Here is a 288,358-nt window from a genome sequence, read left to right as displayed (position 1 = left end):
CTTAAAACCTCTGCAGACTGTGTAAGATTGGAGCAATTGAAATATCTACTCCATACAGGGAACCCAGAACAAGGGGCCGTACTCTTTCAATAGAACCTGTAATTCTGGCAAGGCATCAAGAAGCATTTTCTGCAGTAAAGCAGATGCACCATGGAGTTTAGAAAAATGAGAATGGATCTCACTAAGGCTGAACAATGACAGGTAGCTAAGGACTATTGAGTGTTAAGGGGCTGGCCAATTAGAAAGTTCCTTGGGAAATGGTTGTAAATCTACTTTTTTTTTTAAAAAGTGTGGTGTGCACATTCACTGAAGTTGTCACATTGAGATTGTATGAAAGTATTAAGAATATTAAGAGCCTCACAGCTATTGGTTTACGAATGCCCTTCAGAGAAGCGAAGCTGCCATACTTGCCTGATCTGATTGCCTCAGGGTTTTGGCAACTGGAAATGAGCAATCCATCCTGAAAACTGACATTTAAAAAAAAAATCTCTAGGGAGTGAGAGAGTTGTTTTGTAAAAAGTAACAGGTTTAAATAAAAGACCAAAGCTCGGTAAATGAAATGGAGTTGCAGATGTGCTGTGGTTTCACAATGGGCAAAGCAGCCTCAGGCAAGGAAGGTTTTTACCACAATTATGGCAGAAAAACATCTGGAACTTTAGTCAACTGTAGTGACCTTGGGCAGATTGTCAGGAAATGTAATTCCTGAGATTCACTATAATTGAAATTCTGTTGTTCACCTGGTGAAAATATTGACTGTGCATTATGTGCTACAATTTTGAGTGTAATGTACCTGGTAAATAAGAAATCCACAGGTTCTGGGGTCTTGTGCAGGCCATAATTGCTTGAGAAACTCAGCAAGTCATTTAAAATAGAAGGCAGCCAACTTCTTCAGGGGTCGTAAAAAAACAGGAAGATGGCTGAATGTACTTTTACAATATTGTGGATTAACAAATTAGATTGTAGGTATCTGAAGTATGTGTATTAAAGGGTTCTCCTTCCCTAAGATGCTGATCAGACAGTCAAATTCAAGGATAAGTAACTGCTTTTGAACATAAAATTATTTGAGCTTCCTTTCTTTACAACTAGGTGAAGATTGGTGATTGAAAAAATTAAAATTGTTTCTCTTTTCTCTTGGTATCAACCCTGACCCTAAACTGAATGTGCATGTTTTCTCAGCATAATGCAAGCATTTAATTTAAGTCATAATCCCTTTTTGTTTTCATATTAATGTCTATCTAGAGCACACATGTCAAACTCTGGCCCGCGGGCCAAATTTGGCCTGCGATATAATTATATTTGGCCCGCAAGATCATTTCAAAAATGTATTAGAGGTGGCCTGCTGGCCGCCGCGCCAGTATAGCGCATGCACAGTAATACAACAAATCCCAGAATGCATTGGTGTCAGCCTGCTAATCGCCCCCACCTCCTCTGTTTACGTTGCAGGGTCTCACTGTGGACTCTGGTTTTGGGGCCTGGCTGGTGTCAGGGGAAGCCAAGGCCGCTTCCCAGCGCCCGGAACCAGAGGCCTCGGGCCTGACCTCACCAGGACCGTTGCCCACTCCCCCTCCCTGCCGCAGGCTGATCCGTGACTCATGGTGACGGGGCCGCTGATCCGCCGAGATGCCGCCCTGCAGCGAGAGCCGATGCACCCCCACTGTCGTTGTCCAACCCGATCGCCCGCAAACCCCGCCCTCCCGCACTCAGGCCTGAGTAGGTATTATGAACTTTAATCTCAGAATAAAACGATCTTCCAATAGTTTCATGTCACAGTGATAAATATATTCCTGGTTAAAAATGGTCCTGCACCTGGATACAAGCTCATTAGGCATAAAACTTGAAAAGTGTGTAAATCAAAGGATATCTGTACCAATGGAAAATAACCCTGCTAGAGTTCATGCCCACAAACAGTCACCCATTTGATTGTTTCAGGAATCATGTTATTCTCCCACATTCTCAATAGCCCTCAGATTTTACTATTCGACAGCACACTAGCAACATTTGACAAATAGAGAAATATTATTTATTGAATATTTTATTTCTCATTTGTTAATGCTTCTGGAAAGAGTTTATCCAAAACTATTATTAAACATTTATTTTAATAAGAAAAAGTTTAACATTACATATGTTGAAAGAAGTGAAAACATGCACATGTTGTTGAAAATTTTCAATAAATATTTAGTTCGGCCCTCGACTTAGTCCAAGTTTTTAATTTTGGCCCTCTGTGAATTTGAGTTTGACACCCCTGATCTAGAGCATTAGCATTTCTTTACATCAGATTTCATCTCTCATCCTATCTGCTCAATTCCTACTTGTATTCAAATGCTCCCTTAGCTTATTCTGTGCAGTTTACAATCTTCATGAACTCCAAGTTACCTAAAATACAAAACCAATTCCTGTATGGGGAGGGGGGGAATATATTGATATTCTCCCAGGCTAATGACAATTCCTTTTATCATCTCACATTTGAGGTCTAATAATTGCATATTTATTGCAAAATATTTTGGGCTGTTTGTTTTGTCTTTCCAATATTGCCTTTGTACAAAAGACTACTGAAATGTGTTCCCTGTTCACCACTTAATTATTTGTCAAGTGCTTTTGTCACCAACTCAAAGAATATTAATTAATTTGTTTAGTTTTTCTCTCCAAATTTGTATTGACTCTATTTGGAATCTGGGAACACTGCCATAGATTTAGATGTTAGCAAAATTTGTAGAATTTTATAAAAATTTCAGCTAGCTCTGATTTTTATCTTCTAAATGTTCAGTGACTTTGCCCATAATTAGTACCAAGCTCATTGGTTAGGCGGTCTTGTCAAACAAAGAATTTTAAATTATATTTTTAAATTTTAATTTTGGACATACAGCACATAACAGACCATTTTGGCCCATGAGTCCGTGCTGCCCAATTTACAGCCAATTAACCCCTGGTACATTTCGAACAGTGGGAGGAGACCAAACACGCAGACATGAGGAAAATGTATCCTTACAGAGAGTGCAGGATTTGAACCCCGGTAGCAATCACTGGTACTGTAAAGGCATTACGCGAATCCCAATGTCAAACATGCCGCACATTGTTGGAGGATTTGGGCTGGTTCGACAACATCCATGGGTAGAAAGGGTCAGTGAATGTTTTGTGTGTGAGCTTTCTATGAAGACTCTAGAATAGGTGAAATTGCACATGAAGGGAAAAGTGGCTGAGGGAGTGGCCCAGTGGTGACAGAATGGACAAGTAGGTGGGGGGATCTTGAGGGGAGTGGGAAGATGAAAGTTAGATAAAAACTAGAACTGCATAAGGCAAGGGTTTGTAAGTTAATTGGGTGGCATGGGCTGGAAGGGCCTGTTACCATGCTACATGTCTAAGTTTATTCAAGAAATTCAAGTTTTTTGTGTGTAATAAAACAGAAAATAGATTCAAAGTTCAATTTATTGCCATATAATAAAGAGAGTGCAATATTATAAGAAATTTGTTTTCGTCTACTGTAAAGCAGACACATTCGCCATAGGCAGAAATTGCCTGAAATGCCTCTTGCAGTCAGCAAAAGAGAGTCCCCTCAGCCACCATGTGTCCATGGATTTTCCTCCAGTGCTCTTGCATCCACACGGAGCCCAGTCCAAGCCATCAGCATCCCGAGCTCCAGATCTGAATCGCCGACAAGATCAGAACCCTTCAGTGCCCTCAGCACCCTCTCACATTCCACTTCCGATACCTGGTACCTTCTCAGCCAGTCTTCAGCAGCCCACATCCTGCATGGGTTCCTTACCTTGAATTGGCAACAGCCCACAGCTTGTGTGTTCTTCACCCACAGAGCCCCTCACAGGTCTGCCGCAGTGGGTCACCATGCCATGCATCATCTCCTCTGGTTTTCCTTCTCAAATAACAGGGGTGGGAGGTATGGGGTGGTCTTCTCATTTTCTGGTGCTCTGCACCAGTCCTCTGCTTCACTGGAGTCTGCAACCCTCTTGTGGCTGCAGCTGGTCATAGGTGCTGCCATCTTGGGACCAGACTTTGCAGTCACAAAATTTTTTAATTAACCACCGTCTACTCCATTTACAGGCCTCGTGCAGAGCTGAGAGTAGTCGGACTTGGTAGTTGGACTCCATGGAGTAATGCTAAGTCTTTGCTCCTAGCTCTCTGCACCTTAAGGTAAAGAGATGAGAACAGTGGAATCAATTGGAGGTAGGGGTTACCTAAAATTGGGAAAACCACTAGTAATACTGATAGGTTTAAAGTTGTCCAGCAAGAATATGATGTGTATGGTGTTCCTCAAATTTACTCCCAGCTTTTCCGTCGGTGGATGAGGCAATGGACAGGCATAATGTTCAGGAATGATTGGAGTAGTTTAAAAAAGTGGTGTCAGCAAGCTAGATTTTGGACCCAATGAGCAGAGGTGTTTGTTTAAGTGGTCACCCAATTTGCATTTGGTCTCTCCAATGTTTCTCTATCGATTCCTATCGATGTAACTTTTTTTTATGATGTGGTTTATTGTTTTCAGGTCTGCTCCTGCTATCAATGACCAGGAAAATTAACAGCATCTCTTCCCTGCTAATGTCCACCTTTTGCAAGGACCAAAGTTGCAATGTTATTAAACAGGACAACTAAATGCTGAACTAATTACTGAAGAAGAGAAAACACATTTAAATTAAAATAAAAGAATCCTATTGGATCTGTTGTAGTGGCCATGAAGCTAATGGAATATAGTTTAACCTCCACTGAGTTCTCTAGCCTCCAAACCAACAGGGCAGGAACCTAACTCTAAGTAGGTCTCCTGAAACAGCCTAACAAGCCATATGCAAGTGTACTTGGGGACTGTCTATAAATGTATATTCTGCTAATGACATCAACATCCTTCAGAAAACCTCCACGTGAGAAAATTTGTTTTCTTATTATTGAAAAGCCCTCCAAAAGGCAGTGGACAGAGCTCAGGACATCACAGACAAAACCCTCCCCACTATTGAGACCATCTACAGGGAACACTGCTGTCTGAGAGCAGCAGCAATCATCAAGGATCCCCATCTCCAAGTACACAATCTATTCTCACTAATGCCATCTAGAAAGAGATATAGATACCACAAGACTTGTATCATCAGGTTCAGGAACAGCTGCTACCCCTCCACCATCAGACTCCTCCACAACAAACTCAATCAGGGACTCATTTATGGCCTCTTGTGTACTTCATTGATTTAATTTTATACTCTCTACATTGCACAATCAGTTTGTTTATATTCATGATCTGTTTAAGTTCTTTATTTGCTTACAAGTGGGCATCGTATAGTCTTTTTTACATGACCAATAAGTGGCAATTCTGCCTCACCTGTGGTGAAAAAGAATCTCAAGGTTATACTTGATGTCATCTATTTCCTGACAATAAACTTGAAATCTGAATTACAGTACATTGCTTTAATAGTGAAAATCAAATGTAATTTTAAGGCTCAATTTTTTTTTTAGTTGACTACCTGACTTGAACATCTGATTTGTGAACAATTATCCATAATTAACACCCTTCAGTCACTGATGCTCTTGGAAATTGTAGTTAACCCTTGCATGAGTTGGAAGAATTGAAAACACTTTTAAAAACTAAATTGTTGTTTCAGCAAATCTGCTGTTGAAATATAAAAGAGTAAACAATTGTTTAAATTGGTACCAAGCAATTTCCCAGCCATTATTGTGAAGTTGATGTTGCTATGTCTTTGTCCCTTCACTCTCTGGACCCACCTGGAGAATGAGCCCCCATACATCAGACCTCAGTTCAACATTTAATAGTCTTTCCTCAGAAGTTGGTGGAGATGCTGTCTTCTCTACAACACCCCTATGTCACTGAATTCTGGGCTTCCTAACAGAAAGACCATAGTCTGGGATGGCAACAGAATGTTGAGCAGTCACTCTGGGTACTGGAGCACCTCTGAGCTGTGCGCTCTGCCTGCTCCTGTTCACGCCATTGACTCTCAATGGCAACACCATATCCAGCTTCAGCATGGTCATCAAATTTGCAGATGACACAACAATAGTTGGCCCCATCAGCAGCAAGGATGAATCGCACTGTTGAGAAGAAGTGGAAAATCTCTGCGACAGGTGGGGGCTCCAGGACTTAACTGTCATTAATACCATTCACACCTCCAACGTGTGGGACACAAGGGTGATCCTTTTGTTGCATCAAGCATCATGATGCTACTGATGCTTGATGCACGCTAGTGACGCGGCCAAGGAGTCACTAGCATGCATCAACCTAGACATGGGTGAAAATGTACATGGTTGGGGGGGGGTGGGGAAGATCATTATTATGCAGATGGCAGGCATGGAGGAAAGTTTTGAAAAGGCAAATGTGATTGTCAAAGCCATTTCCTCCGCATATTCCCCCACCATCCACCCCCCCCCCCCCCCATCCCGAGAAATCCAGTAGAAAACGTAAAGGAGTTTTCTTGGGAGTTTTTGGTGTTCTTCACTGTGTGTGTGTGAGACTGCCATTAAGTGCTTTTTGAAGGATGTCTTTCCCTGTCACTTACAAATCTTTTGTTTGCTTTTTCACAAAGATCCAATTGACCAAGTTGGCAACTTTATTTTTTAATTTGTCTTGGCATGTTCTTGGAGAGGGGACCAGTATTCTCAGTTCACCAAACTTATCTATCAACCACAGTCCAGGACTTTAAGATCTACCAATTGACTTGGGACATTTTTTATAGGTACACAGTATTTAGTTCATTTATGGTAGCATCAGTGCGGCTTGCCATTAAACCATTGACTCCATCCGGTAAAAGGTTGCCCGCCCCTGCTGTTGAGCATTAGATCAGAGATCAATCCACAGGACCATAAGAGAAGCAGAGAATATCACTGGGGTCTGTCTGTATATGTTCTGCGTGCATACAGTTTGTAGGCGTTATGTCTGATTATGTTTGCCTTTTTTTAAAATGCATGGAGAACTGGAAAACACTTTGGTCGGGTTGTGCTTGTGCGATCAGATGATAATAAACATGAAGATTATTCACCTTCTTGCTCCCAAAACATGTTCTAATGTGACAGTTGTAGGCCTGAAATCCATTTTTTTTTAGTTATTCCTATGTTTTGTAGCTGGTATCTTGGTGTTGGATCAAGCTTGGAAACTCCTTATTAATCACAGACCCAAGCTTCAATTTTTTTTACCTCTTTGAATCTGCTTAACCCTATTCAAAAGCTGAATTCTATACAGATGTTTAATGTTTAATTTGAGTTTTGCAGCTATAATTATAGTTTTGCTGAATGAATAACCAAACTAAATGAAGGTTTCTCAACCTGTCACATTTTGTAGATAGTATATGTTGTGTTCCCATCTCCCAGCATTTTGAGGGAACAGATAGTCTGTCTTTTTCATAGTTACTAGTCTTCAAAGCAAAGTTGTTTCACTCTCCTGTATCTGCAGGGGATTTTCTCTTGCCATATTATAAACCAGCTCTTTGGTCATTTGTTGAGCTTTAGTGATCTAAGAATCTAAGAACTGCAGAAACGAAAACTGTTGTTGACAAGTTTAAAGTTGCCTTCTTTAAAAAAAAATGTCTGTACACAGCAAAGAATATTATCCTTCCATATTGCTTTACTGAAATCATTTCACAAAGATCCTTGTGCGACATTTGGGTGCAAGTCTGGTACAAAGTCTGGTTATCAATGCGACTTTTTCTGCTCCATTTTCTGGTTTTTTTTTCAAATTTACTGTGACCTTGTTGCATTATGGAACAGAACATGGGGAAGAATGCCTTTACAGCACCAGCAATTGGGACGGGGGTTCAAATCTCACGCTGTTTGTAAGAAATTTGTTCGATCTGCGTGGGTTTTTCCCAGAAGCTCTGGTTTCCTCCCACTGTTTGATATGTACTGGGGATATAGGTTAATTGGGTATAAATTGGGCAGGATGGACTCATGGGCCGAAATGGCCTGTTGCCAAGCTGTTTGCCTAATTTTTAAAAATGTAATTTAAATTTAAGTCGTAACAATGCACACATTAATGCCTATCTGATTGCAAGGCATGTAGATGGTGTTTGCTGGCATTTGCTTGATAGAAATAAAAAGGAAGGGAGAAGCCTCGCATCAGATTTTTAGACCAAGAATGCTCTCCTGAGGACAACTTGCAATGACTAGCCCTTTGCAACTGAAAACATCTGTTCTGGAAGATATGGCACGCGTCAGTAACTTTTTTTTCTTTTCCTCTATATTGCCCTTGGTTTAACCAGGACTTCTTAGTTCCACCTCAGTAACTCCCTTGATTTACTATAATCTATTGTATTCATTTTGACGCCATTGGCAGCCAACTGATTATGGGAAAGTTGGAATCGACATCCATGTGTGCTGTTTTATTGCCACTTCTCCTGATTTGAATCAACCCTCCCCCCCCGCCCCACCGCCTACCCTGGCTCCCTCTTGTATCTCAGTTCTGGTATCTGTACACTTTCAGCCAGTTTCAAGCCAGTCTCCAGCAATTCTCAGCCTGGTACGAATCCTTTGATTGCAGTTGCCAGAAGCCCAATCTGTGTGGATTCCTTGCCTCGAGTCACCAATAGCTCAACACCTCTGTGTACTTCAGAGGCAGAGCCCCTCACTGGTCTGCTGCTGTGGTCACCATCTGAATTGATCGTCTCCTCTTCTCAAAAAGGGGGAAGGGGAGGGGATGGAGTTCTCCCTTTTCTCTGCTGCCCTCCGCTCCCCTGGTGTCTGTAACCCCACGAGCCTGCTGCCAAATACAGGTGCCACCATCTTGAGTCCAGACCCTGCGGTTACTGAATTTAAAAGTAAACCACTGTTGTTTCCTATAACAGGCTGTTTAAAGCCTGTGCGGAGACATTTATGGTTAGACTGGGTGATAGAACCTTATAGAAGAGCATTGTGTCTCCACTCCCTGCTCTCCACAGCACTGCCATTTTTTATCCTAATTGTGTTCAAGTATCCTTAAAGGATCATCTACACTACAACTCCAATTAACCGAAATGTTTGGGACCAGGCTTATGTCGGATAAACATTTATTTTTGGAGACTGGTCATTTAAAAAAAAAACATCCCAGTAGCAATAGCAAATCACTTGTATCAATGTTTAAACAACAGCAAACAACAAGTGAAGGCTTTTAAACATTAAAATGTTAAATTCTCACCAAAAAATTGCTGCCTGCTGCCAATCACTGACACAAACCAACCGCTGCCACTGATCCCTGGGGAAGCTTCCTGGTGTGGTGGAACACTCACAGTTGAGTGGCAAACTCCTGTCTCTCATTCACTGGAGCTCCCGATGCCAGAGTCCTGACTCTGAATCCTTCCCTAGGGCTACTGCACATGCACGTCGGGAAAATAGGTCAAGGGGAAGAGTTGGCATCTGGAGGGAGGGAATGCCACTGAGCCTGTTCCTGCTCGGGAGCCCGATGTCCTCGCTTCTGTCCGGGAGGCCACTCTCTTTGATGACACCAGGACAAGGGATTCTTCCGACTGCAGTCGGGAGACAGTATCACGCAGTTTGATAGGGAGAGTTGAAGAGAAAAGTTAATAGGGAAAGGTAAAGAAGAAATAGAAAGAGAGGGGGGGGGGATGGAGTTATCTGAAATGAGGACAACCGTCATTCTAATTTCACGTCGAGTGAATTTTCTTTTCAAACTTATGAGGTCAGTTCAGCTCCAAAAAAAAGTAATTTTTGAATAAATGAGGATTTTGGAGAATCCGATTTTGGATAATTGGAGTTCCTCTATTTCATTCAGGGAAGACAGGGATGTTGCGATTTCTAGCAAGACTGGTGGGGGGTGGGGGGGGTCTGTGAATGTACATCATCAAAAACTGATGCGCTAATGTCTCTGTGAAGACCTGCTCAGCAGGGATGAAGTACCTCTTGGTGAAATGCTAACTTTTCTACCTGCCCAGGGAATTTTCGGCCACTTGATTGCAGTTGTTTACTTTCCACCTTCAGCTAATGAGGATGAAGCCATAAAGGGGTTTTATGGTGTCCTCTGCAAAGCCCAATGTCCCACCCTGATGGTGCCATGATTGTTGCTGGCAACTTCAATCACACCAACCTGAAAATGGACTTGCCATAGTTTCAGCAACATGTGAACATTGCCACCAGAGGAGAGAACACATTGGATTGGGTGTGCACCAATGTCCCTGGTGTGTTCAAGGCTGCACCCCGCCCCCCACTTTGATCACTCAAATCACATATCTGTCCTGCTAACCCCAGCGTATAGACTGCTGGCAAAGCAAACTAGGTCACTTCACAGGAAGATCAGGACATGGCCGGGGTGGGGAGTTGCCACCAACAGTGCAGTAAGACTGCTTTGAGACCACAGGCTGGAGCTATTTCAGGGAGAGGGCAACCTACAACAGCTATGTAAATGTAGAGGAGTACACGAGTTCAGTGACTGACGTCCACAATGCATTTGCTGATGTTGCCAACGAGATCGAATGCTTCACAACTAGGGTTAACCAGAATTCATGATTTGATGCAAATGCGCTGGACCCTCTCAGACCTTGTCATGCTGCCTTCCGGACTGGGGATGGATGAAGTCTCCCATGCAATTTGAAAGGCAAAGCAAGAGTATGCAGCTGTGCAACACGAGGTGCATGGAAAAACTGATCAAAATTTTAATGGATCACAATTCAACCTTGTGAGTTGAGGATGGTGATGCCTCCCTTCCAGACAGTCTGAACATCTTGTATGCATGGTTTGATGAGAAAGGCAGGATGACACCAAATGACCCTGATGAACAGGCCCCCCTGCATAGCCGTGGCAGAGGTGAGGAGAACCCTATCCAAGGTGAACCCACATAATGCAGCAGGACCAGACAACATGCTTGGTAGGATACTGAAGAACTGCACAGACCAATTGTCAGAGGTCTTCACAGGCCTCTTGATCTCACTGCTGCAATCAATCATTCCTGCAGGGTTCAAGACTGTCACCATCATCCTGGTACACAAGAGGGTAACAACAATAATAGGCCTCAATGATTACTGCCCTGTAGCACTGACCTCTACCATCATGAATTGCTGCGAGTGTCTGGTGATGGAACACAACAAAGCACACTTCCCAGATCCGCTGGATGCATTTCAATTCACCTACAGAAAAAAGAACATCCACAGAAGATACTATAATGTTGTCCTTTCCACTCTGTCCTGACCCACCTGGGGAACAATGCCTCTTGCCAGGCTGCTGTTCATTGACTTCAGCTCAGCATTTAATATGATCATTTCCCAGAGGCTGATGGAGAAGCTGTCCTCATTGAGACTCAACACCTCTCTCTCTAATTAGATTCTGGACTTCCTAAGAAAAGACCACAGTCTGTCCAGGTTGGTAGGAGAACATCGAGCACTGGCATACCTCAGGGCTGTGTGTTCATCTTGTTTCTCTTCATGCCACTGACCCACGACTGCATTGCTGGATCCAGCTCCAACCATGTCATCAATTTTGCAGATGATACAACAGTAGTTGGCCTCCTCAGGAATGACGAGTTGCACTAAAGAGAAGAGGTGGGAAATTATGTGAAATAGTGCTGAGTCTCAACTTGGATAAGATGGAGGAGATGATCATGGACTTCAGGAGGAGCAGGAACGACCACCATCCACTGCAAATCAACAGCTCTAGAGTAAAGAATATGAGGAACACGGAGTTTCCTGGAGTTCACTTAACATGGACACTCAATATCTCCTCACTTGTCAGGAAGGTGCCACAGTGACTGCACTTCCTGAGAATACTAGTGGCAAGGCTATTGGTCACCATTGTGTCAGTCTTCTATAGGAGCTCTTTTGAGATCATCCTGCCCAGCTGTATCACAGTGTGGTATGGTAGCTGCAGAGAAATGGATTGGAAGTCAATCCACAGGACCATAAGAGTGGCAGAGAGGATCACTGGAGTCTTCCTCCCCCATCCACTTGATGTGATCTACCGAGATCATTGTCTGAAGAGGGTGCACAAAATCATTGAGGACTCATTCCACGCTGCACACAGCATCTTTCAGCTGCTTCTTGTGGAAAGAGGTACAGGAGTATCATGGCCAGCACCATCAGGCTGAGGAACAGCTTCTTCCCACGGGCAGTGAGAATTCTGAAAGACCAAAGGAACTGCTCACGATAACCATCCAAGACTTTTGTTTGTACAACGATATTTATTTGTACAGATGATGGAGATGCCACCATCATCACCCTGTACAAAAACAAAGGCGAGAAATCAGACTGCTCAAACTACAGGGGAATCACGTTGCTCTCCATTGCAGGCAAAATCTTCGCTAGGATTCTACTAAATAGAATAATACCTAGTGTCGCCGAGAATATTCTCCCAGAATCACAGTGCGGCTTTCGCGCAAACAGAGGAACCACTGACATGGTCTTTGCCCTCAGACAGCTCCAAGAAAAGTGCAGAGAACAAAACAGAGGACTCTACATCACCTTTGTTGACCTCACCAAAGCCTTCGACACCGTGAGTAGGAAAGGGCTTTGGCAAATACTAGAGCGCATCGGATGTCCCCCAAAGTTCCTCAACATGATTATCCAACTGCACGAAAACCAACAAGGTCGGGTCAGATACAGCAATGAGCTCTCTGAACCCTTCTCCATTAACAATGGCGTGAAGCAAGGCTGTGTTCTCGCACCAACCCTCTTTTCAATCTTCTTCAGCATGATGCTGAACCAAGCCATGAAAGACCCCAACAATGAAGACGCTGTTTACATCCGGTACCGCACGGATGGCAGTCTCTTCAATCTGAGGCGCCTGCAAGCTCACACCAAGACACAAGAGAAACTTGTCCGTGAACTACTCTTTGCAGATGATGCCGCTTTAGTTGCCCATTCAGAGCCAGCTCTTCAGCGCTTGACGTCCTGCTTTGCGGAAACTGCCAAAATGTTTGGCCTGGAAGTCAGCCTGAAGAAAACTGAGGTCCTCCATCAGCCAGCTCCCCACCATGACTACCAGCCCCCCCACATCTCCATCGGGCACACAAAACTCAAAACGGTCAACCAGTTTACCTATCTCGGCTGCACCATTTCATCAGATGCAAGGATCGACAATGAGATAGACAACAGACTCGCCAAGGCAAATAGCGCCTTTGGAAGACTACACAAAAGAGTCTGGAAAAACAACCAACTGAAAAACCTCACAAAGATAAGCATATACAGAGCCGTTGTCAGACCCACACTCCTGTTCGGCTCCGAATCATGGGTCCTCTACCGGCACCACCTACGGCTCCTAGAACGCTTCCACCAGCGTTGTCTCCGCTCCATCCTCAACATCCATTGGAGCGCTTACGCCCCTAACGACGAAGTACTCGAGATGGCAGAGGTCGACAGCATCGAGTCCACGCTGCTGAAGATCCAGCTGCGCTGGATGGGTCACGTCTCCAGAATGGAGGACCATCGCCTTCCCAAGATCGTGTTATATGGCGAGCTCTCCACTGGCCACCGTGACAGAGGTGCACCAAAGAAAAGGTACAAGGACTGCCTAAAGAAATCTCTTGGTGCCTGCCACATTGACCATCGCCAGTGGGCTGATAACGCCTCAAACCGTGCATCTTGGCGCCTCACAGTTTGGCGGGCAGCAAGCTCCTTTGAAGAAGACCGCAGAGCCCACCTCACTGACAAAAGGCAAAGGAGGAAAAACCCAACACCCAACCCCAACCAACCAATTTTCCCTTGCAACTGCTGCAATCGTGTCTGCCTGTCCCGCATCGGACTTGTCAGCCACAAACGAGCCTGCAGCTGACGTGGACTTCTTACCCCCTCCATAAATCTTCGTCCGCGAAGCCAAGCCAAAGAAGAATAGATAAAATACTTGTCTTGCATATATATTGATTGTATGTGTGTTTATGTCTGTGTGTTTTCCACTGAGGACGGCTGAATGCTGTTTTGTTTGGTTGTACATGTCTAGTTAAATAAAATAAATAAACTCGACTTGAAGTAACAAGACTCCATGGGCAGATCATATCATGTTTCTACTATCCTTGGTTAACTAATGTTTATATTAGTGTTGGTTGAATTGAAGATTTAAAACCATGACTTCAAATTGAGATTTGGATTAAATTTCATCCCAAATGATTCTTTTCTTGGAGATGTGCCAATTTTGAAAGATAGTTGTGTCGCTATGTATGAAAATATTGAGATGGTATCTTCATGTATATATTAATGAAGATGTTATGAAAACCAGTGAAGTTAGTCAAATAATAATGAAGGAAAAAAAAACAAGTTAAATGTCTTTTTATTGTTTAAAAATGGATCTATTCTCTGAAATTGTATTCTGGTCATTAACAGCAGCCTACTAAAATTTAGCTGTTAATACTTGTAATATCCTACATGGGAGGCCAAGTCAATAATTCAACTGCATTTTGATTTGATTGCCTCTTCTATTAATTTTAAATTGAATTAAGTTGAATTAATAACTATTTGATTTTTTGTTTTAAATTGGTTCTGAGATTCAGTCATTCTCATTCATTAAGTATCATAAGGAGGTAAGCTTTGGATATCACTATCCAATGTGAAGCCCGACATTAAAATAATTTGCACAGGAATATCAAGCTCAAGGATCTCGCTAAAATTTTCATTTCTGTAAGAATTATTTTTAATGTTAAGTTTTCACATCCTTGAATTTGTTTTAAGATTCCTTAATGACTCATCGTGTGCAAACTATATTGCTCCAAGAATCTTTTTTGACTGTAATACGCATGTTCATGTTTCCTTACCATGAAACTTGGATTTACATGACACCTTAATGGCTAAATCTAGAATGAAATTGATTTGTGTGACCAAATTCTTCAGGTATTCTGTCTTGAAGTAAGATGAATGTCAGCTGACAAATGAGGTAAGAAATGACAGGAAAACTGAGCTAATTTTCATTCACATTGTACAATGTGCAAACGTTAATAGTCATTCACACTGTACAAAGTGCATGCGTACCAAAATTCTTACTGCAGCCGAACAGGTATGCTTTAAAAAGAAACTGCAATGGTACATTTAATTTGAATTGCAGAGCCAATAATACACAAAATGGCTGATAAATATTCAATGATCCTAGTGCAAAAAAATGACTTTGCGATCATTTTGTGGTATAGGAACAGACCTTGTTTGGTGCATGGAAAGTAAGTTCTAGAATGTGATAGCAGGTGAAAGTAAACAGATCTTGAACCTACTAACTGGGTGGATAAAAATGCAGTATTCTGCAGGAGCAAATATAAATCTGTCAAGTTATTTAAAAAGTCAAACTGACAAATGATAGAAGCAAATTTTAAATTATAGCATTCTGAAAGGGTTGGCTACTTACAGCAGGTTAATTTAGCTTTGAACAATTGGATATGTGAAAACATTCCAGATGTTAAAAGCAAGATATCGACTCCTGATTATATCATTAAAATGTTTTGATTCCCAACTCCTGTTGTGAATTGCAGAAGCCTATGGAGTCTGAAATTGATAGATGCAACATGTCTTTGCTCAGTACAAGCAAGTCTTCTGGAGAATCTTTCTGACACTCAACAGAATCTTTTTTTTCTTCTTTCAGTGGTCCTCCCTTTTCTCAGTGTGGAGGTTCCAATGAGGGGCAACTAAATATTTATTAGCCTTGCCCTGCAAAGTTACAATGTCACAGTATCTGAATGTTCCACACCCAATGACTGCCTTCAGTGGCCTTGAAATATCAATGGAATTTGCATTGTTTGATGCAGTATCCATTGTGTTGAGTGCTGATTGCCTGCAGATATGAACTTGGTTTTCGTTTCAATTAACTATCAACTTCCCCTATTCCATAACCTCATGAAAGATGTCAAATGTTTAAAAGCACAAAAATATTGAAGTGATTCCCGTGCTGGGCATTCTGCAATAATGAATCATGTATGCAGAAGGGGAAGGTTGCAAATCTCAGGTTAACCTGACTGTGAAATCTGACTCTGAAAGCCACTGCACTGTTGCTTGATCTGTGTTTGGTGCTCCTGACCTCATCTGGCAAGGGTAGCTCCAGGTCCACATTCCTTAACACCTTTCTGCATGAAAGGATTGTGACAGTGAGGATTGATGGACTGAGTGGTTGAGATTATCAGGGACTGGGTCCAGCTGGGAAAGAGGGAAGAAATGCTGGTTCATTCTGTTGATGATGGAGGGAGAATTTGAGTTGTGGAGCTTGTATTGGGTAATTGAGTGGCAGCCACATATCAGTGGTAGGAGGTCGTTTTTAGACTGCCTCCTCCCTGTAAAATGGCAGTGCTGGAGCAAACTTGTGGGAAGTGGAGTCACAGCACTCCTGTGGGGTCCAACCTCGACTGCCATCAGCTCCGTACTGACTTTAAATATCCCATTAATGGATCCGCCGTTAGCTTTATTTAAAAATACTGAAAACCTGTACTGTGCCAATTGCTGACAGCAGCCACAAGGCATTACAGCCTCTGGGGAAGCAGAGGACTGGCACAGAGCACAAATAAACCAGGAGACTATCCCCTAGATTGGAACAAAATAAGCAGAGGGGGTGACTCACGGGACTGTCATCACAGCGACGGACCAATGAGGGGCTCTTGAGGCTGAAGATCACACATGCTAGGGCCTGTTGGTGACTTGAGGTGAGAAATCCATCTGGGCTGCTAGCTGACTGCAGTCATGGGATTTAGACTGGGCTGTGGACTGCTGGAGATTGCCTGAAGGGGAGGCACATAATCAAAACTGTGATGCAAGGGGGTGCTGAGGGAGCTGAGGTGCTCCTGATCACGTCGGAGGTTTGGATCTGGATCTCGAGCTGATGGGTTGCTTTGGGAACACTGGAGGCAAATCCATTGACACACAATGACTCAGGGGAGACTCTCTTGCTTTGACTGTAAGAGGTGCTTCAGGCAGTTTCTGCCAATGGCAAATCTGTCTGCCTTGCATCAGACGAAAACAATTTCTGTGAAATATTGCACTGTCTTTATTAAATGACAATAAATTGAATCTTGATCTGTCAATATCTTCCTACTATATTGTCTTAGATTTATGATTATCACTTGCATGCGCTATGATACAGTGATAAAGTTTTTGAAAACATGCCATTCAAAGATTAACAAAGAATTGTCACATTCTGGAAACATTTTGCAAAAATAAGAAGGGAAAGCCACTGCAGTGATGGTGTAGAAAAAGGTCTTGAAGTGCCAGTTGATGAAGTAGACAAAGACGATGTGGTCAAACAATAATCATAGCTTTTATTAGCAGAAACTCATGGTACAATAATGAACGACAATAGGTGCACTCCAAGGGGAGTGTCCTAAACTGTAGAGATAATGCACAGCCAATGTCAGTACAGCAAGGCTCACCAGGGGGGAGACAGGCAGCTTGGCAGACATTCACCTCAGGTCTTGCAGCTGCCTCATCTCCATTGCTCCTCCTTAAATGCTTTAAAACTGTTATAGAAAATATTTAGTCAATTTTAAGTTTTCTGCATGCTTAAACTAGTCAGCTGGATTTATTCAGGCCACCTTGGTACGAAGCTGTCCAGTGCAGAACAGAATTTTTAATGTGTCAAAAAGTGAATTAGTTTATCTTGCACTTAAGAGGATTCCATCTGATCACAAAGTGCATGGTTAGAAACACAAGTTGTAAGCTATTCAATGATTCATAGGCAATTTTAAATTTGGACATGCAGCACAGTACAGGCCCTTCCAGCCTATTAGTCCATAATGCCCAATTGCACCCAATTGTTCTACAACCTTGGTATTTTTTTTTTGAAAAGTGGGATGAAATTGGAGGCCCCGGGGGAATGTATGCTGAGATGGGGGCAAGATACAAACTTCTTACAAATTGCTGGATTTTAACCCAGGTCACTGGCACAGTTTAAGAGCATTGCACTAACTGCTACACTAATGAAATCTGCAAGCAGATAATTTCATATTTCTTTCATTAGATTTGAACTGAAAGGTAGTTTAATATGTCATTTGTGCAATTTCTGCTCCTCAATATTCCACGGTTTTTTGATAATGACCTCTTCATTGCAATGTTCCTCACAATCAGCACCTTGGTGAGTGCCATTGACCTGAAACTTCAGTGTGGCTGCAAAAGCAGGGTGAAAACTGGCTCTTTCCATTTATAGCTAAAGGGGGATAACAAGCAATTTGTCTTTACAAACATTGAGGGAGACTACACTGAACCCTGTCTGAGGCTTGTAGTCACTACCCATTCTATCTATATGGTCGAAAATGCTGTACTTGCATGTTGCAGAAGCTTTGCACGAAGCTCAGTGTCCATTTAAGGAGTTCCGTTTCATCAGGTGACTAGAACTGGACCATTCCTCAATCTCCAGCCATGTTGTTCCTATTCCATTCTGGAAAGCTAACTAAAATGACAAGATAACCTTTGTAATGTGAAACAGAACTTGGGAAGTGACTCAGCCTTGCATTTGTTCAAGTCAAGTTTATTGTCATCTGATTGCATAAGTACAATGTTCTCTGGTCCTCAGTGCAAAACATGCAGACATAACGCATGTACAGACAAGTAATACATATGCAGGACAAGTATTTTATCTATACAAATTTTTTTTGTGAATATCAGAGTCTCTAAGGGCTAGTGTGACCAGTTATTTTGGTCGTTTAGCACTCTCACTGCCTGTGGGGAAAAGCTGTCCCTCAGCCAGGTGGTGCTGGCTGATACTTCTGCATCTCCTTCCTGACAGGAGCAGCTGAAAGATGCTGTGTGCAGGGGGGAAGGGGGTGAAATTATTTTGCATGTCCTCTTCAACAGTGATCCCAGTCAATCACATCGAGTTGTGGGGGGTGGGGGGGGTGGGGGTGGGGGGGGTGGGGGGGGGGGGGGCGGCTCCAGTGATCCTCTCCTGTGGATTGACCTCCAATCCATTAAACAAAAAAACATTGTACTTTAATTTTTAAAATTATTGAACTGAAAATATTCAAGCCTAATTAGTACCCTAAAATAAGAAATGCTGAAGTAAAATAATTAGGCCAATTGCACTCGTCTTTTAACTTGGTTGGGTACTGGGACAGATTAGGTTTGTATTGTATATAGATATGTTTTTGGGAGATAAATTGGGGCAGGTCTTTTAGTGTAGGTCACATACAAACACTTTAAAACAGATCTTATTTAAAATACTGGAGCTCTGCTCATGCTAGACATGTCAACCCCAGAGCCTTTGCAAAAGCCTTGGTGAGTGCCCAAGAGACTTTGCTAATGGATTGTTGTTTACAAAATGGCAACAGATGAAAGAACTTGTCAGTGCCACAGACTGTCTGCAGTGGAATTTGCTGTTCTAGGAGGGTCATGTGGTTTTGCAAGCAGAGAGAGCCAAATAGGCATTTTTTTTTGAGAGAGAGAAAGAGATCAGTTCTGCAGTTTTACAGTCAAAAGCAACAGCTGGGACTGGAAAATGATAAGCTGGAAAGCTGTGGAAAATGCCATCTTGAAGACTGGTTGTGAGTGCTTAGTTCAGCCTGGTCAAAGCCCTTGTGGTTCATGCAAGAGGAGAGGACTGGCTGTCTAATGTTTCACTTGGAATAAGAGAAATAGAAAGGAACTCTGTGGTGACATGAAAGAAAGAGATTATCATCTGGAGAACCCTGCGGGGGTAAGTTTCTTCAGCAAGACACTGAAGTGGATGATTAAAAAGGAGTCAGTTGTGGGTGTCCAGTGTACAACAAATCTCTCTCTGAAAACTGACAAGAACCTTCCTGAGCAGTAACCATTTACCTTTCAAGCACCAAAGCCTGGTGAACTTTATAAATGTTAAATTCTGAGCACAGTATAAGAATTGCCTGGAACCAGTGAACTTGGAGGAATGAGGTGAGTTTGGACTGTGAACCAAAGAACTTTTCTGAACTTACACACACATTACATACATGTGCGCTGTCGGACACTGACTTTACCCTACCCTCAATTTGGTCTATGTGTCAGCTAAGTCCAGCGTGCTCATTGACTGAAGTAATAGGAGAAGGTATTCGGTTTCACAATCACAAGAATAAATCTTAACAGAGCTCTGGTTCAGTCGTTAGTTCATAGGTCACCTTCTCGGTGAATTATTTCCCAAGACTGACTCCTACTGTCCAATCTCTTCTGTTTATATAGATCAACCTTGTTACATTAACCAAGAGTTGGCTTTCTTGATAGACTCCTTGCATAAGATTTATCTCAAGCAATTTCCTGCTCTGAAATTATCTATGATGTAGCCCTCCTATCTTAATCCCCAAAGCCAGAACATCCTGTTGTTGTTTTGATCAGAAGTCAATCCATACCCCAGATATTTCTAATTATTTCTTTGTTCTCATCTGGGCCATAACCTTCTGTTCTAATCAACACCTCCCGTGTATCCTTATGACTCATCATTCCTACTAAAGTGGTTTATCCATTTTGTTCTACTCTGACGTTCTTTGTACTTTTCCATGATTACTTAACTCCTTGGTACATACATGTGTGCTTAGAATTAGAAGGGGGTTAAGTAAGTTAATAGTGATGTTAAAGTGTGATTTCATGTTTAAAGATGATTAAAAGCAACTTTTGTTTAAGTAACCATTTGTCTTGGTGAATATCTATTGCTGCTGGGTTTTGGGGTCCTCTGGGCTCGTAACAGTACTGTGAACAGAGCTCTCCACTGTTACACTGAGTGATGATATGAAGAGTTCCTCTCTACTCAGTTTGCTAGTGAATCAGAATTTATTCTCATGAAATTTGTTGTTTTGCAGATTAGATGTAAATATTCATTATAGGTGCAAATATTACAGCTTTAAATTACTTTTTTAAATTTATTTTCATTACATTAATTTGTTTACATTTGTAAATTGTATAGGACTTTTTTCACACTACCACGATGTGGTATTTCTGTTTTGCCCACGGGGCAAAGAATTTGAGGTTGTATGTGATGTCATGTATGTACTCCAGCAATAAATCTGAAACATTTAAAAGTCATCAGATTTGAAGATGGCATTTGATTTGTGCTTAGCCACAGTCATGGATGCAGAGCAGCGGGCTAAGTGCATATCCTTGAGTTGAACCTGTGTTGATTGTCCCTGAGGAGGAGCCGCTTCCAATTTGTACTTTGATTTTTTCCGATGAGGAAGTCAAGGATCCAGCTGCATGCTGAGCTGTGATTGATGAAGAGCAGCTTGATGTACATGTTGCTGTTGTCTTGGTGATCCAGAGCAGAGTGGAGAGCCAGTGAGAATGTATCTGATGTGGAGTTCCATTTGCTTCTGTGCCGAGTTTGTCTAGCAGGAGCTTGGCCACCCTGACATCTACCTCCAGCTCAACACTGGTTTTTAGCATTTCAATGAATAGATGCAACTGAATAGCAAACAGTGGCACTGCAAACTGAAGATGCATGCAATGAGCTCATTCTAAGGCTATTGCTTGCTGCAGTGTAGCACACACACTGCTGGACTGTCAACCTCGTGTTTTTAGACTGGTTCTTGAATCGTTAAGACAGGCAAAGGTGCTCCTAAATGAACCATAACTGACACTATTATGCTCAGATGACTACATAACATTAAAAGAAGGAACTTGCATTCTCAAAACAGCTGAAGAACCAAAATTACACATCAGCAATGAGTATACAACAAAAGTAATCAAATACAACAACAATTTGTATACTGAAAACTCCACAAGAAGTGAAATTGCTCAGTCTGGCATTTGCAGTTGCTGACTTGGAATAAATCTTATCTAGGTATCCAGGTAACTTCCCTCCTGCTCTTGAGGTAGTATTTTGGGAAGCCTCATGCACATAAGCAAGTGGTAAAGTTTCAACGCAACATCTCCTCTTTAGCACAACATTTTCTCAACAGTGGATTGAAATGCTAGCCCACATTACCTACTCTAACTTTGGACAGGAGAAAGATCCACAAATTCTGTCTGGGATATGTTTCCAAATAAAAGTTGACTGCAGATTATGAAAAAATTAAATTGCTTTGGTTCTAGATGTTAGAACTCGACACAAGTTTTCTTGTGAGCCATGAATATATTTATAAGATGCTGTTTCTTTAAGTAAGAGGATTTCTATGTTCACTGTTTAAACATTTATTGCATGGTCATCTTAGAGGATTTATTTCCCCAACCTGCAAAACTTCACAGGACATTTGATTTTTGCCATGTAGTTTGGAAAAGAAATGACATATTTTGTGTTGCCAATACGTGGAGCATTTAGAACTAAAAATGGCCTGGCTGAATTATATGCTTCGGAATATTAAGAATGGGAACAAAACCCACAATGCTCCCATGATGGCAACTGCAGACTTCTGATCAGCAGTGTTGCAGAGACAGGATACCAGCAAGTCACCTGATTGTTCTGGCTGAGTATTCAGGCAAAACCACCTCCATAGTTAGAGCCTCTCTTCCTTGTTTAACTCTTTGATTCTTTAAGAGGAGGAGGAAGTCACGTGATTGAGTAGTGACCAGTAAGAAAATTACAAACAGAGGAGCAAAATAAATTAATAAAACTATTTGAAATAGAAGAAATACAAGGGATATTAAAAAAACTACCGAACAATAAAATACCGGGAGAGGATGGACTCCCAATAGAATTCTATAAAACATTCAAAGACTTATTAATTCCTCCTCTCCTGGAAGTAATGAACCAGACTGAAAAAACACAAAACATACCAGATTCATGCAAAACAGCAATAATTACAGTAATAGCAAAGACAGGGAAAGATCCACTAACACCAGCATCATACAGGCCAATATCTCTACTTAACACAGATTATAAGATAATAGCTAAACTATTAGCAAACAGATTTGCCGACTGTGTACCAAAAATAGTAAAACTAGACCAAACTGGATTTATTAAAAAAAGACGAACAACGGACAATATCTGTAAATTCATTAACTTAATCCATGCAGTACAAGGAAACAAAACTCCAACAGTAGTGGTTGCTTTAGACGCAGAGAAAGCCTTTGACAGAGTAGAATGGAATTATTTATTCAAAGTACTACAAAAATTCAACCTACCAGAGAAATATATTAATTGGATTAAAGCATTATATAAGGGACCATTGGCGAAAGTGACAGTAAATGGACATATATCAAACCAATTTAAATTAAGCAGATCAACAAGGCAGGGATGTCCACTATCTCCCTCACTGTTCACTTTAGCAATAGAACCACTAGCAGAACTGATAAGAACAGAAAATAAAATATGAGGGATAAAAATAAAAGAGAAGGAATATAAAATCAGTCTATTTGCAGATGACGTTATAATATACTTAACAGAACCAGAAATATCAATAAAAGAATTACATAAGAAATGGAAGGAATATGGAGAAGTATCAGGGTACAAGATCAATGCAAATAAAAGTGAAGCAATGCCAATGAATAATGCAGATTTCACAAAGTTTAAGGAAGAATCTCCATTTAGATGGCAAACACAAACAATTCAATACCTAGATATACAACTAAATAATAATCTCGGCCATCTATATAAACTAAATTATCAGCCATTAATGAAAAAAATTACAAGACGACTTAGAGCACTGGAAAGACTTACCACTAACACTGATAGGAAGGATAAACTGTATTAAAATGAACATCTTCCCAAGGATACAATACCTATTTCAATCATTACCAATTCACCTAACAGAGAAATTCTTCAAGGAGCTAAAGAAAATAATAAGGAAATTCTTATGGAAAGGGGGGAAAACGAGGATAGCACTAGATAAATTAACAGAATGGTACAAATAAGGAGGCTTACAACTACCAATCTTTAAGAATTATTATAGAGCAGCACAATTAAGATACCTATCAGATTTTTATCAAACAAGGGAAAAACCAGATTGGATCAGATTAGAGCTAGATAAAATAGGGGAGAAGATACCTGAGCATATACTCTATAAGTGGGATGAAAAATTGGTGCAACGTAGGAATTCACCAGTATTGCACCATCTGCTCAACATTTGGAATAAGACTCACGTAGAAAGGAATAAAATAAATTATCAACTATCAAAATTAATATTGACACAAAATCAACTAATCCCTTTTACAATAAATAACCTTTACTTCAGAGAATGGGAGAGAAAAGGGATCAAAAGAATATAAAATTGTTTTTCAGGAAATAAATTATTATCTTTTGAACAAATGAAGGACAAATATAATATAACTCACAATGCAAGGATGCATACCATCAACTTAAAACCTACTTGAAGGACAAATTGGGAAACAGTCTGAAGTTACCAGAAGGATTACAGACACAATGATAATTTAAAAATTTATAACAAACATGTACATCAAACTACAAGAAAAGGAGAATGAGGAAACAAATTGTAAACCTAAACAAAAATGGGAACAAGATCTAAACATAAAGATAAAGAATGAAACATGGGAAAAGCCATGCTCCGGAACTATGAGAGATACAATAAACACGAGGTTACGCATGATACAATATAATTGGTTACACAGGTTATACATCACACCCCAAAAGTTAAATAAATGGGACCCAACAGTATCAGCCAGATGTTTTCACTGTAAAAAGGAAGCAGGAACAACAATACATGCAATATGGACAGAGATCTTCCTTCTAAGTAATATAAGAAATAAAGAATTTGGACTCGATTTGGATGGAGCACAAAAAAGATTTATTATGATAGCCCTAGCTGTAGCAAATAAATGTATTAGGTCATCCTGGAAATTAGAAGACAACTTGAGAATACAACAATGGTACATAGAAATAAATAAATGTATTCCATTAGAAAAAATATCATATAATTTAAGAAATAACATCACAATATTCGAACAAATATGGTAACCATACATGAAATACAATAGAGAAATTCTATCATGAACCTCCACCACTTAAAATGACAGAAGGAGAAGACAACGAAATGAAATGACTCAGTATATAAAAGTAAAAGATAAAAATTTCTTGTTTATTTTATTAAGTGACGTCATTGTTTAATGTATCTTATAGGTTGAACTCTGAATAAATGGGAAGGGGGAGAGGGAGGGAGGGAAGGGAGGGGAAAAAGGGAAGAAAATGACACTATATATTCAAGAGAAAAATGTCTGTATGTATTTTAGACATTATGGTTTATTGTGTGAAAAATAAAAAAAATTTAAAAAAAATTTAAAAAAAAGAAAGGAGCGAGGCAAAAACAATTATTTTTTCAGCCGGTTTACCCTATCAATAATTCATTATTAACTATGAGGTTTTGGATCAAGTGAAAGCAAGAAAAATTAGGCTGAAATCAACCATTGTTTCCTTCAGGAGTAACCTTGCCTGACAATTCTGAAGTTCTTTGAGGAATTAATGAGCAGGACAGACAAAGGAGAGTCAGTGGTTGCTTTTTTTTTAACTTCAATTTTCAAAAGGCCTTTGACAAGATGGGAACCCATGGTATTATGAGAAAGGTACTGGCATGAATAGAAGATTGACTGGCAAAGGGAATAAAGAGGACCTTTGGCTGGGTGACTATGACTTATCATATTCGGCAGAGGTCAGTGTTGGGTGCACCACTTTTCATGTTGTATGTAAATGGTTTAGATGACAGAATTGGTGACTTTGTGGCCAGGTTTGTGAATGAGTGGAGGGGCAGGTAGTGTTGAGGAAGTAGGAAGTCTGTCAAGGGAATTTGATATGTTGGGATAATGGGCAAAGAAAAGGCAGATGGAATAAAGAGTGAAAGGTAGATAAGTCTATGGTCATGAATTTTGTAGAAGAAATAAAGTGGACTATTTTCTAAATGAGTAGTGAATTTAAGTAGATGTCTAAAGAGACGAGTCCTTAAAGGTTCACTTGCAGATTTCCTCTAATAAGAAAACCAAATGCAATGTTAGCATTCATTTTCAGAAGACTAGAATATCCAGAGAAGATGCAACACTGAGGTTTTACAAGAAGTCTGACAGACCATATATGGAGTATTGCAAGCATTTTGGTTGACACATCGAAGGATGTGCTGGTGTTGGAGAGGGTCTGGAGGGTAATGAGAGGAGCGTTTGATGGCTCTGGTCTTTTACTCACTGGAGTGTGGAAGAATGAGCAAGATCTCATAGAAACATTCTGAATATTGGATGGAGAAGATGTTTCCAGATGTGGGAAAGTCTAGAACCTGATGGCAGAGCCTCATTATGGAAGGATGTCTCTTTTAACCAGATGAAAAAGTTTATTTATCCAGATGGTGGAATTTGTTGCCATATATGGTTGTGATGCCTGTCATTGTGTATAATTAAAGCAGAGGTTGCTGTGTTCTTAAATAGTATTAAAAGTTATGGGGAGAATGCAGGAGAAAGTGGTTGAAAGAAAAAAATAAATCAGCTATGATTTGAATTTCAGAGCAGAATTGATGAGCTTCTGTTCTTGTTTTGGAGTTGTCCCCCATCGTGTCCTGTACAAATTATAAAATGGGCATTGAAGGCAGAAATAGGGAATTTTAAACTGATCATTCGTACAGAAGGAAACTGCAGATCTCATAATAGTTTACAGAAAAATAGGTTGTGAATGATAAATCCAGTCACTAATTTAAGATTGATCTTTTGTAGACCTGGGTCTGGACCAACTGGACTGAAAAATCACGATCACCCAGATCATGTGCAGATACTGAACAACCAGAACAAAAAGAGATTTGTTTGCTTGCATTGAAACTGTATGCTGTAAATTATCCATCTATAATTATACAACAGTATTTCCCTCCAGGTGTATGTTGTGCTGTGGATCTCTAGCCATTCTAATCTGCATTTCAGAAATATTTTGCATGTTCCTTTGATTTTCTCAATGGACCTGTTCCAGTTTGCTGATCAGCCAAACTGATCCATGGATTATGCAATAGCCTTATCCCTGTACTCCATCCTCACCCACCTAGAGAATGATTTATCATACGACGGGCTGCGTTCATTCATTTCAGACTGGTGTTCAAGCAATTGTACCTCAGAGGCTGAAAGTAAAATACAAAAATCTGTGGACACAGTGGCTAAAGTAAAAACAAAATGATGGAGAATCTCAGCAAGTCAAATAGTATACTTTACATAGCAAAGGTAAAAATAAATAACTGATGTTTTGGGCTTGAGCACTTCATACTTTGAAGGGCTCAATCCCACAATGTCGATTATGCATTTTTGGTCTAATGTCCTAAACAATTTCGATGAAGATGAGTGGAGGGGTCATTTCCATAAGTCTCAGGACACCTTTGACTTTGTATTAGAACTCATTCAGCCACACCTGAGGCGCAAAACAACAAATTGGCAATGGCTTCTGGAACCTTGGCTTAAACTCGTTGTTGCTTTGTGGTGGTATGTGAATATCAGTCTGTAAGTTGTGTGTGTTGGTATGCCAAGTTATTGGAGCTTTGAAGAGGGCTCTATTTAAACATATTGTTGACCTGCTGAATGGTGTATAACTTCAGGAGACTGGACATCCCCATTCTGTAAATGTGTGCACTATGTGTACTTGCCATTGATGGCACATAGAGTCCCATAAATCTAGCTGGTACGCCATTGTTCTTCAGGCTGTTGTAGTCCACAACTACTGGCAAGGATCATGCCCTGAGTTACAATTATTGCTCTTTTTCAATTAATGTGCTTCATATGTCTATCTAAACAGAGACATTCATTGTTCCAGCTTCATGTGGGTTGGCCTGGGCACAAATTGCCTATCCACAGAGAGGCCAAGCATCAAGGGAGAAAAATTTAGGAGAGATATCAGGGGTATGTTTTTAGAGGTGTGGGTGTTTGAAATGTCGTGCCAGGGATGATGATGGTGGCTGAATCATTGGGAGCATTTAAGAGACTCTTAGACACATGGACGAAAGAAAAATAAAGGGTTAAGAGAATGGATGGATTTAATATTTTTTGGTAGTAATATCTAGATGGGCACATCAGGTTGAATGGGCTGTACAGTGCTGTAATGTTCTATGTTTAACACAAAGATCACGATATTTCATTTAAAAAAAATTCCATTTAAGAATCAGTAGCTTGTTTGTAAGATCACTTGTATTACCTTCAATTTAATTACCTTCAACCATCAATGTTTCCTTTAGGCAATTCAAGACTCATTCAAGTTATCTGTAATGAATTGCAATTATTGACTGACTCATTGAATAACCTTGGTTGTTTTAGTATTTCTCATTCCCTGATAACAGTTAGTCCTTTGGATTAAAAAAAAGAAAAATGTTATGATCAAGAATATGCTTTAATATGAAATGGAAGCAGTAGTTTCAGTTTTCCCCAAAAATCTTTTTACTATTTTTAGTCCATTGCTGCAGCATACAATTCTTTGGCCTCCGAGTTTGAATAAACTAGATACATTTACTGCCAATATTGGAGAAACATTGAGTAAGTGGAATACACTTCTTCTGCCCTTTTGCTTGAAAATTAAAATCTTAAACCAAATATAATGTTCCTTGTGTAAGATGTCATCTAACTACTGTTCAAACTTGGCAAGGGATTTGTCAAAACAGGTTATAAATTATTAGAATACATTTTTCATTTTGAGCAGATGATTTTGTGTATCTCAGCTATTTTGCATGTGAATAGAGTCTGTGGAATTTCATTGTCGACAGTGCTGCTTTAAACTTGACTATAAGAAAAAGTTTGCTACTCATTACTTTATTTATTTTTCTATACCTTTATCAATATTGAGTACCATTGTGGAGTGGGTGCTACGTGAAATTGGTTACTGCAACCAAATGGAATTGAATAATCTCAAACCATCTAAATGGTGATATCTTGGGCAATAATGCAAAATGGGTATACGGGAATTCTTCATTCAAGTAATTGAATTTTTTTTAAAACATCCTACAAAGTACCAAAAGAACAACTATCCTTGAGATATCATGTAGGATATTCTACAACATTGAGATAAAAATGATCTCACATCTGTGAATGCAAGTATTTTGTAATTCATTTGTCCTATTTTGTAAAAATCTCTAATCTACATTACGCCATAGTCATTTTTCCAATTCATTAACCGGAGTTTAACATGCGCATTCAAGAAATATTCTTTGAATCTTCTCCAATTTTTAATTTTGGTTATGACAGGCAAGTAGTAGGAAATTGCACTGTATTCAACCTTTAGTTTGCTAGTGGAATCGGCAAGATTGAAACTCATCTTGGAGTGTGTTCCAAAAGTTGGCTTTTGACTAAAAATTTGTGTGAACCATTGAGAATCTCAGGCATAGCATTTGATTTTTGGTATTTGCCAAGGAGTCTCTTTGGATGTTTAAGTTGTGGATTGGTGTCTTTACTGTAATTTTGAACATCTTTTCCGAATTTGATTACTAATCATGGTCTATTTCTTTTTGAATATTGTCTAAGGTGAGACTATTAACCAAAGGTTGAAATAAAATTAATTGTTGCTCCCATGAGATCCGAGGCCAAACAATTTGCACAAATGATCCAAATTCTAAGATTATGCTTTCAGTTTTTATTCCACTTTCTCTTTTGTGAGAACTTTCTATTCAATATCTTTGGTCCTCTGCGCATTAAGACTCAGCAGTGTGCTTTAAATGCTCTGAGTGAACAACTTTACCATTTTGGTTGCATAATTAGTGCAAGTGTTGTACAAGGATTGTTTTCTTTAGAATTTAGTTTTGTACAGATACTCCACATGGTATGTTAGTACTGTATATTCTAGATTCAAAAATCTATAATTGTGATAAGTAAAGAATGTTCTATTGAAAAATCTTGTGATCAAACTGGTTTCTAAATTTATTCTGAACCTCGAAGGTAATTAAATTAAATTTTGGAACCATGTGATTGTTTTGGAGTTTATGCTTCCCATTAGAAGCATACAGGGAGACTATCCTGAGCCAAGGCACTGCATTCATTTCCAACAATTTAAGTAATGTCTTATTACTTAACAAGATCTCTTGATATTTCGGAAATTTGATTAAGGATATTCACTGACCATGAAGAATTTAATTTTCTGAATATTCAATTTTGTGAGATGCTGGGGTTTGTACCATCAAATCTAATGTGCAAATGAAAAGTCCAATATGTGTATTAATCAGGGTAATTAATTTCAGGAGAGACAGGGAGCACAAGCAGTTAACTTTTGGGATTCATTGCACACCACTCTGCAGCAATGCTTCCGCTCTCATTCACACATCCCTGAAAGGGCTGCTGAGAGTGTGAATGTACTTTGCTTGCATTTGCAATGTTTAAATATACAATGCTCGACTATTTGGACCAACACTTAAATAAATGCAACTGCTTTCATGTCAGGCCTCACCTGGAGGCCGGCTACAAGAGCAGATTGAAACTTAAAACTTACCTTTCAGACATCAGCCCTAAAACACTCTCCAGCATCCCATTCATATCCAGATGTGCCTCAGTGTGCCCTCTGGAGCCAATGGAGGCAGGGCAACTAGTGCCATAGCACCACCCATCATAAATCCGTGGCAGAGTGTAATACGCGTCAAAAGAACCAAAGACTTGTTGATCCAAACCAAGGCTTTTTTTTAACTAAAAGACTGGAGCATATCACAAGTAGGTCGACCAGTCCAGAATGACCTGGTCTGGCTAGGAGCAATCCTGCCAGTAGGTGTGGCTACACTCTCAGCCAATCACAGTCATCCTACACTATCATCTGTACATATGTGCATATACACATTGGTGATAGAATCTGTACTATCACACAGAGAAATGGCCATCTTCCCTACCCATAATCCCCCACACAGCTGGAATCACTCTGTGGTTTCCCAGAATCGTTCCAGCTGCATGGGGGATTATGGGTAAGGAAGACGGCAATTACTCTGCTATGTTTTGAGCCACAGAGAGCAGCCCAAAGGCCGAAAGCGGCCTGGTGAGTCTGACTCATCCTGCACCATCTGATCCCAATGGCTCCTGCCGGCTCCAATGACCTTGCTGACAGCTCCCGCCCGCTGCCCCTGCCTTAGAGGGAGAAGTGTGAGTGGGGAGATGGGTCGCAGGCTAACAGCATCATCATCAGCCTGCCACTAAGTAGACACTTGCCACAGCTGTACATTCAGGTCAGGTGGCGGAGCGCAGCACTCCGCCTATTCTTCCCTGAGAAGGGTTGGAATCGGCACCTCTGAGCCAGCCACAACACATTCAGGAAGATATGTCTTTAGCCATAAGGACAAATAACCTCCACCCCTTTACAGACTGGTGTTTTCCCTACTTGATCGTGCCTATTTATTAAGCAGCACAGTTTATTTCAACAGGTGGACTTCTTCAGGAATGAGGTTGGGAAGCAACCACTTTCAGGTCATTCTCCCTTTGACACTTTATTAACATGAGATGAGAGATAAGCATCAAATACATAGCTCCCATGCAGTGTTCATTTGGACTGTGGTGAAGGACTTTAATGCATGACCTCGTGTGGTTATTGTGGTCATTCATTGGAAACCTAAAATAAAAACACAGGATCCTGAAAATACTCAGCAGAACAGATCAAAAACCCTACATCAGAACCGAAGAGGAATAAATGCTTGGGAACCTGCAGTGAGGGTGGATGAGGAGGGTCTCTGAGAGAAAACCATGGAGATGAGCTTGCAAACAAGGTTATCTGGATGGAAGCAGATGGAGAGTGCAAATATTGATGAAAAAAAATAGGAGTTGTGAAATAGAAAAGTGTACTTGCATGGCACATTTGTCTGGCATAACTTCCAATATTCAAGAAAAAGAAAAATAAGAGAAAAATTAAATATGCTGCTAAGATCCTGGGAAGGATATTATTTGTTTTATGAGAACGTTTAGACAAGATTGTACCTGTTGGAATTTAGAAGTGCAAAAGGGAACTTATCTGAACCATGCAAGTTTCTGAGAGTCTTGACAGAATGAATGTGGAGAGAGTATTGTTGGGAAACCCGAAAATAGTGATCAGGAGGACTGCTTTAAAAAGTGGCATCTCATTCAAAATGAGGCTTGTTTTCTTTTTTCTTGAGTTGAGCATCTCCGGAATTCTTCCTTGTGCTTTGGAATCACTGACTTTATATTTAAAAGGCTCCGATTTTTGTAAAGCAAGGATTAAACAAGTAAACAGTGGATTTGTAGTTATATTCAATCAGACATGATTGTATTAAGTGGTGAAACAACTTTAAATGTCTGCGTCCCACTTTTGATAACATTACAGTTGTGTTTTATTGCAAACTATCAAATTTATTGTCTGTGTTGGTGCTGAACAATTGCTCAGCCAATGGAGGTGTAAGGTGTTCCTTCCATCCAGTAGCCTACAGGTCACCCTTGGGCAAAGTGTAGTACCTGTTTAGCCACCCAAACAGGGTCATATGACACCATGGATTGCTGATGGTGGATGGTTTTTACAAGCAGAATCTACAAATTAGAATTTATGGTTGTGAAACTAAAAATGATGGGCAGATGAATCTGCAGATCAATGGCCACAGTTACCTGTCCAATATGGACACTGCAACTGAAGAAAGCAACGGGAAAGCACTTCAGAATTTTTCCATTGTATAATTGTGAACTCAACATCAACTACGGTCTCAGCTTAAAGATGGATCCTTCACCAAAGGAGAACAGGGGAGGCAATAACTATGATTCAGAGGGTCTGTCATCCATATTGTGACAGATGGATAGACATGATTGCCCTCGCCGAATGGCAAGATACCTGAATGATGATAAAATGCATGATATCACATACAACCCTGAGATTCTTTTTTTTTCTTCAGGCAATGCAGAATTCCCACTTATTGGTGGTGGGGGAAAAACTGTACAGATCATATACATGTAAACAAAACTAAAACAGATAATGAATGTATATTAAAAAAACTGCAATACAGAGAGAATTAAAAAAATCAATAAAGTGTCCCACAAGAGTCCTTAAATGAGTCCCTGATTAAGTTTGTTGTTGAGGTGCATGATGGTGGAGAGATAGCAGCTGTTCCTGAACCTGGTGGTGTGTCTCTTCTGGCACCTATACCTCTTTCCTGATGGCAGAGTGAAAACAGAGCATGTGCTGGGTGGTGTGGATCCTTGATGATTGCTGCTGCTCTCCATCGGCAGCATTCCATGTAGATGTTCTCGATGGCGGTGAGGGTTTTGCCTGTGATGTCATGGGCTGAGTTCACTACCTTTTGGAGGGCTTTCCACTCAGGAATATTGGTGTCCCCATACCAGACCATGATACAGCCAGTCAGCACTCTTTCCACCACACATCTGTAGAAATTTTCCAGGGTTTCCAATATTATACCAAACCTAAGCAAGCTCCAGAGGAAGTTGCATTTGTGATTGCTTTGTGCATAGTCCATTGCTCATTGTGTGTATTAGACAATTGCTCCACAGGTTCCTTGCATAGAACCAGCCCTGTTCTATTTCAATAAGTGGTTTTAAAGTGTGGAGATATTTCTAGACACTGTTTTACTTGGCTGTTTGTTTGATTGCCACATATTTTTCTGGTCAAGTTTCTTCATTTGCTGCAAGCAATACACACGAGTTATATTTTGCCTTATTTTCAATTTTTGTTTCCATTGATAATGGAACTTTATTGTGATGCATTGAAATAACATGTTCCAAATTACATAATTTGGCCAACAGTCTTGCATGCTATGCCTGAGCAGTTATTTGTTATCCTTTATTTCTTGGGCATTCAGTGTTGCTTGCTTACCCAGGAAAAAACACTGTAATTCTGTGTTCTCTATGACCATGTTAATATAGAACACTACAGCACAGAAACAGGGCCCTTCTAGTCTGTGCTGAACAATTTTTTTTGCCCAGTCCCACTAAACTGCACCTAGTCCATACCCCTCCATACATCTCCCATTCATGTACCAGTCCAATTTCTTAAATGTCAAAATTGCACCCACATTCACCACCTCAGCTGACAGCTTGTTCCACACTCCCACCATTCTGTGTGTGGAAAAAGTTCCTCCTCATGTTCCCCCTAAACCTTTCCGCTTTCACTCTTAACCCACATCCTCTGGTTTGTATCTCACCTACTTTCAGTGAAGAAAGCCTACCTACATTTATTGTCTATTCACCTCATAATTTTAAATACCTCTATCAAAATTCCTCTAATTTTTCTACACTCCAGGGAATAAAGTCCAAACCTGTTTAACTTTCCCTGCAACTCATTTCCTGAAGTCCTAGCAACATCCTAATAAATCTTCTCTGCGCTCTTTCTATCTTGTTGATATCTTTCCTGAGGTGATATGACCAAAACTGCACACAATACTCCAAATTTGACCTTCGCAATGTCTTGTACAAATTTACCATAATATCCCAAATCTTATCCTCAATACTTTGATGAAGGCCAATGTGCCAAAGGCTCTCTTTACAACCCTAGCCACCTGTGATGCCACTTACTGGGAATTATGTATCTTTATTCCCAAATCCCTTTGTTCCTTCACATTTATCAGTGCCCTACCTTGGTTAGTGTTTCCAAAATGCAACACATCATGCTTGTCTGCATTAAATTCCATCTGCCATTTTTCACCCCATTTTTCCAGCAGGTCCAGATCCCTCTGCAAGCTTTGAAAATCTTCTTCACTGTCCACATCACATTTAATCTTAGTGTTATCTGCAAACTTCCTGATCCAATTTACCACATTATCATCCAGATCATTGATAGAGGCAGAAGAAAAATCCCATAATATTATTAATGCATTGATCTAACTGGACAAGCAGAATGTATGAGAAAAAAAGACAAATAATTTAGTTGCTGTGTGAAATGAATTATAAGGATATCTTTAATCAATGCATATAATTGTTGACAATTTTTCACCAATTTATTTAGCCTAGTTATATCAGGTCATTCTGAGCTTGTGATAATGCAACACAAAAAGCCAAGAACTGAGTTATTACAGTTTAATGCTTTTGTTTACAGCACTGAGGATTTGTACTGAGGTATTGTACTAATGCCAGGCATCTCATGGTGTTGCTTTTTTTTCCCATTTAAATTGTTTTTAAAAGAAGCAGAGCTGTATTTTACTAATTATTTGGAGGCATGCAGTCATTGTTATTTTCCTTGCATTTTCTCCCTTTTGACATTTATCATTTGGCATTCTTCAGTTTGCTGCATTTGGATCCTCAGTAGTGACTTGTTTCTTCCCCAGGCCACTGTATTTGCATGACTGGGCTTTGATGATTGTATTCCCCTTTGTTTTAAGTTAGTCTGGCGCTACTTCAATCCCAATTACATTTTACTATAATTCCAATTCTTCTATTTGCTTGTTCACTATCTTTTGGTTGAAGTTGAATTATTCATGAATTCCTTTAGGATTCCATTTTGGCATGCTGAGAGCTTTGATCTATAAATTGAGAAGGTTTATTATGAAACATTTATTCAACAGTTTGAGCATTTTCTCATATTCTGTACTTGCTAACATGTTAAACAGTTTGTACATTTAGGACACTTGGACTTATTCTTCATTAATTGATTCACCCCATATGCTCAGTCCTACAGCAGCTGTAGCATTCCTTGCCAATGTCCCCAAAATTGCATTGTGGGATTCCATTATATGAACACCAAGAGCACTTGTTGGGGGGGAAAAAAAATCTCCTTCCCCATGTTAGGATTGGTGTTAATATATATATCTTGAAGCTCCTGATCCCTGACTTCATCTTCCAAAAGTTGTACAAGCCATAGATGATCATGTTAGGAATTTGATCTAACACTTGCTTATCAGTCATGAAAACCCTTGCGAGTTGAATCTAAAAACTTTACAGAATGCAGAGTGTAACACATGCAGAATACATTCCTTGATGTAGATTTGGACCAATTAATGAAAATTATGATTATGACTGAAGGTGGAAAGAAGGAAATGATGGCAAGCAGAAGAGCCGTGCTGACAGGTTTTCTGGGTCTATTACTTTATTTCCAAGATGTGGATGAATTGTATACATAAATAGACTTTCCATGGTGCATCAAGAATGACTGCTGTTATCTCCATTAATTGAAATGGAAATGAGATATTATTGTCTTGTTGCAATCACTGGCATCTTAACCAAAAGACAGCCAGCACGCTGACAAGGTTCTTCATTTTCTAGTGTCTAGGAGTTTTTAAATTCTGCTGACAGCAGAAATTGGATACCTGTTGACATCCTGCTCATAATATTCATGCAATGCTATTTATTGTGATTGTAAAAGAGCATACTTGTTAAATCAAATGGGTTGGTTTTTAAAATTTACAAATAACTTCACAACCAAAAATATACATCTCTTACAGACTTGTATAGAAAGCACCAATATACAATCAAAATTTTTTTTACTGATTTTGGGTATGAAGTATGAGCTAATGCAATAGGAATCTTTGAATTCAACAAGAAAATTAGACAAGATTTTGGTTTGCTTCTTCCCCAAAAGACAAGTTATAAGATCCCTTCAGAGAGACAATCCCTTTACAGTGCATTGGAGTGGACTGCTCCCCTAGATCTACTCCAGAACACGGACAATATGCCATTCCTTCAGTCCTGCATTGGGTTGTCATTCTACGTCCATGTCTAGAGTGGACCGTGAGCTTGTATAAAAAGCTTGTGAATTTCTTACTCACTGCTGCATGTACAGTCTGGCCAGTCAATAGTTCCATCTCCAAACTGCTGAGTTGAAGTGAATTAATACAACCCTGCATCACGTTCACTATTACTCAGTCGGCTTCCTGCTGATCTGAGCTTTTTAAATCCAACTGCCTGAGTCACCTGATTACAATTGCCAGATGCAGCCTTCAGATAAAATCCCTGCTGAAGTCTGCTACAAGCTCATAGCCTTCTGTCTCAAACATGAATGCTGCAAACTTAGTACAATCTGATATAAACATTGTTTATCACTCTTGCACTTCAAATTGAGTTTTTTTTTAACCCTTGTACTTTTTTTGTAATTGCTGTAATCTGTTTCATATCTGCTAAGCGTTTACAAGTTTTTACAGTTTTATCCACAAATTTGTTTTAATTTGGTCTTTGCACTTGTCTTAAATAACTCTTGTCTTTATTGAGGATCCAGAAGACTTTTTGTTTCAAATCCTACTATTTTCATCTGTGTTTGATTTAATTTTTTTTGTGTATTTAGCACTTGTATTTAGATAAAGGGAAATGTCGACATGAAAATTCTTATAGATATTGTGAGAATTGGTACTTTTGGTAGATCAGATAATCTGAAGAATTTGATTTGTATTGATGTAAAATCACAGCAACAGATTTGCCATACAATTCCTAGGGACCCCCCCCCCCCCCAAATGCAAATGGTATTTATTTATTCTTTTTCTGAATGCAGTGGTAAAGGATTCTGTGCCCTTGCCTGAAGATAGTAGCATGAAGATAGCACAGCTAATGTAATGGGAAGTAGATGGAGTAACAAAAGTTAAGAACTTGTGGGCAGCATTAGCACTACCCCCTTTTCCACTGGCTCCTTGTCCCAGGAATTAACTGGGACAGGGTCCAGTGGGAAAAAGAAAACTGTTAGCACGCTAGCATTAAATGATGTCATTTAATGCTGGTGATTAACCACCTCAACTCCCATTCATATCCCTGGCATCAGCTGATGCCGGTGGGCTGATAAAACCAGTGGAAAAGGGACAGCAGAAATTCTCCCATTTCCAATTGAAGGTCAAACATTCCTATCCCCGGGAATGAGTTGTGTCCCGGTTAAGGGTGGAAACAGCACAAAGGGCTTCCTATTACTGGGAGACTGCACAGCCAATTAACTGGGATACCAGTGGAAAAGGGGCTACTGTTTACTGCTGTGTGCTTGAGATTGGACTATTTGCGGCACTCAGAAGAAACCAACAAAATCCTCTCTAACCAATGCAGATTACGCAGAACAGTTTCAGTGCCATTTCAACAGTCCTTCAGGATTTTATTATGCAGAGTTGGTTATGTTGGGCTGGTCATACTATTAAGATACTTGATATCAGATTACCAAAATAGATTCTATAATCTGAGTAAAAGGTTTAAGAATGTTCTCAATAATTCCTTGGGAACGGAGCGGAATGCAATATTTGCTGGTCTTGGACCACATCAGAGTTCACCAAGTGGAGATGGAGCATTCAAGATCACTCCGAAAATCATGAGTCTATAGATCAGGAGCATGCCCAAACCTATTCTAATTGATGGAGGGAGTGCACCACCTCATAAACCATCTTTACTCCACCAAAACCACTCCCTTTCTAGTCTGTCTGATCAGGTATATCCTACCTCTGATCCAACCTTGGCTTCAGATCAATAGAGTCGGAGTGGCAAAAAGTTATCCTCCACCTGTAGTAAAACACGAAAAGCTGTAGATACTGTGGTTGAAGTAAAAACACAATGCTGGAGAAACTCAGCTGGTTAAACAGTATCCTTTATACATTAAAGATATTTAACCAACATTTCAGCCTTGAGCCTTTTATCAAGGTGTCATTAAACCTACATTGATAAAAGGCTCAAGCCTGAAAATATCGGTTATGTATTTTTACTGTAGCTATATAAAGGACATTGACCTGCTGAGTTTCTCCAGTATTTTTTTTAACCTCAAATCCATGGGAACAGCCACAAAGAAAGGAAATCACTTCCAATTCTAATCTGACAAAATATATGCAACCCAATCTGAGGAAAGGATAAATATCTGCCTGTTGTGAACATTACTTCAGTGGTTCTTTTACTTGTCTGTCATGAAGTTTCAGCATGAAATCTTGTATCCTGTCATTTGGTCAGTGAAGGAGAGTATCACATGCTGTGCTTCCCTGCCATGTTATATTCAGTCATACAAGGATATGTACTCATTGCTTCCACTGTTTGTCTAAATCAATATTCTATAACGTGATGTATCTAGTTAGCCCTCCAAATGCTGATATAAAGATTAAGTTATTTTTGCCTTTATCCTCCTTTTCATAACCTGTAAATGTAGGCATTGGTGGGGCCTGGAAGTCAGCCGGAAGAAAACTGAGGTCCTCCATCAGCCAGCTCCCCACCATGACTACCAGCCCCCTCACATCTCCAACGGGCACACAAAACTCAAAACGGTCAACCAGTTTACCTATCTCGGCTGCACCATTTCATCAGATGCAAGGATCGACAACGAGATAGACAACAGACTCGCCAAGGCAAATAGCGCCTTTGGAAGACTATACAAAAGAATCTGGAAAAACAACCAACTGAAAAACCTCACAAAGATAAGCGTATACAGAGCCGTTGTCATACCCACACTCCTGTTCGGCTCCGAATCATGGGTCCTCTACTGGCATCACCCACGGCTCCTAGAACGCTTCCACCAGCGTTGTCTCCGCTCCATCCTCAACATTCATTGGAGCGCTTTCATCCCTAATGTCGAAGTACTCAAGATGGCAGAGGTCGACAGCATCGAGTCCACGCTGCTGAAGATCCAGCTGCGCTGGGTGGGTCACATCTCCAGAATGGAGGACCATTGCCTTCCCAAGATCGTGTTATATGGCGAGCTCTCCACTGGCCACCGTGACAGAGGTGCACCAAAGAAGAGGTATAAGGACTGCCTAAAGAAATCTCTTGGTGCCTGCCACATTGACCACCGCCAGTGGGCTGATCTCGCCTCAAACTGTGCATCTTGGCGCCTCACAGTTCGGCAGGCAGCAACCTCCTTTGAAGAAGACCGCAGAGCCCACTTCACTGACAAAAGACAAAGGAGGAAAAACCCAACACCCAACCCCAACCCACCAATTTTCCCCTTGCAACCGCTGCAACCGTGTCTGCCTGTCCCACATCGGACTTGTCAGCGACAAACGAGCCTGCAGCTTACTTGGACATTTATCCCCTCCATAAATCTTCGTCCGCCAAGCCAAGCCAAAGAAATGTAGGCATTTGGTATGGAGCTCTGCAAAGCACCCCCACCCCAAAGACTTTTGACTGCTACCCATCAATCATTATACTTTTCCTCCCACTAAACCAATTGTGGATCCAAATTCCTCTTTCCCTGGCTCCTATGATCTTTAGGAGCATTCTTGTGTGTGATTTTTGTAAAATCCCTTCCTGAAGTGAATGCAAGGTGAAACCAATGTATTTCCCTCTAAATTCCTCTTCATTTACCCCTCACAATGTCACTGTAGCAGTTGATTATGACATTTCTCCTGCTACAGCAGAAATCGGCAATGAAGAGAAGGCAATGAAATCTCAATTTCCCAGTTTCTATGCTTAGGAACCTCTGGGCTATAGCAAGAGCTTGGAATTGAGTACTGTTTGACTTCTAAACTACGTGAGTTACGTCCACCCGCACATATGACCTATTATTAAAACTACTGTACAAGTACATATTTTGTATAAAATGTACTGTAGAACAGTGGTCCCTGTTCATCGCAGCAGCCTGAGTTCCCTGACTTGACACTGTAATGGGAACCGAAGGATTGGTTGTAACTCGGGTTGGTCATACGTCAGGGACTACTTGCAACAGAAAATCTATTATCAGTAACTCTTGGATATCAAAAAAAAACATACTGGAGATCTGAAATGAAAACCAAGTGCATTCAAGACTCAAAAGGTCAGATGACCTCTTAAAGAGCATTGGCTCATCTGTAACTTGGTGATATTATATTTCTAGGTGTTTCTCCCTTAAAGGATCAAAACATGTATCATGAGTACAGATGACTTAGCTGAAGTGAAGAAAATCTTTTAGTTTCAAAAGGAAATTTGCCTTGGGCATATCCTCAGGAATTTCTGACAATTACCAAATAAAGAAGTAGAATTGGTGATAATTAAGAAGCAAACAAAAAAGCCCTCTAAATTGGGGAAAAGTAGCTTTGTAGCAAGTAATGAAATAAAGTTTGTATGTGCCATAGTTCACATTTAAATTAGATCCTCTATAATGGTTCAATAGCGATCACAAAGTGCGTTTAAAAAATCAACTACAGTATCGTAAAATAACATTGCTGATGAAGAGAGAAGACTGTAATTAATTTGTGGTTATCTTCTTTTCTGATCAGCAACCATGCTATTCAGATTTGTAATGCTTGAATGTTAGGGTTTCCTTCCATTGTCAATCCTGCCTTGAGATCATGAGATGCAAGTCATTTATCCAGATAAATATTTGCATTAATTGTGCAGTTCTGTTTATCTTAATGGCATAGCTTGTTGTGGCATGAGACCACTGGATTGTGCATTGTTGCTCAGTACATTCAAATCTATTGATACTTGAGCACAAAAAAGCATTACAAGTAAATCTGTCAAATAATTTTCATGATTAGATTCTTGTTCAATTGAAAATCCCATTTCAAAGAACACTAGTAACAGAGTAAATCTTTTTGATTGGGCACTGGCCTTTTCATTGTGAGCCACTTAGTCAAGAACGATGCTTGTTTATACTTCTATCCAATTGAAATAATTGGAATGTTATGAGCAAGAACTTTTATTTTAACTAATAGTCAAAAGCTGAAAATTTGACTGGGATCCTGCTTAGCTCTGCAACCATGATGCTGATTTGTTACAGCATTCTTTGTTTTGGAGTTCAAACATTAGATCCAATCCCTCTTTTTTTTAAAAAAAAGCACACCTGCCTAATTCTATGGACTGCTGTGTTGGGGATCTGATGTGAATCCTTGGCCCTTGCCTTCTCATGCTCTTGCAGCATTGAATAGTTCCACAGCTCTGTGCAGAGAGGCTACCTGCAAAGGATGGGTACAGATAGGACTGAGCAAGCAAATGCAGCTGCTCTGGGCAGTGACCTGGTTGCACAGCCATTGACTGCTGTGCTTGGATCATCTGAATTCTACTCTCTCACGTGGATCTGATCAAAGCTGCCATCTCCCTTTCTTAGTTTGTTGAACAACTTACTGCCCCTGCTTCCGCTACCCCCACCCCTTCAATCTCCCATAACATTGATGTCCTTGATGATGGTGGCTGGCTTTTGTGCTTCTGTAGCCAAACATGAAGCAGGAGAAGCCACAACACTCAGCAGGAGGTGGAGGGAGGTACTAACTACACATGAAGCAGTCGCCAGCAATGGCCCACATTGGCAATGCTAGCAAGGGTGTGGACCTCTATTCCATATGTCAACACTCGTATAGCAGACTGCTCATCCAACCTGCCCCACAACTGACATCACAGGCTACCTCTCCACATCAAGCAAACGAGGGATTCAAATCAAGTTCTCAATAATGTGGAAAGAATCCTAAAACATTGGCAGAGAACACAAGGAACAGTTGCTGGGATCAGGGGGAAAGGGTGACCTGGGTAACCAAGGTATTGTCTCTGCTGACCAGTGCCTGAGGGAATGGTTATATGATGGGTTGAGCTGGACACAAGGCCGGATTAATGTAGTAGCGAAAGTAGCCCCCAGTTTTTCAAGGGCCCCTGTGTTTATGTATTATAATTATGGGACATTTTTGTTTTTGTCTTTGTGCAATGCCTATGAGATACCACACTGATACCGTAAATAGCCTGATTAAAGGTGATAAATGGCTATAATCGCTAACCTTAAAGGGGACCGCCACTGTCCTTGCTTTGTCCAACTGCCTCAATCTTAGCCCCGGCTTCCCCCCCCCACCCCTATCAGCCACCCTCCCCCCCCCCCCACAACTCCCAACACTGCAGCAGGGTTCACCTGATCAGGCCACTCCAGGGCTGCCCGAGCAACTCGAGGCGATAGCGATGGGCATCTTTGTTACCTATAATTCCCCATGCAGCTGGAACCACTCTGCCAGTGCCAGGGAAACGCAGAGCGATTCCAGCTGGGTGGGGGATCATGGGTAATGAAGACGGCCGTTGAACCCACATTGAACAAGCCAGCCACAACTGCCAAAAGTTTGTCTTAATAAAATGTGTAAGTAAGTTTTTACAGGGGTGGGGGGGGGGGCACAATTTCAGTGCTTAATGTTCCCTAGATACGCCACTTTTAATCCTGAATATATAGTGATCTGAGAAAGTTAACTTCATTTTCTTAAGAATAATTAAGACTATTTCAAACTTGGGGGCAGAATCACACTTCCTCCTCATTGCCCAAGTGCCAGCTGGCACTTTGTGTGCTGCTGTCACACTTCTCCCTCATCCACACATGCGCAAGCCGGCACAATTTAGGGCCTCTTTAAAATAAATGCTACAGGCCCTGCACTTTCTTAATCCAGCACTGGCGGGACAAAGGATCAATGCAGGTAAGGGTGTGGACAGAAGTTGACCAGCATATAAAAGAATGGTGATGAGGTCTCCTGGATTTGGGTTCACCACCGGTTAGGTCACGACTGAAGCTAACGACTGATTGGAATGGCGTACTGCAGTTAAATGGGCTCAGGCATGTTTCAAAGATCAGTAACACTTGCTGTAACGAAGCAATAAAAACTAACTGTGTCTGTGATTTATATATCGAGAGAGAGAGAGGGAGAGATGTGCGATTTCTAATGCATCTGCAGACAGTCCTGCTGAACTTTGGCTCAACAGAGGGTAAAAGTTCACATCCTGTTTCCTGCAGGCACTGAGCAGAATGCTGTAGTAACTTTTTTTAAAAGCACTGATGCCATTTGTGCTCTTGCTCTTGGGAATGCATCCTTAGTGTTGAGGTAATGTGTTAAATGATTGAAATTTGGAATGTTGTATTTTCAATTGTAGTTTCAACATATGTTACACATGTAAGAAACTGAAAAGAAATGGCAATGATTTCTGCAGATGGAGGTTTGGTCAAGCTGCTGGGTGGTGGCCAGGGGTTGTTTCAATTATTCCTGTGTAGGACGGAGTGGCTATTCACCCCTATTGAGTCGCAGTTGGCTGCAAAAGAGCTCATGGGTGTCCTTTACATTCTCTGGTCTTCAGCTTGTATTGATACCCTGATGAGAACGTGAAGTGTTATCTTCTGAATGGGTTATTCTACCTCCAGCACCCTGTCTAGAATGAAAAAAAATCAAATCTTTGTTTCTCTAATAAAACTTATTGGCTATGGTTCTCAACAAGACATTATTTGGTGTAAAAGAAGAAAGTCTGCTGGCACTGGGTTGAATGTAATAAACAAAAGTGCTGTGTAAACTTAGCAAGTCATGTTGCAACCATAGGAAGTAAAGCGTAGCCAACATTTCAGGCCTGAGGCCTTCATGAAGGTATTAGCAAAATGCCAGCAGGTGCCTGAATAAAAAAGTGGGGCGGAGGGAAGAAAGGGCGGGGGGGTACCCTTTTCCTTGGTAAAGAATATTGATATAAAGAGAGTCAAGGGGGGATCCTTTATCACAACATATTAATATTTTAAAGAAGATTCATAAAAGATTAATATAGATAAAATATAGATAAATAAGTGCAGATAACTGAAGCCAACATAATATAGATAAATAAATGCAGATAACTGAAACCAACTTGTGTTCCATATTTATTATGCATCTTGATGTGATGGACACACACACAAATAAAAATATCTTTTCCCTCTCTTCTCATGACTGCCACAATGCTCATCATGGATGTTCATTGTGTGGGAATGAGTGATTATGTCTGCCTTGCTATTGAGCAGTAGCTCGATAGAGTCCGTCTGTCCCCCATCAGTTTCTTCGTGCTCTTGTATTTGTTGTGTTGTGTAATTGATTTATGAATAGATATGTGTTGAGCCTTGTATGTGCACAGACACATCCCTTTATTAAATTTCAGGAAGCTTGGCTTTGACAGCAGATAAATGCTATCACTTTAAGTAGTCGGGTCTGTGAGTAGTTTCAATGCTTGTTTGATAAAAGGTACATTATGTTTTAAATTAATTGTTTCATTATTAGCTTTGTTGTTTAGTGCTGTCTTTTGTGTTTTATACACTCCTGTTTTTATTTTTTGTTAACTGTTCATGCAAAATACTTCATGCTAATATGTTATATTATGTTAAATATAATAGAGCTAGAAGTTTGTAAAAATCTTTTTATTTTTTGTTAACTGTTCATGCAAAATACTTCATGCTAATATGTTATATTATGTTAAATATAATAGAGCTAGAAGTTCGTAAAAATCTTATAGGTCAGTAATTTTGCTACCACATACTGACCAATGGATTTTTCAATATTGGTAATAATATTTTTATATTAACCAATAAAAACAAGAGAATGTAAATGCATAATTTTTTTTGTTCCTTTACTTGAATATAAGTGCATAATTTTTTTGTTCCTTTACTTGTTTAACATTAGTTAAAAATATTACTACCAATATTGTAATCTATTACTGGCCTTGAAAATTTTCACAATTAAAAAATATAAAAGTGGTGCAGCAAAAAGAAAGCATACCAAATTGGAAGAAGAAGCCATCAAAAGGACCAAATCAATTACTGACTTCCTAGCTAGACATCACCATCACTATGAGTCAGAGAATGGCCATGTCGATCTTGATAACCAGGCTGCTGGACCAGGACCAGTTATAGACACAGAAGGTAATACGCCCAAACTGATGATAAACTGATAGAGCAAACCGTGGAACCGCAATTGCCAACTGAAGTTAACGCTGATAATAAAAAAGTGTCCGCAGCTGGAAAAGCTTCTACAGCACAAATCAACATTTAACTTATTGATAAGAGGAACAGAATTGACACTGAATCATTTTTAAAAGTTCAGGAATTGAAGTACCAACTAACGTTCCCAAAGATAAGGATAATCATTCATTTCCAACTTGTTTTTTTTCCAGTAATACTGAAAATTGAGAGAAATCTAAACAAGATTGGCTGTGTTGGAGTCAAGTGAAGCAATCACTATATTATGCACCTTGTCCTCATTACGTTGTGTGTTTTTCTGACATTGCCAGCAATAGTGGCCTCTAATAAGAGCAGCTTCAGTGTTCTAAAATGAATTAAGTCTTACTTTTGGTCCACAATGGTACAAGACAGTTTGAATGGATTAGCAAATTTTGAACATCACGTGACAGAGTATATAATATGTTTTTGAGAGATAAATTTGGAAAGGCTTATTAGAGTAGATTACATACAAACACTTTAAAACAGATCTTATTTGAAATACTGGAGCTCTCCTAATGCTAGATATATCAGCCCCACAGCCTTTGCAAGAGCTTTGGAGAGTGCCCAAGAGACTTCACTAATGGATTGTTGTTTACAAAAGGCAACAGATGAAAGATCTTGTCAGCCACAGATTGTCTGAAGCTGTTCTAAGAGGCTCATGTGGTTTGGCAAGCAGAATGAGTCAAACAGGCTTTTTTTCTCTGTGCAAGAGAGAGACACACACACACAGATCAGTTCTACAGTGTTACAGCCAGCAACAGTAGCTGGGACTGGAATAGGACAAGCTAGCAAGCTTGTGGAAAGTCCCATTTGGAAGACGTGTTGTGAGTTCTTGGTTTGGCCTGAACAAAGCCCTGTGGCTCATGCAAGTGGAGAGGACTGGCTGTCTAATGTTTCACTTAGAATAAGAGAAAGAAAGAAAGCAGTTATCATCTGGAGAACCCTGTGGGGGCATGTTTTGTCAGCAAGACACTGAAGTGGCTGATTAAAAGTGAATCAGTTGTGGATGTTCTGGAACAACCAATCTCTCTCTGAAAAATGACAAGAACCTTCCTAAGTGGTAACCATTTACCTTTCAAGCACCAAAGCCTGGTGAACTTTATAAATGTTAAATTCTGTGCAGAGTCTAAGAATTGCCTGCAACCAGTGAACTTGGAGGAATGAGAAGTGAGTTTGGACTATGAACCAAAGAACTTTTCTGAACTGAAACACACATGACATACCCGTGCGCTTAAAATTAGAAGGGGGTTAAGTTAGATTAGTTAAGACAATAGTGATAAGTTAAAGTGTGATTCTGTTTTCATATTTAAAGATAATTAAAAGTGAAGTTTGTTTAAGTAACCATTTGTCTTAGTGAATATTTATGGCTGCTGGGTTTTGGGTCCTCTGGACTCGTAACAATCAACGGTGACAACAGTGTAAATGATGAATTTGCCCAAAGAAAAGCACATAAAGCATTTCTGAATGTGAAAAAGTGATGACTATTTTTGATCTGAAATTCCAAATACAGAATAAACATGAATTTTCTATTGTATTTACTGCTTCTTATTACACTATTGTCTATTGTCTTCTATATAGAGTATATTCTATACTCTATTGTCTTCTATATATTTTGAATAAAATTGCTAGCCATTACCTTTTTTTGAAATCATTCTAGTTCTTTTATTCTGTTCTGTAACTTGTAAGTACATCATGTACATGTATATACCCATACATAAATCACTGATTACAAAAATACTTAATGAGCAGTTTGAAATGGGGCCTACATTTTCCATCTGCCTAGGCCTATTACCAGCTTTGCCTGGATCAGGGCAGTGGGGGAGGAGCACAGGCTAACAAGCAAGAGGTTGTAGATAGATACAAGTGAGAAGTAGTAGAAGATTAAAAGTGTAAGCACTTCTACCCTCCAACCTGTATCTGCCTATGACCTCCTGAAAGCCTGTGCTCCTCCTCTGTCCCTCTTCCCCCCCCATTTCCTACCCATCTTTTTATTCAGGCATCTGTCTGTCTTTTTCTTATACCTTGACAAAGGGCTCCAGCCCAGAACATCGTTAATCACTCTACTTCCAATGGATGCTGCCTGACCTGCTGAATTTCTTCAGTACTTTTGTGTAATACATTTTTGGTTTCAGTTTATCGTCACATTATAACTGGTACAGTGAAAGAGTTCTTGTGCAAGCAGTCTGAGAGGTCAACTCTGACTTTCATAGAGCCGTGTAAAGTAGGCGATGAGAGCCCTGTTGTGGATTGCAATTCGAAGCCTAATAGTTGTACGGAAGAAACTTTGAGCCTGGTGGTGTGCAATTTCACCCCTTTGAGCCTGAATCCCAGATGATATTGTCGAAAAGTTGAATGATTGAGGATCATACAATCAGAAATTTTGAACACAAAACTAATCTATTCATCTCCATTTTAGCCATAAATCCCAGTTCAAAGCTGAGTTTTCTATCTGTTATGAACCTTCTACTAATTAGTAGGAGGTCATTCACTGATCTAAGTAACTGATCTCCACACTAAGAATCTTTTATGCTTACTTTGGTTATCATTGTAATTTCATGCACTTAATTTAAATATCCCCTTGCTTTTTCTTGTGTTCCAAAGAAAACTACCCTGGCTAATATAGTTTTTTTGCTTGTATCTATAATTCACCAATAACGACTATAATTGTAAAATTCTGTTATATTGTCCTAATACTCCCAAAGCTTCAGGGCGCACAAATAGTGCAATGCTGTTACAGCCCCAGCGATCCAGGTTTGAATCCTGTGCTGTCTGTACTTTCTCCTCATGTCTGCATAGGTTTCCTCTGAGTGATCCAGCTTCCTTCCACCCTTCAATAAATGTATGTGTGATGTAGGTTCATTGGGGTATTTGGCTGGCGTAGGCTGGAAGAGCCTGTTACCCCGTGCTGTATCAGTAAATTTTTAAAAATTAAAAATGAAAGCTTGTCTGTAGTTTGACCAAGACAGCACAATACTCCAGCAGTAGATCAAATAATATTTTGGAGTTCTAGCATGAACTCTCTATTTTTGTATTTGATGAAGTATGCTATCAAGGTGCCATGGTAAAACTGAAGTCAAAAGGCCCCAAGGAAAAACTTGCATTCCACAACAATGCTTCTGAAGGTCCTGCCATTTACTGCACACATTCCCTTTGCATTTGATCTCCCTAAGTGCAGCACCTCATACAGTCTAACAAGGTGGCTCTCTGCCAATTTCTCCAGCAATTGGAAATGGCCATTAAATGTCGATTCTGCCAGGAAATCGGTCCCAAAATTATTTTTTAAAACATGAAAACGCAATTAACCACATCCTTGCAGTTAACACATCCCTGAACCTGTGAAAATACAGCCAGATTTTTGAACACAAGTGTTCACTCATTCTGACTGGCAGGAAAGAAAATGATGTGACTGTTGCTAAGCGAGTAGTTGGTCCTGCACAAATATTTATTGATAACTTTAGCATCCAATGATTATCTCCATTAAACCCCTGGAAGAATCTGGTAGAGGTCACTGTCCCAGATATCGCCAATACATTGCCAGAAGGTACATTCAGAAGCCAGCAGCTGGAAATAACTGCCACCATTTGACATGAGAATAAGCCTCAGCATGCTGACCTTTCAATGTGCTGATCAACCCATCCTATGTATTTAGACCTTTGCTAGATTGCCTCACCAATTTTGCATTGATGGAGTGTGAGGAATGATTTCCCCCCCCCCCATCAGCTTCCTGAGCCCACAGTGCAGTTTTCTGTGCCTAAAACTCCTTGAGATGCTTCTCCTTCTGCCAGTCCTGGTGTAATTTCTCTTCCTACAGCAACTGCTGATCCTGGTGCAAGTTTCGCTTTGGCTGGATGTCACTTTATATGCTGATAAGAGGATCGCTGCTGATCAGAGCTTTGAGGTGAACAGCAGCATAGAGGCCTGGAATTGTCACATTAATCTCTGTGCCAGAAGCAGGCATGAAAGCAGTTATGAGATAGCACTGTTTATTGCCATTTCCAAGTGGTCTTTGCTTTCAATTGTTGTTACTTTGTTTGCTAGTCAGCTCTGTGAAGCTTGCAGAAACTCTGACTCCAAGCTAAGCTGTAAATGCCATGCTTCTTCTTTGGCTTGGCTTCGCGGACGAAGATTTATGGAGGGGGTAAATGTCCACGTCAGCTGCAGGCTCGTTTGTGGCTGACAAGTCCGATGCGGGACAGGCAGACACGGTTGCAGCGGTTACAGGGGAAAATTGGTTGGTTGGGGTTGGGTGTTGGGTTAACGATGAAACTGAGTACTTTCCTTTCAAAATGTAATCACTCTAACCATTGGTTCAGAGCTCAAGATGAAACCAGGCTCTTGATGTCCTGTCAATTTCTGGTGTTTTAATTCTGCCCCCATCCCCACCAAATGCTCCCACAACTAGCCATTAAAATTCATCCAAGAACTTTCTGTACCTTGTGCTCGAATCAAGCTCTCATTATAGAGTGTGTCTATTGGCATGTTAACACAGAAAGCGGAATTATTTTTTTAAAAATTGCCTACTTACCTCCGGTGTGTCCCAATGTGGTCGTTTACACAGGGGCACTTTTACACAGCCTTCCTGTGTTGCAGAGTTTGTCGGAGAGGGAACATCGTATTCATTAGGCCTATTTCTTACGGAGTGGCCTGCTGTCAATGTGCACTGCAGCTGCACTGTAAAAATGTATAGGGATACGAGTTGAAAAATTACAGGATGGAATTTGCATTAAAAAATTCCGTCCCAACATTTTTACACTGCCACTGGAGCAGAAATGTTCTGCTGTTCAGTGGCTATATAAGAGTAGCTCTCAATCTTTGGCTTGGCTTCGCGGACCAAGATTTATGGAGGGGGCAAATGTCCACGTCAGCTGCAGGCTCATTTGTGGCTGACAAGACCGATGTGGGACAGGCAGACACGGTTGCAGGGGAAAATTGGTTGGTTGGGGTTGGGTGTTGGGTTTTTCCTCCTTTGTCTTTTGTCAGTGAGGTGGGCTCTGCGGTCTTCTTCAAAGGAGGTTGCTGCCCGCCGAACTGTGAGGCGCCAAGATGCACGGTTTGAGGCGATATCAGCCCACTGGCAGTGGTCAATGTGGCAGGCACCAAGAGATTTCTTTAGGCAGTCCTTGTACCTCTTCTTTGGTGCACTTCTGTCATGGTGGCCAGTGGAGAGCTCGCCATATAGCATGATCTTGGGAAGGCGATGGTCCTCCATTCTGGAGACGTGACCCACCCAGCGCAGCTGGATCTTCAGCAGCGTGGACTCGATGCTGTCGGCCTCTGCCATCATGTACTCTCAATATACTCTATGTAATTGATCCTTAATGCACTTCACCTTTGCAAATGTCTTTTCTGCACAGCTTTCAGAAATAATGTATAGTATTTATTTATATATTTGTTTATCCATTTCATTTCTGCATTCACATGATACAATTAAGAATATCAGAGTATTTCACAGTGGGGGTAACACTAACTTGGCCAGCTGTGAGATGAGTGCTCCTGCTGATGTCTGTCAATACTGTTTTATATTCATGAGAAAATTACAATATAATTTGGGAATTAGTTTGGCTATCTAAATTGAGGCCACTCCCCATAGGGGGTAAAATCCTATAAAAACCTGTGGAAGATGCACAGATATGTAATAAAAGCAAATATTTGTTGCAAGAGAAATGAACTGGCAATTGCAACTGTAACAAGAGGAAACTTCCAATGGTTAAAATGTGCCATTCTGTTGGAGCCGAGGACCAGTTACAATAAAGTGTGGCAGAAGAATAACTTTCCCCCAACTGCACACTTGCTATGAAAATACTGATCAAACACTTGAAGTAATAGTTTGCAACAGGATAAATAGTGCGTAAATATGTATTCTGGCTGGATCAAGAATGCTTGTACTGAACTGATTCCCATAGACTGAAGCTTACTACTCTGTGCAAGCCATTTTGGAAGGCATCCAGTTTTCACATACTTTGTATGAAGCAAATGGTAACTCCTATTTGCAACGAGCAAAATACTGGCCTTGATTTTCTGACTCCAATATGATCATGAATGCTGAGACTTCAAACATATCTCCAAAGAAGCCCTTGTTTCCAACATTAACATCTTCTTACTGATACCTGGGCTGTTGGTTGCTTCTGCACAGCAACAGAGGGCTTCTCAAGAGGTAAAAACATGGCAGCAGGAACTTCTATAGCCTTTCCAGTTCTCAGAATAGGAAGTCTGCCCAGTGAGTCCTCACCAGTTTAAACTTGACAATGGCACATTTCATTTGAATCTGGGACATTGGTTGCTGGAATAAAAGCAGGCATTCTAAGTTATTAAATTTCACTGGTCACCATTTTTTTTCCCCAAAAGGTTTGCTTCCTGAAAATAAAAATAATGGGGATTATGATAGGCAACTTCAAGCTAGATAAAGATAATTTCAGATTTGTTGCACCACGTAGGAAGTTGGAGAAACATTAAATTAAATTTTATTGAATTTAGCTTGTTTAATTGAATAATATTGCTGACACATTGCATTAGTTGAACTTACTGAAAAATGTTTTGTCTCTGAATTTCATTTGTATGCTGCATCTGATACCTCTCATCTCATTGTCCAACAATACTCGGCCAGCATTGAGGGTTTTCAGTGCCCTGACACTGCTTTTCCATGGTCACAATGTCCTGGCGAAACCTTCCACCATGCTCATCACTGACTACACCAAGATCAACAGGGAAAACATCCAAATGCAGAAAATTAATTGTCAATGTCCCATTGCACTTCATGGTTTTTTTTTAATGTTTGAAGTAGACTTAAAATATGACAGGAATTCACAAAAAAAATTTAGAATCTTAAAGGTACGTGATAGGAAAAAATTAAGGTGATTTTCATGATCAGCAGCTTAAAATTCATAAAATCACATTCAAAAGTTTTCAGGAAGAAAAATCGTTGTTCTCCTGTGCTTTTAGTTTAAGCAACTAATTCTTAAATCCAACCTTGTTGGAGCATTGCATGTGAATGCATTTTTAATTTGTATTTTCTAAAAATTTAAAATATTTTATTTAAGTATTAAGAAAATACAGAATATAGGACTCATTTACTATAATAGCAAAAATGCATTAAATAGAAAATCATAGAAAAACATAGAAAAGGAGAGTCCCTCTTCTCCCAGCACCCTCTCCCTAGATTCGAAAGAAAAAGGGACAGACAGCAGGGAACAGACAGAAAATAGAAAAGAAAAAGCAACAGGAGCAAGGTTCGACATCTCAGAGTCACATCATATTAAAAGTATTACATTTCTAATAAGGAGTATACTAATTGAAAATATCAAAATAAATTATACAATCTGGACATTTAAATAATCTAAATCAGGTTGCCAAATTTCAACGAACATACTATATCTATTCCTAAGACTATAATTAATCTTCTCAAGGGAAATACAACTTTGCTCTTCCATGTTCCAATGATCAATGTGAAGTAGGGAATTGGATTTCCATTTTACCACTATACATTTCCTGGCTATTGACAGTGCAATTTTAATACATTTAGATTTACTTCTGAAGAATTTAACTTGTTTAACTGCCAAATTCCCCAGAAGAAACAATTCTGGGCCTAGAGGGAAGTTCAGCCCCAAAATTTGTGTCAACGCTTCACCCAATTCTATCTAAAAGAGTAACTATTTTTAATTTGACAGATCCCACGGTACTGAGAATTTGTGAATGCCAACCATCCATGGCCATGAACAGTGGCTGCATTCTTCCACCCAAGGCTAAACTGAAAGAAACAGTCAGCAATCTCAGGAAGCTGATTATCCAGCCCATTAACTTTTACTATAGAAAGGAGATAGGCCCTCAGCATGCATAAATTGCTGATAGATTTTTTTAAAATTTGTATCTGTGGATATCAAGTTTCTTAAACTGAAAGACAACCTTTGAGGAAAATTTGGTGCATAATATTTTGCATGTGTGGTCTTCACCTCTAAATAAGGTTTTTTGAATTAAATGAATCAGATCTACAGCTCTGACATCAGAGAGGTTTGTACCACTGGTTGATTCAATCTGGAGATGTTTTATAATAAGGGTGCTCTTTATATGTCAGACTGACATATATGTGACTCTTTGCAAGAGTTTAAATATTTTTTTAAAGTATTACATTTGCCCATAATTTCTGTAGCCTTCAGACTAAAATATTGTTTCAAGTTCAAATTTGTCAGCATCTGTCTGTGCGTGTACAACCGGATGTTTGTTATTATCTAACTGTAGATTTACAACTGCACAAAACAACATTTTTCTGGACTGTACGCAAATGCATAATGCACCAAAGATTCCTACAAATTTCTACACGTGTACTATGGAGAACATTCAGACTGGTTGCAACATTGTCTGGTATGGAGGTGCCAATGCACTGGACAGGAAAAGACTACAATGCAATCATGGGCATCAGTCTTCACCCCATTGAGGACATCTACAAGAATCAGCCTTCATCCCCAATGACGCTCACTATCTCCAGTCACTGCTACAATTAGGAAGGATGTACAGGAGGAGTCTGAAGGCAAACACCCAACAGTTCAAAAACAGCTTCTTCCCCTTTGCCAACAGATTTCTGATTGTACAACGAACTACAGACCATACTTCAATTTCTCTTCTTCTGCAAAAATTGCTTTATTTTTAAAAAAAAAGTAATTTATGATAATTTTGCACCTGGAATGCTGCCATAAAACAATGAATTTTGAGACCCGTTCACAAAAGTAAATTTGGATTCTATTCCATATCTTTTCTATAAACTTGATGATCATGTGACAAGATGCTGTTCAGCAGGTCTTACAGCCTTTGAAAATAAGTTATTTCATAGCATGGCAGTCCTATTTTGACGATTCCCTACCTTGATGGTAAGAGTTCAAAGATACGTGCTGGATGGGAAGGGTCTTCTATAATTATTTGAACTCCATTGAAGCAATGCTCAGCTTCAGTCCCAAGAAGGCAGATAATCACATGGAGGATAAAATTAAAAATTCTCAAGTTAAGTTCAAAATCAGAGATGGTTCTCTTGCTACAGAGATGCAAGATCATCCAAAGTTCTTATATGGGGGTAGTTGGTTTCCTATTCTAGGCTAAGTGTTGAAGGTTTGAAGCTGTGATTCCTCCACTGAAAAAGCAAGCTATTCATGCTCATAGTTTAGGTTTTACCATTAAAAGTCTGCTTGCTGGACTTTCCCCAATATCATCAAAAGAGAAAGGAAAACTTGGAAAGGTAGCCTCAATTATTTTACATGCCCAATTTAAATATGGTGCTTGCACAAGCATTTCAAGGAAAATGGCCATGGGTGGTAAATCCAGGATTCTTCTTTCTGGATCATTGATGCACTAGATCACTTCTGGCACTGATGTGCCTTGATAAGCACAGTACTGTCCACCTGGACATCATGCATACTTGAACCTTCTTCTGTCAGTTTGTTCATAAAGGCATGGCCAGCACAAAGCAAGGTCTGCATCAACATTGGTTAAAGAAACCTACTTTGCTACTTCTATGGCTGTCACATTTGTGGATGGAACCCTAGCTCAAAAACTCCTTAATTCAATCTTGATTTTGGTCCCCTTGTGATGAACCTTCCTTGGGGATCCCACCATTCCCCCACAACCTCTTCCCTTCCCACAAATAGCAATTTTCCGCACAATCCCAATTGCATGCTAATCCTTAACTGCTAATCAGAATGTGACACCTCCCCACCCACTACCAAGAGTCAATAGTGACTTGCAGCCTTCATCTTGCCCTCAAAGACCTGTGAACTGGAATTACAAGCTGCCAATGTGTTGTTGTCTGCAGCAGAAGAATGACATTTCTGTGTGGTAGTTCTATCTCATCAAGGATGTCAGATTTCAATTTTACTTCCACGACAGCAGCCTGAATCACTGCCTGATGAAAAACACTCATTTGAATGAATCTAGCAGTAACTGTCTCATATTCTAGCACTCACTTACATTACTATGGAAAAATTACAGTAGCTAATTAACCTACCAACCCATATGTCTTTGGGATATCTAGAGCAGTGGTTCTCTGTGATTAGTAAGGGATTGCTTAAGGTGGGATGTGAGTGGGAAGGGAAGGTTGAGAATCACTGCTCAGTAACCCATTGTTACTGAAATGTTTTACTTGAGAAAAATTGTCATTCACCCACTTCCTTTGGAGTTCTGAAACCGTGCACATAACGAGTCAATTAAGTACCATGAAAACAGCAACCATAGGAGGTAAAGATATATTACTGGTGTTTCGGCCCTGAGTCCTTCCTTAAGGAGTGACTGTGATAGTACAGATCTATCACCAATGTACATAGTGTATATAGTTACTGTATCTAGACTGTGCTTACAGCGATTGGCTGAGAGCTAAGCCACGCCTATTGTTTGGGCCTGAAAGGGTTGTGTCCCCAGCCAGGTCGGATCATTCCAGACTGGTTGGCCACCTGTGAAGAGCTCCTGTCTTTTGCTAATAAAAGCCTTGGTTTGGATCAACAAGTCTTTGGTTCTTTCGACGAGCTCTACAGTGACTAAAGGAAGCAAAAGACCTATAACAAAAAACTGATGAGTATATGGTGGCAGAGCTTGAGATTGGCAGTGAGTGCAGATGGGAAGCAGGGAAAGAGACTCTGCGAAAGCTCTCAAGCCATGTACTCACCAGCTTTTTAATATATGCCCCTTGCCTGCTTTTTGCTCACACCTTGAGGAAGGGCTCAGGCCCGAAATGTCGGTAATATATCGCTGTGAGGCCTGTTGAGTTCCTCTTCAGTACAATTGAAAGCATAATTACAGGGTTACTGCTTGTTTTACACTTACTTACACTAATCATAGGCTAAAGAGCAAAGCAAAGCAAAGTGTAATAGATTTTCATCCCCTCTTATTAATTCATTTCCTTTAGATTTCATCATCCACTCCACTCCTTGGTTAGCTTTGGGTTAGATTTTTTCTTTTTTTTACTTCTTATACAACTCTATGTATAAATACATATTGGATTGGAACTTAAGTCCAAGTATTATTGTCACTACAATATATGCTATTATTTTAAATGGTCTCAATGCAATCGATTTATTATATATTTGTTTTCTTTTCCAACAAAACTTAATAAAAACAACATTATAAGATTTAATTAACCTTCACTCCATGATTAGTATTAATTTATTTCAAATAACAGTAATTGTAGAAATTTTAGTCAGGGTGCCTATTGTCTCCCACAATAGGCATCAATCATACATTCCAAACACTTTCTGCGATCTTGGCCACTAAACAGCAAAATCAGTAGTGCAGAAAGCTTCAACTGATCATAACCCAGGTGGCACACAGTTGTTCTTGAAAGGGAAAAGGAATCAGTTATGAGGTACAAAACTGAAAAGCACATTTCATTATTCAAAAAAAAAGAAATGACAGCAGGCAACCAGACATATAGCAAGGCAACCCTCAAAGTGCCCATTATTGCAAGTTCGCACAAAAAAAAATCTAAAGTATGTTTTGTGCAATTTCCTTTCAACCTGTGTTTTCTGAGCACCGTAGCTCTTCCTCCATTTATTCAATATAAATGTTATTATTCAATGACTTTAGGATTTCAATTCATAACTGCATAAGAATTTAAACAGATCTGTATAAAACTAATATAGTAAAGATGGAGACTTGCTTTGCAGAGTGTAGTTTGTGGGTTGAATGGGTGCAAAATCATTTAGAAGATTGAATGGGTGCAAAACCATTTAGAGGATTGAATGGGTGCAAAACCAGTTAGAGGAAGTATCATAATTTTAATGACTAAATAAATTGAATAACTTCAGAAGGTATTAGCAGGAAGCACATGCTACCTCAAAGTTTGCAAAGCAAGTCCGCCTTTTCAATAAAATGAATAGTTAGTGTAATTTATTAAAGATTTGTGTGGAAATTATTGCGTATGTACCATGCTAAAAACAAACAAGATATCAGCAGTGCTTGTGGAAGGCAAAGTGTAATCTGTTATTGGCAATGCATCATAGTTATTAATGTTACTTAGCCAGTGAAATAAGAGAAGTTTGACATTTCTACATTAACACCATTTTATAGCCTTGAAACCTGTCAGTTTACTCTCTCTGCTTTTCTGTGATAACAGCTTACAACATCCATCTAATCTTGCTCTCAGCAGTGAACCAGTCAATGTCTGATACATTCGGACACATTTGACTTCTCTCACTACTTTTCGAAAACAAATTTGGAGATGAAAATCATCTTACATGGAACATATTTTTGTTCATAGCAGCCTGTGACATGAAATACTCAAAATTATTTCTATTCTCCACTCAGAAGGAAGGCATTGGTGGAATGGGTGTAGAATTTGTTCATTGATTGCATTCTAAGGACATCAACATGACAAAATAAAAACAGTTCCATTATTTTGGTGTTAAATATGCAGAAAAATCAATGCTTTGGTTTGATGTGAAAAGTCTAGTAACTTGTCTAAAAAATAATCAATTTTACTAAATTGAAGTAAGGTTTCCTGTATGAGTAACCTTGGTATTCTCACAACTTAAAGAATCCTCTACAGTTTGCAATGAATATTTTCAAAATTCAAACATTCTCTGAGTACATACATGATATCACACACAACCCTGAGATTCTTTTTTCCTGGGGCCAGATAGAATTTCAACTCATCGATAGTGCAAACTGTGCTCAAAAAAAAAGATGTGCATATATAAGAAAGAAATGTAAACAAATAAAGACATGTAAACAAACTGGACAAACGTGCAGAAAAAAAATAATATTCAATATGTATATATTCAATGGCAAGTAAAAGTCCTTAAACGAGTCCGAGTGTTCTTCAGAGTCTGATGGTGAAGAGGTTGTAACTTTTCCCGAAACTGGAGAATAAGAATATTGTGGTACCTATATCTTTTTCGTTCTGGCAGCAGCAAGAACAGAGCATGTCCTGGGTGGTGCAGATCCTTGATGATTGCTGCTGCTCTCTGATGGCAGTTTTCTCTGTTGATGTTCTTGATCGTGGAGATGGTTTTGTCTGTTATGTCCTGGGCTGTGTCCACTACCTTTTGGAGGTATTGATGCCCCATTATCAGACCATGATGCAGTCAGTCAGCACATTTTCCACTACACATCTTTTGAAGTTCGCAAAGATTTCCAATGTAATGCCAAACTTACACAAATTCATGAGAAAATATACGTGCTGACCTGCTTTTTTCATGATAACATATGTGTGTTGTGTCCACAAAAGATCCTTTGAAATAGTGACTCCCAGGAATTTTAATTTGCTCACCCTCTCCACTTCTGATTCCCCAGTGATCAATAGTTAACTCAAAATAGTTCTTTCACTTTGGTGACATTGAGTGTAAAGTTGTTGTACACCATTCAGCCAAGTTTTCAATCTCTCACCTGTATGCTGATCATCACCCCTTTTTATATGACCCACTACTGTGGTATCATTAGTGAATTTGTAAATAGTGTTATTGTTGTACCGAACCACACAGTCATAGGTGTAAAACAAGTAGAGCAGGGGGTTAAGTATGCAACCCTGTGGTGCTCCAGTAATGATGGAGATTGTGGAGGAAATGTTCATAACAATCCTCACTGATTGTGGTCTGGAGCTGAGAAAATTCAGGATCCAATTCCACAGTGGGGTGTTGAGGCCCAGGTCTTGGAGTTTTCTGATCAGTTTTGAGAGGATGATGATATTGAATGCAGACTGTAGTCATCTTGATATATGCATCTTTGTGTCCCAATGTTTCAGAATCAATGAAATGGCATCTGCTGTAAACCTGTTGCTGTGTAAGGAAATTTGGAACTGATCAATGTCGCTACTCAGACAGGAACTGATATGCTTCAACACCAGCCTTTGAAGAAATTTCATCACTATGGATGTGTGTGCCACTGGTCAGTAGTCATTTAGGCAGGTTACCATGCTCTTCTTGGGTCCCATTACGATTGAACCTGATGGAATCCACGCCCTGTCAAAGTGAGATGTTGAAGATGTCAGTGAAAACATTGGCCAGTTGGTCAGCATAGGTTTTCTGTACTTGGCCAGGTACTCTGTCTGGACTGGATCCTTTTTCTTGATTTACTCTACTGAAGACAGCCTATACATCATCTTCAAATACTGCAGTGCTTGTGGAGGATCATCAAGGGATGTGGGAGTGTGCAGTAGTTCTTGTTCTGGAGGACGAAATGAGCACAGAAGGCATTGAATTTGTCTGTGAGTGAAGGCTTTGTGTCTCTTATTGCAGTGGATTTGGGTTTGTAGCATGTCATGTCATTTAAACCCGGCCACAGCTGTTAGGTATCCTTCCTTCTTTCTATCCTTGTCCAAAATCTCCACTTTCCCTGGGAGATGGCTTTTCATAGGTCATAGCTCCTTTTTATATACTATTCTGGATCTTCAGACTTAAATGCCTGTGATCAGGCTTTGGATTTCATTGTTCATCCAGGGATTCTGGTTGGGGAAAACACTGAATGAGTTGGTTGGGTCACATACCTCCAGAGCTGCTTTGACAAAGTCTATAATGGCCCTGCTGTGAAAATTGCTCAGTCCTGTAACCATTCTTCATCCTCCTGCAACAACATTCTGCCTATCCTGATCTCTGGGATCTCTGCCAAGTGACCGAACTTGCAAAAATGCCATCTCGGGAAAGAATGATAGGCCTTCTTTATCTTAATGTAGCAGTGATCAAGTGGGCTGGAACCTCTGGTTCAACAGGTTATGTACTGGTGATAATTGGGCAGGGTACTCTTGAGATGGACTTAGTTAAAATCATCCACCTTGATTTATAGTGCATCAGGGTGGGCCATCTTTTTATTACTGACCCTTAGACTGCAAGTGAGAGGATGGTTAACTTGTCATCTTATTATGGTATACAATCAGGGGTGCTAATTTTTTAGGTGCCAGAACTCACCAAAAACAGCAGCAAGGAATTGCTGGTGCCACCCACTGAGGAGCCGGAGCAGCGCTCTAGTGAGCTCCAGCAGCTCTGCACGCCTGTACACAATATAGTTTGAAGCTGGCATCCATCAGTGACATAGCAGAACAACATTGTGGCCTGGGGATATATAACTGCCACAGGTACTGGGATGCTTACTTTCTTTACTGATGTAACTGCTGACGGTAGTAGAAAAATGAATTCTGAGGTCTTTAGAAACATTTTGTCTGCTCAAGTTCAAGCAAATACCTCCAAACTCATTGGATGGCGTTTCATCCTTCAGCAAAGCCATGATACCAAACATACTGCTAAAGCAATAAAAGTTTTTTAGAAAAGCCAAAAACTGGAAAATTTTAGAATGGCCAAGTCCAAATGAGCATGCCTTTCATATGCTGAAGAGAAAATGTAAAGGACAAGCCCCTGACACAAGTAGAAGTTGAAGATGGCAACAGTAGAGGACTGGCAGAGCATCAGATACTCTGCACCTGGTGATGTCTATAAATCACAGACTTCGAGCAGTTATTCCATGCAAGGGATATGCAACAAAGTACTAAACATGACCACCATTGCTATAATATGATGCCCTGAAATGAGGGGACTATGTACAAAAAGTGCTGTAATTTCGACCAAAATGTATACAAATATCTTTGAATAAAATCTAGTACGTGCCCTTTAATCACATGCAAATTGTTTGATTGCAAATTTGAAACTGTGGAGCACAGGGGCAAATAAAGGGAAAAAGTATCTTTGTCTCAAACATTATGGAGAGCACTGTATTTCATATAGAAACATATGAAAGATTTGTCAGGACTGTCCAGGTTAAAGAAATGTTTTTACAATGACTGAACCACCTCTGGGATTGCCTCCATACTACATGATGTGATATCAACATCCAAAATGAAACATGAAAGTAGAATTTAATCTTCTATTTAATCTTCCAATATCCTACTCTTACATTACAATTGGCAGATTAAGTTGACACGCTTAGTGTGCAGATTGTATATGGTGGGGGTGGGAGGGGGAATGGATATGGAGGGGGTTGGTGTGGGTCATTATCACAATTGTTTCTCGGTGTGGAGAGTGCAGGGGTTGAAGGAGATTTAAACTGTATGTGTAGTATCATACAAGATGTATGACCTGGATAGAGGGGCACCTTAGTGACTGGCAGCAAAGTTCAGACTGCTGAAAGAGAATCTTAAGCTGGTAAATGCTGCTCAAATAGCATCAATGACAACACCAACAAGAACAAGGAAAACCTATTAGCATTGGGCTTTCAGAGTTTACTGTAATTTTTCAACCTGCATTCTAATGCATTATATGAGTCTGAGATTAAGATTATGCATGGAAACACTTTTGGATCCGATGGGAAAGCAGTGTGGGGAGATGTGGGGGTGAAATCTGACCTACAGAGCAGTGAAAGACAAGATGGCAATAAACGCACTCTAATCCATCTTGCTTTTTTGTTTTATTTTCCAGCAAGGATTGTTAATCCTTGATGGTAAATTAAGAATACTAGAAACCTTTAAAGGAAACCCTGTTGAATCATGGCATGTGTATATGGAATGACTTCAGTAAAAGCCATATTTTGTTATGCAGAGTTAAGAATGATCTCTTTTTGGAAGGAAAATTAAATGCAGATACTGGAAATTCTTTGGCTTGGCTTCGCGGACGAAGATTTATGGAGGGGGTAAATGTCCACGTCAGCTGCAGGCTCGTTTGTGGCTGACAAGTCCGATGCGGGACAGGCAGACACGATTGCAGCGGAAAATTGGTGGGTTGGGGTTGGGGGTTGGGTTTTTCCTCCTTTGCCTTTTGTCAGTGAGGTGGGCTCTGCGGTCTTCTTCAAAGGAGGTTGCTGCCCGCCAAACTGTGAGGCGCCAAGATGCACGGTTTGAGGCGAGATCAGCCCACTGGCGGTGGTCAATGGGGCAGGCACCAAGAGATTTCTTTAGGCAGCCCTTGTACCTTTTCTTTGGTGCACCTCTGTCACGGTGGCCAGTGGAGAGCTCGCCATAGAACACGATCTTGGGAAGGCGATGGTCCTCCATTCTGGAGACGTGACCCACCCAGCGCAGCTGGATCTTCAGCAGCGTGGACTCGATGCTGTCGACCTCTGCCATCTCGAGTACTTCGACGTTAGGGATGAAAGCGCTCCAATGAATGTTGAGGATGGTGGAAGCAAAATAAAAACAAATTAGTAAAAATTTTCAAATGTAGGCCAGCATCTGCAGAATGTGTCGACGTTTTTAGATCTTCATCAAAATTGATTCCTTTGCGACGGGTTGGAATTGATCTGCTCTATCAACATGGATGGGTGCAGCTTAGAAAGTGAGCTAACTCCTGCATTTTTCTGAGCTTTTTGACCTGGGATTCTTTTCTGCAGCTTCAATGTATTTTTCACTGTGTTTGAAAACACACTGGGTGACAATGAGAGGAAAAGGGACGGATCATTACATTTGCTGCAACTAACCCTGAGGAAATGCAAACAGGACTTAAGATTTCTGTTGATCTGCAAGAAGCTGGAAGCACCCAGGGTTTTGATCAGTTGTTTTTGAACCAAGTTTGCAAAAGAAATATGTCCCAAAACCTCAAAAGGGAAAATGTTAGTTTTGGCAGAAAGAGAATTATCTGAAACTTGAGAACTTGAAGTCAGAGGAAATTTGACAATTCTCTCAGCAGCTTTCTAACGATGAACCATTGAAAGTATCCTGACAGAGTACATGGCTAAGTAATACAGGAATTGCTCTCCCAAGGCTGGAAGGAACTGGAGAGAGTTATGAAGGCAGCTCAGATCATCACACATACACACCTCCCCTCCAACAACACTTCTCACTTGGGAAAAGCAGTCAATATGTTTAGAGACTCATGCAACTCCTGCTTGTGATAAGGAGACAGGTTCTAAGAGTTACAAATCTTGGACACGTTAGTAGAAAACGTAGGATATAGAATGCTACATCACAGTACAGGCCCTTGGCCCTCAATGTGCCAACCTATATTTTCCAACCCAAAATACTAAATTCTTCCTACCCCGTAACCCTCTATTACTCTTCCATCTACCTGCCTGTCTAAAAGTCTCTTAAATGCCCCTAGTGTTTCAGTTTCCACCACCACTCTTGGCAAGGCATTCCAGGCACCCACAACTTTCTGTGTGGAAAAGAAAATTACCCCTGATGTCTCCCTAAACTTCCCTCCCTTCACTTTGTACAAATGTCCTCTTAGGTTTGCTACTTCTGCCCTGGGATAAAGTCACTGGCTGTCTACCTTATCTATGCCTCTCATAATATTGTAGACCTCTATTAAGTCTCCTCTCAACCTTCTTCTACCAAGACCATTGTCTGAAGAGGGCATACAAAATCATTGAGGACCCCTTCAACCCTGCACACAAAATCTTTCAGCTGCTCCCATTAGGGAAGAGATACATCACAGTGATCTTTATTTACTCGCACCAAATTCGCAACCGAATTCAGATGAAGAGACCACCAAATCGCAATAGTACACTCAGGTTACACAGCAATACCAGCCGCACTGCTCTACAATATGCAAGCATGATATAGTAATTGACAGAGAAACAAGTGTCCAATTACAATTGTAATAGGTGTGTGCTACTATAGACCCCACCCTGTACCAGCAAAACCACACAATTGTCTCCGGCATCACTCATGACTCAAAACCTGGATGGGACCCTTCATAGTCGATCTTCCAGCATCACCCGCAATCAGGAGTGGAGCTCAGGGAAAGTCTCGAGCGAACAAGAGAGTGAGCTGCTCCATGTGGTGGGCTTTATACTGCAGCCAGCTAGAAGGGTCGGTCCAGGTGTGCCCACATGACCTGTGAGAACCAACTGTGTGGCAGCTTTACCTTTCGGTGGATCTACTACTTAATTGGCAAGTGAGGTACCTTCCAATTGGTTTCCCACAAGAGAGGTCAGGTGATCGTCCATATAACACTGTTACATTCTGCCTCGTCCCTCTTGTTGAGAAAAAGATTCATGGATGTGAGATCACAGACTGCCAGATTCAAACATAGTTTCTATCCCCTCTGTTATCAGACTCTTAAATAAACCTTGCAGTCATAATATGTTGCCTTTGTTCTGAATTATCTCTCTCATTCTGCACTCTACTGTTTTCATTGCTCTACTCTGGGTTAACTCACTGGATTGCATACAAAACAAGCTTTCTCATTTTCTCAGTACACGGGATGGCACAGCACGGATGGCGTAGCAGTTAGCGCAATGTCTTTATACGGCAGCGATCGGGACCATGGTTCAAATCCAGTGCTGCCTATATGGAGTCTGTACATTCTACATGGGTTTTCCCAGGGGTTCTAGTTTCTTCCCATCATTCAAAACATACTGGGTTGGTGGGGGTGTAGGTTAATTTTCTTTCTTTCTTTGGCTTGGCTTCGCGGACGAAGATTTATGGAGGGGGTAAAAAGTCCACGTCAGCTGCAGGCTCGTTTGTGGCTGACAAGTCCGATGCGGGACAGGCAGACACGATTGCAGCGGTTGCAAGGGAAAATTTGTTGGTTGGGGTTGGGTGTTGGGTTTTTCCTCCTTTGCCTTTTGTCAGTGAGGTGGGCTCTGCGGTCTTCTTCAAAGGAGGTTGCTGCCCGCCAAACTGTGAGGCGCCAAGATGCACGGTTTGAGGCGTTATCAGCCCACTGGCGGTGGTCAATGTGGCAGGCACCAAGAGATTTCTTTAGGCAGTCCTTGTACCTTTTCTTTGGAGCACCTCTGTCACGGTGGCCAGTGGAGAGCTCGCCATATAACACGATCTTGGGAAGGCGATGGTCCTCCATTCTGGAGACGTGACCCATCCAGCGCAGCTGGATCTTCAGCAGCGTGGACTCGATGCTGTCGACCTCTGCCATCTCGAGTACTTCGACGTTAGGGGTGTGAGCGCTCCAATGGATGTTGAGGATGGAGCGGAGACAACGCTGGTGGAAGCGTTCTAGGAGCCGTAGGTGGTGCCGGTAGAGGACCCATGATTCGGAGCTGAACAGGAGTGTGGGTATGACAACGGCTCTGTATACGCTTATCTTTGTGAGGTTTTTCAGTTGGTTGTTATTCCAGACTCTTTTGTGTAGTCTTCCAAAGGCGCTATTTGCCTTGGCGAGTCTGTTGTCTATCTCATTGTCGATCCTTGCATCTGATGAAATGGTGCAGCCGAGATAGGTAAACTGGTTGACCGTTTTGAGTTTTGTGTGCCCGATGGAGATGTGGGGGGGCTGGTAGTCATGGTGGGGAGCTGGCTGATGGAGGACCTCAGTTTTCTTCAGGCTGACTTCCAGGCCAAACATTTTGGCAGTTTCCGCAAAGCAGGACGTCAAGCGCTGAAGAGCTGGCTCTGAATGGGCAACTAAAGCGGCATCATCTGCAAAGAGTAGTTCACGGACAAGTTTCTCTTGTGTCTTGGTGTGAGCTTGCAGGCGCCTCAGATTGAAGAGACTGCCATCCGTGCGGTACCGGATGTAAACAGCGTCTTCATTGTTGGGGTCTTTCATGGCTTGGTTCAGCATCATGCTGAAGAAGATTGAAAAGAGGGTTGGTGCGAGAACACAGCCTTGCTTCACGCCATTGTTAATGGAGAAGGGTTCAGAGAGCTCATTGCTGTATCTGACCCGACCTTGTTGGTTTTCGTGCAGTTGGATAATCATGTTGAGGAACTTTGGGGGACATCCGATGCGCTCTAGTATTTGCCAAAGCCCTTTCCTGCTCACGGTGTCGAAGGCTTTGGTGAGGTCAACAAAGTTGATGTAGAGTCCTTTGTTTTGTTCTCTGCACTTTTCTTGGAGCTGTCTGAGGGCAAAGACCATGTCAGTGGTTCCTCTGTTTGCGCGAAAGCCGCACTGTGATTCTGGGAGAATATTCTCGGCGACACTAGGTATTATTCTATTTAGTAGAATCCTAGCGAAGATTTTGCCTGCAATGGAGAGCAACGTGATTCCCCTGTAGTTTGAGCAGTCTGATTTCTCGCCTTTGTTTTTGTACAGGGTGATGATGGTGGCATCACGAAGATCCTGAGGCAGTTTACCTTGGTCCCAACAAAGCTTGAAAAACTCATGCAGTTTGGCATGCAGAGTTTTGCCGCCAGCCTTCCAGACTTCTGGGGGGATTCCATCCATACCTGCTGCTTTGCCACTTTTCAGTTGTTCGATTGCCTTATATGTCTCATCCAGGGTGGGAACCTCATCCAGCTCTAGCCTTAGGGGCTGTTGAGGGAGCTGGAGCAGGGCGGATTCTTGGACTGAGCGGTTGGCACTGGAAAGTGATTGGAAGTGTTCTGACCATCGGTTGAGGATGGAGATCTTGTCGCTGAGGAGGACTTTGCCGTCTGAGCTGCGCAGCGGGCTTTGGACTTGGGGTGAGGGGCCGTACACAGCCTTTAGAGCCTCGTAGAAACCCCTGAAGTCGCCAATGTCCGCGCTGAGCTGTGTTCGTTTGGCGAGGCTAGTCCACCACTCATTTTGGATCTCCCGGAGTTTGCGCTGAAGATGGCTGCATGCGCGACGGAAGGCTTGTTTCTTCTCTGGACAGGACGGCTTTGTAAGGTGAGCCTGGTGGGCAGCTCGCTTCTTTGCCAGCAGCTCCTGGATTTCCTGGCTGTTTTCGTCAAACCAGTCCTTGTTTTTCCTGGAGGAGAAGCCCAGTACCTCTTCAGTGGATTGCAGTATGGTAGTCTTCAACTGATCCCAGAGGGTTTCAGGGGACGGGTCCGTGAGGCGGGTTGCATCATCGAGCTTTGCTTTGAGGTTTGCCTGGAAGTTTCCTCTCGCTTCGTCTGACTGCAGGTTTCCAACATTGAACCTCTTTCTGGGGGCTTTATTGTTCCTGGGCTTTGGTTTGAAGTGAAGGTTGAGCTTGCAGCGAACCAGCCGGTGGTCAGTGTGGCATTCCGCGCTAGGCATGACCCTGGTGTGGAGCACATCTCGTTTGTCACTTTCTCGCACCAGGATGTAGTCCAGGAGGTGCCAGTGTTTGGATCGGGGATGCATCCAGGTGGTCTTAAGGCTGTCCCTCTGCTGAAAAAGGGTGTTTGTAATGACAAGCCGCTGTTCTGCGCAGAGCTCCAACTGGAGGCGCCCATTGTCGTTGCACTTGCCGACGCCATGCTTGCCCAGGATTCCTGGCCAGGTTTCTGAATCTTTGCCGACACGAGCGTTGAAGTCGCCAAGGATGACAACCTTGTCGGCTGTAGGGGTACGTTGGATGAGGTTGCGCAGGTCGGTGTAGAACTTGTTCTTTTCTGCTGGTTCCGCCTGGAGGGTTGGAGCATAGACACTGATGAGGGTGATGTGACGCTTGTTTTGAAGTGGGAGTCGCATGGACATGATTCGGTCCGAGAGGCCTGTCGGAAGGTTTTCGAGTTTGGAGGCAATGAAGCTCTTGACCATGAAGCCTACACCGGATAGGCGTCGTTCATCCGAAGGCTTGCCAGACCAGTAGAGTGTGTAGCCCGCGCCGCGTTCTTGGAGGCTGCCTACATCTGCCAGGCGGACTTCACTGAGAGCGGCTATGTCGATGTCAAGTCTGAGGAGTTCATGTGCAATGAGGGCAGACCGACGTTCAGGTCGGTGGCTGTCAGCCTTGTCTAGCATGGTTCTGATGTTCCAGCATGCTAGCTTGAGTTTGTGAGCATCTTTTGAGGGAGAGGACGTGGAGGGGGAGGACGTGGAGGGGGAGGACGTGGAGGGGGAGGACGTGGACCTGTCCTCGGGCCTGCGCAAAGGAGCTTTTAGGTGGAGTGCAGTGCGCGCAGTACTGGCCCCACCCTTTACACCCATGGTTCGTGTGCCGTGGCCAGGCAAGCTGGGACGTGGCAGCGAGGTCCTTGGGTCGTAGGTTAATTAGGTGTAAATTAAACACCACGGACTCGTGGGCCAAAATGGTTTGTTAACATGCTGTATGTCTGAATTAAAATTAAATTAAAAATTAAAAAATCAAACTTGAACCGAGATATTTCTGGTGTTCATATTTCACTTCATGGACTAAAAGAAACTTTTGTGGAATGGCCTGAATGGCCATTAACACCATACTTTGCTAAAATTATCAATTAAGGAAAACACAACAAATGTTATTGCACAAGTTTCAATTGAGATTATTAACAGCCAGTAGAACATGCAATCTAAAGGATTAATGCTCATCTATCCAAGTGTCATTGCACCCACTGAGTTTTCCATTCTGCCATGTACTAAAGTGTTGTCCCAGATGAAGCGTGAAGAAATAACCTTTTGCAGATATGAAAGTATTTTCAACTGAATCATGATAAATGAATATGTGCCATAAGGACCGACAAAGAATTTGTCTGATTTTGGAAAGATGTTTACAAGTAATTGTTGGAGCTCTCTAAAGCAACATAATTTGGAACTCATAGTTGATGTGTCACATCCTAGCTAAATATTTTTTTTTGGCATGTAGCAGTTTTCTCTTTCCATTTCCAGAAACCATTCTCTTTTGGCAGATGGTGCTGAGATCATGCAAGGAGTATAAATTGAAGTCAATGTTGCCCAGCTTGGGTGGAATGTGGCACAATGCAAATGTAATTCTCTTGGACCAGGTTCAAATGACATATCAATCTTTTAATTGGCAAATACATGACATCCCTAAGTAGAAGATAACTGTTAGTTTAGGCATAAAACCATCCTTGAGTTTTGTATTGCATTCAAAATGCAAACAAAGGCCTCCTTCTGTTTATCATTTGGTCCAACAGCTACTGTTTTAATGTTATTTTAGTGACCAGGGAGTTGGCCAACTTTTGAATTAACAGCTATTATCACTGCTTGGAGAATTAGATGGGATTATCCACAATTTGCATAGAAAAACGATGACATATTTTGCTTTCTTGCTTATTTGCTTGTTGTTATTTAAATTCACTGATAGGGCAATAATGCTTCTGGGAAAAGAACAGATCATTTTTTAATGGTGTTTTAGAGATGAATAAAATTTAGTTATTGGCAGATGGTGGCTAACAAAGTGTGGCTGAGAGAGTTTGAGGCAATCAATCCTGCAAGAGGACATCTTTCCAAACTCTAATTAGGAGATATGTGCATTAACTCTTACAGAACTGGTGCACATCCATAGTTAACTGGGCCTGTTTCCCATCCTTTGGTGAAGAACAAGCCTTTTTTTAAATTGAGGACACGAGAGACTGCAGATGCCAGAATCTTGAGCAAAACTATCAGCAGGGTTGAGTAGCATTAAGGGAAGAAAAAAAACTCTTTAGGCTGTGACTCTTTTTACATTTTTTTTCTTGTTTTAAGAGGATAATTTATATCTTGGTGCCATTGGGTATATTGTTTGTATATGGTACACTGTTAATCATTATGTGCATACGATGGTGCAAAAGGAGAAAATCGTGGCAATAATCAACGCTGCATTTGATCTCCATGATTGACAGCCCATACCGACAGAGGCTGAGAGAGAAGTAGAAACAATTAGTTCCACCCATTCCACCCTCACCTGGTCCTATCAGCCCATCAAAGTCACCTCCCTCGATCCATGTATTGCTAACCAGCTCCAACCTGACCTCACATATTCAGAGTGGCTGCGTTCCCTTCTCACTTTCAGTCCTGATGCAGGGACTCGACCTGAAAAGTTGACAGTCTCTGACTGACTGCTGAGTTCCTCTGATAGTTTGTTTTATGAACCATGCAGAAGAAGTATAAAATCAATTATTAAATGCCACGAATATCTAAAATCAATTATTAAATGCCATGAATATGCATCAACATGGACAATGCAATGTTGATCCTTTTTATTTTGGTCCACAGATAGTTTTATTGCAACATTGGAGCATGTGTATCCATGAACAAAAAGTGTCCAGCAAATGTGCCATGACAGAAGGCAGGCTGCCTGCTTGAAAGCACCTCCAAGGGACAGCCCTAATCTGAACAGTAATGGGAGATCATCACTTGTGCCGTGACACCTTGTATATCATGCCTGCTTTAAATCATTTTCGGGCAGATCCAGGCGCAGTGCCATGAGATTGTGCACAAAATAATTTCAGCATATTTCTGTGCATGATTGAATTCCTGGTCTGTTGTGCTGCTTGAAATAGAAAAGACGACACTTCACTCAAGCTTTTACAATAAATCTATCTACAAAGGAAAACTCTGCCACTAATCAGAGCACATTTTATGAGCATGGATCTGCGCCAGGGACACAACTCTCCAGGACATTAAAACTGTCCTCGTTCTTCAGGAAAAAGTCATTGATAAAGTCGTCACATGGATCTCCATTTCTTTCACTTAGCCCTCACCTCCTGGACAGAACAGGGAAAGATCTCCTATGGTCCTGGACTTTCCACCCTTTTCTGACATTCTCTAATATTTCTGCAAAGTGGAGCACAATCTCACCACTAGTCACATCTTTCCTTTTTCCTCAGAGATCATTCCCTCTGTGTGACACCCCTAGTCCACCCCTCACTCTGCAGCTATCCTCCACCAACAACCCACCTCCCAATCAGTTTGTGAAACAGTTGCAATAGGTGCCGAGCTTCTCCCCACTCCTCTACGTCATCTCCATCCAGGGCCATTTCCCTGCCTTCTGTCCATTGGCATCTCGCAGCCCACAGAAATGTTTCACACTGAAGGCATTGGATAAATCGGGTCCTCAAATTCACATTGAAGTGCATCAGCATGGGAATGCTCAAGCTTGCAAAAGATTTATGGATTTTTATTCATATTTCTCATTGCATCAATGAAGGCCATTGATCCTGGAACAATCTCCCTTTTATGTCCCAGTAATCTATTCTACCTCATATGATGATCAATCCCATTCCAGTTCTCCAACATAAGCTTGTAGTTGGATGAATTTACAGTAACCAATTTACCAACAAACCATATTTTTTTGAAAACAAGAGGAAACTGTAACACTCTAGTAGGCGGTCAGTATTATGGGGAGAATATCCAAACTCATCGCAGGTGGGATCCAAGTTTAGGTTTGCACAAAGTCTTTGGCATTTGCAGGTAATGTCATCAGTGCCATGCAAGATTGGCAAAAATAAATTGGAGGCAGACCCCAAATGATCCAAGCTGACCAAGTAGCATTTCTGAATGAGCAATTGAACTGCTATTTGGCCCTTTCCCACTCATAAACCTGCCCAAATGTCTTTTAAGCATTGTATTTGATTTTGCCTCCAAAACTTCCTCTGGCAGCTCATTGAAAAGGCAATCACCATCCATGTGGAAAAATCCTGCTGCTCTGATCCTAATCATTCTTTCCCTTCTCATCTTAACCCTATCTTCTCTAGTTTTAGTCTCCCCTGTCCTGGGAAAAAAAGAATGTGAACACTTACCTTATCTATTCCTCTCGTCATCGAAGGTGACTTGTCAGCCTCTTTGCCTCAGGGAAAACAGTCCCACCTGACAAGACAAGCCCTCCAGCCCAAGCAACATCCTTTCTTTCAGCAACCTCGCCAGGCATTATCATATCCTTCCTAAAGTAAGGGAACTAGACCTGCACCAAATATCCCAGGTGTGGTCTCTCCAATTTCCTGTAAAGCTGGAATGTGATGCCTAACTCTTGTACTCAGTGCCCATCCAATGAATGCAAGCATGCCAACTGCCGCCTCTGCATTTTGCCTACCCCTGATTCAAGATTTCTTTATTGTCATGTACTAGTAGAGAGGAAAATTGCATTCTGCCTGCCATAAGGCAGACAAAGTGTTGCCATTATTGTTTCCTGGCACCCTTTACTAGAAAAGAAAAACAAGAGCAAAAGAGAGTCCCCTCAGTCACTGAGTGTCTTTGGATTCCCCTCACCAGCACCACCATTTTGCAGTGAGGAGACAATCCAACAACTAGCTCCTATACTACACACCTGATATGATACTGCCACTCAATTACCCAATGCAAGCCCCACAACTTAAATTCTTCATCATCAACACATCCAGCCAGCATTTCTTCCCTCATTCCCAGCAACAACTGGACACTGTCCCTGACAGCCTCAACCACTCAGTCCATCATTCCTTTGCACAATAATGTTATCTTTGAACCCACTGTCACTATCCTTTCATGCAGAAAGTTTGAAGGATGTGAAGGAACATGGGTCAGCTTTTGACTAACCGTTCCAAGGATCTGGAGCTACCCTTGCCAGTTGAGAAGTCAGGAGCACCAGGCACAGACCAAGCTATAGTGCAATGATTGTCAGTCAGATTTCACAGCCACATTAACAACCTGCTCCCTCTGCATACATGCTTGAAGCACTCAAGCACTGTTCCAATATCTGGTACCCCTTTAGCCAGTCTTGAGCTAGTCTCCACCAGTCCACAGCTGTAAATCCCTCAACCACAGTCACTAGTTGCCCACTGTCTGAATGAGTTCCTCGCCTTATCGCCAACAGCCTGCCGCCTGTATGTTCTTCAGCCTCAGAGCCCCTCACTGCTCCACAGCATCCTATGGGTCATCTCTTCTACTTCTCCTCAAATGGGAGGTAGTTTCCTCATTTTCAGGTGCCCTGCGCCAGTCCTCTGTTTCCCCAGGGTCTGTAACTTTCAGGTTTCTGATCTTATGATTCTCTCCTCTTTTCACTCACATCCTCTTTCTATTCCAACTTTTACAGTTACTTTTCCATCGGAAATCTTAAGGTGCGCAAGGAATTAATATAACCCACCATAACAGATTCCTGAGGGAATTGAAATGTGGGTCTCAAACCCAAGAATGCAATTGAATCTGTTGGTAAAGATTTATTTCTACTACTCCGAATACTTCAACCTGCTCTCGTCTGTCACACCAGCACTATAGATCACCACCCAATTAAAGTACAGTGCTTTAGCCAGTCTTTCCCCATCAGTGTTGAATGTCCAGTGCACTTGGTCATTGTCACTGTCTTGTACTAATTTTTTTTCTGTCATTTCCTCTGTGTAACCTCTTCCATTATATCTATGAAATTCTAAAGCATGAAATGGTAAGTGAAATGGCACTAAACAATTATTCATGCATATTCTGCAATCTCTTCAACCACCATATATTTGGAATCACCACACCGTGGACTTGCAGCATTTATGGTGTGTGAACCAAATTTTTCCCCCACTCAGTATTCCTTCCTTCATCCTTGGCTTTGGGTCAGTAATCCCATGACCCAACACCGTGGACAAAAGAAGGAATATGGATTGTAATTATCATTGAACTTGGCTTTACCGATGCTTACGCCCAAAGTGAAGCTGCCTCGCCATTTTTAACGCCATTTCGTAACATGGCTTTCAACGAGCTCTTTCACTCATTAAACCTGCTGCATTTAGTTGTTTTGCATGAGTTCCTCTCAACCAGTCTTCACAGTTATCCTGCAATGACAAGAGTAAAGAGATCTGGAAATAACACCTCCTTGCCAGTGGCTGTAGCCTAATCATGATTCACCTAGTTTTTCCGACATGTCTCTCATTGCACGTGCCTAACTTGTAGCTCTCAAATCACTGAATATACGGGATTAAAGTCTCACCAACATTTCCTTGGTCTCAAGTCCTACTTCCAGCACAATTATTGTTGCTTTTTTTTTTGTATATCATATTTTCCTGTACTCTGACGTTTCATGGGACCCTGACAATATAGTTTAGTTTCAGCAACTTTTCCATTGTTTTCTTCTGATGCTTTTTCTCAAGCTTGACAACTTGCATTACCTTGTATCATTAACTTCAAAAATCCTTACTTGCACCAAATGACTATGCTTGTATTCCATAAGTAGCCACATTGAAAGTCGACACTAATGGAGTCCCTGTAGTATCCACGTGTTGTTGGAAGTGAAAGGTAGAGGGGTAAACAGTACTTCATTTACTAATGTCAGTACCTGATTAAACAACACATCAGGTAGAGCAACATATCAAAATCACTCCCCATTTTATGCCTTTAAGCTTCATATACTAATATCTTGTGCCTCTCAGTGCTAGAAGAAATACAGTCCACTCTGAATTCAAAAGTAACAGGTTCGAATTATTTGTTAATAAATTGAGGGGGGGGGGTGGAACTTTCTACACTGTGTTACTAAAATTGTTTAATGTATGGACTCTTGTATTGATTAGTGCCAGACTGATTAATAGCTCAGCCAGCTTAAAATTAAGAAATGGAATGAAATAAATAGCATTTAGTTGTCATTTTCAATCATAAATTCTGGTGGTATACATCAGTTAATTTAATTCTATTTGAAAGATGGCTTTCTACCATGGGAGTATTATCAGCATGCTCTCAGAAACACACATAATCCACTCAAGCTGCGTTTGAAGCAGGAGTTACTCAACAGCAAAGAAAAAAAACACTTTTCCCCAAGAGGATGAGACAGTAACAATTTTCATGGTCTTGAAGGAATTACTTGGCTTTTAATGACACCAGTAGAGATTGCATGTTTCCAGACCCTGAATAATTTTTCCAGATGCAGTGAAAAAATGTGAACAAATCTCCATGATTTCAGTCATGTTGCCACATGTTTGACAGCAGCCAATCGAGTCTTATTTTATGCATTGATTATGGTCTAAAGTTGGAGATCAGAGGTCAGGCCAGGTTTGAGCCTGACCTGGGATGGCATGAGAGGAATTTGTGGTCTCGCTGTTGTTTACAATGGTGAAGTGAGGGATCTGGGTCTGGTGAAGTATACAAGGCTGTGAATGGAAGTAATCGAGAGGATGGGTTCAACAGTGGAGGACAAGAAGGTGGATGGTGGCTATTGGACAAAGATAGTTTGTTAGAATGAGTACCCCTGCTCCCCAGGTATACGTGCAGGTTTAGTAAGTAAATTTGAGAAATATACCCGGCACACTGAAGACGAGTTAACCTCTCTATTTAAGTGTTCAGTCAATACTGTTGACAGCTCCTGATGGGCAAGAATATGCAACAGGAAGTCTCAATTTAATATTTGGTTCTTCCAAATGGCTTTTTCAGATGGTGAAGGGTACAGATTTTTTTTGTTTCCTTTCATTATGTGGTATAAGGAATTCCCCCCAACTGGAGCTGTTCCCATCACATAAGAGCAGCAGTCACCCAATTCACAATTGTAAAGCAAGTGTATGGGTACGTAATAGCCAAAATAGCAATTTTAAGATTAATATTATAAGTGGACGTGTTGCTTACGGCAGAACATATCTTGCAAAGGAATATTTTTCCTTGTAGGAAGATAATCATATTTTCATATTACCGTACAATGCTGGAAAATATCTTTGTAAATACAAAAATCAGGCATAAATATTGCTTGCTCTGATCTCCTTTAAACACTCCATCTTCAGGTCCTTTGGTGTATAGAATTGTGTTAAGGAAACACTGCAAACAAACTGAGCACTAATCATTTGAGGTTGTTGTAGTGATAGAGTGCAATCATTAGGTGGAGTCAGAGAGGAGTTTGTGGCATCTTGGATAGATTTAAGATGGATTCCTGCATGAGGTCTTGTCTGAGTAAGTTCTGCTTTAGTTAATAAATATATTTGTTTAAAAAGAACCCAAGTTTCTTTATTGTAATAAAAGAAACATCACAGTTGTCTTGCTGACTCAGATAGAACTACTGAGGTCCCTAACATTCAATCTCTGCTCATGTTGTGGATTGCAGTCACAAATACTTTGGGGCTGTTAAATATTATAAATTAATTTTTATTTAAATAGAACAATATATGATATTAACTATGCCCCATTCAAATAGTAACTGTTGTATCATTGCAATTCCAAGGTGACTCTATGGTCCGTGGTTGACAGGATTGAGCCAATTATCTTTCCAAACTTATTCTTCAATAAGAACTTGCCTGCTTGATTGCCCATCAATTTTCCCTTGACATCTTGGATTATGACACAACAGTCCAGATTTCAAATGAACAGTGGTCTTGTCTGAGTAAGTTCTGCTTTAGTTAATAAATATATTTGCATCAACATTTAGTTGCAGAAGAGAGTTGCATATTTTCACCACCCATAAGAACGTGAAGAATCTTTCTAACTAGAGAGAAATAAAGATAAGGTAAGGTGGTGCATTGTTCTTGAATTCTTTGCTTGCACACTTGTCCTCGGTCAATGTGTTAACTTTGAAGGGTTTAATTCTTTACAGTTACATGTTAGAAAGAGTCCATTCTTTCCCTTTGCTCCAACTGATGCTGCTCTACCCACTGAGTTGTCCCAGCTTATTCTTTGGCTGCAGATTTCAGTCACTTCTGTATTCAGCCATCCTCTATATGCCACCTCTCAGATCAATCCTATCATTTTCATTCCCCCACTTACTTCCCTGTAACCTATTGTTTCTCCTATAGCCATCCATTTTACCTTGATTTTCCTCCCACCCAATTGCATTAAGTGCAATGTATCAAATAATTGGATGCCTTTGGATATAACAGAAAACCAAAAAACCTGGGAGAAGCTCACACAGTCACATGAAAATAATACATCGTCACTGGATGACAGAATTGAGCCCAGGTTGCTGGTACTGTGATAAAGCTATTCTACCTGTCATGATCAAAAATGCGAGATTAAATGGAGTTGCCAGACTGCAATGTTTCATTTTGCCAAAGACATTATTTTAATTACAACCTTATCATGTTATCAGCAAACATCCATTCTGCCCCCAAAAAAATCTTTGATATCCCTTTAAAAGAAAACCTTTATATTTGTTTATTCTACAATAATAATGGACAAGATTTTCTCATCAGGTTTGCTTCCTGAGAAAAAAAACTGGGGATTATGATAGACAACTTCAAGATAAACTCAAAGATTATTTCAGACTTGATATATCGCATAGGAAGTTGAAGAAACATTAAATAACATTTTATTGATCTTCCCATGTTTAATTGCATAATGCTACTGACACATTGTGTTAGTCTGACTGACCTAAAAATGTTTTGTTGCTGATTTTCATTTGTACTCAGCATCTGATGCCTCTAGTGTCAATGTGCAACAATAGTCGGCTATAAAGTATGCCCCAAAAGTGTTCAGGAAACAAAATTTTTGTTGTCCAGTGTAATTTAGGTAATCTAAAAGTGATTTTTCAGCAAAGAGTTTCTGTATTAAAGTGAGTATTTTTTCCTTTACATAATATTCTTTGCACAACTATTTTTCCCCATTAGGTGTTATTTGATATGATAATAACCCAGCATAGAGCAACAGATAAAGCATAGTCCTTCAATAAATGAATAAACTTTAACTTGTATTATTTTGGTTAGGTAATGACTTCCTTTCACGTATTCAAAGTAATAACAAACAATGTACTTAGAAATCTCCCCACGCAGTAATTATAGAGCTAGCAGAACAGTCGAGTTTCACAGTTGGCTTCAAGCAGAATGAAGTAGAGTTGTAGATAATGTGAGATCCATTTATTAGTCCCTTTACAAGAAGGGCTTTGAAGACTGTTGACCACAGTGGTGCAGCTAAGTTAGATAATACCTCTCAGCTCCAGCCGCCCGCTCGCAATCCTGACTCTGATGCTGTTTGTGTGAAATTGGTCGAAGTAATTTGCCTCTCGTGTATATCTTGGCTTGGGGGCAGTTGATGCGAATGTGGGAGAATAAACTGAGAAGAGTGAACAGTTAGTGTAACTGAATGCTCTGTGGTTGTTGTGGACTCAGTGGGCTGAAGAGTTATCCAGCACAGAAATAGATCCTCTGTCTCCAATGTTCGAATGAATAGTCTATTCGCACATGCACGACCAATGCAGGACAATTTCTTTCCTGTATTATCAATCTACTGAATGGACCTTTAGTAAAACAGTGATATAGTTGCACTGATTTAATTTAACTTTTTTTCTGTAACACGATACTCTGCACTGTTTTACTTTGCTCTACCTGTTGTATGCAAGTATGGGTTGACTTACCTTATAACACACAGGTTAAGTTTCCACTGTATCTGAGTTAATGTGAGAATAAACTATTCAATTTGCATCTTCTTGAGGCATATGTTGTAGTTGAGGCAAAGAATCAAATGGAGTTTGCAGCTGAACCTGATGGGAGTTCATCTCAAACTTCTGGCAATTACTGTCAAAATAACGTCTGCTTTCTCATTGTTGGCTGCTCTCAATGTCAATTTATAGGGAGCCAATAGTGTCCAGAAGCAGTGAGCTCTTCAATATGAGCAACCAATCATGTTGGATACACTCCTTGTTCTGAATTGCTATTGAATAAAATTGCACTGTGAAATAATTTAACACTTTGTATATGTGCATGTCATAAATAATAATTGAACAGCTGTGTTTAAGGTAGAGGGAATACTTAAACAATCTTAAAATGTATTATGTATTTATATATTGCAATGTTTATTCGATAGAATTACAAAACTCAAGCATAAACATAGTGTGGTAGCAGAGAATTTGAGCACTAATTATGACCTTGGGCATCATTTAAAAACACAATTGGACCTCAGATGGTGTTAATGGGAAATAATAGCAGGTATATTAGATATACTAGATATTATACCTAGGTACTAATAGGCAGATAAGTTCATAGCTTAATGTTCCTGTCAACTGAATTAATTCCATCTGGAAAGAGGACATGTAGTATGGGGTATGGAGGAGCACCAAATCCCTAACAAATTTACGATTCTTCCGAAAATTACCCAGGCATAGAAATCCTATGAATCTTCTCCTTTTCATCACCACTTTCACTGGAAAATTTGTGCTTTTCCTTCTGTTTCAGCCAAAGCACTTCACACTCCAACAAAAAGAACATTTTCAAATAATGTCAGCTGAAATAAAATTCAGCACTGGATAAGTAGGAACTGATCATGTGAAGGAAGCGCAGAGTGGTATAAGTTCAACCATCATTTGGTAGCACATTGTTTAAGGGAAAAGCCTGTCAGCAATTGTATCATATCACATTTTCACTTTTGAATTTGGAATAAGTATTTAGAAGGTCAATTGTTTTGAGAAATATGAAACACGATTGATAAATTTTGAAAAATTGTTCTTGGTTTCGATACATGAAAGAACCATGGAGGTGTAAAGGGGCATAATAAAACTGATGATCTGCAATTTGGCTATTGAGAAATCCCAATGATTTGGCATCATGTCTTACCGGGTAATATTTGCAGTGCCACCCTTCCTGAATTGACGTGTTCTGACTGAAGTTCACAGACCTGAAGTGTTTACTGTTTCTTTTTCTAAAAATGGTGTCTAATTTGCTGTGTCTTTCCAACATTTTCTCTCTTTACTTGATATCTGCAGTTTCTTTGATTTTCTGCATTAAACTCTCCCTGATTTTCTTTCCTACTTTGAAATATCTCATGCAGCACAAATTATTTGTGATGGAGGATCCTTCAATTTCATAATATGACCTATTTGCAATGTACATTTGCAGTGCAAATTGATCTACATTCTTTGACAGGTTTCTGGGACAGAGTTGGAAAAGCCTACGCAGTCAGTTTCTAAATTTTGCACCTAGATTTATGATTTACAAGAGGGTGGTCAGAGTAATGATTGCATCATTTGGATAGCTGAGCTCGAATTAATGCGGAAGATCCAATTAAATGTTTAGTTTTATGATTTGGCAAGTTATATTTATAGAATGTGCTGATGTTAAGTGAGTATCATTGTAAAAAAAAGTAACAGTTCGCAAATAATTAAGCACTAGAAATGTAGCAAATGATAATGAGACTATTGCATAGCGGACAGGCTTTCATCAATTTTTGTGCCCTGTGGTAAGGAATCATTTGAGGATTTGCCCTGTTTCCAATTGTTTCTTTTTTTTGACTAGAATGAGAAATAAATGCTTAACTATTAATTTTAAGGCAAATTCCATTAAAGTGCTTGAAGAATAATAAAGATATTTACTGATCCCACCAAGAAGTTGCAGTTACAACTCATTTCTATTTATTGAATGTATTTGATATTCTCAAGATGCAAAAATGCATCACCACCAAAATGGCTATTCACGATTTTCCATTGGAACTAGAACTGTATTTATTGAGGAATCTTATCGTTATTGGCATTAAACTATCAAAATATCAAATACAGTTTGTGAGGATTGCACCAGCGGTAGCCAGGAAATGTATAGCGATTATATGAAAGGCTGACTCCTTCCTACTTATTACTTGCTGGAATATGGAAATGCAAAGTTTATCCCCCCCGGAAAAGACAATCTAAGAAAAAAATATGACGTATTTGTTAAAATATGGCAACCTTATTTGAATCATACTGGCTTATGGATATAATTAACTTCCCCAAAAAGGGTTTAAATAATATAGTTAGGTTAATAGTGTTGAATTCATCTAGATCAAGATATGGACTAATTAATGAAGGCATGCTCAAACACCCCTTCCCTTTTGGACATTTTTTTTAATGTTCGCAGTTTGGAGGGGGGTGGTGAGATTTGGGCAATCATATGAGACTCTGATTTTAAAATACTATTTATATGATGTATGTAATAATGTTCTATATACGAGTCATGGAAACATTAAAATAAAATATTGAAAAAAAGAATTTTTAGTACACAAAAATTCTGGAGAAACTTAACAGATTGCACAGGGCCCGTGGGACACAATGAGGTGCAGGTGCCTAACCTTTTATCCGGGATTCCAAACACCAGAAACCTCCAAAAACCAGCACTTCTCTGGGTAATGAAAATACCTAAATGCTTCACTCCTAGCCCTCACTGGCTGTCCCCTCCCCCCACCATCCATTGCCCCCCCCAATCCCGGCCACAGCCACCCTTCGATCACTGCCCCTAGCCGTCCATCAATCATCCCACCCCCGCCCCCCAGCCATCCATCAGTCACCCCACACCCCACCCCTGGCTTTCCATTGGTTTCCCCCCCTCCATCTGTCTTTCACCCTCCCCCTGGTCACCCCCCTGACCATCCATTAGCCACCCCCCTTCCTCCAGTCCTCTGCATTCTGTTAGTTACCCCCCCTCCTGCCCTTGGCTGTCCATTATTGAACACTTAATAGCTTCTCAGTCAGTGAGAATGCTGAACAATCAAATAAACTACTCACACTAACCATCAGAGACACTCATATGTACATCTCTGCCAAAACCTTCTCTGTCCATGTGTTTGATTTGTTTGAATACATTTTCAAGTGAAAACATGAGGCCAAGCATCTGAAACAATATTTAGAGACCGTATATAAAAAGAAGAAAGATAAACCATGGGATTACTTCAAAACACATTGAGATAATTTTGAGAGAAAGCCAACGCTCAAACAGATAATTACTGAACCATCACAGAAATTAGAAAAGGGTCGTCTTGCAACATACAAGATAACTAAATTGATTGCTAAAAGTGGAAATGCTCATAATGTCACTGAGTCATTAATTTTACCTTCAGTGTCCATAATATCTGACAACAGTAAGTTAAATTCCAAATAAACAATTCAGGCAATTCCTTTGAGTAATTCCACTGTTTCTAGAAGAATTCATGAATGGCAAGGGACATCGAAAAGCAATTAGTCAATACATTACAGTCCCAGAAATTCTCTTTGAATCCACTTTGCAAGAGAAAAGACAAACCTCTCGTTGGCTTCTGCCAGATTCTGGAATGGATTCTGATGGAAGAGATGTTGTTTTCTAGAAGGATTAAAAGTGATACTAAAGTTAAAAGAAAAATATGGAATCCTTAACCACACAATTTTCTGGTGTTTCAAGGAAAAAATTTGGGCCAACAATGTTTTTATCAAAGTATAGTGAGGTGGATACTCAGATTCAAAAGGGAAACACAGGGACATTTACTTTGTCACTCTACTTCAAATGGGAGCCCCTAAACAGGGGGTTATAATTCTAGACAGGGATGGGAATTGGGCTTAAATATGTATTGATGAGCAAAACTGGTCTGTTTCATGTAAGGACAGTATGACAAATACAATAAATGTAAGGTACAGATTCATACAATACATTTTTTGGATCAGTTACAAGTTAAAGTCAGATTTATTAGACACAAGTTTTAGATGTGGAGAGGAGATAGGAACTTTCTTACACTCGACTTGGTCATGTTCCAAAGTGAGTCCTTTTTGGGTGGATTTAGGAAAAGTTTTAGAACAGATTATTGGAATTCCATTTCCACAAAACCCAGAATTGTTTTTTACTGGGAAATATAATGGGAATAAGACCAAAATTGAAATGATCTGAATATCTAGTGGAATTTATTAAAATTGCATTGCCAGAAAGTGTATTGCAGTTACTTGGAAGTCTGACTCCCACCTAGGTATGGCATGCTGGAATGAAGACATAGCTGTGTTTCTCTTGGAAAATTTACTTACAACCTGAGAAATAAATATGACATATTTCTACAAATATGGAGAGCCTATTTACAGATCTCAGGTGTAAATCTTTAGTTTCTTCCACTCCTTGAGTCCATGTTAACCTTCTCCAAAAACTAGTTAAATAATGAATTGAAATCCATGGAGTGAACGGCGCTTTCCAGCAACCTTTCTTCTTGTTTCATTCTCTCTTGCATTCTTTCTTCTTTCTTTCCTCTTCTCACACTTTTTTTGGAGGTCTTTTGGTTGGGTGGGGGAGGGGGGGTTGGAGGGTTTGGGTTACAACCATCATGTAGCAAAAATTTGTCCACTTATGTATTGCTATTTTTTTAATTTTGTATTTGATGACATGTACAATCTAAAAAAATTTTAAATAAAATTAGAACTAAGGGACTGACTATTTTAAGGATTACATAAACAAGAATTCTATTCCATTTGAGAACATAGTTGCATGTGCAATGGATGGTGTCATTTCCATGATGCAAAGGGTTCATCACATGCCTGAAAAATATTATTCCTTTAGACTTTACTGATCATCCTGTCATTCATAGGGAGCACTCAGAGGCCAAAAACTTAGAAGGATGTTTAAATGGTTAATTTTCAATTGTCATAAAGGCTGTAAACTTTATAAAATCACAGCCCATTCAAGACTAGCCCATTCAAGACTGTCTATTCCAGCAGCTCTGTGTAGAAAATAAAGAACATTACCAGATGCTGCTGCATACCTAGGTGAGGTGGCTGTCCAAAGGAAATTGTTCTTGAAGATTTGTTGCATTCTGGGACACAATAGTTTCCTTTCTTTCCTATAATGAGCATGAGGAAAAACTCATTGATGCGGACATATTTAATCTGGCTAATAACTCTGACAAACTCAATGTATTGAACAAGACCTTGCAAGGGAAACAAAATAACCTCAGTGATAGTAAGGAAGTAATTGTTTCCTTAAAATGCTCAAAATCTATTGGAACAATGTAAAAGCACAATGCTGGAGAGGCACAGGAGGACAAACTACTTTATTTAGCAAAGATAGAACCATAGAACATTGCAGCACAGAAACACACCTCTTTGGCCCTTCTAGTCTGTGCCAAACCATTTTTTTTGCCTAGTCCCACTGAACTGCACGCAGTCTATAGCCCTCCCTACCTCTTCTATCCATGTACCTGTCCAAATTCCTCTTAAATGTTAAAATTGAGTCCACATTCACCATTTCAGCTGGAAGCTACTTCCACACTCTCACCACTCTGTGTGAAGAAGTTCCCCCTCATGTTTCCCTTAAACTTTCCTCTTTCACTCTTAACCCATGTCCTCTGGTTTGTATCTCAGCTGCCCTCAATGGAGAAAGCCTATCTACATTTAGTTTGTCTATCCTCTCATAATTTTAAATACCTCTATCAAATCTCACATCATTCTTCTACACTCCAGGGAATAAAGTCCTAACCTGTTTAACCTTTCCCTGCAACTCAGTTCCTGAAGTCTTGCCAACATCGAGTAAATTTTCTCTGCACTCTTTCTATCAAGACACTTTCAGGTGGCCAAAATACCCCGATATAAAGCCGCATATTATACCCCTATGTGGCTGTCGAGAGGCCACCTCAAGGCACAGGAGGCGCCTGCGAGGTGCACTTTGTAACCCTCCTCCAAGAGGGATAATTGCCGGAACACTAAATTTCCCCTAGGCACCTGAATGCAGCCGACTGAAAGCAGCTGCTAAGTGGATGACAATCAACTGGCGAGCGCCTGACAGCTCCCCTCTCCACTGCCCCTTCCCCCCCGGCAGGGGCTTCAGGGCAGGGGCGGCCGGTGTAGGTCATTAGGGCTGGGGCAGCCAGCGTGGGACACTGGGACGGGATGCTGACAGCCTACGCCGGCCGCCCCAACCCTGAAATTCTGAAGGAACAGGAGCCAGAGTGCACTCCGAGGTGTCTCCCGTGCAGCTGTCCCTTTTAGGTGGCCAGCGCTGAACGACCATTCCACAGGTCTGAATCCACTTCTGCAGCCGCATTCTTGGCGGAGAATGCACCTGAAAGCGGCTTTATTGATATTTTTCCTGCAGTTAGGTGACCAAAATGGCACACAATACTTCAAATTTAACAACTTTAACATAACATCCTAACTCTTGTACTCAATTCTTTGATTTATGAAGGCCAATATGCCAAAAGCTTTCTTTACAGCCCTATCCACCTGTGATGCCACTTTCAGGGAATTATGTGTCTGTATCCCCAGATCCCTCTGTTCCTCCGTACTCCACATTTCCCTACCATTTACTGTGTATGTCCTTATGTAAAGATACATAGCTGATGTTTCAGGCTTGAGCCCTTCATCAAGGTATGGAAAATGTTGCCTGGCATCCAAATTAAAAAAGGTGGGAGGAAGAGCATGGTCCCAAAGGCAGGAGGTAATAGGTGGAGAAGGGAGGGAGGGTGGGTGCAGCAGCCAGCAGGGGTGGAGGGATGATTACATGAATAGAGAGCGAAGGGGGTGGCGAGCTGAGGGAGAGAAGACAGGGTGAAATGAAGGGAGTGAGAAAGGAGAGTAGGTTAGCAGAAACCAGAGAAGTTGATGTTTATGCCATCAGGTTGGAGAGTGCCCAGATGGAAAATCAAATGTTCTCCCTCCAATTTACGGGTGGTTTTTGTGGGATAATACATGAGACCATGGACAGATGTGAGTATGGGAGTGGGACACAGAAGTGAAATGGCTGGCCATTGGGAGGTTTTGTCACTGATGCAAACAGAGCAAAGGTTCTCAGTGAAGTGATCTCCCAGTTAGTCTTGCGGAACAATTTTGTGGACAGAGTGGACTATATAACCAAGACCAGCTGTAAATTGATTTTCAGTCTGGACACTCTTCAGCTGGATGACATTAATATCAACTTCTCTGGTTTCTACTAACCTACTCTCCTGTATCTTCCTCCCTTCCCTTCCCCTGTCTTACTTCCCTCAACACCCCCTTTGCTCTCAATTCACCTAGCCACCCCTCCTCCTCTGTATGCTCCTCTGCCCTCCCTCCTTTCTCCACCTATTACCTTCTGTCTTTGGGACTATGCTCCTCGACCCCACAACTTTTCGTTCGGATGCCTGCCGACATTTTATCAGACCTTGACAAAGGGCTTAAGCTCAAAACTTTAGTTATGTATCTTTATCTTCACTACATTAAGGACCTGCTGAGTGTGATTCTATCACCAATGTGTATATGTAGAGATTGTAGTGTAGGATGACTGTGATTGACCGAGAGTGTAGCCACACCTACTGGCAGGTCTTAAAGGATTGCTCCTAGCCAGACCAGGTCATTCTGGACTGGTCGACCTACTTGTGATATGCTCCAGTCTTTTAGTTAATAAAAGCCTTGGTTTGGATTAACAAGTCTTTGGTTCTTTCGGCACACTCTACACTGAGTTTCTCCAGCCTTGTGTTTTTACTTCAAGCACGGTGTCTGCAAACTTTCATGTTTTTCTTCAAATGGAACAATCTCAGACATAGGGAATTTTAACAATTTCCAAATCCAAACATGAACACAGATGCACTGAAGGACAATGGCATTACCATTTATGTGAAACATCTAAAGCAAATGCACATAGATCTGCAAGAAAGATTTAATGACCTGTTAAATCCCAATATTGTTTCCCAAATTGGATGTTTGATCAATTTGAGAACAATCCACTGATGTTGACATAGAAATTCAAGCGAGGTTGATTGATCTTGGCAGTGATATATGCTTTAAGTTCAAGGAATTTAATAAAAATATGAGTTAAGAGTGATCTGCCAAATAGATTTCCAAAACTATTGGAAAAGGCCATAATAATTTTTATTGTCTTTTATAATTATAATTTTTATTGTCTCAACATACTTAGTTGAATGTGGATTCAGCAAGGTCGCTTCCTTGACAAAATCCAGGGACAGACTTACCTTAAGAGGTGACCTTCAACTTTGACTATCCAATTTGGAGCTTGACATTAAAAAAAAACCTGTATAGGAATAAGCTCAACGATCTCACTAAAATTTTTATTTTAAAGAATTATTTTTTTAAATTTTTATTAAATTTTTGCATTCTCAAGTTTATGCTTAAGGATCCCAAATGACTCTTTGTTTGCAAAACATTGTGCTCAAATAATCTATTTTAATTTTTTTTTAGTAATATGTATGTTCATGTTTTCTTCTTTCCTACATGTTCAATAAGAATGATTTCCTATTTATCTATTTGTTCTGGAATCACAAACCACAGTTGCTACGCTCAAAAGGTTTTCTTTTCACCTTGCACAACAAATAAAACATTTGCAGATGTAGTTGGTAGAAGTATGGAAGAAACCAACTAAACTTGACGGCTTCACAGGGAAGGGGGCCCATAAACATTGAGCAGATTCCTAAGGAGGTCTTAGCCAAAGAAAAGGTTGAGAATGTCTGGTTTAGATCATCCAGTTCCAGCTTATCAACTGCCTGGATGTAGGCAGCAGTCAGGACAAGGAAGGCACATTCCCTCAAGAGGTAGAAGGATCGGCACTTCAGCACCAGATCATTTCTGGTGCTTAGTTCAAAGTTCTTTAAAATGTCTCATGATACTGGTATTCCAGATTCTTCATTCTGCTTCTCTGAATGTTTATCTCAAGATCTTTTCTGGGTTATTTGCTCCGTTAGTAGTTTTTGATAATCTGTATGTTTGTTTGCAATAAATAACCTTGTAATATTTAACTTTTTTTTTTGTTTTTACAAATGCAATCATGTAGCAGGCCGATTATACTAATAACAGTTTACTTGGTGCTATAATTATGTGAAGCTGTTTGACTGATTCTCTGTAACAGGCCCATTAGACAAAAGAGCTAATGTTTCAAGCTTCAGCAACTTTTGTACATTTTTCATGACTATTTCATATTAATCATAAACAGGAAAGGTGAAACAGAGGATATCTTGTGATGCACACCTTTTCCAGACTCTTTCATTTCTGTAACTGGAGGATCCATACATCATTCATGCTATTTCATTTTACCACAATTTCTGCAGTGTTAGCCATCAACCCATCTATAACAAGAAAGCATGCCCCATTAGTTTTGTACCATGGTCTCCATCCGAATGCTGTTTACTTCTGTTTCACTGAAAAAGTTGCAAATCGTGCATGGAACTTAAATTGATTGGAAAGGATAGTGATATCAATGAAGCTTCCAACTGTGATGCTCCTTTAAAATATATCAAATGCTGCAGAGTTGTACATCAAGATCTATATTGTTCAAATTTTTAAAATAGTTGGGTTACCGTTTTATTTTTTTCAGAGCTTATTATGCAGTTGTTTGGTCAAATCAACTAGCATAATGCTACTTGTCAAATTTGCTCTTTTAAACAAATCTTTATTTAATTGGGCGATGAACATGTCATGTTGAGCAAAACCCCAGAAATCTTATTTATTTGTTTCAAAGCTGGCTTGCCAAATTTCCACCATAAACAAGTTCAAACACGGGACAAAAAGCACTTGTCTATTGCTTGGCTGCATTCAGCAAAGATGCATTTGACATTTCAACCTTCAAACTGTTTCAGAAGAGCCAATGTTTCTCAATAAGATAATGTGTTTCACCTTTCTTTGAGGAATGTTCAGGATTTGAATACAAAGTTCTCTCTGCCAATTATTTCAGCTTTCAATTTTAAACTGTGGCAACCCAAATCCTTCCCTGTCTTCAAAGATTTCAAGTTCCAGTCAAATAGTTGTACAAGAACTTTGCAGTGCCAATATGGTGGACCAATTGTCAATGCTGCTTATTTTGACCAGCTCTATATTTCATGGAAAATACTTATATAATAAATGTTTTGAACAAAATTGGTCATATTTGACCTCTATTGTTTTTCTTGATTTGCGGAAGGCCTGCAATCAAAGATTCCAGACAAACTTTTCAGTTTGATCAACATTAATCATCAAAAAAATAATCAGGATCTGAGGAATATAAATAGTTGCAAGTTCAATAATAAAAATAACTGCCAATCAAAATCATTCTCACGAGGCACTTGTATTTGAATAGAATGGTTTGGACTTTCTCTCTGTCATCTCTGGAACAAGAATCATCAACAATTACACAAAAACTGAGCTGGAATATTCTGCCAAGCCCTTGCTGACCAAAATGAGAACCAAATATAAGTGTGGACATGTGCTCCTCCCCCCTGCCTCACCACCACGTCCTCCCCCACCCCCTATCATTTCATTCATGTGCCTGCCTGCCTGAATTTTACTCATACCTTGATGAAGGCCTCAGGCCTGAAATGTTGGTTATTTATCTTTATCTTTGCTCCATAAAGAATGTTGATTTGCTGGATTTGTTTAAACTTAGAACTTTTAACTTGTGTACTAATGTTATAATGGGCAGCAAGTCTGTGAGAAGTGTCAATTACAGCATCGATTCATCAAAATACTATTTTTGGACCAGTAGGTTCCTGGATCCTTATTTATGTACATTCATTCAGTTCTTGGCCTGCTTTCAAATTTAAGCTCAAATAAAATTAAATGAAGGTAAAAATCAAACCTTACTAGTTTGATATCCATAAATAAATTCCTTCACCCCATGAAGACCAAAACCATTGCCTTTAGTTAATGCTGCATTCTCTGGTCATTCAACACCATCGCTGCCTTCATTCCTTTTCACCCTTTCCCTCTCTGTCAGAAATTTGACAACCTGGTCTGAGTTTCAAACACCAAATTGTCCCATCACCAAGTTGTTTTGTTTCCTTCTCAACAATATTGTTTGTCTTCAGTCTACCTCCGTTTCTCAACCCTCATCTTCAACCTCTGTTTTGCATCTTTGCTCCTAGAGCAGAGGTGGATAGATTCATGACAAACGGGGTGAAAACAGGAAAGCAGAGTTAATGTTACAATCAAATCATCCATGATCTACTTGAGCTCCAGAACACGCTCCAAATTTTTGTATTACCAGACTTTTAAATCTGTTTCCAATAAAAGTGACCAACTGATTCTTGATGTATTCAAAATCTTTCTCTGAATGATGGATGATGCTCCATATTTTTACCACTTATTGAAAGATTGCAGGATAATGGCTGCAAATTTGAGCGTACACAACCTTCAGGCTCAGATGAAAATCATGCGATTGACCCCCATGGGCAAGCTTTTAGCATTGTGAGTTGTCTTCCTCCAAATTAAATGCTGGACACTGCAAGAAAATAATGAACTCGAGGTTTATTTTTAAATAGAAAGTTTCTGATTAAATTCATTATTAATTTATACCATTTGAAATATGCACTTGAATGTCCTTGTAACCACCTTTTTGTTAAAGTATGTTACTGCTTTCAAACTTATTTGCAGAATAATAATTTTATCATTGCTGTTTTAGTGTTTTAATAAAAAAGCAATTAAGGGTTGTGAAAACACAAAATGCATTTGGAACTTGAGATTACAGAGCCATCCTTTTGATGAAGGGCCTTGCTGAATCGACCAGGGAGTAATTATAGTGACTTTCCAATGATTTTGGTCAGACCTTTTAATACAACAGATCACATTGAGGATACAAATGCAAAGATTAGGAATAGAAACCTAATGCTTTTACACCATATTGGAGTAAAGTTATTTTGCCTGTTTCTTGCTGCTTCTCAAATGTACCAATGAATTGCATGCAAAAATTATAATTAGAGTTGCATACAGCATTACCTAAAACACTTTTCTGTTGTACTTTCAACTTTATTGTGGGCATGGAGTTTAAACAATGATTATAATGTTCATTTAATAGAACACCTTTTTGTAAAAAAAAAGTGACAATAGAGATGCAAATGAAATAAGAGTTTACAAGGGGTTTTGGATGGTAAAAATGTAAAATCAAAAGGGGAATTAGAGTGACGGTGTTTAGAGCAGGAATTCAGGTTCCAGAGGTTCATTCATATCAAGGTGATGAGGGGGATACATTGCAGGGCCAGTTTGAGTTCAGGAAATGGGATTAGAGAGATGAAGCCTTGGATGTGTTGAACATCGGAAGGGATGTAAAACCATTAGTAAAAGCAGGAAGAGGCCATTTCACACCTCATGCCTTCTCCACAACTTGGTGAGATCATGAGTGACCTTCTACCTCTGTGTGTCTCTCTCCTTCGTTCATCACACCTCCCCAGTTCTTGTGGCTTCTCCCTTGGCCTGTCTCTACCTCCCACATCTTCTGTCCTGTACCCCAATCACCTCTAAGCCTCTCACCCAGCTTCTCCTTTACCCCTATCTATGTAATTTCACCTTGATATCATAATCTTGATTGACCATTTCTATCCATGGATGTTGTCTGACCTGTGAGTTCCTCCAGGAGAATCCAGCATCTGCATCATTTGTTTTGATATTGAGGTCTGTTTACCTCTAACGCTTTGATTATCAACAAAAAAGGTCAGTTTTCATCTGATTCTTTTTCATTGCTCCAGGCCTCTGGCCAATGGAATAAAAAAATCATCTCTTCACCTATCTTAAAGGTCTGATCACCTTTTTTCCAGTCACAAAGGACAGGGTGTGGCTATCATTGCCATTCCGTAAGTGAATCCTGATTTTCCAATGCAAGTTTACATCCTGGTATAGGTATTCAGAATTCTGTGCTGGGCTCTGGAGAACTAATTGCTCTAGGTGGGATGGGGCAGAAAGGAAAAGTCCTAAAGATACATATACCTTGTTATAAGAAATCCAATTGGTTGTGTCCAAAATAATAATTTAATGTTGCACACAATTTATTTCTAAAGATGTTATTCCTTCATATATTGCTTCCCATCATCAGTTTTATCAAATTTCATTGGAAATGTGAAGCTTGAAAGTTCTACAGTTGAAAGGAATCTATCTCTGAGCATATTGAAGTGGATTCATCTATCTCTTTCTCCCAGAGGGGAGCCATACACAAAGAAAGCACAGATTGGATATTTGGTGGAAAATATTTTATCTTCGATACTCTAACTAAACCACTGTCAGCAAACATTTCTGTTAAAGATATGAAATACAGCCATTGGCTTTACTCTCTCTTTGTTCTGAAAATATCTAATGGCACCTCTAGAGATTCTCGACGGTTGTGCATTTTGTTTAGTCATTTATCGAGGGTGGACGTTCCTAAGAATATCAGGATCCATTCTTTATTTCTTAATTGTCCTTGAGCTGCTGCCTTTTTGAACCATGAAAATAATTTCTTCCATGAGAGGGAGTTCCAGGATTTAGAACCTGTGCCAATTAAAGAGAGCAAGTCAGAAGAGTTTGAGGCTTGAGGGGAGACAAAATTTGTAGAGGACCAGCTGCCTTCAACCTTCTGAGTGACAGTAACAAAAGTGGGTAAAGATATCTGGCCTTCTTTGTGTAGTTAATGAAAATGATAATGAAAAAATGTTCATCTGCCCTTGAGAGCTCACAATTCAAGCGTCCCTTTGCATAATAAAGAGTAGATATGAAGAATTTGGTAATGGGATGAAGGATGATGATTTTGCAAGGATTTTCATCCTAACATATCTCAAACACTTCATTCAAAACAATAAAAAGCAACTGATATCTACCTTAATTCAGGCCTTTGTCAGAACTTTATTTCTTAAACAATAAATACAGTTAGGTTGAATCTAACTATTTTCTTGTGAGTTAAAACAAGTTTTGTTTTTGATCTTCGGGTAAATGCCTGAGATGGTTACAATGAACAAATTTACTATCCAGTTGGTCATGTTCATGATGTTTATTGTCATACACATTGTACAGTATACACATGCACCAAAAATGTTCCTTGCTGTAACTAAACGGGTATTTTGTGGGAAAAAAAATAAAGCAACAACTACTATTATATACTTAATAGGATTAATAATATACTATAGTTAATATACGCAGTTATCCAAGTGCAAACAAAATGACAGCAATTGTGCAGACACTCTTTTAGTGGTGTCAGGGCAGTCCCTCATTCATGCAACAGAGGGAGGTAAAAGAACCTGATAGCTGTTGGAAATAAACTGTTCTTGACCCTAGACATTGGCTTTCAGGCTTCTGTAGCTTCCACCTGATGGTTGCAGTGAGAAGAGGTTGTGAGAGGGGGGGTCTTCTATAATGTTGGCTGCCTTCGTGAAGCAACGTCTCACATGGGTTTATCTAATTCACTGGTTTTCAAATGTTTTCTTTCCACTCACTAACCACTCACCTATGCCATAGGTGCTCTGTGTTCAGTAAGGGATTGTTTAAAGTGGTATGTGAGTGGGGACAAAAAGGTTGAGAACTACTGATCTAGACCCAATTGTTACTGAAATGATTTTGCTTGAGAAAAATTGTCATTGGCCCATTTCCTTTGAAGTTATAAAACCATGGACATAATGAGTCAATTAGATATGATTAAAATAGTGGTTTTCAAACATTTTCTGTCCACTCATATACCACCTTAAGTAATCCCTAATCACAGAACACCTATAATTCTACATGGAACCTGCCGGAATGTGATAATTTAATTGCTGCCTGATCTGTTGGACATTCACTGCCTATACTACAAATTTCATTTCAGATGCTTAAAATGGTGTAAGTGGAAAGAAAAAGTTAGAAAACCACCGATCTAATGGATGGCAGGTTGGAGCCTGTGCTGGATGAGTCTATGTTTGTTACCTTTTGTGTTCCTGAGCAGATGAATTCCCAAACCAGACTATGATAAAACCTGTCATCGTGACTCTTAGAAATTTGACTGCAAAATTCTACTGGTGCACTGAGGACATAATTATGTCATAAACCCTAAGCATTTTTAAAAAAGTACAAACAAAGCCCTCTACTGGAGGTTGATCAGCATCAGAGGGGGAAAAAATGGTCAACATTTTGGGTTGAAAATTTTCATGAAAACCTTCAGGAAGGACATAACCTGCTGAGTTCTTCCAGGAGTTGTTTTGCTGCAGATTCCAGCAACTACTGATTTGTCTGTCTTTTCCATTTGAAAGCATCCTTGCAAAACTGAAGTTGAAAATGTTTATCAATCAATTGGACCTGCTGCTGCTCAACTAGCATCCATGAATGTCTGCAACAGTCCTTGGTGGAGAATGTGAACAGTCACTCCTGCAACTCAGAACACTGACATGATTCCCTGGGTTTTTGTACAAACAAGTCAGATTGGTCTCAGAGACCAATACTTTCTGACAATATTGGAGACTATTTCAGCCCATTGAGTCAATGCCAGGCCAATCCCATATCCCCACCAAATTTCCCTGCAACGTTTTGTTTTCATATTCCATTCAATTTCTCACAGATTCAACCACTCGCCTGCACACTAGTGGGCAACCTGCATGTCTTTGGGATGTGGGAGAAAACTCGAGAAGCCAGGAGAACCCCAGGTGGTCACAGCAAGGAAGTGGAAGCTCCAGACAGACAGGATTGGAGGACAGAAGCCATGAGGCAGCAGTTTAACCAACCACACCACTGTGCGTGCAATCTGAACTTGGTTCCCTCATAGATGTAGCACAGTAGCCATCAAAAATCTCATTGAAATGACAAACTGCGTCAATGGGGTTAAAGGATTTCTAGCCCCATGCCACTAATTGCCCATGAGGATGAGGGAGGGTACAGAGGCCAGGAACTTTCTCAACGTTAGAAGAGGGCAGTTCTGAGACTGTGTGATACTGTGTTGAACTTCAATGACTTCTAAAGGCAGATCAATAGTGGTGTCAGCAGAAACTTGAGAGAATCTCACCTGTGGAACTCTCCAAGGAAGAAATGATTTGTACCTGTCATGAGAAGAACAAGTCAGAAACAAGGTTAAATGAAATCATTTGAAAACAATATTATAAAAGAGACTCTAACATAAAAGTATCTATTTAAATTTGATTCCTTTATAATTTCCACATTATGGAATTAATATGCATTTTTTGTGACTTTTATTGGATGAATTTTCACACATAAGTAGTTCCCCTTTCTTTGCAATATATTTTTAAAAAACATGATTTTAGGTTCTCAGATGTTGCTACCTACTCAAGGCATAGTTAAATTACCTTGGTGACTTGGCCTTTATGGAAATTCCCCACTAGCCTACATAAACCAACAATTGCGAGCAGGCAATGAGCATTTTTCAGTGTTTCAAATTCAGGTAAGATGAATCAAAATCAGACAAATGTAATTTTTTTTTAAATACAGAAAATGCAAAGATAGTCGGGAGACATGGCAATTAGCAACAAGAGAAATAAAATTAATTTTTTTAAGTTAATGACTTCAGATTTCTTGCAGATGCTTGTCCTAACTCCTGTGGTGAATAAGAATTTCTGACTGTTTCAGTTAATATAATGGAACAGAAAAGCTGAGGGAATCCTCAATATTTTAAACCTTCATATTATTCTCTTTTTGGGGTCTGCCAGCAAAATAATGGTGGATGGTATGACAATTCCCATGAATTTTGACTCCTTTAATGCATGATCACAAATTGCACCCATATAGAAACTATTCCTATAGATCCTGGCATCTGAAATAAAATTTGCAGAATAGACAGTGAATGTCCAGCAGATCAGGCAGCAATTAAATTATGACTTTCTGGCAGGTCCCATGTAGAGTTATCTGCCTGAAATCTACTCTCATTCTTTCACTCACACCATCCACCATCAGACTCCTCAACAACAAATTCAATCTGGGATTTATTTAAGGACTCTTAATTTTACACTTTATTGATTTTTTTCTCTCTCTGTATTGCAGAGCCAGTTGTTTACATTTCCTTATTTGTTTACATGTGCATATTGAGTCCGTTTTACTTTTGCACTGCCAATTAGTGGTAATCCTCCCTTTCCCCCAAGAAAAAGAATCTCAGGGTTGTATGTGATGTCATGTATTTACTGTGACAATAAATCTGAAATCTGAGATGTTCCCTGTCTTCCCAAATATTTCTGTCCATTACTCCTTTCAAAGTGCATTAGTTTGAATGAAATAAAACTACAATTAATTTCTTGGGAGTGTGGTCTCTTCACGAGAAGGTAATTGCAGGGCCAAAGAAAACAAGGCTGCAGAGGGAAATCGACAAGCATCTGTGAGGGTAAAGGAATTGCTGACGTTTCATGTTGAGACTCTGCAAAAGGAGAATGCATCAATCGCTGTGGCTATTATGTGGATAGTTCTCTCCCTGAAGCAGCTAAAAGATGAATCACCAATTAAAGAAAATTCACTTAACTTCTAGTTTCTCATGTGTCACAACCTGATTTTTAGTGTTAATTGGTCAAGGGATAAATATTCGCCAGAGCATTAGGTGAATGTTGGATCAATATGTCATCTGAAGAACACCATCTATGAGAATATTAAATTAACTCAACACTGAACCAATGTATTACTTCAAATCCAAATTACTTCAGTCACGTTAACAGAAGACATATTAGGATTACTGTTATGCAGTTTTATCCATTTATGAAAGCTTTGTTGTGCAAATAAAAATATTACAACTTTATTGTACAACAAAAAAAATTGGAAAGTTTACATTGAGTGGTAATACATTTTGATAATAAAATTAAATTTAGAATCATTCTAAATTGTAACCTCGAGATAATTGTTCAGAGTTTTATACAGACCTGATTTGGCTAAGGTACAATGATCATGTTTCTGCATTTAGAACAGGATGACCGAAACCTGAACAAAAATTGCAGGGAACAGCACCATCTACTGCATAAACTTATTTGCTGCAGCTGCTGTTGTTAAACCCTCAAAGAATCCAACCTTATTTACTTTAGACAGCAAGAAGTTCCTTTACTTTTTTTGTTCAGTATGAAACCAAAGAATATTGTTCTATGATGCATGGTAGCCAGCCTATTTCAGACATATAGATCTGAAATTTTTTTTAGGGGGAGGTTTTCTTCATTAATAATCATCCACAATGTGAATATTTTAGTTGTCTCATCAATTTAACAGAAATATCTGAACAGCTGTTGGTTCAGCAATGTGAGCAAAAGGACATCACATATACACTGATAGAGTTATTGAGGAAGACTTTGACGAGGTGATAACAGGAAATGCTTAGTCTGCTTTTAGTGAAAATGAGAGGGTGGAGTCATGAAGGAAAATAGGCCATTGAACCCTCTGGCACCATGCCTTAACTCTGAATCTACATTAATCCCATATTTCTGTACCTCCAATTCCATCAGCTCCCCCCCACTTTCTAATTTTACCTGTGGTAGGGTGATTTTTTTTTGGCCAATAAACTTCTCAAAAGGAATGTCTTTGGGATGTGGAAGGAATTGTGAGCACCAGAAGGGAGCACACACAGTCAAAAGGAGAAGGTGAAACCTGAGCATGGACAGTCAAGGTCAGAATTAAACCTGGGTCCCTGAGCCAGTGGCTCTGCTCGCCGCACTCCTATGCTTCCCCAGTTTGATTTCTTTCAGTTAGGAGATCACAAGTTTTATGCCATCACAGCCAAGACATTTAGCCGCAAGTAGAGAAAGCCAGTTTTCTGTGAGGTGAAAAGGAAAAAAAGCAGTTTCATGTCATTTAGTGGGAGGTGTGTCAGGTGAGAAATTCTTTTTAATCTTAAATCCTACAGTCCGATATTAAGAACTAGACAGAGTAAAAAAAAATACTGTAAATCCTTTGAGTTCTCTTCCTTGAGAACTATGTTCTCCACATGGATTTTGAAACATTGAAGATTGTGCTGTATTGTAAATAATGTGAGATTGGATTTTCATTTAGTCCAGTTCAGATTCAGGAGGCTAGTGGGGTAAACAGGGAAGTGCATGATGCCTCATCTGACAGAATGATCCATGTGCATGAGATGGTCGGAAGAATGGAGAAATCCATCCAACAGATTTATCAGCAGGCCCTGTGGGGCTAAAAGTATCACTTCCATTCAGATACTCCGTCTTCTACAAAAACACAGCAGTTGGTTTCTGATTTGTGGAGACACAGCTGTAACCACTAAAACCCTTCTCAGTACCACAGTGTCATTGATGAAAGCCATCTGCTAACTGTGAACCAGCATGGGTCAATCTCCAAATCTGACCTCACCTACCAGTTTAATCCAGGCAAGAATGAAAATGTGGAAGTTGGGCCACACATTGTTCTATGAAACTTGGCTTCTGTAGATGCTGTTCCACAGAAATCTTAAGATTGGGGAGCAGGGACCAAGAGGTCTTATTACTCCCTCACCATGCTTGTCTCAGTACTTTTGAAGAAAGATTTCATGTCAAGGTCAGGCTGCTCAGAGGCTTTGAGTTAAACCTCATCATGTACTGTGCATGTATCAGTTTTCAATAGCTCTTCTTGTCACTGGGAAGGATGAGTGAAAATGAACTTATGAAAATGATGAGGTCCTTTAAAGTGCCTAGTAAACTTTAGATTTATATGACCATTTTATCAATACACCAACAACTGATTTATTTTTCATGTTGCCCAATAAAAATAGAAAAATGTTTCTTTCTCTCATAATTATTTCCATAACACAAGCTGCATGTGGTACCTTCCAGACTCGTAACTGGATAAAATTTAATTCCATTTCATATTTGTGCATAATGTGGTGATATCCTTTAACAGCTCTACATTTATCTCTTTCATATTATGATGTTCTTAATGGAATTTTAGAACATGTCAGTGAACAGCAAATTGATCACTCACAGGATGATTTTCATGGGCATGAAGAACATCCTGAATGTGTGCAGCACAAATAATAGGTGTGCTATAAATGATATAGTTGGGCTCTGTTGTAATTTTTTTTCTCAATTTACATTAATCACCTCACACTCCACTGTTGCATTCAGCTAATTGCCAGCAAAGTTCAGGGCCTGGTTATTTAAATGAATGTTATTGAAAAGCCTGCAGATTACGAAAAGCACGTTTGCAAGAAAGTGAGATTGTTTGTAATCTTCATCCACAGACTATATCATATTATACACTCTTGCTAATCCATTTATTGGTTTCTGGATTTTCACACTCTTTACCCAATCTTCTCAATGAGCTCATATGAATCATATTCATTCAACACTTTTGTGCATTTAACACCACTTATTGAATCTTATGAAGATGAATTTCTGATTTATTTTATTACATTCAAAATGTGACTATTTCTGTTTCCCTTTACCACTTTTATTATAATTTTGGCCAGTTACTTTACACAGATTTTTACATCATTGAACATCACAATAGAGTAGAGGCCCTCAATGTTGTGCCAACCCATATGTCCTAAAAAAAAGTACTAAACCCTCCCTACCCCGTAACCCTCCATTTTTCTCCTTCCATGTGCCTAAGTCTCTTAAATGCCCCTAATGTTTCAGCCTCCACCCCCATCCCTGGCAAAGCAGTCCAGGCACCCAAAACTCTGCGTAAAAAAAACTTATCCCTGATGTCTCCCATAAACTTAACTCCCTTCACTTTGTCATCTGGTGTTTGCTGATCCTGCCCTGGGAAATAGGTGCCGCCTATTCACCCTATTGATGCCTCTCATAATCTTGTAGACCTCTATCAAGTCTCCTCTCATCCTTCTGCACTCCAAAGAGAAAAGTCCCAGCTATGCTAACCTTGCATCATAAGAAATGTTTTCCATTCCAGGTTACATACTGGTAAATATCCTCTCCACAGCTTTCACATCCTTTCTCTAATGAGGTGACCAGAACTGAACACAATACTCATGTTTTGTCTTACTAGAGATTTGTAGAGTTACAACAAGACCTCCCTACACTTGAACACAATCCCCCATGAAAGAAACCCAGCATCCCATAGGCCTCCTTAATTATTCTATCAACCTGTGTGGTGACCTTGAGGGAAGTATGGATTTGCACCCGAAGGTACCTCTATTCATTCACACTCCTAAGTAACCAACCATTAACCCTGTTCTCAGCCTTCTGATTTGTCCTTCCAAAATGCATCACTTTACACTTAACTGGATTGAACTCCATCTGCCACTTTTCTACCCAACTTTGCATCCTGTCTATGTCCTCTTGTAACTTCGACAAACTTCAGCTCCATCCACAACTCCGTGTGGTACAATCAATGAACACCTACAGACACGAAGCAAGAAGTCAAAGGCTTTATTAATCAGAAAACCTTGGCATGCCTCTACATGTTGCTGGCTCGCATCCAAGGCAGGCATGATGGAGGAGAGTAGGGCTCTCAGCCTTTATTAGGGATCGTAGGGGAGGAGCTACAGATACAGAAGATGGACTAGCCTGTCCAGCAAGGTCATGCCTGCAGTACCGGGTTCCACCACGCTCCACCAATCTTCATGTCATCTACAAACTGACTTCATCTAGGTCATTTATAAAAATCACAAAGTGCAGGGGTCCCAGAACGGATCCTTGCTGCACTTCACCAATCACTGACCTCCAGTCAGAATACTTTCCTTCCACTACTACTCTCTGCTTTCTTCCTGCAAGCCATTAAAAAAAAATCCACACAGCCAAGGTTCCACTGAGAAACGAGGAGAAAGTGAAATTGTGCCTGTGGTTCATTGCTCATTCCGAAATCTGATGGCAGAGGGGAAGAAACTGTGTCACTGGGTGCTCATCCAGCCTCCTGTACCTTCTTCCTGATGGTAACATTTTGCAGAGGGGCATGGCCTGGCTGGTGGGGGCCCCCTTGAGGATAAAGGGTGCTGTTTGTTATTCTTGTTAGTTTGTAAAATGTCCCTAATCTCAAGGTCTATGACTAATCTTTGTAACAGTTAATGAACCTTTGTTTTTTTATTGAATTTAATTATTGAAGTTAAAAGATTTTTTTTAAAATGACATTCTTGGAGCCCAACTGCGCAGTTTATTACTTAAGCTGCCTTGAAGGCCTGAAAATGATTGTATTTTGCAGAACATATTAAGCATGAAAATTATCGGGGGTGGGAAACGTTGACCACACACATATAACTCTATCCAATGTGAAGAAAAGTAGAAACTCAAATTCTGCAACTAGCACATAGAGGACGTTTTCCTCAGTTACTTCAACATTAGGAAGCTGTATAGATTTTAAAAGTGCCAAAACCAAGCTGTTATTTGGCCATTATTAAATCTTTGTTTGTTGGACATTATCTGAACAATAGTAAATTGCTGTGTGGTCGCATTCTAATTCACCTCAAAATTATGTCCAGGCTGTCAAACATTTTGAGCACATCTGACCAATTACACTTGCATCTGCTCTCCCTGCATGCTTAAAGCCAGATAAAGTGATGAGCTCCAACTATGTTTCTAGCTCTTTTGCAAGAGCCTGGCAGCTTTTGGTGGCTCATTGGCTGTCAAAGACTATTTGCATTTTAATATTCCATGATATTTAAATAGATTTGCAATTTTAAAAAATAAAAAATGAAAAATAGAATTTGAGTTTGTACTCAAAGAAATTAAAAACACATTAAAAATAAAGACAGTGCTCTCTCTTTTCAAAGGGGTCAAAGACCCCATTCAAGTCAATGGGATTGCTGTTTGCACTTGAGTCCAATCTAGCATAAAGCTGAGGGCACAGTGTCATCCATATTAACATGGACTGGTTTCAGAATCAGAATTTATTGTCATGAACAAGTCACAAAATTTGGTGTTTTCCAGCAACATCATAGTGCAAACATTCATATTATGAACCATCTTACAACAGACTGCCAAAATGTTTAGCCTGGAAGTCAGCCTGAAGAAAACTGAGGTCCTCCATCAGCCAGCTCCCCCCCCCACCCCCCCCCCCACATCTCCATCGGGCACACAAAACTCAAAACGGTCAACCAGTTTACCTATCTCGGCTGCATCATTTCATCGGATGCAAGGATCGACAACGAGATAGACAACAGACTCGCCAAGGCAAATAGCGCCTTTGGAAGACTACACAAAAGAGTCTGGAAAAACAACCAACTGAAAAACCTCACAAAGATTAGCGTATACAGAGCCGTTGTCATACCCACACTCCTGTTCGACTCCGAATCATGAGTCCTCTACCGGCATCTCCTACGGCTACTAGAACGCTTCCACCAGCGTTGTCTCCGCTCCATCCTCAACATTCATTGGAGCGACTTCATCACCAACATCAAAGTACTCGAGATGGCAGAGGCCGACAGCATCGAATCCACGCTGCTGAAGATCAAACTGCGCTGGGTAGGTCACGTCTCCAGAATGGAGGACCATCGCCTTCCCAAGATCGTGTTATATGGCGAGTTCTCCACTGGCCACCAAGACAGAGGTGCACCAAAGAAGAGGTACAAGGACTGCCTAAAGAAATCTCTTGGTGCCTGTCACATTGACCACCGCCAGTGGGTTGATATCGCCTCAAACCGTGCATCTTGGCGCCTCACAGTTCGGCGGGCAGCAACCTCTTTTGAAGAAGACCGCAGAGCCCACCTCACTGACAAAAGACAAAGGAGGAAAAACCCAACACCCAACTCCAACCAACCAATTTTCCCTTGCAACCGCTGCAACCGTGTCAGCCTGCCCCGCATCGGACTTGTCAGTCACAAACGAGCCTGCAGCTGACGTGGACATTACCCCTCCATAAATCTTCGTCTGCGAAGCCAAGCCAAAGAAAGAAAGAAGAATTCAGTATTCTGATGGCAGCAAGGAAGAAGCTATCCTTGTGTCGCTGAGTACTCATTTTTAGGCTCCTGTACCTCCCTCCCGATTGTAGCAGAGTGATGGGTGGTGGGGGTCTTTGAGGACAGAGGCTACTTTTTTTAAGACACTGCCTCATGTAGATATCCTCAATGAAGTGGAGCCTGGTGCCTGTGATGTTGCAGGCTGAGTTAACGTCCATCTAGAGTTTTTCCTTGTCCTGAGAGTTGGCGTCTCCATTCCAGACAGTGACGCAACCAGCCAGTATGCTCTCCAGGTATACCTGCACAAGTTTCAAGAGTCTTCAGTGATGTACCAAATCTTCTCAAGCACCTCACAAAGTACAATCGCTGGTGGGCCTTCTTCGCCATTGCATCAATATGGAGGCTCCAGGCAGATCCTCAGAAATATTAACATGCAAGAATTTGAAGTTCTTTCCCTCTCCATGACGCGCCCTCAATAAGGATGGGGTCGTATTCCCCTGAATACCTCCTGAAGTCCACAATCATCTCCCTGGCTTTGCAAGGTTGTTGTTGTGACACCCCTCAACGAGCTGATCTATCTCCTTCCCGTATGCTTCCTCATTGCCGTTTGTGATTCTGCCGACAACTGTGTCATCAGCAAACTTGTAGATAGCACTGGAATTGTGCCTGGCCACACAGTCATGGGTGTATAATGAGTAGAACAATGGGCTAAGCACTCGTCCTTTGGGTGCTTGTGTTAATAATCATTGAGGAAGAGACGTTGCTTCCAATTCATACTGACTGTGGTCTTCCGATAAGAAAGTCAAGGATCCAGTTGCAGAGTGGGGTACAGAGTCCTGGAGTTTGTAGCTTCTTGACTAGCACTGAGGGAATAATGGTATTTAGCAGTGGAATAGTTGTGCCAGCCCCTGTTGTTTAGATGCCTTAGATTTCTGCATTTCACTGAACAGTCAATGTCTGCCAATTTCCTTTGGAACTGTTAGCTATCAGTCAAATTGGTTTGGGCAGTTATATCAATCAAAGAAAGTCTTTGTTTAGCCAACTATGCAAAGTGGGGAAGTTCCATAGTTTTTTGTATTAGCTGGAATTATTCTAAAGAGAGTTGGAAGACAAGCATAATGCCATAAGCAACATTTCAATTAAGGCTTGTGAATAAGCATCTGAAATTAAGTGATATTGCAGTTCTGGTTTTGCAACCTTTTAAAATCAATTAGCTCAGTTAAGATCACAAGATCTGACTTTTTTTCCAACTGTTGCAGGAAAATTACATGACAAACATTTTTGTTTTACTTCAAACTAGCTTAAACCATTCAATTAGATTTGTTCAATTTGTTGAATCTCTGAGGAGAGAAGCTCTGACTTTAGATTTCTACTATTTAGTAGGTATTTAGTAATACCTTGAACAGTTTGAATGGACCCACAAACGTGACATAACACGACCTGTACACAAACATGTCTCCAACACATTGCACAGAGAAAAGGCCTGTAGACCAAATCAGTCTGTTATTATAAACCATGCACAGAAATTTCCATTTAATGCTCACCCCTTCAATCCCTCCTTTGTGCTCTGCTCCACTTGGAGAAACCAAATGCTGTTTGAGTGACTTATTGGTGGAATATTTCCATTCAATCAGCAAACACTACATCTGAGCTGTCACAGTAATTTCCCATTCCACTCCCATTTTAAGCCATCTGATTTGTCTCCTGCTGTGTTCCAGCGAAGCATGGCATAAACTTGATTTTAAAAAAAGAGCCTTCTGGATGTTGAGCCTGGCTTCAAGATTCTTTTATTTTCATGGTATAAAACAAAAAATGTGATATTACACAAAATTTCCTTTAGTCTACCATAAAGCAAAGATTCACCATAAACTCCACGTACAGTCAGAGAAAGAGAAGCAAAAGAGAGTCCTCCTGTCACTGAGTGCCCATGGATCTGCCTCCAGTGCTTTAGCAATCACACAGCCTCCAGATCCAAACCTCTGACATGATCAGGAAGCCCTCGGTGCCCTCAGCACCTTCTTGCATCTCAATTCTGATACTCCATACCCCTTCAGCCAGTCCATCAGTTCGCAGTCTGGTGTGAGTCCCTTGACCACTGTGTCCAGCAGCCCACAGCCTGTATAGGTTCCACACCTCGAGTCACCAACAGCCCGCCGCTTCTGGTTTCTTCACCCTCAGAGCCCCTCACTAGTCCACAAGGTCACCTACATATGAGCCGTCTCCTCTGCGTTTCTTTTTCAGACAGGGGGCGGTTCCCCTGTTTTTTTTTGGTGCCCTGCACCAATCCTCCGATTCCCCGGAGTCTGCAACTCCTGGTGGCCACTGCTGATCATGGGATTTTAAAATTGACCACCATCGACTCCTTTACAGGCCGTTTAAAGCATTTACAGAACCACGGCAGTTGGACAAAGCAATTGGACCCCACGGGGGGAGCCCTGTGTCTCTGCTCCATGCTCTCCGAGGGTCCACAACAGTGGTAGTGCTGCCGTACTGTTTTGACCTTCCAGACTCAACAATGATTTAAAATAGGAAATATTTGCATTTCATTTTTACAGCATCAAAGTCTTTTCTTCTGGTAATTTCAGATGTTTATCTGCTTCTGTAATCTCCATCATAAGAGCAGTAAGGTTATCCATCCTTCCTTCCTCTTTTACTGCATCTTCAAACTAACTTTATTTCAGGTTTTCCGAGTTCTGATTAAAGATTATTCACCTGAAGTGTTCACTCTTTCTCTAAGCACAGTTGCTCCTTTATTTGTTGAATATTTCCACCAGGTTATTTTCAATATTTTGCTTTTGTATTCTTGCATTGTATCTAAGTTAGCCAATGACCATGCAACTAGATTTCACTGCTGCTTTAATTCCTGCATAAAATCCATGTTTTCTACTCTAAATTGTGCAAAAGTACACATCCCTCGCTCAAGGAATTAATTTGCTCAAAGTAGTCTCCAAATCCTCATGTCTCTGAATGTCTCCAACACCCAACTTGTTTTGTAATCTTGAAACCAAATAAATTAAATTTGAAATGATTCCCTTTAAAATAGCCCTAGCCTTTCCCAACAAACAACAAGAAAAGGCCTTTTAAGCGTTAAAATATTGTTTAATACTCATCAAAAAATTATGGCTACTGGCGATCACCAAAACCTCCCCACTGAGACCTTGCTGCTGCAGGCAGCTCGAGGACCCTGCTGCCACTGACTTTCCCAGTCAATTCAGGTCTGAAAAAATTTTGGATAAATGAAGATTTCTGATTTGTTTTGGATAACTTTCCAATTTTGGACAATCAGAGTTGTATTGTAATTCCTTCCTTTTACCTTCGGTTCAAGATATCAATGGACAAATTTAGGTATCCAATCCATTTTAGATATTTTTACGGATCAAAATCTTGCATCTTTAACAATGATCCACTAAATTCATAATACCTAGACACCACTTTTTTGTTATTTACAGTTTAAGAGCTTTTTGAATTCTTTAATTTTGAAGCTCCCTGAAGACCTGGAACCTAATATGATAGGGATGATTTATAATTTCAAACCTAACTATAAGGGATGGTGTCTGGCCTTTATGAATTACTTCAAAATTCTAGCGACAGTTCCTGGGACAGAATTAAAAAGCTATGGGAACAAGATTTTCCACAGTTAATTTCTGAAACAACATGGGACTCTATTTTGAGGTGAGTGCCTTCATCGTGTCTTTGTGCCGGACACTCATTACAATTTAAGGTAGTACACCAGGCCCACTTTTCCAAAGTCCAATTGGCTAAATTCTATTCCAATCTTTTTTCTAAATGTTGAAAAAAATACAATGCAATTTGCCATCCCTGACATCAGACCTGTGATGGACTGAGATTGGCATCACAATCTGCCTTTTCTGCTCATAATTATTCTACCAAGCAATACTTCTGAGCACCAGTCCTAACAAGGAAGATAGGATGACATACTGCGAATGTGTGCACGTATTGTGTAACAAATTGAACACTAATTGTTACACACATTTTTTTTTTAATTTTTAATTTTTTGCACTATGAACCACACTGACCAAAATACATACAGACATTTTTCTCTTAAATATATAGTGTCATTTTCTCCCCTTTTTCCCCCCTCCCTTCCCTCCCTCCCTCTCCCCCCTTCCCATTTATTCAAAGTTCAATCTATATGATACATTAAACCCATTAAACAATGTCATCACTTAATCAAAATAAACAATAAATTTTTGTCTTTTACTTTTATATACTGAGTCAGTTCATTTCGTTGTCTTCTCCTTCTGTCATTTTAGGTGGTGGAGGTCCATGGTAGGATTTCTCTATTGTGTTTCATGTATGGTTCCCATATTTGTTCGAATATTGTGATGTTATTTCTTAAATTATATGATATTTTTTCTAATGGAATACATTTATTTATTTCTATGTACCATTGTTGTATTCTCAAGTTATCTTCTAATTTCCAGGTTGACATAATACATTTTTTTGCTACAGCTAGGGCTATCATAATAAATCTTTTTTGTGCTCCATCCAAATCGAGTCCAAATTCTTTATTTCTTATATTACTTAGAAGGAAGATCTCTGGGTTTTTTGGTATATTGCTTTTTGTGATTTTATTTAATATCTGGTTTAGATCTTCCCAAAATTTTTTCACTTTCTCACATGTCCAAATTGCATGTATTGTTGTTCCTGCTTCCTTTTTACAGCGAAAACATCTGTCTGATACTGTTGGGTCCCATTTATTTAACTTTTGGGGTGTGATGTATAGCCTGTGTAACCAATTATATTGTATCATGCATAACCTCGTGTTTATTGTATTTCTCATAGTTCCGGAGCATAGCTTTTCCCATGTTTCATTCTTTATCTTTATGTTTAGATCTTGTTCCCATTTTTGTTTAGGTTTACAGTTTGTTTCCTTGTTCTCCTTTTCTTGAAGTTTGATGTACATGTTTGTTAGGAAGATAAACTGTATTAAAATGAACATCTTCCCAAGGATACAATACCTATTTCAATCATTACCAATTCACCTAACAGAGAAATTCTTCAAGGAGCTAAAGAAAATAATAAGGAAATTCTTATGGAAAGGGAGGAAACCGAGGATAGCACTAGATAAATTAACAAAATGGTACAAACAAGGAGGCTTACAACTACCAAACTTTAAGAATTATTATAGAGCAGCACAATTAAGATACCTATCAGATTTTTATCAAACAAGGGAAAAACCAGATTGGACCATATTAGAGCTAGATAAAATAGGGGAGAAGATACCTGAACATATACTATATAACTGGGATGAAAAATTGGTGCAATGTAGGAATTCACCAGTATTGCACCATCTGCTCAACATTTGGAAGAAGATTCACGTAGAAAGGAATAAAATAAATTATCAACTACCAAAATTAATATTGACACAAAATCAATTAATCCCTTTCACAATAAATAACCTTTTCTTCAGAGAATGGGAGAGAAAAGGGATCAAAAGAATAGAAAATTGTTTTTCGGGAAATAAATTATTATCTTTTGAACAAATGAAGGACAAATATAATATAACTCACGATACAAGGTTTGCATACCACCAACTGAATACCTACTTGAAGGACAAATTGGGAAACAGTCTGAGGTTACCAGAAGGAAGCAATTTTGAATATGTGATTACAGACACAATGATAATTAAAAAATTTGTTACACACATCTTGATGCAGGACTTAGGTACAAAATGTTTGTTATGTGCCTTTGCTTCCTGTGCGACCTGCTGAGCTCCCCAGCATTTTTGTGTATTGCTCTACAATCACAGACTTTGCTGTTTAACCTGTTACACACAGTTATATTACAGTTGAATTTTGTTGCCTCAATTTTTCACGTTGGTGATCATCGATCTTTGAAAATATGAGGAAATGGGGGAGGAAGCAGTAAGTTAGGTCATTTTTTATTTTATTATCCTTGCCAATTTTGGTTAAAACTAGTTGTTGTAATGGTTGAGTATGGTTACACTTGCAGACCAAGGAGCAGTTGATGAGCAAAATATCTGGACTATGCAGGGTGATTTAACTGGTGCTAATCATGCATTGTCTGAAGGTCTCTGGCTTGAATTCAATACTCATCTATTCCCTACTCCAGCTGTTCTTTTAATCGAGCTTTAGTGAAGCAGTTTATCTCAAGTCCACAGAGACTACCTCTACTTAATTCAATGAGCTCTGCTAATGAGGAAAGCCTCTCTTCGGAAAGGCAAATCAACTTGCAAAAATTACGGTTCTATCTTCTCTGTAAATTGTGGGATTTGGTTCCTGTTTGGAAGCTAACTGTTGGAGTTAGACCAAAATAAGGTGAATGCACAGAGTAAGTGAATAACAAGTGCAGCCTTGTGGGTCAATCTTATTTAGGACTTCACAAGTACTGCATTGTGTTTGCAATTTCCTTGAATAATTTGACCAAGATTACAGTTAGAAAGCAAATTTTGAAAAGCAGTGGCCATTTCAGCTAATAAATGTGTGAAAAGTGTCCAGATAAACATTGTATTATTCTTTCCCATATCCTCCTGGGCTAACCCTAAACGAGCCATGCAAGAATATACTACTGGAAAAAAAACTCTGGACAGTGGAAATTGGCTGTCTTTCTTGCACAAGAAGAATGTTCTCACCTGCAGGGCACATCTTGCAGCCTTGCATTTCACAGATTTTGTACTCATTTGTTTGTATTCTCACCCTCTGACTGCCCTCATTTCATAGCCGCAATAAACAAAGAACTGTGTACTTTCTCTTTAACTGCCCCCCAAAACTCATCAACTGGACAAGCTCATTTGCAGCTCACTTAATCAGAGATTTCCCAATGAGCCTTGTATTCCTCTGTGCAAGGTTCTATTTGCAAACTCTTAAAGTTTGCTTTTAAAGAAACACAGGAACTGCACATGCTGAATCTTGAGCAAACTAAGAGAAGCAGCAGAGACTCAGCGAGTTAAGCAGAGTCCAAGGATGTGTGATCATGGGTGCTCCCTCACTAATCTAGTCCCTCCAGATTCTCATTGTTTGTACTAGAGATTGCTTTTAATCTTCAAGTGCCATTTTTTAGCTTAGTGGTTGAAATGCAATGGTCAAAACAATATGTACAGTACACAGAATGAAGAACTTGGATACAAGATACTGATGATGGGTCACAAACAGACTAAACATTTCAAGTGAGGCAAATGTTCTTGCTCTGGATTGATAGGTGGTGTCTGGAACACCACTTGTACGCACCCTGTCACTTCCTGCACCTGTAGGAAACCTGAAAACTGGGCTGATTTGCCTGTCCTCTCTTTGACTATCAGTCATTTTTCACTTACCGATGTTGAGATGAAAGCTATGATCTATGGGATGTATCAGCTGTTGCCAGGTGGATAGTTCTGGTAGCTGTGTGTTCCGTGTGACCATGCTGTTTGCCCCTTACTGGTATTGGTCCAGACACAATTGTGACCGGATCGCCATTTGGAGAAGGGAATATGCCTTCACACTAGGGCTATTACATGATATCAAATGTTTGCCCTCAACATAGTGGTATGTTGTCAGAATTATTAAGTGCCAAGTGGACTGGTAACACACTTGCAGAATTTCTGGCCTGGTTCTCCATGTGAAAGAGAAGCCAATCTGTCACAGCATGAGCTTTGTTTATTTTGATATTGCATGTAAAATTGTGTTGGTAATTTGAAATAGGAAAATGGCTTATTTTTCACCCTCTGTATCAGGTCTGGATGGAATAATTGGAGGTTTTCTTTAACATTCTCCAATGGAGTCTTGATCTTACCTGGTTTGCTGTGGAGGAAATTAAACACCTCCTTAGAAGTTAAATCTTTTTCTTTTATTATTTTTTTTATTGATTTTAATAAGGAACTTATACAAACAAAAAGGGTACAATTCAATAAGATGATATGGACAGTTGCACAAAGTAAATAAGACATTCCGTATAACACTAACATATACGAATTGTAAATCATATCCATAATTTTATATACTAAATAATAAATACCTTTTTAGAAAAAAAAAACTAATAATGCGAATGTAGTAAAGGAGAAAAACTCAAACCTCTCACCTAACTACATTGCCAGATGCTAGATAAGATTAGTACTAGAAGAAAAATGAAGATAGAAAAAATATATATAAAGAACATGGAAAAGATACAAGTCAGACAATTTATTTATTGTCTTCCAGGTGGCAGACCCAGTCGTTCATTTCCTTTAAAGCAGATTTTGCTAAGATCATACGCTCACCTTTTGGTGGACGAAAGACAGATCTGTGCAAATCAATTTTTCAATGCCAAAAGCCTTTCATTTAGATGTTTAAATCCTGCATCAATAGAGGAGTCCACAGCAGTCAGATTTGCCAGTGGAATAAGTGGAGTTTCTTGTTTCTTTCTGTTTATTCCACTTTTAGTGAACTTTCCAGCTCTTGTATCCATTTTGAATATAGAATACGCAATTTGACACCAATCAAATGTTTCAAGAGAAATAAACGGGGTGGGGGGAAGTAAACTGAAGGTGTGGAGCTATGATAGGACATTACGGCCCAACCGAAAGCTCTAGAAGTTAATTCTTGAGTATTTTTTTTATCATTATTGCTCCTTGAAAACATCAATGTTAATGACTGACTCCTCCCTGACCACATCTACAATCTTTCTGAATTTTTCCCCTTGGAAACGGGTTCAGCTGGTTCAATAGGAAATGAGTTCCACTGAGCTGTGCATTTCCAGAATGTCAATGGATTTTGGTGATTGTCATGCATGGCAATGAACAGTAGCAGTCTCATTCCCTGAAATGGCATTATTACAGTGAACATCGATTTTTAAAAATCACTTGACGAACTCCTATTTTTCCAGCAGGGGTCTCTGACAAGCAATAATATGCAGCTTTCTGTCTAACATTTCCATCCTCAATTGCTAAACTCCACTGTAACCACTATATAGCCAATGCATCAGGGATCAACTAAAATTGCATAATAGTAAAATTAAATTTAGAATTATCTTGATCTTGATGAGAACTCACTTGAAGAAAATCACAGGAAATATTTCCTCAGTGATTATTACTTCAAGATTTATGGAATTTTATTTTAAATTTAAAAAGAACTTTGCAAATTATGTCCTTTTTAAAAAAGACCATGTGAAGGTTGGATTCATTTCTATTTGAGATTGTAAATCTCATATATGACCTGCAACAAACCTGCTTCAAAACCAAATCCCGTGCAGCAGCAGATGGAAAAGCTTCACTCCTAGAGGAACTCAATGCCTTCTACACCTGATTTGACCATAGTAAAAATGAAGAACCTCCCCTCTGCACAGTCACATCCCTGATGATCTCTTCCTGTCTGTACCTGAGGACGACATGCGTGTTACTTTCAGGACAGTGTAAGTATCTGGTCCTGCCAGAATACCTGGCCAAGTATTGAAAATGTGTGCTGACCATCTTTACACTGTATTCATGGATATCTTCCACTGCTTACTCTGGCAGGGTGAGGTACCCACCTGTTTCAAAATATGTCACTCATATCAGTGCCCTAGAAGAGCGTAGTAACCTGCCTCCATGGCAATCATCCAGTATCACTTACATCAACAGTGATGAAGTGTTTTGAAAGGCTGGTGTTGAAGCAGATCAGCTCCTGCCTGAGCAGCAAAATGGATACATTTCAGTTCATCTATCTTATCAATACGCCTATGACGGATGCCATCTCATTGGCTCTACACAAAGCCCTGGAACACCTTGGACAGCGAAGATGAATTCATCAGGATGATCTTTGTTGACTACAGTTTGGCATTGAACATATCATCCCCTCAAAACTGATCAGCAAACTCCAAGACCTGGGACTCAACACCCCACTCTGTAATTGGATCCTGGATTTCCTCACTTTCAGACCACAATCAGTGAGGATTGGTAAGAATATCTCCTCCACAATCTCCACCAGTACCAGAGCACTACTGGGCTGCATTCTTAGACCCCTGCTCTACTCACTTTAGACCTACAATTGTGTGGCTTGGTTTGAGAATAGCATCATCTACAAATTTGCCGACAATACAATCATAGTGGGTTGTATATAGAAATGCAATGCATCCGCATAAAGGAGGTAGATTGAAAACTTGGCTGAAACAACCTTGCACTCATTGTCACCAAATCCAAGAAGCTGATTGTTGACATCAGGAAGGGAAAACCTGAGGTATATGATCCAAAGATGATGGGGGTTCAGAGGTGGAAAATCTGAGCAAAGATAAGTTCTTGGGGGAACTTTCCGGGTCCCAATACACTAAAGGCATTGTGAAGAAAGCACATCAGCACCTCTACTTCCTCAGGAGTTTGCAGAGGTTTGATATGACACCATAAACCCTAACAAATTTCTACAAATGAGAAGTGGAAAATGTTCTGACTGGCTGCATCACTATCTGATATGGAGACACCAATACCCCTGAGCATAAAGCCCTCCTAAAGGTAGTGGACATAGCCCTGTATGTCACAGGTAAAATCCTCCCCTCTATCGAGTCAATCTAAAGGGTACGCTACCATCAGAGACCTGCAGCAATCATCAAGGATCCACACCATCCAGCACATGCTCTGTTCTTACTAATGCCATCATGAAATAGGTGCCATATGACTCACACTACCAGGTTCTGTAACAGCTGCTACCCCTCCACCATCAGATTGCTCAATCAGGGACTCATTTAAGGACTTTTACGGGGGCACTTTATTCAATTTAAAAAAAAATTTCTGTATTGCACAGTCAATTTGTTTACATTCATTATCTGTTTCGGGTTCTTTGTCTGTTTACACGTGTACATTGTGTAATATTTTTTGCACTACCATAATGTGGTAATTCTTCCTAACCCACAGGAAAAAGAATCTCAGGGTTGTATGTGATGTGATGTACATTAATGTACTCTGACAATAAATCTGAAATCTGAATACCTTGCCAGCAATGTAATGTATTGATAAAAAATTATCAAGCCTGGAAGTGACAAGAGGTCTTTAAAAGCAGCAAATGAATTGAAAACTGGGATCATTCTTACTATGATGTGTTTTTTTAATTAAGCATTGAAAATTAAATTAAATTAGATCTGGCTGAAGCAATATATGTACTTTTTTTTTGAACCTCTAAACTTTTCAATGTTATTTTTTAATTCCACTTTTCTTGAAGTGACCTGTAGGTGGCAAATGTTTGCAATTTTAATTGTTTTCATTAAAATAAAGAGTGTCTTTTTGTCCAGACAAACAGTTTGTCACAAAATTAAGTTCCCATGCCAAAGAATACGATTCAGATCAATGTGACTTATTTTATGATTTGCTGCATTTGATGCAATTTCAACCCTAATGATTTTCTGTGGTTTAGAATACTTAGCAGATACTTAAAAGCTCCATTCAAATAATTTTGAAAAATTCTGGATATTGAAGCTTTTTGTTGCTTGATTCAACTGAAGTTAGGTCTGACAATCAAATATTTAAATTTGTTTGAAGGTATGCTTATATTTGGATTTGATGACATCAACTTGGAATGCCAGATTCAGAGAAAGTTCCAGGACAGAGCACAGCTATTCATGATATCACTCTTTCTGTTTCTCTCCACATCTTGGTGTGTTGCTATTAAAAAGGCATTCCCAGATCTTATTCTCCCTCCTTTGCATTGCTTTACAGTTCTGTGGATTGAATTCCATTTGCTAATTTTCAGCCTATCTGACCAATCTATTGAAAAATCCCTAATATCTGCCATTTTTTTCCCCTTGCCATTCAATTATATTGGCATATTTTTGCACCATCCTCATATTTCTCATACATTCTTCCATTCAATTCAAAATCATCTATAACTACCACAATAAGAAAAAACACACAGCATTAAGACTCCTGAAACAGTAAACAGCTTCCAATTACAAAAAAAACACCTGATTGCCTGAATCAAATTTGTATTCAGTGTGACACCCTTCCTTGGTTTCTACAGATTTTACTTTTCTGATCAGTCTATGATGTGGGAACCTTTCAAAAGCTTTGGTAAAATCTGTCCAGTTGTCATTATGGTATGCAATGCTCCTTGTTACATATTCAAAAAAGATAGTTATACACAACATCCCTTTAAAAAATCCATACAGACTTCCATGAACTAAGCTGCGTCCATCACAATTATGATCAGTATTGTTAGTTATCCAATAATCAAGTCTAAACTCACTGTAATTACTTAATCCATCTCTATTCCTTTTTAATGTATGGTGTTACCCATGCTTCAATACAACATCTCTAAACATGACGATTGAGGAAATGAGAGAGATCCTTTTGTATTGCAATAGCCTAGGATACATTTCCTCTGGGCTTGAAATAAATGGAATGTCAAAGATAAACTTCAGTCTCTCATTATTCAATTCAATATCTTGTACACATCCTCTTTAATTACAGCGGACCCATTCAAAGCCATATGTTCCAGCATTACCTCGCGGCTCTTGAACTCAATCCTCTAATTAATGAAGGTCAGCAGATCATTGACATTCTTAATCACGCGATCTACCTGGTGGGATCTATAGACAAAATCCAGAATCCCTCTGTCCTCCACACTGCTAAGAATCCTGCCAATAACCATGTTCTCCTCCTTCAAGTTTGAACTTCCAAAATGTATCTCTAGATTGAAATCCATTGATGTATTTTTTCAGTGCTATAATACCATGGTTAGACAATACTTAGAAAGTATCGTGTTCAGTTCTGGCTGCCATATTATCAGAATAATATAGATGTTTTAGTGAGGGTGCAGAAGAGATTTACCAGGATGTTGCCAGGATTGGATTAAGCAAGGTTGACTGAACTATGTTTTTTCTCTTTGGAGCAACAGAGGAAGAGAGGTGACAATGGAGGTGCAGAAGATTATGAGAGGCATTGATAGAGTGGACAAAGAGCCCCATTTTCCAGGGCAGCAATGGCCAATACCACAGGACATCTGTTTAAGGTGAGTGGAGGGAAGCTTAAGCGAGACATTAGAGCTCAGTTTTTTTTTATACTGAGGATGGTGGGTGCCTGGAATGTTTTGTTAGGGATGATGGTGGAGGCTGGTACAATAAGGACATTTAAAGACTCTTACATAGGTAAATAGGTATAAGAAAAATAGAGGGTTATGGGCCATGAAGTTGGAAAGAGTTAGAATGATGCTGTTATAGGTTTTTGGTCAGCAGAAAATCGAGAACTGAAGGGCCCACACAGTACTGAACTGTTTTACGTTCTGATAAACATGGTAGATCATGATAGGGTAGATGTTGAGACGTTTCCACTGGTAAGAGGAAGGGACATAATTACAGAATGGTCATTTAAAAGTTAGTTAAAACGAATTTATTATCACATAGGTGAATCTCTGGATATTTCTCTTCAAAATGTTTTGCAGGCAAGATCATTGGGGGCATTTCAAGAAGAAGTAGGTACTACTTGAAAAGATTCAATACTTAAGGACTTTGGGGAAGTTCAAGTTCCAGTTTATTTATCATCCCATTATACACGTGTAACCAGACTAAACAGTGTTCTTCAGTCCTCATTGAAAAGCACTGCAAACATATATAGAGATAAATGATACATATGCACAGTATGCATATAAATAAATACTATTGTTAAATGAATAGTAAATTCATGGTAGCTTTATATGAGCAGTTCATCAGTCATTCAGCAGCCTCACTGCCCATGGGAAGAAACTGTGTCTCAGCTCGGGGGTTCTGGCTCTGATACTCCTGCATCCCTTACCCAATGTGAGGAGCTGGAAGATGCTGTGTGCAGGGTGGAAAGGTCCCGTACTGATTTTGTGAGCCCTCTTTAAACAACGATCCCAATAAATCACCTCATTGGGGGCAGGGAGAGGGGGGTGGGTGGGAAAGGAGACCCCAGTGATCCTCTCCGCATCATGTATGGTCCTGTCGACTGACTTCCAATCTGATGTTCTTCAGGAACCATACCACACTGTGATGCAGCTGGCCAGGTTGCTCTAGATAGAGCACCTGTAGAAAGTTGACAGCATGGTGGCTGGTGGCCTTGCTGAGTCAGTCTTTTCAGGAACTGCAGTTGCTGAAGAGATGTTGTGAGTCGAGGATGGGTTACTTGTTCAGTTGTCTCTAAGAAACTTAATGCTCCCTATTCTTTCCTCTACCGAGCTATTAATGTGTGGTGGAGGATGGTCATCCCTGGTCCTCCTGAAGTACACAATAATTTCCTATGTCTTGTCCATGTTGAGACTCACATTGTTATTCTTGCACCATTTCATGAGATTTTTTACCTCTTCTCCTGATTTCAAATGCCATCTATAGTTTTGCCGATGATACCACGGTCATTGCCAGAATCACAGACAGCAATGAGGAGGTATACAGGAATGAAATAGATCAGCTAGTGGAGTGGTGCCACAGCAACAGTCTTGCACTCAACATTAGCAAAACTGATTGTGAACTTTAGTAAAGGAAAGTCAAGGGAACATATCTTGACCTCATTGAGATGTCAGCAGTGGAAAGGGTTAATAACTTCAAATTCCTGATGTCTACATCTCTGAAGAGCTATCCTGGGGCCTCTATGCTGATGCAATCATGGAGAGCACTCAACAGAGGCTATACTTTGTGAGAAATTTGAGGAGATTCGGTATGTCACCAAAGGCTGTTGCAAATTTCCACAGGTGTACCGTGGAGAGCATTCTGACTGTTTGCATTATTGTCTGGTATGTAGGTGCCAATGCACAAGAGAGTAAATGATTATAGAAAGTTGTGAACTTGGCTAGCACCATCATGAACATGAGTCTTCACTCCATTAAGGGCGGCACAGTTGGCGTAACGGTTAGCACAAGCCTTCACAGCACCCGTACTCTCCGTAAATAGTTTGTACATTTTCCCCCAGGGGCTCCGGTTTTCTCCCACCATTTGAAACATACCAGGGGTGTAGGTCAATAGTATGTAAATTGGGTGGCACTGGCTTGTGGCCTGAAATAGCTAGTTACTGTGCTGTATAACTAAATTTAAATTTATCTACAAGAGGCGGTATTTTAAGCAGCCGCTATCATCAAAGACCCTCACCACTTCTGTGCCCTTTTCACACTGCTACCATCAGGGAGGAGGTAGAGGAGCCTGAAGACAAACACCCATTGGTACAAAAACCCCTCTGTTATCAGATTTCTGAATGGACGATGAACCAAAGACACTGAGTCACTTTCTCTTCTTTCGCATTAATTAATTTATTTAAAAAATATAATTTAAAGGAACATTTGCACCCAAAATGCCGCTGCGCATAACAATGAATTTCATGACGTGCCATCCGCAAGCTTAATGACTCTGTTGAAGCTGGATCTGGCATTGCCGTCATGGGTCAGTAGCATGAACAAGAGTGGGCTGAGCACACAGCCCTGATGTATGCCAGTGCTGCATGGAGAGGAGAGGAGGCCTGTGGCAGATGTGCCATGATCGGGCAGAGGAGCAAGCATTCTTGAGGGGTCAAATTATGTGCTCTTCTTCCTGTTTTCTTATGTTTATCCTTATCCCTCCTTGTAACTATTATGAATAACACTGTAGTAAAAGGAAAGATTTGTTGTCCTTGATCTAACATTACATTCATCCAAAGTGCTGCAATGCACCAGAACTCTAATAAATAAGTTATGAGCATGGTTTGAAATTCCCAAATGCCAGTGATTTCTCTGGAGTTTTATTGTCAATTGATATCAGTGTAATACTGTCACTTTTCCATTCTGCAAACCTACTTCACAGCACTATGGAGCTGTCAGTTTAATTGCAGATCTAAATTATTGAACCAATGGATAGGTTTGACTGTCAGATTCAGACTGATTGACAATTTTATTTGAGCACGTTCTCCACATTTGAAGATTCCTTTAGCTTTTTTACTTTAATAGATTGGTTCTAAAACCAGCATTTTAAGTTGTCCAAAAATGCACATTAGTACAACATTAAATTGAACATATTTGAATATTTAGTGGTAATGATTAAAAAAAAAGTAAAACAAGTCTGGATAAAAGAATGGAAAGAAGGAAAAATGTGGAATGATGAATCAAAAACAGATGAGATAAAATTTTAAAAAATTAAAATGCTGTAATTATTTGGCAAGTCAAGCACCAATTGTGTAGAAGAACCAAAATTAATGATTCCAATCAATGAGCGTTCATGCTTGGGATAATTAGAATTGTTCTTCACATTTGACTTTGCTTTACTGTTGATTATTGCTGCATAGCACAAGTCAAAACTTATTCAGGGAATAAGGAGTCCTCCTGAGCAAGGTTTAATTTTAAACATTTTACTCAAGGTATAAAGCTAGGCACACTTAAGCAATACTGAAAATGAAAAACAAATGTCGAAATAGGCAACAGAATTGTTAATGTCTGAAATCAAGCTGGGTTAATAGGATAATTTCCCCTTTCACATACCAGTTATCCATTTCTGAATGCTCTATTATTTTAGATTATCAGTAATTTTGAATTATTTCTTTAATTATGTCAGTTCGCTACATTATTCCCTCATCAACTGTAGAAAATGAAATGGGATCAGTGGAAATGAGTGCTTGGTGGGTCTGGGCAGATATGATGAGCCAAAGGGCCCATTACTTTGCTACCTTACTCGATCACCCTAAGACCAGATTGTGCCGTATTAGCAATGCCTGACAGGAGGTTCCATATTTGTTAATATTGTCTGCTTTCCGAATTGTTTTAACACATCCATTGATAAATGAGAAAGGTGCGCAGCATGGCCCCCACACAGTGAACACAATGCCAGATGTTCATCTGCCTTTGAAGAATAACGTGGGGTCCCTTCTTCCTGTGTCTTGTACAATGCTCATATTAATTACTGTCAGGACTCATCCATAAATAGTTACTTCAACAGTCAAGGTCACTATTTTTAATTCTTTGAAAACAATTGTCTTTGAGCAACAAAAAAAGTACAATGAAAATTATCATCAACTGAAATTCAGATACACATTAAGATAGTGGGTGGAATTGAGTTGACTGTGGTCGTCAATTCCAAAAGGAACTGCCTTCATTCAACTAATTGCAAGAATCCTGTAGTCCCACTTGACTCACCAAGGTGAGAATCCAAATGTGGGTATTTAAGGCTTATGTAGATCAGTGCAAAGATCAGCTTGAGCATGGTGGGCTGAAGACCGATTCTGCACTGTATCGCTCCATAACTCCATGACTTGAGGTCAATCCGTGCTAATGGATCTAAGGCAATCCCTTGTAACCAGATTCAAGGTGGAGTGACATGAAAGCTGATGATGCCTGGGAGTATTCAAAATTTCTATTTTCATACTGCAATGTGCAAATTTGAGATCAAATGTCAGAGCACCCCAGCTCCTGCTCTGTCACTGAACTAACCCCTGAGTCTAGTCATAGCTACAGATTCTATTGCATTGAGGTGCTTCATTCATTTTCTGATTTCAGATTTCAGATTATTATACTTGACCTCACATACAAATGTCAGATTCTTTTTTTTTCCTATGGGTGAGGCAGAAATACCACTTATTGGTAGTGAAAAAATAAAGTACACAATGTCTCTTCTTCTCTCTTTGGCTTGGCTTCGCGGACGAAGATTTATGGAGGGGGTAAAAAGTCCACGTCAGCTGCAGGCTCGTTTGTGGCTGACAAGTCCGATGCGGGACAGGCAGACACGATTGCAGCGGTTGCAGGGGAAAATTGGTGGGTTGGGGTTGGGTGTTGGGTTTTTCCTCCTTTGCCTTTTGTCAGTGAGGTAGGCTCTGCGGTCTTCTTCAAAGGAGGTTGCTGCCCGCCAAACTGTGAGGCGCCAAAATGCACGGTTTGAGGCGATATCAGCCCACTGGCGGTGGTCAATGTGGCAGGCACCAAGAGATTTCTTTAGGCAGTCCTTGTACCTTTTCTTTGGTGCACCTCTGTCACGGTGGCCAGTGGAGAGCTCGCCATAGAACACGATCTTGGGAAGGCGATGGTCCTCCATTCTGGAGACGTGACCCATCCAGCGCAGCTGGATCTTCAGCAGCGTGGACTCGATGCTGTCGACCTCTGCCATCTCGAGTACTTCGACGTTAGGGATGTAAGCGCTCCAATGGATGTTGAGGATGGAGCGGAGACAACGCTGGTGGAAGCGTTCTTCCACAATGTACACACATGTAAATAACTGACTGTAAAACACAGAGAGAAATAAAAACAAAAACATACCAAAGTAAGAATCCTTTAAATGAGACCCTGATTGAGTTTATTGTTGAGGAGTCTGATGGTGGAAGGGGAGCAGCTGTTCCTGAACCTGGTGGTGAGAGACTTGAGGCTTTGCCTCTGGCTTTAATCCAGTATGAATGGCACACAAGCAACACACCTTATTCTTTTGAATGTGATTGCTGACCTTCACTAAGAAATAGGTTCAGGCCAAGTTTCATTTTTTAAAATTATTTCACTTTAAAAATTTTAAATGTCAAACGTTCAGTGAGCTTTAACTTAACCTATTATGTTTTTTTATTTTAAATTTTAAATTGATTTTCATTTTCAATTATCAAAAAGAATTTGAACTTATTTGAAATGTCTCCAAAGTTTAGGTTGCCTTTGACAACAATGACCTTTCAAAGCTGTCAGGGAAGATCTGGGAAAGGTGAAGCCTCAGATCCATCACTTGAAGTGTGGTCAGCATGTGTGTCTGCTTTACTTAATGGTAGGGATATGGAATGGTGGTCCATGGGATAGTATGACCCACGGATATCACAGCAAATAGGAGTGGACGTGGGACTAGTGAGAGGTTGAGTGTGTTTTAGTTTATCAGAAAGATCTAAAGTTGTTACTAAACCTTACAATTTTTAATAAAAGATTTGACATGTCAACATCAACATTTTGTCTTTTTCATTTTACTTTGACTCTATCTCAGTGGTTCTCTTTTTCTTTCCACTCGCATACCACTTTAAGTATTCCCTATGCCATCAGTGCTCTGGTTATTTAAGGTGGTATGTGGGTGGAAAGAAAAAAATTGAAAACCACTGTTTTAATCGTACCGAATTGACTCATTATATGCATGGTTTCATAACTCCAAAGGAAATGGGCCAATGGCAATTTTTGTCAAGCAAAATATTTCAGTAACAATTGGGTCTAGAGCAGTGATTCTCATCCTTCCCTTCCCACTCACATACCACCTTAAGTAATCCCTTACTAATCACACAGGAAATACTTAAGTGGTATGTGAGTGGAAAGAAAAAGGTTGAGAATCACTGGACCTATCTTTTCTCCTCTGGTCCAATTCCCCCCCCCACTGTCTACATCCGCAATACCTCACATGCTCTCCAACTCTTCATTTACTTCAAATTCCCTAAACTGGACCACCTCATTTTCACGATGCATGTCCAATCCATTTATACCTCAAGATTCAAGATGAAAATTCAATTTATTGAGATAGTTATAAAACTGTCATATTACATAAAATTTCTTTTTCCCTGCTGCAAGGCAGAAAATTTTGCCACCATCTTACAGTCAGAGTCAAAGAGGGAGAAGCAAAAGAGAATTCCCCCAGAGTCACTGAGTGTCCTTAGATTTGCCTCCCGCACTTCCACAGCCCCTGCAGCCAGACAGAGTCCAGCCAAAACCATCGGTGATCCGAGCTCCAGATCTGAATCTCCGACACGGTCAGGAGCCCCACAAGCAACCTCGGCACCTCCTTGTATCCCAGTTCCAATGCTTGGTACCCCTCCAGCCAGTTCGAGCAAGTCTCCAGCAGCCCGCAGCTTCCAAGGGTTCCTTGCCTTGATTTGCCGGCAGCCCACCACATGCACTGGTCCCTCAGCTGCAGAGCCACCTCGCTGGTTCACCTCCGTGGTCACCATCCTCGCGAGTCATTTCCTCTCCTTCTCCCTCTCAGATGGTGCATGTTCTTCCCATCCTCTGGTGCCATTGTCCAGACCTCCACCTCCCTGGAGTCTGCAGCCCCTCGTGCATGCTGCCAATTAATAGGTGCCACCATATTGGCCGCAGACCTGTGGTCGGGGGATTTCAACTAAAATCACCATCGGCTCCCTCAACGAGCCATTCAAAGCCTGTGTGGAGCTGATGACAGTCAACTGGGTGGCTGGACCACATGGGAGTGCTGCATTTCCGCTCCCTCGCTCTCCGTGGGTCCACACCAGTGGCAGCACTTCCATCTCCCATACAGAAGGTCTTAAAGCACTTTGCTTCTTTCTGGACAAGAGAGTGGACCAATCACCCTCTACCATCACCTTCCTCTGCCTGGCAGAATGTCCTCACTCTAAACAACTTCTCCTTTAATTCATCTCACTTCCTCCAAGGGAAAAGTGTAGCCCTGGGTACCCACATGGGTCCCAGCTAGTTACACCTGCCTGTTTATGGGCTTTGTGGAGCAATAAATTCTGCAAGCCTATTCAGGCAATGTTCCTCAACTCTTGGTCTGTTATATTGGTGACTACATAGAGGCTGCCTCATGGACCTGCAAAGAGCTCATCATTCACTTCACAGCCAACTTCCACCCCAATCTGAAACTCATCTAGTCCATCTCTGACAACACTCACGCCTTTTTGGATCTCTCTGCCTCTATCTCAGGAAATAAGGTTTCCACCAACATATTTTGCAAACCCATTTCTTTACATCCTGTCCCTGCAAGGATTTTATTCCCTTTCTCTCAATTTCTCCATCTCCACTGCATCTGTTCCCAATACGAGGTTTTCTATCCAGATCTTCTAAACAGTCTGCCTTCTTCCACATATGTAGCTTCCCCTCCCCCACCATCATCTCAGCCCTCACCCACATCTCCTCCAATTCCTGCTCATCTGCCCTGACCCCCTCTGCTCCCTGTGGCAACAAACTCAGGATTCCTCACCTACCACCCCACCTGTCTCTGCATTCAACACATTATCCTTCGAATTTCCAGTACTTACAACAGGATCCCGTGACCATACACATCTTCCTCTCTCCTCCCCTCTCTGTCTTCCTCCCCCGTGGCCAAAGGAGCCACACTTGTGCCCACACCACATTCCAGGGCCCCAAACAGACGTTTCAAGTGAAGCAACACTTACTTGTGTATCCGCAGGATTGATTGACTGCATCTGCTGCTCGCTTTAAGGCCTTATCTACATCGGAGAGACTGGCGCAGACTGAGAGATCACTTCACTGAGCACCTTCGTTCTGTCCATTCCAGTGACCTCTCAGTGGCCTACCATTTCAGTTCTGCATTACACTGCCATACTCACATGTCCATCCATGGTCTCAGACCACCTGTAAATTGGAGAAACAACAGCTGATTTTCTGCCTGGATACTCTCCAGCTTTATGGCATTACATCGACAATATGTGATTTGATCTGGCAGATTGCATGCATTATTTATATAAATTTCCAGACTAGGCAGTAAGCAACAATAGTAATTTGGTGCTGACAACACTAGTGCTTTGACATATCTGCTGTTGCAAACAGAACGATGGTGTCGCTGCTGCTCAGGTTTGGTTTTGAGGCCTTCAGATGGATATTGCTGTGTGAGTACATGGAATGTGGCCACCAGGCCTGGAAACCCAATCAAATCATCTGCATCTCCTAGCTTGATGACTGAGGTTGGAATGACTGTAGTTCTAGACTAGAGGCAGAAACAAGAGTAGATTATGAATAGAAGCATACCAGCCATCAGATGTAAACTGATGGTATTGACACTTTGAGTTTTTGGAGTACAAGTATTACCCCATTTACGAAACTAGAGGGTTCCTATGAAACCTTCTGTAAGCCAAAATGGCTTACTACTATTGGAGACCATTTACGTAAAAGTGAAAACCCATTTAAGTCCTTTCGTAAAAGCGAACACGGCTTTCTTCATAAAATCAATTCTCGTCATTTGAGTATTCATCAAGTGGGGCATACCTGTAATAAAAATTAATGATGGACATAGTTGTTTTAAAAATATGAACAGGTTTTTATTATATGTAATAATTGATCCTCGAAATGTAACTTTTTCTTACACTAACGGTAGCTGTGAACATTTACTCATCTATCCTTTCATATTTATTATTTCTTATTCTGCCTTGGTGTATTGTGGTAATTTAATTTGTACTGCTATATTTGGTATATCTTATGTACCAGTTTGGCTGCAGCAAGTAAGAATTTGGGTGAATCTGTACATTATACTTATTTTTAGGACAGTAAACTTTTATCTCATAATCATTTCAGAGCTGCAGACCTACCAAGAGACATTTTGTTTCATTTCTGAACTGGTGGTGCCTTGACAGAATTATTTGGAGCAGGATGGAGAATTAACTGTGTTCTATGTGCTTGCTTTGAGGTGGATGGAATAAATTCCATGAGCCATTTAAGGGAAGAACAAGAGAGATTGCCTGAAACCCTGTCCACCATTTAGTTCTCAGCTCACAAAATTAAAAGAGACAATTTGGTCCCTCAGTTTATTGCTGTTTGTTCAAACTCCTTGGATGTAAATTCTCCACAGAGCTCTCCTGCTTTGCTATGGTAACTACATTAAAACAGCTTCATTGGCTGGTGAATTGTTCTGGGACCTAGTGAGATTTTGAAAGGTTTTATATAAGCTCTTTTTTTCCTCTCATACTTGTTTTTTATTCTGCTTCTTACTTATATTATCAGTCACTCTTGGCATAAGGAAGAATATCTTCACTCATCTCCAATTACAAAAATAAGACAAAAACACACAACTCTGGAAGAAAAATTGAGATGGCATTGAAAATTGCCTTAACCCAGAATGAAGCAATTTTGGGTGTGCAGTTCACATTATTAGGGACAAGTAATTTAATCTAACAATGGACATTGTAAAAACCAGAAAAAAAAAGTACAAGTAACTGCTGAAACATAAGCAGGTTGTTGATTAAAATGCCCTACTGACAATGTGCACGTGCACATATATCATTGGTATCCATGGGGAAATTAGTCTCTCTTGTCTTTTTGGCAGATTTTTTTCCAACATAAAACTCCTACAAATTCTCTCAATATTGATGCAGTGTGAAAAAATTTTCTGTAGTAAGATTTTCAATGACATTCATCTGGAAATTAACAAATCATTTATTCACATAACAACTAGGCTTTACAAATACCGTGTGAGGAAAATGTGCCATTTTAAGGGCCTATCTTCAAAATGCCTTATTTGCCCTCAATGAGATCTGACCTGCTGCAAAAGCAAATGTTCCTGGTCTCACTGGTGTCACTGGGGGGTGCGGTGGGGGGGGGGTGGGGGGGGTGACACCATCAGAGGGGATGACACTAAAATGGCTGTCCATAAAATTTCAGTAGAATGTTATTATTTTCTATAAAAATATCCCTGTAGTTAGTTATAACAACAAAGGCATTTTTTTGTAAGCCCAATTTACATGTATCAATATACCTACAAGGCTAAAACTCTAAACTAATTTACTTTTTGAATCTTTTAATGTGCTCCAGTCAGAGCTGTCATTATTACCCATTAAAATGATGCTTCGAATCACATGGTTTCGACTGCAGGCTCTACAAGTGGGTGCTGTTGTTGCATTGCTACTGGTCTTTGTGTCAAATTTTTTGTTGTTTTAGCTACAATATTGTGGTAATTAGTATTTGTGAACCTATATCAGTAACTTTTTTGAGAATGAAATAGCAATTAAAGGAAAAGAAGGAGAAAAATCAAACAAGGCTTCCACTCAGTTACTATTAATGTTGTAATTCAATGTAGAAAGATTTGACAAAGCAGTTTTGTTAGTATTTTCATATAACCTAAGAAATATTGCATTTAAGCAATTTACAACTACATTTATCACATGTTATTCTATATTTTCTTACCAAATTTTCACTTTAACCACATGAAATACATTTAGGCTGAGCATATGATACTGTAATTTAAAGGTGTCATTTTTTTTTATTTTGCTAGTTGTTTATCTAAATACTATTGCCAACCAAGCCATGAAAGACCCCAACAATGAAGACGCTGTTTACATCCGGTACCGCACGGATGGCAGTCTCTTCAATCTGAGGCGCCTGCAAGCTCACACCAAGACACAAGAGAAACTTGTCTGTGAACTACTCTTTGCAGATGATGCCGCTTTAGTTGCCCATTCAGAGCCAGCTCTTCAGCGCTTGACGTCCTGCTTTGCGGAAACTGCCAAAATGTTTGGCCTGGAAGTCAGCCTGAAGAAAACTGAGGTCCTCCATCAGCCAGCTCCCCACCATGACTACCAGCCCCCCCACATCTCCATCGGGCACACAAAACTCAAAACGGTCAACCAGTTTACCTATCTCGGCTGCACCATTTCATCAGATGCAAGGATCGACAATGAGATAGACAACAGACTCGCCAAGGCAAATAGCGCCTTTGGAAGACTACACAAAAGAGTCTGGAAAAACAACCAACTGAAAAACCTCACAAAGATAAGCGTATACAGAGCCGTTGTCATACCCACACTCCTGTTCGGCTCCAAATCATGGGTCCTCTACCGGCACCACCTACGGCTCCTAGAACGCTTCCACCAGCGTTGTCTCCGCTCCATCCTCAACATCCATTGGAGCGCTCACACCCCTAACGTCGAGGTACTCGAGATGGCAGAGGTCGACAGCATCGAGTCCACGCTGCTGAAGATCCAGCTGCGCTGGATGGGTCACGTCTCCAGAATGGAGGACCATCGCCTTCCCAAGATCGTATTATATGGCGAGCTCTCCACTGGCCACCGTGACAGAGGTGCACCAAAGAAAAGGTACAAGGACTGCCTAAAGAAATCTCTTGGTGCCTGCCACATTGACCACCGCCAGTGGGCTGATAACGCCTCAAACCGTGCATCTTGGCGCCTCACAGTTTGGCGGGCAGCAGCCTCCTTTGAAGAAGACCGCAGAGCCCACCTCACTGACAAAAGGCAAAGGAGGAAAAACCCAACACCCAACCCCAACCAACCAATTTTCCCTTGCAACCGCTGCAATCGTGTCTGCCTGTCCCGCATCGGACTGGTCAGCCACAAACGAGCCTGCAGCTGACGTGGACTTTTTTACCCCCTCCATAAATCTTCGTCCGCGAAGCCAAGCCAAAAGTATTGCCATTAGATTCAGTGATATACAGGAATTACGATTAACAATTGACATTAATACAAAAAACATTACTCAGGATTCTGTATGGTCTGGTACAGGAGGAAGTCCGTGCATGGGAGGATGGGGGTGGCACCATGGGCTACTGCAATGGGTGGCACCAAGCCACTGACAGGTCTGTGATGGTCAGGTTCATGGTCACACTCAACTATAAAGCATGAGTATCATTCTAGGCCACAGTCACAACTCACATTTATTGATCCATTGAGACCCACACCAAAGAAGAATAGAACTTAGACCTTGTTCAATGAACCAAAGTAGCAGGCAGGGTGAGGAGTGTATTTGCCTACATTAAAGGTTTCTACAATGTGCAGACATTCATGGACAGTATTTGCATCATTGCAGAGATGTCTCTGGCTCTATGGGGCACTGGTGAGACCACATTTAGTGTACTGGGCCCCCTAGCTTAGAAGAGGGTGCAAGGTAGATTCAGCTTTGTTGCATACATGGTCTACTCTTGTTTGTATTTGTTACCCTACACATAGCAGCACTAGAAATCTTTGTGTTTGTGAAGATCATTTTGGATGCAGTCATCTCCTCTTGTTTTTCGTGATTTCAATGACATCTTAACTTGCTGGTGATTAATAAAATGGTATAAGGTCAGAGCCGCAATACAAAATTATTGAGGTAAACAAGAGAGATTGCAAGTGCTGGAAAATTGCTCATTTCTTCTATCTGATAATACAAATACTATCTGCAATTTGCTGATAACAGCACAGTTGTCGACAGAATCACAGATACAATGAGGAAACATACAGGAAGGAGATAGATCTGCTAGTTGAGTGGTGTCACACAACAACCTTGCACTCGATATTAGCAATGACTATGGACTTCAGAGGAAATCAGGAGAACATGAAGCAGTCCTCCTTGAAAGGTCAGCAGTGGAGAGGTTTAAGAACTTCAAATTCCTGGCTGTCAGCATCTCTGAAAATTTGTCCTGGAGCTTCTATGTTGAAGCATTCACGAAGAAGGCCCACCTATATGTTAGGGGTTTGAGGAGATTTGGTATGTCACTAAAGACTCTCAAAAACTTGTACAGATATACCATGGTGAGCATTCTGGCGGGTTGCTTCATTGTCTGGTATGGAGGGGCCAACATTCAGGACAAGAAAATATTCCAGAAGGTTGTTAACCTGCAACATCACAGGCACCAGCCTTCACTCCATCAAGGACATCTACAAGAGGCAGTGTCTTAAGAAAGCAGCCTCTATTCTCAAGGCCATGCCCTCTTCACTCTGCTACCATTGGTTAGAAAGATACTGAGCCAAAAGCTGAGCACTCAGTGGCAAAAGGACAGCTTCTTCCCCTCTGTCATTAGGTTCCTGAATGAACAGTGAACCACACACACTGGCTTACTTTGTAATTATCTTTTTATTGCAGTATTTTATTTATTTTGAAATGTGGTTTATATAAATGTTTGTACTGTGACGCTGCAACAAAACAATGAATTGCAAGGCATGTTTGTGACAATAAATTCTGATTCTGAAAGGTTTCAGCCTGAAGCGTTACCCATTCATTAATGCTGCCTGACATTTTGAGTTTGCCCCAAAATTGCACACAATTGTTTGTTCTAATCCAAACTAAATATATCGAACAAAGTTTTTATTAAGTAAATCTTCAGAATTTTGTTTGCAATTTCAAATACAGCTACACATACTTTAAAATTCTCACGACTTCACTCTTTGGAGAAAGTATCCCTGGGGACTCTGTGGATTTGATTACTGGCAGAAGGTTTTGACAGATATGCTGAAATGCTGCTTGGTTCACAGGTTTGAAGATTTCCCATGAATGTGGCATTCTGTTCCATTGTGGTGAAGATATTGAATGAACTGTGCCTGTATCAGTGGAAGCAGACAAGCAGGCTGAACTCTTGAACTCTGACATGAATGGACAATGTCTCAGAGCAGCATTTATATGCATTAGCTGAGTCTCGCAAGTTTTCTTTTCTTTCTTGGGATTCAATTTATCGGTAGTATTTCATGACTTCCTACAAAAGAAATTAGTTATCTTTCAGGGTTTTCCACATGATCACAAAAATATTATCAATCTTTCCTTTCCCTTTAATCTAGCTATTTTTCATGACAAATTGTGAATGAGGGAGTCAAACTGTGATTAGAAGTAAGTAGGTTTCAGGTTCTTATGCTTCATTCATATTGGGATGAAGTTGTCCGAATGAATCATTTGTAATCCATAACAGTTATCGAGGAATTAGGTCTGTGGATTGGATTCCAATGCAAGTATCCACAGGGATATTTCAGAAATGATAGTAGTTAAGTGAATAATTTTTTAATACATTGAACCATGTTTTTCATTCTGACAGTTCTCTCAAGTCACTTGAAACTGCCCTTAAAAACATTCAGCAACCTCATTGGTATTGTTAGAAACAGAATTACCTTTAAAGAAATTGCTCGAGACAAATATTGAGAACAAAGAACATTTATTACAACAACAATGCAAAGTTGGGTGCTTCCCCTTACCCTGGGAATACACACATACACTGGGGCTCACCCAACTTTTATACAGTAAATTTCAGTATCAGAATACCCTCCCCCTTATATTCTTCTGCCCCCTGGATGGGTTTGGCAGAGGCAATCCTTCCTGCCTACGTGCTGTTTCTGTGAACTTGGAGGACCAGGGGGTATCCTGTCGGTGTCCCTTCATGTTATTGTCCTTATTCACACCTTCCTGATTCTCAGAGCTACAGTCTCTTGGTATGTAGAGTTGGCTCATCCTGTCTAGGGTTGACTAATTTAATATGTATAACTTTGTAAATCTGTGTAAGGTTAACTAATTAGATATGTAGAACTTGGCACTTCTGTCTATCCAGACTACCTCAACTTCCTACATTCTATTGTTCCTTACCGCTCCTTATCTTATTCTTATGGTGGCTCATTGATCTTGTCACAAAGACTAGAAGATTCTTATGTTAATCGTGCTGACTCTGCTTTCCTGCATCCTAATTCCCAAGCTCATCCTGTTTGTACTGGTTACAGCCATTAACTGATGTATGAATTTTAGTTTCCTTCATGTTCATAATTTTAGATCAATTTTCCCATCTCTCACAGTATGATTGGTTTATTTCCCATTGAATCCTGGTATCTAGCACAATAAAACCAACTCTTTTTTCTGCTACATTGATATCTTGTTCTAATCAACTTTTGTCTCTATGTGGACTGTGCAATTCTGATGCAAGGTCATTCATCTGTAACATTAATTCAGTGATTCTTTCTTCACAGATGCTGTTGATTTTCTTACAGCACCCACTTTCATTTCAGTTTTCTAGAGCTGCTGAGTTCTGTATCTCATGCTTCCAGCATGTACTTTTTCCTATTTTATTTCCAATGGAAGTCTCCCCCTGCAACTTTCAGCTATATGCCTCCACAAGCAATATGTCACCTCGACAACCTTGGTCTCCAGCCTTTCACTGAACCACTGTCACAGCAAAAAAATTTTTTCAATTGTTGAAGTTCTCATCAGATCTTTGATTTCTGAAGATTACAGTGTAGAAAGAAATGAAACAATTCACAGCACAGAAGATCAGGGAATCACAAACAATTTCTGGTTCTCTGCATTTCACTGCTTGTGAAAACTCAACAGCAAATGTTAACTTGACTTTGCCTCCACCACAAAATTACTACTATTGTAATATCTATTTCTTCTGTATCAAATACCACACACATCACTGACTAACGTCATGGTGATAGGAAGGCCAATTGCAGATTTCAGATTTATTACATAGATGACATGACCCTGAAATTCTTTTCCCTGTGGGCTAGGCTGAATTATCATTTATTGGCTGCGCAATAAAAAAAACTGTACACAATGTGCACATGTAAACAAATAAACAAGTGTAAACAAATGACTGTGCAATGCAGTGAGGAGAAAACAAATAATAAAGTGCAAAAGTAAGAGTCTTTAAATGAGTCCCTGATTGAGTTTGTTGTTGAGTATTCTGATCCTGGAGGGGTAGCAGCTGTTCCTAAACCAAGTCCCTCTTTGCTGATAGTAGCAGTGAGAATAGAGTGTGTGCTGGGTGATGTGGATCCTTGATGATTGCTGCTGCTCTCCAAAGGCAGCGTTCCCCATAGATGTTCTCGATGGTGGAGAGAGGTTTACCAGTGATATCCTGTTCTGTGTCCATTACCTTTTACAGGGTTTTATAGTCAGGGATATTGGTGTCCCCATACCAGACCATAATGTAGCCGGTCAGCATTCTTTCCACCACACATTTGTGGAAATTTGCCAGGATTTCGGATATCATACCAAACCTAATCAAACTCCTGAGGAAGTAGAGGCACTGATGTCCTTTCTTCAGTAGTGTATTGGCTCCAGAAAAGATCTTCCGAGATAGTGACTCCCAAAAACTTAAATTGGCTCACCTTCTCCATCTCTGATTTCCCCCCAATGATCATTGGATCATACACATCTGGTTTTCTCTTCTTAAAATCAAAAATCAGTTCTTTGGTTTTGGTGACATTGAGTACGAGGTTATTGTTGGTGCACCGGTTGGCCAAGTTTTCAATCTCTCTCCTGTCTGCTGACACATCATCTTTTTTATACAACTCCCACTACCATGGTATCATCAGCGAATTTGTAGATGGTTTTGTTGTTGTACTGAGCCACAGTGTCATAGGTGTAAAGCGAGTAGGGTGTTAGCTCCAATTAATTAGGTGATATTTATATGGAAATAGCATGTTCTCCGAATTCTCTGTTTTGAAATATGTACAGTCAAACCTAAAGGTGTACAGACAGTATTCACTATATCAAGGTTTTATAATCATTTCGAGATAAAAGCAAGAGAGTTAAGAAAAATGTCCAAATCTATCATATAAATGGGATTGTCTTTAAAGTTGAGAAAATATTTGGTAAGATGAAGAAGCTGAGACAAAAGTTTCAGAGAGGATGCTCAGTAAATGACTCAGTCTTTGGTCCAGGAGAGTTTCAAATCACAAAATAAATTGATCATTGGTACTTAGGATTTTGACAATATTTAGTTGGTGCAAGGTTAGTGAATAATGGTTTGTGAAGAATATAGTAATAAACACTAATGAGTAGGACAGCCAGAAATTCATGTTCAATTTCGAGTTACGATGGAGCTCAACAGCAAGGAAGGTGTTAAAGCTTTAAAAGGGCTTTAGGGGTGGCAAGGACATGGGGTATGCTGTCAAGAATTCAAAGAATGTGAGTATAAGGCCATGGTGAAGCATCTAACCTCAAGAGTCAGGCAATGGAATCTTTTGCAGGAGTTTTCTGGTGCTCATTTGAAAGGAAGTTGATAAATAGACATGCAATCCATTTGGAAAGTTACAGAATAAATAGTTGTGGTTTTGGAATGATTCACTTTAACAAGCAGATACTGAGAAAGGAGATTTCTAATTAAACATTGAGCTACCAGTAAAGTGGCAAGAAACTCATTTCTGGTCACTGAGAGATCAGACTGAAAGAGGAAATCAGTAACATAACCCAATGAGAAAAGTCACAGGAGTGAGGAAAAGTACCAACCTTTGCAGAGCACTAGTCAATCGCCTGCTGAGTTGTATCTCACTCTTAACCTCTGTGTTGGTTCTTCATTACTATCCCCTTTAGCCAAGTGATTACATGTGATTACTGAGCCTTGCATTTATGTCCTTTGCAAATCCATCTGGCTTTTTGTTTATTTTCCATCTGATTTAAATATGTTGTTGCCTTGTAAAATGTTAGCGAGTCATTTCAGTTCAAATACCCCAGGCAAGCTGGGAACAGTGGATGAATTTGATCCATTCTTTACTTTTTGATATGCACATGTGCTTACTGAGAACAAATACCCTTTTTATTGTGTCCACTTTTCAGTTAGACCTGTCAATTTGCATGCATTGGAATATTTTTACAAAAATGACATGGAAAATGTGCTCAAAACCTTAGATCCTGGTTCCATTTACCAGTACTTTGGAAAGAAAGGTCAAAACAACATTGGTTCATTTTAATGTCCTTATTTATTTGCAAACAGGGAACTTTAGAATAGCAGAAGTTTCAAAGATATGTACATCAAAATGGAATTAAGGAAGAAAAGAGTATTGAACAAAGGATACATGAGAATGACAAAAGGTTTGGTAAAAATCATATCATTGAGTAGATACTTCATTGTCTTTGCAAAGTGCATTAATACTGAGAGATAGTGTAACTAATTACTCAAAGTACAATATTTGGTCTCCTGTGTTGCAATTTAGTCAGTAGTTGAAAATATTGGGATTTTCCATCCATGCAACTTTCTTAAAGTTCAATATTTGTCCAAAAGATTGTAATAAATCAACAAAATTGGCTTCTAACGCTGCTTTTGATTCAAAATAAGCTGAATATTCAATTTATTTTATTATTTTTTATTTGTATTTTGTGCTGTGCATTAAATGTTTTGTCTGTACAAAAGGATAGGTCCATCACAATGCCACCAGCTGATAGAATTGACTCCAAAAATTGAAAGCCATTTCTTTCAGGAGCTTCAGAGGAGATAAATCTTACAGCTAAACTGTAAACATCATCAGAATATCATGGTTGGAGAAATTTAGAGCTTCTAGATTTCCCAAAATCCTTGTTATACCCCAACAACATACATTTTGGCAGAAGTATGGAGAAAGCCCTCAGCACTTCTGTGTTGATTTAATTGACTGTTTAAGTGCAAGCTTTGCCAAATACATCTGAGACTCCAATATATTAGAGTAATTTGTATACTCATTACAATTATGTATACATATTCCTTAGTAGCATTGGATTGGTTGCAAGAATAAAACAAATGATATCACTCTTAATACCTGTATTTTATTTTTGGTGCACAACAGAATACGCGAAAAAAAACAGTATAGCACATTATTGGTACTGTCAGCTCCAAAAGAGTGGTCCTTGGTACACAAGAACTGATGGTGCAAACTAAAAATAAAATGAACACCAATCCTCCAGAGGCAACTTGATGCATTTCTCCTTGCCAAATATACAATGTAAACTCAAAGGAGCTGAGGGCAATCTCAATCACTAACAAGTAAGTGGGACAGCAGATGTTTTGCAACTGAGACAGAAATTCAGAAAAGAAAATTTGCACGTTTACTGTAACATAAGCTCATTATCCTTGGTTCAAAATATTATAATCAGCAGACAATTACAATCCAAAGATATCATTCACATTTTTTGCAATCAGTCTGATTTTTTTTTTAAAAAAGGTAAAATGTCACTCATTTACGTTAATCCTATCCGACCCAGAGTCAGGAGTGTATTTCCCGATTCTGCAACTTTGTCTTGTGCTGGCCTTGACGTAGTAATGTATAAAATGTTCTTTCTTCTCTGGATGGCGGTATAAAATATTGCAGAATGTTGTACAATGCAGATATACTGTTATCAGTTTGTCCATTCAGCAGGTCTGTACACACCTGCCATCATTTTGTTGGCACATTCAAAGGCTCAGAAAAATGGATACACCAATAATACATTTTTCAATATAAATATGATATATACATAGACATTTGGATTAAAGATTATATTTATATATCTCCATAAATATAGCTCTGCATTGCTAGTACTACATAAATATATCTATGACTAACTTTGGTGTGATATTATTGTCATTGATATACCAATTAAAATGGAAGAATTTTAAAGATCATTCAGTATCATCAAAATTATTCTCATCCCATTTAATTGTTATTTTTGTTGCAGTATAAATATATCTTGGATCACAAGAAGGCATTTTTTAATCGTCACATTGCCTTCAAATGTTGTATAAGGTTGTCACAAATGGGGAACTCTTAAAAATCAACCCTAGTATATAAATACGCAGGTCCATGTTCAGCAAAATTAATGTTATGAATCCTTCTAGAGATAGAATAAAATTTGAAACATTAATCAAGGAATAACTTATGCTTAGGAGCTACAGGTTTCTATAATTATTACAATACAGCCCCATTTTCCTCAAAATGTGTGGCTGTGTTGTAATCAATAATAAATGTATTTCCTCAGATGATATGATTCAATCAAGTGATTTTGATTACTCAAGTTTAGAAAATGTATTTCAAGCTTCATTAAAAGCAACCCCCAACTTTGACACTTCAAAATTTAGGAATCATGTAATTATTTAATGGTTTTCAAAATAATAATCGTTCTGCTTAATAAACAGACATTTGAAGTCCACTGTTAATTTAGTTAAGGTGGATATATTTTCATGCAAAAAAATTGTCTGCAATGTTTAACGCTTTACCTTTTTAATGTCATATATGTTTATTTTAAAGCAAGAGTATATTTACATTGGGATGTACAATCTTAAAAATATAAAATTCAATTACTCACTTTTTGAACAGTTTTTACCAATTTGTTATAAAGCATTTTGGAGAAAAATTTCACACTACTGTAAAGAGGTACAATACTATTTTAATGCACTCTAGTGCTTGGTAGAAAGGATGTGCTTTATAAGTCCCTGGAGTCTCCTGTCAACTCCTGCTTTGAAATATTATTGATGGTGGGTGTAAAGTGATGGCTCAGATAAAAGGAGAACAGCATTGTTGAGGAAAAATTCCCAGATGTGCTTTTCATCTCATTGTATTCTTGCCTCTTTACTGGGTACCTTTCCAGGGAAAAGATTTGGGCCAGTGGATGGGAGATTATAACCTCACAGAGTAAAGGTTGCACAGCCCTGTTTAGATTGAAGTATTTACAATATAATTTTCAAGTTATTTTATATGAAATAAATTTTGACATGAAGGAAACTTCATTTTCTTCTTTGATCGTTTAAATTTCACCTTTAAAAGGATAATGCTAAAATTTTCTCAAAAATTCAAACCTGTTTCACTGGATCATACAATAACATTGACACACATTAAAAACTCTTAAATTTTCTCCCGTGTTGAGCACAGCACCAGTCAACCAACAACATTAGAATCAATCATACAGAAAGCTTCACTGATAAAATTTTCCAGAAGGCTGGATTCGAACAGTAACGTGCATTCCATTCAAGGTCACTGTACATCCTACTCAATGGTGACTTATGGGAAGGGGCACCAGATTCTGGGATGACGTTCTGATAGAAATGGCGTTCTGATGACATCCATTTAAATCTGTAGTAGACTCATTTTATGCATTTCAACAGTGAGACTGTATCAAAACATAACTCATTCTTTCTGGACTTCTTGTTCTTGGTGAGGCTGACACAGTTTTGGAATGACGGTCTGTTTATGTACAGTGGAATATTTTTGATTCTCTGTGATTCTGTAGAAAATTAGAAATTCTTCTCATGGCAGTTTCACAACAACCACACAAGCTCCAGCTCTTCCAATCTTCAGAGACACCTCCTATGTAGCAGAAATATATCAGTGAACATCTCCAAAAACATTACAGCTGTGAAGTTAAATGTGCATGCTTGAAAAACTAATCTTTTACTAATCCGAGATTATGATTTCCACCCTTGGTATGAGACTTTCAACCCAGTGATGCCATGATATTAAGTCACATTGAGTTGACTTTAGCTGGTCATTCCTAAGGGAATGGTAGAGATCGAGCACTGCCAGGAATAGATAGTCTTTTGGCAGATCCCTGTTTTGCTTGAATTTTCCAGTCTTGTACTGGGAAATCTGCCTCTCTAATCAAGTTTGACATGAGATCAGAGTCCTCCTTCACTTCATTTGGGATCCAGGGGCTGGAGATTAGGTGGGAAAAAAAGTCTATTGGTTTAAAATCCCCATTACCCAGAATTGAAACAACTGACAGCCTCAAGCAGCCAGCAAAAAATTTGCGGAAAATAAATAGGCAAAAAATAGGAAAGTTTAAAATTGGTACCCCCAATTAGTCAGTTCATCAATCCATACAACATGAAACCTCAAGCAACCACAAATTTACTTACCTGACATCTACCAATCTCCATAGGTTCTGGATTCCAGAGGTTTTACTGTATTTTACTTTAGTTTATTTTAATGTATTATTGATTTATTTGTGCTTCAATGATTTTGTATTTATGTTTAAGCATGTGAATCATTTTATCTTAGAAATCTTCAAAGCTTTGATCTGTCTCATGAATAGCAGGGGAATTCTTTTTAACATTGTAAAATAGCCTCACGGGCTTTGAAAGAGGACTCAGTTTCTCCACCAGTTCTGCCTCCTGTCAGTGCCACCAAGGATACAATCTCAGTGGTAGGCCAGCCAAATATTAATCATTATTGAGACCTCATCAGACCTAGGCATGAAGGATCAGCTTGATCAATCCTTCAGCCTTGGCTCAGGTTCGTGAAGATGGACAAGCTCAAAGTAGTGGGGTCAATATCAGCCATGAGATGAATCAAACAAATGACCTCCGCAGCAACAAACTGTTCCACGAGCTCACGGCGTCAAACAGCATCTGTGGAGGCAAAGGGATATTCAACACTTTGGCTCAAGACCCTGCACCAATCCTAATGCAAGGTTTTGAACCAAAACACCTACTGTCCCTTTGTCTCCATAGATGCTGCTTAACCCTTGAATTCTTCCAGCAGTTTGTGTTTTGCTTTAGATTCCACAATTTGCAGTCTCTTGAGTCACCTTCCTACAATTCTGCCTTTTAAAATTAATAGCAAACTGCATTAGATATTAAAAAACAATCCAATTTATTTCAACTACCAATAATAAGTACGGTTATTAAAATGATGAACAGGAGATATTTCTCTCCAAGCGTCAAACTGCTTTAATTGTTTATGCATCAGACTGTGAGATCCAAATTTCTACATTATAATTTTATTTCTGTGTTTTATTACTTTAAAGGTCAGCGTTTTAAGTCAGAGTTTCATGTGGACTTTATTCCCTATTGAACAAAAGCTGCAAATTAAAAATATACTCTCATTTGGCAGTTTTCTGCCAAAACTATTCAAGTTAGATTTCAGATCACAGTCACTTTAACTTAAATGTGTGGCTGTTCTACATTTATTTTATCAATGGAGTCCTTTTGAAAAATATTACAGCAAATAAATTTTAGATTAGACCATGTAGAAATAATTAAAATCTCCCAAGTATTTCCAATATTTTTTTTCTGGGTGATTTAAGATTTTAAAGTTAAATTTAGACATACAGCATAGAAACAAGCCCTGTCGACTCACGGCCCCTGTGCCGCCCAATTACAATCAATTGACCTACCACTCCCATGCATTGTTTTTTTAATTGAATGGTATGAGGAAACTGGAGCTCCCGGGGAAAACCTATGCAGACATGGAGAGAATGCACAAACTCGCTGGATTTGGACCCCAGTCGCTGTAACAGTATTGCACTAATCGCTACGCTAACTGCCCGCCCCATTGAGTGGAACTTTCACTCCCCAGTTGGACAATGTTGTTCTGCTCAATTACAAATACTATTGCATTGCAATTGCTCTTCTTCGAAGAATTAACAGTACATTTTCAGTAGGAGGAGTTCCTTCCAGTCATTTGAGAACAAGTTCTCTGGACCATTAGAGTTTGGTATTTTTTAGATAAATGTTATTAATGTGGTCTGACAACCTGTCATTGCTGTCCCCAAACTTTCCTTATTTTCTGATTAATACCAGGGTCTAATCCTGTGGTTCTCAACCTTTTTCTTTGCACTCACATACCACTGTAAGTATTCCTTATGCCATAAGTGTTCTATGTTTAGTAAGGTATTGCTTAAGGTGGTAATGTGGGTTGAAAGAAAAAGTTTGAAAATCACGGTTTTCATCATACTTAATTGACTCCTTATGTGCATGGTTTCAGAACTCCAAAGGAAATGGGCCAATGACAATTTTTCTCAAGCAGAATATTTCAGTAACAATTGGGTCCAGAGCAGTGATTCTCAACCTTCCCTTCCCACTCACATACCACTTTAAGCAATCCCTTACTAATCACAGAGCACCGATGACATAGAGATTACTTAAAGTGGAATGTGAGTGGAAAGAAAAAGTTTGAGAACCACTGGTCTAATCTAAAAATTTTAGAGAGTTTCTCCAAATTTCTCCATCATTTTCACTCAATTTTCACACAGTCAAGCATTTAAAAAGAGGAGTTAACCACTTCCCAAGCCCCCCACTTAAATCCTATTGACTCCAGTTGTAGCAGATGGAAGGAGGCAAATTCAATGGCCAAATCATTTCCACGAGCTGCGTGTGTGCAGTATCTGTGGACTTTGGAAGATAGAAAAGATTATTCTAAATGGAAAGGGGAATGATGACTAGTTTGAATAAGATAAATAGATTGCAATAACATGGTGGGGGAGAGGGGAGGTAGAGGTAGGGTAGGGGATAATCAATAAATGACTTGACACAGGAAAAAGTGAGGAGAGAAGAGAATGAGAAAGGGATGATGAAAACAAAAGCTGAAGGTGGTGCTTTAAGGGAACAAAGAGAAGCTGATAGTTGTATTATAGGCTTGAGAGCAACAAAGAAATTACCACGATGAGGAGGGGAATATTGGACAGAAGCTGAAGCCCCCATAGCGAACAGTGGCATAGAGAAGAAAGGACAACCATACTGAACAAGAAAATGGACCAGTGCACTTGTTTCAAAAAGAAAAGTGGAAGAATAATTGTATTGGTTTGAAAGGGTTGGTGAGTGCCTGACAGAGATGGAAGAAGAAAGGAAGGAAGCCGAAAGGTTGCAAGTAACCCACTGATGGGTGAGGCAGCATGAGGAGAGAGGATGGTCAGATTAATCACTTTTATGCCCAAAACCTTTTTCTTTTTAAAATGGAAAAGTGTTTCAAATTTACAGGGAAGTAGTCATCTGAATGGAAAAGATTAAATTTTCATGAAAAGGACATTTTGGCTCTTTAGAAAATGCCCATCACCCTTGTATCTTCAACTTCACAAACCAGAGTGTTTTAAAATGGTCCAGAAATTCTGAAGGATAGGTTTGCAGATGGTTTTCACTTGTGTGCTCTGAAAAGCAATAATGGAAGTGATCACCATTAAAACTCTGAAGAAACCTCCTTACTTGTGGAAAATATGGGATTTAGTTCTCCACTGGGGTCAATATAGATACCGGCAATAAATAAAGAAAAAAACACCACATTTAAGAATGAGACTGCATTTATCACGGGGATTTTAACTTCCATTTTGATTGGTGAAATCAAGTCATTTGAGACAGCTTTGAGGAGTTCATAGAATCCATCCATGATAGTTTATTGAAAAGCGTGTTACTTATAAGGAGAATGGTATCTTATACCTGGTCCTGTATAAAGGGGCAGAAAACATTAGGAGTACACTCAGAAAGTCGGATCACAATATGGTTAAATTTCTAAAGTAAGATCCAAAACCAATGTATTATTCTGAAATAAAGCTGACTTCTATGGGATAAGGGAAGTACTGGCAGATGTAAACTGAGACCACAGGTAATGTGATGGGCCAGTGCAGGACATTTAAAAGATTTTCCACAGAGCTCAATAATTCTAATTAGGAACAAGGACAATAAAGGTAGAGATAGCATTCCATGGATAATAAAGGGACACATCAAATTAAAAGCTAATGTATACAGAGTGGCCAAGAGTACTGGTAGTGGCAATTAATGGAAAACAAAAGATTGGAAAGCTCTGAAAACATCAAAAAATGACTAAAATATAAAAGAAAGGATATATTTTGAAAGTAAACAAACACAGATATAACAATAGAAAGTATTTTTTATGAATATATAAAGTGGAAAAGAGTGACTAAAGTAAACATGGTTCCTTAAAAGATGAGGAGGAGGAATTCATAATGCAGAATTGTCCAAGGACTTGAACACCACCACACCAAAAGATGTTCAGCTCGGCTCCTCACGGCCCATTCTTCTGTTCTTCCTAATATCGTGATGTCTTGGCTCACACTTGCAATCATTCTGTCGGTCTGTCCACGCATTTGAATCTTAACTCTGTAATCAAACTCTTGTCTTATCAATCACACACCCATTCCCGTCATTGTTACCTTCCTGCTCACAAATTGGGAGGAAAAGACTTTGAACGATGAGCTACTGCCAGCTGCAGCTGTGTGTCGTATTTGGAGATGCTGAGGAGCTTAATGACTGTCAGAAGCCCACACGTTGCCTTTGTGCCCCAATTACCTTTTAGCAATCACTGATCAACACCATCACAAATGTAAACTAAAGCAGCGCGGTCAAAGCTGTCGTAATGGCAGTGCTGCTGCTGGTGCAGTCCCTGGACAGCAGAGAGTAGAGACTCAGCATTACTCTAAAGGTTTCAACCCACCCTGGTCCTAATGCCAGCGACTATGTACAGGGTTTAAACGGTTTGTAAGTAAATTTAAATAATACTGCATGGTCTGTGCCCAAGATGGTAGTGCGTGTACTTGGCAGTGGCCATGAGGGGTTGCACACTCCAGGGAGCCCAGAAACGGGGAGAACATACTCTATTGAGAAGGAGAAGCATGTGAGATGACCACACAGGATGATGGCACTACCAGTGAAAGGCTCATCGGCTGAAGGACCCAGTAGGGAAGGTGACCACAGCAGCAGGCCAGCAAGGGGCTCAGCGGCTAACCAGTGAAAGGCTCATCGGCTGAAGGACCCAGTAGGGAAGGTGACCACAGCAGCAGGCCATCAAGGGGCTCAGCGGCTGAATACCCACTTAGGTTGAGGGCAATTTACCTTCCTGGAAATTGAAGGGGCTGCGGGCTGCTGAAGAATGGTTTCGAGAGGGTGCAGAGGGCAAGAAGGGTTCCCAAAGGGCCTCAGACGCTGAAGGGTTCATGTTTGTGTCGGAGATTTGGATCTGGAGCTTGGGTTGCCGATGATTAGAGCAGGTCTCTGTGCAGCTTCAGAGGCTGCGGGAGTGCTAGAGCTGAATCTATGAACACTCAGTGATTCTGAAGGGACTCTCTTCTACTTCTCTTTCTCCTATTAGCGGTGCCGGGCAATGCCCCTTGTGACTTTTCATTTGCCATACATCAGCTAAATGTTAAAGCATATCATGTATGTTACATTTTTAATATACTATCATGTGAGAACAAAAGGAAACTTTTGCCTTGAATTGGATCCTACTTTTTAAATTTGATATAGTTGGCCATTTTGAACTTCTCCTTAGTATCAGGACTTTAATTAAATATGAATATATTTTCCCCTTTTCCCTTCTTTCCCTTCAGCAGATAATGAGTTGTAACTGTATCCAATATTCACTATACCTAGAAATTTAAAATACCCTGCAAATGGTACGTATGCTTTTTTTGATAGACTCATGACCTTCAGAACACTTCACAATGCTGGACAGAGATAATGAGCAGTCTTGACTGGAACTATTCCACAATGCAATCTGATTCATACATGTGGGACACTTGAAATTAGCTTGCAATACTTAACAAAAATTAAGAAATAGATAAATTTGCATGACAAAATATGTGTACTTTGATGCATCTTTTTGTTTACATTTTTTTGAATAAATCCCTTCATCCTGAATGAATAGAATTGCAAATTTATTTGGCACTTTTTTCCTGATAGTTACCTCTGTCCATTCATTATTTTGTGAATCATATGATTCTACAGTGTTTAGATAAGTCTGTCCATCATATCCTCCCACAGCATAAAGCTTGTCCCCAAGAAGACACACTCCAACAGCATCTCTTGGAACACTTAAAGGTGCCACAGTCGTCCAGGTGTCTGTTTTGGGATCATACCTACAAATTCAAAAATGAGAATGATTTTCAGAACAAATTGCAGCGATTGCAAGACTGAAAGGTTTATAACTTCAGCAATTTGATCAATTTGAAAAACTTTACACATTCATCGTTATTGCTCGACCATGAATATACAGGTTTGATTTATAATCAAGTTTTAAATAGTGAAAATAATCTGATCGCATGAGAATGGAAAACAAATTTCCATTTACTGTGAATTAAATGATGATTGGGAAAGTGTCTTGTAAAAGGAATTGGAGTCAGGATAAGTTATGGTGCAACCGAGAAAATTACATTTCACAAACTTGGATAATGAGGCTTCAAATATCAGAAGATTGTAATTGCCAAATTGAACATGCTGAACAAACATGTTTATTTTTTTTGACCCATACACTTACTGAATAAAATTCAACATTAGTAATAGAACATTGGTTTGAATTGCCCTGCTTAACTCTGATCCTAAACTGCCCTAGGACCACCAAGAGATCAGTCTGCACTGCAGAAATACCACTTTCTCTTTCTTGCACTAACTGCACTTGTAAATATTTATCTATAATGTCTTTTGTTCTGTCTTGCATTTTCAGTCATTTCAATTTTTACTATTGTAATTGATGTTTCTCACATACACGGAACACAGAACACTACAGCACACCATAGGCCTTTCAGCCCCTGATTATGCCGAATCATATATTCATTTTTAAAAAGTACTAAAACCTTCCTATCTCATAACCCTTTATTTTTCTTCCATCCATGTGCCTGTCTCTTCAATGGCCCTAATGTTTCAGCCTCCACCAACATCCCTGTTTGCCGGCAGCAGGTAAGAATTTTGCTGCCTCTGTGCACTGTACTTCAGATATGATAATCTCATGTTGAACATGCATCTGCACCTTTGGGAAGGATGGAACATAAAGCTAGAGATAAAAAAAGGCAAACAACCATTCTTACCGTTCCACACAATCTGACAATCGTGAGCAGTTATTGGAAGCAGGGGCATCATGTCCTCCCACAGTATAAAGGAAGCCATTGCACGTGGCCACTCCCACCCCTCCTCTTCGCTTGGACATGGGTGCACACATGCTCCATTTATTGGTATGAGGATCAAAACACTCCATTGATCGTAGACAAGAGCTGCCATCTCGCCCACCTACTGCATACAATCTGAAACACAGAACATTCACTTTTAATAGCACATAACCAAGAATGACTGGTGTTTTCATTGAGTCTTTTGTATATATGGACATCACGAACAAATTTACAGCCTGCTGAAATTCACAATTGTCACACAGAAAGCGTGACAACCAATTTATACACAATCAGCTCCCAGAAACCACGTGAGGATTGAGTGAAGCAAGGCAAGGAATTAAAATGATGGGTTACTGATCAATCAGGATCATCCTTACAGTCTAAATAGGGATGTCCAACACAAAATCTGCAGATGCACTGATTTTGAGCAAACAAAGGGAAGTTTGATGCACTCAGCAGGTTTTGCAACATCCATGGAGAGAAAAGCTGTCAAACTTTTGGATCAGAACGAGTCTTGACAAAGGGTCTCATTCCAAAATGTTGACTGACCATTCCTATTCATGGATGCTGCCTGACACGGTGTATCTCTCTAGCCCTTTTTTCACTGGCATCCCAGTTAATTGGCCGTTCAGTATCCTAGTAAAAGAAGCCATTTTTACTATTCTCACTGGACCACTTTTAACTGGGACATGCTTTCACATGCTTTCACGTGGACCACAAGTCATCCCCAGGGATTGAAGAGTCTGCCTTCAACATTTTTTGTCCCAGGATGAAACTTGTCCTTTTTTCATTGATTTAATCAGTAAGCAGGCATCAGTTGACACCAGGGATGTGAGTAGGGAGTCAAACCCCAGTGTGATTTTGCATGATTTAATGTTGGCATGCCATTTGATTCGCTTTCCCGCTGGACCCTTAACCAGTAATCCTTGCCGACAATTCTTGGGACAAGGTGCCAGTGAAAAAGAGGCTTCTGACTTCTTTTGTCCACTCAAGGTAATCACCCAGTTTCCCAGTTTACGTACACACCTTAAACCTGGGAAGATAGGAATTGTTGCCTATGCAGCTTCTCATTTAATTTAATGAATTAAGTTGACTTGCTTTACACCATTAATCTGTTAATAGTGTTTGGTGTGTCAGCATCAACATCCTTCTTAGTCTTTTCTTACTTCTAGCAAACTAAAATCTATTGATTAAAGATTTAAATAACAATTTATCTGATATTAACTGCAGCAAATGCAGTAAACAATTGAAAAAATCAGATCACTGCTTAACTTGGAAAGTTGTTTTTACATTCCCAAAGATTAGTGGCTGGTTCACAAAGAGAATAATGTGATGTTGTCAATAGTTTAGTGAGAATGAATGGATTAGATGAGGTTTGCATGTGCTCTGTTCTGATGTCAGTAGAATAGTCAACAACGATACTTAAAATTGAAAATGGGAATTTACTGCCCACGTTATTAAACAAAACTGGAATATCAGGCAGCTGTCAAAATCCTTGGAACTAAACCCAAGAATATCAGAGTCTGAGGAGAGGATGGAAGGAATTATGGCAGGGTGCTGAATTGAGTGCAAATAGAATCTGATTCACACAACAGAAAACTAAAATTGAAATTCTGATTTGTTCATATTGCCTGCTACTTTATGAAAAAGAAGATGGAAACAATTAAATAAAATTTGCAAACATTTTCACTAATTGGATTGGACAGTACAAGTCAAGTATGATATTAAAATGATCCAAGTTAATACAAATTTTTATGCCTCACAATACTATAGGGAGTTGGTTTCTAATTAGCAGTGATTAAATTCCAATTGATATTTTTAGATTGTTAAGTGCTGTTCAGTTCTGTTCACTCCCCAAGGAACAATGGACAAATTAAAGGTCAGTCTTTGTGAAGTATTAAGCTTGTTTATTCCACTTAATGTGATTGATCCTGATGGAGTTAGGAGAGAATGGTGAAGTGAATGGCGATGCAAATTGCTATTGATTCTTCCCCTGAATATCTAGAGTCCTACAGCATTAACATTGTTTTTCAGGCATTTACAGCATGTGTTATCCTGCCTACCTACATTCATTATTCAGAATAAATTCATAAGACTTTTATCAAGTTACATTTTTGCTATAGTATGCATTGAAAGTCATGGAATCACAGGGGAGAATGTGTAAACTCAATGAATATTGTATCTCAGGACAAGATCAAGGCATTTTGCTTGTTATGTCTCAATAAACCGGGTGGCCCAGTTAGCGTAGCAGTTAGCGCTATGCCTGTTACTGCGCCAGCAATCAGAACTGGGGTTCGAATCCCACACGGTCTGGGAGGAGTTTGTATGTTCTCCATATGTCTGCGTAGGTGTTCCCCGGGTGCTCTGGTCTCCTCCCACCTTTCAAAACATACTGGTCAATTAGGTGTAATTGGGTGGCATGGGTTCATGAGCTGAAAGGGCCTGTAATGTGCTGTATCTCTAAATTTAAAATGTAAACAATTAAATTGATAAGAATAACAAAATTAAATTCTCCCTGTTGGGCCTATTTAATTGTTGTTCAATCATTTCCAGGCTCACGTGATCATTGTTTATACAACATGGAAAAGTGACCTTTGGCATTGAGTTCATTCCAACCATCAAGCACCCATATTACACTTTGTCACAACTAATCCCAGTTTGCTTTCTCATATTCCCATCATCTCGTTCCTCAGCCTCAGATCTACCACTTACCTGCACAAGTGGCAATTTACAGTCACCAACCCACACAACTTTCAGATGTGGAAGAAAATTGGAGTACCTAGGTGAGAAAGGAAACCAGCAACCTATGTGCAAACTTTGGAGTCAGGTTCTGAAGTCAGGATGGAAACCGAGACTCTGTCACTGTGAGGCAGCAGGTCCACCATTGATTTTTTTAATTGTATCTCAAAATTATCAACTCATTGCTTTCAATACAGGCACTCCCCGACTTACGACTATAATTGGGAATGAAGGATCAGTTGTATCTCGAAATGGGCGTAAGTTGGAATTTTGCCTGTGTGCGTGAAGCACTGAAGTCTTAAAGCAAACTTTTTAATCAAATGTTGTATTTGACAAACTATAACAGGGATACAGGACATGTAAGAGCCAAAATGTGTGTCCTTACTTTGTTAGTCTGCGTCCCAGGGTCCAGAGGCTGAACGTGGCCATTTTGATTCCTGGGCGCGTGCACAGTGGGTTCTCATAATTGGAGTTTGGTTGGTGCCCTGATGATATTGAATTCACATCCTTAACTCTCGCATATGCACCAACCAAACTCCAATATGCGAGCCCATCTCGCCTGACCCAACCGAAGACTCGTGAATGCACACAGGAATCGAAATGGCCACGGCCAGCCTATGGACCACGGGATGCTGACTAACAAAGTAAGAACTCACATTTTGATCATACATGCCCTCTATCCTTGTTATAGTTTGTCAGATACAACATAAACCGCATAAATTTTATATTTTTTCTTATATATCTATTAAAAATTAGGTCATATGTGCGGATGGATGTAAATCGCATTGGTCGCAAGTCAGACTGTAAATTGGTGAGAATAATAGAATTAAATTCTCCTCAGGAAACGTTGCTTGTAGGATTTTACACAAAAAATTAATGTATGGCCTTAGTCATTAGCGTGATCCTGCTAAACAACAAGTGACTGTGTGAAGAGGAGTAGTTCCAATGTTGATAAAGTGTTCCGACCTGAAATGTTGTCAATTGTTTTCCTCCGACAGTTGCTGCCTGACCTGGCAGATTGTTTACTGCTTCAGAATTCAATATCTACAGTCTCCTGGGTGTCTGCATTAAACAAACGCTCTTTGCATGTGATGGGCTGCTTGCAATAAGATTCTCAGCTGCTATCCAATGAATATTCAGCATATCAAGTATCAATTTAAGACTTGGGTAGATAGATGTCAAAAAATTATTAATTTGAGGGGACAATTAATGACAGCACCAACAACAACCTGGAAGAATTTCTGGCCATTAGTATTGATTAACTCTTTTGCCTTTCCAACAATTTTCGCTGGCTGCCTCAGAAAGGTCCTCATCTAATTATTTTCCCCACTGCTTCAAAGGTAATCTTTCGAAGCCTTATTAAAAAATATTTAAACATGACTCCTCTCTTATGTTTCCTACTTAGCTCTAAAGTATTTTCATGGCTCAGACCAATAGTACCCTAATCTTTTGAAACATATGTATACTGTATATAGATGTACTTTTTTCAGGTGCAATTGCTGTTGTGTACATCTAATATAACTGCATTTTTTTTAAAAGAAATCAAAAATGATTATTGATTTTGGAATTCATGCATGAACCCTTATTTGAATTATAATGCCCTTTGTATCTAATTTATTTCATACAGTACCTTATTACAAAATTATAGATGTTTATAATTAGTGAACTGATGCAAATATTTAATAGCCTACTTGCATCCACTTACTTGTTGTTCAATGCTGCAACTCCAACAGTGCTTCTTGGAGTTGACATGCTGGCAACATGGTTCCATTGACGGGCTTGTGGATCCCATCTCTCTACTGTATTAAGGTAGCTCCACCCATCATGTCCACCAACTGCATACATTGGTCCTTCAAGTACTGCTACTCCTGAAATAAAAAATAAATGTCCATTCAGAGATAGAAGATCAGATGTATTATATTTAATATGGTGGCATTTTAACAGTGAATAACTTTATCTTAAAAAGCAGTTTTACAGTTTGAAGAAAATGTCTCTATTGACAAAATCTTTATGCAATATGCACAGATACAACTAAATTGAATCAAAATCTTTGGGACAACAGATCATATATTTTCAGTAGTTTCCAAATGTTTAACGAAGGCTATTAGAGGGAACATAGACTTGTATCATAATGATGAGTTTATTGTCATATCCTTAAGTACAATGCACATATATAATTACATTCCTGCTTGTTGCAGCTAACAGGTACTTATTGTTAAAAAAAAACTAATGTACATTAAACTATTCCAGTATGGAAAGAGATAATATATATAAAAGATAGATATATGATAAATATTCTCAGTTAAAGTTAGTGCAAGAAGTAAAAAATATGCTTTATCAGTTAAGCAGATGGGATTTTTTATGGTACAGAGGTATACATGAAAGACGTGGTTCAAACCAAGGAATGAGGCATGTGGAGGAAAGTGAAGCCGAAGTAAAAAGTCAGCCATCATCATACCGGGCAACCACACTGGGAGGATGGGACAAATGTTCTCATCCCTCTTCCACTTTTCATCTTCACATGAATTAGATACGTGCACCTGCTTCTCAGGAACACATCGATATTCCGTTTCTGCCTTAGATTGTTTAGATCAATGATCTAATCACTGATTATCCCCCATGACCTCTCATTATTAATTCTAAAATTAAACATTTCTTCAATCTCCACCATTGGTAGAAATGGATTTGTGGCTTTTCTATTCCTTTGGTATATTGCTTGTTCTGAGAAGCAATTGTAAATTTTGCAACATCAGGCAAGTTTGTACTAATAGGATGACTACCCTGAGTTTATATATAACCTCAGTCTGAGCAGTTTTGTTCCCCTCTCCTACTTCAACAGTGTATTTGGCTTTAAGAAACAAGACCACCAGTGTGTTGTTGAGAACTCTCACGCTATAGGGTAACCATCAACATTTCTGGACTGCCCTTTTTGTGCTGATTTCCATTTCAACTGACCCAAGGATTGACTTTCAAATCAAGAGGTCTGGATCTCAGATTTGCCATCAGCATTATCAGACCCGAATGCTTACACATTGAATCATTCAATGTCTCAATTATTTTGCTATTTATTTTCTGTCCCATCCTTGACACCAGCATGAAATATGAATACTTTTTTGAGTCATTAACTTCCACTGTAAGTGGAGAGTGAATAGATGTGAAATGCGCAATATTTAGATGGATGACTCACAGTAGCTTTACCTAATGCAGCAACTCGAGTTCAATCCTGAGCTAGGTCTTTGTGGACTTTGTATATTCTTGATGGGTCCTCTACCGACATCACCTACGGCTCCTAGAACGCTTCCACCAGCGTTGTCTCCGCTCCATCCTCAACATTCATTGGAGCGCTTTCATCCCTAACGTCGAAGTACTCGAGATGGCAGAGGTCGACAGCATCGAGTCCACGCTGCTGAAGATCCAGCTGCGCTGGGTGGGTCACGTCTCCAGAATGGAGGACCATCGCCTTCCCAAGATCGTGTTATATGGCGAGCTCTCCACTGGCCACCGTGACAGAGGTGCACCAAAGAAAAGGTACAAGGACTGCCTAAAGAAATCTCTTGGTGCCTGCCACATTGACCATCGCCAGTGGGCTGATATCGCCTCAAACCGTGCATCTTGGCGCCTCACAGTTTGGTGGGCAGCAACCTCCTTTGAAGAAGACCGCAGAGCCCACCTCACTGACAAAAGGCAAAGGAGGAAAAACCCAACACCCAACCCCAACCAACCAATTTTCCCCTGCAGCCGCTGCAACTGTGTCTGCCTGTCCCGTATCGGACTTGTCAGCCACAAACGAGCCTGCAGCTGACGTGGACTTTTTACCCCCTCCATAAATCTTCATCCGCGAAGCCAAGCCAAAGATATTCTTGATGTTATCGTGCTGGAGTACCTTTGGGTACTCTGGCTTTCCACTTACACCTCCAAGATATACAGGTCAGTCAGTTAATTTGCTGGAATGTGTCAGGAGTTGATTAGCAAAATTGGTGGTGAATAATATTTCCCTGTGAACCAGCAGAGACACAATGAGCCAATTTGTGTTTTTCTAGCTTGTCAGAAAAATATGTGATCATGGAGTTTTCAAGAATTCTTTACAGCACATTCTTTAGGTATTGCACCCTAGGGGTCACTACAACCAAGATGCAGCAATTATTTTTTTTATATCCAATCCTATATTTACTGCAATGGCTAACGTAATCAGTAATACTTCATGACCTAGGTAGAAGCCTGAGAGTTCATCAGCAGAATCAATCAAGACTTATAATCCATTTAACTGTAATGATGTATGTTACACGTACTGAACTACTTGTACCATTTTCTGGAGGATGACACTTATTTTTTGTTTTCATCATGACATAAAATAATGATGAAAGAGAAATAAATTGGTGTGCATAGATGATTCAGAAAGCATGCCCTTCAGGGTGGTGGAAAGCCAATTGAACATGCATTTTTGTCGACAATTACCTTGACTCAAGAAGGACAAGGTCATTAATCACTCCAAGTCACACTTTACCCTCACTGAAAAAGTCATAATTCCTTTACTGTCTCGTCAGAATTCTGGAACTCCCAAAACTCCCAGCACCTTGGGGCTATTTCCATTATATTTGACAGGAGCTGTTCCAGAAAGTTGCTCCCCACCACCACTTCAATGTACGTTAGCAGTGGCTGGCAAGTCCTGGCCTATCCTTCCACGTGTGCCTTGCATGAATGTAGTGTAATGGATCTGGGTTAATATTAATATTTAGGTTAATGTTAAGCTATATTTCTTATACATATGTCTTCGGTTAGTTGTGGGTTAGTTACAGGGTTATATACACTGGTCACAGTACATTTACAGAGAACTATTGTGCTTAGAGTAGAGAATTCATTCTCAGAGTCGCAGCATCTAGAAAAACAGAGCTAATAGATCTGAAGGGGCCTTAATTATTCAAGAACAAAGAAGTGGTTGCTTTATTAAAAACTGAAGTATATAAGTACTCAATAAGAACTGCTGAAGGAAGCCATCTGTTTTTAAACCAAACCCCAAGCCTCTTGAACAGAAATGAGGTCAGAGGTTATTTATGGAGTGGTTTTGAAAAAAGACAGAAGTTTGGTAGAAATAAAACTAATAGTCATGTGGTGTGCAAGATTGGGACTGCCCTCATTGATGATGTCACATGATTTGGAGAAATATATAATTGCATTCAGACATTTTTGGATCAGTTTACAGAAGTCAAAACCCTGTGTGACACGCACAGGAACTGGAACCTTATGGAAGACATAGTTGAATTACAGTAACCAGAACAGGTGCTGTTATGTTTTATGCTCCATCATTGTAATTTAACTATGTCTTCCACAAGGTTCTAGTTCCTGTGCGTGTCACACAGGGTTTTGACTTCTGTAAACTGATCCAAAAATGTCTGAATGCAATTATATATTTCTCCAAATCATGTGACATCATCAATGAGGGCAGTCCCAATCTTGCACACCACATGACTATTAGTTTTATTTCTACCAAACTACTGTCTTTTTTCAAAACCACTCCATAAATAACCTCTGACCTCATTTCTGTTCAAGAGGCTTGGGGTTTGGTTTAAAAACAGATGGCTTCCTTCAGCAGTTCTTATTGAGTACTTATGTACTTCAGTTTTTAATAAAGCAAACACTTCTTTGTTCTTGAATAATTAAGTCAGGTCATCAAACCATAAAAAAATGGGGGTCAGCATACAGAAATGTTGGCAAACTTTTATAGATGTGTAATGTAAAGTGTGGTGACTGGCTGTATCATGGGGGCATCAATACTTCTGCAAATGGTAGTACATCACAGGCATAACTCTCCCCATCACTGAGAAAATCAACATGGAACACAGCTGTCGTAGAGCAGCAGCAATCATCAATAGAGAGGGCAGCAACCTCCTTTGAAGAAGACCGCAGAGCCCACCTCACTGTCAAAAGACAAAGGAGGAAAAACCCAACACCCAACCCCAACCAACCAATTTTCCCATGCAGCCACTGCAACCGTGTCTGCCTGTCCCGCATCGGACTTGTCAGCCACAAACGAGCCTGCAGCTGACGTGGACATTTACCCCTCCATAAATCTTCGTCCGCGAAGCCAAGCCAAAGAAAGAAGAAGAGAGGAGAAATGACTCCCCCTGCTCTCCACTCAGTCCCTGGCATTCACCCAATGTAGGGTCCAGATTCTTGGAACCAGAGATCCACAGATCTTATCAGATCTGATCTGATCTAGAAATCTAGCACCACATGGAGGGCACAGTTCTGCCACACATTTCTGATGAAGATCAACTTATTTTGGTGTCTGTTATTTTTTCCTCCCACATATATTGAACATTCTTTTTTCTCTGATCCAAGGCATGGAAGAGGTAAGATCCTCAAGAAATATGTTGAAGGAGCAGGGAGCAAGAAATTGAGCATTAGCAACTAGTGCAATTGGGCAGAGGTGAGTAGAGCATCAGCATCTTAAAACATGAATAAAATATCACCCACTTCAAATAAGACATGCTTCTCATGAGAAGTAGTATGATTTGTAAGTCTTGACTTCCCTCATAATAGTGGTGCACGGCTTCTTTATTCCAGTTACAATAGCACTGGACACTTGCAGTGCATTGTCTAGATTTTCTACCTTCATAGATGAGACTTGACAGGAGAGATAATTGTTAACAATTATCATCTCATGCTTGCAATAACTAATTTATCTTGTTTGAATAATCATCAATATTAATGTAACACCAGCAGAAGAGTCAAGGTCATTGACTATTCAATGTCTGGATAAGGTATCACCATGGCAATACTTACTAATGCTTCATTGCCAGTGCAGTGAGTGAAACAGCACTTTGTAGCAGACAGCTACTTACTGCTTCACAAGTGTAGCTGAAAAAAATGATTACTCAAACTTGTCATTGACAATGTTAGCAATATTCTAAAAGAGAAATCCATATAATTAAAACTAATTATATGATATTGTTAGACAAAAAAAAATTGACTGCAGTGTATCCCCTGTGATTCAGTGCTGATACAGATCAATCTATTCGAACCATCAGTCATGCAAAGTTTTTTTTTTAACATCAATGGTGACAAATTATTGATCACTCATGAAAGGCTATATTATTCATATGTGTAAAAGCAGACTTCCCAGAAGCAGCGAGAATGCTGAATGACCAAATGTACTGTTCACACTAACCATGAATCCTTATCCTCAATATGTATTGTTTGCAGTACTGGTGAATTCCTATGTTGCACCAGCTTTTCATTCCACTTATATAGTATATTTTCGGGTACCTTCTCCCCTATTTTATCTAGCTCTAATCTGGTCCAATCTGGTTTTTCCCTTGTTTGATAAAAATCTGATAGGTATCTTTGTGCTGCTCTATAATAATTCTTAAAGTTTGGTAGTTGTAAGCCCCCTTGTTTGTACCATTCTGTTAATTTATTTAGCGCTATCCTCGGTTTCCCCCCTTTCCATAAGAATTTCCTTATTATTTTCTTTAGCTCCCAATATAATGGGTTACACAGGCTATACACCATGCCCCAAAAGTTAAATAAATGGGACCCAACATTATCAGATAGATGTTTTCGCTGGAAGAAGGAAATGCGAACAACAGTACATGCAATTTGGACATGTGAAAGTGGAAACGTTTTGGGAAGATCTAAACCAGGTATGAAATAAAATCACAAAAAGCAACATACCAAAAAATCCAGAGATCTTTCTTCTAAGTAATATAAGAAGTAAAGAACTTGGACTCAATTTGGATGGAGCACAAAAATTGTTTATTATGATAGCCTTAGCTGTAGCAAAAAAATGAATGATGTCAACCTGGAAATTAGAAGATAGCATGAGAATACAGCAATGGTACAGAGAAATGAATAAATGTATTCCATTGGAAAAAATAACATATAATTTAAGAAATAACATCACAGTATTCGAACAAATTTGGGAACCATACATGGAACACAACAGAGAAGTCCTACCGTGGACCACCACCGCCTAAAATGACAGAAGGAGAAAAAGACGAAATGAACAGACCCAACATGTAAAAGTAGATGACACAAATTTCTTGTTTATTTTCATTGTGTGATGACATTGTTTAATGGGTTTAATGTATCATATATATTGAAAGTTGAGTGGGTGGGGAGGGGGGGATGAAGGAGGGAGGGAAGGGAGAAAATGACACTGTGTATATTCAAGAGGGAAATGTTTGTGTGTATTTTGGTCAGTATGGTTCATAGTGTGAACATTTTTTTAAAAATTAAAAAAAATGTATTGTTTGCCTGTTGAACTGTTTAGTGTATTTCAGAGTTTAATACACACCTCAAAAACCATTAGTCTAAACACTAACAACTGTGAACTCCATTGCAGAGTTCTCTCCAGCCTTAAAAATTTCTACTAGAACTTTTCTTTCTGATCCTCAACCAATGCTGCATCCCCTTTACTCGGCCGCGGCAGGAATAAATGCACGCAGGCTGATTCCAAGGCACACCACTCCATAACTATGGACAGCGGTCATAGATCTCCAAAAATGGTTCGACCTAAAAGGGGAGGCAGGCCTCTTCAGCCTGGTTAAGCAACCTGCATAGGAGAAGGTCACTCCGATATAAAACCTACGACCCAAGGACCTCGCTGCCATGTCCCAGCTTGGTTGGCCACGGCACATGAACCATGGGTGTAAAGGGTAGGGCCAGTACTGCGCACACTGCACTCCACCTAAAAGCTCCTTTGCGCAGGCCCGGGGACAGGTCCACGTCCTCCCCCTCAAAAGATGCACACAAACTCAAGCTAGCATGCTGGAACATCAGAAGCATGCTAGACAAGGCTGACAGCCACCGACCTGAATGTCGGTCTGCCCTCATCGCACATGAACTCCTCAGACTCGACATCGACATAGCCGCTCTCAGTGAAGTCCACCTTGCAGATGTAGACAGCCTCCAAGAACACGGCGCAGGCTACACACTCTACTGGTCTGGCAAGCCTCAGGCTGAATGACGCCTATCTGGTGTTGCCTTCATGGTCAAGAACTCCATTGCCTCCAAACTCGAAAACTTCCCGACAGGCCACTCTGACCGGATCATGTCCATGTGACTCCCCCTTCAAAACAAGCGACGCATCACTCTCATCAGTGTCTATGCTCCAACCCTTCAGGCGGAACCAGCAAAAAAGGACAAGTTCTACACTGATCTGCGCATCATCATCCAACGCACCCCTACAGCCGACAAGGTTGTCATCCTTGGTGACTTCAATACTTGCATCAGCAAAGACTCAGAAACCTGGCCAGGAATCCTTGGCAAGCATGGTGTCGGCAAGTGCAATGACAACGGGCGCCTCCTGTTGGAACTCTGCGCAGAAGAGTGGCTTGTCATTACTAACACCCTTTTCCAGCAGAGAGACAGCCTGAAGACTACCTGGATGCATCCCCGTTCCAAACACTGGCACCTCCTGGACTACGTTCTGGTGCGAGGAAGAGACAAATGAGATGTGCTCCACACCAGTAAATCCCATCAATTCTTGGGGATGGGAAGGGGGAGGGAAATGGAGAGAGATCCCAGTAATCTTCTCTGCCACTCTTATGGTCTTGTGGATTGACCTCTAATCAATCGTGCCACACTATGATGCAGTTGGACAGGACACTCTTGAAAGAGCTCCTGGAGAAATTTGACAGGATGGTGGCCTGCCTTAGTCTTCTCAGGAAGTGCAGTCACTGTTGCGCCTTTCTGTCAAGTGAGGAGATGTTGTGTGACCAGGATAGGTCACTTGTTGGTGATCTCCGAGGAACTTGATGCTCTCTATTCTCTCTTCTACCAAGTTATTAACATGAAATGGAGTGTGGTTGTCCCTGGTTCTGAAGTCCACAATAATCTTCCTTGTCTTGTCCACATTGAGACTCAGGTTATTATTCTCGCTTCAATCAACAAGATTTTCCACCTCTTCTCTGTTGTGCAACTCATCGTTGTTGTTGATGAGGCCAACTACTGCCGTGTCATCTGCAAACCTAATGACTCTGTTGGAATTGGACCTGGCATTCCAATTGTGGGTCAGTAGCATGAACAAAACCAGGCCAAGCACACAGCCCTGAGGGGCACCAGTAGTCAGTGTGATGACGCTCGACATTCTGCTGCCAAACTCGGCATTCTGTACTCTTATCATTACGAAGTCCAGAATCCAGTTACAGAGAGGGGTGTTGAGACCCACTGCTGAGATCTCCATGAGGCCTCGAGGGTATGATTAAACCCTGAATTGAAGACAATGAACACCAGCCTGGCACACAAAGCTCTTCATTTCACTGATATAAATTTCTCATAGCATTAGCAATATTGGCCATGGCGATCCATTGATTTTTAATATTCACTGATGTGTATTTCAGTAAAGCTTAAGTTAGAAAGATGAGGGTGAAACTGCCCTTTGAATGTTCCACAAAGGTAATCAGAATGATTTGACAAGCGTTACAACATATCAAATTTATTTCAATTGAAGAGAAAATCAGGACGAATTTGAACATGGTCACTATTGGTGCGAAGGGCATCAACAACAGTTCAGTTTCCCCTTCACTTGATTTTTGTTTTGATCTCATGAAATATTTTATGTGCATAACATCTCTTCTATATACATTCCAAGCTGAAAACCCAAAACAACAAATCTATGTAAGATTTAGTAAAAAGATCTTGACTCAGAAACCAAGTTGATGAAAGAGTATTCAATTCCACATATGAATAAAGACTTGCATCATGTACCAGTTCAAAGTATATCCTCCCTTTAGAAATGCAAGGCTGTTTTAAGTTGATGAATTGATCGTTAATATGCCTCCAGATATTTTGATATAAATATCTTTTGTAGATATTTTATCTCTGTAGAATTGATTTTCTTCTTGTTTATAAACATAGTTCTTGCAAAGACATAAAAATGTGGATGATATGTACCTCTTACGCACGTGAATGTCAGAAAAATAGAGGCTATAGGTGTAAGGTTAGGAAAAAATAGATTGTTGTGGAGTAGATTTACATAGTCAGCGCAACATTGTGGGCTGACGGGTCTGTTCTCTGCTGTAATGTGTTCAATAAAATGTTTATCAACATTAAAAGTCAGGGTGGATTGCACAATTGGCTACTTTACAATTTATTTGTCAGTTTATTTCCAATAAAACTTACAACCTGCGATAAACCAGGCTTCCCATTATCTAACTAGGTGAACATATCATCCCTATGACCTTGGAGATTCAGGGTTTGTTCTCAGTCAGGTTTATGATGATGGTTACATTTCTCTTAGATGTTTGTGAAGACTGTGACCAACATACAGAAATAGGAAGACAATGTTTTTGCTCTAATTCTGCTGCATTTTATGCTTTTATTATGCCACTCTTTACTTGACCATATAGAGGCAATCAAGTGGTGAGTGCATATACTTAGGATGTGAACGCCTTTGTGGAAGAGACTTGCAATTGAATCTTCCCTGACAGAACAAAAGCAAATCTGTTCTTAAGGAAATTTACGTATGAAGGTATTGGTGATGACTAGCACCGATATACGGCACAAAATAAGATCCTTCATTAGAACATCAAACTGCTGTCACTTGCCCTTTTGTAAAGTAGCTCCCATAAGAAGTATAAATCTAAAATTTAATTTCACCCATTTTGTCTTCTGCAAACACATCAAGAAGAAAGTAATGAATTTTATGGAATCATTTTTTATGCTAAATATTAAATCTCAACATTTTATGAAGTCATGCTCCTGGAATGGATCTTAATGTATGAGGAGAATATAATAAGGATTCTGTGTGTATTCAAACAATCATCTTGTACCTATTAATCTCCATTTCTGAATTCTCAATATTCATTCTTTGTTTCGGGAGCTTTGCTCTGGAACTGTGATTTTTTTTTCCCACAGAGAGCTTCATTTTGTTAAGTAGCTCAATGCAGCTTAGTAGCATTATGGTATAATTCATAACCATCTTGATTAATAACAAGATATGTTTGAATCCCATATCAAATGGATTTGGTAATAAAAATAACCCTGGATTTTCCAGTGTGATCAAAAATCTTCACTTTATTAAATGTGAGACAAATTCATCTCAACATATCATACATTAAGCTTTCCTTAATAAAAAAGGGATTGTTAGGCAGTAATTAAGACTTATCCAGGCATTACAATTTCAATTCCAAAAGAACAGATATGCTGTCATTTTTATTTCATACCTTGCAAGTAAGAATAGCAATTTTAAGCCATTGTTTGCATAAGAGAGAGCAAAAATTACTGAAAAAAATGAGATAAGATAAAAAATATTCTGCTCTATTAAGCCATACAACTACGCCAAAAAAGCTTGTGACAAATTTAACCTTCACCAAGTGCCATTAACCTCACCATTATTTTAACTGCAAAATCCAGGTTGTTTAAAAAAAGGTTAAATAGATTTAGTCACTCAGAATACATCTTTAAAATAAATCAATTTTGCCTGCAAAATAAATTCTGTGTGAAATATAAGTAAAGTGAAGGAAAACATTTAAAGACCTTTTACTGATTGAAAAGTAGATATGTCACAGTCCTTTGATACCATGGCACAAATGAGACAAAAATGTTTTGTGCCATATACATCATTATGAAGCTGTAGACCCAGCTAAATAACAGAGTGTATATTAGAATTATGGCCTGAATGGAATATAAATATTATATCTCTCAACATGAATTTTAAGGGTTAACTCTTTGATGAAGAATCAAAATCAGAAACAGAATTTATTGTCATGAACAAGTCACGAAATTCATTGTTTTGTGGCAGCGTCACCTGGCAAAGAAATAAATAAAAATGGTGCACGAAGAGTCAAAATAAGGCAGTGTCTTGGTTCATTGAGTGCATCTCATCCACTTTCTTCCCAATTCTTAGATCATTACTTCTCTTTATTATCAAACAATCTATTGATCTCACATCCACAGACCTGAAAGATTTATCTTCCTTCACTAAAATAATTTTGTTTTTGTCTGATCCTTTAATCTGAGACTATACTCTCCTGTTTCACAATGGGAACTTAAGGGCTTGGGTTATAGGGAGATATGGACAAAATGCAGTCATATTAGTAAATGCCAGCTTGTTGAGCCAAAGGGCTTGTTGAATGTCTTGATGACCAGTGAGAGTAAACTACCTCAGCACCAACCTTGCCAGTCCTTCTAAGATTCTTGTAATGTAATAACCTCAAGTAAGTATACAGTATTACACTTTCTCTCTTGATTGGATAATCACATTATTTCCAGAATCAACATGAAGGAGACCACATCCTTCTGAAAGTACAGAAATAAATTGGACACAATGCTCCATACCCCTCCCACTCATTTACCTGTCCAATTTTTTTTTTTAAATATCAAAATTGAGTCTGCATTTACCAATTTAGCTGGCAGCTTTTTCCACATTTTCACCATTTTGCATTAAATTCCCTTTAATGTTCTCTTGAAACTTTCCCCCTTTCACCCTTAACCCATATCCTATAGTTTTTTTTTGTATCTCACCTACCCTTCAGTGGAAAAAAACCTATTTGCATTTACTCTATCTATAGCCATCATAATTTTGTATACCTCTATCAAATCTCTCCTCATTGTTTTGAGCTGCAGGGAAAAAAGCTGTAATTTGTTTAACCATTCCCTGTAACTCAGTTCTTCAAGTCCTGGCAACGTCCTTGGTAAATCCCCCCTGCACTCTTTCAATCTTATTGATATCCTTCCTGTAGTTATGTGACCAAAACTTCAAATTTGGCCCCATCATCAACTTCGATAACTTCACCATAACATCTCAACATCTATACTCAATGCTTTGATTTATGAAGGCCAATTTGCCGATTGATTCAGGGAATTCAGGGAATTTTGTCTCTGAATTCCCAGATCCTTCTGTTCTACCGCTCTTCTCAGTGCTCTATTGTTCACAGAGTTTGTCCTATCTTGGTTGTCCTTCCAAAATACTACACCTCACACTTGTTTGCATTAAGTTCCATCTGCCATTTTACTAACTATCTTTCAGGCTGCTCCAGACCCCTCTGCAAGCTTTGAAAGCCTTCCCCACTGTTCACCACTAATCTTCACTGCAACTGCAAACCTAGTGATCCAATTTATCACGTTGTCATCCAAGTCATTGATACAGACGACAAACGACAATGGACTCATCATCAATCCTTGAGGCACATCACTAGTTACAAACTTCCAGTCAGAGATGCAGTCATCCACTATCACTTTCTGGCTTCTCCTGTGAAGCCAATGTCTAATCCAATTTACTACCTCACCATGAACACCGAGCGACTGAACCTTACGGAAAGCCCTCCCATGCAGGATGTTGCCAAAGGACTTACTAAAACCCATGTTGACAACATCCATAGCCTTTCCTTCATCAATGTTTCTGGTAACTTCCTCCAAAAACTCTATAAAATTTATTAAACATGATCTACCGTGCACAAAGCCCTGATGACTAATCCTAATCAGTCTCTGTCCATCCAAATACTTCTATATCCGATCTTAGAACACCTTCCAATAACTTACCCCAACCTATAATTTTAGAACCTTTTTTCAAAGAAAAGAACATGAGCAACCCTCCAGTCCTCTGGCACCACACCCTAGACTAAGCACATGTTAAATATCTCTGCTAGTGCCCCTACAATTTCTACTCCAGCCTCTTTCAAGGTCCAGGGGAATGCCTTATCAAGCCCTGAAGATTTATTCACCTTTCTTTGCCTGAAAACACCAAGCACCTCCTTTTCCTTAATCTCTATAGGTTCCATGACCTCTTAGAGTCCCCTCGTATTTGGAGGAACAACACCTCATTTCAATCTGTGCACACTCCAACTGGATGGCATTAATATTGACCTCTCCAATTTCCATTAGATTTATTCCTACCCCCATTGTTCTCTTTGTCTCCTTTCCTCTAGCTCTTTCTCTCTTCCCTTTTCCCTCTGACTCCTTTACCCAAGCTCTTCATTCAGAGAGCCAAAACCCCCTCTCCCCCCATCAATTCTCACCTGTCCTCCTATCCATATACAATTAGCACCTTCTGTCTCTTTGTCTCCACTCCTCCCCCTGCCCATTCTTCCCTTCTCCCCAGCCTTTTAATTCAGATGACAGCCTATTTTTACTCTTTGAAGGGAGACTCAGGCCCACTACATCAGTTATATACATATCATTATCTCCAGTGGACACTGCAAGGCCTGTGAGTTCTTCCAACATTTCTGTATTTTTACTACAATTACAGCATCTGCAGACATTCATGTTTCACTCCTTCTAACTCAAGGCCTCCAGTTCCAGTAATATCCTTGTGAATATTACCTGCACCTTTTCCAGCTGAATTATATGCTGAATGACATTCTTTCTGTAGCTAGGCAACCAGAACTGAACACAATACTCCAAATGTGACCACGTCAGAGTCTTCTACTGTTGTAACATGATTTTCCAACATTTGTGCTGAATGCTGTGCCGAACCACCCTGTCTTCCTATGTCACCACTTACAGATGAGCATGCAATGTGTCTCTGGGTCATCTTGATCGAAAACCCTCTCCAGGACCTGAACATTTACTAGGCAGGCCCTGTCCTGGTTTCATTTGCTGAAATGTAACACTCTGGACTTGTCTGAGTTAAATTCCATCAGCTATTCCCTGGCCCACTCTCCTAATTGTTCCATATCCTCTGTAATATCAGATAACCTCCTTCACTGTCCACTCAGCCACCAATTTTGGTGTGAGTCACAAACTTCTTTACCACATTCTCATCTCTATCATTATGTAAAAATACACCAGTGGACCCATCCTGGATCTCTGCAACATAACATTGTTCACCGGCCTCCAACCTAAATAAACAACACTCCACTACCTCTCTGTGACTCCGATCACCATTTTATACCTAATTGGCTAGCTTACACTATTCCATGTTATGCAAGTTACAAGCAAATATACCATGCAGGATGCAGTCAAAAGTCTTGCTAAAGTCCGTGTAGACAACATCTACCTCCCCGATCTTATCAACCTCTCCATCATCACTTCAAAGAATTTTAAATTTGTGAGACATGATTTCAAAGGTGTAAAGCTATACTGACTATCCCAAATCAGTTTTTCCCTTTCTAAATGCAGGTCAATCCTGTCTCTTGGAGTCCCCTTCTTGCTTTCCACCACGGATGTTAGGCTTACTGGTCTGTATTTCCTTGGCTGTCTTTGCAATCCTTCTTATGATAAAGGTATAACATTAGCCACCCTCCAGTTATCCAATGTTAGCAATATTCTCTGCCCAAGGAAGCAGTGGATGTTGTCTCATTGAATATATTTAAAACACAGGTAGATTTTTGCATAGTTGGGGAATTAAGTGTATGGCAAAAAGGCAGGTGAGTGGAGTTGAGCCCACTGCCAGATCAGCCATGATTTTGTGGATTGGCAGGGCAGACTGGCTGGGCAGATGGCCTACTCCTTCTCCGATTTCTCATGTTTGTATGTTTGCAATTCCCCATCTCCACCCCCTCTTCCCACAATGTGAAGGTCACCTCTTTAGGCTGATGATCAGTGACTGAATGTTATAGTTAAGAATGGACCATTTGATAGAGTTTGCTGTACTGCACCATGTGCTTTTGGAAATATGTGTTTGTCAAAAACAGCCATGGTGTAAATGGTGCAGACCTTACCATATCAGAGGATTGTAATAATATCATTCTTAAAGCAATTTTTTGTGTTGAATAGATTCATATATATAAATTTTTGCTTTGCAAAAACCATGAACCATAAGTAATATAACACTGTGTAATGCTTCAGCTCGAGAGGTTGGTTAGTATATGTAAATGTTTGTAAATAAGATGAAAATAGATATTTCTTACCTAGACCATGTCTATGGGTGGACATTGGTGGCATTATCGACCAAACTTTGGCTATTGGATTATAACATTCAACAGTATTGGATGTCTTTAATCCATCTCTCCCACCAACAACATACAGTTTATTGTCAATCACCGCCACACCAAACTGCAGACGTCGCCCATTCATTGTACCGACTTGTATCCAGGTATTTGTCCTGAGATCATATTTTTCTACTGTTGTGGCACCTATTGGAATAGTTAATGGTATAGCTGAGAAATTTCAACAAATGAAAATTATAAATCTAAAAATATGAATTCAGTCAAATTGCTAAGTTTTAATTCTTCACAAAGTAGGAGAAATATTATGAACTACTGGCTTCCTGCCTTAGCTACTGCAGTAACCAACTTTATTGTCTGAGGTAGCAACTCAGACCAGGCATGAGTTCATGGATGGACAAGGACAGCTGAGAGGTACATTGTACCAATACATCAGAATATCTATCTCACAGATCACTGATCATGTTTCCCATTTTATGATTTCTGTGGAGGGAAGATTTTAATTGGAACTGCGACCCAGCTGTGGAGAAAAGTATGAAAGTCTGCAGACACTGTGATTGAAGTAAAAACACAATGCTGGAGAAACTTACCATGATGAAGGGCTCAAGCTGAAAACATCGGTTACGTATCTTCACCTTTGCTATATAAAGGACACTATTTGACCTGCTGAGTTTCTCCAGTATTGCGTTTTTACCAATTGTGGAGACATGGAACGAGAGCCAAAAATGTCATTACAGTGATTATGGAAAGAGAGATCCCAGGTAAAATTGGTGCTTGTTTTGGAAGATTATACAATTACTTGATTGGAATATGGCAGAAGAATTTCTCTATAAAGGGGATGGAGAGAGAATATATAAATAGCTAAAATGAAAAAAAGGTATATTTCCTTCAAGAAATATTCTAAATTCTAAACAGCTGAGCAAAAATTTAAAATTATTCTTAAAAAAATGAAAAAGTTTCGATGTCTGTTGTGTGGCATGCCGGAGAGTTACCAACAAAAATACAAGCAAGTTATCATTCTTTTCACATTTGCAATATTATCTCAATTCATGCTGCAATTTCCTATTCATTTTACCCTTGTTAGAATCCATTCCTCCTACTGCATAAAGTGCTCCAACTGTGGACTTTCTAGGTTTGGTTCTGGGACTTTGCATCATGGGCCGTCTTTCTGGCAACAAATGATACCTCATGGCTTCCATAAGGAGCTTCTGGCACTCCAAGTCATCAGCAAACATCGGATTGTTTTCCAAATCGGCCAAAAGCTGAAGTCAACAGAATTCATCAATCATTATTTGTCATAAAACATGTTATGATATTTCAAAAAGTATTTTGGCCTCTATTTTCAAACTACTTAATAGGAAAGGAAATATTATTGTGGTCGTAATTAAAATTATTAATTCTTTTTAGGTTTGTTCATATTAAAATTGGTCTGAGTTTCAATGTGGACCATCTGGGAATACAACACAAGACAGAAACATGTGCACAACTCTGAAATTAGACTAGATAATTTTATCTCAAAGGCCCTATTTGACTTTCACTTCTCACCCTGGGAGAACATTAGGAAATAATGTAACTGGGGATCATTTGGATGGAGAAGAGGACTGGTTCCACCTTGAGGAAGGGCTCAGGCCCAAAATGTCAATAATATATTTTTACCTCCTATGGACGCTGCAAGGCCAGCTGAGTTCCTCCAGCATTTACTGTGTGCTTTGACTACAGTCACAGCATCTGTAGACTTTTGTGTTTCAGTCCCTGGTTCTATTGCCATCTTGTGTAGATTTAAAATAGTAGGGGTCGGGGTGAGACTGTGGGTGATGAGACCTAAGTTTGCATCACAAATCTTAGAGGAGAACTAATGTTCTTGTCGCCACCTGGAAAAAAGATAATGAATTTTCCTACTTGTGCCTCTGGACAATGTTTAGCTCATTATGTTAAAGCTGAGGTGCAGCAATGAGGACAGATGTTGAATCATTGAATCAACAGAGATAAATGAAGGTTGGGACTGGTCATTTGAATATCAGTGATATGCTGAATAATAATCAATTAAAGCAGTGCCATATGATTGATAATCCTATGTGAAAAAATCTTTTAGACTTAATTGTGTTTTCTTTTACCTGTGGAGGGAGTAAAGGTAGTCTGATGTAAGACAAGAGCATCGCGAGATCCTGTTGTCTCCTCTGTGACTCGTACTTCACCCACATCATCAGAGCTTCGAATATCATTTCCTCATCAGGAACATTAATGTCATCACTAGCAAGAAGTTTTTTAATCTCACTGGCAGGGAGAAGAAGGAACTCTTGATTCTTAATCACTTCCATGAAATGTTCCTGTGACCAATTGAACAAGACAATGATCAGTTACACTAGATGCTACTTGTCAAATGTGTATAATTCCCCTTAGATGTGAAAATTGCAACACGATTGGATCATAACATTTCTGTTTGAACACCATTGAAGAGCATGGCTTCAAATTACACTGGAAAATGAAGATTTTTCTTCCAAACACTTGGGGTATATTTTATGGATTTTTGGCTGCTGTCATGAAAATCACATGAAAAATTTCCTGTCACGTACCATTTTCAGGATTTCTTCAGGATTTCTTCCCGAGGTACCCGGAAGGTGTGAGAATTCACTTGGATGGGCCCTTGCAATTTGTTCACTTTAATATGTGCCAAAGTCACTAACATCTTCATATATGATCCAGGACATTGTTACTTGTTTGCTTCAATTCATTATCTTACATAATTTCCATATTAAAATCATGTGAAATATTCATGTAAAACCTCACTAAATCTCTTGTGACTCCACACAAAGACAGCCACGTTGATCTTTAATGGGACCAATTCTGTCCCTCATCACTCCATTATTCTAAATACATAGTACCTATCAAATCTCTTGGGATTTTCCTTCACCCTGCTCGTCATGTCCATTAACTGTCCTCTTGTTGCCATTGTGGTTTCTGTACTGTGTGGAACTGTTCTTTTAATGTACTGTTTTAGATAAGCATCTTTTATTCTGATCACTTCAAATGACAGGCATTGGAAAATGAACCAAAGCTGCTTGTCTGCAAAAGCCAACACTGAAATATATTTAGTGAGATGCACTTCTACCGATGATGCTATAAAAAGTCTATTAAGCCTTCAGTTTTATTAATTGAGTGCATAAAGCTCACCAATAAAGAAGTAATAATGCACTCTCAGGAAGCACAGGTTAGTCTGCAGTTGAAATATTTAACAGAGTATTGACATTATCAGAAAATCAGAGCCCTCAAATTCAATTGTGCATTAAAGAAAATGCACTGAGATCATACTGTGAGCAGAAGGCAAGCAACAGATCTTTCCACTGCCATCCCTGCAGGATATTTGTGTGCATTTCTGGTTCAAAAATTAAACAACTGAAGTGGTGCTGACTTCAGATGTCCACTGGACTTGGCATAAAGCTCTCCAGACCTCGTTCATTATCATGCCTGCATATTTTAGAACCATAGAACATTACAGCACAGAAACAGACCCCTTCAGCCCTGCTAGTCGGGCCGAACCATTTTTTTGCCTAGTCCCACTAATCTGCACCCAGTCCATAGCCCTCATACCATGTACCTGTCCACATTCTTCATAAATGTTAAAATTGAGTCCACATTCACCGCTTCAGCTGGTAGCTTGTTCCACACTCCTACAATTATCTGTGTGAAGAAGTTCCCCCTAAAATTTTCCCCTTTCACTCTTAACTCATATCCTCTTGTTTGTATCTCACCTACCCTCTGTCTATCCCCCTCATAATTTTAACTACCTCTATCAAATCTCCTCTCATTTTTCGACACTCCAGGGAATAAATGGAGACAATAGATGACACTTTACAATCTTCTGCATTTCCCAATTTCAAAACATGTCGTCTTCACAGAAACATAAGCGACGATATTCCAAATTACTATTTTATCACTCCAATAAACCAAATTTCATATTTTCAACCTTTATGTAGCCTTTAAATAGTTGATATAACTATTTTGCATAAATTTGCATCAAAATTTTTATAACTTGAGTAAATAAAGCATTCTGTATTATAATAATATTCTTTATTAAACAGTTAAACCAAAATTAAGATGATTAAAATGAATTCAAATAAAAGTATTTCAATCTCACATATCTTCAATGGTTCTTTGAAGACTGAACGCAAAACTCTTGGTTGGCTCAGATATTACAACATGTGATGTCATAGTAACTATGGCAACATGACAAAAATACAATCTTTCTTAAAGGGATAGTCATAAAATTAACAAAAATCAGAATCACAAAGTTTTAACGTTTACAGGGACCCCCAAACACTGCTAGATATCACTGTGTTATTTGAGGGAAACTGGGTGGAAGGGAACTGATACCAACTTCTCCCTTGCTGACCTCAATATACCCGTGAAACAAATAGACATGAGGAGATATCCTTCTCTTGGAGAGAAACTTAATGATCCTCCATAGAAGAGACACAGATATATCAGAGCACCACCAGGCTGAGGAACAGCTTCTGCCCACAGACAGTAACAATTCTGAATGACCAAAGGAACTGTTCACACTAACAATTCAAGACTCTCATATTCATGAAATAATATTTATTCATTTATTTCTATAGATGAAATACTTGTTATTATTTGTCTGTATGTGTGTTATGACATGGTCGTGTGTCTGGATGTTTTGTACCCAGGACTGGAGAACACTACTCTGTTGGGTTGTACATGTACAGTCAGATGACAATAAACTTGACTTTTTCAGCTTCATTCAATTTTTTTTTGAATATTTTATTTAAACCAAAATATATGAGATAATAATAGCAAGCAATAATAAATCACAATATTCCAGTGTTAACGGATATATGTTGAGAATATATAAAAGGAAAAGAAAGAAAACAAACCTAAAAACTAAGGAAGAACTAAACTAAAAACTAAAAAATACCCTACCCCCCCCCCTCCCTCCACCCCTGCTTCATTCAATATTGGGCAGAGCAGTTCCTATATCACATTGTGATACATCCAGCAGGCATGTTTCCAATGGTTCATCTGTAGAAATTGTTGAGGCACAAGGGGGACATGCTGAACTTCCTTAGCTATCTATGAAAATAAAGGCGTCAGTGTACTTTCTTCACTGCCGCTGTGGTTGGTCCAGCCAGTTCACAAACAATGTTTATATCAAGGAGACTGCAGATCCTGGAATCTGTAGCGAAAGATCAGCCTACTGGCAGAATTCAGCAGGTCGAGCAGCATCCGTGGATGGAAAACACATTTCGGAACCTTTCATCAAATCTTCTTGAAGGATTCCGACTCGAAACACCAATAATCCTTTTTCGCCCACTGATGCTGATCGGCTCAGAGTTCCTCCAGCAGACAGATTCTTGTTTAGTTCAGTTGTTTGAGTTATTTTGGCATTTCACTGACATCTTTCATCTCTTTTGGTGTTGCAAAATATAGAATGACTGCAAAATAGGCAAAGATTAAAGTGCTGACTCCAATTGTAGCAAGAAATATGAGCCATCATTCCACATCCTATCACAATCCTTCATTGTGGTTTTGACTGGAAAAAAAAGGAAGAGGAAGCCTGGACCATCTCAGTTTACAAAAATAGGCAAAAGTGTTTATCAGGATGGGCTTTGTGTGTATGTGAAAGATACTGCAGCAGGAAATTGCTAATTGTTCATCTGTACTGTTCTGTCCACGACTGAAAGGATTAAACAGGATGTCCTCAGAATCCTTGGTACATTTATTTTGAAGTCACTTGCTTGATGAACCACCTATCATCCAATGCAGAATAGTGTTTGAACTCTAATTAAAATATGGTTTTAAAATATCTAAAGACCCGAATTGAAATGCAGCCAAGTTTGTTATCAGAGGTTTCATGGGTATTATTTGAAATTCTTCATTCAAAGTTAAAACTGTTGAACAAGGAAGTCTGCAGACAATGTGATTCTAGCTTATACAAAAATGCTGGTAAAACTTTGCACATCAGGCAGTGTTCTTTACGTAGCATAGGTAAAGATAAATAACCAATGTTTTGGGCTTGGGCCGTTCGTCAAGGTATGAGCAAAAAACAGGTAGGCGATTGAACAAAATGATGGGAATAGGAGGACAGGCTCACAAGTAAGAGGTGGATATGGTGGGAGAGAAAAAAGCTGAGAAATGGCAGGCGGAGGGTAAGACTCTCTGAATGGAGAGGGAAGGGGGTTTAGAGCTGGAGGAAAGGAGACAGAGGGATGGGGAAGAGAGTGAGACAGGGCAGGGGCCTAACAGAAACTGGAGGTTGCTTTTAATGCCATCTGGTTGGAGAGTGCCCAGAAGGAATATTAGATGTTGCTCCTCCAATTTGCAGGTGACCGTGGTATGCAGTGCATGAGGACATGGATGGACATATCTGCATGGAAGTTTGGAACAGAATTGAAATTGTGGGCCAGTGGGAGATCCCCGGTATTACTGTGGACAGATTGAAGGATCTCAATGAAACGATCTCCCGCACTGCATTCAATCTCTCTGATGTAGGGAAAGTCACAATGGGAGCACCGGATGCAGTAGATGGCCCCTATAGATTCACAAGTGAGGTATTGCTTCACTTGGAAAAACTGTTTAGGGCCTGAAGTGGTGGTGACAGAAGAGAAGTGAGTGCAAGTATAGCACTTCCTGCGGTCACAGGGAAAGGTACCAGAGGGGCAATTAGTGAGAAGGTATGAGTGAAAGAGGGAGTCACAGAGGGAGTGGTCCATGCAGAAAGCAGAGACAGGAGGATAAGGGAAGATGTATCTTGGCTGGGATCATATTGGAGGTGACAGAAATTGTGAAGGATAATACGTTGGATGCAGAGGCTGTGGTGGTGTTAGGTGAGGACAAGTAGAATCCTGTCCTTTGTCTCAGCTTTTTTCTCTTGTGCCCCCACCTATGCTCTCTTGCCTCTCAGCTTGTGTTCCTCAACCCCCCACCATTTTATGCAGTCACCTGCTTGCTTTTTGCTCATATCTTGATGAAGGGCACAGGCAGGAAATGTTGGTTACTTATCTTTATCTTTGCCACATAAAGAACACTGAGAGACTTGCTGAGTTTCTCCTGCATTTTTTTTTTCTGTAAACTCCAAGTAAAAACTATTGCTTGGTAAACTATCCAAGGGGGAGTGAGAAGTGAGAGCTCACAAGTTCAAACAGACACAGCAGTGAGTGGAGCAAGGACTTTAAATTTGCTTCCACTACACTGTAAATTTCCACTTGCGACATGTACATAGATGATTTCTATGGTCACATTGTAACTCAGTTTACTTGCTCTGTAATCTGATGTCTTGCTTTGTAGCTGTGGGGCAGCACAATGACTCATGGTTCACTCTCGTGAGGTGGAGGCATGAAGCACCTGGTCAGTTGCAAGCTTCTGCAAATTATTAATATATTAATCTTGCAGATTAATTTTAAAAAGTACTTGTGTCTAGATCATCTTTCTAATTGTGCCTAGTGCTTTATATCCAGGAATGAACTTCCTTGAAATGAAAATGTATACAGAACAACAATCTACAAGCAGAGTAAGATGAATGACCAATTATTTATTTTCTTGATGTAGATTGAGTAAGTAATATTGGCAACAGTATTCAGAGACTTCATGGTTCTCACTTGAATCCTTCAGTTGGATGTTATATATCTCACTAAATTACTGGTACATGCAGTTTGGACCTTGATTTATCTTACGTGATTTATGGACCACTATCAGGGCTATTATATATGATGGGTTTCCAAGATGCATTTGGAAAGAAGTGCTGCCAATAGCAAATAAAAACATGTTTTAGCTTTGGAGCCCTGGTTGTTTTTGGTGTCTGCCTTTTCCTCTTGGCATGAAGTGATTAAGCAATTTCTACATTGTTGGCTTGTAATTTGAATTTTATTTTACTTCATTGGTTATTTCCCTCAGTGTTGTGAACGGAACGAACAACTTTTCACTTGCACAGAATATCAATTCAAGGTCAGTGCTTTGATGAGCCAGGGATCTCCTCATGATAAACTAGAAACAGGAAGTCCCATTTAGCTTTGGTCGTGATTTTACATAAATTAGGAAACAAAGTTATGTAATTATGTTTTCCCATAAAAATTTGTAAAATAACCATAAAGTGTTTCTCAGAATGAGAAGGTGGCAATGACCACCCAATTCTTGCCCTATTATCAGTATCCCATGCCTATTTGAGATCTTATTGCCTGATCTCAAAGCAAACTTAAGAGAGACACTATATACACAAGTAAAATCAGAATCAGGGATTTATTCTCCTGAAATTTGGTGTTTTGCAGGAGTATCATTAGATCAAAGATTCATTGTGCAAAATGGGAGCTAGTGTGTGTATGTTTTAGTGCAACCATTACTTCACAAATTTATTGAATGAATTATTTGGTCATATGGAGCAGAAAGTTTGAAATAACACTTCATGGACTGTATTAATTCATTTCAGACAGTGTGATGGTATACCTGTATCAGAGATGAGAAACTTTGGGTCACAATAAAGCATTTGTAAAAGTCACGCACAGAGTGAAGTATTTTAATAACTCTACATCATGTCAAGTTCAGCACTAGCTCCTGATCTATTATAATTTCTTGCAGCTGCTGGAACTTAATGCAGCATCCCCTTGAACTTGCTCCCAACTATGAAGGGACAGTCCACAACCAAACCAAATTCTTTCAGCTGCAGAGGACTATGGTTGCTGTGATGTGAGGAGAGATTGGAGAGAAGAGGCAGTGAGGATAAGAAGAATATGAAATTGATCATCTTCTTTATAAAATGAGATTACAGTCTCTCACTGCGTTGACTATCCCATTTCATTCCAGAGTGAATGGTAATAGTCATTTTGAGGAGAGCTTTCTCTATCTTCCGTTATAATGCCCCATTAAGATGGGAAATGCAACATTCCATGCCCCAATGGCCTCAAAGCCTTAAAATTATGTCAGAGATGAGGAGGAACTACTTTTCCCAGAGGGTGGTGAATCTGTGAAATTCACTACCCATTGAACCAGTGAAGGTGACCTCAGTCACAAGATTGGATAGATTTCTACATAATTACAGAATTAAGAGATATGGGGAAAAGGCAGATAGGTGGAGGTGAGCCTATCATCAGATCACCTCTGATCACGTTGAATGGCAGAGCAGTCTTGGTGGGCTGAATGGCCTACTCCTGCTTCTATTTCTTATGTTGTTAAAATGACTTGGTCCTGAAAGTACCACGTCAAATTTCCACAATGTCATAAAACAAACTGAAAAGTTATGGTTTTCATTTCAGAGGGAACAAAAATAGATTTTAATTGTCATATTCCAAAAAAAACTGCAATCTGATTGAATTCGAGCTGGTACGTATCAGGCGTGTAAGTTAATTGGGCAGCACAGACTCGTGGGCCGAAATGGCCTGTTATTGTGCTGTATGTCTAAATTAACAATTAAAAAGTTTCCCTATTGGACTTAGAGTTATCTCTTTGAATAAACATCAAAGTCATCAAAAGACCAGGCAAAACTATAATTTGCAGTAATTTTCACTGTGGACAGAAGTGTTAGGATCTTTTGTCTTCTGGAAAATTTCTCCATAGAACTGCATATAAAAGCAAATGCAAAGGAGGTGAAGGCTTTGCATATTGATCTGTAAAGTTCTTACCGTGGTATAGCTGTGAGCCACCTTCAGCAAATTCATGCAGCCTTGAGCATCAGCAAATGATCTTATTCCCAAGCAATTTGATGGATGGAGCTGCTTCATGAGGAATTTGCAACACACTTCCACTACTTGAGAGAGCTGCAGAAGACAAGCTGCAGCTAATAAGCTCTCTATTGTTTCCTCCTTCAGTTCTAGGAGACCTGTGAGACAAAGGTTAGAACTCTTCAGCAATACATGTAATACTGTCTTAGTGCCACAGAATCATACACCACAGAAACACTTCATAATATTGCTTCCAACATGGAATTAAAAAGATAATGTAATTGTGTATCAGGACAAGTTGTTATAACAGTAAAGGGCTTTGACATTTACAATTTTAATTTCAAACCAGGATTTGTTTTTTTTTTAATTTTAAATGATGGGTTATGTTACAAGGACGATTTAATCTGGCAAATGTAATTTTCAATTTTGCAAGATGTCGAAGAAATGTTGAAGGTACATGGATGAGAGAGGTATGGATGGCTATGGACTGGGTGCTGGTCAGTAGGATGGCAGAGAAATGGATCGGCACAGACTAGAAGGGCCAAAGGGCTTGTTTCTCTGCTATAATGTTCAATGGATCTTCTACGGTTCTAAATGCTCGTCAGACGGCTCAGATTTTCCAGAGAAAATTTGGTGATAAATGCAAGCACTCCTGCATTTATCATGTAGCCATTCAGCAACTTTGGATCTTTTGTACAAATCCTTGCAAGTGGCAGACTCCCAGTAAGATATTCACTGATGACAGGATTCCAAAGCTCCCAATGGAGTCTGTGGACTACAACTTGACCATGTTGTGTTTCTTTTACACAGATGATTTACAATGAAAATCCACTCCAAATTATACTAGGCAAAGGTAAGGCCATTATTTCAATAGAGAAGAAAAGCCTAGAAGGACTACAGTTTTTCAATTTATTTCAATATGTGCAAGCGTTTTGAAGTGTCTTTTTTTTTTCCATTGTTTGATTATTACTCAATCTTTTCCAAAGCACTTTCAACTTCCTGTTCCCTGCTTTGGTAGCTCTGTGGGAAATGGCAGCAGGTGTAGACATCTGGTTAGAGTTAGTAGAGGCTGCTAGAACAAGAGAAAGCCTATGAAGGTCTCTGAAGGAATTAAATAGAAGTTTTGAAAAGTGGAAAAGAACAGGGTCAAAGGAAAAGATAATAGAAAAAGCATGTGTAACAAAATAGAAGTCATCCTCAAAGAAGGAATTCTCCACAACCAAAATTCACAGGAGGATTTGACCTCAACTTGTTAGCTGAAAATAGAATCTCGCTCATAATCCCCCTCAGATAGATGACACAAATGTGAGACTAAAGGCCTTAAAAGCCAACAATAAGAGCTGGGTGATAAAACAAATCATTAACACAGAAGAAAAAGTAGCAGGTGAGTGACATTGTGGAATTTCCATGAGTGGATATAATTGTTCATAATTTAAATCTAACATTGTTGCAACTCTATCAATTGCTTATCTTGAAAAATAATTTAATGACTCCAAATATAAATCATGGAACCCTGTGAGACCATTAGCTTTTTAAGTGGCTTCATATAAGTGTTAAGCAGGCACCAGACACTTGATGACACAGTAGACTACAAATGCTGGAATCGGAAATAAAAAGTAATGGCCTTGAAGAACCTTATGGCTTGAGTAGCATTAGTGGAAGCCAAAGAATGGTCAACATTCTGGTTGGAATGCTTCCTCAAGATTGCCATGGATTTAGGTATGGAAAGATGGCTATATGATTTAGAGAAGATTACTTATAGTTTATGAAATAAATATCACTTGTTTTGGAAAATATGGCACCATATTTACAAAATGTGGGTTTGTACATTTGATAAACTCTCTGAAGACCTCAATATTAGAGTTCATGATGTAAATCAATGGTTCTCAACCTTTTTCTTTCCACTCACATACCACTTTAAGTAATCCCTATGCCATCACAGGTATGTGAGTGGAAAGAAAAAGGTTGAGAACCACTGATATAAATGCTTTATTCCCTTGGATTTCTCCAGTCTTTCTTTCTTCAATGTCTTTTTTTCTTACTTTTCTTTCTTTTTAGGGGTTTGTGGGGAAGGGAGGGAGGTGAGGGAGGAAGTTTTTTTTTTAAATTTTATATATACCACATGTATAACCTTCTGAAATAATTGTTGAAATTAATGGAATGGAATTAATATTGTGGTTTAAAATTTATAAATAAAATATTCAAAAAAAAAGTGCTTCTACCCAGAACACTGACCATTCTTTGTTTTCCACTGGTACTGCTCGACCCACTGAGTTCTTCCAGCAGATTGTTATTCTTGTTCCTGGCTACAGTGTTTGTGCATTAGACAGATTTCCAAAATAGGAAGCATAAGGACAAGTCTTGAATTCTTCCGTGTAAGTTCAATAGTTCAAACTTTCAAACATGTTGAAATTAATCCAAATAGTTGACAGATGTATGCATTAATTGGATATCTGAAGTTGAGTTTGAATGTCCACAGTAAATATTTAATTAGGGGTTACCTGTGTAAGCATAGTGAACGAGTGCTTTAAGTGCTTCTGGGTCAACACCCTCCATTTTAATTTCTTCTTGCTTGGCCTCTCGTACATCATTTGTAAACATGGCAGCAAAATAGTCTGAAACAGCACTGAGAACCAGTCTGCAGGCAATGGAAATAACACTACTGATGATCAGAGCATTTTAAAATCAAAATGTGGCACTAATCTTTTTGTAAACTTTATTTTCCTGAAAGTTACATGTTAGTCAAAGAAATTGATACATATCCATTCAAGGCATTTGTCCAAGTCAGTCCTTAACACTAACAAACAATGTAAGATCAATTCGCCACATTTAATGGATTTGTTTTTGGCATCATGTTGATCACCAGTGAGGTCATAATAAATTATAAGTTCAATAGGATGTTATGCAATTGGGGCATTGTGCAAAAACCATATTATATACTTTGCAAAGCTATATGGGAGACTGTAGTGTACCTGTCAAGATACAGTACACATGTTGCGTGCAAGAGCTGTTGCATTCACTACATCCAGTTATGTTTGCGACATCCCATTCTCCGATCAGGATTTCTGAACTCTATTATAACCTTATGGGACCGTGGACGTATATGGGGTTGGACGTTGCTCAAACGGATATTAATTGATGCATGAATGTACATCACTCCAGTCTTGATAAAAGGCTTTGGCTTGAAACATAGACTGTTTTATTCCTCCCACTGTTGCTGCTTGACCCACTTACTTCCTCCACCAAGTGCATTTCTTTGAGTGTCTCTTGTTTAAATGCTGATGCCCTAAGTTGTCAGCTAAAAGCCTTTAATCACCACTATTTCATACTCCCAGAAATTTAAAACAAATCTTGGGGAAATAGTAATAATGATTTCATGTTTAATTCCTGTTATTCATTTATGCTGTGTTTTTACAAAAGTATAATTTTAATAAACGTCAAAATTATTTGTTTTTAAAGCAACTTAAACATAGCCTCATTGATTTCCTTTCCACTGGCTCAATTCTACTGACAGAAAAGCAATTCTGTCATCACCTCAATGGTACCAACTTCTTTGTTACAGGTGATTTTTAGATGGAAGAGTGTAAATTGGGACTTTACTCAACAGCACAATGCACACATCGGACATGATTATAATGAAAATTATGGCTTCTTGTTACGAACTAACCAAACCTCATTACAGAACAGCAAAGGAAGATTCCCCAGACAGTGGCAAATTCAGAATAAGATTTTTTATTAAACTATTAATCACATAACAGTTCTCACTTAACTCTAAGCATGAATGTAATTGTATAAGAGTGTGTGTGTGTGTGTGTGTGTGTGTGTGTAAATCCGAACTCTATTTCACTTTAAACTTGAATCTGAAAAGTTAGTTTTAAGGCCCAGAATTTTAAAGTCATGTTGAACTTGAAGGTCTATTAAATTGTAGTTCAGAGGTGATCATGAAACATCAAGTTCTTTTAAATTGTTGCTAAAAGCAGTAAGGAAGTGTTTGTTAATGGTGATTCAGACTGTTCAAACTCACGAATCTCATTGAGCTATTTTCCCAGTGTTCGTTATTGTGCGCTTAATAACAAGTCAAGTCAGCGGGTGATGTAACCAAATAAAAGACTTTTCTGAACACAACTAAACATGATAGACAGGGTAGGGAGAGGAAGCCCACATTGTGGTGTCTGCTTCCAGCTAGTACTCAATTCAAGTAACGTGCCCTCGCGGTGCTCGCGCATGCAGAGTGTGCTGTTGTGAGTACGGTGGTTGAAAGGTGATTGCAGCGTGTGCAGAGCAGCCAATGGCAGAGATTTCTTCTTCAACTCTCACAGTGGTGATCTTCAACTCCCTCTTAGATTCTTAAGTGTTCTGGAGTTTCTTTCCTTTATGAGGCTGAACCCTTTATCTTCAAAAGAGCAGTCAAGAAGTGGTCTCCCTTTTGAAATCCATTTATTTCTACAGTCCATTTTGTTAGGAGTCGCATAATAGCAACTATTCTGGTTACTGTAATTCAACCCTTTGCTTCATAAAGGTCTATACTGGTGTGTCCCACAGCGTTCTCTCCTTCTCCTATTCCAGCTACTGTGATGTAGTACATACCAGTATCTCCCTCTTTTTCTAGAGATTACTGTTTTACTCCTGGGAGCGCCACGGGGTCTTCTCAACTCCTGCATCCTTCTTTATCCTGCCTCTCTTCCCATGTTACCTGAAATTACAGATTTTCAGTCCGTTTTGCAAAGCCTCTCCTGTTCCAACATTTAATTTTTGCAAAGTCTGGCCCCTGTCACTAAGTGGGTCTGGGGTTTGCAATATTTGCCAGCACAAGGCTGAATGTATCCAATACCGTTCCCCTGAAACACACATTGTCCTGACATCCACCATGATCCATTTTAATTCCATTATTGGCTTGTCTGTTATGCTAGGCATTTCCAAACTAACATTTGCACAAGAGAGAGGAACAGAAGTAGGCCAATCGGCCCATCAAATCTGCTTCTGTTCTTGTTCTTTCTTAGTGTCATAGTGTTTGTCGAATGTGCTGTGATGTATGTACCCCTGTAACCAAGCCCACTAGATAAGCTAAGATATATAATTCAATGTTAACTGCAAATAACATCAACACATCCGTTACACTTTATTTTTTTGGTTGACATCATCATTGACACAACAGAAATTCACAAGGTCAAGGGAATGAAGGGGAACCCAAGGATATTTAAACATTTGCTTCTTGGTGAATGGCTAAATATAATAATTCTCATTGTCAGTGCTGTAGATTGAATAATAATGCCAAAGATATTAATATACTGGGTGCCTCTTCAAACTCTACTTCCATCAGGTTTTAATACATCTACTTTTGCATTCACATGAAATAACAGATAAAAACAAAACAGTAAAATGATCTGCTTTTATTTCAATTGTCAGCCATCAGTGTTTTGAATTGTTGGAAAAATGTAAACCATTTTATTTTTATGAGCTGATGAGCCCTGGTTATCCAACGTGTCTCCAAAGGGTAGATATGACATGGACAAAAGCCATATAATGGACTGAAATAAAGCTTCAACTTTACCGATGTGCAGGAATCTTGTGATCTCCAACGATTAGGAGAACATCACACAGCTGCTTATGCTGGAGGTAGTTCTCCATCTTTCGAAACGTTTGTTCTGCGTGATTCATTGACTGAAAGAATTCATCCGAACTACCAGAACTCATCTTGTTGGAAGAGCAGCTATTTAATGGCAGCCTGTAGACAAAGGAAAATAACTAATGAAACAATGAAAGCAAAACCTGGAATCAATAATTTATTGTCCACTGACAGGTGCTTCGAAAACTGATGTGTAAATCAATACATGAGCTCTTTGCAATGAAACAAGTAGAAGAAATGAAATATTTGAGTGCTTTGGATCAATCTTGGACTGAACAACATGAAATTGGCTAAACAATGAAAGTATAGTAAAATCCCCCTTATCCGGAATTCAAGCAACCAGCAAATAATTTTGGAAAATATAAATGGGTAAAATATCAAAGGTTAAAATTGGCCCTCCCCGTGTTTAGTTCATCAATCATGCATCTCAAGCAACCAGACAATTCAGTTATCTGGCATCTACCAATCCCCATAGGTGCTGGATACTGGGAGTTTTCATGTAAATGAAAATTAATTTAAAATTAAGCAGTACTGTTATGAGAAACAATTTTTGTTAGGAAGGCCAGTTGCTACAGTAAAACCTTTGGTATTTGGGACCAATGGGGATTGGTCAATGCGGATAAATAAATTTGCCATTTGCTTGAGTCTGCATGTTATGTGGATTGGCAAACTGACTTCTAGAGGCACCAATTTTAAACTTTCATATTTTTTGCCTTTTTAATTTCTACAATTTTTTTTTGCCAGTTGATTGAATCCCGGATAACGGGGATTTTACTGTATTTAGTTTTGGTTAACTCATTAACAGTAAAACATAAGTAAAATACCAAGAATCCATTCTTCACTTGACATTAGCTTATTCTAAATGTAAGCAATATTCTCCACCTTTTAAACTTGACCCTTTTTTACTTATTGTTTATAATCTTGCAAATAAACTGAAATTAATGATTTTACATTTACAAATAAAAAAACTCATAAGCTTTATACATAAGTGACACTAAGGTCAACAGAACAAATATTTGGAATTTTTATAAATTGTGTTCAATTATTTAGTTTCTCAGACTGGGAGGTATAATTATGATTTCTATTTATTTGACTGGAAGATTGAAAAGTTAACAAATAGAATTCCAAAATTATAAAGAGAGTCAAGTGACAATTGGCTAATGTTACAACTGTGCAAGTCGTTTGTGAGTATTGTGTGCAGCTCTGGTCACCCAGTTAAAGGAACAATGTTGTTAACCTGGAAAGAGTGTGGAAGAGATTCACAGGGATATTTCTGGGATGGGGGTGCTTGAGTTAGAAGGAAAGGCTGGATAGGCTGTAACTGTTCTTTCTTTGGCATAGGAGGCTGAAGGGTAACCTTAAAGACGTATAAAATCATGAGGTAAATGAGCGCAATCTTTTTTTTATCTGGGGAGGAAAGTCTAAAATGAGAGGGCCCAGATTTATGGTGAAAATCAAAGATTTTAAAGGGACCTGAGGGGCATTTTATTTTTCACACAGAGGTCGAAGTATGGATTGAGCTGCCTGAGGAAGTGAATACAGGCAAGTATATCTTCAACATTTAAAATCGCTTTTGGCAGGTACATATATTTCAAGAAATATGGGGTAAATATAGGTAAATGAACTAGCTCAGGTAGAACAGGTGTCTGCAGACGCTGGCAAACTAGAAAATACATGACTGCCTATTGCTTTACATGGACCTGCTGAGTTCCTTCAGCATTTTTGTGTATTGATCAGGTTGACAACTTGGCAAGTGTTGGGCCGAAGGACCTGTTTCTGTACTGCATGACTCTTGAATCTCTGAAGGTGGAGTACTTCCTGATTAGATCTTCGCCACATCCAAAAGAAGCCTTTTCTCATGCAAAGAGGAGTGGCCTTTGGAAATCTCTTCTCCAAATGGCTGTGACTGTGGGATCCTGTGCAACTTTCAGCATAGACCACGAGATTATAGTTGGGGAAATATATTGGATAAAAAACAAAATGGAATGAACAAAAAAAAATCTGCAGCTGAAGTAAATTTGAATTTGTCTGACAAATATTCTGACAAAAAATAACTCTGTTTCTAATTCCATGCTGCCAGACCTGCCAAATATTTTCAGGATTTTTTTGTTATAATTGAGTCAGAGCTGTTCATGATCTAATTGAAACTGCGAACCGCATTAAGGAGTGAATTACCCTTCTTAGGTATCAAGATTGCTAAGATCACATCACTATTGTCAGAAAAAAGTAGTTTCTTGGCATAGCTTAATATAATTAGCAAAATAATACCACCATTTAGCTTGGTAATCACCGAAGAACATTGTGCTCATTGACTATTTTTGTAATAATAAATCAATTAAATTAGAATCTTTTCAAGAGTCAAATTATCAATAGAAATTTTCCATGTTTTGTTGAAAGATGTTATTGATTGTCATTTTAAAATTCAACAAACAGCTATTTTAATGTGACATACTCTTTCAAAAATTATTGATCAGATTTTTTTTCAATCATTGATCCTATATGAAACTTTATGTATAATTGATTTAGCCAAATAACATTTGTGTTTGGTCATAAGAGGGTCAAAGTGTTTGAAAGTGAGTGACAGAATGAGAAGCTTCCCACATTATTTATTATTTTCCTTTACATTCAATGAAGAAAATGATTATGTTAAATACAGGAGCAGACTCAGTGTTGGATAGCTGCTCAAGTGTGTTTCAATTCTGCTGTAGTGTGGTTTGCGAGAGCGGTGGAACAGACTGGAGATGCAGACCGTTAGCTCGAGTATCACAGCAGAGTGTTTATTCAAACTTTGCGCGCTCATTTATCAGGCCAGCAGTTGGACCGTGCGTCTGCTCCACTGCTTGCATCACGTCAACTCAAGCGCACATGCCAATTTCCGCTCTGGAGTGGAAGAGAGGGGTATGCGTAGCCATCTTTGTCGCGACTGCCTCGTTGACTGCATGTAACAAACAGGGCCGGTTCATCACGACGGAGTTGCGCATCGCTACAGTGCCTTGTTACGAGGATTGTCCTTATTTTATAACTGAATAAAAACTCTGACAGGGAAAGAGATCATTCTAATGCACCTAATCTTGATGGAAGCCAGTGGTTCCAATCTGACACCAATGGTTCTAATCAGAATTGTCAGTAAAATATGATGAGGACTGGTATAGAAGATTTTAATGAATTTTGAATGATTTTGAATGTCATTCAGAAATATTTAGTTTATTTTTTAACATCTGTAGTATATCAGACATTTTATAGGTGTGGTTTATTCTACACAACCTCAACCCCATTCATTGACTCCCATCAATTTTTTGGTCTTCTCATCAAAGGATTGAATTAGTTCGGACTCCCAGTCCCACCAAAGAACAATTCTTGCATAGTTTGAACTTTGTTCATTAGTGAGCATGGTTTACAAACTCTGTTGACTGCAAATGGCTACACCTTCTTCCCCATGGGCTTAGTCAATTAATGATTAAACATTCGCTTCAAAAAATACACTTGAAATAAAGATATGGTCAACGTAGCGGTAGTGCAAACCTATTATAGCTCCATCGACCCAGATTTGAATCCAGCGATGCCCTTAAGGAGTTTGTATACTCTCCTTGTGTCTGCATGGGTTTTCTCTGGGTGCTCCGGTTTCCTCCCACTGTTCAAAATGTATGGTGGGGGGGGGGGGGAGAAATGGGGGTGTAGGTTAATTGTGTGTATTCAGGCAGCATGGGCTGAAGGGTCTGTTACTGTGGTGCATGTCTAAATGTAATTTAATTTAGCTATCAGGTTTCTATTCATTTAATTTTTATTCAATTCTTCAATCAAATAATCAAATTAAAATTATTTCCTTTGATATAATATCGAATGGATCTTGTTCATTTTTGTAATCATAATTTCATGAAAAGTTTTACTTCAAATTATGAAGAAAAATTAATTTCATCCAATACATTCACAAAGATTCCACAGCAAAAGAATTTCAATTGTTTGATATGTTCCAGAAACTATAGAACACTGAATCATTATTTCTTCATTATTTTTTATCACAACCTGACAGTTTTCTCTCTTTTGATTGATCGTAAACGACATCACAACATGTAAAAAGAAATTTGGAGCATGCATTTTAACATCTTATTCATGTATAATTTCATGCCAAAATTGGAATGTACCAAATGAACTGTCATTTATTTTTTTGTTTTCTAAACAGCACAATCCATGCGCGGTATCCAACCTCATTAGCATTTTTATTGCGACATATTCCATATGGCTAAAGTATTGGAACCCATCATTATGAAGTGCTGGAGTGATACTCAGATTTTAGAGTCTCTGATCAAAGCATAAAATATCTTGGCAAGATAGTACAAGTTTATCACAATTCAACTCTGTTGTCAAGTTAATTTATGGGAATTTTGTCTCTCAATTTTATGTGCACATCCTGTTGCCATTTTAAGCTCTTGTAGCAGCATTGGACGGAAATGCTCAAGACTTTTAAGTCGCCAGCATTTTTCTGGTATATTTATAATTGAAGGCAAACAATAGAGAAAAAAGATCACAAGCATCAAAATAAATTCAAAAGTGATCAAAACAATACTGTATCTTTAATGTTTAAATTTATGTTTGCTGTGATTTGTTTTTTTTTCCAAAACTTTGTGTAGCCACCAATAGATGTTCCTAAAAATTTCACTGCAACATTTGGTCAAATAAGAAGATGCATTTCTTTTAAAAAGTGGCAATGTAACAGAGATTAAGTGCAATGACCGAGCTACATTTACAGTACTTGTTTAAAAGTAGTTTACAAATCAAGGATATCTAAGGAGAATAAGAGTGAATTTTCTGCACAATACAGAGTGTAAATGAGGAAATTGTTTAAAGCCTGTTTGAAAAGCAGTAATAGTGCTAGAATATTATTTAAAGGGTGAAAAACTACAGCATGCTGTTGTGCAGAGGGACTTGGGAGTGCTTGTGCATCAATCGCAAAAAGTTAGGTTGCAGGTGCAGCAGGTTATTAAGAAGGCAAATGGAATGTTGGCCTTCATCGCTAGAGGAATTGAATTCAGGAGTAGGGAGGTAATGTTGCAACTGTATAAGGTACTGGTGAGACTGCACCTGGAGTACTGTGTCCAGTTCTGGTCTCCATATTTGAGGAAGGATATACTGGCTTTGGAGACGCTCCAGAGGAGGTTTACTAGGTTGATCCCTGGGATGAAAGGGTTGACTTATGATGAAAAATTAAATCGTCTAGGATTGTATTCGCTCGAGTTCAGAAGAATGAGAGGAGATCTTATAGAAACATATAGGATTATGAAGGGTATGGATAGGATAGATGTAGGAAGGTTTTTTTGAGCTGGCTGGGGAAACTAAAACGAGAGGACACAGTCTCAAAATTCAGAGGAGTAGATTTAGGACAGAGATGAGGAAAAATAGTTTTTTCCCAGAGAGTAGTGAATGTTTGGAATTCTCTAACCAGGGAAGTGGTTGAGGCTGCCTCATTAAACATATTTAAAATTCGGTTCGAAAAATTTTTACATGATAGAGGAATTAGGGGATATGGGGAGAAGGCAGGTAGGTGGAGTTAGGTCATAAATTAAATCAGCCATGATCGTATTGAATGGTGGAGCAGGCTCGATGGGCCATTTTTGGCCTACTCCTGTTCCTACTTCCTATGTTCCTATGTTCCTATTTCTGTGGCAATAAATATTTTTGTAATATAGTTAATTTCAATGCATTCATATGTTAAATATATTAAAGAATCCTTACACAGTGAAAATATACCATAAAATAATTAACTAATTTATCAAAACATTTAACAGAACCAATAGACAAATTGAGTTTTTTGAGTTATTTTTAAATTAGTCTTAATGTAGTACAGGTATGAAAAGAATTACTGTTGGTTAACTGTTGGATTGGTATTTATCAATCCCAATCTATTCTTCCATTCATGCAATCAACACTCCACTTCCATTATTCCACCTCCCTCTGGGTTCTATTACTAGGCTCTTGCACCAGGGGCACATTACAGTGGCCAATCAACCTACCTGTCTTGGAGCAAAAATGCAAACTCACGCAGATAGCACTGGTGGCGAGGATAAATTCTGGGTCATCAGAGCTGTGAGGCAGAAGCTTTACCAGCTGCTCCATTATTAAAAGTGTCCCTTTTGACAAATCTTCTTCGCTATTGTGTGATCTCGTTAATAGCATTTTTCTGAAGCGAATACAGTAAAACTGGGTATCCAGGAATACAGTAAATAGGTATTCAGCACCAAGAGAGATTGGTAGATGCTGGATAAATAAATTTTCCCATTGCTATTGATTGCGTGTTGCGTGGATTGGCAAATAAGCGGCAAAGTGCGCCAACTTTAAACTTCCGTATTTTTTACCTATTTATTTTGCATGATTTCTTTCCTGGTTGCTTGAGGCTGCCATTTGCTCGAATTCTGAATAACAAGGTTTTTACTGAATTTATAAAAGCATTGCAATTAAAACGCATATATTTTGTTCAATTCTTTCCCATTTCTTTCTTTCACCAACAAAATTGCAGGGGTGTTTGTGTGTGCAATCACGTGCATATGTGAATACAAACATATAAATCATCCAGAGCTGATCATTCCTTGTAATTGTTTACGTTGCATCAATATTAAATAAAAAAAATTCAAGATGTGAATTTATTTTGAATATTACTGATATAATAGATCAGGTATGATATTAGATAATCAAATGTTTCCTGATATCAAAAGGCAAGAAATAAAGGATATCCATAAATAAACCTCTTCTCCTTCCTCTCCACTACCTGGCTTCATCTGTTCGCCATTCTGTATCCATTTGACCAGCTCACCCTGGTTTCCATCTGATCTGACCTTCCTGATCAATTCTTTCCTCCCACAGTTGCTGCTCAGACCACTGAGCTCCACCACAATTTGTTTTCTTTTACCCCATAATAGATTGGTCAAGGACCTCCACCACCCAGACCATGCCCTCTTCACACTGCTACTATCAGGAAAAAGGTACAGGAGCCTGAAGACAAGCATTTAACAGCACAAGGACAGCTTCTTCCACTCTACCATCAGATTTCTGAATGGACAATGAACACTACCTTAATTTATCCTATTTTCTTACACATTTTATTTATTTTTTAAATGTAATTTATAGCAATATTTGCACTATAACGCTGTTGAGAAACAACAAATTTTGTGACATGTTCATGGCAATAGATTCTGATTCTGATTCTGCTTTGGGTTATTGCAGCCTCAATGACTTGATAAGGAGAACTTTAAAAAACCTGTCAATCTTCCGGAATGATGTTAACAGTTAACACATCAGGAATGCTCTGAATATTATGTTATGTAAATCTTAGGGAAGGTGACAAAAGGATTAAATAGCAATAGCTATTTGCATTTCACATTTCTTTGCAAACTCAGGATAATTAGCAACTTGTTCACATGTCTATCTATCTGTCTATCTTTCTCAATTTCAACGATTTTAATTTACTGCTGCATTTTAAGGCCTAACACAATTGAAAAATTAAATAGTTCATCTTTTTCTGCAGTTGTGCAAAATTATAGGGTTGCTTCCCTTATGAATGACTTATGAAACAGAACACTTTGCAGTGCAGATGGAGAAATTGAAATGTTTAACAGAACACATCCAATCCATTTTATTGCAATTCTCATTGTTCATCAGCTTCAGCATTACAATTGGAGTCTTAAATGTTAATGAAAAAATTGTTTGCTGTCTTATAGAGTTACTGGTGCATACAATTATGTCGAAAGTAAGACGTTTTAAAAGATAACAAGGAACCATGACGCTTTGAGACAATACAGTGAGACTTTATACTCTCTGCTTTATGGAGCCCCAGTGGGATAAAGTTGCTCTCTTGACCTGTAAGCAATGTTCAAGCTGTTCTTTGCACTTTGCCTGGTACATGATATGGGTCTGATATCACCGGAAAGGAAGGCAGGGAAAAATGAAGACAGTAACAATACTTTCTGGGCTTCCTGGAATTTAACAACTATCTGAATGAGTTCCTGTCCTATCTGGGTGAGATGTACGAGATATATGAGATGTATCAGACAGGACTTGGAATTAAGCTGAATGGACATTTGCTATAATGACATCAAATTAATTGATGAGATGATAACAAGAAAGGTAATATTGTGACATTTTGATGCTGACTTTCTGGTCCAATGGCTGCAGAAGGGTCCTGAGGAAACAATCTTGCAGAGCTCTGATGAATTCAGGGACCCCTCACACATTGCCATAGATAATTCTGATGAAGGATCATTAACACAAAACATTTCTCTCCCCAGAGATGCTGCCTCTGTGAGGAGGTTACCAAAATAGGCCAATACATAAACATGCTGGAGAATTTCTCCAGCATTTTTGTATATTAAACTATAATCACTTTTTTTGTTTCATTACCAAATTAGGTAATATGATGTAGAGGATTAACGAAGTGATTTAGACAGGATGGAGTCAGACACATCATTAGAAGGCCCCTAATGGTGTCATGGAATCAACAAAGCATACAGCAAAATACAGGGTCTTTAGCCTGCTATGGCCATGCTGACCTTTATTCCTGTCCACACTACCCCCATCTGTCTGCATTTAGACTGTATCCTTCTTTGCCTTGTCTATTTAAATAGCTGTCTAAATTGTATTGGATTCTACCACCTCCTCTGCCAGTGCATTCCAGATATTAATCAATCTCTGTGTCCAAAAAAAAAACTTGCTTTCGGATTTCTTTTAAAACTCCTTTGTCTCACCGTAAATGTATGCCCTCCTATTTTTGATTTCCCCAGCACGGGATAAAAGATTCTGACTACCTGTTTGATCGAAACCTCTCATAATCTTATATTATTAATTCTACCAGGTCACTCCTCAGTCTCCCTCGCTTCAGGGAAAAGAAAGCTCAGCATATCCAACCTATTCCCATGTCTGAAATCTTCCAATCCAGGCTGTGTCCTAGTGCAATTCCTCTGCACTCTCTCTAGTGCCACCGTATCCTTCCTTTGTTCATACTATACTCAAGATAACCTGATCTTCAGAGACAAAAGTATTTCCAAGCTAAAAAAAAATGCAAAACAATCAAATAAATGTACTTGTTATACCTGTGGTAATAAAACCTCCACTTTAGCCTCACTCCTACCAGCCTACTGCAGGGGGCAGCCATTGTACCTGCAGATAGGTAACCAGGGAAGCTGGTCCCACCTTGCCAACTGTCAATCACCGACCCATATAAAAACTCGAGCCGGCCCTTCCTAAACCAGTTGGGCACATGGAACTGGAGGCCACACACATATATCCAGTGCTTTCTAATTTAAGCTGATTAAAGCCTGTTGTTGTCTTATGAGTTTTTTTGCTGTTTGCTGCACCACAGCACACCACAATTTAATCATCTTAAATTTTGAGGTCCATGGAGAGATTTCTCACCCTTGAGTGGGTGGACATCGACCCTCAGCACCCAGATGCTCCGACATACTTTGAGATCTGGAAGCATGCGGTCAAGGCAATAATGCGCACTTAAGTAGAGGTCATATGCACCGTGCCTTCCAAGCCATCAGAGACTGCATAGACTTTGAGCCTGCAATGGCCAGCCATCCTGGAAAGTATGTACCAGCCCCCGACAAATATACTCGACACCTGGTACCTACTCAGCATCAGAGTACACCAGCCAGGAGAGACAGCCGATGCTTACCTTGGGGCCCTGCGAGAGCCAGCACACCCGTGCACTTTGGAAGCTTGTGTGACTGCTGGGAAAGTGGAGCGAGTCATCTGAGATGCATGCGTGCAAGGGCTGCAGTCGAGAACAACCAGACAGAAACTATTAGAGGAGAACAATGCCTCCCTCGTCAGGATCTTGGAAGTGGTCTGCTCTCTAGAAGCTGCAGCCCACCATGTGGAGTCCTTCGATGCTCACCTCCCCCACTCACTGGCCTGGCTGATGCCGACGACAGCAGCAGTCACTGAAGGGACCTTCAAGGAAGAGATGATCACCACCAATGATGCCAGCCACTGCTGTAAGTACTGTGGTTTAGTGTAGGAGGCAACGGTCAGTGCAGGGGAAACATTGCTAATTTAGGAGACACAGTTAAGGTGGGGGGACACAGTTAGTGTAGTGGGGAAATGGTTAGATTAGTGGGGACACAGTTAATGTAGGGGACATGGTTAGTGCAGGGAACATGGTTAGTGCAGGCATGACAGTATGGGTCAGACAGGTGCTACCATAAGAACGAACTCACTCTGCTCCTAATGTGGGAAGAAAGGCCATTTCACCAAGGTGTTTCTCTCCAAACCCGCAGAGAGTGTTGCGGCCATCCGCAACCAACCAGGAGTGCCTTCCAACCCTCTGAGCACCTCCATGTATGAGTGACATGCGATGCCATTGCCCTACCCATTGCTTCTGCCCGCACCAACATCACTTCCGGCCGAGCTGCCGACCCACGCTACAGCTTTATGCTCTCCATGGGCACCGCCATCCTTCGCCTCCCATCATCTGCCCACACTGACAACATCATTTCTAGCCAGACTTTCCCCTCTACCAATGACGTCCCCTGCAACCAAACCTCTGCCCGCAACAGTGATGTCAGTACCTAACCAACGCCGCTTGCATCCCCGGGCGCAACCATCATGGGCCAGCAGCCGACTCCCAGCAGCTCCGACCCCAGCCGCACCAGCACGCTGACCAGTTGTCGTGGCCCACCCATGTGCACACAGAGCTGCGCACTCGTCACATTCCACGCTCCAACAGCCATCCACCAGCTACTGCCCACAACATCCACTGGAGGGCAATGACAAAGGCAAGCATCAGACTACTTGAACTTGTAAATATTGTAAATACCCTAGAATCTCCCTCCCCCCATCCCTTCCAGGGCCAGCCTCCCAGGTTACCTACCTATAAGTACAATGGTTGCCACTAGCAGTAGGCCAGTAGGTAGGAGTGCACAATATCACCACAATACCCGTGTGTAATTGATTACCATACAGGACAAAAGAAAGTATCTGTTGACCAAAGATGAAATGAAAGCTTTGGATCATATGCTAAATGTAAGACCTACAGATTTCTTAAATTGAACCAAATAAGGGAGACATTTTGCTCTCTTCAAGTCCCTGTGTAAGTATGGGAAACGTCACATAGCAGCTAAAGCTGTTGCCTTACAGCTCCTGCAATCAAGGTTTGTTCTTGACCTTGGTTGTTGTCTCTGGAGTGTTTGTCACGTGGCCCCATGCATTTTCCTCCCACATCACAAAAGTGTGCTGGTCGGTTATTACCTTCAAAGTAGGTCAATAGCATTAAGAATCAAAGGACTAAAGAACTAAAGACATATGAACTTGCAGGAACAGAAGGAAATAAGAAAAGGAAGGTGACAATTGACTCTCGCAATTTTTTTGGAATCAGATGTACAAAAAGAAATCATACTGTCATCAACAAGCATCTTTGCCTCATGGGACAGTTTGCCTGGGTGGTGAATGTGTGAGTGAGGCTACAATTCACAGCAGGCAACACTGAGCTTCACTGAAGACTGGCCATTAGATCACGGGATGTCAACATCTCATTTTCTGTGGAGTAAGAAAGAGGCAGGGAATGTTGTGTGAGTGGTCACAGAAAGGCAGAGTAGATTGGCCATGAATGGTGGATCATACCAGTTCTTATGAGTGACAATCTATTGTCACTTATTTTGCAACCATGTTGGACCATGGACCATGGATTGGACCATGAGGATCATTGCATCAGGTGGCTTTCTCATTCTAAATGGCATAATGTTACTGATGGCAGGCATTCACTTGCATATTTTCATGTTGATGAATCCAAGTTCAAGTGTGCTGCTTTCATGGCTACGTCCAGTTTCCGGCTCATTGGACCATGACTCTAATCCTTATAGTCCATGCCCTGTGCCTTCTTTGACAATTTAATTCATTATTGTCGCATATCCCAAAATGCAGTAAAAAGTTTTGTTTTCATGTGCTAGCCAGACAAGTCAACACATACAGCATATGGTACAATAATAACAAATAAGCAGATGAATAGATAAATAAATAAGTAAGACAATGGTGTAGGGTGAAAAGTACAAAAACATCATGCATGGGGAAAAGTAGTTGAAAAACTGTAACATGCAAGATCATCATCTTTTGCCCAAGTGAGATCCATGTAAAAGTTTGAAAACAGTTTGGAAAAAAAACTGTCCCTGAATTGAGAGAGTCATTGGCATGACATCTGCATATGATGCATGATACATAGTCAGAGTTCAGATTTGTAAGAATCTCCCTTATGAAAGGAGAATGTCAGAAGGTATTCAGGAATGTGAATGATGCTACATGAAGCATTTTGAAAAATTCCTGCTACACGATCGTTGGATGCCACAGGCTGTGGTGCAAAGACTGTCTTCTATCCACAAGGATCTCAAGGAGAATCTCTTCATACTGGGAAACTGGAGATGTAAATGAAAGAGTAAGCAGAAGACTTGTGTTTAGACTGCTCTTCATCCATCCGTCCTTCCGCCCCCCCCCCCTCCAGCAATTTGACAGCTTATTCAAATAGTTGCCACTTGAAGTCATTTCTTTTCCCATGTCTCCTCTAGACCAAAGGGAAACAAAACATAATGGCGATAGCTATCGACTTCCCCAACCCTGATGAGACCTACATCATCTCTATTAAGATCCTTTAGGACATCCCTCATTTTTTTGAAGTAAAATCCTGAGGAGACTTTCTGAAAAGTCTCAAGATAAGTATCAAAGCCTCTCTTCAAATGGTTGTCAGTCAATTTTGATCAACGTGCAAACTCTGAAAGTTAGATAGCTTTAAGTAGTAGTCGTAATTGTCATCAATTCATCCCAGCTGGTTACTGTTAGGAGAGCTTGTTAATTGAATTACTGACCTGTCAAACATTGCATAATTTCTCTCATGTGCATCAGAAGCCAATCCAATTGCAAAGTAAAGGACTTAATCTTGACAAAAACCTGGTTAGTCGAACAAAGAAGTTATTGACTTGCATGTCTCAACCACACGGTGAGTAATATGAGGACCAAGTAGATCACAAACCAATTCTTAACAGGTCGAAGACATAGAACAGAGTGTAAAATATTGATTGTTTTTGGATTAAAAAGTCAAATGTTATTAATCTTCAAATATTGATAATTTTCCTCCTTTAAAATTAGTCTGACATGGACCACAAACAAATACATTTCCTATCCTGTCTGGTGAATGCTGAATTGGGGTACAATTATTTTGTAGAATTGTACAATTGTTTGCAGAACTGCCTTGAACCTATGAGCAGACAGAGAATTGCTGTAGGAACTCAGCAGATCAGACAGAATCCATGGGTAGAGTCAACATTTCAAGTCTAAATCCTTCATCAAAAGTCAGAGAAAATGGGTAAAATTAGATAGATGAAGGGGGAGTGCAGCTTGGGGAGGTGATAGATCATAGGACAGAAAGTGAGAGAGGAGGGGAGACATGTAGAGGGAGAAATCATTAGGAGAGGAGAAGAAAAGTTGAGCAAGAGAAATAAGAAATAAGTAAGTCGAAGAGCAGGTAGAAAAGAGATGTATATAGTGAAATTAGATGGGGGTGGGGTTTCCAAAAATTAGAAAAATTAGTGTTCATGTCACTATGTTTAAAGCTGTCCAGAAATAATATGAAGTGTTGTTCCTTAAGTTTAGGTTTGGCCTCACCATGACAATGGAAGAGGCTGAGAACAGTCTCAGTCTGGTTGGGGGTGTTAAATAAAAAGTTAATGGATGCTCTCTAGTTTAGACCCACAAACAGACTGTAGATGTTCAGCAAAATGTCTACCCAATCTATGTTTGGTCTCACCAATGTAGAAGAGGCCACCGGGATACACCAAATGCAGCAGATTACCATTCCTGTTATCCATTGACAGGGTGAGGCCAAACATAAACACGAGGAACAACGCATCATAGTCCTCACGGGCAGCCTTAAAGTTAATGGCATAAACACTGATTTTTCTAATTTATCTAACCTCTGGCCTCATCGATTCTCCTGTTTCTATCTTTTCTTTACCTACTTCTGCAATTGATTTTACTTCTCTCACCAACTTGATTTCTCCCTCTATGTGTCTCTCCACCTCTCTCACATTTGTTTTATCACCTCTGGATCCCACCCACACACCCCCGCCCCCTGTCCCCCCCCCCCCTGCTTATATATGCAATTTAATCAATTTTTATCCTAGTATAGAAAGATCTAGATTCAGAGCCAAAACCGTGACTGATAATTTACACCCATGGATACTTTCTGACATCCTGAGTTCCTCCAGCAATTCTTCATCTGCTAAGAATGCCAGTATCTGCATCTTTTGTGTTTCTGCCTTAAACATGTCTTCACTTATGTTTTTTTACATAGCTGCTGCGTTCCAGGAAATTATTGCCATTTTCCTGGAACACATGCTGTATAAAAAGGTCAGAATGGGAATGAGGGTGCCATTCCTAGACCCCTAGTAAATTTCCTAGAACGCTTGCAGTCTAAAGTTAACTGCTGACATTCTGTGAACAACGGGCTAATGAGTAGCACATATCAATGATGTGCATTGCAAGTCCCGCCTCTTTAATTACCACTCTTCCAGTATACTTTCTAGACTCGCTTTTGGTCATTTGTGTGTGAACAACCAATGCCGAGATGTCAGACACTCTTCAGACCAATTAAATCACACAAATTTTATCTAAAGAAACATAACTGTTGAAGATTTCTCCTTCTAGAAATAATCTGATTAGGATTGCACATATACTGGACAAGTCTGTTGAAACCTGGTACTATTTGGAGGAGTTAAAATGAATGCTTTTACTAAGAATGTAGGAAAGTCGGCTCTAAATTCCTCATACAACTAATGTTTCAAGAGCGTCAAAGTTCAAGTTCCATTTTAACCATCATGCCATTTCTTCCGACCTTCAAAGAATTGACTCAATGCGTACTCTTAACAGTATTTCTCCTTCTAATGTATAATTTTACTCTACCTTCTGAAGCTCTTAAACTAATCTGTAGAAAACTGATTAACCTTGCAACCCCGATTATTCTTCCTTGGCATTTTGCTTTCTATAGATAACAATCCCATGGTACCATCAGCACAGGAGGCCCTGTGTTCCATGGAGATTGTGTCTCTCTATTTTTGTTTTCATAACCTTCAAGCTTAATTTTAATCAGATTTTTCTTTAAATAGTTGATCACTAATATTTTTTCTTTATCCTCATGTCTTGTGGAGTAAATATTCCAATTTGTAGTTTAATCTGAAACTTTCATATTTTGTTTATCTTTCCACCAGGCACAGACAGATTAGATTGCAAATATTATCATCTCTGTATCTCACCACACAACAGATCGGTTTTATGTTAATTTCCTTCCTTAAGAGTAACGTTTTGCAGGCAGGCATTCTGGCTCGTTTATAATACAATATCCAAAAAACACACTGTCTGCACAAAGGTGACTGTGCATTTGATTCACCTTCTGGGAGGTGGGTTTTGCTGGAACATTGATTTGTTTTAATTATGCTTAGTTTACAGCCACCAGAGGCAAAGTTGATTTTAACTGCCCATCCCTCATACCCTTGGAAAGGTTGAAATGGGGCTGCTTAAAATGCAATCTAATACACTTCTTCCATCTGATTGTTCTGCATTTGCCAGTTAACAGTTATGGAATAGCAACAGAAAAGTTGTGCTGTGTATAATTAACCCACGGGTGTTCTTTCCACATTTGTTTGCACATTCTAATGGATTAGTGACACAATTCCAGTAGCTACCCAAAGATAATGATGAGCCTGGATGGATGCACATATTGCCAAAAGATCCAATAATTTGAATGGACAGCACCAGTTCAACTTGACCCCCATGGACCGAAAACTGAAGAAAACGCAGAGGAGATCAAACAGATTGTTCCCTGTTGTTGTGCAGAGAAACTAAGACTATGAAAAGCATCAATAGGGTAAATGGTCAAAATCTTTTTTTTTCATAATAAAGGTACAAACAACTAGAGGGTAGAAAGGGACTCAATAGGAAATCTTTAATAAATAGATGCACTGTCAGAGCAAAAACCAAATGCAATTACATCATCACAAGATATTGGAACTGAAGTAGTCCCATTGGCCCACTGAGTGTCCTCCACCATTCTAATCATGAGTTGATCCATCCTCCCACTCAGCCCCATAACCCATGATCCCCTGACTAATCGAATACCAGTCATTTTCTGCTCTAAATACACCCAACCACCTCGCTTCCACAACTGCCTGTGCCAACAGGTTCCACAGACTTACAATCCTCTGACTAAATAATTTTTTCCGCATCTCTGTTTTAAATTGACACTCTTTTACCCTGAAGTTATGACCTCTTATCCAAGAATTCCCTACCATGGGAAACATCCGTGCCACATCTATTCTATCTCATCCTTCTGTACTCCAATGAGTACAGTCCAAGTGTCGACAATCATTCTTCATATGTTGTCCCTTTCATTCCTGGTATGATTCTAGTAAATGGGTGGCACGGTTAGTACAACACTGTTATAGCGCCAGCAACTGGGACTGGAGTTCGAATCCTGCTTTGTCTGGAAGGTGTTTGTATGTTCTCCCTGTGTCTGTGTGAGTTTCCTCCAGGTGCTCTGGTTTCCTCCCAACCTTCAAAAATGTACCAGGGTTGTTGGTCAATTGGGTGTAATTGGCCAGCATGGGCTCAAGGGCTGAAACGGCCTGTTACCATGTTGTATGTCTAAAAAATTTAAATTGAAATATTCTCTGAACCGTCTCCATTGCCAGCATGTCTTTTATCAAATAAGGCTCCCAAAACTGTACACAGTACTTCAAGTGAGGTTCCACCAGTGTCTTAACATTACATCCCTGCTCTTGTCTGCTATTTCTCTTAAAATGAATGCCAACACTACATTCACCTTCTTCACCACCGATTCAACTTGGAGGTCAACCTTTAGGGTATCCTGCAATGAGGACTCCAAGACCCTTTGCACCTCTGAATTTTGAATTTTCTCCCCATCTAAATGACGGTCTGCCAAAGTGCAGAACCATACATTTTCCAACATTGCATTTCATCTTCCATCTCTTTGCCCATTTTCCTAATCTATCCAAGTCTCTTTCTGCATCTTTTCTGAATCATCTGCACCACCCACCCAACCACCTATTTTTGTATTATCTGCAAATTTAGACACAAAGCTATCTATTCCATAATCCAAATCTCATATATATTTGTGCATGTTTGTCTGTTTTCCCTGCTAATCAATATGGAGCACTCTTGAAATGTCCAAGGAGGTTCAGTAGAGGTAACATTTGATGCTGAACATCATGCCCAAATTGAATTTAACCTTTAAGGTCATTTGAAGTTCAAAAGTTAAGAAAAATTGCTTTTGCACCAGGGACACCTCAATTAGTTACCGTGCTGTGCATCAATGTACATTCAGATTAAAAACAAAGTGGTCAAACTCTGTTCAATATGAGCCCTAAAAAGTGAAGCAACATTGGCAGAAGTTCTTCAAAAGCCCATAGAATTAGACAAAGGAGAAAGCAAAAGACAACAGAGGAACATAAGTCTTGCCCCTCACTGTTGATACAAGGAGCAGGCAGCAGGAACCAGAACAGCAGTGATTATGCCCATCTCAATGCTCAGGCCTTCAGATTCCTCCACACTGCGCACCCCCTCCTCCACCCCAATTCAACATCAATCTCTCTGTCCTCTGTCTCTTCCACTGTCAGGGAGAAGCCAAGTGCAATCCTGTGTTTCACCTAGGTAGGCAGAAACTCATTGGCATAAACAATGAATTCTCCAATTTCAAGTGACCCATACCTCATCTATTCCTTTCTCTCTCCTTCTGATCTACCCAAGTCCTCTTGCGTTCCCCTTTATTTTCAAACTCCATATTTCAGGCTCCCTGTTACCCAGTTCCTTTTCCCTCCCCACATCTGGTTCCATCTGCTGATTACCCATCTACTCAGCCCACTGCACTCATTTGCCCACCGTCCCTCCAGTTTCTGGTTTCATACATCACTTTATTCATGAACATAATCTGTCGTCCTTTGTACTATCCATGTAGCCTCTGTCACTATCTCTATCTTTCCTTCCCCAGTTTGGCTCCATCAACCCCTCTGGGTGCACGCAATGTTTGTAAGCTTTTGCATCACCTTTGACCCCTGATCTCTTTACACTGGCTCTCTTCCCTTGACTTTCCCAGTCATGATGCAGGTCTTGTTCCGAATATTGACTGCCCCTTTGTCTTCACAGCCTGACCTGCTGAGTTTCTCTAGTAGCTAGATTTCAGATTTATTTTTAGATAATATACAAGACATCTTTTTTTCCTGTGGGCACAGCAGAATTACCACTTATTGGCAGTTTAAAAAATAGCTGATTCAATATACACATGTAAACAAATAAAGAAATGCAAACAAACTGACTGCAATACAGAGAGATGGACAGAAAAACAAATCAATAAGGTGCAAAGTAAGAGTCCCTGATTGAGTTTATTGTTGAGGAGTCTGATGGTGGAGGGGTAGCTGCTGTTCCAGAACCTGGAGTCTTGTGGCACTTTGAGTCCAGTTCCAAGATGGCGGTGCGGGTGTAGGCCGCAACGGCATCTCCGGAAACTGGAACACTTGGAGGAAACCCACGCAGACGCAGGGAAAATGTACAAATTTCTTACAGCGCTGGTTTTGAAACCCAGTCGCTGGCGCTGAAACAGCGTTACATTAACCACTACACTAACCATGCCATTCTTAAAATTCATGAAGCAATCTAGTCTCTATTATTCATTATTGCAACAAAACATACATATCAGTAGGTCAATAAGGATATCAATGAAAACGTAGCGTTTATGCTAAGAATGTAGCTCCAGATATTTATACATTCATCCTCAACTCTTGTTAGCAATTCTTTTACTAAACCATGAATCATTGCAAGTTTCAAAACAATTTATATTTCTTTTATTCTGCAGTGAAGTGTTTTGTTTCATGTATATTCTGAAGATGGTTGATGATCCCACTGGACCACATATATTTTGCTTCCTGAACATTTTTGGGTGTATTTTATGGATTTTGGAAAATCAGCAGGAAAACATTTTTAGGTCAGTTGAACTAATGCAACGTTTCAGCGTCATTAAGTGATTAACATGCAAAATTCAATAAAGGTTAATGTTCCTCCAACTTCCTACGTTGATACCTCAAATCTGACTTTATCTTTGTCTTCAGCTTGAAGTTGTCTATCAGAATCTCCAATTTATTTTCAGGAAGCATAGCTTTTGTTAAAAAAAAATTGTTGTACATTGTTCTTTGGCTTTACAATAAGGTAATTTATACACATTTTAGTTCTTTGATCTATTTTGAGAAAGGGATGCTTTCAAAAGGCTTCAAGCACTACATCCAGTTAGTGTGTACATTGGAGAATGTTGAGGGTTGGTAAGAGTATGTTGCACATCCATTTCCCAGCTGTGACCTGAGTGATCATGACTTTATTTTTCCAATCAAAATATATTTATTTTGAAATGTTTGCTTTAGATCATTTGGAAGTCAAGTAGTTAACAATTTTGCAGTCAGATCCCCAAATATGATTTTGGAGAACCATTTTAATGTTGTGATTGTTATAAATTCTACAATCACATGCTCACCCTAACCATCTGAGTCTCTCATATTTATGAAACGATGTCTATTTATTTATTTGTATATGAATACTTGTCCTGCATATGTATTGTTTGCACGTGTGTTGCGTCTGGTTGTGTGTTTTGCACCGAGGACTGGAGAGCGCTGTTTCGTCGGGTTGCACTTATGCAACAAACTTGAAGCACAGCATCTACAAATTCTCTTGTTTAACTCCATTTTAATGTTCCTTTTCAATTAGAATGTGGTGAGTGTGTAACTAGCATTGCCTTAAAATTAGTGCATCAGAATGTGGATAATTAGCAGCTTGCCAGCTCAAGAAATCTGCCCAGAATCTATCAAAAGTAGCTTCAAATATTGTTTTTCACTTTTTAAGATAACCTTACATACTTGAACTATGAATGGTATCATGTGATCTCCTAAACAATCTATAACAACCTTTTATTGGAAAATAATGATTAGTTCCAGAAAGTCATGGAAAAGAAATACATCTTGTTTCTGGATAATGATAGGTCAAGTACGCCAATATTTACTTCTGACATTTAGCATGGGCAAATTGCAAGCTTGTAGCATCTCAGAATCAACCATTTACTAACAACATTTTCTTTTGCTACAAAATATAATTTATTTCTGATTGATGGTAGTAATTACATATTAGTTTGTTCTGTTGAAAGACAATGTGGACAATGCAAAAAAAAAAGTACTGCTGAATAGATTCAGACTTTTGACATGTTGGCAGCATAGTCAATTTTTGAAGGTAGACTCGGCATTGCATTATGACGAACTGCACTCCTGAGTTATGTGGTCCCCATCCAAATGTAATGGATGTTTTGCATTATTCTTCAGCAAAAGGCAGGACTTAATGGAGTGTAACTTTTGAATATAGCCTGAAGGACATACCGAAGAAAGGAACAGCATCCATCACAACAATGCTGCCATTTAAATTCACCACAAGTCACCCTTGTAACATTTCAGATTCAACCAATTACTAATTATTTTCTGTATCTTTGCTTTGAAACTGTTCATACTACAGTACCTCTTGTGATATTTGAAGGACTCTCAATATCACGATGAAACAGAAAAATAAATGAAATGGAACTGAAAAATGCAGAGGATAACAAAAAAAAACAATCTCTTGGCTACGTGGCCATCTCGCTCATTGAACAATCATCACCGATGATGAGGTAGGACATTATCAACAGAATAATATGAAGCCTCAACATTCTCTCAAGTCTTATGCAGTTTCTTTATTTCCCCTTGGCCCAAAATGAAACATCTGGTTGCACATACATTTTGTCTGAATAAAATTTTGCATAATCATTTATTTAAAATGCAAAAGATAAATTCATGTAGTTAAACAGAAAATCTGCAGATGGCAGGGTCCAGTATAATACACAAACGTGCTGGAGAAAGTCAACAGCAAGTGTCGCCAGTGTTTTGGGTCTGAGCCTGACAAAGGGCTTGGGCCCAAAACATTGCTTAGCCTTTTCTTACTTTGGCTGCTGTTCAGCCTGCTGAATTTCTCCAGCACTTCTGCATATTACGGATAAATTGTGTGGTTTATTTTCTTGCAAAATCATCCATACACTTGACTCCAGCTTGTGCTTTAGTAAATCATTGCATTTTGCTCAGACTTTTCTATGATAATTGGTACATTTTTAAATTGTATAATGGACAACAGTGATGGATTTCTTAGTTATTTTGAGAATATGTATATATTTGAAAGTAAAACAATGCATTGTACCTAGCATAACTGACCTTATGTTAGTAGAGATTTTACACTTGTATTTTTAAGAACATAACGCAAAGTTAGGTCATTGCATCAGTCAAGTCAAATTTATTGTCATCTGATTTTACAAGTACAACCTGATGAAACAGCACTCTCTGGTCTCCTGGATATAAAGTTAGAACTGTGTATAGCAGCAAATGCCAAAGAAAATCTTTAAAATCTTCAGAAGAAGGTAATTGCTGAAGAAGTCGATGTCCTTTGATTACCTCTAGAAACAAACATGTGTGTAGACTGGAAATTTACATCAGGGAAAGCAGTTGCAATATCAGCATTGATTTTCCTGTGAATCATCAGGTGAATGTGAAGTTGTTTGTGTACAGTTTAAGGCCTGAAGTCCCCAAAATGACAGAAATTCTGCTGGCAGGAAGAAGAGAACGTATTTGGCATTTGGAACAGGGATAAAACTTAACACTCAAAGTCATGTCATTAGGAATGTCATGGCACCTGCAGGAGTACACTCATACACTGCTACATCACAGCATGAAGTTTCACTTCTCCATTGTCATAATGAGCCTTCAAAAGCTGTTATCTAGATGAATTATAATGCCTCAAGATATTTTTTTAAATATAAAATTATTAAATAATATTTTTATTAAATAAACTCTTTATGGGATTACTACATCTACCATAATCCTGATGCTTTTCTGTACTTATTTCTAACTTGATAATTTTTAAAAAAAACATGAGCTAAAAATTGATCTCATCATTTCCTGCATTGCTCTCTGCTACAATGTTTTGATGTGGTTTATCTGCTCAGACAGTTTAATTATTCAAAATGGCCTCTGAAATAATCCCAGGCTGTTAAACATGAAAATGGCTTCTCCTATCGAGGAGTTTTCCAATCCCGTAAGGAACTTGTATTTTTTTTTCACTGAAGTCACTTGTCACATATAATAAGGGAGATATGGCAGTACTACTTGGAAGAGATCTGATATTTTGCTCTGTTTCGACGTGATGATCATATAAATGAGAAAGGAGTAAGCATAGATGGAAAGAAGGCACAATAACATGTCTCATGACTTTGAAAACAATATCCTCCTGTTTGATGGTCATCAGCATGGAGAAATAAAGGACGGTTTTGGACATTCAGTATCACCATTTCCGTACTGTCATCATTTCTTATCTCCCTTTCTAGTACACACTGAGAGATGAGGATGGAGACAGTGGGGTGGTTCCCTGAGCAGACAATCCAGGTCATAGCCACATAGCCAGAGCTCACAAACTTTAGATGGTGGTGAGAGGAGCCCTCCAATTCAGATTGTTCCTGCACATCCACAATATCAGCCACAATGCACAGTGTCCCCGAGATGACTGTGGTGGTGGAGTGGAGACAGTCGCCCATATCTTTGGAGAATGCAGCTTCACTTAGAGCTGCATTCACTAGAAAAGAGTGCAAGGCTCCTTGTCACGGTTCATTCCCAGCGGCGACATGACAGAGAACTCTGATTTACGGGCTGTTTCCGGGGATGCACACAGAGAACTGCTGGAAGATCATCAATTCAATGAAAGTCACACTTTGTTCTGCCTGAAACCTGTTGGACTTCCAGCACATGGAGACGTTAGTGCAGGAATGTGACCAACTAGCACATTTCAGGCTGCGGGAGTATGTGCCGAGGGATGCCCTGAGACCCCTTCCGAAACCAGGCACTGGGGGGTACAGAGATTGAGGGGTACAGAGATTGAGGGGAAGCCTCTGAAACAAGAGGAGTAATGACAAAGTGCCACAGTGGTGGCAATTGCTGCTAAATAGAATTGAATGATGGAAATACATGAATATGAAATAAGGGTGCAATGAGACCTTGAATGATTTTCTGTTTGTAAATTAATTTATCGTGAATAAGTTGATTTTTGTTAATAAAAATCATTTTAGCACAAAAAGTGGGGTGGCCATGGTTAGCATAGCGGTTAGTTCAGTGCTGTTTCAGTGCCAGCAATTGGAACCAGGGTTCAAATCCCGTGCTGTCTGTAAGGAGTTTCCATGTTTTCCCTGTATCTACATGGGTTTATTCCAGGTGCTCCGGTTTCCTCCTACCCTTCAAAATGTAGGGGGTGGGGGTGTAGGTTAATTGGATGTAATTGGGCGGCATGGGCTTATGGGCTGAAAGAGCGCTGTATGTCTAAAATGTACTGCAAATCCTTATCCTGTAAAATTTCTTTTTGGGTTCCAATTATGTCATTATTGTAGCATATGGTTCTCCCTTTCTAGCATTATCAGAGCTGAATGACAAAGGATTACAAAGCAATGATGGGGCTTATCAGCAGATGGAGTTCAGGCGTGAGGTATAGAAACCTGCAAACCTCAGAACGATTGGGTGGTAGTGGGAAGAAAATAAAGTAAAGGATTAAAAGAAACTCAGCAATTTGCTCCAAGACTTGCTGGAAAAGCCAAATCTTTACTGAGTGAGGGCAATCTGGAGTAATTGATCATCAGTCAGGTAGACATAGTGTGAGCATCATTTTTATCTTTACAGATCTGAATTCCCTATTGCATTTTTCTCTACAGCATCTGAAAATTCATGTGTTTTATTATCATCAAGTCATAAACACTTTTTGAATTTGCGAAATAATTTGTGATTACGGCCTGATTGGCATAGCGATTAGGGCAACACCTTTACAGCACCAGCGATCGGGACCGGGGTTTGTATCTTACGCTTGTCTGTAAGGGGTTAGCACATTCACCATGTATCTGCATGGGTTTCCTCCCACTTTTCAAAATGTACCGGGGATTGTAGGTCAATTAGGTGTAAATTAGGCGGCACGGTCTCGTGAGCCAAAATTGACTGTTATCGTGATGTATGTCTATTTTTTTTTTAATTAAAAACCACTATTTATTAGGAGAACACAGAAACTTAAAAATCTACAAGGTTTATACCATCTCATTGCAAATCATTGCTTTTAAAAATTGTGCTGACTTAAGGCAATTTTCAGTTCACAGCCTTAAAATGACATTGTGTAGCACATTTTTATTCACTATATTACTAAAATGAGGTGTAAAATAGATCTAATAAAAACACAAAAATGCTGGAGGAACCTAGCAGGTCAAGCAGAGTTCATAGGAAGTAAGGATATATAACTGAAATTTCAGCGGTGTAGCGAAGATAAAAGCTCACTCTCAACTGAAGGAAGAACTAACGCTTTTATTAGTTTAAAACACAGGTAGGGTTCATGAACAGGCTCTGGGTTGAGGCGGGAAACCAGAGTTATATACAGGCCCCAGGGGGGAGGAGCCGAGAGGCAGGACCAGTGGTTAGTGCAGCACCCTTCTAGTGAATCCCAGTTCACTACAGGGGATGAGCCCTTCTTCAAGGGCTTCACGACAGCCATCATAACACCATTTGTCATGAGCAAGGTTCCGAGTGGTGTCCTGACATCACAATATGATGACGTCATTTGGAGCACACGGGGCTTTAAAAAGCTGCCCGTGACTGAGTGAACGACTTTTACTGAACTTTGATTCGACTACACCTGATCATTTTCTCATTCTTCTTTTCGCACTATGACACAGTTGCAACATTGGTGACTCTGATGGGCCTAAATGGATTTTGAACCCAACATGGACAATGCAGTGGTTCTGCTCAAACTGCCTTACTTTTGGACCATTCAACCTTAAGTTTGGTTCATGCAGGTTGAGGCCCAGTTCCACATTCACCTTCGTACTATCATGTGGTAAGCACCCTCAACCAGGACATGGCCAGTCGAGTAGTAGATTTCCTTCTGGACCCACCAGCTCTCGACAAGTACTAAACCCTAAAAGCCATCCTTCTCCGGATTTACGGTTTCTAATGATGTGAACGAGCTGCATGGCTCTTCCTTATCAATGGTCTGGGGACCGGGCCCCTTCGAAGTTAATGAATGACATGTTGGCACTGGCAGACAGCCAGAGGCCTTGCTTACTCTTTGTGCAGTTGTTTTTAGATCATATGCCAGAAGACATCTGCCTCATGTTGGCTGACAAGGACTTTGATAACCCTCAAACAGTGGCCACCCATGCAAATATTCTGTGGCACTTGAAACAGCAAGACCCACAGAAATTAGTCATGCTTGTCTAATCACACCCAAAGGCCCAGGCTCCACTAGTACTGAATGAGGGTGCATGTTCCCCCAGACAAGCATGACTCCGTGACAATGGCTCCACCAAATGACAGCCTACCACCCGCAGTCGAACGGCCTGCTGGAGCAGTTCCATAGGCACATGAAGGTTGCCTCCAGGCACCTGATTGGGCAGATAAGCTGCCCTGGATCCTCCTGGGAATAAGAATGTCACCCAAGGAGGATCTCAACTTCTCATCAGCAGTTTATGTGTAAACTGATCAAATTGGAAAAAAATAGGTTCGTTGCCTCCTCCAAAACCTCTAACAAATTTATCAACACAAGTTTCCTTTAATAAGATGATGCTGTGTCAGCTTAATTATGTTAAGATTTTCAAATATGTTCCTTTACAATGAATTCTAACATTTTCACCATGACAGGCAGCTGATCCAAGATTCCCATCAATCTATCTTTCTCCTTTCTTGCAGCTTACCTTTTAATCTATTTATTTTCACAATTTCTGCTTCATACATTTGAACATTCAGGTGCTATTTTAAGTCCTAAATTTCTGTGAACTAGAAGAGTGCCAGGCACGCAAGGACTTTATGCATTTGATTCACCACTTTAACTCACAATGCATACAACCCTTGAAGAAGATGTTACTCACAAAACTGAGTATAAAAATGACATGCTCAAAAAAACCTCACTCAGCAAGAAACCCAGAACATATTAATGCGTGTCCTTCGCACACAAACAATTTTAACACATTACCGGGTGATGTTGAATTTTGTGTATTTGCTTGAAGTTACGTGGAAAATTACAATCCTGTCAACGTTCTCATTGCCTCAACAAAATGATCCGAGTTGTCATTATGTCAGAGTAGACTGGCTTCTCACGGAAATGAATGGTTTATTATTAAATATCTAGTTCAAGAGACAAATGAAGATGCGTGAAGATTACAAAAGAAATGGAAAAATATTCAAGGAATAGCCCATAATAAATATAAATCTAGCTCTTCCAGAAATCACAGTAAATATAGTTGACATACAACTGCGCTGGGTAGGTCACGTCTCCAGAATGGAGGACCATCGCCTTCCCAAGATCATGCTATATGGCGAGCTCTCCACTGGCCACCAAGACAGAGGTGCACCAAAGAAGAGGTACAAGGACTGCCTAAAGAAATCTCTTGGTGCCTGCCCCATTGACCACCGCCAGTGGGCTGATCTCGCCTCAAACCGCGCATCTTGGCGCCTCACAGTTCGGCGGGCAGCAACCTCCTTTGAAGAAGACCGCAGAGCCCACCTCACTGACAAAAGCCAAAGGAGGAAAAACCCAACACCCAACCCCAACCCACCAATTTTCCCCTGCAACCGTGTCTGCCTGTCCCGCATCGGACTTGTCAGCCACAAACGAGCCTGCAGCTGACGTGGACATTTACCCCCTCCATAAATCTTCGTCCATGAAGCCAAGCCAAAGAAAGAAACACAAGTGACCCAATTAATAATGGGTTTTTTTTCATGACTGTTATGCAAATGAAATATAATCTCTTTAATAGAACCATCACTAAATTTGGATCAATTCCAACTCACTACATTTCACAGTTGATAATTTAAGATTGCTCCAGGTTTCATCTCTTAGGAAAAACACCTAATTCTCACTTAACTTTTAAAAGTTTGTTTCTAATGATTTAGTTCAATATATTTCAATAAAATTATATGAAGTGGAATTTTTAACTGTGGCATAATGTAAATTATGTATAGTCCTTCCACAACAGATAATAATCTGGGAATATATTTGGTAGCTAAACATGACAGAAATCTTGGAAAATATTAGAGGCAGATACAATAGAATCTTAAGGGACTATTTGATGGTTACATGCAACAGAGAAAAATGGAGGATTATGCAGTAGAGAAATTCTAAGCAGCGAGGTAAGATGGTTTATTAAGTTGGCACAGGGTCTATACTGTGCTGTAGATGTCTATGTTCTCTAACTTCTTGTCGATGGAGTCCAGAATAGGAGCTTAATGTTAGTAACTCAGTCTGGGGATTTTAGATTGAGAACATTAGTGTGTACGAAGGTCTTTTGAAGGGAGAGGGAAATTATTCCAATTCAGATATCTAATGGACCTAAAGATCTCTTTCACGATATATTTGACATTTTCATTTCTGATTACTTTGCAGTTGCTGTAGTGAATTCATCTATAGACAAGGCCACTTCCTGAGCTAAAGTAACTGAAGCACAAACAAAGCAATTAATTAGGAGCAGAGCTAGGCTACTTGACCACTTGAGCGAACTCCATCATTCAATAAGAAAATGGCTGATGTGACGATAACCTCTGCCCCACATTCCTGTTTGCTTACTATAGGGGAAAAAAACGTTCAACGATTTTACTCCCAGAGCCCAATGAAGAAGAGTTCCAAAGTTTCATGAACATCTGAAAACAGCAAAAAAGGAAATTAAAAGTGAAAACTAAAATTATTTGATCAAAATTTCTCTTTATAATTCAGAAAGAAGATGGTGCAAATAATGTTATGACATTTTTTTTTCAGAGAATGGTGTGAAACCTGAACCGCAGGAACAGTTCTTTATTAGGGCTTGTGAACTGCTCAAGCTCTTCGCGTTCCATTTCATCAGAATCTATCAAAATCCCCTCCTGGATCAGCTCCTGTTTTATTTGGTAGTGAGCTCTGCAATCTAAATGCTCAGATTTTCTATTGTATTTGTTTTAATATTCCTTTCTTTTTTATCTCAGTTTATGCTCTGCCACACAATTTGAATCTTAAATCCCTTTGTAAATTTAGAATTTTCTATAAGAACAATTTTCTCAACCTTTCCTTGGAGGTATTACAAGAAGAGTACAGGATAGTGACCTGGGTTTGAATCCAGCGCTGTCTGTGAGGAGGTTATACATTCTTCCCATGACCTGCGTGAGTATTCTCTGTGTTCCAGGTTCCTTCCACCCTCCAAAAAGTACGGAGTTGGCAAGTTAATTGGGCGTAAGGTATAAACCTTTGCTTCCAGAATCAGCCCATGCATTTGCATTAGTATTTCAATCTCCATATTGTAATAAGTAGACTAGATTGTGTGCAGCATTTACATGCTCCACATAACGTGACTTTTCAGTCTTATTAATCTGCATCATTTTGAGTGACATCTGTATCCATGACCTTTGACCCTTCCTTTTCCTTCATAAACCTGTAGAATTGCTTAAGTTTTGCCTTGAATAAATGGGAATCTTAATAAAGATAATCATCAGTTCAGCTTGCATTTTGGGTTAACAGGAAACCTGTTAACCAATCTGGATGAGTGTGAGGTGATGCATTTTGGAAGGACAAACCAGAAGGCTGAGTACAGGGTTAATTGTCTGTTACTTAAGAGTGTGGATGGACAGAAGGAGATAGAACAATGCAGCACAGTACAGGTCCTTTGGCCCTCAATGTTGTGCCGACCCATATATTCCTTCCTTTAAAATAAGTACTAAACCCTCCGTATCCCATAACCCTCTATTTTTCTTTTGTCCATGTGTCTGTCTAAGAGTCTATTAAATGCCCCCAATGTTTCAGTCTCCACCACCATCCCTGGCAAAGCATTCCAGGCACCCACAACTCTCTGTGTAAAAATAAATTTACCCCTGATGTCTCCACTAAACTTTCCTCCCTTAACTTTGTACATATGTCCTCTGGTGTTTGCTGATCCTGCCCTGGGAAACAGGTGCTAGCTTTCCACCCTATCTATGCCTCTCTCATAATCTTGTAGACTTCTATCAAGTTTCCTCTCATCCTTCTACACTCCAAAGAGAAAATCCCCAGCTCTGCGAACCTTGCCTCTTAAGACTTGATTCCCAAACCAGGCAACATCCTGATAAATCACCTCTGCCCCCTCTCCATAGCTTCTACATCCTTCCTATAATGATGTGACCAGAACTGAACACAATACTCTAAATGTGGTCTTACCAGAGATTTGTAGATTTGCAACATGACCTCTCTACTCCTGAATTCAATCTGCCTAGTAATGAATCCCAGCATCCCACAGGCCTTCTTAACTGTCCTATCAACCTGTGAGGCGACCTTGACGGATGTATGGATAACATTCAAGGACTGAATCACAGCAGAAAACCTGAAGAAAATCCTTCAGGCCCCAAATTAACATGTCAAGCTTCTATTTCATTTTCTATCTTCAATATACAAATATAACATTAATTAAAAATTTGGATCTTTTCATTTTTATTTCAATTGGCCTTATGTTGATGTGCATAAAAGATGGAAAATATTTGATAATCTACTACATTTGTCTTTGTCATTGGGGAAAACAGTATAGCAACTCAATGACAGTAAATGCCTGGAAATTTGATCATAAGCCAATATATTTTCAGCACTATGGGATTGAAATTCGATTTTTCCAGGAGTAGCAATTTCTTTATTTTTTTTTATGTCAAATTGCTCTACCTTTGAGATTTGACAAGGAACTTCCACACTTCAGCCATGTTCTTTTTGTCAATGGTGTCAATCCCTGATCATTATTCCTTTAAAATGCTGTTAGGATAAATTCAGAAATACACCTGTTGTTCAGCAGTCTTAGAACCATAGAGTACCTCAGCACAGAGACAGGCCCTTCATCAATTCTAGTCTGTGCCAAAACATTTTATTTTTTGCCTAGTCCCACTGAACTGCACCCAGACCATAGCCCTTCATGTCTTTTAATGGTCTTAACACAACCACTTGCTTTGATACACTATGATAATGACCTGATTCCACCTTGTATTGGGTTGTTGACTCAGGTGGGCTCACCTGAGCTCTGCTTTCCTTTTAGATGCCCACCTCCAACACCTTTATACCATGCTCTGTCTCACGTCAAATGTAACCTGGCCCAACAACTCTTCTCAGTGTTGCCTCATAAGACTTGATTCCCAATCCAGGCAACATCCTATCTCCTCAGGTTCTGATCATCTGAATCAATCCCACACACCCATTCACTGACAAGACTTAAACATTAATCAAAGGTCCTTGATTTACCAACCACTTCCCCAACTTGTTGTCCAATCTCAACTGATGATTGAGTGCCTTGAATTCAGCCAAATTCTGTATTGAAGACAGTGCTCTAATTAACCACGCATAACTCCTGACCACTGATGACAACTGCTGCTCACTGTGTCCTTGTATCTGACACCTGACTAAACTCCCATTATGATTACTGAACCACACTCAGTCTAATCAAGTCCTGCATGTGTGTTTTATTTTATGCATTTTGCATTGACATAGCATATGAAGTTGTTAGTGGAATCCTACATCTTAGTCCTTGGCCACAAAAACACAGTAATGTGGCTGCCTCACAGAAACAATGACTCAGATTTGATTCTGATCTCTGGTGAGGTCTGTGTGGAGTTTGCATGTTCTCCATATGATCCTATGAGATTCGCACTCCCCTCTCCACCAAGTTCTCCGATTTCCTCCCACAACTTGAAGCCAAGCAAGTTGCTAGGCTAACTGTGTGGTGTTAATTATCCTTCTACAGCCACACAGACTCCTGTTCAATCCATCGGCAACCTGAGCTCCAGATACAAACCTCCAATATGACCTTATAAGCCTTTAGTGCCTGAGGCTCTTTGGGAGCCTTTTGTTGCATTCAGCACGAATCCCAGCTCTGATACCTGGTCCTCATGAACCAGTCTCCCAACTCCGTCTCCCGCACCATGTGTGGCTCCTTCAGCCACTGAGCCCCTCATTGCTTGGCTACCATGGTCGTCTCTTCTGCTTCGCCTCGACAGGGGAAGACGTTCTCCCTTTTCCTGGTGCCCTGCACTGGTCCGCTGCTCCCTGGTGTCTGCAACCTCTTGCGACCACTACTGAGCACAGGTGTCACCATCTTGTGAACAGACTCATGGCTGCAGGATTTTCATTTATAAACACTATCTGGCTGTTTAATGCCTGAACTCTTTGGATCAACAATGTTTCCTCTTTCCCAGGTCCATACCAGCGGCAGCTCAGCTCCAGCTATTTATAACCAGCTAGTGGGGACCTGTTTTGTATAACTTGTCCATTTTATTGGTTTATTATGGAAGTAAAAATATATTAGGATATTTTACACAACAATAATGAAGGCACATTTAATTTTATTTTGTTATTAGTACAGAACTGAAATTGAGAAATATGTAGAATTAGCGAAGTTTCAAGAGTAGTAAACTCTTGGCAATGTTAAGAAGCATATATCCTGGATCCTTCAATAAGTACTTATTTTCAAAAACATGCAAATGCATAATGGTACCTGATGATCATCATAATGGGATTTATTGAATGTTTTAACATATTATGAGCCAATATAAGAATTTAACGTGGAATAAGACTGTAATCCTCCAATTGAATGAATTACTTTCAAAATTCTTCTCTTCCTTCACCTGTAAATTGTCTTAGAGGAGGGAGAAGCTTCAACATGAATTTTCAGTTACAGTATCTGTATGTCTCTCAGTCAGGAAAGTATGATTCCACTGTGCAAGGAAGACCCTCTGACAGTTGCCCACAGAACAATTTAACTTAAGTTCCATGTATCCATTTTATGGAAATCTTTGAGAAGTTACAAGGGTATCTCATGGTAGAAAGTGGTCAGGCAGATTTTCTGACTGGTACTGACTCAACCTGGGTACGTCTGGATCAAATCAATTTTTCAATCATGCACCACAGTGGAAAACATGCAGAAAAATCCATTTTTGAGGGGGATGTTGTTTAATTTTACACCTGCAAATTCAAGTTCAATAATAGAACTGATTTTGTACAAATGTTCACAGGAGTCATATCAATATGAAACAATACTTCTTCCACCTTTTTCAAACTAAGATAACTGCCAGCTGCACATGGTCATTTGGCATGCAATCTCTCCTCACATGCCGGTTCCATTTAAGAGCCTAGTAGACCCAGGGCAAGTGAATGCAATGTTAAGAATCAGAAATGTGGCCTTGATAAAGTTTTCACAGTTGGAATTTTGTCACTGAAATGTAGAAAGCTTAAGAAAATTAAATTGGTGCATTCATAGTCTGAAAGATCATTCAGCAAATCATATAGAGGAATCATGATGTTGACTGGCATTATGGATGGAAGGTTGTTGGATATCACAAGATCACAAGATATAGGAGTAGAAGGTGGCCCATCGGCCCATTGAGTCTGCTCCACTATTCTAATCATGAGCTAATCCATCCTCCCACTCAGCCCCTCTCCCTGGTTTTCTCCCCATAACCCTTGTTGCCCTGACTAACCAAATACCTGTCAATCTCTGCCTTAAATATCCCCAACCACCTTGCTTCCACAGCCACCTGTGGCAATAAGTTCATGACCCTCTGACTAAGGACATTTTTTCTACATCCCTGTTTTAAATTTATGCCCATTTATCCTGAAGTTATACCCTCTTGTCCTAGAATCCCCTACCAAGGGAGACATCCTTGCCACATCTCCTCTGTTCAGGCCTTTCAGCATTTGAAATGCCTCTACAAGTTTCACCCCCCACCCCCCATCCTTCTGTCCTCCAATGAGCCAACAATTATTCCACAGTTCAGGGTGGAGGACACTGTGGTGGCTGATAGTCCAAACAAGATGAGATGATAGGGTTGTGTGGAGGGTGACAAGATGGGCTGGAAGAATATACAATAATGGTACATACCTCCCAAATCCATCACATTTTATCTTCTGGAATACCCAAGCAGCCACAATCTAATAGTATAAACATTCACTTGCTAGAAAATGTCTTTTAAGTATTTTTAGTGACCACATGATCAAACATAGTCACCCTTAATCTATCTCCAAGAAAACCAGATGCCACAAGTTTAGAGACAGGTCTCATAGTTTCAACAGTCTCTGCTCCATCCCCTGCCCACGGGTTGTTGATCCTTGCCACTGGAACATTTGCACATAACGCTAAGGAAATGGTTGTGATAAATGATAGAGTGGTCTGGGGGTGGAGGTAGTGGGGGGAGGTGTGGGAGGAGGTGACAGAGCAGAAGGAAACTAATCAGTATCATCTTCACAGAATTGCTCAAGATCCATGTATGTGAAAATATCTGCTAGAGTCCTGTAAGTAACATGTGCTTATTATGTATCATAAATGAATCTGAGTGACTCAGTAGCATCTTGACTGAACACAATAAACACAATGGAACTCTATTACTTGGAAGATTTACTCTGGGCTCTTTTCCTGTATTTCAACAGTTTCACTGAGTAGGGGAATAATTTTGTCATGAAGTTATTGTTCTGAACATTGTTAAGTGACCATGGCACACTCTAATCAAACATAGTCAACGTGACTCATGAAATACAAATTCAGAAAAAAACTGGATTTGTAACAAAACAATTAAAATGACATTAGTGGATGCTTGTCTATGGTCAATAGAATCAAACAGGCAATTTAACATTGCACCCTGCCTTTAAATTCAATTCGGCTGACTTTAATTAAACTGAACTTGGTATACAATTGTCAAAGACAGAGGTAAAATTACAATACTTAAAAGTTCCAAATGTCACCATGATCTACATAATTGCCATTGTGTTGATCTAATGTTGGCATAAACAACTCAAAACTCTATGGAATTCTGAAAACAACCTCAACACAACTGGTTTAATTTGGTGTTATGTTTGGCATGGTCATTGTGGGGTGAAGGGGCCTATTCCTGAGGTACTATTTATATGAGATTTCTCCAAGGTTTACAACTGATTAAAAAAAAATGTGTAGCATACAGTTGCTCTCACCAACTAAGAGACCTGCTTATCACATAACCTTGATGTATAACACCTACTTTCAACATCCTGGGAATTAGTGATTGACCAGAAATGTAACTAAAACAGCCACATGAATATTGGCCTGGATAATGTTTTTAAAAAAGCAATTCAAATAAAGTTAAATAATCAAAAGAAGTATATAAGTAAAAGAAAAGAAAAATCTAATTTAAAATGCATGGAACTGCATGAAATGAATGAACAGGAATATAATGCAAAATTTAGAAAATAAACAAACTGAATTTGAACATTTGTTTTTCAATAAGCACCAAGAATATTATTTGAATGAATGAGTTTGTTAAATGTCCCTTATTTCAATGTAAATTTATATTTTTTAGACATTCGTCATGGTAACTTGGCCGCTCAATTACACCCAATTATCCTACAACCCCAGTACGTTTTGAATGGTGGGAGGAAACCAGCGTGCCCAGAGGAAACCCATGCAGACTCAGGGAGAATGTAAAAACTCCTTATAGACAATGACAGATTTGAACCCTGGACATTGCTGCTAGCCGCACACAAACCATGCCACCCATATGACCTGGGACCATTGATGGACTCAGTGCTGGGGAGCAAGAGTCACATGCACTGTGGGAGATCTGGATCAGATCTCCAGCACCCATCTTATTTCTGTTTTGTAGTGGCCCTATATGAAAGTCAAAAGCAGGTTGAAGATGGGAAGATAAACGGGCACCAATTATCAAGGAAATGCTGTCAAGTTGGAGCCAAATCAGGAACAGCTCAGAGCCTGTTGAAGATGACTCAACTCCAAGTGCCCCAAATATACAGCAGTAAACACTTCAGGAGCCTGGATTTTAAAGAACCGCTGAACCACCCTGGACAAAACAGCCTGCTTGACATTACCCAATCCACCACCCAAAACATTCATGCTCTTCACTGCCATCGTAATATTGCATCTGCTATTTCAACAACATCTCCCAAACACGGGATCTTCACCACAAAGAAGCGCAAAGGAAGCAGGTGCATTTCATTGGTGAAAAGCTACCTGCTTCATCACACACCACACTATTTTGTAAACATTTCTCTCTCATCTTTAGTAAAAATACAATGTTGGAGAAACTCAGCATGTCGAACAGTGTACTTTATATAGCAAAGACTCTTCAACTTGATGAAGGGTTCAAGCCCAAAATGTTCGCTATGCATCTTTATCTTTGCTATATTAAGGACACTATTTGACCTGCTGAGTTTCTCAGTTTTTACTTCATTCACCATGTTTTACTCCTATTTAAATTTAAACATAGACATACTTCACAGCTACAGGCCCTTTCGGTCCACAAGCCTGTGCCACCCAATTGACCTACAACCTTGGTATGTTTTGAAGGATGGGAGGAAACCGGAGCACCCAGAGGAAACCCACACAGACATGGGGAGAGCATACCAACTCCTTAAAGACAGTGCAGGATTCGAACCCAGGATACAGTTGCTGGCGCTGTAACAGAGTAGCACTGACTACTATTTAACCATGCTGCCTCCTCTCTCATCTATGGTCAGGTTAAGTCCTGGAATTCTCTCACCAACAAGATGTGGGAAAACATTCAGCATAAGGACTGCAGTCACTTGAAGGCAGTTCATCCATACCATGCACACTGGCAATAAGTCTTGACCAAACACTGATGCTGGTATTCCACTGGTAAATACATTAAGAAGAAGTAAATCATGTAAGGAACAGTCCCCGTTGATGTAATCTTAGGGAGTGAATTCATTACCTTTGGAAAATTCTGTTAATTGCCTGTTGCTGGTGTTTAGAAATGTAATTCCTTGAATGCAAAGTCCACAACATTCTTAAAAGCTATTAAATGTGAATTTCATTATACTTCATCGAAAAGCTCACTAGTGTATTGCTACAAGACATTTTATAAATGCTTTAAAAGTTAATTTCATTGATTTAAAATTGTTACTCAGTGGTTGATTGACTGCGTTCAACTCTTTTTTATGATAAACAGATTTTCAGCCACTTCAGTCAAAATTCTCCAATTTATCTCTTCCAAATATCTGAAAAGAATTGTTCAAGCAAATATGTTTTGTCAGTTGAATTTCCAAAATACTGAATGTTTTTCTTGGTGTGCACCAGAATTTGCATTTTCTGATGAACAAATGAATTTTCTGTGAGAATCCAAGGAAAAAAAATTAGAAAATTTGCACAAATTTGCCGAAAATTTGCACAGAAATTCCAATTGCATTGAAAGGGGATATTCTACAATCACCTGGTTTTGGAGTATAAAGGTAGTCGATTTGCTAGGAGACTGTCAAATATATTAAATTGAAACCCAATAGATGTATTAGAAAGCTTGGTGGGACCAACAGAATAACTTATGAGAAACAAAGTAACTGCAGTCTACTGTGTTACTGTTGCAGGACACATTTATAAAGGAGCAGCTTAGTGCTGTATGTACATTCAGAGATCCCGACGACAGCTATGAAATCTATTTATAATTGGAATGCTGTCAAATGCAGATAGAATTTCATTTTAATACCTCTTTGGTTTAAATTTCATCTTGCTCTTCCACTTAATGCGATCTGTAGCAGCATATTTTCCCAATCCTAAACTACTGGATGAGAAATTTATTCATATCAAGAAACATTTTTACATGCGACATAAAAGTAGTTTATTCAGAGCTCAATCAATATTACTAACCGTGATTGGATATTTAATGTGTACGCAATGCATGTCCATAAATTGTAATCCATGTGTCCTCCTGGGTATTGGCTGAGTGGATTAAAAAAGATGAATTGTGGTTCCTCAAATAAGATGCTGTTTTCTCTGAGCATCTTCAGTCATTAACTTCCCTTCCTGACCCCAGTGACAATCAATCTCTACCCTACCAATTTATCCATGGCCTCCCCCTCTCTCTTTCATTCTCTTCCTCTCTCTCTCTCACTTTTATCTTTCTCTCTCCATATCACATATAGATATATTACACACAAATGTGTATACAGTACACACACACACAATTACACCTCACCAGCAGCAATTTGAAAGATGCATAAACAGATGGATTAAGCTTCTGCACTCCACACAGCTGTTAACTCTCCTTGCTTGCTGCTCCAGAGCGCCACACAATGCGTGCTCCTTTCTCCCATTGCCCCAGTCAGTCACTGTCCTGGTCAGAAATAAAACTGTCCATGATGTGTGTGTGTGTGTGTGTGTGTGTGTGTGTGTGTGTGTGTGTGTGTGTGTGTGTGTGTGTGTGTGTGTGTGTGTGTATTCATATATGTATATACATATATACTCTCTCTCTCTCTCCCTCGGTCTTTCTGTGATTTCAATGAACTTCACCTCTATTTTTCATTAGTCTCTTGGTGACCATGATTTTTTTTCTGTGAAACATCATCTACTCCCACCCCACCCCACCATCCCCAACCCCCCTTGAAACATCTTACAAGGCTGGAAATCAGTGGCTTTATTCGCCCAGTGTGTAGATGAGGCAATTTTTGGATATGAAGCAAGGAATCCTGACAAATGATAAAGAATGAAGGGATCAAGAGACAGTGAGCAGGAAGTGGGGATAATCAGCAGGGATGAGGAATCTGATATGTTTTATTGATTGAAGGGAAAAGGTAGAATTTCAAAAGAAATTAGGGTATATAAGATAGAACATTGAGAAACACCAGGGGGATTTTCTGGTCACTAATTAATCATACAGATTGTGTTATGTCTGGAAAATGGTCAGGAATAGTTGACAGAGGAAGTGGCATCTGGCACTATGAATGATGATAAGAAACCTATTACCACATAAGGATTTAACAGTGCAAAACAAAAGCTAATCTTGCTGGTCACAACTCTATTTCTAATTGAGAAACATATTCATTCAGACAGTTTCCTTCAACTCGAGCAGATAACTTAAACTGAAATTTAAGTGCAGTGCTGAGGGAAGACTGCATTTTTGGAGCTTTTGTTTTGGATGAGACATTTAACCACGGTCCTCTCAGTTGGAAATAAAAGACATGGAACCATTGAGAAATGAAGAATGAGGTGCCACACTGATGCAATGCTAGTGAATCAAGTGCCATCTGTCAGGAGTTTGTACATCCTCCCCCTGTCTGTGTGGGTTTCCTCTGCGAACTCCAGTGACTTCCTACCCTTCAAAAGGTGTGGGGTTGTAGGTCAATTGGGTCTGATTGGGTGGCACAGGCTCATGGAGCACAAGGGCCTGTTACCGTGTTTGGTTAAAAATTAATGAGGAAAGTGGTGGGTGGGGTCACCTGATCCTCACTAATATTTATCCCTTATTCAATCAATTCGAAAACAAACAATCACACCTTTTATCTCATTTCTGATTTTGACATTTTGCTGCATGAAAATTACCTGCATGAGCCCACTTTAAGATACTGGAAGTTGTAAAATATAATTTCTAAATGCAGATTCTTTATTTATGATGGTGAAGATTAAAGATGCAGACAACTCTCACCTTTCAGACTATTAATTATTAAAATGGATCATTCTAAGGTAAAGAAGTAACTGGATCTTCAATTAATACAACTTTAGTAACATTCAGTAGAATTATTACTTATTCATGTAAAATGCTTTATAGAAAACTGAATTGATGAATTTCACTGCACTGGTCTGGAATCTGATATTTGTGAAAGATGAGCAATTCTTCTGTTAATTTGATGAGAAAGCAATTATGCCTAAATATATAACAATGTCATTATGGTAATGGGATTGAAGACATCTTTCTATTTGCAGACATAAGACACAAAACTTCATTTGGAGCACTGTTGCAAATGCATTCCTGTTCCATGGCTGACAAACTCACTGCACTGAGTTGCATTCATTGCTTTCTATAGTTCCTTCCGCTCCTGAGCAGAACAGCTCCAAAATACATTGTGATGTATCCAGCAAGCATGCTTTCAAACTGCATCAGTTGTTGAGGGACAGGGTGTACATTGCCAAACTTCCTTCATCTTCTCAGAAAGTAGAGGCATGGCATGTTCACTGTAAAGTCATGGATTTAGAGGGAGTATAGTAGGGGACTGAGTACACATCCTTGAGGAGTGGAAGAGATGAGTGTGATCATGGAGGAAATCCTGTTACCCATCTTCACTGTTTGCAGTCTAATAGACAAGAAGTTAAGGATCCATTTTCAGATCCTGAGGCCCAGATCCTGAAGTTGGGAATGAGTTTGCTCATTCTATGGTAATGAAGGCAGAGCTTTCATCTCTCACCGATGAACAATAATCTAAAATACATGTCCTTAGCATCCAGGTATTTTATGGCCAAGTGACGAGCCAGGCAGATGTTGCCTGCTGTGGATCAGTTTGGGCAATAGACAAATTGAAATGAGTTAAGGCTGGCTAGTAGGTTAGAGCTGATGTGAGCCATGACCAGTCTCTCAAAGCACTTCATGATGGTGGACGTCAAATCAGTTGTCATTTTGGCCTATTACTATGCTTTTCTTTAGTACTGGTATGATTGTGGCCTTCTTGAAGCAAATGAGCACTTTGGCTTGTTGTTGGGAGAATTTAAAGATGATTGTAAGTACTTCCACCAGTTGCGCAGGCTTGCAGAACATGTCCCAGGACTCCATATAGGCCAGTCACTGACTGCAGGTTCACTCACTAGAAGGCCACCTGGACTTCATCAACAGTGACTATGGGTGTAAATAATATGGATGTCATCTCCCTGGTTGGCTCCCCATTCAAATCAAACATAGAACATGTTGAACTCATCAGGTAATGTTGCTTGCCTTCTGTGGTGCTGGCCTTTGGTCCGTATTCCGTGATAGCATGCATGTCCTACCATAGTCACCACGCATTTGTAATGTTCACTTGGGGCTCAGGCTAGGTGTAATACTATCTCCTAGATTCTCTAGTGACCTTGCAGAGCTCGAACTTAGATTTCTTGTAGAGGGCTGGGCCTCCTGACTTGATTGCCACAACCTGGCCTTCAGCATCATGTTGATTTTCCAGCTCATCCATGGTTTCTGATTGGGAAATACCATCTATGCATTTGCATAGCATAATGTCAGAAATCTTACCCTCCCCCACTCCTAGAATTCTGAGAATAGACATTGAGAAGCAAAATTAAAATGTTAATGCAGCTATAACATCTTTATACCTGAGTTCACCCAAAAAGGTAATTTCCTTTAGAATGTTGATATGTTCTCTCCAATTTCCAATTTATGAGGGGAATTACAATAAAATGTTATTTCCCAAAGTGAGGAGGGTTGCATAATGTTTGTGCTAGGAATAACACAGCAAAATTTAAAAATTAAATCCAGTAAGCTATAAATTTATTTTCAGTGTGAACTTTGGCACATGATGGATAACTCTAATTGGCAGATTCATGATGGATAACTCTAATTGGCAGATTGGAAACCTTATGATTTTCTGTGGGAAACTGAAGAATATTCTACTTAAAAAAGTCAAAGTAGCGGATGAAAATAAATTATTACTGGACCCTAGCACTGATTTCAAAAGTACCACAAACAGAGAGATCTTCTATTGTCTGGTTCTCAGAACGGCATAGTGAGGATTTCCTGTGAAAACCACATGAGATCATTTTAAGTTTCTTGCAAGTTCCTGCAGTTGCTGTTATTTAGTCTAGCAGCTGTGATCGAAAAACCATGTACAACAATGGAAGCAGCATTTTTCCAGCTTAAAGAATGGATGCTACAATGCAGCAGTGTGGTGTAGCAGATAGTATTGCAGTCTCAGGGACCCAGGTTCACTCCTGACCTTGTGTTCTGTCTGTGGGGAATTTCCACATTCTCCTGGTGACCACATTGGGTGTCCTTGGGTACTCCACTTTCCTCCCATATCCCAAAGTGAGTCAACAGGTTAGTAGATTAAATTACCCCTAGTGCATATGGATGAGAGAATAATTGGGGCATGTTAATGGGCATAAAGAGAGAATAAGTTACAACAAAATAAATGAAGAAATGGGATTGATGGGATTGTTTTGAGAGTCAGCATAAACAAGATGGGCACAATAGCCTCCTTCAGTGTCTTAAGGAAATGCAACAAAATGATGATGGTAGAGAGTGAGAAAATAATCCCAGAGCGACCTCGTCTATCTGGTGGAGGGACAGTAACCACCGAAGGTTTGTTCTTTGTGTGCGAGTCCATGTAGGCTCTTCAGCTGGATACACTTGATAGAAGATTAAACGACTGATATTTGTTAGAGCTATTACTGAGGGTGCATTATCACTTCATAGGAAACTTGCAAGGCAGGCCAATCTGTCTGTTCATACAGGCAAAAGGAAGATAGATGAGATTTTCTCTTGATCAGTATTAAATTGGATGTCTCCCTCATGCAGCAACAAGCAGTAAGAAGCGACAATAAATATCAGCAACAGATAGATTGAGCCTGAGTTTGGAGAGCTGGGAGACACCATGGCTTCAACCCTGATAATCAAAGCAGTGAGGCTGTATTTAAAGTCATAGTAAATCGCAGATTTCAGTGATGCCAACAAACGGCATTTGGAATATTCCTTAAAACAGTACTGCTTCAATGAAATGGGATGAATAAAACTTTGTTGTTCTTATTGTAAATAAAATCTGATTTTTCAGACCAACTGAAGTAAAAATTTATTAAGATCAATTCTGGAAGTTGTGGTATTTCTGACATAATGTAGGAGAGTTTTATGTCACGAGGGCAGATGCAAATCCTCTCAAAATTTTGAATTTACCAAGAAGCCCTAAGACATCCAGAAATGTGAGCAATGCTCCTCTGCTCCAAGTTAAAATGATTTTCACAATCCCACACTATATTTTTTTCACAATGTCCAGTAGAATTTCCAGACCAGAGTGGAAAATATGTAAGTTTGTTAACACTACAATGCTGAGTGAGAAAGTGAACTGCAAGGAAGACTGCAAAGGCTGTCTTAATTAAAAAGAGGTCGCATGGTTTCAGGGAAAGGACAGCCATTTGAGAATGAAATGAGGAATTGCTCAATGCAGGTGGCTGCAAATCTTTGGAATACTTAACTATGGCCAACTGCAGATGGTTGGTTGTTGAGTATATTTGAGATTCAGGATTGATAAATTATTGAGCACCTCAATGAGGCAAAGAGCTTTGGGACTGAGCAGAAAGGTGTCTGTGATCTCATGAATGGCATGATAGTGTCACTCAAGGTACCATATGACCTAATCATGCTTCTCTTCCAGTCTTTGCTTTGGATCTACATCCAAAGTGGAAACGACAGTCAAAAACGACAGGGTAAGCCATTCCATGGACATTAAAAATATGAATTTTCAGACACAGGTAGCTAGGTTGCCTGATACACATTGATTTGGAGTGTGGACTATACAGTATGGAACCTAATTAGTTACAGATAACAATTTATTCCTTCAAAAACCTTATCCAATGACTTTCATCATTTTAATTACACAAGGATCATTGCAATGACAGAGCCATCAGTTATCTGAAAGATGTGTTTTCAATTACCATTCTTCTTATCCTGTCTAATTCATTTCTGTTTTCATGTGATTTAAAAAATAGGACATTGAGTTCATTTTGTTTGAAATAATCTGAAGTCATGGTTTGTAAATTATTTCATAATCTATATCAGTGTATTCAATTAAAAGCCATTTTCTAATGAAATGTCTTAAAGATTACAACTTGGATTTCTGTCCAAATATGCTAAATGCAAAAACCTATCACACAAAATATGACACAATGCTAAATGAACAACTAGGAGGGTGGGTGGCCATGAGCTCGGTCAAAGAAATTTGAAAGAACATACTGTAGGGTGAAAGAGTAGTGGACAGATGGAGGTTTAGGAGTGAAATTTCAGAGCTCAGGATATGATTCCACCCTCTGGAAGAGCAGAGGTGGAGGAATATGGAGATTTTGGAGCCTTCTACAGTTGATGGAGGTTACAGAGACAGGGAAGGACAAGCACGTGGAGCAAGTTCACAGCAAGGATGAGGTGGTTCATATAAAATATGCCCTCAAATTTTCAAGACAGGGTTTGTCAGGGATTTCAGGGAAATGATAGATGAATGAGATGGTGTGCACTAGGAAACAGACAGCAGGGAGCTACCTGTAAAAAAATAACTAACAGTTTAACAGCAAAATAGATATTTTTTTAAAAAGCACAAGGATACACATTTTGTCCTATGAGCACAATTGCATCAGAAAATTGCTGCTAATCATTTGGCAGAGTTTGATGTACATCTCTGACAAAGGTATGTCATCACTCCTACTAATGTGCTTCAGTGGAAGCTTTGCACAATCAGATATATTTAATGACAGAACCACCCCCCCCCACCCCCACAACAGCTTAAGCTGTAATATTATGTGTACCATGCATCTGAACACAAGGTGACATTGTGGAAAGAAAATAGGAGTTAATCTGCTATTGATTTTCTGCTCAATCTTTTGTATTTATTGTGGCTTAAATAATAATTCAAGTGTGAAGCGAGGATATTCTATTTTCTAATATATTTCTACTCATCATTCTGTTGCTATTTCTTTGAGGGAAATAAAGCCGTGCATTTTACACATTATTTCGACGAAATCAGAAGCTGCTCTTTGCAAGACAATTGATCAATAGTATCCTGCTTAGGGATCGCACGCATATGGCTTCAATAAATATCATTCCAATGGTTTGTGTGTGCTTTCTTTACATATCTAAATATGAGATGTCTGTGTCTAATTATTGTCCATGAGAAAGTGATGGAGATAAACCAATGATTAAGAAATTCCCACAGGTCTAGGATGGAGACTTAAACCAATGTTAATAAAGGAATGGCTATATCAGAAAGATGGGCTAAGTGCAGCACCATGGAGGATGCTCTTTGACGGGATTTTTTTCTTCCATGTTAATCTTGCAGATATCTGAGGAGACAGTTGTCGACCCAACATCCATTCTGATTTTTTTTTCAAATCTGCTGCCAAATCTAGAGTGCAGACAACAAGTAGCTCTTTGACGGGATTTTTTTCTTCCATGTTAATCTTGCAGATATCTGAGGAGACAGTTGTCCACCCAACATCCATTCTGATTTTTTTTTTCAAATCTGCTGCCAAATCTAGAGTGCAGACAACAAGTAGCTAGAGAAGAGAGGTGGGGAGGGGGTTGAGACAACCAGTAAATGAAAGGTGGACTGAGGAGAAGTGAAGGATGATGGGCAGGTGGAGCAAAGTGGGAGAGGGAGGTGGTTCATAGGTGAAACCAGGTGGAATTAAAAAGGGCAGCTGGTTCTGGGTGGCAGGATGGGCGGGTGAAGTGAGAAGGGGAACAGAGAAATTACCAGTGCTGGAATATGTCATGTAAGGAAGGGGACAATGGGAACCAATTGGGAAGTAGTGAAGGGCAGCTGGAGCCAAAAGAGGAAGGGAATCCAGTGGGTAGTCAACAAGGAAGGGGGGGGGGGGTAGAAATTGGGTGATGGGGCTGATGGATGCTTTTGGGAAACAGGACATAAATATGAACAGGGGAGATGGATTGGAAGGAGGTAGGGGTTACCTAAAGCTAAATGTTCATTATCATTGAAGAAGAGACTACCTAGGGAAAATAGTAGGTGTGGTCCCTCTGAGAATGTAAGTTTTAAAATGTTGACTGAAAGATAGAAGCTAGCTGCATTCTGTTCTTTCTTATAATCAGCAGATAACCTTCTTATTTGGTAAGGTAGTAAAAGATTATTAACCATTGGAAAATGGTTAACAAATCGATCCCGATTAACAAATCCCAGGAGAATTCTAAGCAATATGTACTTATATGGAGCAGTGCATTCGAATGTCTAGAAACCTAAGGGGTCTGGCAGTATAAAATACATGACTTGTAGGCCACGAGGTGGACTCTCTTGGGGTGAGACTAACTGCTAGTGGCAGGGCTTCTTGTTGCAAAGAAGTTCTCGTGCTTTGCAAAATGATTAAAAATCTGTTTGTGCAGCTATATTCCTGTTTGTATTCAAACAACCAAAGGTCCACTTTAACACTTCTCATTTGCAATAGGCTTCACCCTGGCAATGGAGGAGATGAAGTTTCCAAATACATTTCTATTCCTCTCTAATATAAACAAAATACTCGCCCATTAAGATTATCAATTTTGCCATTATTTTTAATGATATGAAAGGTTGTTTTTGGGCACTGCAAGGGCTGATGCTGGGCCAAAAACCGTTCACAATATACATGAATGATATGGAAGAGGGGGCTGAATGAAGTGATTGTAAGTTTGCAGAGAGCACAAAATTGAATGCAAAGACAAATTGTGCAGAGGATGTGGAGAGTCCGCAGAGAGATATAGATAGGTTAAGTGAGGTTGTAGATAGGTCAAGGGTCTGGCAGATGGAGAACTAACTTAGTCAATGCACAGATATCTACTTTGGAAGGAATATTAGAAGGTCAGATTATTATTTAAGCAGTGAAATATAGCAGCATGCTGTTGTACAGAGGGATTTTGGAGTGTTTCTGTATGAATCACAAAAGGTTGGTTTGTAGCTGCAGCAGGTCATCAAAAAGCCAAATGGATTGTTGACCTTCATTGCCAGAGGAATTGAATTTAAAAGCAGGAGGTTCTGCTGCATCTGCACAGTGTACAAGTAAGGCCACATCTGGAGTACTGGGTGCAGTTCTAGTCTCCTTACTTAAGATAATAGCTTTAGGGGCAGAGCAGAGGGGATTCCAGAGATGATGGGGGTTAACCTATGAGAAGAGATCGAGTTCCTTGGGACTATCCTTGCTGGAGTTCAAAAGAATGAGAGGGAACTTATAGAAACATAAGATGGAGATTGGGATGGATAAGAGGCAGGAAAGTTGTTTCCTCTGATGGTGAAACTAGAATTATGTGACCGAGCATCAAAATTCAGGGGGAATAGATTTAAGCTGGAGATGAGGAGGAAATACTTTTACCAGTGAGTAGAATTATTCTCTTCCCAGAGAAATTGGGAGATAATTTTTAACATAGTAAGGGAAGTAAAGGTTATGGGGAAAAGATTCATAGGTGGAGCTGAGTCCACTGAGTCATGATTTTATTGAATGGCAGAGATGGCCTCCTCCTGATCCTGTTTCACCTTCTCATGTAAGTTCTTATTCAGCCCATTGAGTCTATATGAGCTCTCAGGACAATCCTTCAACCTCATTCCCACGTGTTTGCCCTGTAATCTACTCTCTATCGCACACCAATCAACTCTTTCTGATTTTCCTCTCACTTCCTGGGAACAATTTGCAGTAGCAGGCTCAACCACTAACTGGCACTTCTTCGCAAGGAAGGAGGAAACTGGATCACCTCACGTGGTCACATAGACATAAGGTTGTGTTTGATAATGGTTCAGTGGAGTTATGAGGCAGGAACCCTGCCAGTTGGAAAAAATGATGAAGGGTAGAGGATAAAATGATAAAGAATATTTCTCAATTTCACCATAACTGAAAGTTAGCTCCAGAATTAGAAATAAAGGAAGGCACTTTGAACGTACGTCATGAGAATAAAATGAAGCAGAGCACAGAAATTCAGAATTATTATGATTAGCATGAAGTAGGAGAGAAAATCAAAATATCAGCAAGTGTGAAAATAATAAATATCAATGCTTAATCAGAAGAAGGAAATAGGCATCTTGATTACATAATCCTTAATCCTAATAGTTGAGCCAGAAAGCTAAATTTAGTTTTTCTCAGATCATCTTCACGAAGCATTTAAAATAGTATCAATTTTAAAAATATTATCCAATTGAAGGCAAGATTGGATTTCTGAGTGTTGCACCTTGTTGTAGAGGGAATGAATAATCATACATCAAAATAATGATAAGATTTCAATGATGCGCACCATTTTAATAATGATAAACATGCTACCAAGTGAATTTAATTTTTCACATAAAATGCTAATTTGAGTTTGAATATCTGGCTCAGTAACTTTCCAAGCTTGTGATATAATAGAAGCAAAGTCAATCAATCATTCTATTTAAGCTGAAAGTATAATTTGATTACAAACCTATGAGATCAGAAGTTCCAAGGAAATCCATAAATAAACCAAATAAGGACAAGAAATAAATCTTCCCAAGTATAGTCTATTAATTAGAAATAATTGATTCAATGAACTAAGGTGCTAAGTAGAGTTGTAAAAGGAATAGAGTTAGCACAGGAAATGCAGAGATATAGATCAGGATAGAGAAATCGAATTAACATTTCAATTCTGATGACAGGTCATCAATTGAAAAATTAACTGTTTCCCCTATCCATAGATACTGCCTGAGCTGGACCATTTACACTACTTCAGATGCAGTAACTGAAATTGTTGATGCTGAAATGGGTTACTCTGTCAAGTTATTAAAATTTTATTTTGCACTTTAGCTACTCATTATAGCACAGAAGAAATGAAAAAGTTAAAGCGAAGGTCTGAAATTATGTCACCTTTTCTCTATCAAAGCTTTGTCCTAGTAAGTTGAGGCCACCTATAAATTGGAGTCATAGCACCTTATATTTTGTCTCAGCAGTCTCCAACCAAATGGCATCAATATCGACTTCTGCAGTTTCTGTTAACCTCTTCCTCTGGTCTCTCGTTCCCCCAATGCTGTCTCCCTTCTTCCAACTCTTCACCCCCTTCACTTCCTTCTCCTTTCACAGAGCTTGCCCTTCTCTGCCATCTCCCTCATATCTCAGTTTTTCTCTCTGCTACCCTTCTATGTATCCACCTATTACCTCATGCTCATTCTCTTACCCTCCCCCCTCCCAACATCCTCCCCCCCACCCTCCCATCTTCACCCCCTGCTGCCAGCTTTTATAATTTGTTCTGCCTGGTTTTTGACATTCCTGATGAAGGAACGTTGAATACCTTTGAACTCCTCTGGATGCGGAGTGATCTGGTGAACTTCTCCAGCACTTTTGTATCTATGAGGCTTTCTTCATATTGATTTGATGATCCTGAATACAGATGATGTTTCTGCCAATTGACACTGCAATACATTACCTATAGATTTGTCCAAGAAAAATCGTGAAGCAAGGCTGTATTCTCGCACCAACCCTCTTTTCAATCTTCTTCAGCATGATGCTGAACCAAGCCATGAAAGACCTCAACAATGAAGACGCTGTTTACATCCGGTACCGCAAGGATGGCAGTCTCTTCAATCTGAGGCGCCTGCAAGCTCACACCAAGACACAAGAGAAATTTGTCCGTGAACTACTCTTTGCAGACGATGCTGCTTTAGTTGCCCATTCAGAGCCAGCTCTTCAGCGCTTGACGTCCTGTTTTGCGGAAACTGCCAAAATGTTTGGCCTGGAAGTCAGCCTGAAGAAAACGGAGGTCCTCCATCAGCCAGCTCCCCACCATGACTACCAGCCCCCCCTCCCACATCTCCATCGGGCACACAAAACTCAAAACGGTCAACCAGTTTACCTATCTCAGCTGCACCATTTCATCAGATGCAAGGATCGACAACGAGATAGACAACAGACTCGCCAAGGCAAATAGCGCCTTTGGAAGACTACACAAAAGGGTCTGGAAAAACAACCAACTGAAAAACCTCACAAAGATAAGCGTATACAGAGTTGTTGCCATATCCACACTCCTGTTCAGCTCCGAATCATGGGTCCTCTACCGGCATCACCTATGGCTCCTAGAACGCTTCCACCAGCGTTGTCTCCGCTCCATCCTCAACATTCATTGGAGCGCCTTCATCCCTAACATCGAAGTACTCGAGATGGCAGAGGCCAACAGCATCGAGTCCACGCTGCTGTAGATCCAGCTGCGTTGGGTGGGTCATGTCTCCAGAATGGAGGACCATCGCCTTCCCAAGATCGTGTTATATGGCGAGCTCTCCACTGGCCACCGTGACAGAGGTGCACTAAAGAAGAGGTACAAGGACTGCCTAAAGAAATCTCTTGGTGCCTGCCACATTGACCACCGCCAGTGGGCTGATATCGCCTCAAACCGTGCATCTTGGCGCCTCACAGTTTGGCGGGCAGCAACCTCCTTTGAAGAAGACCGCAGAGCCTACCTCACTGACAAAAGGCAGAGGAGGAAAAACCCAACACCCAACCCCAACCCACCAATTTTCCCCTGCAACCGCTGCAACCATGTCTGCCTGTCCCGCATCGGACTTGTCAGCCACAAACAAGCCTGCAGCTGACGTGGACATTTACCCCCTCTATAAATCTTCATCCGCGAAGCCAAGCCAAAGAAGATGTTCATAACTTATTAATGATTCACTTGTCTTTTTAAGCAATTGAGTGGCTTAAACACTTAAGTCACTCAATTATCCCCTCTCATTTCCAAATGTCATTGCTCTTTCTCTCTCTCTCTCTCTCTTGCTCTCCCCCCTCTCTCATTCACTCTCAGAAGAGGCCAGAGAGATCTTTCAATTCAACCAGGGGAAACTTGAGAGTCTGGAGAATAATTAACAGCAGAGTATACTCAGGCAATCACATGCATCTCGGGTCCCATCCTCCCTCAACTTTACCACTTCAATCGCCAGTATAGTGCAGGTCCTAGACAGAGATCAAGAGTAGGCCAATTGGTCTCCAGAAACAATTGCGGTAGGCAGATTTCTTTACATGGCTGCCCTGCCTGAAATCATCAAATTTAAAATGCATTGCAAAGGAACATTTGGGACTTCCATGCATGAGTCAATCATAAATACAATGTGATATTCACAAAACCTAATAGATCTGAAGACTCATTACCCTGTTTAAAGTCACAAAGGAAACTCACTTGGCCATCATCTTACTGCAATGTACAGATCAGTTTTCACATTTGGTGATTGTTATTCCTCCCTTACAACACTCGCTGCATTTTTCAAAGGTTTCTTTAACTGTCTCATAATAATTCATTAAAAATATAATGCATTTGATATACTTCAGCTTCTGTCTGTCATAAGGCAAACTAAAAGTTTCCATGAGCATTGCCCAGTGCCCCTAACAATAAGAGAAAGAGAAGCAAAAGAGAGGCCCTTCAGAGACAATGGGTGTCCATGGATTCACCTCCAGCACTCCCACAGTTTCTGCAGCCATAGAGACTCCAGTTCAAACCATCAGCAACCTGAGCACCAGATCCAATCCTGCAATAGATCAGGAATCCTTCAGTGCCCAAGGCCCCTTGGGAGCTGTTCTTGCTCTATGCACCTTCTGGAATGCCAGTTCTAATACCCGATTCTCACTAGCTAGTCTCCAGCAGTTTGTATGGGCCCATCAATCACAAGATGCCAGCAGCCCAGAGCCCTTCAGTTGTTGAGACCCTCTCTGGTCCTCTGCCGTGGTCACCGCACTGAAGGGTCATCTCACATGCTTTTCCTTCTCAATGGTGGAATGTTCTTCCCAATTCTGGTGCCTTGACCTGCTCTGCTGCTTCCCCAGAATCTGCAACCCCTCATGGTTCGCTGCCACCATCTTGAGCACAGACCTCTGTGGTTGCAGGATTTTAAAAAAATATAATTGGCTCCTTTAACAAGCTGATTAAAGCCTGTACGGAGGCATCTGCATTAGGACCAGTGGACCCTGCGGAGCAGTGCTATTTCCTTGCCCTGTGCTCTCGGCTTCACCCCAGCAGCAGCATCTAGTAGCAGCACCATCTTTTATTTTTGTAATTAGAGACATCTGATTTTATCTATGATAATCAATAAATACGTTTCCAAATCTAAACACACATATTCAAGAAGGACTGCAATATTTGTATATTCATAATGCCATTCAAATAATCAATTAAAGTGTGATCCAGATCTTGCAATCTGTCAGTAGGACTGAGTTTGATTCCTTATACACTAGGCGTTTTTATGCTGCAACACCTGGGTAGCCGTCCAGGGACCCAGGTACAATTAGTGGGATAAAGGTGCTTCCAACACCTTTCAAGCTGGGGGGGGGGGGGGGGAATCCCACCCCCACGATGACACGGTAGGTGGTGCATCACACAAACTATCAGTGGTCAGTCTCCCCTGATTCCCCCCCCCACCAGCTGTCAGTCGCCCTCCCCCTCACCATCAATCATGCTCCCCCCACCCCCCCGGCAGCTGATCCCTCTGCCTCCACTGATTGCAATGACCCCTCTACCCCCACTGATCGCAGCATTTCCCCTCCTTCCCACAGCAATAACCTCTCCCCCCATGTCAGTGACCTCATTCCTCCAATTGTGGAGATCCCCCCCATGGCAGTGGCCCCACTCTCCCCCACCCCCCAATCACGGCAGACACCAGCGGGATTTCCCCGTAATGCCAGCACAGGCGCTGATATCATAGGAGTAACTGGGTCGGCCATTTTTGTTTTCAAGCCGCCAGTGGATATGAACTAGGTTAAGTTTAACTGGGTTCCCTGATCACCTCTGAAGTAGGACAGGGTCCCGGTTGATTTTGTAGCCCACTGGACAGGTCAGATCCTATCAAGCTACCTTGTGAGTGAGATGCTAACTGGGCAAATTGCCTGGTTAACCCCATTTTACAAGGCAGCTTGAAAGCACCTAGTGACTTTCTCGAAAAGGAATATGTTATTCAGCTTGAGAATAACATGGCAAGACTCCAAGAAATAGGAGTGAAACAAGAAAGTCTGCAGATATTGTGATTGCAGTTAATATATGAATGTGGTGGAGAAACTCAGCAGGTCCTGCCACATCCATAGGAGGTAACAATATCTAACCAATATTTCAAGCCTCAGCTATGTGGAGCAATCTACAGGCAAGGGTCCTCAACTCATCCTCTGCTACAATGACAACTACATTGGTGTTGCCTCATGCTCCTATTATGATCTCGTCAATTGAATCCATTTTGCTGCCAACTTCCACCATGACCTCAAATTCACTTGGTCCAACTCTCGTAACATTCTCCCATTTCTTGATCTTTCTGTCTCTGTCTCAGGAGATAATCTCTTGACAGATATTTTCTACAAACCTACCAACTCCCATGATTACCACGATTATACCTCTTCACCCCCTGTCCCTTGTGATGATTCTACTTTTTTCTCACCATTTCTCTGTCTCCATCACATCTGCTCCCAGGACGAGGTCTTCCATGCAAGATTATCCAAGATGTCCCCTCCTTCAAAGTACGTGGCTTCCCCCTCCACTACCATCAACTCAGCCATCACCAGCATATCCTTCATTTCTACCACATCAGCCCTGCCCCCCTCGCCCCCAATCACAACAGGGAGAAGATTCTACTTCTCCATCACTTTTGCATTTTAATTCTAAAAAATAGAAATCAGCTACTTGACCCTTTACATCTGTGCTTCCTTTTAGTAAAGATCATGGCTGACTCCACCTGCCTCGACATTCCACCCTATTCCAGTTTTTTTTAAAATTCATGTTCAGAACCTCTTTTCAATATATTCTAAGACTTATCATCCATAACGATCCAATGGAGAGAATTCCAGAGATCCACAACACTTGGTAAGGACATTGAACAATTAAAACAACAGATTTATAAAAATAAAAGCACAATGCTGGAGAAACTCCACAGGTCAAACCGTGTACTTCATATAGCAAAGAGAAAGATGCACAACCAATGTTTTGGGCTTGAGCCCTTCATCAAGATATAAGCAAAATGTAGACAGATGCCCGAACTAAAATTTGGCTTATACCTTGATGAAGGGCTCAAGCCCGATACATTGGTTGTGTATCTTTATCTTTGCTATATAAAGTACACGGTTTGACCTGTTGAATTTCTCCAGCTTTTATTTGTGTCTGAAGACTTTTATGTTTTAGATTTATCAAAATGTTGTTAGAATCAGAAATAATAAATAAAACTGGATTTGGGTTTGTTGTCACATGATGAAATTATTGTTTCATCTTTTCAGCTCCTCTCTGATAGCAGTCAAATGTACATGGTTCACAACAAATTGAATGTGTAAATAATTGAGCTACGGAAATATGTTCGTGTTACTAAGAGTTTTCCAGCAGGATAACAGTTGGTACAAAGCTCCAACTTCAATGCACACATTTAGGCCAGATTTATATCTGTCCCTGGACTAAAATTACAAGATTACAATCACAATTCCTGTTTCAAATTCCAGATATAAAGAAACTATTACAGTATTTACAGAGCCCTGTTGTCCTTTATGGAACAACAAGGCTTCCAATTTAAACTTGATGACACAAATATGTGCCCATGCTCCCAGCAAATTCTTTCATTAATTTTAAATTAACCAAGCTTATCTCATGTAGCACAGGCAAAGCTGCAGGGAGCTTCTTCCATCAAATGACAATGTCACCAGCATTTTATCTTGTTACAGTTGCAGCACCAAGTATTATTTCCAATTCAGTTTAGAATTAAAAAGGACAATGAACTCCGACTGAATAATATGATCTCAATTAACTGGAAACAGCGGGAAATTAAGTTTCATATTAAGCCAGTTCAATGGTTTGAAAAGTAATATAGCCTGCCCAATGATTTTTGTCAGGTCTACCTGATGCTAGGACTGCAGTGCTAACGAAATGTTGCTGACAACGTAAGCTCCATTCTGTGAAGCAATTGACTACTCTGAATAGTAATATATATTTATTGTGTGTGTGTGTGTGTGTGTGTGTGTGTGTGTGTGTGTGTGTGTGTGTGTGTGTGTGTGTGTGTGTGTGTGTTGTGTATTGTTTAACAATTTTGCTTGAAGCCTTTGAGAATGTAACAGGTTGAATAAAGGGGAAAGCGTAAACAAAGGAAATTTCTAGGACGTGATTATGATTATTGCATAAGATAATTAATCAAATTGGGGGGGGGGGGTAACAGGTTAACAGGGATAGAGGAATGGCGAACTAACAGAAACAGAGAGCTTGGATAAATGACCATTGTTTGGATTGGCAATCAATAATTGCTTGGATTCCAGAGGATCGGTTGTGGGGCTCAATTATTGACAATCTATATTTTTAACTAAGTTGAAAGGACTAAATGCACTGCAGCCAAATTAACTGCAAAGGGATATAATTGGTGAGTAAGTATGCTGAAAGTTGGAGGATGGAGCACAACGTCTCTCCTTGCTGCTCATATCCACTATGAATAGATGCACTTTTGTTCCTCCATTTTATGACAGGAAATCACTTATTTGCATAACAATAGACAAATCTGTGACCCACACTACCTACATTAAAAAATATAATTTGCACATGGGTAGGCATGGAGGGGAATAAGTGGTCAATGCAAAGAGTATCGAACGTTACAAATTCTAGTGATAAAGGCAGAACAGAGGAAGTTCAGCAGATTGATTCCAAAAATGAGGGGATTTGTTTATCGGCCAACATCAGTAGTGTTATCGATGAATTGAAGTGAAGGATCTAGTTGTAAAAGGATGAACAGAGTCCCAGATCCCTCAGTTTGGTCATATGCTTTGTTGGTATGATGTTGAATGTCAAACTGTAGTCAATGAACACCAGTTTGTCGCAAGTGTTCTTGTGGTCCACGTGATCTGACGCAGAGTGGGGTGGGGGGTGGAGGTGGGGGGTGTCAGCAAAGATGGTATCTTCCATAGACCTGTTTTGAAAACAGGTGAATTGAAGTGAGTCCAGGATTATGGAAGATTCATTAAATGTTTGATGCCATTGTATGACATGCAGCATTAAAGTAGATGAAAAATTAAGTATCGTCCATCTTGATCCTTGAATTTTTTTTTGTCACACAAGTGCAGTGTCTGTGTTCAATCTAACTTGAGTGGGAAAAAAAACAAAACAAGTACATGAAAACAAATGTTCATCTTTTGTCAGAGAAGTGGCTGATTTCCATGGTTCTTTTGGTGCGTTACATGGTTTTACTGTATCCACCAGATACAGTACAAATGTGGGTAACTTGAAACACTGGCCTGCAGAATGTCCTGATTAACCCTTTATACTGTTCTTGTTCCTTATTAATGGTAGGTGATTTGAGCTACTTGTCAAAGGCATCTTTCCCATAATTGAACAATCCATCACCATGTTGATCAATGTCTCCAATGTTTAATGAATTAGGATCATAGTGTCAAAGCCAGATTGGTTCACATGACAGTTGACTGCTGCACAGATGATGTACAGCATATAAATTCCATTTTTGTGAACTGATAAGAAGCTTGATCCTATTGTTCTCACACTAAGAGCAAGACTCTGCTCCTCTCCATAGAATTGGGGTTTGTTGCTATGTGCCACTTCTTCTGACAAGTGTAGTACTTACACTGCTTAAAAGAAAAATTGCTTGGTGAGTGACTGCCTGAACAGCTACAATGGTGATTTGTGCCACTTTGATTCATAAAAACCTGCTCTTGTTAATAAACCAAAGCAATGGAATTGTCCTTTGGCTGTTGCATTTTGGTCTTTCTTAACTGCCATGTCCATGGATTTCACAGTCTGAGACGTTGAGTTAAATTCATGGATTTTTGTGCTTACAAACTTTAAATGATCCTTTTGGAGTGCAATCCAAAAACGCTCCAATTTTAAAAGCTTCTATCCCTTGAGAGGTCAATGAGCATTGCTCATGATTTCTCTAAGCTTATGATTGCATGTGTTGACTCTGTGTTGCTTGGCCATCTCAGATGACTGTGAAATGTTCATTCATTCCTTGAACGACGTCTGCAAATAAGATGTCTGTAGCTGTCAGAGTAGGGAGTGGGTGTGCAACTACTTCAGTCTCTTTCTGTAACTAATATCACTTTCTTCAATTTCCTTTTCTTAGCAGTCGATACCTGCAGGCTTTTAGCATTGACTTCCAAAACTCAAAAACATCACTGGTTTTAAAAAAAACCATCTCCATTCTCTCCACATACAATGTGAATGATTCACATTTCTCATTGTCCACCCCCAGGCTCCTGTGACAGAATTGTTCTATTATTAATCTTTAAGTTAAAATTATGCATATTTCTTAGAAGAGACTGTTAGGGTGAATAGGGAAAGACAATTATACACACACAGAAACCATTTTGAGAGATGAAGTGTCTGCTCCTTTATTGTTCGGTTGAAGCTGCATAAACAATCACAAGAGTCAGAAGTGATTCTACATTGAAATTAAAGATAATGGTGTTTGCTGAGAGAGGCATCTGTTCACCAAGCAGTAGACAGAAAGGAGACATCTGCCGTGACTTATACTTTTGAAGTGGTAAGGAGAAAATGCAATTTTAAACAGAAGCCAGTGGTGATGACATATCACGTGATTATGGCAGCAGGAAGGCATCTTTAATATTGCACCAGTTGCGTCTGAATTCAGAAATGAGAGAGGTACTGTTGTGTTGTGTTCTCCTTGTCATGGGAGGTACGCAGAATTAGTGGTTTTGAAGAGAAAGAAGGTAGTTCTATCGCATCCATTTTTAAAATGGTCATTTAATATAACCCTTGCCTGGGCTTGTGAATTCATCGTGTAAAATACAAGAGAGGAGGATTTCAGGAAAATCATTTGTATGAAGAAACATTTCTCTGAAAACAACTCTACAAGAAGTCATGAGTTTTGAGAAGTCTGATGTCCTGGTGTCACACCTACTTCATAATTACTTTCGAACAACAGTAAAAAAAATTCTGAGTTTCAACCCAAAAGATTTCTGAGACTGAACTTTAAAACTTGGCTTTTCACAATCATGCCTAAACTGTAAAGGTTTGGCACATTTCCCACACATATACACATACACATATACATTTGTGCATAGTGGGGTTAAGTGAAAGTAAGAAGTGTTACGTTATTAATTATGTTAATAATTATAAATAATTGTTTTTTTTAAATACCATTGTATGGGTGAATTTCTATTGCTGCTGATCTAGGTTGTCTTCTTTTCTTTGGCTTGGCTTCGCGGACGAAGATTTATGGAGGGGTAATGTCCACGTCAGCTGCAGGCTCGTTTGTGGCTGACAAGTCCGATGCGGGACAGGCAGGCACGGTTGCAGCGGTTGCAAGGGAAAATTGGTGGGTTGGGGTTGGGTGTTGGGTTTTTCCTCCTTTGTCTTCTGTCAGTGAGGTGGGCTCTGCAGTCTTCTTCAAAGGAGGTTGCTGCCTGCCGAACTGAGGCGCCAAGATGCACGGTTTGAGGCGTTATCAGCCCACTGGCAGTGGTCAATGTGGCAGGCACCAAGAGCTTTCTTGAGGCAGTCCTTGTACCTCTTCTTTGGTGTACCTCTGTCTCAGTGGCCAGTGGAGAGCTCGCCATATAACACGATCTTGGGAAGGCGATGGTCCTCCATTCTGGAGACGTGACCTACCCAGCGCAGTTTGATCTTCAGCAGCGTGGATTCGATCTAGGTTGTAACATGCCGTTAAAGCTTGTTTTGAGCTTGAGCTGCCATTTCTTTCACTTTCAGCCAAATGGTGTTCTTGCACTCAGGACTTTAAAATGGGCTAAGTGTGTTTCCAAAACTGTTCTCAGCTTGGTGCATTATTTAAAGACCCGCATTATCTTCCTTGCTTTATTTTCACTTGTTGTCAGTGCAGGTTAAAGAGCTATTCCTGATGCACCACACTCAAAAGCATTTCCCTGCATAAGATGTATTTAACAAGTCAGCAGTTGGAAGATTGAGCCTTAAATGCCCATTTTCTGTCACCTTTTTGTCACCGTAAAATTTTCACAGGGAGCACAAAGTACATGATGTTTTTTAAAGACGCAACTATTTTTTTAAAAAAGCTTTTCTGATCCTTGCCATCCATTACAATGCAGCTAAAATGGATATTGTTGGAGTGAGGAAGTATTAATCATATCAACACCCAAAGAGCCTCACACAGGAAAGCTTAATTCAACTCTCCACACAAAGCGCTTACATCATATTTATGTCTATGGGCATACAATCTGTGATGCGATTACTGTGTCCTCTGATTACATCACTTATTTGTCATAGAAATGACAGATACTGTATCTTTCTGGAATTTCCACATTTATGTTCAAGGGAAATGATGGGGTTTTATTGCACATTAGGACATCTTCTAAGATACAGCATTGATATATGTGCAAGGTATTTCAAAATGACAAAGATTTCATATTGGTTTCACCTGATATGTATTCTGACTGTATTCTGACTTGCAACAGAGTGATCCTTACCTTACCAAATAGATGAGATGAGAGGAAAGAGATGCATTAGAAGCTTATTCAAGCTGTAGCTTCGCTTCAAGGCTCAGTAATAAAAAGAAATATTCATTTATACATCATCAATTACATAAGTTGTTGCATTTTTAATTTAGATGTTGATCATCTTGTCCCACAAAACTATGATACTATCTGGAGATGAAAACAAAATACTGGAAAAAATCTGTCTTGAATAACTGAACATGGCCTCTTTAAAAATTTGAACAATATTCCCTGAAGAACACATTCAAACCCACGCTGCCGCAAGCCCCACATTAAGATACCTGTGGCATTAAATCTTTCCAGCCGTACCTAATGAAGCATTATTTATCTGTTAGCAAGTTCTTTACACTACAATATTTATTCTGAAAAAGGCCTCCTAGATTGATCTGAATGTAACCGTTCTGATGATACAGAACATTATTTATCTTACTTAAAGTGTTCCAAATAGCTATTTATTTTTCTCTGCTTTAACATGTCTAAAATGACTTAACTCCTTGCATATACTTCTGATTTGGCTTCTCGTAAATTATTGGTCTCTTTGTTGCCCTGAGACTTGACTTTCATTGTCCAGCTTTTACAAACCTCAACTGAATAAAAATCCTGCTGCAAACAATGAGAAACTGAAGGGAATCAACTGCAGGTGGAGAAATGGACATTCAGGTGAGAACCCTTCTTCATTTCTATATCATCTCGCCTCTATCCTGGCTGAAGAGGTGACAGGTATGTCGAGAGGAGGAAGCTACACTCATTGTCTCTGTTTTTAAGTCCTGCATGGCCTTGCCCACAGTGAGCATTTGCAATCTTCATATTTGCAAGATCTTTTGGATGATCTTAAAGTCATTCCACAAATTTAGCACTCATCCCATCAGGTGTCAGCCCTTAAGCACTGAAATTTCCTAGTCTATATCTCCTTTAAAATGGTCTTCACATCCTGCTTCTTTTGACTAAGATTTCTTTGATCAAAACACAATCTGCTGGAGGAAATCAGTTGGTCAAGCAGAATCAGCAAGAGAAGAAAATTTGTCAATTTTTTTGTGGCTGGAACCCTTCATTAAGACTGAGAGTACAAAGAGAAGATTGCTTATACAATGAGGGAGAGACTGGCAGGAGCATCTGGCCTAACATCTGGATTGCTTCATTTTAACTTGTGATCAGTAACACTCAAGTGATAATGTTAGGATATTTATTTAAATTAAAGATAGGAAATAATTGCTAGTTATTGATGGAACAGCTTTTATACAATATTTCATCCTCATTACACTGTGCTCAACTGTTCAAAATAAATAGCGTTAAACTGTGAGCATACCTCATTTGGGTGAAAAACTGTATTATATTTGAAAAAAATATAATCATCCAAGATGATGCTGCAGTTGCTTGATGAGAGTAAAGTTTACACACCTCCATATTTCACCCACCTTATCATTAGTATTCACATTTTGTTCCATTTGATTACAAGACATTTTGGCTTGTGGGTGCTGTGATTACGATCAGTGTGGGTGGAAAGTATTTGTTGGGTTGAAATTGGCATACCTTTGCCATTTTCCCATTTGAAATAAAACTTTCAGCCCTGATCACTTTTTTGTTAATAAAGAATCAAATGTTCTCCCACTGTGTACAATCAAAGCTGTGATCTCAGAGAGCCTAGACTGCAGACTTCTTGCTCTAAAACAGAATAACAGGTTAAAGAAGCTATTTGCTTTCTCCATCTGACCCAGACTTGGCTGCAAAATCAAAATTTCTCCCTTCATCTCTTGTTATAACTTAAAACAATTTAGAGGCCAAAAAGAAGAAATGCTTCATGAAAAGCATCAGGTTAGTTCATGCTGATTTTGCCAAATGCATAATCTGTGCATTGACTCTGCTATTGAACTTCACAGTGGGTGCAGACTTGTTGGGTTTCTCAGCATCGAGTTGTGTGGGACAAATGCATCTCAGGCCTTGTTCCTGGCTTCAGGGTGCATGCCCCCACTTATATCACAGAGCGTTCTTGGGCAAAGGGAAAGTAAATTAATTCATTTTTAAAATGGTTTGGTTTGATGTTTTAATTATTGACAAGAGTTTTTCACTTTTAGTTAAATTAAAGGTTTTTTTTTTGTTTTGTAAAATATGAATATTAAAGGCACTTTAAAGTTCTTGAAGTCAATGACAAATTTTAAGGTCAAAGTCCTGCCCTAAACTTCACGTGTACAATGATGCAATGAAATGCTCAGTTTGCACACCACCCAGGCAGTCTGCAGAAATACCAGCTGTCAGTGGCATCGAGCGCATTTCAGAATGAGTATCCTCACTAGACTAGAAGGCCCAGTGATGAATGAGTATAGAAGCCAGCAAGAAAGGTCAAACACATCTAGACAGGTTTAGTGGAGGCAAAAATAGACCATGGACAATGCATCCTCATTGATATAAGTGATGACCTACCCTGGACTCACAACACCTCCTCTTTATTTGGGAAGGTGCAGCAATGCCTACACTTCCTAAGGAGGATAAGGAAGATAAGGCAATGGCCTCCCACCCCTTCCCCACTTATTAACAGCCTTTTACAGGAGCATAGTTGAGAGAGTTGTGTCTGGCTGCATCATTGTGTGATATGGTAAGTATCACACCGGAAGTCAATACAGCGGATCATTAAAACTACCAAAAGGATCTCCCTTTCCTCCATAAATGACATTTACTGGGAACATTGTCTAAATAGGGCTCAAGGAATTAGAGAAGACCCTTTCCATCCAGTGTGCAGTATCTTTAAAAACACATAGTAAATGCTGGAGGAACTCAGTCTGTCCATAGGATGAAAAGATATATTACCAATGTTTCTGGCCTGAGCCCTACTTTGAGGTATAAGCAAAAGGTGTGTAGGCATCTTAATTAAGGACAAGAGTACAGCATCTTTAACCAACTATCATCAAGAAGAAGAAGAAACAGGAGCATCAAAATCTAGACGGCCAGGCTGAGGAATAGCTTCTTCCCACAAAATGTGAGACTCATAAACAGTATCCTATAACCATGTAAATCATCTCAAATATTTATATAGATTATTTATATGATCATTAATTACCATGTATTGTTTTATGTGTGCATCATGGTCTGGAGAGGTGCTGTTTCATTGGGTTGTATAAATACAATCAGATAATAAATTTGAACTTGAACTTGATGAGGTGAGCCAGCATGACGTGGCCCAATAGCCCCATTTGCTAACAGAGTCAAGAATGGTTTATTATTACTGAAGAATGGAATGTCTTCATTTTCCTACAATTGCATCATTAAGATGAGCAAATTGCCTTCTGTGATTCAAACAATGAGAGCCCATTAGCCCCATACTGTATCTGCAGTGAGTTCCATTTCAGCATTAACCATTCAGACAACTGCCTGGTCTAGGACTACTTCCGAAAAGTTTCATTCACAGAATTTCATAATTGATTGATTGCTTGCTGTTTTAAAAAGGGGACAGTGTGAGGCAAAGAGGCTGTCACAGATGCAAAAGGGATGGAGCAGTGTCGCAATGGTGGAACCAAAGTAAGGAACTAGATATATAAATTGGAAACTGTTTATCTCATGATCAAAAGAAAATCACCCAATTGTTATTTCTTGCTTTGTAATTGAGCATTTTACATTTTCTTATGGGGTAAAAGCAGCAGAATTCATTATGTGAGAACCTCGCTCAACTACTCCCTGAAATCAATTGTTTGTATCATGGAAACTTATGTTTTTTAACTATCTTATTTTAATTTTGTGCTTAAACAAGTATCAAGAATTAACCATTACAGATACATAAAATAAAACGGAAAAAAAAATCATTGATACAGGTTGTCCATGTTTCCAACTAATCCCATCCCTTCTCCTACCCCAATTCAGTCCCCAAGATAGAAGAAGGAAGGTAGAAAATAGAAAAGAAAGAAAGAGAAAGTAAATTTTTAAAAAAAATCATGAAAGAGAAAGGAGCTTTTAGGATCTGGAATCCAGTCCAGAAAGTCTAGCTCAGTGGTTCTCAACCTTTTTCTTTCCACTCACATTCCACTTTAAGTAATCCCTATTCCATCGGTGCTCTATGATTAGCAAGGGGTTGTTTAAGGTGGTACGCGAGTAGGAAGGGATGGTTGAGAATCACTGCTCTAGACCCAATTGTTACTGAAATATTTTGCTTGAGAAAAATTGCCATTGGCCATTTCCTTTGGAGCTATGAAACCGTGCACATAGCGAGTCAATTAAGTACGATTAAAACAGTGATTTTTAAACTTTTTCTTTCCACCCACATACCACCTTAAGCCATCCCTTACTAATCACAAAGCAGCTATGGCATAGGGAATACTTAACGTGGTATGTGAGTGGAAATACAAAAGGTTGAGAAACACTGGTCTAGCTCTTTTTCTTATCTGGATCTCAAATACGGGAAAGAACAGGGACAGAAAGACTCCAACTTCTGAATATAAAAATTGGTAGTAATGCTGGAGGATTCAACAAGAGAAGAAAGGTATGAGTAGGGCAGGGTGGTAGACCCAGAGGTTCTTTATTATTTGTTAACCAGAAAAGTATCCAGTGATGTTCATTGCAACCATAAGAAAACAAGAAAATCTGCAAATGCTGAGGTCAAGTGCAGTAAACAAATGTGCTGGAGAAACTAAGCAGTTCATGCAGTATCCATATGAAGTAAAAGGCAGCCGGTGATTCAGGCCTGAGCCCTTCATTGCATCTTTTGTATACTGTACTGAAACAATTTTACATTTTTTTAATTACGTCAGCATTAATAGTTTATAAATGTTCCCACTTCAGTGTGCTATGTTAAAATCATATCCCCCAAAATTAAAAGATGCTTGTGTAGGGGCAAAGTAACAATGAATATGCTGCAGGATCTCAGCTGAAAAATTGAGTCAGGCACAAGGCCTGAGTTAGTATTTTACGCTTCTCCTCATGAGGTAAGAATGGAATTGGGCTTAGCCCAGCTTGACAAGGAGTAGTGAGGGAGAAAGGTGGGTGCAGGTCTGAGGACTGTGATTGGAAGGAGGTTTATAATTGGTCCAATCAGAGAGGAAAAGGAATTGAGCTGAGGTGGTCCAGTAGAAATCATGAACTGCAGATCAGAGAGAGGTAAAAACCAGTAATCAGTGGGAATATAAAAATCAGGCATCATGGAAGACCAATGATTGGGTGGGAGAGTTGGTGGGGTGGAGAGGTGATGGAGGAAGAGTAGAGATGGGAACAACAGTCAGTGGACATGGTCAGTTGTCCTCACTTGTCAGGAAGGCGCATCGCCAACTACACTTCCTGAAAGACTGAAGTGGGCAAGGCGACTGGTCACCATTATCTCAGCCTTCCGTAGGAGTTCTTTCGAGAGCATCCTGGCCGGCTGCATTACAGTGTGGTACATTGCTGCAGAGAAATTGATCAAAGGTCAATCCACAGGTCCAGAAGTGGAGCAGGGAGGATTGCTGGAGTCTCCCTCCTCCCCCACTCCCCCCTCCATCACTGTGATCTACAAGGATCCTTGTCTGAAGAGGGCACATAAAATCATTGAGGACCACTTCCACCCTCCACGCAGCATCATTCAGCTGCTCCTGTCGGGAAAGATATACAGTCATATCAGAGCCAGCACCATTAGGCTGAGAAACAGCTTCTTCCCACGGGCACTGAGAATGCTGAACGACCAAAGAACTGCTCACATTAACCTTCTAAATGTTGCATATTCATGAAGCAAATTTTATTTATTTATATAGATGAATATTTGTCCTGCATATGAAAAGAGACGAGTCAGTCACTCAACAGGTAGGAAGATTATTACATTCTAGGATGGATGGAGGAGGTGACTGACCCACAAAGAGGCTCCTGCTTGGGGCTGCGGGAACCAATTGCCAGCAAGACCACCAGGTAAGTGAAAGAGTCTCATGCTTGGGGGTTGCAGGAAGTGATTGCCCACACAACCACCAGGCAAACACACTACTCAAACTGAGAAGCACTCCCAGCACTGCACTGCAAATTGCACTGGCAGGTGCCCTCCAAGTAAAGCTGAAGCAGCCTTAACAATCTTTGATACAAATCACAGATAATGAAATTAACCCTGAGCACCCTCTAAATGAGGATATTGCCTTCCAAACCTACCTAGAAATATTTTTGCAATTTTTAAGGTACTAAGTGTTTTTTTGTCATCGTTTTCCTGTCCAAACCTTACCCTGACTGTGGGTGTTGTTCTCCTTCTCTATTTCCTTGAATAATGTTTTAATAATTTATAACAACTGTGTGCCCTTCAGCCACTGCCATTACGCCAACAGCAGGCTGCAGCAACTCCTGCTTCTCTTTGGGTGCCTGTTCTCTGCACCCTTCTCATGCCAGAGTCCATTAACTGGGAATTCAGAATCAGAGCACAAACTAACCAACCACCAATTCCAGAATGCTCGTTGCCCCTTCTCAACTCACACAGGTTATGACGTGCAGCTCGTTGGTAAGGATGGTGACTGAAATTATGTGCAAATCACAACTCAAAAAGTCTGCGCCAGGTTTCATGCTCCACGTGCATTTTTCTCACCTTATTTCATCTCACCTTCTGCTTCCGTCCTCCATCTAATATTTATCCCCCTTCCCTTTCCATATTATTTATATCAGCCACTCCACGTGGCACTGAGCCCTACACTCTCACAGTTAGTTTGTAATGGACTGGATATTTGGAGTGGAGCCAAGATGTTACAGGTTTTGGGGCATTCAAATCAGGAACTTTCGCTCCCATAAACAAGGGAGGAAAAAGACAAAATAAAGCTTTCCAAGATGCTAGTTTTAAATATATCCCTGAATAAATTATTTATGGGTTCTGCTGACATATGTCGGAGGCAGCATAAATGGTTGATATGAAACTCTTATCAGCCTATGGAGTTGCAGTGCATTCTCGCACGTTTTACTAAGGTGTGAAAAGCATGTGATTGCAGACAAATTATCCATAGGAAATTAGATTCCTTCACCAGAATATGTAATAATGTATAATGTATCAGTCTATCTGCAATAAACAGAACACAAGGAAAATCTGAGAGCTTTGCTGCAAATACAAGGCATAATCATTCCATGTAATTGATTTATTCGCTAAAAATTTTGTAAACAATATTAAGCTTTCTTCACTGCTGTTAATATATCCTCACTGCAGATTCCTACCTCTCTGCAGACTCTTCTGTGAAATGAGCACTGTTTGATTCCAATGTTTCTTTGTTTTCTTTTTCTTCTTCTTTGACTGACTCCTCTTGGGTAGGGATTTTAGAGAGCCCTTCGTTCTCTGGTGTGCGTGGAACTGTATTTTGCTGGTGACATGGCTGACTGGTCGATCTGTTGTAAATTGGTCCTGGCACAGGGGCCAGCAAACTGCTTAGGGGGCTGCTGTTTTTCCTGAGCCCACTTCTGTCCCGAGAGTGGCTTTTCAACCTGTTCTGACCCATGCCACGGTGCTCAAATCCCTCCTGCTGGAGACAGGCAGTGTTTCCAGAAGAGCCTTGCGAGGGGTGGCTGAACCATTTCCACCTCAGTCTCAGAATTTGCTTCATGTCAAACTCCTTCCTCCCGGATACGGACATCATTATCCAAGAGAATTTTAAACTTGTAGATGGAAGCTAGCTTCTTTTAATTCCTGCTGCACAACTCTCCACCGAATCCTCTGTGTCGAAACCAAAAAAAACAAACCTTTCTTGTCTGAGCAGTACACAGTACTGCGAGCATTCACAGCAAATACTAAGCTGCTGCTAACTGTGTAGGTGGGATACCATACTGACAGGATGATGAGGTCAGCCCTTAAACGAGTAAATCAGATTAACACAGGAAGACAGCGACCAAAACTCTAAACAGCAGCTGGTTTTGCATACAGCTGAATACAGACTTACTACCACTGTCCTTTCCTTAGCAAAATCCCCTCTGTTTTTCGGAAATGTGAGCTGTAATATAAGATCCAAGAAAGCGTGCAATGAGGTACTGAGCTTGTGTTTCCTGAGAGAAGTAAAAGCAGCCAGTTTATATTGCCATTCCCTTTCCCACATGACACTCACATTCCCTCACTCAAAGAGTCGACAACAAAGCATATTTTCAGTCTGGTTTTAATAGTCCCTTGACTTGCTTTGTCACTTTCCTTACTGGAAAGAGGGTCAAAAGGCGAGTGTCAAGCCCTGCCACACACTAAACAACAGTTCAAAGTGGTGAGAGAGAATTGTCCAAGTCAATTACGTTGTTTTATGGTGTGATTAAATTTGGGAAAAGGCTGTTTAAATCTCACAGAAGTGTCATTGATCTAGCACAGTTTCTCCACATGATGTATGATGCGATGGGATCACTGAATGCCAGTGTTTGCTTTAAATATTTAAAAATAGCTGAAGATGTACTACCTCCCAAAGCAGAAAATCACTTTTGATTCATGGCTTCTTTGGTATTTCGTCAGCAATAAAAACAAAATCTCTATGGACGACTTTATTTTAATGCCCCTGTTCTTGCTTTAATCAGAGGAACGAAACAAGAGAAAATTGTACTCTTCAGTGAAAATTTCTGAAATGGTCTACCAAGCATCTATTAATAAAGTTCCTGCATTCAGAAGCTTTGGCTGCCATTCGTTCTTGAATTCAGAAAACTATACACTTTCATATATGGGAATATTTTCACTTCGGCTTTATTGAAAAAGATACAGCGTTATAAATTCAATCTTCCTCAATTTATCATTATAAAATATAAAAATTCAGTTTGGGGTCCTTTTATGCAGGGATACATGTACAGCAAAAGGTGTAATCAAAACAGAGCTGAGCTTGTGATTCCTGGAAATATAGCACAAACTAGAGAAAAGCCAACAATTAACTCAACTCAAGGGGTGATTTTTGACAGCTCTTTCAGCTATTATAGAGTTTGCAGGTGTAAATGCTTAGGCAGGGAAGATGTTTCATCTGCCCAATTGCCAGCTCCAAAAAGAAGTTGCAGTTTCATGATGTATCATTATCAGACTGAACTCCACTTAAACATCCTGCTAGAATTCAGCAATGAAGCTGTCTGTCCGGCTCGCTCTCAACAGCAATCAGTTGACCAGGAATAAAGTGGAAGTGGTCATTGAGAATTTGTGCAATTCTTAAAGTTGCATCAATCTTGCTGCTGGATATTTAAAAAAGACTGGCAAAATATGTTCTTGACCCCATGTCAAGAATCCAACAACAATTCTGACATTCTTTGTTCTGAAATTCTTAAGCGACTACAATTGTCAAGTTTATTATTATGTGGCTGTACAAGTACAACCTGCCCAAACATTGTTCTCCAGTCCTCAGTGCAAAACACACAGACACACAAGCAGACATAACACATATACAGACAAATATTACATAAGCAGCATTGTTTTAAATAAATATTGTTTCTGAAATGTGAGAGTCTCGGTGGTTAGAGTGAGCAGTTCCTTTGGTCGTTCAGCATTCTTACTGCCTGTGGGAAGAAACTGTTTCTCAGCCTGGTGGTGCTGGCTTTGATACTCCCAATGTGAGCAGCTGAAAGATGCTGTATACTGGGGAAAGGGGTCCTCAATGATTTTGCATGCCCTCTTCACACAACGATTCCGGTAGGTCACATTGATGGGGGTATGGAGACTTCAGTGATCCTCTTGGTCACTCTTATGGTCCTGTGGATTAACATCCAATCCATTTGTCTGCAGCAATCATACCAAATCAAACTGCCAGGGCCTTCCTGCAGAAGGTTGATATGATGGTGGCCGTTAACCTTGCCCACTTCAGTCTTCTCAGGAAGTGCAGTCACTTTTGCACCTTCCTGACAAGTGAGGTGTCCACAATAGGTCACTAGTTCAGTGAACTCCAAGGAACTTGGTGCTTTCTTCTCTTCAGTACAGAGTTATTGATGCATAGTGGAGGGTGAATTGAAAAGTATATGTGCTGTTCTCATTCACCTTAATGGACAGTGAATGTGAGTCAGTTGGAACATCAATGTGCTTGGCCTTTGGCATCCTGCAATGATCTAGGGGAGAACTGGAGGAGATTATGAAGCAAGTGAGAGCTGCTCCAACTGCTGTAGGAGGGAGAGATCAGTAGGGCAAGCTGCAGTCCTTGTTCTGGGACATCTTGCCAGAATCACTCGGATTCTGACTGTGTGGTGCATCCATTCACTCTTCTTTTCAATAAAAATAGGTGCAAAAAACCCTTATGTATTCCTAGAAGAAGCAAGTTTTGCTTAGGACTTGCAGAAGGGATTGGACAGATTAGGAGAATGGGCAGAGAAGTGGCAAATGAAATATAATGTTGGTAAGTGTACAGTCGTGCATTTGGTAAACAAAAATAAACGAGCAGACTATTTTAAATGGGGATAAATTTGAAAATTCTCAGTTGCCAAAGGAGTTGGGAGTCTTCGTGCAGAATAGCCTGAAGGTAAACTTGCAGGTTGAAAAGGTGGTAAAGAAGGCAACTGGAAATCTGACTCCTACTTGGGCATTGTGTGTTGGAATACAGAAAAGCAAAGCTGTTTCCCTGGAGAAAATTACCTACAACTTAAGGGAAAAAATGTAACACTTTCCAAAAAATGGAGAGACCACCCTGTCTTTGAGAAGAAGCAGAATAGACAACCCACAGGATGGTGACCATGTATCGGACCTAGGACAGCTTTGCGGCTGAAGATCACACAGGTGGCGGGGCTGTTGGAGACTCAAGGCAAGGATCAGATGGCAGGCTACTGGCAACAGGGGCTTGTACTAGATTGCAAACTGATAGAGATTAGCTCAAGACTGGCCAAAGGGTACCAGGTATCGGAACCAAGATCCAAGAGGATGCCTGGGGCTGCTAAGGGCCTGATCTTGTGAGAGATTTGGATCTGGAGCTTGGGCTGCTGATGGTTTGGACTGAAGGCTGCATGGCTGCAGAGGCTATGGGAGCTCTGGAGGCAAATCCATGGACACTCAGTAACTCTGGGGGGGAGCTCTATTTTGCTTCTCTTTTTTCTGACTGTAAGGAGCGCCAATTTGTGCTGATGGCAAATCTTTGTCTGGCTTACACTAAACTAAGGAAATTTGGTGCAATATCACCTTTTGTTTTATTACATGACAATAAAATAATCTTGAATATTTTTTGCAAGATAACTGTGAATATTTATCATCTATCTTTTGTATTTATTGTCTCTTTTTCAACTGAGCATCCATTTTAGATTTTCTTTTACAAAATACCTGTTCAACTGCAGCAAGTAAGAATTTCTGAGCATATGTACATTGTTCGTTTTATATGCCAATTATCATTGCTTCATCTTCGTTTGGAGAAAGGGTCAATGGCTTAATAGACTGTTTTATCCTTCACCGGTTCTGTCTAATCTCTTGTACATTGCCAGCATTTTCTGTTTTAATCTCTCTCACCAAAGACTGGCAGCCAGAGAGAACATTTAGCTTTGTCAGCATTGTTAGCTTGTCCATGGTGCAGGATGATATTGATCGCATATACATTACTTCATGGTTGTCGAATGAAAAGTATGCCCCATTACCAAAACTCAAAGGAATTCTGTTGCTTCTCCATTCATCAGCAACGTGTCTAAATCCAATGAGTCATGCAGATCAATACTTGTTACGCTGGCAGCAGGAATTCTGTGGGATCTCTTGCAATAAGTAGCCAAGAAAAGCTGACTATCGACACTCTGATGTGCCAGTGTATTCACAGATGTGCAGGATGCATATGGAAAAACCCATGCCACATGCAAAACTAATGGAGAAGATCAGTAGCCTGCTGAAACATGACTTCCAATATCTCAGCCCTTAAAGGAGATGTACATTATTGAGAAGGCTCTATGTGCTGTGATTCACACCTACCTTCCAACATCAGATGACACCAGTTTTCATCAGCTGCATAGCAAGGAGATGAGGAAAAAAACATGAGTTGTAGGAGTAGGAACAGGAGATGAAAGGAAGAAGGCTCTTTCAAGGATAGGTTGGCCATACAAAAGGTACATCTAATCTCACAACCAGTCAATATAATTCCATTTCCCCACAGAGCCCCTTATTACCCTTGCATTTAATTCCTTTATCCATGTCATTCACTTTCGTACTGGCTTTACAAATGTAATGCCATATTCCACATGCCCACTTAGTGCCTTACTTTTGTGTGACCTTGTCTGTCCCCATATACCCATTCAATGCAACCCAAATGTACCTGCTGTCCTTCGGTGAAGGAGTCTGCAGCGTACTTGGGAAGATGACCTCACATGGCTCTGCAAGAACATGCAACCATCCAGACTGAAAGCCAACAGCCTTCAACCAATCATCGAAGCCAGTCGAGGCAAGCCAGCTGGAAGCTACAGCAAGAGTACGAGCATGGCAGGAGAGGATGACTGTATTCTTTGTGATGTGGAATTGCCTGTTCATGCTCGGCACATTGGCCACTGCTTCCCTTGGATTAGACAACAGCAGTCCTCGCTACCTGTCAGAGGATTTTATGTTGCATATTAATGATTTGGAATATGGAATGAATGGGTTTGTGGCCAAGTTTGTAGATGATACAAAGGTTGGTGGAGGAGAAGGTAGTATAAAGGAAACACATCGGCTGCAGTAGGACTTAAGGTAAATTAGGAGAATGGGCAGAGAAGTAGCAAATGAAATATAATATCAGAAAGTGTACGGTCATGCACTATGGTAGAGAAAAACAAATGGGCAGACTATATTTTTTAAATAGAGAAAATTGAAAATACCCAGATGCAAATGGACCTGGGAGTCCTCATGAAGGATAGCCTGAAGGTTAACCTGCAGGTTAAGTCACTGGTGAAGAAGGCCAAAGCAATGGTGGCATTCATTTCAAGAGGAATAGAATACAAGAGCAGGAATGTGATATTGAGGCTTTATAGGGCAATGGTGAGACTTCACTTGGAGTATTGTGAGCAGTTTTGGGCTCCTCGTTTAAGAAAGAATGTGCTGAAGTTGGAGACGGTTCAAAGGAGGTTCACTAGGATGATTCTGGGAATGAAAGGGTTAACATATGAAGAGTGTTTGACAGCTCTTGCTTGTAATTTGAATTTAGGAGAATGAAGGGGATCTCGTTGAAACATTTTGAATGTTGAAAGGCATCGACAGAGTGGATGTAGAAAGGCTATCTCCAATTGTGCAAGAGTCTAGGACAAGAGGGTACACCTTCAGGATTGAAAGGTACCTGCTTAGAACAGAAATGTGTAGAAATTTCTTCAGCCAGAGTAAACCTGTGGAATTTGTTGTCAGCTGTAGTTGTCGAGGCCGGGTCATTGGGTGCAATTAAGACAGAGATTGATAGTTTCCTGTTTACCTGGGGTATCAATGATTTTGGGGAGAAGGCCAGGCCGGAAGGCTGAGTGGGAAAATATCAGCTCATGATTAAATGGTGGGGAAGACTCAATAGGCTGAATGGCCTATTTCTGCTCCTATGTCTTATGCTCTTATGATACATTTTGATTCTGCTATGACAACCTTAATATTTCTTTGCACTTTGTAATTGATTACAGCAAACAGATGCCAGGTTTTTGCTATCTGTACTGCAATGGAAGCTGAGACATGACCCATGAGGCACAACGTGCCTGCTGGGTAGAGGAGTGAGCAAATGGAATCCCATATTAAAAACACAAGCCCTTTTGGCTCCTCTGTGATCCTTAATATTGATAAAATGCCTTCTAGCAGGATCACACATGTATAAAGCATTCCACTGTCTGGACCAGTCAACCTTCTTCTAAAGCCATCTTATGGTACTTATCCAGATGGTTTTAACTTGATGTCTGCCATTCATCTTCATGGCCCTCTAGTGGCTTCTTGAACTTTGGGAATACATGAATGGACTCCAAGTTTACTTACAGTTCTTGTCCGGCAACCAGAGCTCCTGTTATGGCAGTGCTGCCACTGGTGCGGACCCAGGAGAGTGGAGACACAGCACTGCCCCATAGGGTCCAACTGCCCATATTTAATGCCAGTGGCTCTGTACAGGCTTTGAAGGAGTCAATGGTGTTTTTAAGTCAAATCCTGCAATCTCAAGGTCTGCGTCCAAGATGGTGGTGCCTGTGCTTGGCGGCAGTCGTGTAGGGTGGCAGACTCTGAGAGAGCAGCAGACTGGTGCAAGGCACCATAAACGGGGAGAACACACCGTTCAGAAGGAGAACCAGAAGATGCAACCCAACAGGATGGTGACCACAGCAGTGGACCAGCAAGGGGTTCAACTGCTGAAGGACCCTACAGTAGAGTGACCATGCAGCTGACCAGTAAAGGGCTCAACAGCCGAAGAATCCACACAGGTTGCTGGCAGTCAGCGATTTGTGGTCGACGATTCATGCTAAGGGCAAGAGAACCTCCCAAAGGTCCTCGGGCTACTCATTGAAGGCCTTCTGATCATGTTCGAGCTTCAGAATTGGGTTGCCAATGGGTCAAACAGGGTTCTGTGCAGTTGCAGAGGCTGCAGGAGTTCTGGAGGTAAATCCATGGATACTCAGTGCTATAAAGGGACTCTCTTCTGCTTTTATTTCTTTCTTACTATAAGGGGCGCTGGGCAGTACTAAAGGTGACTCTTAGTCAGCCTTACGGCAGGCTGAACAAAATTGTGTGTAATATTGCATTTTCTGTACTTGACAATAAAGATCATTTAACATTTGTGGAGCAGTTGGTCATTTTGCAAATGACTGGGAGCAGATGCCAATGTATCCTGTATAAGATTCTGTTATGAGTTAATTATTCCCTGCACTTACATAGTAAAGTACTCAGAAGTCCAGTTCAGCCACTCATCTTTTTTTTAAAATATATTGTCTCTATTAACAACATTAAGCCAGCCAATGAGTTGGTGGTGGATTGTAAGCAGAGTCCTTTTAAAGAGAATTTATCCCAGAAACTGCAACTTCTCCCAATAACAACAAGATAATTTCTCCCAGGAAGGCACAGAAAATGCCCCATTTCCACCCAGCAGAAGATAGATGCAAACCTGCAGCATCCAGTAAATTCATTCTCATCCATCACTGCAATCTTCCAAATGTATATTTTTGTATTTGTCCATAAATCAGGCATTTGCAACCGCAACCAATAATGCAGGCTTCAAAAAGCTAGCACAAGGCCCAGCTACTGTGAAGCTATCCATATTTCTCATCTTTGTCCACTGTAAGTCAGATTGTCATCTTGTCCACACTATTGCAGCAGCATTTTCCCCATCATTTTTTAAAAATTTTGATTTAAAATTTCCATGCATGTATTTATGTCAAAATGTAAAATATAATAATCACATCAATTCCATTATAAGGGTTTTATAAAAACTTCCAAAAAATAAGAAAAGAAAAACCCTCTCAAAACCCTCACCCCCTCCCCAATAATAACCTCAATAAGGATAGAAAAAGAAGAAAGACTGATAGAAAAAGGATACAAATAGTAATGAAAGAAAAAAAAGCAGACCTGTTGTCAAGGGATCATCGCTTTTCACACAATTCTAACCTTTTTCAGTTTCATGTTTCTATTTATTTATTTATTCAAGGAGTTATCAAGTTCACAGAGTTTAGGGAAAGTTGTTTATAAATTAACAATATGTAAACGGGCATCAAATTTTCAAAAATATATCACATTTATTTCTTAAATTATATGTAATCTTTTCAAGATGCATACAGCTCTGAATTTCCATGTGTGCCATCTTTTCAAACCTAAATGAGAATTCAATTTCCATGTTACTGCTGTACATTTTCTTACAACTGCTAATGTAATTTTTACAAATTCCTTTTGATATAAATTCAGTTTCAATTTGGGTCTTATCCCTGAAATATTACCTAGTAAAAACAACATTGGATCCGGTCGAAATTTAATTCCTGTAACTTGTTCCAGAAAAGTTACTAATTCTATCCAAATGGTCTCAATTTTGGACATGACCAAATGTAAAAAAATACCTATCTCTTGGCTACATCTAAAACATTGATCTGAAAGATCTGACTTCAATCTATTTATTTTTTGTGGAGTAAGGTATAGTTGATATTATACTGAACCAATCTATAACTAACATTTATTGTATTTGTCAAACTATCTAGATATAGTTCTGACCAATTTTTCTCCTCAATAATAATATTTAAATCTGTTTCCTATCTCTGTCTAGATCTATGAATTCCCTGCTTTTGAGTTCCCTTTTTCAATAATGTATACATAGCTGAGATAAATTTCTTAATAGAACTATTACAAGTCAAGGTTTCTATTTTCGCTACCTTTAGGTAGTAACATTGTTGGGCCTAGTTTATCTTATAAATATGCTTGTATTTGATAATAACAAAAAAATGTATTATTTTGTATCCTATATTTGTTTTTAGTTGTTCAAATGGCATTAAATTTCCTCCTTCATAACAATCTTCTATATTTCTAATTCCCTTAGAAAAACAAATACTCAAAAGTTGATTATTCATTGTAAATGGGATAAATCAATTTTGATTCAAAGACATTTTAGAGAACACAGGGTTTGTCATTCGCATTTCAGTATTTGCTACATTAATCAAATACTTCAATAGTGGAGTTTCCCCGTCATCAGATATTAATCTCGGTTCCCATTTATATATAAAATCTTTAGCATCCTCTCCCCTATCTTTTCCATCTCTATCCATGCTGGTTTCTCTCCCTCTTCGAAAAAAGAAGAGAAATCTCATTTGTGTTGACTCATAATATATTTTTTAATTTGCAAGTTCAAATTTCCACGACAATTTTCTAAAGAACCCCTTGACATCTTGCCCTTCCAAAGAAATCTTCTTACATATTTATTTAATTCCTGAAAAAGTTTCTGTGGTCAGGATGTAGGCATTGTTTGAAAAAGATATTGTATTCTAGGAAATATATTCATTTTAATAGAATTAACTCTTCCCAATCATGTTATTGGTAATTCCATCCATTTTATCAAGTCTTCATCAATTTTCTTAAGTAAAAGGGAATAATTCAATTTAAATAAATAATTTAAATTGTAATCTACACGTATCCCTAAATATTTAATCCATTTATTAGCCATTTAAATTGGGTATCTCTTTGACACTGAATATAATCACCTCTAGTAAGAAGCATAATTTCACTTTGATCTCAATTTACTTTATAACTGGATAGTGTCCCATATTCTTTTAATCCTAAATATAATTTACATAGCGAGCCTTCCGATTCTGTCAAGTGAATTAATGCGTCATCAGCAAATAAATTAATCTTGTATTTCTCTCATTTAATTTTAAAACCTTTAATATCAATGGCAGAGCACATCAGTTCTGCAAATGGTTCTATTGCTAAAATAAATAAAGCTAGAGATAATGGACAGTCTTCCCTACTAGATCTAGTTAAATGAATAGGAGCAGATATCTGCCCATTTGTTATGACTTTAGCTTTCAGTCAATTATATAAAGATTTATCCAATTTGCAAATTTTTGTCCCAACCCAAATTTTTCAAGCACTTTAAACAAAATGTCCCATTCTAATCCGTCAAATTTTTTTTTCGCATCTAAAGCTGCTGCTACACTTAAGTCCCCTCTCCTTTGAGCCAAATGTATTCTACTCAATAATCTGGTCATATTATCTGCAGATTTTCTTTTTTTAACAAATCCAGTCTAATCCATATTTATTAACTTCAGTAAAAATCTCACCAACCTATTCGCTAATATCTTTGCTACTATTTGATAATCAGCATTTAACAATGAAATAGGTCTATATGATGATGGTTTTAAAGGGATCCTATCTTTTTTTGGTATTACAGTTATTATTGCTGTAGTAAAAGATTCCGGTGAAGTATGCATTTCTGCCGCCTATCCTAATACCTCCATGAAAGGAGGAATTAATACATTTTAAAATTCTTTATAAAATTTAGGAAGAAAATCATCTTCTCCCAGATTCCTATTACTTTGTAATGAGCTCAATGCTTCCCTCAGCTCTACTGGGGTGAAGGGGGCATCCAGTTCTCTTTGATCTTCCAAATGTAATATTGGTAAATCTATTTGTGACAGAAAATTATCTATTTTATTATCATCATTTTGTGACTCTGATTAATATCACTTCGTATAAAATTTTCAATAATTTCTTGAGGTTTATAAGTAATTAGATTAAGATCCATTTTAGATGCAATAATCGTTCTTGAAATGCGTTCTGTTTTTAACTGCCATGAAAAGACCTTATGTATTCTCTCACCTAATTCATAATATTCATTATCTTTTTCAGTTTTATATTTGTAAATTATTATAGTGAAGTTTCTTATTAATAAGTCATCTCCGTTCCTCCTCAGTAGTTTGTCTTTGCAAATCTTTTTCTTTTTCCAATTGTTCCACTCTTTCATATAGTCCTTCTTAATTTTAGAAGTATAACTTATTATTTGACCTTGTAAGTATGCTTTCATCGTGTCCCATAAAATAAATTTATTATTAACAAAATTAAAGTTGGTCTCAAAAAAGGATCTTATTTGTTCTCTAATAAAATCACAAAAGTCTTCTTTTTAATGACATAGGGTTAAATCTCCATCTATGAACTCATTTTCCCATCATTGAATTGACCACCAAAAACCACTTCAGATAATCCAAATGCATCCTTCACTTAATCATTAAAATGTAAATTTATAAATTTAAGTTTAAATTAAATTTAGATATACAGCACAGTAACAGGCCATTTTGGCCTATAAGTCTGTGCCGCTCAATTTACACCCAATTAATCTACACCCCCAGTATGTTTTGAATGGTGGGAGCCCCTAGGTAAAACCCACGCAGACATATGGAAATAGAGATATTGTGGAATTCAAACCTTGGTACTGATCACTGGCACTGTAAAGGCATTGCAATAACTGCTATTCCAGCCATGCCATGCCCTGTGTTCATAAGTATATTTTTTAACTGAGAAAATCCATACATTAAAAGAGAAAATAAATTATTTGCAATAAAACAGAGAATGTATGATTATTATAAGGGTACTTCATAGGATCAACTTCTGAAAGTGAAATCTATTATTTCACTTAAGTCTCGACGTACAATCCATCATAATCTATATGAAGCAAGATGATCAGTAATGCAGTAGTTATATTCATGATAATCATCTTCTCCCTGCCCTACATGAGTTCCAATGTACAACATATCTCTGTGGTTTATAAAAATATTGAACCAAGTTATACAGAAGAGAACAAAAGAGTGGAGATACAGCACTCCCCTGAAGGGTCCTACCTTAAGTTCTACTGCTGATGGCTCTGTACAGACTTTAACCAACCTGTTAAATTAGACAATGGTGTTTAATTTAAAATCTTGCAACCACATGGTTTGGGTCCAATATGGCAGTGCCCGAGTTTGGTAGTGACCGCGAGGGTTTACAGACACTGGGGGAGCAGCGGAGTGGCACAGGATACCAAATTGGGAGGGAACACCCCCATTTTGAGAAGAAGAAGCAGAGGGGATGACCAAAAGAATGGTTACCATGGCGGTGGACTGATGCGGGGCTTTGCAGCTAAAAGACACACACAGGTGGCAAGCTGCTGGCGACTTTGCAAATGAGAGAACCTTGCAGGCCCTGGGCTGCTGGTGACCCGAAGTCAGTGGATTCACACCAGGCTGCAGGAGATGGGCTCATGAGAACCACGTATCAGAACTGGAATTCGAGAAGGTGCTGAGGGCAAGAAGGGCTCCTGATGGGCCCAAGACGCTGAAGGCTTCCTCACTGTGTTGGAGGTTTAGATCTGGGCTTGGGTTGCTGATGGTTTGAAGTGAACTGGAGCCTCGTGTAGCTGCAGAACCTCCAAGAGCACTAGAGGTGAATTCTCGGACACTCATCGACTCTTTTGCTTCTCTTTCTCTGACTGTAAGGGGCGTCAGCAATGGTGAATCTTTGTCTACCTCATCGCAGACTACAGGCAATGTTGTATAATATATCACTTTTGTTTTACTTCATGACAATAAATAATATGATATGAAATATGTTTAAAACCTCCTAAATGTCAACATGGTGTATGGTATGTGCAGATTCATGATACTTTTTTGAAAGACTCAGTATCGAGGAGAAGCCTGAATGAGAGGGCTTGGAGTGTAGTGAGATCTTCCTGCTGATTCCCTACAAAACCAGCATGTTCTTTGTCTTTTCAACAAAGAGCAACAATCTGGTGATTTGAGAATACCACTTATGCTTTTGAACAGACAAACGGATGTCCAATTGCTCTTAAATTTGGGAGATGTTTTCCATAAGATGATTATCAGAGATGAATGTTGAGTTGAAAGATGACTTTCTTCAACTTATGATAACAACATTAGCAAAAACAAGGAGATAATGGTGGAAAGAAATCAAGGGGACATGGCCCAGTCCTCATTGAAGGCTCAGTAGTGGAGAGGGTCAAGATCTACAAATTCCTGGGTGCCAACATCTCCATGGATCAGTTCTGGAGCCTCCCTATTGATGCAATCATGAAGAAGGCTATACTTTGTGAGGTGCCTGAGGAGATTCAGTACGTCACCGAAAGCTCTCAAATCTTCTACAGATGTACCATGGAGAGCATTCTGGCTGGTTGCATCACTGCTTGGATATGGAGGCACCAACTGTCAGGATGAGAAGAAATTCCAGAGGATTGTTAACTCAATCTCGACATTAAAGGCACCAGACTTCACTTCCTCGAGGACATTTACATGAGGCGGTATCTTAAGAAAGCAGCTTCTATCTTCAAAGATCCCCACCATTCAGGCCACGTCCTCTTCACTTTCCTACCATTGGGGAAAAAGTACAGGAGCCTAAAGACGAGCACTCAATAGCATAAGGACAGCTTCTTCCCCATTGCCATCAGATTCCTGAATAATCAATGAACCAAAGACACTGCCTTACTTTTCACGTATTACTACTTATTTTTATTTATAGTAATGTTGAAAGATGGTTATAATATGAATGTTTTCACTCTGATGCTGCAGTAAAACACTGAATTTCATGACAATAAATTCTGATTCTGACACGTTTCCACTGCTACACCACTCCCAACTTTTGTTTTTGTCTGGATTTTGATTGCAGGAATTATATTTATTTGTGGAGGGGCAGCCAAAGGGAGGACAGTTGGAACTGATTATGCATCCTTACATTTAAAGAAAGCAAGTCAGTTGTGCAGCTTCACAACAGATGTTCCCAGTGCTCCTAAATTGACTCAGGGCTTGCATTGTCATGCACATCAATTCATACCGAGGAGAAGTCATCTATCTCCACCAAAGCAAGAGGAGCAAAACAATCCAAAATCAAAGGAGTCTGACATACCAACCAGTGCACTGAGTAGGTAAGGAGATTTTTTCCAAGCAAAGACCAACATTTTTAACATTTTCTCTGTGGAGCTACAGATCCAGGTCATGTGTTTAGTTCAAAATACTGATGGAAAGGTCAAATAAAAACAGAAAATAGTTCAGTGGATCAGGTAATATGGCAAGCAATATCTAAAGAAAGTTTATTACCTCCAGAAACACTGCCTCGTATTTTGAGGATTTCAAGCATTTTCTGTTTTATTTATTTGTTATTTTGCCAACGATTGGTATTCATCTAATTGAGATGTTTCTGATCCTATTAAGATTGAGGCCTGTTTCTCTTGGGTACTCTGCAACTCGATTCAATCTCATGGCTGATAGGATGTCAAAATTTTACCATTGGTTAGAAACTTGGCAAGAATGATGCAGGTGCTTATGTAACTCCACTTTACTTGAGATTGTAACATCTTCTGTATTCACATAAATGATGAAGGTTTTAAAGGGTCTCTATCTTTTTTTTTAAGAATCACTGTAATTATTGCCATTGAAAATGTTTCTGGAAAAGTATGGGTTTCCGAAGTCTGATCTAATACTTGCATAAATATAGGTATAATAAAACCTTACATTCTTTATAAAATTCGGGTGGTAATCCATCTTCTCCTGGAGATTTATTACTCCATAAGGAAGCAATAGCTTCCCTTACTTCTACCTCAGTCTGCCCTTCCAAACTTAATCTAAACAACATTATCTGTGATAAATAATTATTTATTTTATCTGCATCACTTAAAGACTCCGAGCTATATAATTTTGAATAAAAATTCTTAAAAGATTCATTTATTTTTTATGACTTATAGGTAACTATATTAGTATCTTTTAAAATTGCATTAATTGTTCTTGAAACTTGCTCCTCCTTTAATTGCCATGCTAATATCTTTGTTTCATTCCTATAACTGCTTACTCAGTTCTGTATGTTTGTAATTTATTATACTGTTTTTTTAATTAATCAACTCCCTATTTTTATCATTGGAAGTACAATTTTAAAGATCCTTTCCAAAACTGTGATTTCTTTTTCTAATTTATCTACTTCTCTCATATATCCCTTTTTAATTTGAGAAGTAAAATTTATAATTTATCCCATAAAATAAATGTATTATTTACTGAATTCAAATTTAAATTACAAAATATCTAAATCTGTGATTGAATAAACTCACAAAAATCTTTTCTCTTTAACAACAAAGAATTTAACTTCCATCTATAAATTGACTTCTCCTTATCAGGCATTTCCATTGTTATCAACAAAGGTGAAGGATCATACAAAATCCTTGGTTTATAATCTGCTTCAAGGATGCTAACCTGAAATTGATATGAAATCAAAAAATAAATCAATTCTAGAGTAAGAATCAAATCTACTTGAATAAATTGAATAATCTTTTTTTCTCTAAGATAATTCCTTCTCATAAATCTATTAAATTCAAATCTCTCATCAAAACCAGTGTAGCTTTTGCTGCCTTTGTCCTCATCGTTGCTCTGGTAGATCTATCTAACAATGGATCTAAACAAAAATGAAAATCCCCTCCTAATAAAATATTTTTATGGACTTCTGCTAAATTGAGAAATGAGCCTTGAATAAATTTATCATCATCAACAATGGGAGTGTACAAATTGAAAAAGATCCACATTTCTGAAAATATTTGACAATGTACTATTGCATATCTCCCTGTAACTACATTTTGAACTTGAATCAGAAGGTTCTTTCTTATCCAAATTGCCACATCTTTTGCCTTAGAATTAAATGAAGACGACATTACATATCCCACCCAATCCCTTTTTTAATTTCAGATGTTCTTTTTCTGTTAAATGCATTTCTTGAAGAAAAGCTACAACAATTCCCAATTTCTTAATATATATGGCATTACCCTCTTTCTTTTTATCTTTCCGTTCAATCCATTGACATTAAAATTTATAAATTTCATTGATTTACTCATCTGATAAAAATGCAATTGGGCCCCTTCCATCATCTCCCCCTGCAAGTCTCCTCTAATTCCAACAAATAATACTTCATGTGTTAGGACGCACCTTCTCCAGCAATCAAAAATAAGAAATAAATAGAAATAAAAATATTAAAAATATATTGTTACATGGATATACTTATAGTAATACAAATGAAGACCTTCCCAATGAGAGTTGTTTAAAGATATAACACTAACTCCCTCTATTTTACGTGTCGTGACCAAGGTCACGAATACACACATTATCCCGCTATAATCAGCATTCCCTACTCTCCCACTCCCTTGGTATACTCAATTTATAAGATTTAATCAGTTTACTAATTAAAATTTAATCAACTAATTAATTAATTAGTTAATCACAATTAAAATAGCTTTGCAAAATCAAGGAACAAATAAAGAAATAAAATTATTTCTTCAATTCTTCCATCTTTCTTATAAAATTAGTGTAAGAAAAGTTAATTGCTTCAAAGACGCAGCACCTTCCAGAGACTGCACTTCAGGAAGACTCTGAACAAATTCTTCTGCTTCCAGAGAGTTAACAAAGAATCTGTTCTATTTTCCTGGAACAAAAATCTTCAAAGTTGCAGGGTAACGAAGGACAAATTTGTATCCTTTATCAAAAAGGATTTTCTTAGCTGAATTAAATTCTTTCCTATTCTTCAACAAATCTTCACTCATGTCAGGATAGCACAAAATTCTATCCCCTTCCCATAACAATGGTCCTTGATGTTTCCTCATTCCTTTGACCTTAAAATTGTGTCCCTATCTTGATAACACAGAAATTTTATTAATATAGAACATTATGATAGTTTATGTGAGCATTTTGGTACATGTTGTTCTTTTGAAAGTGTGCTCTCCCTTACTCAATATTACTCAGAAGCAAAGTTCAAATTCTCCATGATGGATTCTAAAGTACCTCATAATGTAGTGCAGCAGTTCTAAATATTTGAACTAATGTGACTATTTCGTCTCTTCAAGTGCTAGCTTCAGGGAAAATCAATATTCAGAGCTTAGAATCTCCCAACTAAAAATGTTTTAGCATGTTTTATTTTCAAATCTTTGTCCACATGGAATATCCTTTCTCGCCTTCCCCCCGTGGATCACCTTTCCCCTGCTTGCCCGCTGGCTTATCAATTAGCCCCTATGGATTATTGATGATAATAAATGCTCTGGAAACATCCCAGCTAAGTGCTTTCATGCTGTGAAAAATATAATGGTGACAAATAGTTATTAATCAAAACCAAGCAGCATTATTTCTTCTTACTTGAATAGCCAAACATGACCCAATTGATTTTTTTTTTGTCTGAAGCTAATAGTTGAGAAATAGAAATGGCAAGCTCAGCTCAGATATTCAGATGTATGTTTCTGTGATTTTGCAGTGCTATTCATGAGATGGGAAGCTAGGCTAGGCATCTATTTTAAATAACAGCCCAATGGAATATGTCAACAAAATGGGTGACATATTGCAATAATGTTCTTGTTGGATAGAATGACACAGTAATAAAGCTATTTTGTCCTCTGTGTACATGTTATGCTGTTATAGACCCTGCCTATGTCACTCATGTTTTAATTTGATGGAAATTGTTTCCAATTGATTGATGTACCATGCCAAGAGTATCAAGTATTTTCCTCTTTGATTACTTGCATATGTTGTGTGAACTGTCTCCCTTTATACATTTCTTTGTATAATTACATTGTGCCACAAATAATATCTTGTCCACTGAGTGGACAAATTTCCACACACAGCTTTGTCCAATATAGAATTTGCCTTACAAGGATCTGTTCCTTTATATGCACATAAACAACAATGAAATACAATTATCCTTATGAAGTGAAGGGAGGTCACACTATCCTTCAGTCTATAATTTGTGCTCATCTATTTGTGGTTAATTCAATTGCAAAGTTGAGAAGTCAGGTTATAAATGGAATAATTAGGAGTTTTTTATTTTACATTTTTTGAAATTTAGACATATAGCACAGTAACAGGCCATTTCAGCCCATGACCGCATCCCACCCAATTACACCCAATTAACCTACAACTCTCAGTACATTTCAAATGGTGGGAGGAAACTGTAGCTCCTGGGGAAAACCCATGTAGACACAAGGAGAACATACCAATTTCTTACAGTCAGCATGGGATTCGAATCCCGGTCCCTATTGCTGGCACTGTAACAGCTTAGTACTAACCACTTCGCCAATTGTGCCGCCCTTTCTCAGGGTTCAATTTAATTAATTCGTTGGTGAATTGTGTGAAACTCCAGTGCTTTGAATTTCAAAAATGTAATGAGCTCTGTGTCTCAGGGAACTAAATAAAATCTTGTCAGATTTACTAGGCTACCAATGTGGTCATTTCCTGAGCTATTTCAATTCATTTGTTATCAGTTCTGTAAATAATGTTTAGTGCTCTAATAGTTAATGTTTGTTTCTGTGTACTAACTGTAAAAATGTCCATTATTTGTATTTCTATGAACTAATATAAGTTTACATGCTTGTCTCAAACCATGTTCCTTGGAGTCTGCTTAATTAGTGACCTATCGTGGTCATACAACCACTCCTCAACAGCAATTGTACTTCCTGAGTAGATTGAAGTGGGCGAGAATACTAGTCACCATCATGTCAACCAGAAATAGAGAGGGGCCTGGCCATCTGCATCACAGTGAGGTATGGTAGCTGCAAAGAAATGGATCAGAGGTCAATCCGCAGGACTATGAGAGTGGCAGAGAGGATCTCTGGAGTCTCCCACAACCAGGATCCTTGTCTGAAAAGGGCATGCAAAATTGTGGAAGATCACTACCCCCTCCCCCCCACCCTTGCATCTGGCACACAGCATCTTTCAGCTGCTCCCATCGGGGAAGAGGTGCAAGAGTATCAGAGCCGGGTAGTATCATCAGGCTGAGATACAGCTTCTTCCCACAAGGCAGTGAGAATGTTGAACGACCAAAGGAACTGCTCACACTTACCATCTAGGACTGTCATGTTCATGGAACAATACTTATTTATTTGTATAAATGAAATATTTAAATATGTATTACTTTTCTGTATGTGTGTTATATCTGGTTGTTTGTGGAGGTTTTGCACCGAGGACTGGAAAACAGTTGGGTTGTACTTTTACAATCAGATGACAATAAACTTCATGACTTGAAACAGTGGAAGGACCACACAATATACAGAGCAATTGATTCCCTTGGTCCATCGAGAGTTACCCACCCTATCTGTGCATTGTCTGTATATCTTATGTAGAAGCCATCAGCCACAACAGAATCCACAGAATTTGATTGGAAACAAAAATCATATTGTAAAGTGATACTTGAATTCATTGAGTGAATGCTGTAACTGTAGCCACTAGGTTCATATGTGTCAGTTTAGATGCTGGGCATGAGTGTTTAAAGCAACTCTCACTTTGGGGTAAATAGGAAGCTGATCATATGACTTGAAGGTGTAAGCACATTAATTGTGGCTAAAAGTGCGTGGGTCAACTTTTACACAGTATTGACTTTTACACAGGTATATACAGCATATGATAAAGCTGAAAGTGGTGTCAAAACTGTTCAGAGACTTTTCATAAAACATAAGGAGTTAGGTAAGGCTGAATTTTTGAAATTTAGACATATAGCACAGTAACAGGCCATTTCAAAGAAATGTTTAAATTGCTGTAATACATCAATTGAATAAATGCGTAGCAGCTCTACACAGAGGCTAGTGGACCCTGAATGCGAACCACTACATTCTGCCGCAGGTACTCTTAATATTCTACTGAGAAAGGCAGTTTGGGCATTGATTGGAATGATAAAAAGCCTGAGATTGAAGGTTGTTCTAAATCATGTTCCCTGTGGTTCTATGAATTGTCCACAATTTCCAAAGCAAGATACTAATCCTAAAAGAACACTTTCAAACCTACGTCTGGTAGATGTGGAAGGAAATGTCAGCTGTGACAGACTGAAGGAGTGTTCTTTTATTGCACCTTTGTGATTGTGTATTTGCTGCAGTTAAAAAAAAATTAGAGGAAATGAAGACTTCTCTGGAAAAATATAAATAAACTTATTTATGTGATCATACTGAACATTGGAACAATACTTGCTCAGCCAATTTATAGATATTGCATCATAAGGTGTTATAATAACACAAAATGTAAAATCTATAACTTCACTGAGCAAATATTATTCCAATGTCCAGCTTGATAACATAACTATATTTATTTATATTATTCCAGACATCTCTTAGTTGTTGCTTAGCAAAAGCTGCAAACAAGATAGTCTGTCAAACGATATAATTTTAAGTAAAATTGAAGTCATTTTCTCTTTTTAATAAATCTCAACTACATCTTTAAAGAGGGATCAATTCTTTTCTAAAATCCCAAGGGGATGGTGAAGAAGAGCAGAAAAATATTTAGTGAAATACATGCCACTTCTCGTAAGTATTTGTTATCAGTTAGAGTATTAAGCTTCATGTGGTAATCATCAAAATCTTCTTGCTTGTGCCTGTTTGTGTTCTCCACGTGATTTCAACCAACTTGGAAACTTTTCCCATGATGTTAGCCTGATACAGTCACCTGATGTTTTGTACTACATAAGATAGCCTACAAAATAACATCTAGCAATTGGCCACTTAGATAACAATGTACACATCCACACAGCACAGGTTAAGTGAACTGCTTTCTTTTGCATTTCCTGATTGCTACCGCTACTGTTAATCTATCATTAAGTTAACATTTACTAGAAATTATTCACCAGGTTCTCCTCTCAGCTTGCCTCCTATTGCATTTGCTAGGTTAATGGCATTAGTAAATAAGGTTTGGTGGAAGGATTATCATGGTTTACTAATTTATTGGAGAATTTTGATGAGATGACACATGTAGTGGATAAACATGGGGAGGGTGGGGGTGTACAGTGAGATATCAATAGGTTAATTGAATAGATTAAGATCCAAGAAATAGAGTATAATAGAAAGAAAATGTAAAATTTGGTAAGAAAAATTTAAAAATGTGTTCTTTAAATAGTGAGATAATGCAGGAGTTCTAAGATGCAGAGAGATTATGTATCATCATACATGATCTGCCAAATACTGATATAGAAGCACACAAATTAATTCGAGAAGTTGATGGCTGATAGAGGGAATTGAATACCAAAATAGGGAGTTTCTGCTTTATTTATGTAGATTATTGTTGAGCCCTCAATTGAGTACTGTGTGCAATATTGGTCTCCTTTTTTAAAGAAGGGTAATAATGCATTGGAAGGAGTTCAGGGAAGGTTTACCTGGAACAGAGTTGTTTTATGAGGAAAGAGTGGGCATCTTATGCTTATATCTGCTTGAGTTTAGAAGAGTGAGAAGGGACTTGATTCAAATAGAAGGGTCTCTGTGGCTTACTCCTGCACCTAATTGGCATGTCCACGTAAACATGATAAGTGTTATCAGAATCTTGCTAGGTTCAAGTGTTTCTTTGTTTTTTTTGGGGGGTGGAACTTCTGAGGATTAAAATACTGTTAAAATTTAAAATATTGATTGAGAGGCATACAAGATTTTGGGCTATAATTATTCTTTATGAATATGTAGTAAATGTATCCGCTGTATAATTGCATGCTGTTAGCATGAATAATAATATAACCAGTAAAAATAAAATGTCTTTTTATGGGACATGAATATTTCACAGGAATGATGTGCATTATAAACCATTAATGAACAAGAGAATGAAATATAAAAAAAAACAAGCACAACTTGTCTAATCATGAATCGCTTTGTCTTCATACTTCTATTTTCAAGTTAATAGCCAATTGAATATTTTTTTTTAAAAGACAGCAAGGGAATCCAAACAGTTAAAGACTACAGCTGAGTTTAAAATGGAGTACACATTCACCATTTCCAGTCTGAGCTAAACAATTCAATTTTTCTAGCTTTTGTTCTAAGATGCAGCTTTTTACTTTTTTCCAATTTGTATTTTCTTACACAGTACAAACAACTTTATTTTTATTTATTTATTTATTTACAGTTTTTATTTATTTACTTTAGACATACAGCATGATTACAGGCCGTGCTGACCAATAACACCCAATTAACCTACAACTTCCCAACAGGTTCTCGAACGATGCGACAAAACTGGAGCCCCCGTAGAAAACCCACAGAGACACAGGGAGAATGTACGGACAACTTGGGATTCGAACCCTTGTCCCGATGGCTGGAGCTGTAACGGTGTTGTGCTAACTGCTATGTTTCAGTACTTTAATTTTATTAGCCTGTGCTTGAAACCTGGAATGCATTTTATTACTCTTTTACCTCAATATTCTTTGAAATATTGTCTGCTGTGTTTTCCTATTTTATCAGTGCAGTCCTGTTTCTCATCTACAAATCCTTTCATGATTTTCTCTAGCCTTGTATCTCTACTTTGCTGTTCAAACTCGTTTCAAATGCTTTCTCCCTTCCCCCACTTTACCTTCCGAGACATTCATCAGTTACCTTGTTTGGGATTCTCTCTCTAAACCATTTGCTTAAGAGTGACACTTCTGTGTTCATAATGTACTTCCAATAGAGAAGTCTGTTCCACAGCATTTCAGACCATAACCATATCCTAAAATTGAAAGTCAAATTAAAGGAGGAGAGTTTGAGCCCAAGCTTGTTCCTGTGCTCACTACTGACATGAACCGTAAATGTATCTTTTGAAAAGCCCAACAAGCCATACGCCTGGACCTTGGAGGATACAAGGAAATCGATAATCCCTCTTGCTGCGTTTCATATAGACCACGTGGCTATTTTTAAAGCAGAATGGTAGTGTTCCAGCTGCATCATGTTTGTCTCAGTGGATCTTCATATGTGTCACTGTTTTCAGCCACGTCTCACCCTCCCAGGCTCATCATCAGAATTACAGCCTTAATTCACAATCATGAAGTAACATTCCTGTCCGCTGAATATCAAGCTATAACATAATTTTAACATATTGCCTATTTAATGCTACTACCTACAGTAGCAAAAATCTTTGATTTCTGTAAATCATTTTTATAGCAGAGTAAACTGATGTTTGAAAAATGTCTCTTGACATAACAGAACAATTTATGGGAAGGTTTTTTTGCTGAAAATTGAAAATTTCCTTGGTAATAATCACACAATAATTAGTGAAAGGTTAGATATATCACTTGTCAAAATGTGCAAAGTAAATATCTGTATAGGCCAAAATGCTTTTGTCATGCAATGCTTCCTCCCTGTTGCCACATCCTCCACCATGCCCACCCCCTACCTCTAACAATAGTTGTTCAGCCTCCCATTTCTCTGAAGTTGTCCATATCTCAACTTGTCGTTAACAGTTGAGGTTATTTTATCCAACCTTTTCTTTTCTACTTTTTCAATCTTATTATTGGTTTTAAGATATACAAAATACATAGGTATATGTAAACAGAGGAACTACTGACATGGTCTTTGCCCTCAGACAGCTCCAAGAAAAGTGCAGAGAACAAAATAAAGGACTCTACATCACCTTTGTTGACCTCACCAAAGCCTTCGACACCGTGAGCAGGAAAGGGCTTTGGCAAATACTAGAGCGCATCGGATGTCCCCCAAAGTTCCTCAACATGATTATCCAACTGCACGAAAACCAACAAGGTCGGGTCAGATACAGCAATGAGCTCTCTGAACCCTTCTCCATTAACAATGGCGTGAAGCAAGGCTGTGTTCTCGCACCAACCCTCTTTTCAATCTTCTTCAGCATGATGCTGAACCAAGCCATGAAAGACCCCAACAATGAAGACGCTGTTTACATCCGGTACCGCACGGATGGCAGCCTCTTCAATCTGAGGCGCCTGCAAGCTCACACCAAGACACAAGAGAAACTTGTCCGTGAACTACACTTTGCAGACGATGCCGCTTTAGTTGCCCATTCAGAGCCAGCTCTTCAGCGCTTGACGTCCTGCTTTGCGGAAACTGCCAAAATGTTTGGCCTGGAAGTCAGCCTGAAGAAAACTGAGGTCCTCCATCAGCCAGCTCTCCACCATGACTACCAGCACCCCCACATCTCCATCGGGCACACAAAACTCAAAACGGTCAACCAGTTTACCTATCTCGGCTGCACCATTTCATCAGATGCAAGGATCGACAATGAGATAGACAACAGACTCGCCAAGGCAAATAGCGCCTTTGGAAGACTACACAAAAGAGTCTGGAAAAACAACCAACTGAAAAACCTCACATAGATAAGCGTATACAGAGCCGTTGTCATACCCACACTCCTGTTCGGCTCCGAATCATGGGTCCTCTACCAGCATCACCTACGGCTCCTAGAACGCTTCCACCAGCGTTGTCTCCGCTCCATCCTCAACATCCATTGGAGCGCTTTCATCCCTAACATCGAAGTACTCGAGATGGCAGAGGTTGACAGCATCGAGTCCACGCTGCTGAAGATCCAGCTGCGCTGGGTGGGTCACGTCTCCAGAATGGAGGACATCGCCTTCCCAAGATCGTGTTATATGGCGAGCTCTCCACTGGCCACCGTGACAGAGGTGCACCAAAGAAAAGGTACAAGGACTGCCTAAAGAAATCTCTTGGTGCCTGCCACATTGACCACCGCCAGTGGGCTGATATTGCCTCAAACCGTGCATCTTGGCGCCTCACAGTTTGGCGGGCAGCAACCTCCTTTGAAGAAGACCGCAGAGCCCACCTCACTGACAAAAGGCAAAGGAGGAAAAACCCAACACCCAACCCCAACCAACCAATTTTCCCCTGCAGCCGCTGCAACCGTGTCTGCCTGTCCCGCATCGGACTTGTCAGCCACAAACGAGCCTGCAGCTGACGTGGACTTTTACACCCTCCATAAATCTTCGTCCGCGAAGCCAAGCCAAAGAGAATAATAATAAAGTAAAATAATATCAAGTTTCAAGTGTCAAATAGCAATGAACAAGGTGCATATGAGCCCATGTTATTACATGGAAAAAAAGAAACATGTATTTCTAACAAAGAATCAAACCACACTCTATGGGAGCTGCTTATCCAGCCTTCTCAAAAATATTTTGTAATTTAGAACTTCACTGAGGTTATCTTATTCAGCCTTTTCAAAAAATATTCTTGTGAAGAACATTACTTTTTGTCTGCATGCAAAAAAAAACCCTCTTCCATGCTAATTAATGGTGGGTGAAAATGAGGGGAATAATCATCTTTAACACAAACAATACTGTTTATTAAAACTGGGCAGTGTATTGAATCAGAATGAAAGGAATTATCTTTCAATTGAAATCTTGCATATGACTCTTGTCCCATTAGAATGGATTCATTTCTATTGTGCTTGCTATCTTTTCAGGCTGTTAGAAACTTATGCAACAATTATGAAACTTATCACTTAGAAATGGCTTTCAGTCACCCTGGATTAATGCTATCTATTTTCTGCTGCTTTATATATATATCTTTCTTCTTTGGCTTGGCTTCGCGGATGAAGATTTATGGAGGGGGTAAATGTCCACGTCAGCTGCAGGCTCATTTGTGGCTGACAAGTCCGATGCGAGACAGGCAGACACGGTTGCAGCGGTTGCAGGGGAAAATTGGTTGGTTGGGGTTGGGTGTTGGGTTTTTCCTCCTTTGCCTTTTGTCAGTGAGGTGGGCTCTGCGGTCTTCTTCAAAGGAGGTTGCTGCCCGCCGAACTGTGAGGCGCCAAGATGCACGGTTTGAGGCAATATCAGCCCACTGGCGGTGGTCAATGTGGCAGGCACCAAGAGATTTCTTTAGGCAGTCCTTGTACCTTTTCTTTGGTGCACCTCTGTCACGGTGGCCAGTGGAGAGCTCGCCATATAACACGATCTTGGGAAGGCGATGGTCCTCCATTCTGGAGACGTGACCCACCCAGCGCAGCTGGATCTTCAGCAGCGTGGACTCGATGCTGTCGACCTCTGCCATCTCGAGTACTTCAACGTTAGGGATGAAAGCACTCCAATGAATGTTGAGGATGGAGCGGAGACAACGCTGGTGGAAGCGTTCTGGGAGCCGTAGGTGATGCCGGTAGAGGACCCATGATTCGGAGCCGAACAGGAGTGTGGGTATGACAACGGCTATGTATACGCTTATCTTTGTGTTGTTTTTCCAGACTCTTTTGTGTAGTCTTCCAAAGGCGCTCTTTGCCTTGGCGAGTCTGTTGTCTATCTCGTTGTCGATCCTTGCATCTGATGAAATGGTGCAGCCGAGATAGGTAAACTGGTTGACCGTTTTGAGTTCTGTGTGCCTGATGGAGATGTGGGGGGGCTGGTAGTCATGGTGGGGAGCTGGCTGATGGAGGACCTCAGTTTTCTTCAGGCTGACTTCCAGGCCAAACATTTTGGCAGTTTCCGCAAAACAGGACATCAAGCGCTGAAGAGCTGGCTCTGAATGGGCAACTAAAGCGACATCGTCTGCAAAGAGTAGTTCATGGACAAGTTTCTCTTGTGTCTTGGTGTGAGCTTGCAGGCACCTCAGATTGAAGAGACTGCCATCCATGCGGTACCGGATGTAAACAGCGTCTTCATTGTTGCGGTCTTATACATATATAAACACACACACACACACACACAATCACTGATTCATTTGAGGTGAAAACTTTTCAAGTCAGCTCCTGAGACAAACTGTATCTCCTCGCCCTTTTTCTTGCCCTGTTATCTGCATTCATCCCAGATGTCAAAAATTCATTTCTGATATCTGGAATTACAAGATGTTCAAATAACCTCTTGGACAAACCATTACACCTTCTTTGCCAACAGACAATTTTCACTCCAAACAATTTCTGTGAAGTTTTGTTTATCCAAGGCATCCTGCTGTCCTGCAAGAATTATTACAATCCGAAAGCATCTTAGTCATTTCCCAATTACTGGCTCATTATTATGTTTGCCTTTTGATAAAATTAATAACTAATTGAGCTTGGATACATTATTTCAGTGAGCTTTAAGTATTTTAATACATTTAGACACTTGTAAATTCCCTGAAAATGCAATGAACTTTATCTTTTTTGAAACACAATTTTTCATTTATTTACTAACTGCATGACAACATTCTGTCCAATGGAGATTCAACAGTATTATCATGCAAAATTTTACAACCAGCCTCATGAGTTGACAATAGAGCTCCAAGATTATCTTCATTCTTAATAAATGTTGTGCGCAGTACAGCACTGCCAGTGATGAGGCAGATCAGTAGGAAATTATTTTTAAAAACTGTAGATATAGAGAATTTGAGATAAATACCGAAAATGCTGGGTATAGTAATGAGTACTGGCATTGGAATATAATGTTAATGTTGAGGCCAAATTTGGAGTATTGAGTGTAGTCACCTACTTACAGGATACATATAAATAAAATTGAAAGAGTGCAGAGAAGATTTACAAGGATGTTCCCAGTACTTGAGGCGCTAAGTTCTTGGGAAAGGTTGAATAGGTTAGGACCTTATTTACTGGAGCATCAGAGAATGAAGGGAGATTTGTTAGAGGTAGACAAGATTATAAGGGTTCTATATTGGGTAAATGCAAGCAGGCTTTTTCCACTGAGCTTGGGTGAAACAAGAATGAAAGAGTGCAGAGAAGATTTACAAGGATGTTCCCAGTACTTGAGGCGCTAAGTTCTTGGGAAAAGTTGAATAGGTTAAGACCTTATTTATGGAGCATCAGAGAATGAAGGGAGATTTGTTAGAGGTAGACAAGATTATAAGGGTTCTATATTGGGTAAATGCAAGCAGGCTTTTTCCACTGAGCTTGGGTGAAACAAGAATGAGAGGACATATATTAAGGATGAAAGGTTTAAGGGAAATATTAGGGGAACTTCTTCACTCAGAGTGTTGTGAGAGTGTGGAACAAGAAGAAATGTTGATTTCAACATTTAAGAGAAATTTGGAAAGGTACATGGATATGGATGCAGGTCGATGTAAATCTTCTCTGCACTCTTTCAATTTTATTTATATGTATCCTGTAAGTAGGTGACTACACTCAATACTCCAAATTTGGCCTCAACATTAACATAATATTCCAATGACAGTACTCATTACTATACCCAGCATTTTCGGTATTTATCTCAAATTCTCTATATCTACAGTTTTTAATTTTTATATCTACAGAAATATTTTTTTTTTATCATGGATTAGAAGGGCCAGAGGCCCTGTGTTTGTGCTGTAGCATTCTAAGGTTCAATATTCAATAGATCAGGTAGGAGACATCTGTGAAGAGAGAAACAATTCATATTCCAGGTTTCTGATCTTTCATCAAAACTGTCAGAAATCAAATGTCTTTTCAGTTCCAGAGTAAGTGAAAGAGCAGAGAACTAGGGAATGCCTACAATAGAGTGGAAACTGAATGAGATTAATGAGTCAGGGGGTGGTGGTCCTGGTTGAAAGAGATGATGTCTCACAGCAGAAGGAGATAATGATGACAGTGGAGAGGAGGGGACAAAACCATGCTGTATCTGTGATATAAAAGAAAACACTGCCATTGCTTGAAATCTCAAAAGCTAGAAATATTTAGCAGCTCAACAGTATTTGGTGAGAAAGAGGAATATGGAGGTCAAAAGTAGGTTGATAACATTCCACTGGGATTGTTCCAGTTCTGGAAAACCCAATGATCCAAAATTGTTGAGTTAAATCTTAATTCCTGGGTGCAATAATGTTCACAAAAAGCAACACAAATGTAATTAGTAGCCTTGATATTTAGTGGCATCACTATCACCAAGTGTCCCACCAAGACGAGATCGGCTAACTATTGACAAGCCACAAAAATATTTTGGCTCCAAGCAGTGTTTAATCTGAACAAAAAAAACTTGTTTCTGATACAACCAAACCATTCATTGTCACAAGATGAGAGCTTGATGGAACACTCTCCATTTGCCTATCCAATAATGAAAATGAGTTTATTGTCCTATACATAGTATTTGTGCACCAAAATTCTTACTTACTGGAGCTGACTATTCACTGAGTGACTCATGCCCTGATTTAATCCATCACAGAATATCACCTAGGAGTTCATTTACATCAGCCATTCATTGGCTCAATTTCCTAGTTCATCTTGATTCTATGGTAACTTAGATAACATTCTTCAGGGTCCACCATACCACAAGTGTTGGTGTCATTCACAAACTTGTTAACCATGCTAACTTTTGTCATCTAAGCTATTAATGTAAAGGACAAATAACGGAGGACACAGCACCAATCCCTATGGCACATCACTGGTCACAGGTCTCCAATCTGAGTTAAAAAAAAACCTTCAAAACTGCCACCTGTTTCCTATCTTAAAGCCAACTCCGTATCAATTTGGCTGATTCGCCCTGGTTCTTGTGTGATCTGACTTTCTGAACCATGAAGGACCTTGTCAGATATCTTGCTAAAGTACATATAGATAACGTTAACTGCCCTGCCCTCGTCAATCTTCTTGGTAGCTTCTTCGAAGATTCAGTTGAATTTGTGAGACAATTTCCCACACAAAGCCATGCAGATTATTTGTTTAATTGGTCCTTGTCTTTCCAAATGCATGAGATCCTGTCTCCCCAGTAATTTATCCATGAATAATGTTTAGCTCAATGATCTGCAGTTCCCTGTCTGGTCCTTGCAATTTTATTTTAAATAAAAGCATAACATTAAACATGCTCCAGACTTCATGCATTTCACTCATGACAAATATCTCTGCCATGGCTTTTGCATTTCTTCATAGTTTCTCATAACATCTGAGGACACAATTCATTATTGTATTAGCTAATGGGTCTATTCAGGGATTTTTCAAACTTTTATGCTTAGTAACATCTCCAGCACCATAGATTCTCTTCAAGACATTACTATTTCCTTTCGGGAGTTCCCTAGCCTCCACGTCTTTCTTCAAGGAAATCTTCAAGCTGTAAGTTAGACTTGCTTTTTCCTGGCTGACACATCCCTCTCCCCTCTTTGATCCAACACAGAGTCATTGGTAAGTAAATTGAAAAGTTCTCACTTTTGGAAACTTCTACTGGCAAAAACAATCTACTTATTGGTGAAGTTCACGGGAATATAAGATATTAAAATACCACTGAATCTGGCAGCTCAAGATCCAAAAAGGTAGCACCAATACTGCTCTCCTCCTTCAGTCAGACCCTATAATGCTGAGGTAAGTTTCAAATAAAATTGAACCAGTGAACTATTACTGACAATGTGTGAAACTCTGCACAGATTGCAACCTAGTACACTCTTCCTCAAGAAGTGATTGAGATTTTGAAAAAAAACTGGTGAATTCTTTGGGATAGAAGTTCAATAAGGAGCTTACCTGCGTAAACATATTTTAATTACAAAGCAACATTTCATTGAATAGAAAATGGGGATTTGTGGTAATAGTAATTTGTGGGGCTGAGTGGCCTTCTTTTGCTTTAGTGTTTTTTAAAAATCTGTATAGGCCTATTTTCTGATTACTTTTCCTGGTGGCAGAGGAAAGGAAAAGACAAAGCTTTTGGGACCAGATGAACTAGTTTGTGAAATAACACCATATCATTAACTTGCAAGACCTTCCCTTAAATCATGGAGAAAACAATTACTGGGAAACAGGCCTGTCAGCATGATAAAACCCATGCTCCACAATATACAAAAAAAACTTAAATTTTACTTTGTCAGAATATCAAGACAACAATAATAGGTTGACAACTGGTCTGAGCAACATTGTCAAGTTCCAAACAGTACATCTTAAAATATTGAAGACATGGAAATGGTTATTTTGATTTAATTTTAATTTGCATGCATTTGGGTGGAACGGGCTCATGTGCCCGAATGATCTATTACGGTGGTGTATGTCTACATTTGGAGAAAAGGTAATTTCAAAAGTAGGGAGAAAGCAGCTTAGAAAATCAGAGGAGTAAATACAAAAGTCTGCAGATGCTGTGATTGCAGCTAAAACACAAATATGCTGGAAGAACTCAGCTGGTCTCACAGCGTCCATAGGAGGTAAAGATATATTCCCAATGTTTCTGGTCTTAAATTCATACATCTGTATTTTTTATCATTCACACCTCGAGGAAAGGTTCAGGACCAAAATATCAGTAATATATCTTTACCTCCTACAGACACTACGAGACCGGCTGAGTCCCTCCAGCATTCGTTTTGAAAAAGCCTAACACCAGTTCAGACTGGAAACATACCTCTTATGCATTTTAAGAAAAATAAATGCCCCAACTTTACATTAGCAGCTGGAGGAATATGTGGCAGTGTTTCTGCTTTCAATTACCGTAGAGCTCGTCGAAAGAACCAAAGACTTGTTGATCCAAACCAAGGCTTTTATTAGCAAAAGACAGGAGCTCTTCACAGGTGGCCGACCAGTCCGGAATGATCCGACCTGGCTAGGGACGCAACCCTTTAAGGCCCAGACAATAGGTGTGGCTTAGCTCTCAGCCATTCGCTGTAAGCACCGTCATTACACTCTAGATACTGTAACTATATACATTGGTGATAGGTCTGTACTATCACAATTACCATGTAATACATGTCTGAAGTAGCAGTTGAACCACAACAGCAATCGAAGAACATATTCAAAGTTCGGTAAATCCCTTAGAATCATTTTGCTGCATTGCAGATACATCTGTGAGCTCCACATGACAGAATGCTGTTTTTGTAAATGAATCATTGATATGCTCTTCATTTTTTTCGAAACAAAAAGCTTATAAATATAGATAACTTCCAACAAACCCACATAGACTCAGAAAAACTCACGACTGCACAAAATTTTTAAAAAATACAGCCTTAAATAATAATCTAATGGTTTGGGAAAATACTGCACTACATATCCACAGTTTGGTGAAAAAACAGCAGATCCCAGTTTCAAGTTAAATTTGCCAAATGCATGTTAATATCTAGTCCGAGAGATGAACATGCTGTTGAAGAATAAACATCCAGAGGTTTTCTCACAGACCAACAATTACTGAACACAATAATATTCATTACAGGATAAATTGAAAAATTGCACTTCAGTGAAATGAAGTGAACTAAAAATCAACTCTTTAGTTTAAAAATATCTTGTGGTATTATCTTACAGAAGTATTTAGTTTTTTAAAAAAAACAATTAGACATACAGCATGGTAACAGGCCCTTTCAGTCCATGCTGCCCAATCGATCTACACCCCCAGCACGTTTTTGAACAATGGGAGGAAACCGGAGCCTCTGGAAAAAAAATCCCATGCAGACCAGGGAGAAGGTACAGGTACAAACTCCTTATAGACAGCACAGGGTTCAAACCTCAGTTCCATTCGTTGGTGTTGTAACAGTGTTGTGCTAACTGCCACCCTGAACAAAATTTTCACTCATACAATTCAGAGATTTCAGGGCAGATTTGTTTGAAATTTACAGCTTTATGAGGCATTCTGAAGGCTGAATGAAAAACCAGTTAAGGGAGAGAATTCTAGAGCTAAGTTCATTACAGGTTAAAACAGTTACAGAAGATAGAACAGTTAAACAGTTAAAAAACCCAGAAACCCAGAGAAGATGATCTCGAGCTCAATTGAGGATAACTTCAGTACAATCCCAAAGCTGATCTTAGTAGGGCCAAGAACATCTTTTGAACCTCCTGATACCTGTTAAACTTAATTGCATTTCATTTAGACATATTGGAAATGCATATTCTCCCTTGTATGACCATAAAGCAGTTTAACAGTGAACAGCAGATTTATATGAAGGGCACTGTCATGGCACGTGAACTATCGATGAAGCACTGAAACTTATGACATACTTAGATTAATAGAGTTATACAGCACAGAAACAGCCATTTCACTGCATAACTACATAAGATAATTGTTAAGGAAGACCAGAGAACGGATATGTAATACTTGGTGTGTACACTTGCAACGCTGCAGTAGATTCCTAGCCATATTCATGGATGAGGGATACAAGATACAGGAATAGGAGTATGCCTTATCACCTTTCACACTTATAGAATCATTCAATCATTGTTACAGCTGAGAAGGAGGCCATTTTACTCAGAAAGCCTGTGATGGATCCTAATGGAGAAAACCCTTCAGTTTTATTTCATTCCTCCTTCCCCACAGCTTACAAATTATGTTTTGTCAGTGCCTATTCAATTCCCTTTTGAAATTTCTCATACGTTCTGTTTCCATTGCCCTTACAGGCAGTGAAATCCACATTAAAGCTGGTTTCTGAGCCAAGATCCATCCTTGTATCTTCCAGCATTTCAATTCCGCACTCCACTCCCTTACTGACATGTCTGTCCGTGACCTCATGCCCTGCCAACCCGAGGCTACCTGAAAATTTGAGGAACAACACCTAAAGATTCCATCTGGGCAATCTCCAAACAAATGGAATTAACTTTGACATCTCTGGTTTCTGATAAACCTCTCTGCTGTCTCCCTCTCTTTCTCTCTCACTTTCTTTATTCACTGTCTCATTTCATCCAGTTTCCAACCCCTTTTCCTCTCCATTCAGAGAGCTATGATTTCTCAGCATTTTTTTCTCTCCTGTCCTGCCACCCATGTCCTCCTATTACTTCCTGCCTGTGGGCCTATGCTCCTACCCCTGCCACTCCCCCACCATTTTATTCAGGCACCTGCCTTCTTTTTGCTCATATGTTGATGAAAAGCTCAGGCCTGAAACACTGGTTATATATCTTTGCCACATAAAGAACGCTGCGTAATATGCTGAGTTTCCTCAGCACCTTTGTGTATTGAACTTGTATTTTTTATCCAAACTGTTAAATTTGTACCCCTGATCCTCAAACCATGCAACAAAGTAAAGAGATTCCACCTTTCAATCCGCCCTTAACCAGTCATGATCTATCAAATCCCCTCCCAACTTTCTTCTCTCTGAAGGGAACAACCATAGGATTCCCAGTCTAACCTTCTGGCTGAATCCCTCATTCCCAGGACCATGGCAGTATTTTTTTTTTCTGTATCCTCCCAAGGTTCTCCTTATCCTTCCTGAAGGGTGATGACCAGAATTGGATAAATTATTCCAGAGGTGACTTAACCAGTGTTTTTTTTAAGCTGAGCATAAGATCAGTTTTTATATCTCCTGCCACTAAATTATGAATCTTTGTATTCCATATGATCTGCTAACCACTCCCTCAACATGCTTGAGACTGTCAAGTATTTATCCATGTGTACATTGAGGTTCTCTTGCTTTTCAGAACTGCATCACTTATTCTATATTGTCTCTTATTCTTTCTGCCGAAGTATTTTATTTCACAAGGTTCAGTATAATTATGGCTAAAATTCCAAAGCAGATCTCTTTTTTTGTGTGTTTTTTCTCTAAGTCCTCTGATTGTCTCTGTGTCCCAAAAGCCAACATTCTTACTTAGACTACACCAGATACATCTCTGAAACAAGCCATTTGGCCCAGCTAATCCTAACTTGTACTGGTCCTTTTAAGCCTCCTCCCATCTATCATCATCCAAATCTACCTATGTAAACATCCTTCCCTTTCCCTGATGTGCTCCTCCTGCTTATGCTATTCACTTCAACTAAAAACACAATTCTGGAGAAACTCAGCAGATCAAACAGTGTATTTTATATAGCAAAGATAAAGATACATAACCAATGCTTCAGGCTTGAGTTATTTATCAAGGTATGAGCAAAATGTAGACAGGTGCTTGAATTAAATAGTGGGCATTATCATCATATTGCTAGACCATCACTTCAGGGGATCTTCCCTTCGTTGCCTCCAACCTGATGGTACCCCTACTCGGCATCAACCACTTCCAACTTTGGCACAGATCCACAAACAGAATTGCCCTGGCAGACTCATGTTTCTCTCTACTCCTATTCCACCAAACTAATTTCCTTGTACCTAACACTCTCTTGTTCCCCACCCTCCTCACAACCAATTGCTTCCCACCAACATCTGGGACACTACTCATGCTCTCCGCCTCTGAAGAACTCTTGTTCTGAGGCACTTACTGCCTCGTCTTTCCCATGGATGCACAATCCCTTTATAAAATCATTCCCCATCAGGTAGACCTAGAGACCCTTTGCTTCTTTCTTGAATGCAGCCATTCAGACCCTTCTGACTAACATTCTCATCTGCTTGGTAGAACCTGTCCTCACCCTAAACAACTTCTGACTGCTCCTGTTTCATCCATATCCAAGGTGTGACCTTGGGCCCATGTAAGGGCCCAGCTATGGCTGTCCTTTTGTCAGGTACGTGGAACAGTCCCTTTGCCAATCCTACTCGGGTACAAAGCCCCAACCCTTTCTCTGCTCCACACATTAACTTCACTGCCAACTTCCACTCCGCCCTCAAGTTTACAAGGACAGATAAAGGCTTGGAAATGGAACCAAAATGTGCCGAATGCCTTTTTACCATGCCACCTATCTCTACCTGCCTTGTAAAAATAATTAATAGCCAGGTTGCATTGTAAACTGGTTGTTGATGCAACAAATACAGCATTTCATGAGAGCACAGAATCTCTTGGAACATACAACAGAACAGTACAAACATATAAGCAAATTCAGAATATGAGCAAGTCCGGCCTCCCATTCATTCCACGGGGAAAGTTTCTTGCAGGAAAAAAAATCAAATTAAGGTATGATTCCTTCAAATGAATGAACAAGGGGAAGGGGGTGTGTGAGACATTGGGCCTTAATAGAACAATAATAATTCAATTAGCAAATCATATCAATTAAACTCGTTCAATGCAGTTAAGTCAAACAGAAGATAATATCTCTTCTGGTGGGACAAGATTAATTAGAATAGAAGAGAATAAATCCAAGGGAGATTTTCTCCATTTAAAATTTCAGCAAACTTGGTTATTTGGGTGTTTATAAAAATCTAATACCAAGTGTTCGATGTCCCATGAAGAGCGTGTGGATGAGATTTGCTGTTGAAGTAGCAGCAATCAGAGTTGTCAAACTGTGAATAGGACTGCATCTCTTCAAATGCCAAGTACAAGCTAAAGATAGAGATTGAGATGTTGGGATTTTACTGTTTCACTAAGAGAAAATCTTAATGGAATATTCAGATTGAAATTTATGAAAGTGTGAAATTGCAATATATAAATGATGCATACCTAACAAGCAGCCCAGGTGCTTCCGTCCATTCAAGCATCAGTAAAATTTAAATGGCATGATAAGTTACAATTACCAACTCCAACCAACCAATTTTCCCCTGCAACCGCTGCAACCGTGTCTGCCTGTCCCGCATCGGACTTGTCAGCCACAAACGAGCCTGCAGCTGACGTGGACTTTTTACCCCCTCCATAAATCTTCGTCCGCGAAGCCAAGCCAAAGACGAGACTATCATACAATTTCCTGATTCTGAAAATTAACTTTTTGGGTATGGAGTATCATTCTCCTGTATCCCAAAGATGAGTCTGTTGATAGGTTAATTGTCTCCTGTAAATTATTCCAGTGTATAGGTAAATAGTAGAATCTGGGATGTTTATGAGAATGTGAGGACTATAAAATGTGATTACTGTAGAATTAGTGCAAATATGATTTTGTTGGTTGGCACATACTTGGTTGGCTGAATGACCCGTTTCCACGCTGTTTCCTTCTGTCACTATATCTCTATTGCACTATCATTTCCCACGTTATAACAGTGACTGCAGGTCAAAATCACTTTATTGGCTATAAAGTGCTTTCAGCTGCCTTCAAGTCATGAAATGTATGATGTTCACTCAATTTTCTTTTTCTTTAAAATTGCTGTAAAACCCACAAGGTTCTTATTTCAGCCAACTAAGAGAGCATTGCCTGTAAACCCTTATGTTGACATAATACAAGCTAATCTATTTCTTTTCAAATTTGGATTTAGTTACATTTCTCATTAATTGGAAACTAATTAATTTTCTCGTTTAAATCTTTATTCAGTGCATTTACAGATCACATTTAACATTCAAGGATTTCAAATCTCCAGGGTTACCAGTTCAAAGCTGAATTGTACGAGAAAATAATGGCAACGTTTTTATAGCTGCACTGCAGCTTATCAATAAAATCAAAGGGTTTACATTGGGCCCTTAATAATGTCAAGACCAATGAACATTCACCACTAAAGCAGTTTTATAATTCCCTAAACAACAGTGATATATTTTTCATACTCTAATGAACCATTTGTTTTCTTTATATTGTTTGTTGTTTTGATCATTCTGAAAAGGATTTGACACAAGTAGCCACCTGAATTAATAATGTTGCTTGTGATATTAACCTTACAATGGAAAGGCTTGCACTTAAAAAAGCAACAGAGCTTGGGATTCATTTTGCTGAAGTAAATGATGATTTATTTGAACTGTTCACGTTCAATGTTGAAAAATGATACTTTGTTTTCATATTTGCTAAAATGTTCCAGATTATGGGAACTAACAGTTATGTCAGCCATTTGCATTTTTTCTTGTACTCCTCCAAGAAGGTATGATTAATTCACTCTTCTACAGCCAGAATCCAAATTGATCAGATGACACCTTCAAACCCAAAATACAGATAAGAAAAAAATACTGTATCCACGTAAAAGGGCTACCTTCTGCAGAAGATTTCTAATCAATCCATTTTCATTCTTCTTTATCCTTTTCTTCTAAAGACACTTGCAGTTGTGGATTTAGCATTGACTCACATTTTTATGTTCATTCCAACATTCATGATACTCATAGATCCACCTGGACCCTATGGTCATAAATTTCTCCCCTGGAACATCATTCTTTGATTAGTGCCACACAGGTTATTCTGATTGCTAACTAATTATGACAATGGGACCATGAACCATAATGACATCTTGAAAACTGATTTGCTTCATTCAGAAGGCAATAATTTGCTATTCTGAATGTGTGTCTAAATCTTCTTTTGACCATTGAATGTTCCAAGTTGGTCCAACAATATATGTCTACCTGCAGAAAACAAAGATAGTTTTGCAAGCCTGAATGCTTGGTGGATTGATGGATTGTGCTGAATTATCTTGGTGGGATTCAATGTACTAGAGCAAGTGAGTGGGAAAATTGATGCATGATTTTCTAGTTCTAGTCTTTGTCCCAGGGGTCCCTGCTGAAAAAAAAAGCGCTTGTTTATGTTCGCCATGGGGTAATATAAGGCTTGAATTCATCAAGACATTCCATTGGTGATTCCCATGAAGAATTCAACTTCAAGATGGTAGCAAAGCATTGTTGGTATGTATAGAGCTCGATTTCTGCATCAAGAGAAGTCCAGAAAGTTATTGTGCTTATGGATAATACTTAGTTCATTATTATACACCCAAGTTCAATGTTCACAAACATTGAACAGTCAATAGTTGGAAGATCAAAGTATGCAAATGCTACCTCTTCAGCTGTAAGATATATTAACAAGGACTTAATTCCAACAAAGGTTATTTTCAGATTTGCTTTGTACATAAATAACAATATAGTTAGAAAGTACAGCTCTCCACTGGCCACCGTGACAGAGGTGCACCAAAGAAGAGGTACAAGGACTGCCTAAAGAAATCTCTTGGTGCCTGCCACATTGACCACCGCCAGTGGGCTGATATCGCCTCAAACCGTGCATCTTGGCGCCTCACAGTTCGGCGGGCAGCAACCTCCTTTGAAGAAGACCGCAGAGCCCACCTCACTGACAAAAGCCAAAGGAGGAAAAACCCAACACCCAACCCCAACCAACCAATTTTCCCCTGCAACCGTGTCTGCCTGTCCCGCATCGGACTTGTCAGCCACAAACGAGCCTGCAGCTGACGTGGACATTACCCCTCCATAAATCTTCGTCCGCGAAGCCAAGCCAAAGAAACAGTTGTCTGTGGCATAATGTCTTGTATTTTAACAAGTACTACTGCATGAGTTTAAGTTAAACAAATGTGACTTAAACAGCAAGGACATTCAGAACTGTACCTGCTGCCACTTATTATGGTAATTCAATCTCCATGCCTTTCAAACATGTAGCATTGAAATAGTTTTGTATACACCTACAGTTAAAGAGGAAATAACTGCTCTGAGAGAAGTGCAAGATACCTCCTTCATAAATCATGCTCCCCATCTACCTTGAATGGTGACCTGATTATCCCGATTCCCCAAGAACAATCATCAAGACCTCGTTTAGCTCATAGTGAGATCCTTCAGACATATCTAAAGCATCAATCCCACCACCTGCTGCCCTCAAGGTGCAGAAAAAACCCTGCTGGGGGACTTCAATGGGTCAAGCAACATCAGTGGGAGAAAATGAAAAAAGAAAGGGTATGTTGATGTTTGGGGTAGGAACCTTTCATCAAGGTTTGAATGAAGGATGTCGACAATCTTTATTCTCCCACTGATGCTACTCAATTTTTGCTTCTCCCGCAGTTTGTCGATGCTCTCCTGATTCCAGCATCAGCGGACTCTTGCACCACCCTCTCGTCAGGTTGCTATGGTACAGATGAGAAAATTGTGCACCTCCTCATGGACTATTTGTTAAGAGGGTCTCAAAAGAATGTATTGGTTTTTGGTGAAGTTCAACTTAAACAGACATGAACACAGGATTCTGTTCCACAGGTTGTTCCCAAGGACGAATACAACTGCTACTAGAAAAATGTCAACTTGATAACGGGCACATTGGTCAGCCTGAATCTTGTAGGGCTTCCAGTGAGAAGAGACACAGAACCAACCATTTCAGGCTGGCACATTCCAAGGTGCAGGAGTGGATGTTGAGGAAATCTGCAGGAAAATACCACAGTGTATGTACCTCCCACACGGGACACTGAGAGGCTGGATGTTATATAACAGTCCCTCAAATAGTTTACTGACAGATTATTTGCAGATAAATTATTAGTGGCATTGACATATTGTTAAAGAATGTAGTGAACTAGTGAACTGCTTGGTATAGGAATTCGAGATAGTGATGGATCTCAATTACTGTTTATGTTATGAACATAGCATATTTATTAAAAAGCACATTCACCTCAAACAACAGATGTTTCCTGCAACAGCTGAGAGAGTAATTATTTCATTCCATCTTCTTGATAGTACAAGTTGCAATTAGTTGAGATTTGTGCCTGTACATTACTACAGAGGCTGTTAGTGTACCTGATATTTCCACAGAAATGGGGACTCAAGAATCTGCAGATGCTGAAATGGGGACTCAAGAATCTGCAGATGCTGTGGCCTATTGCACAAACCAAACTGCTGGAGGAAATCAGTTGGAGAAAAAAAATTTGAGGATGCAAATGGATTTTTAACGTTCTGGATGGAGACCTTGCTTACGAACCGATTGCAAGGTCTTGGCCCAAACATCCTTTTTTTCTTCCAGAGAAGTTGCTCAGCCCACTGAATTCCTCAGGCAATTTATATCTATATTTATTGCAGCATTCATTCTCTACCTTGATAGTCAGTTTTTTTTAAAAAGTATGAATATATCCTGATAGCCTCACAATAATGTGACTATGACTGGAAAAATATTGTAAATTATAGTATACAATACAGAAGATTTGCATTCTCAAATTAGTAATTAAATTCCTTGGATTTGAATATTTTACAACTTTTGTAAGAGGGAGAAAGGAAAATCATGAAGAATGATTGATTTGCATGTTTGAACTATTCTGAATATAAACATTTTTTTGTCAGATTGATGTAAGATTTCTGCAGTTCCTATCCAGTGTTGACTATCATGTTTGTTTAAGTCTAAAACCTGAAATTGTCTGCTAATTTATCTAAAATATTCTGGAATAAAATAACTGAGCTTTCATCTGTCAGGGTTTGTTGTTTTATTAGAAAATGTAATATTATAAAATATACAATAGACTCCACATCGGCATGAGTTGACAGAGTTTAAAGGCTCCAATTAAAAAGGCAACCACTATCAGTCAAAAATTGCATTTACCACAATCTCTCAAATGAATCACAGAGCCCATTGGTACCTTTATCTGAAAATTAAAACTTAGCAATAATTGCTTAAAACTGATTTTTGTGCAGCATTTGTCATGTGTTGACCTTTCAGCCAAAGAGAAAGTCAACACAAAATATCACATCAACATCATATTTGGTGATTAAAACATGAAGGCAAGAAAATGTGAAGCACATTGCCTGAAGCAAACACATGACAAATGAGTCGAACTCCTGCTAAGTATTTGCCATTAGGTCTATGCATGGTAATTTTTACTTGCATCAGTTGATGCATCAGGTTTCTGAAGTCATTCATTTTGATTTGGCTTTGACAGCACTCAAATTGACTTTTGATTTGCGTTGGACTTGGTAATGGTTTAGATTTACAGCCAGAATCCAGCTGCAGTTAGATTGGTCCCTGAAGCCTTCTGACAATAAATTGTTTCCTCCAACTTCCCATTAGATCCTTATTGTAGATACAAAAAGGAGGAATCGATTAAATTGAGGTGTCATCAATTATGACAATGGAGAATTTGTTTAAGATTGCTTGCCCTGAATATAAGTAAGGTAAAGGATGAATGGTATCAAACTCATCGAGCTGAGGCATATTATACTTCTGAGAAGTAGCCCTGGAGGCCTGTCAGAATTACAATAGTTTTTTTTTCTTTGTTGTGCTTGTGGAGATTTTCTGAAAATGTCTTCATGAAGGAAATTTAATTTGATCTATTTCGTTATTTTCAAAGCCGTACTTAACAGGATGCTTGTTTTCTTCAGACAAAGTGGGATATTTAATCAAACACATTCCTCTAGGAAAACTAGTGGTGTTTATGACGTGAAAGGAATCATTACAGCAGCACATTTCCTTCAGAACATCCTCCACCGAGACGGCAGTGTTTCCCCAGGTTTAAATTTGCGCTGAAGAATAGAATTCTAGGGGTCATGGAGTCAATGAACAAGCCTCACTCTGAAATGAATCATACTGAAAATGTAATTTAGGCTTGGGTAAACATCTTCAGTGGTCCCATGTAGCCAGAACAATACTGCTTTCCTGTCCACAACATACACCCAGAGAGGCTTGCTTGACTGTCAGTCCACATAAAGCAGCCTGAATGTGTGCATTGTCAGAGATGGAGGGGTGATTCCTCTTCGCTTTGACATAAACAAAGAAGGACATCAGTTTATTTTGCACTCTGTGGCCTGTGGGTTTCCAGACCAGAACCTGCTGGCAGATGTTCCTTAATCTGATCAAACACATCAGCAGTGGAAAAAAATGAGGACTGTCACTCCTCCTCACTGATTATCAACACAAGTGCACACTTAGTCCGCTGCTGTACTCAATATACACCCATGACTGTGAGGCCAGGCACAATTCCAATGCTATCTATAAGTTTGTCAATGACACCACAGTTGTCGGCAGGATCACAAATGGCAATGAGGAAGTGTAACCTTGCGCTCAATGTTAACAAAACTAAGGAGATGATTGTGGACTTCAGAAGGAAGTCAGGGGACCCAGTCCTCATCGAGAATCATGAACTTCAAATTCCTGGGTGACAACATCTTCGAGGATCTGTCCTGGAGCCTCCATGTTGATGCAATCAGAAAAAAAATCTCATTGTTAACTCGGCCACTCCATTGAGAACATTTACTTGAGGCAGTGTCTCAAAAAAGCAGCCTTGATCCTCAAACATCCCCACCCACCAGCCCACACCCTCTTCACTCTCCTATCATTGGGAAAAAGGTACAGGACCCTAAAGATGAGCACTCAGCGGCACAAGGGCAGCTTCTTCCCTGCTGTCATCAGATTCCTGAATAATCAATGCACTATTGAAGGCTGGACATCCCATCATATAGCGTTGTTTCTTGTGCTCTGAGTAAGAGGCTCAATTTTCACATTTTATCAGGAAATGCAGTTAACTCCATGTGAACGTGTTTTATGGTCACTGGTGTGTGTAATATGCCAATGCACTGAGAGCCCTAGGCACACGTTAGTATCATCAATGAGTATCCAACACATCATTGACAATATTTCTGCAATATTTATACACAATTACACGTACAAGGAAATGAACAGGACTCAAATAGAAAAACAAGTGTTAATGGGAGGAAGAAGCTTGAAGTTCCGAGAATGTCATTCAGTGGCTGACAACCAGCACGGGATCTATTGCTAAAATCTAGATGTTCCAGACAAAACTGATGACTATCTTTGGCGCAATTTTTGAGGATTAAAGGGTTTTCCCTGTCCAATGTGATAATTTCCCCACCCCCATCCTCTCCAAAATGTTAGCCACTTTTCAACCATATCTGATCAGAAGGAGCATGCTCCCTTGCCCATCCCATCTCTTCCAGTAGGAGTGATTTGAATTAGACACTGTACTTTAAGTGCCATGGGTTCCTGTGGAGCATTTCCATGTCAGAAAATTCCACCAATAAGTTTTTGAAATTGCATGAGGTTAGCAAATGTAAATGCACTGAAAGACCTAAGATTATACACTGTGTTTGCAATCCCAACTACTTGTCCACAGGACTATCTGTCCTCCACGGCCCTGGAGAAAATGGTTGTTTTTTTTTTGCAACTCAAATCCATTTCAGTGCACGTTCTATGCCCTTTCAAATTTCTTGGCCTGCTTTTTATACTTGTATCTTTCAAATGAAATATTACATCACAATGCTGTGCTCTCGAAGGAACATGAAAAGTTTAATGGAATTATTTCAATAAGCAATAGTAGTGTTATCCTCAGCATTCTGTTAAATTTTTTTTCAGTTAATCAGCTTTAAAAACACCTGATCAGGACAATGCAATTGTATTTCTGTGAGAGCTTGTAATGCAAAATCAGCTGCTACTTAACCTGAAGTAAATACACTTCAAAGGTACTTCACTGATGTTAAGTGATTTCACCATTCTCTCTGGGACATGGGATCTGAGACAACGGCAACTCTATTTTTATTAATTTGACGCTTTGGCCAATAAGATGCCTGTAAGACATGAAAATGGCTCTCTCTGGTGCAACTTGAAAATGAGTGTCAGCAGGTAACCCAATACAGTGAGTTTGACAGGCAGGTATAATCTTGTTCTGAAGCGGCTTCCACACCTCAGAACATGCAGGATAAGGACCAAGCCTAAATCCTGGCACCCAGAACTTCTTCCTTCTCCCTCCACCCTCCCACCTCTACCTCTTCACTGTTCCCCTCCCCCCCCCCCACCCCGCCACCATCTTTCCTTCTAATTTTAAAACTGTAAAACAACAGCGAAGATTTAGTCTAATAACCTTCTGAGATTTGCTAATTCAGCACAGATAAAAATTATAAACTGGGAGCGTTGGGGCAATTGTTCTTCAGGAGGAAATGACTGTGTACATTTTTTTGGAAAAAAAGAATATTCAGCAAAACATTTTGCAGTGCGATGGAGTATTCATGACTTCCTCGTTTAGAACTGGCACAAGTCTGTTATTTTTTCCTTCAGTGAAACACACCATAAAATCTGTTTATTTTATTCAGGTTATTTTTTTTGTAAAATATGAGGTCTTAAATGTGATAAATTATGAAAGTGCTGCACAGGTTTCCATCATGACACATGATTGGACATCACATTTTTTTTCCCAAGGAAGAAGATTATAAACCTTCGAAAAAGTCTCTGATTTATGATTTAGCTTCAAACCACTCGTGCTCTTTCAAATTAATTGAAACATAAATGAGACCATTTGTTGATCAGCCCACTTAGATTTGTGGTCTGAATATGAACCTTCTCAGCATTTACTGCATGCTAGTCATGTAAATGCTTTGACTGAAACTGTAACAAATGGATTATCTGGGCCCAAGTAGACTTCTGCAGCTAAAGAAAATAAGGAAGACTATATTTGGAAATTCTATTCTGTAAATTATCATATAGCTGAATTAATTCTCAGACCCAGGGCTTTTCAGGCATCGAGAACTGAAAGGTGGCATCTGTAATGTCACATGAACAACACATTGCAGAACAAATGCAAATATAAAGGAAGATGGAAAAGGTACGCTTGTATCCTGACTTCACTCTGAAATAGTAGGCAGGAAATAAGGAGTCTTCTTTCTGTCTCTGCAGCTAATTAATTCTCAGATCAGTAGAATGAGTAATCCAAGTGATATAGTATAATGCTCTGATGTTCTATTTAGCAATGGAAACAACTTAAAATATTAATATACGCTGAAGCCAAAAGCCAGAGGTAACTTATTGCAGTAATATTCCAAAGACAAAATTTTCTGCAGAAGTTCGTGCATGTTATTATTTCTGATAAATTGTAATTGTACTTGCGGCCTTGTTGCATAAGATTCTACTGATTCTATCATTGCTAAGTTGTGGGTTTTTTTTTATTAATTATGCCAATCAGCCATAGGAATCTCTTCCATTTGTGTGTTTATTAATGAACTTGAAATAGAACTCCCACTGTAACTTTCATTTCCACAATCGTTTTCCTTTCACACGGCAGCCTGGCTTAACTTTGTCCACATATGTCGGACTTTCTGACCTTGCACTACCTGTCTGGAGTCCCCAGGGTCTCTCTTGCTGCCTGGATAACAC

The 288,358-nt window shown here is 39.6% G+C and overlaps 1 protein-coding gene and 1 long non-coding RNA gene across 2 annotated transcripts; one reads left to right on the top strand and one right to left on the bottom strand.

Moving 5' to 3' along the window:
- Nucleotides 1–133,306: 133,306 nt before the first annotated feature.
- On the bottom strand, nt 133,307–243,654 carry LOC138740568 (kelch-like protein 4). Its single transcript, XM_069893418.1, has 11 exons — nt 243,118–243,654; nt 177,927–178,100; nt 174,877–175,013; nt 172,337–172,533; nt 164,822–165,034; nt 163,783–163,969; nt 162,672–162,896; nt 147,584–147,746; nt 143,062–143,274; nt 141,945–142,116; nt 133,307–135,839 (listed from the first exon to the last, which is right to left on the bottom strand). Exons 1-11 carry the CDS (start codon nt 243,531–243,533, stop codon nt 135,780–135,782), a joined length of 2,157 nt encoding a protein of 718 aa, XP_069749519.1. The 5' UTR covers nt 243,534–243,654; the 3' UTR covers nt 133,307–135,779.
- LOC138740569 (uncharacterized) lies at nt 202,822–205,851 on the top strand. Its single transcript, XR_011343005.1, has 2 exons — nt 202,822–203,009; nt 205,554–205,851. It is a non-coding gene; the product is annotated as an uncharacterized lncRNA (long non-coding RNA).
- Nucleotides 243,655–288,358: the final 44,704 nt, after the last annotated feature.

The sequence above is a fragment of the Narcine bancroftii genome, chromosome 8 (assembly GCF_036971445.1).
Source record: "Narcine bancroftii isolate sNarBan1 chromosome 8, sNarBan1.hap1, whole genome shotgun sequence".
NCBI lineage: Eukaryota > Metazoa > Chordata > Chondrichthyes > Torpediniformes > Narcinidae > Narcine > Narcine bancroftii.
This window is presented reverse-complemented; position numbering and strand designations above follow the sequence as displayed.

Coding starts and splice junctions, on each gene's coding strand:
- LOC138740568 (XM_069893418.1), bottom strand. CDS start 243,533: ATGATGTCCGTATCCGGGAGGAAGGAGTTTGACATGAAGCAAATTCTG. Junction 172,534..174,876: donor CGTTCACTATGCTTACACAG/GTAACCCCTAAT, acceptor TTTGTCTCACAG/GTCTCCTAGAACTGAAGGAG. Junction 142,117..143,061: donor TTGTCAGATTGTGTGGAACG/GTAAGAATGGTT, acceptor TTGAATTTGTAG/GTATGATCCCAAAACAGACA.